This window comes from Balaenoptera ricei, chromosome 15 (assembly GCF_028023285.1).
Source record: "Balaenoptera ricei isolate mBalRic1 chromosome 15, mBalRic1.hap2, whole genome shotgun sequence".
In the NCBI taxonomy this organism is placed as follows: domain Eukaryota; kingdom Metazoa; phylum Chordata; class Mammalia; order Artiodactyla; family Balaenopteridae; genus Balaenoptera; species Balaenoptera ricei.
The window spans coordinates 54,073,738-54,315,150 of NC_082653.1; the positions used below are offsets into that span (position 1 = coordinate 54,073,738).

Sequence of the window (241,413 nt, forward strand, 5' to 3'; positions counted from 1 at the left end):
ATGAAGTTCTGGGACTTCCTGGGCGCAGTGGTTAAGATTCCGTGCTCCCAATGCAGGGGTCCCGGGTTCCTTCCCTGGTCAGGGAACTAGATCCCACATGCATGCCACAACTAAGATTTCCCTGCCGCAACTAAGGAGCCTGCCACAACTAAGACCCGGCACAACCAAATAAATAAATAAATAATAAATATTTTTTTAAAAAAGGAATGAAGTTCTGATATATACTATAGCATGGCTGAACCTTGAAAACACGATGCTAAGTGAAAAAAGCCAGATACAAAAGTCACATGTTGTATGATTCCACTTACATGAAATATCTAATAGGCAAATTCATTGAGACAGAAAGTAGATTAGAGGTTACCAAGGGCTGGGGGGAGGGGAGATGGAGAGTTATTGCTTAATGGGTATGGAGTTTCTGTTTCGGGTGATGGAAACTTTTGGAAATAGTGGTGATGGTTGCACAACACTGTGAATGTAATTAATGCAACTGAATTGTGCACTTTAAAATGGCAAATTTTATATGTTTTTGACCACAATAAAAAAAAAGTTTTTAAAAAATGGTCAGTGAGGGACTTTCCTGGTGGTCCAGTGGCTAAGACTCTGCACTCCCAATGCAGGGGGCCCAGGTTTGATCCCTGGTCAGGGAATTAGATCCCACATGCCACAACTAAGAGCTCCCATGCTGCAACTAAAGATCTCACATGCCACAACTAAAAAGATCCCGTGTGCCACAACTAAGACCCGGTGCAGCCAAATAAATAAATAAATTTTTTTTTTTTTAAGTATAAAAAAAAAATGGTCAGTGGGCTGGATTTGAGCCGTGGGCTGTAGTTTGCCTGACCCCATTGATCCGGGGGTTGCTGCAAGCCCCTTATCTTCTCACTTTGCTCCTTTGCCAGCTTACATTTCACAGCCCACCAATATAATCATGTTGCATGCATGCTCCCTTGTGAGTCTAACCCCCACCTGCCTTGCCCCAGCCCTGCCCCCTGGAGCTGAACAGCGCTAGGAGAAGGAAATCCCACCATCTCACTTTTAAATGCCAGAACAAGATCCTCATTTGTGCAGCGGGCGATCCCTTCATGTTGCCCTGGTCCATCCTCCCTCCCTCCCAAAGGCTCCCATCACCACCTCTGCCTCCCTCCTTGTACCTGAAATCTGCCTCCTAACCTGTGTCTGGATGCGTGTCCGCGCTCTGTCCGTGCACGGAGAAACCTTCCGTGTGAATTCTTCAAAGATGTCTCTCCAGCGGCTGTCCCCCCCCCCCCGCCCCCGCATCCTTACCTCATGCCCTCTACTGGGTCGTTCCCACACCGAGAACAAGCTGTCTTTATTCCCATTTAAAAACAATAACAAAAGGGAATTCCCTGGCGATCCAGTGTTTGAGACGACACGCTTTCACTGACAAGGGCGCAGGTTCGATCCTGGTCTGGGAACTAAGATCCCACAAGCCCCTCGGCACGGCCAAAAAAAAAAAGCACAATCATACATCCCCTTCCCGCTACCACTCTTATGCTGCTCTCCTTGACTGCAAAATTCCCTGTCCCAGAAGTGGGTACCTATGCTCACTCTCCCATCCTGCTCACTTCATCTGGAGCCAGGACTCCATGAAAACTGCTCTCACTGGTGACTCCAAGGAGCTCTGTTTTCTGTCTTCACTGTATCTGATCTTTTTTTTTAGTTCCCCAACCAGGGATTAAACCCGGGCCCCTAGCAGTGGAAGCTCGGAATCCTAACCACTGGACCACCAGGGAGTTTCCTACCTGACCTTCTTGAAGTTCTTTTCTGCTTGGCATCCGAGATATCCCGGGGCCACAGTCCTCAGACCTCTGTCTCTGTCTACACACACTCCCTGCTCTTCGGACAACAGACTTCCAGAAAGGACTTGAGGCCATGCAGTGTGATTCAGAATCTAGGTTCTGCCCGAACCCCAGCTCCAGGTGTTATCAGGGTGACTGCGGGCGAGTTCCTTGACCTGACTCAGCTTCCTGGTCTGTAAAACACAGGCCGTATAGCACCTAGCTTGCAGGCTGTCACGAGAAGTCGCCGACACACCTGGCACGTCGTAGCATTAATAAGTGGTATTTCCTATTATCACTGGTACTGAGTTGCCACGGGCAGCAGTGGCCAGAGGCATCTGAGTGGGCCCAGGGAGAATGAAAGGGTTTGGTGATGTGCAGGGGAGGGACACAGGAGAAGCCAAGCTTTCCCCCTTCCCTGCTCAAACTTGTCACAGTGATGGGACTTCCCTGGTGGCCCAGTGGTTAAGAATCCACCTTCTAATGCAGGCGGCATGGGTTCGATCCCTGGTCGGGGAACTAAGATTGCATATGCTGTGTGGTGCAGCCAAAAAATTTTTTTAAAAAGACAAAAAAACCAAAACCTTGTCACAGTGAAAGGAAGCAGGCGTGTTGTAAGGTTCTTTTCTGTTGAATGTGGGGCTCCCCTCCTTTACAGTAAAGACACTCCCAGATAGGATCCGATGGTGTGAAAATCAGCCTGCAGACAGTCTGCCCTTTAAAAGGGGAGTCTCTGTGAAGACTGTCATCAAATAACTGCCCGTGGATGATCGGTGTTAGAAATGCAGATTATCATGCACTGAGTCGGCAGAGAGCCGGCCCACCCGCAGCAGGACTCTGGGGCTGGAGACCCTGTTCAGACACTGCTTTGGAAAGCGAGTGTGGAGAAGGGGCTGGCTCGGCCTGGGGGAAAGAGCCGGGGACAGCAGTGTGGCCTGGGACACCTGAAAACCCGGCTTTCCTTCCTCTGTGTTGTCAAACCCAAGCCCAATCAGCCTCCCTCCCCAAAATTCCCCATTGCTCCCCTTTCCCCAACCCCACCCCCAAATTCCAGGTGGGAGGAGTGAATGAGAGTCAGCAGTAGGCTTTATTGATGACTGGTCTATCAAAAAAACATGGTCTATCCATCCAATGGAGTATTACTTAGCATAAAAACAGATGAAGTACTAATACATGGCACAACGTGGATGAACCTTGACAACACGATGCTCAGTGAAAGAAGCCAAACACAAAAGGCTACATATTGTATGATTCCGTTTCTATAAAATGTCCAGAATAGGCAAATCCACAGAGGTAGAAAGTAGATTAGTGGTTGCCAAGGAATGAGGGGTAGTCAGGGGGAAACGGGGAGTGGGTACTAGTGGGTATGGGGTTTCTTTTGGGGGGTGATAAAAATGTTCTCAAATTGATTGTGGTGATGGTTACAAAACTGACTGTACAAAAAAACCCACTTAATTTTACACTTTAGATGGGTGAATTATATGGTATGTGAATTATATCTAATAAAGCTGTTATGTTGGGTTTTTTTGTTTTGTTTTTGTTTTTGTTTTTGGCTGCGCTGGGTCTTCATTGCTGCGCGCTGGCTTTCTCTAGTTGCAGCGAGCAGGGGCTACTCTTCGTTGCGGTGCGCGGGCTTCTCATTGTGTTGGCTTTTCTTGTTGCGGAGCACAGGCTCTAGGCTCGCGGGGCTTCAGTAGTTGTGGCTCGTGGGCTCTAGAGCGCAGGCTCAGTAGTTGTGGTGCCTGGGCTTAGTTGCTCCGTGGCATGTGGGATCTTTCCGGACCAGAGCTGGGACCCACACCCCCTGCATTGGCAGGCGGATTCTTAACCACTGCGCCACCAGGGAAGCCCAAATAAAGCTGTTAGGTTAAAAACAGCTTTATTGACCCTAAAGATGTCCAGAAGTCCCGGGAGCCCCAGAAATCAAAGGGATCCCCTACAGCAGAGGGTTCCAGAGCTTCTTTCTTCAGCCAAAGTGGGATCTGGCTGCCCTGATGGTGCGATCAGCACTGTCCTTCTCAGAACACACCTGCCTTCCTCTGAGGCTGGCTGGAGGTTCAGGTGAGAGATGGGAACCCTGAGAATGTGGATTTAAACTGCAGCCAGGAAGACTGTCAGCACAGAGGCCGAGGCAGGTTTCCACTCTACATAGCACCCATAGGGAGGGGGGATGCATTTTTCTCAGTTTTAAACTTTTATCCTACATGTGTGTCAAGAATACTCTTCTTCTCCTTGGACAGATGATGTATTCATTTCCTGCTTCTGTGTAACAAATTTCCATAAATTTATTGGCTTGAAACAGCACAGTTTATCATCGCCAGGTGTGGCATGGCTGGGCTCTCGGCTCAGAGTCCTGCCGGGTGAAATCGAGGTGTCAGCGGGGCTGCAATCTCATCAGGGGCTAGGATGACGTTCCAAAGTCACTGTTTGTTGGCAGGATTCAGTTCCTTGCAGCTGTAGGACTGACGTCCCGTTGTCTTGTGGACTGTCAGCTCCTGGAGACCATCCTCAGGACCTTGTCCCGTGGCCCCACCATCTGAGGAACAGAGAGGGTCCCACAGGTTGATTCCCTCTCTCGCTTTGAATCTCTCTAATTTCCTCTTCCACAAGCAGCTGGAGAAAACTCTGCTTTTAAAGGTCTTGTGTGCTTAGGTCAGGCCCACCTGGATAATCTACCTCAAGGGCAACTGTGCCATATAACATAACCTAATCACGGGAGTGATGCCATAGTCACAGGTTCCACCCACACTCAAGGGGAAGGAGTATACGAGGGCAAAGGTCATTGGGGGTCATTGGAGAATTCTGCTACCACCGAGATGGAACCATGAAGGAGAAGCACAGAAAGTTAAGGAACGTCCCTCAGGATGTACAGAGAATTGGAGATGGAGCCTGAAGAAGAATCTAGGGCCCCAACCCTAATTTGAGGCTTTATCCTCTACACAAATATGCCAGGAGTGGTGGATGGAAGGACCAGATGGCCTTTAGGGCCCCCGTTGACCTCTAAGGCTCCAGCATACTCTGGTGCATATGGGGAACCCCAGCCTGCTTGAGGGGGGGCAGGGTGGTGGGGGGTTGTGGATAGCAGCCATTGGAGCAGGGATGAGGCCCCATGGAAGCAAAAAGCCCCTGCCTGGGAGAGGATCCTGAATGCTCCCAGGAAGGCAGAATGCGGGTCAGACGCTTCTGTTGTGGATTGGAGCAAACCCCAATATCCCCCAATGCCCTGGTCCCCTTTCTTACCCTAGTCACAGGGAGATCTCTGGGCCGACAAGGCTGGGGTCCCCCAACCACTAGGGGGAGCCTGGCACGCATGATGCTTTTTTGCAAGCTGAGCCTGAGCACACTGGTGGAACCCAAGGCAGGTACTGGGGTGGAAGGACTGACCGCCCAACTCCCCACACCCCCGAGGCCCTGCAGATCCTGGGGCACCAGGCTTGTCAAGGTGCCCGAAGGCCCTGACCTCTGGATGCCCGCTTCCTTCTAACAGCCCGATCTGGTTCACTTTGCTCATAAGCGAGCCCTTGGAAAGGGGACTGGAGTCCACCTGTGGCGTGTCCCCCATTCCCCCCTTTAGTCCTGCCCATGTTTCCAGACCTGACACTGCAGCCCATGGCGGGGGAGCTCCTGCCTTCTCCTCTCCTCTTCCTCCACCAGCTTGCCCTGTCTTGGGTCCCCCCAGGGAAATGCCTCTCTGATTTTCAACACATGGACAAGGAGCAACCAGGCCATCTGCTTCGATTGGGTGCATCCCACTGAGTTTTATAAAAACTCAGTGAGGGAATTCCCCAGAAGTCCAGTGGTTAGGACTTGGCACTCCCACTGCCGTGGCCCGTGTTCAATCCCTGGTCGGGGAACTAAGATCCCGCAAGCCACTGGGTGTGGCAAAAAAACTAAAAGCAAAAAAACCAAAAAACAAAAACAAAAACAACAATTCAGCGAATGGCCACCCTGGCTGGACTTTCAGTTTTAGACAGAAATGGCTGTGTGACCACTTCCTCAGTTGATTGTAAGCTGACAAGGCAGTTATAACAATCCCACCAGGCAGCCCAGTAGCCTGGGGCACAGCATAGCAGTAAAGGGGGACCTAATGATGCCCAGCCTGGGCTCTTTAACCAGGGGTGCAGGGGGAAGGGGAGGACAGAGCTTCTGGTCAACATAAAAAGAGAGTAAGTCAGCCAAGGCACCAAGGGGGTGTGGCTGGATAGGACGAAGGGTCAGCAGAGACGCCACGAGAAATCGGGAGGGAGCATTTGGGGTTCAGGAGAAAGGCAGGAAGGAGAGGAATCGGGAAGAGGAAAGCTGGGGAGCTGCCGAGCTCGAGAGGTTGTCCAGTGTGCCTCTGGGCAGCGGGCTCTCCTCCCACTGGAGGAGTGGACAGGGGCGGGGAGACAAGGCGGGACGTCCAGTCCCATTTGAGGATGGAAAAGGGTGGGCTGGGACCAGCCAGGCCAGGGGAGGGACACAGGCCTTCTCTGATGAGAAAGCAGACCTGGGTGGGCTGTGACGGGGGAGGCTGCCAGGAAATGGGAGTAGCTCTCCCTGAGGAGGGGAGCTCAGAACCCTAGCGTGTCAGGAGGCACGTGGGCACGAGAGGTCTGGGCCACTGTGTGCCAGATGCTGCTCTGGCGGCTTTACCTGCATTCCGCATTTTATCCTCACTACAGGCCCCTAAGTCCTGTTATACCCTGGGGACTTGTCAAGGTCACCTGACCAGTCTGTGCCAGCACCTGGCTCCTTCAACAGCCTGTGCTGCTGCCCCTAGAATAGCCTCCAGGCTGAGAGCTCCCCTGGTCCCGGTGGCCTGGCCCTGCCCAGGTATGGCCAGGTGCAAGAGGGGAGCTGAGGGATGTGGAGGGAGAAAACCCTGTCTGCTGAAATGGCAAGGTCAAGTTCACGGTGATATCGAACACATGTTCTGTGGTTGACTGTCAGTGCCCAGACAGCCAAGGGAAGGAGCAACTCCTAGGGGTCAGGGAAGGCTTTGGATTCAAGTTTGGGCAGACAGGGAGGAAGGAGGTGAGAGAAGCTCTCCAGAGGGCAACCTGACTGGTGCAAAGGACAGTTTCAGGACGGCTTTCTCCTCCCTCGACACCTCCGGACCTTGCACCAATTTGCGGCTGTGCTGCTCCCGCCAGCACACTGGGGGTTAATATCTGTCTGGTGTAGTGACCACAGCAGCAGTGGCAGCAGGCTGTGATGCCAGTAACTCAGAAGCTGAAATGTGAGAAGCAGGAGGAGAGGGGCAGGGCTGGGAAAAGCTGAGCCACCGCGGCAGCAGCAAGGAGAGAGGGTTTCCCTGGCAGGATCCTGCAGCTCGGCTCCAGCAGCCAGAGGAGGCCCTCCCATCCTCGGCCCACGTCCCCTCCACATCACTGCCCCTCCTGCCTCAGGCCATGGGCTGTGGCACCCACTCAAGGTGGTCCATGGTCACGGTCATGACCAGCGTCCGAGCCCTTGGGCCATGGAGCAGCAAGTCGGGGCTGCAGATCTGGGGAAGGGACGGAGGGCGTGCCCAGGCGACCAGCAGAGAATGTATGTGTGGGGCCCTGCCCAGCACTGCCGGAAGCACTGGGTGGGGAGACAGGCAGAGGGCAGAGTGGGGAGGAGGATGGGAGGTCCCTCGGGCCCCGACCTCAGAGGTCTGGCCTTGACTTCCCCCTCCTCGGGCAGAACTGAGTCATGGGAGCCTCCCGCTGCTCCAAAGGCAGGGAGACACACAAAGCTCCCGGCCCCCTCCCTGGGCCCGCTGCCAGCCTGCTTCTGCCGTGAGGACCGACCTCAACTTCCCAAGTGTGTGCGAGGTGCTGGGCACCGCGGGAGCCCCTCATCTCCCTGTCCTTAGTCAGTCCCACACTCGCAGTATCAGAGTTTCGGCGGGTGTGTGTGTGTGACCCGCCCCCCCCAATACAGATGAGCAAACAGAAGCTCAGAGAAGTTCAGAAATTTGCCCAAAGCCACACAGCCAGAGTGAACCTGGGCTTGTCTGACAGCAATTACCCACCATGCCATGCTCCCAGGAAGGCAAAAGGAACAAAGTCCACCGGCAGGTGACCCGGGGCTGTGCGCCAAATCCAAGAAGGCAAGAGATGAAAGGCAGCCCAGGAACCTCAGGAAAGAGGCTGCAGATGAACAAAAGGGGCAGTAATGTTTGGGGCTTGGTACCCCGTGAGGTGGTGAGAATGGCATCCAGAGGAAGCAGGGGAAAGGCCTGGTCCTGCCTGGATCTGTGGATGATGATTCTATGGTGGTAGAGACCTCCCGTAATCCCTTAAGATGCATCCCCTGGAGCCACAGGATCACCACTGAGCAGGTGACCACTCACCTTGACAAATCACAGAGCACTTCTGGGGCTTGAGGTTTGCATGGCCCTTGTTTGAAGAGTTAGCAACATTTACTGTGGGAGGGACTTCCCTGGTGGTCCAGTGGCTGGGGGGTCCGCGCTCCGGGTTCGATCCCTGGTCGGGGAACTGGATCCCACATGCCGCAACTAAGAGCCCGCACGCTGCAACTAAGAGCCCTCATGCTGCAACTAAAGTTCCCGCATGCCGCAAGGAAGATTGAAGATCCCGCGTGCCGCAACTAAGAGCGGTGGGCAAGGCTCTGCTAAAAATGTACAGAAGCACCGTAGTAGGCCCCACTGGGGCCTGTTGGCCAGGAGGCAGGAAGGTCCCAGCTCCACAGCTTCCAGCTGTGACCTTGTGTGACCTTGACTCACTTCTCTGAGCCTTGCTTTCCTCACCTGCAGAAGGGGGATCATGCCAGCACCGACACGGAGGGCTGCTGTGAGGATTAAATGGGTCATTTGTCAAAAAGCACTTAGATTGAAAAACTTCACCTTCACAAAAACTTGTACATGCATGTTCATAGCAGCATTATTCACGAAAAGTAGAAACAACCCAAATGTCCTTTGATGGATGGATGGATAAACAAATGCTGATCCATCCATACAGTGGAATATTATTCACCCATAAAAAGGAATGAAACACTGACACAGGCTACAACATGGATGAACCTTGAAAACATGATGCTCAGTGAAAGAAGCCAGACACAAAGGACCACATATTGTGGGACTCTATTTATTGGGGTGGCCAAAAAGTTCGTTTGGTTAATGAATACACTGTTCAATAAAGTTCTTAGTGGAAATGAAAAATGTCTTTTATTTCTACTTAAAACCAAATGAACTTTTTAGCCAACCCAATATATGAAATGCCCGGAACAGTCAAATCTGTAGGGTCAGAAAGCAGACGGGTGATTGCCAGTGGCCGGGGTGGGGAGGGGAGGAATGGGGAGTGATTACTAATGGCTTCAGGGTTCTTTTTTGTTTTGTTTTGTTTCTAAATCAATTTTTTTTTTTTTTTTGGCTGCACCGCATGGCTTTTGGGATCTTAGTTCCCCGACCAGGGATTGAACCCAGGCCCTTGGCAGTGAAAGCGCGGCGTCCCAACCACTGGACCACCAGGGAATTTCCAAAATTGATTTTATTTTTTAAAGCAGTTTTAAGTTCAGTAGTTTTTTTTTTTGTTTTTTGGCCGCACCTTTTAGTTCCTTGACCAGGGATCGATCCCGCGCCACCTGCAGTGGAAGCACGGTGTCTTAACCACTGGACCGCCAGGGAATTGCCTAAGTTCAGTAGTTTTAAGTTTTTAAGCAATACTGAGCAAAGGTTCAGAGATTTTCCATACACTCCCTGCACCCACTATCAAATCCCCCATGTAAATGGTACATTTCTTACAATTGATGAATCTGCTGGGGTTCCTTTTGGGGGATGATGAAAATGTTCTGGAATTAGATGGTGGAGATGGATGCACAACTCTGTGAATATACTAAAACCCACTGAATTGTATTACTTTAAAGGGGTGAATTTTACGGGATGTGAATTCTACCTCAATTTTTAAAAAGCACTCAGTAAGAGCTCAGAATACGTAGCTCTCGTTACTATGTCCTTCAACTTCAGACAGTCTGTCATTTAATGGAAGAGACCAGACGAACACATCAAAAAATGTTTGACACCCAGAAGAGAGCCGGGCAGCCTGGTCCCAGCAGCCTGGGACAACTGTCGTAGAGTCACGATCAGGGCGTGCAGGACATGGACGAGTGACCGATGCAGGAGCCCCCAATCGCCATGCTGGCTATGTGGAGATAAGCTCCGCACAGAGGTACCGACCCCACCACGTCCAGAGGAGAATAACCATGAGTGCGGGAGTCTTGTCAGGAATCTAAGGAGGTGGCATTTGGGCTACGAGTCACAGGACGTGGGTGGTTTGGCAGGGATGAGCAGGCACCCACAGATGTGTGGCATCCCAGAGGGATGCTGGCAGGCAGGGCTGGCAGGAGTGGAGGGCGCTGAGCCCTGGGGAAGGCAGGGGACACTCCTTGGAGCACTCCCTGTGCCCCGAGCAGATTCTGGGAGGGGTTTTACTTCAGTTCACAAATGGTTGCAGAAAGCTTACAGGAGGCTGGCCCTCCACCCTCCCAGAAGCTCTAGGTTTCTGGGAGGTGTCCAGGAGGTTCGGACCACTCTGGGCACTGAGTTTCCTCTTCTGAGCCACCCCCAGGTTCCAGCGTTCCAAGAGAGAGAATATAGGAGATGGGCGAGCCTGGGTCAGGCCCTTCACCACCTAACCACCCCCCCACACACACACCCCCATGTCAAACGACCAGGCTTATGCTGTGGCACGGGAGGGAAAGAGGCAGCCACTCCCAGGAGTAGAGCCTGGGCCCCTCCTCCAGCCCCAGGTGGAGCTGAGGGCACATGGAGGCGACTCCCAGCGGCAGGCCTGAGCCTGCAGGCCCACAGGTGAGGCCCACCCGCTGCTCCCTCCACCCCTTTCCTGTCCCTCCTGCCTCCATCCTCTGTCCCATGTAGTCCCTAACTCTCTCCTGGGAGAAGCTCCTTGGAGGAGAGAAAGGGGCCTGCACACACGCAAGCGTGCACACACGCACACATACACACACACACGCATCATCCTTTCAGCCCACAGGGCAGATCACACAGCACCTAGATACAGGGAAGAGAAAGGGACCTAGGCTAGTTAGCATAGAGCCTTCTCCAGGCCAGGCAGGTGCCAAGGGATTTGGAAACATTGTCTCAGTCAATCCCAAAAAGAATCCTATGAGATTTCATAGATGAAGAAAATGAGCTTCTGAGAGCTTAAGGAATTCAGCCAGTGGGACACCCCAGTAGGTAAGAGCCATAAAGCCAAGCACAGTGCCTGGCACAAGCCCCAGGAGGCAGTTCTGTGGGAGCAGCTCAGCAGAGTGCTGTTTCTGCCCACCCCTGGCACTGGCTCCTTTGGGGGACCCCTCCCACTCCCACTTTCTCCGTGTGGCTCTTGGGGCATCGGCCCTGCACTGCAGCGAGCTCCTGACCCAGGCCTGTCCCATCAGTGTCCGGGATGAGCTGGGCCCCAACTGGGCCAACAAGAGGCAAGCCTAGGGTCTCGCTGGAGCCCCAGGGAGAGGCAAGCTAGGAGTTCGCAGGCCTTGGGGAGCAAAGGTCCCAGAGTAAACCCACACAGAGGACACTGGGCCAGGAGATGCAAGCCAGTGTCCCAGGGCCATTGCTGAGCACAGGACCAGCTAGGCCCTCGGCCTTTGCAGTTATATGAGCTCTCTGAAGGAAGGTCTGACTGCAGAGCTCACGCTGTTTCCCTGCCCCACGCTGTCCCCTTCGGGGCTCTGGTAGCTTAGGAGCTGGGACAAGGCTGGGGATGGGGCCTCACCTCTCTCCCAGAATCCTGGGGTGGGGGGGCCGGGAGTGTGGGACCCTCTCAGCCTCCTCCTCCCTGGCTCATCGCTCAGTTTGACCTTCAAAGTTGACATCTGCTTCCAAGACTCGGTCTCTCCTCCTGGAATTTAGCCTCCAGATGTCAGATCCGAGGCAGCAGCGGTGGCTGCCTGGCTCCCCCCAGAGTGAATCAGCCACATTCCAAAGGTGCAAACACAGACGCCGCGCCCTCGGCAGCCTGGGGCTGCAGACTTCCTCCCCAGGCCCGCCCGGCCCCAGCTCCCGCTCCGCTCCCCTCCCCTCCCCAATCGCCTCTTCCCAGCCAGACCAGGCTTTGGGCTTCCTTTCCAGAGACATTCTGGAAAAAGAATGCCGCTGGGGCCGGGAGACACCCTGATCCGCCCTGCTGGCTCTGTCCCCTGCAGCGAGCACGGACCCCAGCCTGGGCGCCCCCAGCTGTTATCAGTATATGTGGCTCATTCACACAGCAGGAATTTACTGAGCACCTACTATGCGGCAAGCAAGATAGACACAAGTCCCTGACCTCACGGAACTCAGCCCAGCAGGAGAGTCAGACAGAATCAGGTCCACAGACAGAAAATAATTCCAAGTGCGGGCACAGCTCTAAAGGAAAGAAAGAAGGGACTGAGACAGATGACAAGGGACAAAGGGAGGGCTGTGGGGGCCTCTCTCAGGAGTCACAGGGAAGTTGAGCCCTAAAGGATGAACGGAAACCTCATCTACAGGGTCAATTCTCAGCGATCTTGTCAGGAGAACCACAGCAAAGCAACCCCAAAGAATGTCCCCCGATCGCTCAGCAAGTTTTTGAGTCCTTGTGCTCGCGCCTTCTGTCAGCATTAATGCAGGGGTGTCTGGCTAATATTTTTTTTAATAAAAGCTTTATTGAGATATAATTCACATAGCATACAATTTACCATTTTAATGTATACAATTCAATGGTTTTCAGTATTTCAATGTAGTGCAACAATTACCACAATCAATTTTAGAATATTTTTACCACCCTCAAAGAAACCCTGCACTGCTTACCAGTTACATCCACACCCCTCTGCCCCCAGCCCCTAGCAACCACACATCTACTTTCTGTCTATGGATTGGCCTATTCTGAACATTTCCTAGAAATGGAACTATACAATATGTGGCCTTTTGTGTCTGGCTTCTTTTACTGAGCATCACGTTTGCGAAGTTCATCCACATGGTAGCCTGTGTCAGTACTTCATTCCTTTTCATGCCTGAGTAATATTCCATTGTGTGGACAGACCACAGTTTGTTTATCCATTCATCCATTGATGGACCTTTGGGTTGTTTCCACCTTTTGGCTGTTGTGAATAATGCTGCTGTGAACATCCGCGTACGAGTTTTTGCATGGACATATGTTTTCATTTCTCTGGGGTGCACACCTGGGAGTGGAATCACCAGGTCAAATGGTGACTATGCTGAAGAACTGCCAGGCCCTGCACCACCTGACATGCCCACCGGCAGTGGGAGAGGGTTCTAATTCCTCCCTCTCCCCCTCAACACTTGTTATTGCCCCTCCTTTTTTGTCACTGCCATCTGCTGGGTTGAAGTGGTATCTCATGGGGTACCCAACTGCACCCCCATTCCTTTTATGCCTGCACTGCCCCCACCCTCTGGAGATTCCAAGGCTTCCAAGCCCTACAGCAGGTCCTGCTATGATCCACCTCCTCCTTCACAAGGGTCAAACCCAAATCCAGTCCAATGCCTGCAGGCCTTTAGGTACAAGGAGCAGTGGGGAGGCGAGATGCGGGGTGGGGTGTCCTGGTCTGTGACCCCAGGGCACAGTGAGGAAGAGGGGCCTTGGGCAATTTCCTACAGGAGTTCCTATGCATCTCAGCCTATCTGCGCCTTCACAGACAGGGCAGGGCTTCTTCTGTTCCTTCACTGCCCTAGATCGTAGGCACACATTCATTCACTCATTCAGCATAAATAATTGCCAAGGGCTTCCCTGGTGGCACAGTTGTTAAGAATCTGCCTGCCAATGCAAGGGACACGGGTTCGAGCCCTGGTCCAGGAAGATCCCACATGCCGAGGAGGAACTAAGCCCGTGCGCCACAAATACTGAGCCTGTGCTCTAGAGCCCGCGAGCCACAACTACTGAAGCCCACATGCCTACAGTCCGTGCTCCGCAACAAGAGAAGCCACCGCAATGAGAAGCCCGCGCACTGCAACGAAGAGTAGCCCCCGCTCGCCGCAACTAGAGAAAAGCCCACGCACAGCAACGAAGACCCAACGCAGCCAAAAAAAAAAAAAAACTTAAAAAAAAAAATTTGCCGAATGAGTGAATGAATGAACAGAAGATGAAGAAAGAGAACCCAAAGAGGGGATCATCGGTTAGAAGCTCAGGCTCTTGGGTGAACTGGTTTGCACTTGAATCCCACCTCTGCTACTTTGTAGCTGTGTGCCCTTGGGCCAATCACTTGGCTTCTCTGAGCCTCCCCCGCCTCATCTACAAAATGGGCCAGACAGTGACTTCCTACCTGACAGCATGGTTTTGAGGATTAAACGTAGTGATAAAGATCAAGCAGTATTCCATGCCAAGGACTTCTAGAGACGAGGTCATGTAACATCAATCCTCACAAGAACCTTGTGAGATAGGACTATTATTACCAGCTTTGACATTATAGACAGGAAACAGGAACTTTGGGGGCTCAAGGAATCTGTCCAGTTAGAATGCTGGGAATGGCAAAACCAGGATCTGGGGAATCCCCTGGCGGACCAGTGGTTGGGGCTCCACGCTTCAACTGCCGGGGCCTGGGTTCCGTCCCTGGCCGGGGAACTAAGATCCCAAAAGCTGGGCAGCGTGGCCAAAAAACAAAAAAACAGGATCTGAACCAAGACCCCTGACTCCAGGCGAGGACACTGACCCAACGCCACGTGGCCCCTGACACAGATGGAGGGAAGCCGGGCAGCCTCCGAGCAGGTGACCGATGGGCTGGTCTGGAGGCGGACCTGCCTGTTCAACGGATGCCCCTGGGCTCAGAGTCTGGTTCTTAGAAAGTGGGCAGGCCGCTGGGGAGTTCAGAGGCCCCTAACAGCAGGTGGACGGATGGAGGGACGCCAGAGATGCTGCCAAAGCAGAAGTTGACCGTGCCTGGGGGGGCGTGGGAAGAAAAGGTGCAAAGAGACCCCGTGGCTGCAAGCCTGGGGCACTAGGACAGACACCAATGAGGGGAGTCAGGAAGACGAGGCGGTACTAAGAGTTTTATCAGCGAAAGCAGAAAGAAGTCAGAAGTGTCCAGAAGGGAAGCCGGGCTACTGAGAGGGGCACTCTTTCCTCTACCAGCGTGTGTGGCATAGAAGGAGCCTGGCAGAACCCACAGCGGCTGGACCACTCTAGGGTGACAGGTGTGGCCAGACTCCCCTCAAGTCAAAGAGCCTACGTCGAAGAGCTCCAGGGGGCTAGCTGAGGGGAGACATCAAGCTAGCCCCTAAAAATGTAGGCCTGGTGCACCCCGAAGGCTGGGTGTAAGTTTGGGGCACTCTCCTGAATAGAGATGGGGTTCCCCTCACTTTTGCCTCTGCAACTGAGGAAAGGCATCAAGCCGAGAAGGCCCAAGGATGGAACCCCAGGGAATACCTGGGTTTAGGGGGCCACAGGCAGGGGAGGCAGTGCAGACCCCAGAGGGCTTCAGGCGCGCAGGAGCACAGGCTGCTGCGGAGAGGCGGCTGGGAGGAGGTCTCCACAGGAAGTGCTGCCGAGGGCACAGCTCGGGACAGCTCAGCACTGAGCAGGTTATCGGGGTGGCCTGCTCTCTGGGGAAACTTGGCTGGGGAGGGATGGAGGTAGGGCTATTGCTTGAGAGTCCAGCATTTATTTTCAACAGGGGAGAAGCTCAGCTGACAGCACCCCAACGGAGAGTGGAATGCATTTAAATTCAGTCGTGGAAAACATTTACACACACCAGGCTCCGGATTTGCTAGAAGGGGTTTCTCACAGCTGCCTGGCTGGGAAGTCCAGGACAGTGGTTTTCCAGGTTTAGTCAGAGGCCCACATGCACCTGGAGCTTGTTAAAAATGCAGATCCCCGGGCCTCACCCTGGACTTACCGGTTCAGTAAGTCTCTCAGTTTGAGAATCCACTGGGGCTGTAAGGCTCAGAATATCACCAGCTCAGTAGACGACAATGCACGGAGACTCACCTGAGGGGACAAGCCCTCACCTCTTTCCGGCATTCTATCCACATTTATCCACATGAGTCTCAGGACTCACATGTGCCGCCTCAGACCTCTAGACCTCCACCCGGACACTCCCACACTCTTGGCCCACCTGGTCAGTGACCAGAACTCCAGCTGCCCCCTTAGCTAAAGGCCAGGGTGTACGGGAGGTCCTAGGCACCCAGGTAGAGTGAGAGTCATTCACCTGACCCCCAAACTTCATGAGGAGGAAGCCCTCTGCTGGCACCCCCCAAGGTGCCTCTGGCCCCACCTGTACCAGTCCCACTGTGAGAAAGGACTGACCTATTTGACCCAGACACAAAGGCCTAGTGACAAGGTCTGGGGACAGTGTGGCTGAGAAGAAAAGCAGAAAGTGTCTCCATCCCCTTTGGTCATCATCCCCTCTGCCACCCCTACAACCCCACAGAGTATGTGTGTGTGTGTGGGTCTCCAAGCCGAACACGAAATGTATCCCCTCTACAGGGGTGAATCAGCTCCCAGAGGGGCAGGGCTTGGGCTCTGCAGTCAAATGGTTTGCACTAGGATCCCATCTCTGCTCTTTTACAGCTGTGCAAGCTCAGGCAAACCACTTAACCTTTCTGAGCATCTACCAAACAGGCCTGACGGTAAGTCCTGCTGTGGTCCTGTACCACCAGGACCTCTGACTGACTGGTGACCGGAGACTCCAACACAGGGGGCTGGGTCGCACCCATAACCCTCCCAGGGCCACATTTCACACCACAGCCCAAAGGCCAAGGCTGGAGGCTATGCCAGGCTGGAGAAGGGGCAAATTGCAGAAGACTCGCCATCCTTGCCCCATTAGAAACCCGCAGCCCTTCTCGGGATCAGAGGCACAAGCAGATCTTCACAGGAGCACGAAAACATTTCCCCCCTTCCCAAAGCAGAGAACCGGTCAGCATGGCCAGCAGAGCCCAGATCGGTAGCCCTGAGGCTCTTTCCCTCTGGTCTGCACAGCAGGCAGAGAATGTGCTGCAGGTGCAGACATGGGCGGGTTTCGTGTGTTTTGTGTTTGTGTGTGTGCGTGTGAATCTCTCCAGACTCACAGGGATGTATGGGGGATTCTGCTTGTTCTGCACTTGCTGGCCGGCACACAGCCTGCCTGGCTGACTCCACCTTTGTTACTGCACTGGAGCACTCAGCCGCACCGGGCTCCCCCCAGCCACCCCCAGAAGCAACCTCTTCCAGGCTCTGGGCCTTCTGCCCTCTCTCCCCAAAGCCACTTGTACCCGCAAAAGAGCCGAAAGGGGGGCAAGTGCTTCCCAGACAACAAAAGCCTCTCCCAAGAGAACAGACATCCTCGAAGGCTCCTGCTACACCCTTGTTCTGTGCACTGATTTCAGGCTCAGTTTCAGGGCCCCATTTGCTGGGTATGAATTACAGCCAGCTGGCTTTTGGGCAGATGGTCAGCAAAAGGACCCTGCCCATCCATCTTTCACTTCAGGAGGTCAGTCACACCCTCTCCCTCTAGCACTCTGGGAGGAAACTGAGGCGCGGCACAGAGGACCTGATTTGGTCAAGGTCACCCTACCCTGGGTCTCCTGGGTGTTTCAGGCAATGACGCCAGTCTCCTTGGGCTCCAATGCTGTGTGACCTTGGGCAAGTTATTTAGCCTGCCTGAGCCTGATTTCCTCTCACACAATGGTAGCGCCCACGTCTGGGCTGTCCTGAGGCTTAAAGGAAATAATATGCGTAGAGCACCTAACACTTTGCCGGGCACCTGCTCAACACTGAGCCATTACTGTCATGATTCCGTCCTTTCTTTCTGCCCCTCTCTCCACTCCAGCCACACTGGCCTCAATGCCCGGCTGCTCCCAACACCCCCAGGCACCAGTTGTTCCCTCTTTTCCTCCGGGACTTCGCTCAAAAGTCACCTTCTCAAGGACCCTCCTAGCCGCCTGGTGGATGTTCGTCCCCCGCTTTTGTCCTCACCCTGACACTCATCCGACATAGTGGACATTCTACTGATTCACCCGCCGGCCTCTCCTCTCGCCCTGGAGCACAAGCCCTGTGAGGGCAGGGCTTTTGCAGCCCTCTCCACCCCGGGTGCCCGCGCTGCAGTGAACGAAGGGTTCCTACCGCGTCTACCCGGCTGCGGGCGCGCCTGGGAGCCTAGTTCAGGGGCCAGATTTCGCCCTGGGGGCCGCCAGGCCGGGCCGGAGCAAGAGGAGCAGCGCGCGCTGGGGCCGCGGGCTGGGGTGGGTGGCGGCAACCGGGACTCCGGGGGGCGGCGCCGGGGACAAAGGGCGGCCCTACCTGCGAGAGGGGTGCGGGTACCTCCCCCAGGGCGGCTCCGGCGCGTGCCCGCAAGGTCACGTCCGGGGCGCGCCGGCCGGAAGGAGGCCCCTGGCGGGGTGGGGGGGCGGGGCGTCTGCGGCCTGGCCACGCCCCCGGTCGCGGGCCCGAGGCGGGGGCGGAGCCAGCCGGGTCGGGGCCGCCTCGCACTTCCGCTCTCCCCCGCCGGCTTATTCATATTCATGAGGCCGTGAGGGGCGGGGACCGAGTCCCCCACGGCGCCCTGCCCCCCACCCCCCCCAAGCTGCGGATCCCGCCTCGGCTGAGGCTCCGGCCCCAGTGGGGCGCCCCCGGCTTCCGCCTTGGGGAGGGAGTTTCCACTTGGTCACGACTCAAAAATGTGTCGCTCCCGCTCCTCCGCCCCCTCGTCCCTGCCTGGGATGGGGGGGGGGGGTCTCCTCCCTCGGAAGACAGCGGGGCGGGGTCAGGGGAGGGGCGGCTCCTCCTTCCTGGGGCAGGTCCGTAGGGATGGGGCTAACCCTTCCTTCCAAGTTAGCGCCTGTAATAATCTTCATTTTTAAAACATAATAATAGTTCTAATTTATTGAGCGCTTACTCTGTGCCAGGCACTGTGCATGTTATATGAACTACCTATTTTAACCCTCCCAACAGTCCAACTCAGCTAAGTACAGTGTTGTCAGAACCAGAAGGTCAGAAAGTTGAGTGACTTACCCACCACCACACAGCCGGCCTTGGGCTTTTTCCGGAAAGGTAGGTACCAATAGGTTGGAGGGGCAGGTGCTTATCGCCCCCCCCACCACCCCTTGCAGGAAATGGGCTTACTTAAGGCACTCCTGGCTGGCTGGGCGTGGCTGAGGGGTGGGTCTGAACGCCTCATTCAAGGGAAAAGCTACAGACTGGGGGAAACCAAAGCATGAGGGCAGGACAGGCTGCACAATTTGCCGGACCCAGTGCAAAATGAAAATGCACTGGTTCAGTTTTGAACAGTGTGTTAAAAATGATTAAGAATCTCAAGATAGTGACGGCAGGGCTTCCCTGGTGGCGCAGTGGTTGAGAATCTGCCTGCCAATGCAGGGGACACGGGTTCGAGCCCTGGTCTGGGAAGATCCCACATGCCGCGGAGCAACTGGGCCCGTGAGCCACAATTACTGAGCCTGCGCGTCTGGAGCCTGTGCTCCGCAACAAGAGAGGCCGCGATAGCGAGAGGCCCGCGCACCGCGATGAAGAGTGGCCCCCACTTGCCGCAACTAGAGAAAGCCCTTGCACAGAAACGAAAACCCAACACAGCCAAAAATAAAATAAATAAATAAAATTAAAAAAAAAAAAAAAAGATAGTGACGGCAGAACATTCAGCGAAGCATGGGCCCTACTAAATGTCAGGCTCGTGCTACTGCACAGGTGAACGTCCATGAAGCTGGCCCTGATGAAGGAGCCAGGGGCTCTTCTAGGGGCTGAGAAGACAGCATAGACACCCGCACCTCCAATATCTCCCCCTCCCTCACCCCCGCAACCCAGGAGACTCACTCCAGGCTGGCATCCAGAGTTCAGCCTCCAGAACTCAAAAGCTGAGCACTTCAGGCCCTCTAGGGGTCAGGTGAGTCCCCACGGGGAGAGTGTGTCTCAAACCCAAATGACCCTGCTGGCCCCTGGGCATTCTCAGCCAGGGGCCCTGCTGGCAGGTGGGCTGGGTCATACATGCTGGGCCCAGCAGGGCGCTCAGTTCTGACTCAAAGCCCTTCTTTCTCACTGGAGCAGGGAGTGAGGAACAGTCAGGGCTGATTCCCAGAATAAACACTCCACCCATAGTCAGCCCCAGCCCTCAGCCACGGCAAGCCAGCACCAACAGGGAGAGATCTCCCCAGGCTGCCTGCTCAAGGTTAATAAGTCACCCTGATCTCACTCCTGCCATCGCTCCATCCTTGTGCCTGGGCCCCCACTCACAGTGGGTTGCAGGCTTCATTAATAACAATAATAGCTACCATTTGCTGCACTCTTTTTCTCCCCTCCCGGCATTGGTGGGAGCCCTTTGTGTGCCCTCTCAGTAGAGCCTCACATAGCTCCGTAACAGGCATGAGGATCACCATTTCACAGATAGGGAAACTAAGAGAGATGCGATGACTTGGCTAAGGTCAAGGGCTAGAGTTTGGGATTTGCTGCCATTCATCTGTCCCGGTTCCTATCATCTCTCCTACATCTGTAACATAGGTCTTCAGGCTCACTTCTCTGTGTTGTCTTGTATTATTCACTTCCTGCCCCTAGAATAGATTAAACGCTCTGGAAAGACAGGAACCGTACTTATACAGCTGAGTTTCTGCTGGACCTTGCATCGTGTGTTAATTGAAAAGCTACTTACTACGCATCATGTTGTGCAGGAAACGCTCCTTGCAGTGGGCAGGTATGTGTGTGTGAATGAGTAAGCCATGTCTCCTCTGTGTACTGATGTAAGGAGTCCCCACTAGACTGAGAGATCTCCTTGAAGACCTGGCTGGGTTTGCTAGCCCAGCACACAGTAGGCCCTCAATAAATGTTGTTGAATGACCACATGATAACAATTTAATAAGCATCTGTTGAATGAATGGGAACCTAGGAGATGTTCAATAAATGTTTATTGGGAATTCCCTGGCAGTCCAGTGGTTAGGACTCGTCGCTTTCACTGCTGGGGCCCAGGTTCAATCCCTGGTTGGGGAACTAAGATCCCACAAGCTGCACAGAGTGGCCAAAAAAAAAATGTTTATTGGTGAAAGATTAGGGGACCAGATTCAGCCCCCAAATATATTAGCAATTATCTTAGCTCAGGCTGCTATAACAAAATACCACAAACTGGGTAGCTTAAACAACATGTTATTCCTCACAGTTCTAAAGGCTGGAAGTCCAAGATCAAAGTGCTGACAGATTCAGTTCCTGGTGAGGACTCTTCCTTGCTTGCAGACAGCCACCTTCTTGCTGTGTCCTCACATGGGAGGGAGAGGGGGAGGGAGAGAGAGAGAGAAAGAGATCCAATCTTTCTTCCTTTTCTTGTAAGGGCACTGATCCCATCATGGGGACCCCACCCTCATGACCTTATTTAAACCTAATTAACTCCTGAAGGCCCCATGTGCAAATATTATCACACTTGGGGGTGGGGTGGGTGTGTAGAGCTTCAACATATGAATTTGGGGGAGGACACAAACATTCAGTCTATAACAGCAATATTTATGAAGCATTTATGAAGAGGACATCCCTCTTCACCCACCTTTCACTAAGAAGGAGGAAGCCATGCCTGGCCTAACTACTATAGCAGGTGCTGCCTTCCAGAAAAGCATACTGTGAAAAACCCTCTCAGAGACTGGCCCTCTGAAACGTCCCGTACCCCTATCCTGCCACTTATCTGATGCCCCAGGGAGGTAGCGGGTTATAACACAAGCTTTGGAATCAGATTGACTGAGACTGCAATCTGTTCTATGCCTCCTACTAGCTTCTAAGACCTTAGCCAAATTACTTAATCTCTGCCTCAGTTTCTTCCTCTGCAAAATGGGAATAATAATAGGACCCACCATCAGGGTTGTTGTGAATATAATGAAAGTAAAGCATCTCATACAGAGGAAGAACTAGTCTGGCTGAGAATCGGGGGTTTCTGGTTGGGTCAACTCCGCCAAGCTAATATATATAGAGTTCCTCATTCTTGTTGGATTTCCAGGTGCCAAATTTAGGGGTTTATTTGGCACCTAAGGGGACCCCAGCTGGGTCCTGGAATTGAAAAGCGGTGGGTCAGGCTTGAAACCTGGTAGTGACCACTAATGTGTATTGAGAATGTACCTCATTTAATCTTCACATCAACCTCAGAAAGGAGATACTAATATTCACTATCCAAACATTGGAATCCCAAGTCAGAGTTCTCACTGAGAGCAACATGCTTGTCCATGAAAACAAACGGGAGTAGAAAAACAAATAAGAAAGGCCCTCCGGGTTAAGGCTTCTTATGGTCAGGTCCCCTCGTGGGGCAGAGACCTTTGGATTTCACTTGAATCCGTTCCCACTGAACTGTGAGACCCAGGAGGGCAAGGATGGCTGGGGTTGTTCACTCTCTGTCCCTACTGTCGCACAGTGCCTGGCATCCTGTAAGCATTCCATAAGCATTTTTAACAACTATAAAACTAGCCCCTTGTGTACCTCTTTTCCATACACCTGCATTCCCTCGGGGCTGGAGCCCGGCGCCGCCAACGGGGCACGAAGTGAGGCCCCAGGCTTCACGGCCGCGATGCGGGCTAAATCGCTGCGATCCGGGATGCCGGAAGGGGGCGCTCTGTGGCCTTGGGTCTCCGCCCCTCCCCACGCACTGGTAGGTCGGCGGACCCAGAGAGTCGGCCCTTAACAGCCCCTTCCAGAAGGCGCTAGGTCCCGAAGCTGGCCTTCCCCAGGGATCATCTGCCGGCTAATGTTTAACCCGGCCTCATTCCACATTATCCACACGAGGGAAACTGGGGTGGGATGGGGGCAGGGGAGGTCACCCCCAAATTGCCGCCTTCCAGGCCTACTGGCCTTTCATGTATCACCCAACAGTTCATGAGCGCCTACTCTGTCTATTCACGCAACAGTCGTGAGTACCTACTACGTGTCCATTCTTGCAACCTACTATGTATCCATTTGCCCGAAATATAATGAGCATCTACTATGTGTCCGCATAACAGCTCACAGCACCTATTATGTGTCCATTCATGCAAAAGTCATGAGCACTACCATATGTACATTCAGTTAAGATGGAATGAGCACCTACTCTGTGTCCATACGAGCAACATGTCCTGAGCACCTACTATGTTCCAAGCACCGTGCCACACACTGAGGATGCTGCGTGATGAAGACCCACTCGTCCCAGGCTCTGGCGGGGCACCGCAGCATCAACTACACGAATGAAGGCAAAATTACGCCCAGAGTCAGATGCCTCACCTATGGAGGATGGTTTTCCTCTCCTGGACCCCTCAAGGCCAACTGGCAGGGCTGGCCAACAGCAGGAGGGTTGTTTCTGAACCAAGATTTGCCACCAGACAGCAAGAAGATAATTGGGCAGGGGCTCTGGGTTGGCCCAAACAAAACACACTTAAGAATGCGAGTCTGGGGTTAAATCTCAGGAGGTAGAAATCAACTTAGCCGTGTGCGGGTGCGGGGCTTTCTCATTCGCGTGTACCCACTCCTTCCACTTTCTAACCGCTGGCACCGCGCTGGGAGCTGAGGGTCCAGGCGCGATCAAGGACCCCAGCGGCGCTCGGCCTGACAATGCAGGTTGTCCCAACTGCTGGGACCAAGACCGCGGTGGGGCCACCTCCTTATTCCACGGGAAACTGAGGCCGAGGGCAGGGCGAGGACCCGCCCGACGTCCGACGGGAAGGATGGGCTGAGGCCCACCTCGAATCCTGGCTTGCACCGCCCCGAATCCGGAGCCAGGGCCTCTGCCCGCCGGGCGCTGCCCGCGCGTTCCTGGAACTGAGCTGGGCGGAGAAATCAGGGCCTGCGGAGAGGCATTCCTGCCGCCCTCCCCGCCGCCCGGGGCCGCAGGGGGCCAGGCCAAGGTGACCCCGCGAGAGGGAGACGAGGGGCCCCCGCCCCCTCGGCCGCCGCGACCTCCTCCATCTTCCCGGTCTTGGGGCTTTTCCTCTGGGCCCGCACACCCTCTCTCCGGTCCTCCTCCGCGCGCCGCCCCCTCTCCGGGCTTCCCCGAGGGCGGGACGTCCCTCCCCACCCCGCCACCCCCAGGCCACCTCCTGGGCCGTGTCCTAGAGCTGCCCTCGGACCGGGGGCGGGGCCGCGGGGGGGTACCCGAGGATGGGGCCGCGGAGGACGCGCGCGGCTCGGCCGCGGCCCAGCGCCCCCTCCCTCCCGGTGCCCGCTCCCCCGGCCGCGCCGCCCTCCCTTCCTCCCCTCCCCCGGCCCAGCGCCGGCTCCCGGCCGCCCCCTCCCCCTGACGCGCACGCCCCGCCTGGCAGCTGGCGCCCCGGACCTGGGGCCGCGGCGGCGAGAGGGGTTTGCTGGGAGGGCGGGAGTGAGGGAAGCAGCGGGGGAGGGAGGAGGGAGGGAGGCCGCCCCCCGCGCCCCTCCTCCTACCCCTCCTCCGCGGCCCGCCTGTCCCTCCTCCCGCCGCCTCCCTCCTCCCTCCTCCCTCCCTCCTCCCTCCTCCCTCCCTCTCTAAGACATCCCCGCACGGCCCGGCCGCCGCGGCCACCTTCCCTGCCGGAGCTGCAGATGTGGCGGAGCGGCCGGGCGCCGGGCGGCCGTGCCAGGGGAGCCTGCGCCCCGTGAGCCTCGGGCCCTGGCCCCCGCCCGCCCGGCCCCCTCCCCCGCTCGCTCTCCCGCTGCCCCCAGACCGCCGGAGCCCGCAGCCGGGAGCCCGACCGCCCCCGCCGCCGAGGTAGGAAGACCCCAGGCATCGCGCCGTGGGGACGGGAACCGGCGAGGGGGGCTGGCCTGTCGCGCGGGGGCTGCGGGACCCGAGGGTCGCCTCCCCCTCCCTCGTCCGCGCCTCGCCCCGGGCCATTGTGAGCCCTCGCCGGGGCCCCCGCGCTTGCTCCCTCGCTCGCTGGCTCGCGCGCTCCCTCCCTCGCCGGCTTCCCGGCCCCGTCCCTCCGTCTCTCTGTCTTTCTCCTCCCTCCTTACCTCCCTCTGTCCGGAGGCCGGGCCGAGCTGCGGCCGAGCCCCGGGCGGGAGCAAACTTCGGCGGGGAAGTTGGGCGGCCGCGGTGGGGGCGTGCTGCGGGGTGAGAGGGGCCCCCACCCCTACCCCCGAGCCCGGCCATGAACTTGTCTGGGGCAGCTGGGCAGCCGCCCCTTCACACGGCGGGGCTGTTTCTAGGATGGGGGCTGAAAGGTGTCTCCTCCCTGGTCCAGGAAAGTCTCCCCCTGCTGCCCCTGGCTAGCCCCGACCTTCCTCGGGCCAGGGGAGGGAGGCGTCCCGGGGGGTCAGGACTGGGAGCTGGCGTCCTGTCCAACACTTGTTCCTCCCCTGCTGTCTGGGTGCAAGCAGAAGGGTCTGGCAGAGTGGGGAGGGCAGGGGTTTCCAACCCGCCTGAGGGAGGGTCTGGAGGGGGCGGAAGGAGGGGGCAAGGCAGGTGCATCCCGAAGGAGGGAGATGCCTGCGCCCTGCTTCCCCGAAGGCCCCCTGGGATGGGGCTGGAATCCAGGCTGGCACCTGGAGGCCTTGGCACACTGCCCTGCCCAGCCGGGTACTCAGGCCACAGCAGGGCAGCATGCGGCCTGTCCGCCTCTCCAGGAGGGCCCGCCTGGCCGGCCACCCTGGGCAGTGATGGTTGCAGGGAGCTGCCCAGCCCTGCCCTGGGGCCTGGGAAGCGGGAAGGGATCCTGGGAGGAGCCTTGGGCCCCCAGCCATCACAGCCCAGGATCTTGGCTCTGAAGGGAACGCTTGACACTGAGGGGGCAGCCAGGCCAGTTGGGGACCTGGCCAAGGCCTGGGCTCCCATGGTTCTTGGTCTGGGCCAGGGACAGGGCCTGAGCTGTGGTCCTTGGAGGCAGCCATCTGAAGGTCCCACATGCCTTGTCTTGACATCCTGGACGGAAGGTGGGGCTTAACCAGCAGCTACGGAAGACAGGCCCAGGGAAGGGGAAACTGGCCCCTTCAGTGTGCCCACCCGCCCAGCCCTCCCCAATCCCCACACCAGTGCCACGGTGCCACAGCTGTTCCAGCCCAGCTCACACAACCCTCTCCACGACCTCCTCGGCACCTCCCCTCTGCTCCTCCTTCTCCCCTCTGGGCCCAGGCTGGGCCTCCCAGCTGGCCCTGGCTGGCACTGGGGGAGGGGCTGCACCTGGGGGCCCCTCCCAGGACACCCCTTTCTGAGCTCCAGCCCAGCTCATTTCACAGCCCAGCCCAGCTTGGCTTGGCCCTGTCTACAGTCAGCCAAGCAGGAGGCAGTGCCAGGGGCTTGGGCACCATTTATGGGGGTTGAAGACCCCTTGAAAGCGGCCCCGTTTTCCTTAGCCCCTTCCCCTCCCCCTCCTTTCCGGAGCTGCCATTAGCGCTGACCCTCTGACCCCTATGCCTGCCCACCCTTCCCTGTCTGTGACCTTTGACCTTTGATGTTAAATCCCTCCAGCTGGGGCTCTTCGGCCCCTGAGTGACCCTGATGCAGGACCCCTGGGGGGGGCCTCTCCCTGCTCCTGGCTCTCTACACAGGGACACCTGCCAGTCCTTCCCTCACTGATGGGGAGGAGGTGCCCCAGGAAGCCAGACAGTGAGTCACCCCACTTCCAGGCACCACTGCTTTTGGGGTCAGTGGCTTTGGGGGATTCGCTGGAGCTGGGCCACAGCCTGGAGGGTGAGTGGGAAAAGCCCCTGGCCTGGGAGTCTGATGTCCTGGATTTGACATTTGGCGGTGCCACCAACTCCCAAGGGTCCTTGGGCCAGGCTCTTCCCCCTTCTGGGTCTCAGTTTCCTCTTCTGTAAAACCAAGGGGTCAGACAAGGTGAGCTTCCTGACCTGCAGAGTCCATGAGAAGACCTGGGGGTGGGGGGTGCCGAGAGGGGGCTAAGGCCAACAAAAGCCAACTCTCAATTATCCGTGGGTGGAGCCACTATGAATAACTGAATGCCACAGACATCCAGAAACCTCATTTTAAACAATCCTGTGAACTGAGTCCCCCCCCAAAGCTTTTGTTGTTTCTGAAAAGCCCAGCTGCAAATGGGTAGCCACAGCGATGTCTTCTGCCTGGGCTCCCCTCCTTGCTGGGAGTGCCGGGCAAAAGCGCAAACTGGTCTGGGGACAGAGCTCTGCCAGGGCCTCTCCTTGGAGCTTGTCAGAGGGCCTGGATCCCTCTCAGCCCCATCGTGTGGACCCCTCTCCCTTTTCCCCTCCTTTCCTGGCCTTGGCCCAGGCGGTGGGAGTGTCATCTGCCACCTAATCCTCCTGGGGTCTGAGCTGCCTTATAGAAGGAAGAATGTGTTTTCCTGACATTTTCCTATGTGCATTTCCATCTACCCCAACTCGACTTGCCTGGAATCCGAATTTCCCACTTGGGCGAGGGGGCGGGGACGGGCGCCAGGCAGAGTTTGGGGCAATCCCAGGATGAGGGAGGGTGGCGACAGCTGTGGCTGGGGGACCAGATGTGGGGCTGGGGCGTGCAGTTGAGCTCTCTGGGAGGCGTTTGGGGTGGGGCCCCTGGCGCTGAGAGGCACACCAGGGGTTGGGGCGAGGGCTGCTGCTGGCTCGCTGCTGGCTCTCTCCCGCGCAGGAGGCCTCCCCAGGTTCCCGTGTTCCAGGCAGGGCTGAAGAGGCCCCTCACCCAAGTGGGAAATTCGGATTGCAGTGGGGAGGCCCTGAGCCGAGTGGAATGGGGCGGTGGGGGGTGGGTCTGCCTTTTTCGAGGCTTTGAGAAGTCCTCCTCTATTACTATCATTTTATATTTCACACAGATGACTGAGGCCAGAGGGCTGACCCCTGGAAGGTGCTGGGTGGTCCTCCCTTCACCTCGATAAGCACCCTTCTCAGAGGTGGGGGTGTCCCTGGCTGGCGAGGGGGTCTTTGGGGCCAGCCAAAAGATGTGGATCTCCCCCCAGCCCAGATTGCTTCCCCTCCCAGGGCCTGTGAAAGGGTCCTAGAGATGGACCACAGTCCAGACATGAGTCTGGGGGTTCACCTCTCTGAGAATGCCAGGACCAGGCGGGGATGGGATACCCAGCCTTGCCCCAGCCTGCCTCCAGCCCTGGGTGGGAGACACCACAGCTTTTGCAAGGCCCTTGGGACACATCTGCCCTAGTGGTTTCCAGGGTGGCCACTTCCGTCCCACCCTGGGGGCAGGGACTCTGCACTTTCACCCAGGACCTCTAGTGCTTTGCTGATCAGCCAGGGTTGGGGTGACCCTGACACCTGGACAGGAAAGGACTTGCTGAGTGGGTGGGGGGTGTCTTATGCAGGGGCATGGTCTGGAGTAGACCCAGGTTTCTCTCCAGGATCCAACTTAGCCCTATAAACCCCTGCTGTCTCTCCAACTAATAAAAATATCAGCTCAGGTCCCGGGGGCTGGGGGTCGGTTGGGGAGGTGAAGTGGGTCAGGAGATGGAGCAGCAGGGGAGGAACGCCTCTAACAGCTCCCTGAGAAAATCAAAAGGATGCCTTCCAGTGGCCATCACAGGCACTGACATCTGTCACCTGAAATTGCTACCTTAGCCTCGTGAGAGAGACCCATTGATCCCTATTTGACAAATGAGGAAACTGAGGCACAGGATGGAAGAGGGCCGATGGGCATCTGGGCCTGAGTTCCTGGATCTGCTATGGCTCAGGAGGGTGGGGTTGGGGTCTGGGGGCCTGGCACAAGAGAGGAGCCTGCTCTTGCGGGGGCCCGAGCTGGCCCTAGCAGCTGTGCGTACTGGGCCCCGAGCCTCCATCCTCTCCCTGGCACTGATCCTCCTGGCCTCAGCTCCAGACTTCTCCACGGGGGAGACGAGGCCTGGCCCAGGTCTGCAGGGGTCCTTGGTCCTCTTTCCCATTCCAGCTCTGGGGCTGTGGGACCCCTCCCAGGTGCTCCGGGAGCCCCAGAGGTCTGACCTGCCTCCTGCCTGGGACATGTCTCTTCAAGCTCCCTCAGGCTGGGCAGGGTAGAGGCCCTGGCTCTGGGCATCTTGGGGGGCAGGGAGCTCTGGCTCTTCACTCCCCTCCCCCTCTCAGATGGGATGGAGGGTCTGGGTAACTGGAGGGGCCTGGGGGCCACAGAGATGGGGGAGGACTTCCCATCTGCTCCAATTGCCCCTGGTGGGGGATGGGCAGCGGGGGCTGAGAATCCTCCAGAGCCATAACTGGGGGGTCGCTGGAGCCTCCTCAGGTCCTTTGTCTTCACTGCCAGAGAGGCCAGGTAGTACCTCCACAGCGAGGGCCCGACATGAGCATGTGTGACATGCATGTGTACACGTACCCCCATCATGGCAGATGGCTATCTGCAGAAGGACTCAGACCCGGCCCCTGGCCCCCTCCTCCAGTCATGGCCAAGGGAGGATGGGAACCTGCTGAGGCCCCAGGAGACTGCTGAGCTGCCTGAGTCAGCCCCCGGGAGCCTCCAGAAAGACAATCCTGCCTGGCTGACCGAGGGTCTTGTTTGCCTGACACACTCACAGGGTAGCATCCCACTGGGACCCTGGGAGTAAGGAGGCGGGTGTGGAGGAAACTGAGGCTCAGAGACTTGAGGGCTTGGCCCAGGGTCACTTGAGATCAGGGAGGGTCAGGGGGAACCAAAGCCTAGGATTGTGTGGTCCTGGCCCCTGAAATGTCAGTTCAGCCTGGGAATCCCCCCAGCTTCTCTGCTGCCCCCCATCCTCTGCATGGGCATCATGTGGGGACAGCTGTGTCTGGAGGAAGCCTCCCTCCCTCCCCCCATCGTCCGCCTGGGTCTGCCTGGCAAGTCCCAGCCTGCCTGAGCCATTTCTCCCCAGGGCCACTCCTTCCTGAGTCCAGACCCCCGGCAACCCCCATCACCACACTTCCAGGCTGACTGACCCAGAGCTGTGCTGTCCACCTCCCCCCAAGGCCGTGGGGCCCTCCATCGTCCTGCCTGTTGTAAAGTACCCCCCATTCCAGTGCTGCTGGCTATCTGCCTGCCAGCCCCAACCTCCTCCAGGCCAGGCCCCCAACACCCCCTTCAGGATACCTAGTGGACACCCTGAGTGGTCCTGTGGGCCCTGGGCCCCAAGGGCCTGAAACAGGCCAGGCCTGGCAAGGCCCCACCCAGTGGGTGTTTCCTTTGGGTTCATGCCCCTGGCTTCTGGACTTGCTTTGCTGCCCAGAGTGGGAGCAGGGGAGGGGCAGGGGTGGCTGGGAAGAGGGCATGGGGGTGGAGTCCAGAGTTTGTGTTGGAGCTCCTGCTGGGCCTGGTCTAGACCAGCTGTTCTGGGGCGGCTCTGTGTCAGGGCTGGGTGGGAGTGGCAGGAGATGAAGCTGGGGGAACTGCGCCCTTCTGGTCATCCCAACCGATCAGGATGATGCTGACTGCCTTACCCTCACCGCCCAGGTCTGCTCCTGGGACCCTTGCCCCAGACAGGGAGGAGGAGACATCTGTGTCAGGGCCCTGCCTCGTGGGCAAGCCACTTCCCTCTTTGGGCCTTAAGCCCCTCCACACCTCCTCTGCTGGTAGGTACCACCAATGGATTCGTTCTCTCATTCACTCAGCAAACATTCACTGAGTACCAAGTGTTTGAGAAAAGTGAAGGGCTGGGGACTTCCCTGGCACTCCAGTGGTTAAGACTCCGTGCTTCCACTGCAGGGGGCATGGGTTTGATCCCTGGTTGGGGAACTAAGATCCATGCCTTGCAGCATGGGCAAAAAAAAAAAGAGAGAGGGAGAAGGGAAGGGCAGGTGTGATGGTGCCGTTAGGGGTGTGGTTTGGATGTTCAAGCTCTGGTCCTACTCTAGGCCAGCCCCCTCCTTTCACCAATGGGGAAACTGAGGCCCAGAGCCTTGCTCACATCAAATCGGAGCAGGCCTGGTTGTCTGGCTCTGAGTCCCCAGCACTTCCCATTGCTGCTCAGTTCACTGTGGTGGAAGGAGTGGCATTAGTGATGCACTTGTGAGGACTTGGACCCAGGGCGAGTGTGGCAGGCAGCAAGGGGCCACTGCAGGGCTAAGGATGCTGCCCTCAGCGGTGTGGGGACAGAGGCAGGTCCTCTGCTCAGCTTTCAGGCACCTGGAAGAACAGCCATGTATGGCTGCAAGAGGCAAAGAGTGAATCAGGGGAGACTCTCTGGAGGAGGAGATCGGAGGGGAGTGGCAGCTAGAGGAGAATATGGAAGCACAGAAGGTTGTGAGGCAGGAGCTAGCACCCAAGAGCATCAGGTGAGCAGGAGGCAGGGAGTCCTGAGAAAGGAGGTGCTGAAGGGGAGAGCCTGGGAACAGGAGATTGGGCTGAAAAGGAAGATGGCAGTCTTCTGTGTAGAGCAGACCATGGCTCCCCAGTACCCTCCAGGTCCTGGCCCAGCCTCTCTCTTGGGCTTCCTCCTCTGCTGAATGACAGGCGGGTTCATTGTGGGTCAGTTGGGGCCACACTCCCAGGCCTCTGCAGTGTTGGGCGCAGAAAGAATGTGGGCTTTGGAGCCTGGAGGTGAATCCCAGCCGTGCTATTTATAAGCTCTGTGACTTTGGCAGGTAACTGGACCACTCTGAGCTTCAGTTTCCCCATCTGGAAAGTGGGGAGAATAGCACCTAATTCACAGGGTCCTGAGGATGAATGGAGATGGCCCACAGCACTCGTTGTCAGGACCCCAGCGCTTCACTGCATGTCCACGTGGCCAACTTGGATCCAACCCCCCAACACACACACACACACACACACACACACACACACACACACACACACACACACACACGAGCGCCTCACCCCTAACATTGTTCACCTCTGTGAGTCTGGGCGCCCTTCATTCTCATTCATCTGTGGGCCCCCAGGACCGAGCGGAGGGCCTGGTGTTGGAATGCATAACTGAGTGGTTGGTAAATGAGGCGGAGGGAAGGGCCAAAGTCCAGAGCCCGCCTAGCCGCCTCCTGCCACCTCCTGCGGTCTTGAGTTGGTGGGGGCTGTTCGCAGTGGGCCGGGTCCCTGTCCCGGGGTGGTGGGAGGGTTGGGCCGTGAGGAGGGGCACCCAGGACTTGGGTGGCACTCCTGGGCTCTTCCTGCAGCCAAGCTAAGTGTGGGAAGCACAGTGTTTCCTTCTCTGTGGGGACTGGGCCTCATCCCCGCTCCCACCCATAAGCCGAGACTCCTGGGTCCAGGACCCTGACCCTGGTTACCTGCCATGTCCTGTGTGTGGCGTGTGTGTGCACAGGTGTGACACATATGCATGTGCCTATATGTCTGGGGGTGCCATGGGTGCCCATCCATGTCCTGTGGGACACTGGCCAACGCCTCTGCAGGCCCTAGAGAGCACTGGCAGAGCTCCCAGCCCTGCCCGCCCACTCCGAGTGGCAGTGCTGCCTGGCAGGGCCTGGGCTGCTGTGCCTAAGCCTTGCTGGTGTGTGTCCCTGTCTGGCTCCCCTGGTGCTGGCCCCTCCCAGGGATTTGGGCGGCCTGGGGGCCCAGCCCTTCCCTCTCCACCCGCCACCTGGGCGTGGGGGCTGCTTGGCGGGCTTGCCTCTGGCTGAGGCCCAGGTGCAGGCAGTGCTCATAGCCCCACACCACCCCCCCCCACCCCCAAGCTGGGCAGACAGGAAAATACCAGACATAGTTGTGCAAAGGTGGCTGCAGGCAGGCAGGCAGCGGGGGTGGGGGGGGGTGGGGGGGGGTGGGGGTGGGAGGCCGCCTTGATGAGCCTGGAGCCACCAGGCTAGGGGAGGCCTCTGTGCCAGGCTGGCCCTTGCAGCTGGATGGGTGTGTGTGTCTGTGTGAGTGTGCATGTGCAGGCCTGGCCCATGTGTGAGCTGCTCCCCCCCCCCCCCCGCCCCCGAGCTTGAGCCTGGTGTCACCCTGCTGGCATTGGGGAAGGAAATGTAGCTCCTGGGAAGCTGGAGCTGGGGAGGGGCATAGGGGAGCCAGCTGCTTGCCTTCCAGCATCAGTGCTGCTTGAACCATCTGGGTGACCTTGGAGGCTGAGTTACTGTGTGGGGCACCCCCAGCCCAGGGCTGGAAACAAGAATCTTCAAGGCTACCAGTTGCTGGCACCTCCTGTGTGCCAGGTGCCTGGCAAGCTCGCCCTGTGGGGTGCCCCGTGAGCTGGCACCTTATCCATGGGGCCTGTATTCCTGATGAGGAAACCAAGTCTCAGAGGTGTGACAGGGGACTGGGACCTGGTAGCGTGGCTCTGGGTAGCGCTTTCTAAACGTACCCAAGTGGGGGTTCCCGGCATGCACCCCTGCTCAGGAGGTGCCCAGCTGGGAGCTTTCCCGAGGCCCCCATGGCTAAGCAGAGAGCTCAGCCCTGGTTGCGTCACCTGGAGGCCCTTGAGCTCCCACCTGGGCAGGGTCTGCCCTCCAGGGGACCTGGGGAAGCCCCCCACCCTCACTCCCATGCTGGCTGAGTGCCCATCTTGGGGTGGGGGCGGGGTATGCTTGTCAAGCAAGAGGTTCCTGGGGAAGGCGAACCCCACGCTCTTCCAGGAAGTGCTGCCGGTACTGGCCCCTCTCCTGGGACCTGCTTGGGTCGAGGCCTCAGGATAAGCCCCCTGGGTCCTGGGAGGAGGCTTCCTTCTTCCAGGGTTGCTCAGAGCCTCTCCAGGGCCTCCCAGTGCTCTTTCTTTGATGCAATCGGGCTCTGGAAGGTGGCTTGGGTTAGCTGTGGCCACTCCACTGGATAGCAGAGACTGCGGCCCTCCGAGGGGCACAAGCTTGTTTAGTTACACCCTCAACTGAAGTACAGGTACTCCCAGCTAAGGGTGAGACTGTCTGTGATTACAGTGGGAGGGCCGGTCCCCTCTCAGCTGTCCTCACAGCCTCAAACTGGCCAAAGACTGGGGAACTCAGCAGAGCTGGTGACCATTCACAAGTTTGATTAAGCACCTACTATGCGCCCAGCAGTGTTCTAGGTGCTGAACATTACATACTAGCGGGAAACATTGATCATTGGATGTACACCATTTTATTGATTTCTCCCCAAAATCCAATGAGGGGTATGTCTTTAAATTTATTTATTTATTTATTTATTTATGGCTGAGTTGGGTCTTTGTTGCTGGGCGCAGGCTTTCTCTAGTTGCAGCAAGTGGGGGCTACTCTTTGTTGCAGTGCTAGGGCTTCTCATTGCGGTGGCTTCTCTTGTTGCGGAGCACAGGCTCTAGGCATGTGGGCTTCAGTAACTGTGGCTCGCAGGTCCTAGAGCGCAGGCTCAGTAGCTGTGGCGCATGGGTTTAGTTGCTCCGCGGCATGTGGGATCTTCCTGGACCAGGGCTCAAACCCGTGTCCCCTGCATTGGCAGGTGGATTCTTAACCACTGTGCCACCAGGGAAGCCCAAGGGGTATGTCTTATACTATGATTATCGTCCTGTTTTAGACATGACAACAATGAGGCTCAGACTGGGAGGTGACTTGCCCTAAGTCAAATGGGCAGGAAGTGGCAGAGCCAAGTTGGAGACCCAGGTGGTCTGACCCATACTGGAGCCCTGCTCTGTGGCCTGGTCAGGAAGGGGGGCCCTGAGAAGATGAGGCCTGCCCCTGCCTGCCGGCCCCCGCCACTGCGCGGCTGAGGAGGGTGGAGCTCTTGGCCAGAGCAGGGCACCGCAGCAGTTCCCAGGAATGCAGGGCTGTGGGGCCGTTTGCTTTCGTAGCATATCTGCCCTCAGCTCCCCAAGCCTCCCTGTGGGCCCCCCCCAATAGTCAGCCCCTCCAGCCCCCACTCACGGCCTGCTGTCCCTCCTGGGCTCTGCACCTAGCTCCCACAAACCCTTGGGCAGGGAGGGGGTGGGAAGCCAGACCCCCTTTGCCTGCCCCTTCCCACGTCCATGGGCCCAGGAGGGGCTAATGGTGAACACAGCTTCTGGGCTCACATGGGCTTGAAACCCAGCTCTTCCACAGACAAGCTGTGTGACCCTGGACAGATCACTTAATCTCCCTGAGCTTCAGTTTTTGCATCTGTAAATGGGGATGAGACAACACCTGCCTTAAACAGTGGGCATGCCACCCACTCATGCAACCTGGGCCAGAGGTCTCCCCTCCCAGCCCTCAGCTTCCCCCTCTGTAAGACCCACGTGCTGACAATGATGGTCCCTGTACCAGATGCAGGGGCACCCTTCCAGATGCAAGGAAGCCAGGAACTTGCTTCTGCTTTCCATTCCATAGCAAGAAAGTCACGTGGGCTTTTGAGAGGTACCTCCTGGTTCCTGGTCCCCAAGTCCTAGGCTGGACGGGTCATGGCTGCTCAAAGGGCAGTTTCAGGACAACCCCTGGGAATAAGGGGTATGCCTCTCGTTGCCCTGACAACACTGCTACCCTGGCGCTCGCTCACCTGGTCCCACGCTGCTGTGGGGTGGGCAGGGAGGCCCCTCTTACAGGGGCCCTGTCCTCTGTTTCTGCCAAGGAGACCCTGAGCGCTTCTCAGGGGTCGTGCCAAGCCCGCCGCCTGTCCACACAGGCCCCTCTCCCGGCTCAGGCCCAGCCAGCGGCCCTCTCCCAAGCAGGGACGAGGGGCTTTCTCCAGAGCAGATTCCTGCCGGCGGGCTCCCATTAGCCTGGTGACCTTGAGCCTCAGTTTCCCCATCTGTGCCACAGGGAAACCAACGGCGTCACTCACAAGAGCGACTTTAGAGGGTTCAGAGAATTCGTGCACAGACGGCTCCTGGCACATGGTAGGTGCTTAATGGATGCTGACCCCCGCTTTCGGCTGTGCGTTCCACCCCACGCCGCAGGACCCTGGCGGAGGCGGTGACTTGTCCCGGCCTTAGTTTCTCCGAAGGGCCGGCCCCGCCCCCCGCTGGGGTGGGCCGGGCTGCCAGGTAGGGCCGGGAGGGCGCTGCGGGCGCTGCAGCTGGGGGCCGTCTGCGCGCGGCCGGAGGGCGCACAATAGCGGCCATTGTCTGCGCTCGGCCAGCAGGCGGGCGCGGCGGGGCGGGGGCCGGGCCCCCGAGGGCCACCGCGGCCCACCCTCGGGGTGACCCCGCCCCGCCCCCGCCGCCCCGGTGGTCCCCGTGCCACCCCCGCGCGCTCCCACCCGCGCCGCTTCCTCCCGCTCCCTCCGCCCTAATTAGTTCCTTTCGCAGCTGGAGCAGCGGCGCCCGGCTGCGCGGCCACCTCAGCGCCGCCTCCCCGCCCAACCCCCGCGCTGGGGGACCGCATGACCCCGCGCTAGCGGGGCGCTTGTCGCGTCACCTCGCGATCAGCGGGAAACTGAAGCCAGGGTTCCGCAGCCAGGCTCCGCGCTACCTAAGAGACTCGCCTCTACTCTCAGCGAGGTGGGTCACCCTTCGGAGCGTCCCTCTCCTTCTCCGGGAAACAGACACCGAGTGTCCACCTCCCCACCCCCAAATCGATCGGGTGATGGATGGCTGGCTGTCGGCCTCCGGAGGTGATCACAGCGCCAGTCCCGGGGTTCCAGGCCCGGCTGCGTACCCACTCTGGGCCTCTAAGGCCCAGGAGAATGTGACCCTGGCTCTCTGACTGCCCCCATCACCCAGCCCGGGAACAAAGAGCAGAGCCCGAGCCCAGAACTGGCCACTGCTGGCTGGGGGTGGGGGGTGGAAGGGGACACTTTGACGTTGGCCAAGGTCAGAGCAGGAGTGGGGGTCACAGGCATCTCCCCTTGGGTGGGGACAGCCCAGGGTGGGGAGCTGTGGGCTTTTGGGGGCGGCTCCTTCCTCCTTTCCCAGGGGTGGGGAGGCTGGGCCTCCTGGCTGGGCTCTGGCTTTCATCAGAATGAACCCCTGTTCCCAGGGCAGGACCCAGTGGCAGGAAGTGGGGGGGGTCTCTGGGGACTGGGTCTGCTGATTAAGGGGGGTGCTGTAGTCCCAGCCTCACCCTGGTAGACAAGCTCCTTTTGGGGTCCTCCCTAGTTCTGGGCTGAGGCAGTGTCTCCTACAAGTCTTCAAAACAAGGTGACCCACGGCTTCTCCCTGGCTCCCCTCTGGCCTTAGGAGAGGGTATCGGGCAGGTGCCAAAGGATGTTACTTGGGCAGTGTTGCCAATGAGAGTCAGTGTCAGTCTGAATTCCCAGTTCCCAAACTATCCTGCCCTCGTGGTCCCCTTCTCCAGAAGGTCGGGTAGAGGGGTGGGGGACAGAGGCTGTGGGGAGGCCTGTGGCTCTAGGCCAGCTGAAGGACCAGGCCACCAGCCCTTCCTGGCTCCTGAATTCTTAATCAGCATAAATATTTACTTCCTTCCTCCCCTTCCAGGCTCCTAGCACAGAGGAGCTTCAGGGAGGTTGGACTGGGCCTGTGTCTAAAAATAAACAGGTGGAGGGACAGGCAGACACACAGACAGACAGACATAACTGGGGGGGTGGGTCAGGCAGAGGGCAGCTCCCTGCCCAGCCAGAGGAAGAGTGGAGGGGGCCCAGGTCCATCCATCACTGTCACCTGCCCACCTGGGTCTGGAGCTCCTAAGGGGACAGGGTGGCAGTCTGGTCCCAGCCCCCCGGCATCACTGGGAGCCCCTGGCCCATGCATGGCCTGCGGGTTAATCCAAACAGATCTGCCAGCTCCCACCTGATGGAGTTTAACAGGGAAAAGTAAAGTCACAGACCTCGGTCCCACAGCCAAGTGTGGCCACCCATTCTCTGATAATGCTGCCCCCTCCCCAGGCTCAGAGACTCCAATGTTAGCCATGTGCTGGGGTCTTGGGATGCGTCCCCAGAAGCAGAGGGTCCTAAGTGAGGGAGGGGACCACTGTTACCTGTGTGTGCGGAGGGTCTTGGCAGAAGTGGAGCTTGTCGGGGAGACGGATGAGCCTGGGCTTGGAGCTGGAGCAAGCTCCAAGTTGCTGAGGGGCTTGGTCTGGAGAAGATGAGTGAGGACGTGGGGTCCCCGTCCTGCTCCGTGGAGAGAGCTCCAGGCAGCTCTGCAAACACACACACTGGTGAAATATACAAAGTCTTTTACCATGTGGTGGTCTCAGGGATGTTTCCTATTAAATTGTGAAGAGCTAGATTCGGTGAACGACGGAGAGTATCTTGTTTGGCAGATAGATTTTCAGAGTGTGATCATCTCAATTAACAAACACGAGGAAACACCATTTCCCAGCATGTGAAAAGATTGCTGCTGTAAAAAATGATGTTTGAATTTGGAATAAAGAGTTGACCTTGCTCTTGGGTCACTTATATGTGAAAAAAATTACACCATTGAGAAATTCAAAGTGGTGAAAATTCACCACTCAAAATAAAAGAATATCATCACCATTAAAAAAAAATTATGTATGTATGTGTTTTACTAACCACTAGACAGCTGATCACTTCCCCCTACCCTGCCCCTGGCTGGCCTGGCTGGGCCACAGTCCCCAGCTGCCCCCTGGTGGTGGCCCAGAGGCCTTGGGCTCCCCACTCCTGTGGGACCCTCTCCTTGGACTGCCCCTGGGAGGCAAGGGCACCTGTTTGTCTGCCCAACCCTTGGGGCCAGGCCAAGCTTCGCACAGCTTGCCTGGGACAAGCTCTCAGCCTCATTCCCTTGGAGGTGACCACAGCTGCCTAGGTGCTAGCGGTCAGTAACTAGCACCTCTGAGGGCCACCTGGGAGGACACTCATTGCCCTCCTGGCCTGGTTCTGGGTCTTCCAGCTCATACCAGGCATATGTCCCAGGCGTGACTTCCCACTCAGTCAGAAATGACCTTTGGGACTTGCCTGGCCAGGGAGAAGATGTGGCCTTGAATCTGATGGTTCTGCCACTTCCTAGCTCTGCAACCTGAGGCAGTGTCACTAAAACTCCATTCATGGCAGAATGGACCCTGTGAGCTTTGCTTCCCAGAAAAGTCTCGTGGGAAGTGGAGGAATTAGCTGTGGGTTGGTGGTTGGCTCACCATGATACCTGCTGTCCAGAGCCACTCAGAGGGTCTCTCTACCCGGGGAGACAGCCTTCACACTGCCCAACACCCACTGCCTCTCCGCTCCTGTGGGCTTTAATGGGTTCAGCCCGAGGAGGAGTCTGGGGTCACAGTGTCACAACACAGCTCCTGTCCTCTCCCAGGTTCCTGCCTGAATACCAGCTTGGGAGCCCCTCGCTGCCTGCTGCCGCCCCCACCCCCCAGCCCCCATCAACATGCACTCCTTGGACGAGCCGCTCGACCTGAAGCTGAGCATCACGAAGCTCCGGGCGGCGAGAGAGAAGCGGGAGAGGACACTGAGTGCAGTCCGGCACCGAGCTCTGCACAGGGAGCTCGGCCTAGTGGATGACAGCCCCACCCCGGGCTCCCCGGGCTCCCCGCCCTCAGGTACTGTGCCTGGGCAGGGCAGCAGTCTCTGAGCCCTGATGGAGCCCTGGCGATAGGAAAAACGTCCCAGGTGTATCCACCAGGACATAGTCACAGCCCCTCACAGCCTCACTTAGGGCGCCCTCCACACTGTCCATCCATCCTCCCAGCAGTTTATCTTTGGAGGTGACACTATCCCTGGGAGGAGGGAACTGACTTACCCAGCTCCTGAAGCTGACACAGCAGAGCCAGGATTCAGACTGAGGCCTCTGGGAGGGTTTGGAGGAGCTGGTAAGGGGCACGGGGGATTCATGGGTAGTAACAAAAGGCCCCGCGGCCCAGTGTCTGGGCTCTGAGGCAGAGTGGTCGGTCAGCCAGACCAACTGAGACTGGGGACCGAGCCCAGCAAGTGCTTCTCAGGGGGTGCTTGGGGCTCAGGTCTTCTGCTCCGTCTCCGGCGGACCCTGAAAACCAGATCTACCACGTCTGAGCTGGAAGGCTCTGGAAGCAGCCCATCCCAAACCTTTCATGTTACAGAAGGGGGCAGAAAGGGACCGGAGAGAAGTGAGAAAGGTCCCTACCAGACATTGTGATGGGGAACCAGGGGCCCTGGGTTCCAGTCTCTATTCAGTTACTTACTCTGTGTGCCAGTCCATTCCCATCTGTAAAATGGGTACTTCCCGTCTTAACCAGTGGCTGAGCTCTCACCACAGCAGAGGTCACATTTGTCAGCTGTACAGGCTGCTACTCAGATTCCTGGGTCCCAGGATGGTGTGGGGGGGGGGCAGGGCGTGGCTGGTGTCTGCTTCCAGAGTCACAGTGGAGGAGTCGTGGGCAGGAGGGCCTGGCCCGTCAGAACTCCTGGCTCCAGTATCCTTGAATCATGCCTTTCCCCTAGGCTTCCTGCTGAACCCCAAGTTCCCCGAGAAGGTAGAGGGACGCTTTTCAGCAGCCCCCCTGGTGGACCTCAGCTTGTCGCCGCCGTCCGGGCTGGACTCGCCCAATGGCAGCAGCTCGCTGTCCCCTGAGCGCCAGGGCAATGGGGACCTGCCTGCAGTGCCCACCGGCCCGGTAAGGAGGGGATGTGTGTTCTAGAGAAGGTGTATTCCTGGGGCCGCTGTAACAAAGGACCACATACTGGGTAGCTTAAAACAGAAATGTATTATTCTGGAAGCTGAAGTCCAAAATCAAGGTGTTGACAGGGCCATGCTCTCTCCGAAGGCTCTAGGGGGAGTCCTCCCTTGCCTCTCCCAGCTTCTGGTGGCTCCAGGTGCTCCTTGCCTTCTAGCCATGTCACTCCACTCTCTGCCTCTGTCATCACACGGCCTCCCCCCCCTCTGTGTGTCTGTCTCCAAATCTCCCTTTCTCTTATGGAGACACTGGTCACTGGGTTTAGGGCCCCTGTCCAGTTTGACCTCTTAACTTACATCTGCAAAGACCCTATTTCTATACAAGGTCATGCACACAGGTACCAGGGGTTGGGGCTGGGACATGTCCTCGTGTGGGACACAGCTCAACCCCCAGACAGAGGGAGACCGGGGGTGTGGGGGTGGGATTTGGGCCCACTGGCCCGTGGGCAGGTGCTGACCAGCTCTGCCCCCTGCCCTCCCCCAGGACCTCCAGCCGCTGCGCTACCTGGACAGCGTCCCCAGCTCCTTCCAGTTCTTCCTGCCCCTAGGCTCCGGGGGGGCCCTGCACCTGCCTGCTTCCTCCTTCCTCACCCCCCCCAAGGACAAGTGCCTCTCGCCAGAGCTGCCCCTGCCCAAGCAGCTGGTGTGTCGCTGGGCCAAGGTGAGTGGGGGTTGGGAAGAGTGGGGCAGGGTCTGGGGGAGGTGGCGGCCCCACTCGGGCTCAGCACCCTCTTGGCCCTGCAGTGTAACCAGCCCTTCGAGCTCCTACAAGACCTGGTGGACCACGTCAACGACTACCACGTCAAGCCCGAAAAGGATGCAGGCTACTGCTGCCACTGGGAGGGCTGTGCCCGCCATGGGCGCGGCTTCAACGCCAGGTGAGGGAGGGCGAGGTGGGTGGGGAGGGGGGCCTGGGTGTCCAGCGGCTGAGCTGTGCTCCTCCTGTGCCCTCCCTGGAGCAGATACAAGATGCTCATCCACATTCGCACACACACCAACGAGAAGCCGCACCGCTGCCCCACCTGCAGCAAGAGCTTCTCCCGCCTGGAGAACCTGAAGATCCACAACCGGTCACACACAGGTGAGGGTGGGGCTGGAGCGCGGGCGCCGGGCCATCCCCGCAGCCAAGAGACAGGCGCGTACCCCAACTGTTTGGTGGTCCCTTTCTGAGTGCCACTTGCTGGGGAAGCCTCTCCCGTGGGTCAGACCCTCGCCACGCGCTCTCAGGACACAGACTTGTCTTCCTGTGTCACACTCGGCATTGTGTTTGTATGATCGTCGACTCATGCCACCTGTGACTGCAGTGTGTTTGCTCGCTCCTCATGGACCCCAGCACACAATAGGGCCAGCACTGGCCAGCAGAGCCACACACTTAATTTATTTATTTTAAAAATATTTATTTATTTATTTGGCTGCGCCGGGTCTTAGTTGCGGCACGCGAACTCTTAGTTGTAGCATGTGGGATCTCGTTCCCTGACCAGAGATCAAACCCGGGGCCCCTGTATTGGGAGTGTGGAGTCTTAGCCACTGGATCGCCAGGGAAGCCCCTTAATTTTAAATTTCCTAATCGCCCACGTTGAAAAAAGTACAAAGAAATAAACGGTGAGGTGAATTACAATGATACATTTTCTTGAACTCAATATATTCAAAATTAAAAAAAAATTATATTTAATATTAAAACATCAGGGAGGGACTTCCCTGGCGGTCCAGTGGTTAAGACTGTGCTTCCAATGCAGGGGGCGCAGGTTTGATCCCTGGTCAGGGGACTAAGATCCCGAATGCCTGCGCTGCGTGGCCAAAAAACAAACAAACAAAAAAACCCCACACACATCAAGGAGACACTGAAATTCTTCATTTCCTACAAAGTCTGTGGACTCCGGTGTATATTTTACACTCGAGGCACATCTCAAAGGCTCACAGCTTCACGGGGCTCAGGCCAGCCCTGGTCAGCGGGAGCAGCCCTTTAGTAAATCTGGAGGAACTGTGTTGTCAGGGCCAAGGGCATCCACGCAGCGCTCGCTGTGAGCCAGGCCCTAGCAGGGTCTTTAAGCAATTACCTGTGGAACTGGTCGCTGTCATCAAAGTCTGAAGCACAGGCCTGAGACCAAGGGCACACACAGCCAGGCCACAGGCTGGCTTCTCAGCAGCCACGACCTGCCGTCTCCACCGGAGTCAGAGCTCCTGCCGGTGCTGAGCACAGCGCCCCCCAAATCACACAGCCCCTGCTCTCAGGGAGGTCTCGGTCTGGGGTGAGGGGCCTGGGGACTCTCGAGTGGGTGGTGGGGGGTGGGAAACTGGGCTGGGATGGCCTGGGTGGCGGGAGCCCCTCACACCGGCACCGGCGCCGCCCACAGGCGAGAAGCCCTACGTGTGCCCCTACGAGGGCTGCAACAAGCGCTACTCCAACTCCAGTGACCGCTTCAAGCACACGCGTACCCACTACGTGGACAAGCCCTACTACTGCAAGATGCCCGGCTGCCACAAGCGCTACACGGACCCCAGCTCGCTGCGCAAACATATCAAGGCCCACGGCCACTTCGTGTCGCACGAGCAGCAAGAGCTGCTGCAACTTCGCCCGCCCCCCAAACCACCGCTGCCCGCCCCTGACGGCAGCCCCTACGTCAGCGGGGCCCAGATCATCATCCCCAACCCGGCTGCCCTCTTCGGAGGCCCTGGCCTGCCTGGCCTGCCTCTGCCCCTGGCCCCCGGCCCCCTTGACCTCAGCGCCCTGGCCTGTGGCAATGGCGGGAGTGGTGGGGGTGCAGGGGGCATGGGCCCTGGGCTGCCCGGTCCCGTCCTGCCCCTCAATCTGGCCAAGAACCCGCTGCTGCCCTCGCCCTTTGGGGCTGGCGGGCTGGGCCTGCCCGTGGTCTCCCTCCTTGCTGGCTCCGCTGGCGGCAAGGCTGAGGGGGAGAAGGGGCGTGGGGCGGTGCCGGCCAGGGCCCTGTGCACGGAGGGCCGCAAGACCCCCCTGGAGAGGACTGAGAGCGGCCGCTCCCGGCCAAGTCCCGATGGCCTCCCCCTGCTGCCGGGCACCGTGCTGGACCTGTCCACAGGCGTCAACTCGGCGGCCAGCAGCCCAGAGGCGCTCACTCCTGGCTGGGTGGTCATCCCGCCGGGCTCCGTGCTGCTCAAACCGGCCGTGGTGAACTGAACCCACTCCGTGGACGCCGACCACCTGTAGCCCAGCCGGCGGCTCCCAGCCCTGCCCGCCCCCCCCGACGAACGGAAACTCTTCTGCGAAATGGCAATAATGTTCTCCGGCCCCAGGGCCCAGTTGGCTGTGTCCCCTGGGCAGACCCAGCCCCAGATAAGCTGGGCAGCAAGGATGGTGCTAGAAGGGCATTGCTGGCACCCCAGGCTCCCAAGGGAGGAACTGGGTCTGCCAGCTAGGGAGAGCTGTGCTCCTGGGTGCTGAGGCCTGGCTCACCTCTGCCCCACCCCACCCCATCCTCCACCTAGCCCTCAGTCCCCCCATCCCCCAACTCTAGTGCCACCCTCATCCAGTGGCCAACCAGGCAGGTCACCCTCCCTCCCTTGCCCACCTGCCAGCCCTGTCCGAGCAGTGGGGGTGGTGGGGTGGCATCTGCCCTCCTGACTAGCGCCAGGCTCCCTCCCCACCCCCTTTGATGGTGAGCTGTGAGGACCCCCTGGGATCGAGGCCCCACCCCATCCTGCCTAGCCTCACTGGGCCCCTGCTCTGGGGGCTCCTGACGCCTTTCCCTCTGGTCTACCCTCCAGAGGGAGAGCAAGACAGACGCAGGCCCTGGCAAAGCCACAGGAAGAAGCCACCTTACCTTATGACAAGGCGCCTCCCAGCTTGGAGAGGGAGGCCCGCTCTGCCAGCTGCCCCTCACTGCCTGCCATCTGCAGCAGCCAGCACGCTGCCCGAGGGTCGGTCCCTCCTCTGGATTGGCTGACCCTCCAGATTGAGGGGGCTGGCTGACTACTCATCTGCCCCTTCACCACTGGGCCTCCCTCTACTTTCAGGGAGCCCTGAGCGGGGAGAGGTGCCAGGACCTGGGGCCGGCCCAGCTCAGGGAATAGGTGGGGCTGGGCTTGGCCTGGCCTGGGGTGGTGCCACCCTGCACAAGGGGCTGTGGAGGCCTGCAGGGTGTTGTTAGGAGGGGAGGCTGGCTGGGCACAACCCCGGGCTGGGATACGGCTCCTGTCCTGGGAGCACCAAGTCACGGCCAGCACAGGCGAGGGAGGGCTCCAGGCCGGTGCTGGGCACGGGAGCTTCCAGAGGCCATGGACGGAAGGACCTGGCCTTGAGGAGGGTAAGAGGGGCCGCGAAGCAGCCAAGGATGCCCTTGGGAGGGCCCTGCCCCTCTGCCTGGGAAGGGGAAGCCAGACGAAAGAGCCTGGACTTGGCGACCTGGCTGCTTCCTTTGGCTTTTCTGAGCTGAGCTCCTGCCCTAGGTGTCCCTGCTCTGCTCCCCCATGGAGGGGGCCAGAATAAGCTAAGGATGCTGGGGCTCCATGTGCCCCAGAGCCCACACTGCTGCCCAAGCCCAGGGAGCTGGGCTCTCCCACAGGCCCTGGCGGTGCAGCACGTGTCTCATTCCCCGCCCTGAGCCCTCACATTCCCTCCCCGTAGGGGGCCTGGTTCCGTCTGGGAGGTGCTGGCCCAGCAGTCAGGAGCTCTGTCTGGCTCCTAGGCCTGCCCTGCCCTTGGCCACAGTGACCAAGCCCTCCGTGTCGCCGGCTGCAGAACAAGGGAGCTACGGGACTGCGGGGGGTCCTTAGCAGCCCTGCAGTTCCCCTCCTCTGAGCAGCTCTGCTGACCCTGCCCTTTCCTGGACTGCCCTTCTGTCCCAGAGGGGTCACCCTGACCCGGCCCACTGACAGGGCCCGGCAGCACTGGTTTTGCCCCTTGAAGGGGCTGTGAGCAAAGCAGGAGGGAGCTGGTCTCCTTCCCTCGCGCCCCACCCAGGACCCAGGCACCCCCACCCCCACTAAGGGCCCCAGGCCTTAAGTCCCCATTGGGGTGAGGGGTTTGAGACTCAAGCCCTGGGAGCGGAGGAACAGGGCACTGGAAGGTGACATTAGCTCAGCATGTGACTCGGTGATAGACCAGGCCCGAAGGGGCCGGTGTACGTGTTGTTGTTGTCGGTTTGTTGTTGCACATTCCAGGATATCAGTATTCTAACAGGTTCTAAGTGCCTTTCTATCGTAGCTTATGTTTTTCCTCCTCTTGGCTCCATTGCTGTTAGCATAGAGTTTTAAAAAAAGAAAAGAGATAAGCTAATGACTATAACAATATATTCCTCCATGTGAGAGGAAGTTTATAAAGAAACAATAAAAGTGAGTTACAAACACAGTTTGTCTTGGATGTGCCAGGAGCTGGGCCACGCACAGGAGACCACCTCTGACCGCTTGTGCCTGGCTCTGGGGTCCCCCACCTAGACTGCAGTGCCGAGGCCCTGTTCTGGGGTTTTCTCCCAACCCTGTGGGGGCCACAAGCTCTCTATCTGCTGCTGGGAGCCGGAAGGGAAGGGCAGCAGCAGGAGGCGCTGAGATGGAAGGTTCTGGACAACACATCACAGGTTCAGGTCCTCGTCCGCCACTGCCTGCCATGACTTTGTTGAGCGCCTTAGCTCTGGGGAAGCCCGCCTCCCTGGCCTCGGTGCAATGAGAGGCTGGCAAGAGCTCCTCTTTCCCGGCCACACCCTGGAGCTTTCCCCCCAGATTACTGAGGTGTTAGAGCCCAACCCAGGTCAGGGAAAGGCGGCCTGTGACAGAGCCCGGGGGGCCTGAGCTCCATCCACCAGCGGGGTGGGCGGGGCAGACCTGAGGGCGGTGATGCGGAGGGGAGGGCCTGGCACTGGGACCGAGACAGCAGGAGTGCCTGTGTCCGGTACTTGACAGAACGCGACCAACTTCCTTGGACGAGCAGGGCCAGGCTGGCTGGCTTCTCGCCAACCTTGCCCACACTGGCCCCGCTGGGTGTCAAAGGCCCAATTAACGGTCAGGCAGAGGCCACTGCTTCCCCTCCTCTGCACGCACAGCCCCACGGCTGGCGGGAAGAGCAGCCTGCCTTCTGGAATCTGGATGTGCGCACTCAAGAAATGCAGAAAAGACATTTATTACCGAGCTATAAATTAGAGGTGGGCGGGTGGGGTGTGAGGCACTGACTGGTCACGTTTTGGGCGGCTGCTCTCGCTCTCTGTCCTCCTGGGCCTGGATTCTGAGTTCCTCCTCAAGGCGCTCCTTCGCTCGCACCACCTGGGGAGGGAGTCACAAACAGTTAGGCAGGATGGCCCCTTCCCTCCCCGGGTCCAGCTCCAGCTTCCTGGAGAGCAGTGGGCAGGTCAGAGGTAACAGCCTGAGCAGAATATAAACAGAGGGGCCTGGGGACGCACTGACTGAGTCTGGGAGCTGAGAGCTGGTTCCAGCACTCTACCCTTCAAGGCCTCGGCTGCTGGGGGCACCACTGTCCAGGGTGACACAGGGCCCAGGCCAACACAGCCCCACTGGCTGGGCCACATGGAGCTGGCAGCCCTGAGGGACTGGCAGTTCAGGGGGCTCCCTGCGCCCCAGGGACCTTTCTCCTGCCAAGCTCTGAACTGCCTGGAAACGAGGGAGGCCCAGTGAGAAGCAGCCCCGCGGCCTGCCCTCCTCCCAGCACTCACCTTTGACTGCAGGTAGAAGGAGCCACCCACGGATTTATCGTTCACCTTGAATAGGTGTTCGTAGTTCTGCAGAGGAGGGGAGACGGTGAGGGTCCCTGGGTTACAGAGGCGGGGGAAGCTAGGAGATGACAAAAAGGAAAGCGAAAGGGCTCGCCCCCTCCGCCGCGCTACGGCACCCGGAGCCGTTGAGGGGCGGAGAAGCGGACAGGTGCCCACTGAGGGAGGCCCACGCCTCTGCCACCGCTACCTGTGGCCTAAACACTGACAAGGGACAGTGGCTTCTTCGAATCCAAGCTGGCCGTAGCCAGAGCCCCCGCTCCTGCCCGTTTCTGCCGCCCCCATCCCCCCTCCCAACGCTGGTGGCCTGCCGCCCCATCCCCACTTCTGCTCTGCTTGTCTCGGAGCTGGCCTGGTGGCCTCACCTTCTGGATCTCCTCAGGGCTCAGCTTAGAGATGTTGAGAATCTGCTGTGCCTCCTGGAGGCTGAGGCCGGAGAGGTTGGAGGCGGCTGCAGACTGGTGTCCCGCGCGTCCCCGGGCGTCAGCTGCTGCCCGGCTGGCTGTGTGGACACACGGGTGAGCACTCGGCACTCAGCAGCCTGGAGCTCCCCCGGGCCTTCCACGTGGGCAGCTCACCGCTGCCAGGTGGCGTGGGGGAGGAGACAAGCCGGGCCAGAGGGCATCTCTTCTCCAGGAGTGGATTTTTTGGGGGTGGGGGGTAGTAAAGTGAGGGCAGGGGCAGGGGCTGGTCAAACCTGGCATCAGGTCCCCAACCTAGACCGTGAGATGACCCTGTCCCTCTTCTCTCCCCTGGCCTCCACCTCCTGGGTGCATCGCAAGTTGGGGAGTTTAGGTTACTATGGGGAACAGAGTGAAGCTGCGAGCAGGGGGAGGCAGCATGGCTCTGCCCTGCGGTTACCTAGGCCACCAAAGCAGGCTGCCTCGGGTGACCTCTTCCCTTTCAACGCCTCTAGATTCAGGAGCCAGTACACTTTTTCTTAAAGGGTCAGAGAATGAGTATTTTAGGTTCTGCAGGCCAATTAGTCTGTGTTGCAATTACTGGACTCTGCCTTGAAAACAGCCAGAGGTATGGCTGTTCCAAAAAAACTTTATTTACAAAAACAGGCGGCCAGGAGGGCCAGTGTGCCCATTTCTGGCCGGATGCTCACGCCCATCAGGTCTCCCTTTTATGGGATCGTCCCAAGATCTAGTAGCACTGCCCCACAACGGGAAGTGCCCCAGGCTACCTGAGCTGCCAGAACCCCAGCCCACAGAGGGCCCTTGCATTCACAATTGGCCCAGTGTGAGGGAGGAGCCCAGAGCTACTGGGAAAATCTGAGCCAGGCAGGATCTCCCAGCCCAAGGAGACAGAGGCCCAAGCTTACCTGCAAACTCCTGCTGCAGGGCCCGGGCAAAGGCCCTGCCCACCACCTGCACGCCCATCACAATGATCTGGGCCAGGTACTTGGCCTGTGAGCAAAGCAGGCACCTATTAGCAGGCTGCATTCTCAGAGCCCCCAGTGATGGACCCTGGAAGTGGTGGCTGTGCGACAAGACTTCTGGATTGCTGAGGCAAGGAGGCTCATAGCAGCAGCCATAGACCACTTCCTCCAAAGCACCCTGATAAAAAGCTTCTGCTTTGGGTGGCTTTGGGTGCTCGTGGGACAGCAGGCCCGGGGAAGGTGGGGGGGACCCAAGAGAGTCCCCAGAGGCAGACGGGACTCTCCCTCGTCCTTTGGAAGAGGCGGACAGGAGCCAAGGCAAAGTGACCTGGGAACCAGAACTCAGGGCCGGTCCCAGACCCACCATTCACTCTGCCACCACCAGCTGCTTCTTGTACTTGGCTGGTCCAACCTTTACTGGTGGGGAAACGCAGTGCCATTCTAATTCTCCCCGCACTATTCAAGTCAGTTCCAATCAACACAACGAAAGAGCAAAATACCCTCCACTTTCAAGGAGCAAAGCCCACTAGGCGGGCATTTAGACAAACACAGAAGGGACCAAGTGGTGAGGGAGAGCAGGCCAACCCCTGTTCCTCCACCGGCTCACTCCTTCACTCAAACCCTGCCTGAGAGTCAGCACCGCGACCACAAAGATACCCAGGACCCGGCCCTGCGGGAAACCCTCCACTGCAGCGCAGCGCGAGCGTCTTCTACCCCAAGACCGCGTGGGCCAATGCACCACGGAGACAAGTGGGGCATCTCATCAAGCATGACCAGAGGCGTGGAAAGGCACCGGAGGGACACCTCAGGAAGGACAGGGAGACTCTGGGAGGCAACGGCACTTCTCCTGGCAGGTAGAATCTTGATGGGAAAATGGGGGATTTCTAGGCAGGGGGACCAGGGTGAGCCCCACTGGGAGAAAGTGTAGGGGATGTGTGGGAGCAGCCAAGAGCCCAGAGGTCTTGTAAAATAGTAGGAGGTAAGATGAGGCAGGCGGGTGAGATGGGAAACATACAGATCTTACTGTGACCAAGGATGACAAACAGACAGCATGTGTGTGTGAGATGGTACAAACGTGGGTGCGTGGAGGACACCCGGAGAATGCTCGCGGCAGGTCACCACTGCTCACGTGGCACATCCAAGTGGTTTCCAACAAGAATGGACTTAGCCAGGGTGCTGAGCACTGTGACAAACACATTCTATCTATTGTGCCATCGAATCCCAACAACTCAAGACACTGAAACACGGAGGGGTTTAGTGACCAACATGAGGACACACAACTAGGACCTGGGGCAAGATGGGCAGAAAACCCATAGCCAGTGCTATCAGCTATCCCCAGGCTGCCCACCTCACACAGAATCCCAGGGTCTGCAGGGAGGGCGACTGCACAACATGACAAGGATCAGGACCCAACCCAGAGGCCGAAGAGGGGCTTGTTAGATTCCAGTGGAAGCCCGACTCCAGAACTGACCTTGCTGACCTCCCTAACGGGCGGGGTGGGATGCAGTTCTGGGCCATTAGCGGGGATTGATACATGGGAAGTGGGTTTGGATTTCACAAGTGGGTGGAAATTTCATAAGCCCCGTATTTCACACCATGAAGACTCTCCAGTGATCAGAGGGAGGGGTGGGGCTGCAGGTGCTGCACTGGGGTGAATAGACTAACGAGGATCTGCTTCAGATGGGAAAGTCTCACCTGGCTTCTCCCCCAACCCCTGCTTGCCTAAAGCCTCTCCCAAGTTGGGCAGGAGGCTCTGAGATGGACAGCTGGTCCTGTCTGAGGGACAGAGAGGCTGACAGGCCAGCAGGTGATTCCGAGTGTTCCCTTGGCCAGGAATTCCCACCAGGCCTCCGACCACACCCCCTTCTGCTGCCACACCTGACAGCAGCCCCATCACACTGCCTGCCTGCACTGCCTCGTACTCAGGTGTTTACTTCTCTGCCCAGGTGGTGACTGTTGCTAAATAATGAACGTTAAGAGCTGAAGCTCTAACTGAGCAGCTCCCCCACCACCCCCTGCCCGTGGTTCCTGCTGCCAGAGCTCCATAGCTGCAGGGCAGGCTGGGCTTCCTGCAAAGTTTCAGAGGCTACCCCAGCCATCCAAGGGAGCTGCCTGGTCCACCCACCGCAGCTACCAAGGTTCCTGCGGGAGGCATCTCCTGGGGGGAGGCAGTGATGTGGAGGTTACACAGGCAAGCTCTGGGATCACCTGTGTGCAAATGACAGCTGTGTGCCCTGGATAAGTTCCCAGTCTCCCCGAGCCTCAGCTTCCTCTCTTATTGTGGCCAACAATAGGGCTGTCACGGGGATTAAATGAGATAATGCTTATAAAGTGCCTGGCTCAGACCGTGATAATATAGTAGGTGCTCAATAAATGTTGATTTTCATTTATTACTACTCTTTGTTTCCCAAAACCTGACACTGGCCAGGCACTGGAGAGTAACAAAGCTCCGCCCAACACAGCAGCTCATTTGATAGATGGTCTAATTCCTCAGGGGAAAAAGCTGCAAAATGCTGGGTTACATTCCCAGGGAGCTGGAAGCAGCGTGGAAGAGAAGTGAGAAGGCTGCTTCAGTCAGGCTGACATAACCTGGGTCCCCGCTTTGCTTCTTGCCAGCTGTGTGGCCCTGGCAATCACTCAACCTCTCTGAACCTCAGTTTTCTTATCTGCAAAATGGGGAGAATAATACCCCCCTTATAGGAGGGCTAAGGCCCTCAGGAGGCAAGGCATGTAAAAAGTGGACACCTGACAGTGGCAGGTCCAGAGTAGCTCAACAGCTGCCTCTGCTTCCAGACCAGATCCTGCTTGGTGCTGAATGATCTAGAGATCAGAGGTGCAGCCAAGCTTCTCAGCTACCTCCTCAATACCCAGATGCCTACCAAGTGCCAGGTGGGTCAGCTGTGCTCAGAGCTGAGGATTCATGGGGAGCACAGCTGTGCCAGCTGCAGCTACCACAGGGGATGAAGACAGTTACTGGCTGAGGCCTCTCCCAGAAAGCCCTAAAACACCCCATAATCCACTGACTGACGCTCGGGCCTGAAGACCCTGGGCAAGAGCAACTGGCCAACACAGCATCCAACTCAGGCCAAGCTGATGGTCAAGGATTAGAGGTCAGAGCCATGAGACTCCACGCCTGGGACACTGCAGATGTCACATATGCTTTCCTGCCTGGAGAGCAACATGGCACAATGCGGGACCAAAGCCCTGCAGCTGGGGCAGGGCCCCAGGCAGCGTGGGGGGTTGGGAAGCCCTAAGGAATGTGGTTTGTCCTGTGTGAAGTGCATCAAGAAGGCAACCTGGCTTTGGACAGATGGATGTGCAAAGTTCCCTTCAAGGCACAGTTCCTTGGGCTGGTGGGCAGAGACAGCCACTGACTCACCCTCTTCTCAAGGATGCATGGAGATAGAAAGGGGGCTCTCTTCACCCAGGGCCCCTGCAAACAGCTGCTGGCATCACAACTAGGCAGGAGGGAGGTCAGGACCACAACTGTCACATCTGTCATGATATGTCCAGGGCCTGGGCTGTGGCTAGCACAGCAGGTGCCCGATACATATTTGAATGAATGTGACACTTGACAGGGCTTCCAAATGCCTCCCACTCCCTCTGCTGAAGGAGGGCTCTGGCCATCCTCCCAAACCACGCACACAATACCCTACCTCTGCTGCCACTGCCAGCCAATTCAGTCTACCCCCAGCTTGGCATCCCCAGCTCTGGCTACAAATGACTTCTCTAGTTTTTTCTCTCCCCTCATGGCTCTCCACATCACGTACTGCAGCCACACCATCTACTCCAGGATCGGCTCCCCTACTTCTTTACTCTGAATTCATACACCACACAGGTCACTCTTTTCAAGTGCACAATTCAGCACTTTTTAGGATATTCATAGAGCTGTATAACATTTTCATTATCCATCTCCCCAAAACTCCATACCCATTAACCCACTGAACATCCTCTCTCCTACTCCAATACTGTCTAATCCCAACATCCTTCAAGACTTAGCTCATGTCAGGCTTCCCTAGTGGCGCAGTGGTTAAGAATCCACCTGCCAATGCAGGGGACACGGGTTCAAGCCCTGGTCCGGGAAGATCCCACATATCCCACATGCCGTGGAGCAGCTAAGCCTGTGCACCACAACTGCTGAGCCTGCGCTCTAGAGTCTGTGAGCCACAACTACTGGGCCTGTGTGCCACAACTACTGAAGCCCGCGCACCTAGAGCCTGTGCTCTGCAACAAGGGAAGCCAGTGCAATGAGAAGTCTGCGCACCACAGCAAAGAGTAGCCCCTGCTCCCTGCAACTAGAGAAAGCCCCGCGCAGCAACGAAGACCCAACGCAGCCAAAAATAAATAAATAAAATAAACAAATTTATATATATATAAAAAAAAGACTTAGCTCATGTCACCTCCATTCCCCTGGGTGAAACCTTTCCAGGCTCCACCCATTTCTACCCTCCCATATCACTGTCTTTCTTTTCCTATTAATATTGTCCTATTTTACAGACTCGCCTGCTTTCTCCTTTAAGGTACCAACTCCTCCAGAGCCACATGCAGGAATGTGTGTGAAGGACCCAGCTGGGGTGGGGGGCGGGGTCCTCAGAAAATGGCAGTGACTATTACAAGGCAGGAACAATGGGTGCTAAGTGTGTAGTCTGAGGACACAGGAGCTGGGCTCAAAACTGGGATGACCCTGGAAAAGTCAGATGCCCTGAGCTTCAGATTGTTTATCTGTAAAACAGGGACAATGAGAGCACCGACTTCTTTAGAATTAAATGGGAATCTACATAAGCCTCAGCTCAGGGCCTGGCACTTGTAAGCTCTTACCTTATCCTTAACACTATTAGTTAAGAAGTGGCTCCCCAAACCCACTGCCTCAATCCCTCAACAATCCTCTATCCGGGGATAGAGCTCAGGACCCTGCACTTTTAAAGCTCCCCAGGTGACCTGACGCAGCCAGTGTGGCCCAGATCTGTGGGCTGGCCCTGGGTGCCAATGGTACCGCAGAAACGCTCAGTTTTCGGTGTTGCAGGGTCTGGTTCAAGTCCCAGTTCTGCCACTTCCTCGTGAAAGTCCCGGAGCCCGTTTCACCAGCTTTCAAATGGGGACGATAATAGGGCGACACCATCAACTAGCTCGAGGACCGAGCAGGGGCTCGCGGGCCGGACTTACCTCCACCTTGGGCTGCCGGCACGTGGCTGGCGCACACGGCGATCGCATCTGCTCGGTATTTCCCGGCCCGCCAGACCCGCCCTGCCTTCCAGCCAGAAGGCTCTCCCTGGCCCCGAGGTCGCCAGCGCCCGCCTCAATAACCCCCGGCTGCGACACCCCGGTCCCCGCTCCCCGCCAGGAACGCAGGTGGCGCGTGGCGCCCGCAGTCCGGCCGGAGCTCCCAGCCCCGGCCCCGAAACTGCCTCCCTTCCCCTCCCCTCCTCATGCCTCACCATGGCGGCCACTCTGCTTCGGGGGCACGGGCTCCGGCTTGCCGGCCCCTCGGCCCCGGCTCAAGGGCGGCCGGCGGGTCAAAGTTCAAGAGAAGCTGCGAATAGCGCGTGCGCTGGGCATGCGCGTTGCTTCAAACAGAAAGGACGGGGTGTGGGCGGAGACCTATGGCCCGTGGGCGGAGTCGGGGCGGGGCCTGCCTCAGCCTCCCGCGTTCCGGCGACCACCGGAGGCTACTGATGGGCGGTTTCAGGACCCTCTGGCCCTCCTGCTTATCCTGGGGCGCTAAGAGCAACAGAACAACACCGGTCAAATGGGGGGGTTGCTATTTCTTCCCTCCATTTTGCCAAAATATTTGGGACTAAAAGACATGCAATAAACATACAACACCTCACAAACATAATAAGTAAGACGTCAAATTCTCACAAATATTCAAGAAAACAGGAAACTTCAAAGTAGGTTTCATTCCAGGTTCCCTCTGTCTGGAAAGGAGGGCTCGTCTCCCTCCTCCTTCAAGTCTTTGTTCCAATGTCACCTTCTCAATGAGGCCACCCTGATGCCCTACCATCGCCGCAACTTGTCCTCCATTCCTTTGCTTTTCTAATACAGGCTTTATTGAGAGAGAATTCATACACCACACAATTTGCCCTTTTGAAATGCACAATTCAGTGCTTTTTAGTATATTCACAGAATTGTGCAACCATCACCATTAGTTGCAGAACATTTTCAGCCCAGCCTTAGGAACTCCATACCCATGAGCAGTCTCTGTCCATTTCCCCCTCCCCCAGCCCCTCGTGACCACTAATCTGCCTCCTCGTCTATGGATGTCTCATAGAAATGGAATCATACTACATGTGGCCTTCTGTGTCCTTTTTTTTTTTTTTTTTTTTTGGCTGCGTTGGGTCTTCGTTGCTGGGCGTGGGCTTTCTCTAGTTGCGGTGAGCAGGGGCTACTCTTCGTTGCAGTGCACAGGCTTCTCACTGCGGTGGCTTCTCTTGTTGCAGGGCATGGGCTCCAGAGCGCAGGCTCAGTAGTTGTGGCGCATGAGCTTTGTTGCTCCGCACATGTGAGATCTTCTCAGACCAGGGCTCGAATCCATGTCCCCTGCATTGGCAGGCGGATTCTTAACCACTGCGCCACCAGGGAAGCCCCTTGTATTTGGTTTAAACCTCCTTTTTTTTTTTTTTTTTGTCCACGCCATGTGACATGCAGGATCTTATTTTCCCCACCAGGGGTCAAATCAGTGCCCCCTGCAGTGGAAGCCTGGAGTCTTAACCACTGGACCACCAGGGAAGACCCATAAACCTCCATTCTCGATCCCTCCTATTTTTTTCTGAAGCTCTTACCACATTCTATCAAATTATACCATTCATTCATCTTTATGTTTATTATCTGTTCCCTCCCACTAGAATGTGGATTCCTGGAGGGCAGGACTTTGACCTCTTTTCTCCACTCTTGGGCATCAGCACCTGGAAGAGTGGCTGGCACATGGAAGGCACTCAGCAAATGTTTGTTGAGTGAATGAGAGTCGGGCTGCCTCCTACTATGTTCTGGACCACTGCCCTTCTTTCCTTTCCTCCAACTCTCCAAATTCTTTATTCTCTCAGCACCCTGGCTGCCCTTCCTTTTGTCTGAAACGTTCTTCCCAGGGCTCTCTCCATGGCTTTATGGCCTTCAGGTCTTAGCTCTCAGCTTAAATGTCGCTTCTCAGACCCTGACCAGTCTCCCCCTGCATCCCCGTGGCTCCTCCCTTTCACATAGTTTATCTACTTCACAGCCCTCCTTGCACTGTCTATTTGCGAACTTGCACATGGTCTGGCTCACCCCTGCCTACTAACACTATACTAAGTGCCTTGAGAAGCCATGTCTCTCCCGTTCATTACAGGAGCTGCCATCCAGAGCCCTGCCGGATACTAGCGTGTTGGATGAATGAATGAATTCCCAGCAGGAGCAGAGTGAGGCCTGGGACAAGCGGGAGCCCAGGGCCAAACCGACCTCACCCATACTCCTGTCCCTTTCCCCTTCTAGCCAGCCCACAGACCACAGCGGCACGAGAGGTGGCCAGCTTAGAAAAGTTTAATTGCTAAAAACATCCAAGGTACGTGCAGGCTACTCCCTGCGGGGCTCACACCCCCTTCATTGGGCTATCAGCTCTGTGATGCCCATTCCTCCTGGCTACAAGTTTGGGGAGCAGGGCTACTGGTCCCAGGCCCCTGAGGCTGGTGCTGCTCCAAACGGCCTGGTGGGGGGCCAGCCCCCTAGGCCCTTGACCAGAACTGGAGCAGCAGGCAAGATAGGACGGCATGTGATAACTGAAGGTGCTGGGCGAAGCCAGCCCAAGCTGGGACCAGCCCAGGTCAGAGTAGAGGGGACAGGGAGCCCAGCGGCTGCCCAGGGACATGCCACTGAGCCCTCACGCCCACCCCACCCCCACGCCCCTGGCTCCACATGCTAGCAGGCAGCTGAGGAGAAGCAGCTGGTCCCAGAAAACACAGAGATGCGGACAATCCATGGGGGTTGCAGCAGGGCCCAGAGGCTACGGAAATGCCCAAGACCCAAAGGAAGCCAGGCCTTCTGGGCTGAGGTGTGCCCCGGCCAAGAGGTGGTTTCCAGTTTGAGGGTGAGACGTGAGGTGTGCAGGGGCACCAGGTGGTTCAAGGAGGCGGCAGTGGCAGGTGAGGCTAGAGGTGGCTGGTGGGCAGGCTAGTCCTGGGGAGATAAACCAAGAAGTGGGAGGGAGCTGAGAGGGCCTGGGGGAGGGGGGTGGCGCATGCGGCAGGCGTGAGTCGGGGAGAGATGGGACAGGCAGCAGGGCCCACTCGTCCACTCACCCACTCGTCCTCGTCCACACCTTCGAAGGAGTCCTGTGGGAGTGGGTCCACCCGGTTCCCCAGCTTTGCCACCATGGCACTCAGCAGCTGGGAGAGGGGACGGGAGAAGAGGTGGGAAGGGAACAGGACTTCTGACCCCAAGAATGTCAGATCTCAAGGTTGGAACCCCGAGGTTCAAGGTTGTGGGAGAATCATTTTCATTAGAGCCCTGACAAAGTTGATGGTTTTCATTGAAAAAGATGCCTTGACAGAGATGGGGGAACCAGAGACAGACAGACTGTAACACGGAACATCAGAGTCACAGGGCAGCTGTCTCCACATATTGCCTCAGATGCTCAAATATGCACCAGGGTCCCCAGCGCACTTGGGTCTGGTTGGGTTGGGCCAGGCTAGGGTGGGGCCTCTTTCCACCCTTCCCTGGCTTCCTGAGCCCTGTGCCCTGGGGGCGGCAGCGGTCAGCTTCAGGGCTTTGGAAGGTCTTCCCTGTCCAACTGACAAGTGGGTGACACTGGCTCCTTGCCCAATCTGGGTTGGACTAGAGAACTGAAGGGCAGTCACCAGGAGCAGCCAGGACCCTGTGACCCCAGCGGCCAGCCCTCTTCCATGCCTACCTCTTCCTTCTTCTGCTGGTCTGACTTCTCTTCCAGGTAGAGTGCTGAGGATGGGGCCCGCCGGGCAGGGCCTTCACGGGGGGCCTGGCTCACTGGGGTGGGACAGCAACAAGCATCAGGCAGCAGAGAGCCCCTTGGGTGGGGCCTCCTGGCCTAACCGCTTGGTACCAGCCCCTAGGGGATTCCATGGCAGAGAGTCCAGAGGTGGCACTTCGGCTCACAAGGCCTGCCCTCGGCACCAGGCCGTGTGCACGTGCGCATGTGTGTTGGGGGTGGAGGGCTTGTGATGGAAACACAGACCCTGGGCCCTGCCCTCCAGGGGCTCAGAGACCAAGTCCGAAGAGCAACCACCCCATCCCTGGGAGCACTAGAGGTTTCTGATTGCCAGCAGGGATGGAGGTTCGGACTTGGGCCTTCTGCCCCTTTCTCCAACCCCCACCCACTCCCCTGCTTCCTACCTGCCCCCCCAGCCCAGTCCCTCATCCTACCTGGGGTCATGTCAGGGGGCTGCAGGCTAAGAAGCCGGGGCTGCCCGTTAGCGCCTCCCAGCCAGGCCTCAGCGCTGAGCACCGGCTCCCAGCTCACGGCCGTGTCTGGGAACACGTCATCCTGGAAGAATTCTTTCTGCAGGGAGGGAGGAAGGGGCTGCCCTGAGGTACTGACCAGAGGCCTAGGGCACACAGGCATCCATTGGGAAGGGGGCATGGCAAGACCCAGGACCCCAATCTGAGGTTTCTGCAAGTTTCAGAACGTCAGCAGAGTAAGGGGAACAGGTGCCCCAAAGAGCAGTGAGTGGGGCAGTTTGGTGACAAGACCAGTCAGGCCCCAAAGCCTCTGACAGGGGCCAGGCAGGGGGTGCTGGGCGTTGGCATGCTGGGCCCCCAACCTCACCCTGACTCGGGGCAGCCGGAAGGTGACAGGCTCCAGGGAGGTCTGGCGAAGTCGCAGGCATCGGGCAAACTCCACCTCCCGCACGTCACACTCTGTCTTGGGCAGGAGAATGAAGCCCTGGGGCGGCAGGGGAGTCGAGCTGGGGCTGGAGTCCAGAGCTCACACTGAGCACCTGGGCCCCCTCACTTAGGACCATCAGGACCAAGGCCTATCCCTGGAGAGTGGTGTGATATTTAACAACTAGCTCTCTGGAGGGAAAATGCCCTGGTTTGTAGCGTTTGCCTATTTCCATGGTGTGAAAACTCCCACCATGCCAATTTCACACTACTAACATGACCGGGTGAATGCAGATTTGGGAAGAGATGTGCAGTAGCAGCCCATGATACAGTATTTCTGCCAGACGGGGCCCACAGATGTAAATAACCTCAACAGTACAAATAATAGTGAAGTCAAGTAAAATAATTAGGAAGTGATAAATTAAGTATCTATTGCCTTGGTCTTTACTGTAACTTATTTGTGGGTTCATAAAACTTAAACTTACATAGTTTAATTTTTAACAATGGTTGAGTTTAAAAACCAGTTCCGGAGGCTGCTGGGCACACCCCGCCCGGCCCAGTGACTCAAGGGCCCCACAGGCCCCTGCAGTCCTGCACATGGCCACGAGAGGGCGGGTAGCCCATGGTCCCACCTACGGAAGGAGGACCAGGGAGCGTGTGCGAGGGCTCACCTTGTGGGGGTCAGGTGACGTGAAGCTGTTGCACTCCAGGAAGAAGGGGGCCTCGGGGAGCAGCTCATACAGGAACACGCGGGTGTCGCCCTGGGGGGACGGCAACAGTGAGGTAGGCAGCATTAGCTGCCTTTCCCCCCACCTCCTCTCACCTGCCCAAAGCCCCCGCCTGTGCACCCCAGCCCACCTTGCCCGTGAGCAGCACCAGGCGGGTATCTGGGTCATAGCTGGGCAGCAGGGTCGAGGGAGCCACATCCAGCCCCAGCACTGCCAAGGGGCCACTGGCCAGGGCCTCAGCAGAGTACAGGAGTAGCTGGCGCTCACTTCGGCTGCAGGGGGGCAGAAGCAGGTCCTCAGAGCTGGAGGGGCCTGGGGCATGGCAAGGACCCCAGCAAGGCCCCCAATCTTGTGGGGCTGGAGGCCTGAGGGCCTCGGGGTGGGAGGAGAGGCCTCTGCCCATCCTCCTTCCTAACCCAGCCTCAGAACCACTGGCCTGGCCTAATACAATAGCTTTCTAACCTGCCGCCCCGCCTCCTCCCGGACCTCTGCCCCCTCTGCCCCTCCTCAGCACACTCCTGTCCCATGGCCACCATGGCTACTAAGTCTGGACTTTTCTCCCCACATTCTGTTCCAGGCCCTTTGCTCCAGCCAGGCTGGTCACCTTCTGGGCCACTCCACCCAGAGGTGAATGCCCTCTCCTCCGGGTCTGTGTTTACCAGCCCCTTTGTGACCCAGTTCAGATGATATTTCTCTTAGGAGGCCCTCCCTGATCCTTCCTCGAGAGCACCAAATGCCCATCCCTTGGACCTCTTCAGGAGTCTTGGTTCTGTGTTTTGTGTGCTTCGTCTGATCCCCACCAGATATGGGCTCTGCAGCAGGGATGGCTTTCATCCCTCTGGACCCCTAGTTGATTCATTCCTCCCCATCTCCTTCCCTCCCATCAATCCACCCATGCACCCATCCATCTATCCATCCACATATCCATCCATCCATCCATCTGTCCAATAAATGAGAGTTGGGGATAGCTTCTGCATGCCTGACAGGTGTATGTGTATCTGGGGGAGGGGGCACAGATGGCTGCTGAAGTCTGGGGATGGGAATAGTGGTCCCGGAGTTCTCACCTGTCAAAGCCAGACACCAGGAGACAGTGACCATCACACACCCAGACAATGCGGGCTCCACGGGCCCCCTCAGGCCCTGGGCCTTCCTGTTGGAATATAGTACATGAGGCCCAGCTGGGACCCCCGCCAGGTCTGAGGGCCGCCCCCAGCCCCTCCTGCTCACCTGCAGGGGCTCAGGGCTACCCCGGGGCTCGTAGATCCGCAAGTGCCCATCCTTGCAGACAGTGGCCAGCTGCCGCCCATCAGAACTCCAGGCCAGGCCAAAGATCTGGGGGCAGGTGGGGACGTGAGAAGCAGCCTCTTGCCCTGTGGCTGGGCGCCTGCCCCCAAAGCTGTCCTACCTGATCCCGGTGGCCCTGCAGCCTCAGCCGCTCTGCTCCAGCCTTAAGGTCCCAGATCCGAATGGTAAGGTCATAGGAAGAGGAGGCCAGCACGTCAGCTGCCAGCGGGTGGAAGCGCAGAGAATAGATCTTCTCCGTGTGGCCTGGGGGCGAGGCATGGGGTGACACTGAGCCCCTCAGGAGCCACCGCCCACCCCCCGGCCCCCAGCCAGGCCCCCCTGACCTGTGAGCACGGCCTCGGGCATGGTGAGCACCTCCTCAAGGCCCTCTGGGGGCACCCGCCACAGCCGGATCCTGGCATCCTCCCCAGCTGCGGAGAGCACAGGTTCATCACTGCTGACCCAAGGCCCCCCTTCTCTGTTCCCACTGAGGGCCCTGGGACCCTCCCTCAAGCCCAGTGCCCAGCCTCCTTACCCACAGCGAGGTGGTGGGGATCAAAGGGGTCCCAGGCCAGATCGGTCACGGCTGCCCCATTCTGCAGCGTGGGCAGTACTGTGTCGGGCAGACGGCCGGGCTTCCGCAGCTGTGGGAGGTGCCCCCACCCCGAGGCCCATCAGTAACGGGCAGGAGAGTCCGGTCCCCAGGGCTGCAGGGCAAGCAGCATGCCTGGGCCCACACCCTCTGCAGCTGATGATGCACCACCAGGTGGCCCAAGCTCTCTGCCTCAGCCACCTTGCGCTCTGAGCCCCAAGTGCCAACCATGAGGCCCCCGGAAAGTGAGGGAGGCAGCATGGAGTGGTGGAAACAGCTCAGGCTTGGGGATCAGGTGACCTGGGTTCAATTCCCAGCTCCACCACTTACACAGCGTGTGACCCGGCAGGTGACTAAGCCTCTCTGTGCCTCACCGCTTTCATCTGTAAAATGGGGATAAGAGTAGCACCCCTCCACACACACACCACATGGGATGCTGGGCACTTGGTTTGTGCTTAGAGAATGTGAGCTGGTGTGGGCAACTGACGCCCTCAGCGTCCTGCAGGAACATGGGGACAGCGCGGCAGGGTGGGGCCCCTCACCTCAAGCACGGCCACCTGCCCACCACTGCTGAGCAGGGGCATGGCCACACGCTGCCGGTTGGCACAGAAGCCATCGCTCTCGCCAGGTGTGGTGAGGTTGAGCCCCTTGAGGTTGGTGATGTGGCTGTCTCGGTGCAGGACGGTGCCCTGAGCGTGCCGGAACTTGGAACTGGGGCCTGGCGGGCAGCAGGGACACGGAGCCACGTGAGGTGAGGGTGCCCTGCCTGCCTGCCCCACGCTGTCCTGCAGGAGGACCCGGACCAGTCCTGAGTCCGGGCTGCCTGCTCCCCTCAGCAAAGGACCGTGCGGGCTGTGTGCCCAGGTCTCTGCCAGTCCAGCCAACACAACTCGTCCAGAATGAGACTTGAGGGATCTCGGAACGTTTAGGCCACCCTCTTACAGGTGAGACTCTCTTCATCCCGCAAAGAAGTGACTCCTCCAGGAGGGGGGGCGGGACTGTGGGGGGAGGCAGGACTGGGGTGCAGAGGAGGGTGGCTGGGGTGGGGGTGGACAGGGCTCCCGTGGTAGGGGGTTAGCCCCGCGCTGAGGCACTTACCCAGCAGGCTTTGCAGGGACCTCTGGCTGGGGCTGGTGCCGATGCCGCTGGTGCTGGAGAGCGAGGGCCCCAGGCTGGAGGGCGTGGAGGGCGAGGTCAGCAAGCTGGGAGGGGAGGAGAAGCCCTCCTGGGGGAGAAGCTCCGGTCAGCCAGCAGCCCCGTCAGGCGGGTGGTCAGCCAAAGAGAGAGGGGATGCCGGGGTCATCACTTTGGGACACTGGGGTAGGCAGGAAGCCCCACCGTGGGATGTGGGGTGGGGACGCAATCGCTGATGGGCAGGAGGTAACTCGGGGTGAGCTGAGCGTTAGCACGTGGGACAGCAGGTAGCAGCTGCTGCTCCTGGGAAGGTGGGCCCTGAATGGTCAAGATCTTTCAAGAGGGGCTTCCCTGGTGGCGCAGTGGTTAAGAATCCGCCTGCCAATGCAGGGGACACGGGTTCGAGCCCCTGGTCTGGGAAGATCCCACATGCCGCGGAGCAACTAAGCCCGTGCACCACAACTACTGAGCCTGCGCTCTAGAGCCCGTGAGCCACAACTACTGAAACCCGTGTGCCACAACTACTGAAGCCCATGCACCCTAGAGCCCATGCTCCGCAACAAGAGAAGCCACCGCAATGAGAAGCCCTTGTACCACAACGAAGAGTAGCCCCCGCTCGCCGCAGCTAGAGAAAGCCCGCGCACAGCAACGGAAGACTCAACGCAGCCAAAAAAATAAATAAATAAATTACTTTTTAAAAAAAAGACCTTTCAAGAGAAGCTAGAAATCCAGCTTTTATGTGAAAGTCTCACTTTCTAAGCGTTTGCTCAATTTGAGAACACTGAGGTTCTTCACTTGTGCTTCTTGCGTTTCTGAGACCATTGGGCAGGCCACACACTCCTGCCCTGACCCGGGGCCTCTGCTGCAGCATTGCAACGGGGAAGCCAGGTGGGCTATGCTGATACTCACGCTGGGGTCCGCATCACCCACAGGTGTCTCTGCAGGCTGGGCCTCTTCCGGGGTGGGCCCTGCAGGGGGCACCAGACGGGAAGTGAAGCTGGGGTGGGGTCGGCAGGCTGGGTGGAGGCTGACCCTCTGCACCTGTGGGTAGAGGCCGGCAGGTGAGGCAGGAGGGCTTGGTGTGGGGATAGGGGACACCAGGCAGCTGAGTTAGTGCACAGCTGGACCACGTGCCACGGACGCGGCTGCTGCCGGTGGTGCAGGCCAGGAGCAGTCAGCCAGGCCTTGGCCCTACCTGCTGGTTGCTACCAGCCCACCAGGCATGGGGGTCGGAGGCGGGCACACAGCCTGCAGTGTCCGGGAACAGGTCCTCGTGGAACTCCACAGCCTGGTGGCACACAAGCACACAGGCAGTGAGGTCAAGTCCCCCAGGCTCCCCCAGGCCCTCCCAGTCCCTCACGCAGGACCCCCTCACCTTGCGGGGCACGTGGTAGCTGATGGGCACGATGGCTGTGTCGCTCAGCTGCAGGACGCGAAGCACCTCGCAGCCCATGACGGCCAGTGCTCGTCGGGGCACAAGGGCCACCCCCCGCAGCGCGCTCTCCAGCAGGCACTGGGTCACTATCAGGGACACCGTGGAGGACAGTCAGAGTGGGTCGGGGAGGGGAGGGGGGACAGGGCGGGGAGCAGGGCTTACCTGGGCTCAGTGCCGGCTGCTGGGGGGCCACCTCATAGCAGTACAGCTGACTCTCGCCCTGAAACGATCCCCACCCAAGTGCGGCTCGCTGACTGTGCTGGTGGCCTGGGCTGCCCGGCTCTAGCTCCAGCCGCCCCGTCCCTCCCCAAAGACAGAGTCACAGAGCCATGGCCAACGTCTACAGGGCGCTGATGTGCGCTGGGCACTGAGCTGAGCCCTTGGTAGACTCTGCCTCGCCTGTTCATCATCACGGAGCACGGAGTGAGCACCAGGGGTATACGTTCAGTAGGACAAAGTGCCTGCTGTGTGCTGACTCTGCTCTATTCTCGGCCTTGTCTTCACGAAGCTGACGTTCTAGGGAGTGACCCCGACTGCATGGAATGGAGACTTGGAGCCCTGTGTGCCTGGAGCCCCTGGCAGGGGTGGAGTCTGGGCAGCACTGTTCTAGCTCCTCCTTTCCGGGGTGGATAGCATCCTGCACTCCCCACTCTCCCAGTTGGCTGGCCAGGTCAAAGGTCGGGGCCAGGTCTGGCGAACGAGGGCACCAGCCGACATGGGTGGGGGCTTGAGCTTCTCCTCACCTTTCCCGCCAGGACCAGGAGCCTGGAGTCTGGATCCAGCAGGGGCATCAGAGACCTGGGGGAGAGACGGCCTGTCGTAGGGATACAGCCAGTCATTGGGGCCAAGGGGCAGGGGAAGGGCTGAGAGCATCGTGACTCTAGATCGGGGCTCAGGCCAAGCACAACAGTGGCCAGGAGTGATGCAGCCCCTCCAGTTGCATCCAGCCTGGTCCCCAGGGACCCTCCACCTCCTCTCCCTGCGCTCCCGACATGCTGAGCACATCCTCACGTCCCAGCCTTTCTTTCCCAGGTCCTCCGTCTGCCCAGCTGCTTCACCCCAGGACCGTGCTGGGCCTGGGCACAGGGGAGCTGCCCCCTCCTTCTCCACCTCAGCCCTGATCTCTTCCCACGCTCAGCAGCTCCAGGAAGCCCCCCGACATACATCATTCTGTCCCTGGTCTCACCTCCACCAGCCTAAACACCAGGCCCGGGAAGGTAAGAGGGGTGCTGGAACTGGGGACCCCCCTCCATCCCCACCCGGCACAGTCGGCCTGGGCACTCCAGGACCCAGGTTTAGGGGCCCTCTCCTCAGTCACCCCTGCTCCTGGGCCTTGATGCTGTCCTAGAGACTCAGAACTCCCCTAGGCACCATCTCTGAGCCCCAGTGCCCAAGCCTGAGCCAGGGGCCAGGAGCAGGGGCTCCTTCCTGCCATGCTTCCCTGGCCTCCCTGTTCTCTGTCCCCCAGGTGGGGCCCTGGGGGCGGGGGCAGAGGCTGGAAGCCCCCAGAGCCCCTGCTGCTCTGTGTTGCCTGTCTCGGCCAACAACCTGTTGCTCTCCAGAGATTTACCACTCCCCTTCCCTCCCAGGCCCTGCAGGGCCCCTTTGCAGCCCCCAGCCCTGACTGCTGTTTTCCAGGCCCAGAGTCTCCTGGATGTGGGGCACCCAGGAGAACTCAGACTGGTGTCTTCATCTGTTTCTGTTTCCTGCTCCTGGTCTTCTGGTCCTGCTCTCACATCCCTGGGGACCCACGGGCCTAGACCCCCACCTCAACGCTGACACTCATCCTCCAATGGAACCCCGTCCTCCTCACTGTGGTCCCAGCAGTCAGAGGTCGCCCAGCTGTGGCAGCTGCCTCCATGCCTCACCCAGGCAACAAAGGGTCCAGCCCACCCCCTCCCCTACCCGGCCAGCTGCCCACCACCCCTCCCCACCCCGCTGAAAGGGAGTCACAGAGTGGACTGGGAAGCTGGGTGGGTCCCTGGGTGGCTCCACAGCTTCCTGGAGTGCCCTGGGCTGGTCACCTGTGAGTAACACAGCCTCTAATTACCTTGGGCCCAGCAGGGTGAGCTGGGCTCAGAACTGCCCTCTTGACCTGGTCTGACCACTGCCTGCTGTGGGGGAGAGGGGGGCAGGGGGACAACGTGGTCATGTGACCTTGGGTGTCCCCCACACTGACGCTGGAGCCAGTGGGGCCAGACGCAAGTCCCTTCAGCAGTTCTAACAGGACTTTCACTCACCCACTAGTTCATCCACAATCATCCACTCCCTTGGTGAGCTGGTCTGCGCCCTGCCCTCAGCTGGGCCGGCAGGCGTGACCAAAGGTGAGTGCAGCAGACCCCACCTCTGGCCTCAAAAGCGCACGGCCTGGGTGAGAGGCAGACAGAATTCCACAGACAAACACGTGAAGGAAAAGCTCTCTGAGGACACACAGCGGGGAGCAGAAGGGCCTGACTCTGGCTGGTCACAGGGGAGTGAGTATTCTCTTGACCCAAAGGTTAAAGAGAAATCAACCATGTCAAGGGCAGAGAGTTCCAGGCAGAAAGGGCAGCATATGCAAAGGCCCTGTGGCAGGCAAGTGCACAGCCTGTTTGCGGAACAGGGAGTAGAACGACATGGCTGGTGGTCTGGGCAGTAAGGGTGAGGGGCTGAGGCTCAGGATGGGGTGGGTAGAGGTCACACAGAGCAGGGCCTAGTACATCAGGAGGAGGGTTCTGTCTCCCTCCATTGGATGAGCAATAAAGAAGCAAATGACACATCTTAAGTGAAGAGGGACAGGATCAGGTTTGTGCTGAGCAGAGGCCACCGTGTGGAGACAGGCAGGAGGAAGGAAAACAAGAGTCTGAGAGCAAGTAGGCTGGGCGGGGACTCTAGTCACCCTGCTGCTGCCTTGGCAAGAAATGGGAAATTGGCCTGCAGTTTCCACCCTGGCATCAATGGCTCACCTATGCTCTAAACCAACCTCTTTAAGAGGCTTGACCTGGCACCCCTGTGCACCTGCCCCATGAGCCCCAGCCGGCTGGCCCACTGACTCAGGTGCTAGGGCCGCGGAGGCAGGAAGTCAAGGAGGGCAGGGCTGGCTTCTCTGACAGGTCAGGCCAGTCTTCTTCGCCTCAGGCAGAGTTACCTGAGAAGCTCCGTCAGGCGGGAGCATCCTGCCCACCACAGCGCAGGCCAGGAAATGGGGTCACGGCACCCAGCCCCAAGAGTTGGCCAACAGCTGGCACGGGCCTGACCCCAGGCCTTGTAAAGAGAGCCAAGCCAGGTCTGGGTCTGGAAAGCAGAACCAAGCCCCAGCCTGGCATAGGGCCAGAGGGGGTGAAAGCTGGCATGGGTACCTCTCCTGCTGCCATGGCAATGGGGGAGGGCTGGCATCTGGGCCTGCCACTGGGAAAGGCTTTGACCCAGATCTAGGGGTCTCCAGACTCAAAGCCACAGAAGGTCTAGAGCCCAGACCTGACACCTACCCCTGAGCCCAGGTCCCAGAAGATGCAGAACCATGGTGGTATCAAGTGGATCACGTGGGGGAGGGGTTACCCCCTGACACTCCCATCAGCTTTCCCAATATTGCTGCAAACAACATAGGAAGTACCGCAGTGAGCCTGCCAGGAAATGCAGTTTCAAGAGCCCTCCTCTGGTTCTCCCTGCCAGCCCATCTCTCCCACTCAGACCCACCACCTAAACATCCTGGCATTGCCACTGGTCCAAAGCAGAACAGGTCCCCTGTTCTTGTCACCCAGGCTGGGCAGTGGGGACCCCCTTGAACCAAACCCTGCCCCCCACTCCCTTGCTCCCTTAGAACCAGGTTCTAAGGCAGGTGGTGCCTTGAAGCCAAATGAGGACAGGATGGACATACTGGGGAGGAGGGCCTCCTGGAAGCTGTCCTTGAACCTCCGGGTGGACGGGAGCATGGCCTGTGTGAGTCCAGGCTTAGGATTGGGGCGGGGGATGGATCCTTTAGGCAGGTGGGATCTCACTATCAGCAAGAAATGGCCACAGAGGCGAGAAGCTTCAGGACCTGTCAGGAAGTCCTGTTCCTGGAGGAGAGTCAGGCTGGGGTCTCCTGAGGGCCTTAGGGGACACAGGGCCCAAGGGCAGGGGCATAGGGACAGTCTGAGCTGACCGCAAACTCAAATGCTTCAGGAAACTGAAGGAGTGCAGAAGCCTGGTGTGAGACAACTAGGCTTGGTGGGGACTGGGGCCACCTGTGAGTCTGGGCCTTGGTCACAGGGGGCAGCTGCTGCTCAGCCTTGGCCGAGAGATCCCACTCAAGGCAAGCTGGGAAGTCCCATTTTAATGTGAAACCACTGGATTTTTCAATGTTGGCAATGGCTTCAAAGTTTTAAAAAGTCCCACAGGAGCAAAATGAAACACACCTGAGGGCCTGCACTGGCCTAGGAACGGACGTTTAGAGGTGTGCAAGGCACACTCCACATCCACATATAACAACAAAAGCAGGGGGTGCAGACCTCTGCCCATCCTGAAAGGGGGCCGTGTTGGGGAGAGGTCCTGAGGAGGCGAAGAGCTGAGAAGGAAAGTCTGGGAGGTAACCGTTGCAACTCGACCCTGCTTAGCCCTGTTAGAGACTGGACATGGAGGCTATTCTGCCTTCTGGAGGTGATCCAGTCCTTCAAACACCACGCAACCCCTCCACCCCCACAAGTTGGTGTGGCCCAGCCTGCTGGGATAAGCCTTCAGGTCCCCCGAGATTTGAGCTGGCCCAGCCAAGCCCTGACTGCGGGCTGGGCTGGACGGGGTGGCGGGTGTCCTGGAGCCGGCTGAAAGTTAGGAGCTGAGCTGGGTCCCCAAAGGCTCTGAGGCATGACTCTGACCACAAGTGCAGAGGGGGAGGAGGGCAGAGTGTTTTCCTGGAATCCTCCAAGGCAGGGGATTTTTCTGGACTAGCCCAGCCCCTGGCACCCGTCCCTTCTGCCCCATTAAGGGCCACTGTCAGCAGCACCCAGGCCCCACCTACTGACAGTGAGGCCCAACCTCACATTTCAGCCCAGCACCCCCCAGCATATTCTGGCCTTGAAGCTGCTGGTAACTGTGGATAGTCTATCACGTCCCCTTCCTGGGTGTCGCTCCTTTCATCTAAGACATGGGGAAAGTGGTCCAGAGGTGCTCACAGCAAAACGACCCCAGGACTCAGATTTGGCATTAGAGGTTGTACTTATGAGGCTCTCAGAAGGGATCTGTGTGTGTGGCCTACCCAGGAGTTTCTGAAATTGGGATTAGCTACCAACAACAACACGGAGAGATTTCACATAAAAAATCCGTATTTCCAGTTTCTCCTGAAAAACCTGAAGCTCTGGCAGACTGGGACAGGTCATAGCGGCTGAGTCTTACACCAGTCTCCCCTCCCCCGGTCTCCATAGGCTCTGGGGTCCGTCCGTTCCTCGAGTTTTTATCACCTGCCTGGTATGTCACAGGCATCCAGGTTTGGGATGCTTGGTCTCACTCATTATTCACTCGCTTTTTCACAGGGAAAAAGGGATCTGCCAGGGTCATATTACAAACTAGTGGCAGACCAGACTGGACCACGGGACTCCTGACTCCCGACGGAGCCAAGCAAGGTCTCTCTTGCCCTCCTGGTCGGGAGTTGGCGGGTTGAGGACCAGGCTGCTTGGCCGAATGACCCTTTCAGCCGAGAGGGGCGGCGGGCCTCCGTCGGCCCCGCCTCGGCCAATAGGGAACAGCCCCGCCCCCCGCCCATGGCGTCCCCGCCCCCAGACTCTTAAGACAGAACCCGCCTCCCGCGAGCCGACTCCGCAGCCCGAGCCTTGGGGCGGGGAGACGCGGACGCGGCTGCCTCGGCACCTCAAGACCTCAGGACGCAGGACCCCTCCGGCCTCCGGGCCAGGAAGCACTGAGGCCGCGGCCCGTCCCGCCCGGCTCCCGCCGCCGCCGCCGCCGCCGCCCGGTGAGTGTCTACCGGGCTGGGGGGCTGCGGGAGGGAACAGGGGACGGGCTGTGCACACGCGCCGATCACGCGCGCGGACCCCCCCAACCTCCGCCGCGCGCACACGCACTCAGGGCGGGCACGCGGCCCCCAGTCCTGCACGATCACCTGGGCCAACTCGGGGACGCACGGCGGGCGGGCACCGTGCGCCCCCGGCCCGCCCCCTTATCTGGCAGTCCTCAGGCTCCGACAGCTCCACGGCCGGGGTGCGCGCACGCGCGAGTACGCGGCTCACCGGCCCGCGGGGCTGCAAGCAGACAAAATAAACACCCCCTCCCTCCTCCCACGGCTGGGCCCTCCGGCATGACCAGTTTTATGAAACAAACCCCTTTGAGGGGATGGCCAAGCCACAGTCTTGGGTTACTTTTACCTCCTGGAGTGACACTGGTTCTGGGCATGAATACCCCCAACCCCTGTCCCCCTGTGCAGATCGACGGCCTGGGGTCCGTCCTGAGGGCTCCTGTCACTCAGGGCAGAGCAAGGGGCCCACAAGCATGCAGCCCTTGAAATGGGGTACGGACCTTGGCTGACTGGGTTGTACTCCAGGTATCAGGGTGCCCCATCTCTGCCCCTGCCAGGGAAGGGGCTTTGCTCAGGCTGTGAACCCAATGGCCTGGAGCCAGCCTAGTCTTTTGTGTCCCTGGGCTGGCAACACTGCAGCCTGAGGGCTGCTGAGGTCCCCTGTGGTCACTGGCAGGCCAGATGATTGGTGCCAGCCATTCTGCCTCACCCCCATTTGTTAACGATTACCACACCAGGGTAGCTGACTACCTCTCCCGCTGGGGCCAAGGGCTGGAGTGTGAAAGGTGGGAAGGAGGAAGTGGCCCTGAGGGTCCCTCTGCTTGCCTTCTGCACCAAGGGCAGGTGAGGCTCTGGAGCGTGGCACCAGGACCCAGAGCCCCCTCCCCAGACCAAGAGCTTCTAGGGCTGGGGGACTGAACTAAACCTCAAGGTCCCTTCCCACTAGGCTGGACTTTGGGCGTTGGGGGCAAAGAGGGGTGGCTGGGTGGGTGACCTCCAAGGGGGACCAGCAGGCCCAGTGTGCCATGACGTCCAGTATGGGCCCAGCTGTTGGCAAGGTCCAGCAGGGCTAAGGCAGGCAGTGTGGGGGATGGGAGAGTAGTCCTCTGAGTCTGCTGTCTTCTCCCAGGGGAATCAGCCCCTGGAGCTTCTGTAAACAGAGTGTCAGAGGCAGGAAGAGGGCTCTGGTAATGAGCAGCCCAGCTGGATTCCCTCCAGACCATTATCTGGCCTCTCCCGGGCCCAGGGAGGGAGGATGAGCACACACGTGCCAGGCTGGGGGCCCGGGCACTGCCTGTCCCCACCTCCCCTGGCCTCATGTTTCAGTGAAACAACTACCTGGGACCAGTGGGCAGGTGGGGGCTGGTGTCCCAGGTCATTTGCTGGAATGGCACCACTCTCTCCAGACCCTGGACATGGAGGAGGAGGGAGGGGTTCAACATGAGAAGCCCCTCAGACAGTGCCCAGACCAGTGCTCTCCCCAGGCAGTCCCCCTCTGGCAAATGCCCCCAGGGAGATGCCCTGGGCAGGAGATGCGTCCAGCTCCTGGCTCCCATTCCTGACACCTCCACTACAGTCCTGGGTGAGCTAGGACAAGTCCCAGGTGAAGAGAGTTGAGTCCTTGTGGGGGCTTTTAAGTGGGTAGCAGCTCCTGGGATCAGGACAGCAGGGTCTCAGCTGGGCCCTGGAGGCAGCTGCCACCTCAGTAGGCCAGCCAGCCAGTTCCCCTGGTGACCAGAGAGAAGGCTGGGTGAGCCTCTGCCCACAGAAGCATCCCTGACCACTGGCAGGCCCTGAGCTCATGGGAAGGACAGCAATGCCACTTAACAGGGTTAGTGATCCCTCCCGGAGCCCCCCTCAGAGTCCCCTCCCTGGGCCAGGGAGCCCAAGGCTCTGCACTGCCAAGAAAACCAGCTCCCCTCACTGCTGTGGAATTTGAGAGTTCTTGGAGAAGGGGGAGGGCGTGTGTATGCGTGTGTGTCTCAAAGCACAGCCCAGTGGGCGTGTGTCTGGCGTGGGCATGTGTCTGCGCGCGCGTGACCAGAGCAGGGCTGTGTTTGGGGGCGGGCAGGGGTGTGCTGAGGGTGGGCGGGGGCTCAGCCTTCTTCCTTTTATCAGTTTCCACATTCCAGAGTCAGCCGGATTGCTTTTCCTCAGCTGGCTGGGCCGCCTGGCCGGCCAGACCCGCCGGCCTCCCCCGCTTTTCCTCATTCCACCCTCCCTGGGTACGAGGAGGCTGGAGCAGACTCCCTTGGGCCACCTTAGGATTGGGGGGTGGGAACAGGCGAGGGGCCAGTTCTTCTCCAAGGTGGGGAAGGGCCCCCACCCGTCTCCTCCCGGGGAATGCAATAAGGCTCTCACATTCCTCGGAGGCTGCCTGAGAGATTTAATTAAGGAGGAAGGAGAGAGCTAGCCTGCACTGAGAAGAGGCTGAGGCTGGGGTGGCCACTGGGGCCCCCCCTGGCCCTGGGCCTGGGTGGGCAGCAGTGAGAGGTGAGAGGCAGGCTTGTGGCTCCCCTAATCAACCCCACCTGCCCACCGATCAGCTCACAGGCCCCAGGAAGGGCCTCCTTCGCTGCAAGGTAACCGAGAACCCTGGGCGTGATGGAATGAGAAGGGCAAGACCCCTCTGGGGCTACCTCCTTCTCAGACCCTGTCTAGGCCCCAGACAGCCTGTGCCCAGCCGGCTTGGGGCTGGCGGCCTCCCTTGGTGACTAAGGTCTTCCTCTGGCAAATTCAGGGTTAATTGCAGAGTTAGGGCCTTAGTTGATGGGTGCTTGGCCCTGGGTGGGGACAGGGCAGCGAGCAAGCCCCATGTCTGAGCCCAGCCCCAGTGGCATCACACCTGCACGTGCTGACGGTGGCATCTGGACCAGCCCATTTCAAGTTGGGCCGCAGCCACCACATAGCTCCCGGGGCAGCAGGTATCCTCTTCCAGCAGAGTGGCACCTCTGCTGACTGAGAAGGCACGTCCTGCCACCCTGAGGGCTCACTTGAGCCAGGAACTGGCCTTAGTCACTGGCCTCCCTGCCCTGGGCTGACAGGTCTAGCAGCTGCCAAGTCACCCACAGTGCCACAGAAGACACCCACCTGGGGCCAGGCAGCTCCTGCCATGGAGTGGGGAAGGGGGAGGAGGTCCAGCTCCTGCTCTTCTGGTGCTGCCAGCTGGCCATACCTGCTCAGGGATCTAGACTCTTCCCTGGACAGGGAGACAGGCTGACATACAGACTATCCCCCTTTGCAATATTCTGCCCCAGGATCTGAGGCTTAGCTATATGGGAGACCCACCCAAGGAGCTTCTCTAAAACACAACCTTGCCTGGGTCTCACCCCAGAAATTCTTATTTAATTGGCCGGGGGAAGGTGCGGCGTGAGCATTAGGAACTTTCTAAAGCTTCTTGGTGCTTTTGATGTGCAGCTGGGGTTGAGAAGCCCTATAGGTGGGAGACGGAAGGGAAGCCCGGATGAGGTCGTGGTGTGGAGTGTCAAGACTTATCCATAGCGTGAGTAGAACCAGCTGGGGGTGGTGATGGAGTAAGTAAAGCAGAGACGCCAAGACTGGTGGGTACCCCCACCACCAGTCAAAGGGCAGGGCTTAATCAAAGGGCAGGGCTAGGACCACCCCCCAAGAGGGCTATCTCCGAGGACCTGAGGCTCAGCCCCCTCGGCCCCTTCCATGAGGGCCCAGGATAGAGACCCCAACCTGCTGGGCCAAGGGCTGCTTCTCCCCAGGGATGGGGAGACTGGTGGACCCAGCCCGGGCCCGGAGCCTCCTCAGACACGTCAGCGAAACTGGAGCCAACTGTCCTGGCTGCCGGCATGGTCCCGCCTGCCTGGGGGGTTGGCAGACTCCTGGGCTGGGCTGCTGCCAGGCCTGGCCGGCAGTGCTTCACCCTGGCGGGCCGGCACTGGGAGCCAGAGGCCCAGAGCCGTGGGGTCAGATCTGCAGCCCCAGACCCCTGTACCCACTCCGCAGCATTGGGTACGGAAAGGGACGTGTGCCTGCTTCTGTCTGCCCATTCCTGTTCCCCACGGGCCAGGCACAGGAGATGCTCCAGCCTGAGGTCTCATGTGGTCACCCGAAGGCCCGAGTTCCACTCACTCGCCAGTCCCTGCCTGACCCAGGGCCTATGAGTGGGTGCCTCCAAGGTGTCCCACACTTGGGCGTGGGTGGGGACACTCTGGGTCCCCCTGAGAGCTGAAATGATGATGTCCTTACTCACAGAGCCCCTCCTTGTGCTCCCCCTCGTCCCCCGTCACATGCTGAACTGCCGGCCAAAGGACAGCTCACTTCCCCCCACCCCCTTCTAAAACTAAAGGCACCTTCCCCTCCCACCCCCCAGGCTGCTCTCTCTAGCTTCTCCTGTTCTTCCACGCCTGAGGATGGAGGGCAGCCTTTGCGTAGAGGCCTCACCCTGGGCCCAGGGGCCTCCTGTCTGTGCCTAAATCTGCGTGAAGCCCCTCTCACACCATGGCATCCTCACCCCATGCATGTGGAGGGCAAGACTCAGGTGTTATGGGTGACACCCTCAGTAGGTAGTGTTTACTGACCACCTAGAATGTCCTCCAAATACAAACTAACCAAGCCCTGAGACTCAGGCGCTGTACCCAGCCTCCCCCACTTCACAGATGGGAACTGAGGCGAAGGGCTGTGGCCAGGCTGTCGTGCAGCCAGGCTGCGAACGCAGGCAGTCAGACCCCAAAGCCCCATCCCAGCACTGTCCCCTGGAGGGCCCTCGTGGTGGGGCCAGGCCAAGGCGAGTCCAAGTGGAGGGGAGGCCCTGGACACTCTGCCCTCCTGCCTCCACCGCCCCCCCCCACCCTCAAATCCCAGGGCTACCTCCAGAACTCTCCCCACACCCTTTGCAGAGGGAAAGGGCCCACCTCCCTGCCTCGAGTCAGCAGATCAGATATCAAAGCCCAGGCCCCTGGTCCTTCAGGGCTGCTGAAATTGCAAGGGCCAGGGCAGCCATGACCCCAACGAGACACTCCCACCCCCAATGCACACACACACCAGCACGCACCCAGACAGGCGGAATCGCTCCCAGAACTTGTTAAAAGAACTTCCCCATTTTAAAACAAACAGAACAACACAGAACCACAACCCTGGGTGCTCAGAACAACTCCAGAAGGTGAAGCAGGGCTGCTAAGAAAAAAAGCCCACAGGTGATAAGGGATCTGGGAAGCTATTTAGGGGCAGAGCTGGTCTCCTGCTGCCCTGTCACCGGCCCCCTCCAGTCAGTCATTGCCCTCTGGGGTCTCTCTGATCTGTTCTTGGTGGCAGAGCCCCCCGGAGCTGACAGCCCACAGCTTGCCATTTTCCCAAGCCCCAGTGCCAGCTCCTTGCTGGATGGGTGGAATGGGGCTCAGGCAGAGGCACTCATCCCTGCATCCTGTGGACTTCCTGTGGAAGCAGGGTAGCTGCTGCCTACTGGGGTCTCCCCAGCCCAGAATGCCAGCTGCTCTTGTTCTGACCCAGCCCCCACTCTCCATCAGCTTACCCAGATTGCCTCTGCGGCCAGACAGACCCCCGGTGTTCCTGCCTCCCTCCCCCATGATGACTTTACTGATTAAAGGGCCAGCAGACTACAGGTGAAGCTCAGAGCCCATGCTGGTCCCCTCCTCAATGCAGAATGGGAAACACCCCCCAGTATGCATCCCAGGCCCCCAAGGACCACACACCTGGCTCCTCAGAGCTAAGTGCTCCCAATCCTGGGAGGTGTCCATTCTGGAATGCCCAGGTGGACAGATGAGGAAACTGAGAGAAAGCAGCTGTCTGTGGCCTCACAGTTCGGGTGACCCTGGCCCAGGGCTGCCTGACTGGAGTGTGAGCTTTTAACTGTGATCTTTTATAAGGCCCAGGGGAGCTGAAGCTGTAGGGGTGGCCAGGCTGGCCAAGTGTAAGGTCCCCTCCCACCCCAGAGCCTGGCTGCGCCCTTCCTGACCCTGCCCACCACCCCCACCCCCGCCAGGAGGGCTAACTCAGGGGGAGGCAGCTCACCCACCACGTGCATGAGGGGGTGGGGGTCGCTCACAGCGCACATCTGGAGGCCAGGCCATACCCACCGCCTTCTGAGTCAGGGAGGGTGGAGCGGGTCCCCACAGGGAAGGAGGCCAGGTGCGGCACACACAGTCCCCCTGGGAACGGCGCCGGCAGGGCCGGGGGCACACGAGGCCTCCCGGGTTCTGGCTGAGGTTCATCTGAGGCTGAGTGCAAGATGCTCCTCCACCATTCACTCAGCAAAGATGGGCTCTGGGATACAGGGAGCAAAAACAGACAGGGCCTCCCCTCAGGGAGGGTACAGCAGAATCTAAAGAGCAGAGGAGGTGGCACTGGCTGGGGTCAGGGAAGGCCCCCCTAGCTGGCCTCTGACGGGCAGTCATCAGTGTTAACTAGTGAGGGGCAGAGGGGACCCTGCAGGTGGGCAGTGCCTACGCAGGCCCAACCTGGTGATGGGCTTTTACTCAGAGCTGGCCCAACACCATAGTGGCCTCCTGGGGACCACCTGCCCCTCCTCCGCCTCACGTTCCAGGAGCCCACATCCCTGGGGAGGGGCAGCCCGATGGACGGCATTGGGCAGAACATGGGCTGGGTAGGGGGTCACGCTACCTGTGTGGCTGGATGGCTGGCCAGCGTGGGGGAAGGGGAGGCTGAGCCCCAGCACAAAAGGCCCTTGTGTGAGTAGGAGGCACCTGGAGGGGAGGCATGCCGGCCTCTCAGGGACTTTAGGGAACCAGAGTGTGGGGACCGCTGCTGGGGTGGCCCCCGGGCTCCCCGCAGGAGCCTGAGTGAAGGGGGGCCCATGCTGTGGCCACATCCTGTCTCGGGCAGTTCCAGCTACGAGTGGGAGCCTGGAGCGGCTTGGGGAGCCACCCCCACCTGGGCAGGACTGGGCCCCACATCAGGAGGGCAGGCCCAGCCACACCTGGACGTGGTTAAGGACCTGGGCTGTGGCTCAGATTTCCCGGCAGTGCAAAGGCAGCAAGTCACTGCACCTCCAGGAGCCTCTTCTCCTGTCATCCGGGAGTGAGGAGAACAGCTTCCACCTGGAGTGGCTGCTGGGGGAGACCGCAGACATTCGGTGCTGCGGGCACGTGGGAAGGGCTGCTGCTCAGGGCTTGGCCTAGAGTGGATCCCAAGAAATGATAGAGGATCCGATCTGCGGAGCGTTTCCAGGCTTGACACTGCCTCCGGGGCCACCACACAACCAGTGCCCCCCAACCTGAGACCTGGGTCAGCCCAGGGAGGCTGGGGCCCCCTCACCTCTAGTTCTTTCATCGTGGCTCAGAGATGGGGGATCTGAAGACCAAGGTTCCCTGCCTCCCCCCTTCCCACAGGGGGACACCTGCCAAGGGCTCCAGCCCTCCTCTGCCTCCCCAGGGGACTCTCCTGCTGGCCATGTCCTAGGCAGGTCTGACTTCACAAGTGGAAAAACACCGATCCCAGAGTTTCCCCGTGAAGTCTTCCCACTGTAGTCTCTCCTCACTCGGAGGACTCAGAGTGCGGCGGCAGCGGCCGGTGGCCCAGGGCAGGCAGCTTCTCTACTTACATGCTCGGCCGCCTGCCTGCCTGGTCTCTCCCAGATGCTGTGGGAGGGGCTGCCGCTCCAGAACCCACCATTCTCCCTCCTCCCCTGTCCACCTCAGCAGAGATTTTTGGGGTGGTTTAGGGGGAGGGCACAGAGTCTGATGTTTTTTGACCATGTGTTCTCTCTGAGCCATAGAGAAGCCAAAGGGCTGGAGTTAAGGAGAAGGGGGTTATTTGTGGTCACTGAGTGTTTGGGGGCCAGGCCCCCCTCTGTGTGCATCAGCCCACCAAACCCTGGTGTCAGCGCAGGAAGTAGCAACTGATATCATAACAAGGTCATGTGATTGCTCAAAGTCACATAGCGAAGAAGTGACGGGGCAGGGACAGGAACCCGGCCAGGGCACTGGGGACCTGACTCATAACTACTGTATGCTGTTGGGTTTGGGGGCGGGGAGTAAAGGGGGCTGGGAATTCCCTTCCCGGTCCTTCCTGGAGTGGCTGTCCCCTGGGGCCCCTGACTCACGGTCTCCCGCTTTCCTCTCTGCTCCCAGGGACCAGAAGATGCGCTCCAAGACACCCCCGCCCCTGTTGCTGTCACTGCTGCTGCTGCTGCCGGCCCTGGAGCCCAAGGTGCAGGGCTGCCCAACCGGCTGCCAGTGCAACCAGCCACAGACAGTCTTCTGCACCGCCCGCCAGGGGACCACCGTGCCTCTCGACGTGCCGCCCGACACAGTGGGCCTGTACGTCTTTGAGAATGGCATCACCACACTCGACGCGGGCAGCTTTGCCGGCCTGCCGGGCCTGCAGCTCCTCGACCTGTCACAGAACCAGATTGCCAGCCTGCCCGGTGGGGTCTTCCAGCCACTGGTCAACCTCAGCAACCTGGACCTGACTGCCAATAGGCTTCGGGAAATCACCAACGAGACCTTCCGCGGCCTGCGGCACCTGGAGCGCCTCTACCTGGGCAAGAACCGCATCCGCCACATCCAGCCCGGTGCCTTCGACGCGCTCGGCCACCTACTGGAGCTCAAGCTGCAGGACAACGAGCTGCGGGCGCTGCCCCCGCTGCGCCTGCCACGCCTGCTGCTGCTCGACCTCAGCCACAACAGCCTCCCAGCCCTGGAGCCCGGCATCCTGGACACCGCCAACGTGGAGGCGCTGCGGCTGGCCGGCCTGGGGCTGCAGCGGCTGGACGAGGGGCTCTTTGGCCGCCTGCGCAACCTCCACGACCTGGACGTGGCCGACAACCAGCTGGAGCTCGTGCCGCCCGCCATCTGGGGCCTGCGGGGCCTGACGCGCCTGCGGCTGGCGGGCAACACCCGCATCGCCCAGCTGCGGCCCGAGGACCTGGCCGGCCTGGCAGCCCTGCAGGAGCTGGACCTGAGCAACCTGAGCCTGCAGGCCCTGCCGCACGAGCTCTCGGTTCTCTTCCCCCGCCTGCGGCTCCTGGCGGCTGCCCGCAACCCCTTCAACTGCGTGTGCCCCCTGAGCTGGTTCGGCCCCTGGGTGCGGGAGAGCCGCGTGGCACTGGCCAGCCCCGAGGAGACACGCTGCCACTTTCCACCCAAGAACGCCGGCCGGCTGCTCCTGGACCTTGACTACGCCGACTTTGGCTGCCCGGCCACCACCACCACGGCCACGGTGCCCACCATGAGGCCCACGGTGTGGGCGCCCACAGCCCCACCTTCCAGCATGGCTCCCACCTGGCTCAGCCCCACGGAGCCGACCACTGAAGCCCTGAGCCGACCGCCCCCTGCCCCGCCCACCATGGGTCCTGCCCCCCAGCCCCGGGACTGCCCGGCGTCCATCTGCCTCAGTGGGGGCACCTGCCACCTGGGGGCGCGGGGCCACCTGGAGTGCCTGTGTCCTGAGGGCTTCACGGGCCTGTACTGTGAGAGCCGGGTGAGGCCAGGGCCGAGGCCCAGCCCTGCCCCGGCCACCATGCGGCCACCCCAGCCCCTGCCCCTCGGCATTGAGCCCGCCAGCCCCACCTCCCTGCGGGTGGGACTGCAGCGCTACCTGCAGGGCAGCACCGTGCAGCTCAGGAGCCTACGCCTCACCTACCGCAACCTGTCGGGTCCCGACAAACGGCCGGTGACGCTGCGGCTGCCCGCCTCACTCGCAGAGTACACGGTCACCCAGCTGCGGCCCAATGCCACCTACTCCATCTGCGTCCGGCCCCTGGGGGCCGGGAGGGTGCCTGAGAGCGAGGAGGCCTGTGGGGAGGCCCGCACGCCCCCGGCAGTCCGCTCTAACCACGCCCCAGTCACCCAGGCCCGAGAGGGCAACCTGCCACTCCTGATTGCGCCCGCCCTGGCTGCCGTGCTCCTGGCCGTGCTGGCTGCCGTGGGGGCGGCCTTCTGTGTGCGGCGGGGGCGGGCCGCGGCAGCTGTGGCTCAGGGCAAAGGGCAGGTGGGGCCAGGGGCCGGGCCCCTGGAGCTGGAGGGGGTGAAGGCCCCCTTGGAGCCAGGCCCCAAGGCAACTGAGGGTGGTGGGGAGGCCCCGCCTGGTGGGCCTGAGTGTGAGGTGCCGCTCATGGGCTACTCGGGGCCCGGCCCCCAGGGGCCCCTCCCAGCTAAGCCCTACATCTAAGCCTGGGAGTGATGGACGGCCGAGGCCAGGCTCTCGGCCCCACTGGGACTGGCCAGGGCCCTCCTGCTGCCAGATCAAGGAAGTTCTCAGATCCGTACGATGAGGACATGTCAGGACCGGGGCTGTGTGACCACAGCAAGTCCCTGCCCCTCTCTGGACCTTGGTGTCCTCATCCGTAAGAAGCTGGGACCCAGGTGATAACCTCTAAGGTCCCCCCTGCCCGAGTGCCTAGAGGATGGCGTCGGCCCCGTCTTCTGCAACATGCAACCTCTGGGGTGGGGCGGGCCCTGCCGTGTGCTGGTAACACAGGCCCGGGGCTGCCAAGCCCCCCACCCCAAGGAGACTCTGGGGGCCAGTGAAGGAAGCCCCCAGAAAAGAGAGCAGAGGGAGAGTGGGACTGGGGATGGGGTGGGTGACCCTGCCTCAACCCCAGAAAGTGAAGGAACAAAAGAAACTGGAAAGAAAGATGCTTTAGGAACAAGTTTTGCTTTTGTTTTTTAAAATATATTTATAAAAGATCCTTTCCCATTTATTCTGGGAAAATGTTTTTCAAACTCAGAGACAAGGACTTTGGTTTTTGTAAGACAAATGATGATATGAAAGCCTTTTGTAAGAAAAATAAAAGATGAAAAGAAACAAGCATGTTTCTCAGGCATGGCCCCAGGGTACCTGGGCTGGACGGAGGGAGGGTGGGGGCTCGCAGGGTCAGCCTAGAGGGACAGCCCTCTCTGTGGGGAAGCTGGGGGCAGGGACCCCTCTCCCCAGCGGGCACCAGGCCCTAGTCAGCATGCCCTAGGCTGTCCTGCCCTGGGTTGTGTCTGCTCAGTCTGCTCGACTGAGGTGCCCGGACCAGCCTCCCAGTGAGACTGGGAACCAGGAGGGAGCAGGGATAGGAAAGGGGCCACTTCAACCTCCGGGCAGAGGAACGGTTAGAGCAGCCTTACCCTTCCCAGGCCCAGTCTTCTGCCAGCAGGAGCTGCAGGGCTCCTGGGAGAGGCTGGGGAGATGCTCGTGGCAGATGCAAGCCAAGACGACCCCCAAGGGTCCCTCCTCAGAGATGGGTCTGATGAGCAGTTCACCGCCTGCCTTCCTCTGTGGAGGAGGTGCCTTGAGCCATGTCCTGCCAGGCCCTCGTGGATGGTCCTGGACCAGGTGGCACACATGGCCCAGCCCTTCCTGCAGTCCTGTTGCCCCTCTGCATGGGCTCAGGCTGGGAGACCTTGCTCCCAGCCTCCTGCTCTAGCTACAGAGAAGGGGCCTTGGTAGAGGAGCAGCACAGATCCTGAATGGCAGGAACTCTTTGCTGGGTGAGGAGGCAGGGACCGAGCCAGGGCTGTTAGGGGCAGGTGGCCCTGTGATGCCCCTTTACTCTCTGCACTTGAGTAAAGCACCCAGGCTTTCCAGAAACCCCGGAAGAGGGAGTCTTTTCCAGGAAGCCACAGGCCAAGGTGGGGGCAGGGCCCCCAGCGATGCTATGCACAGCCCTGGCCTGGACCAGGTGCTGGGAGCTTAGGAACAGTGACAGACACACGCGCCCAGCACCTTTTCCTATTACCCTCTGGCAGGAAGGGAGGTGACCCTGGGGCCATAGAGAGGCCCTGCAAAGGCTAGAGCGAGCCTCCCTGCGGCCCCATGCCCATCTCCCTGCATGGGTCATGGCCCCTGGTCCCCAGCCTCACCCTGGCGGGAAGGAGGCAGCCCAGCCAGGCCTGGGGAGCAGGCCCTGCGGTTCTGGGCGTTGATGTCAGTGCAGAGTCAGGCCCAGCCACACGAGGCTCTGGATTCAATTATCGGCTGCTGAGGGTTCTGGCATGAGAAGGGAGGAGGTGGGTCGTGATGGGCAGAGAGTGGTGGCAGCGGGCCTGGGTGGGGCCCCTTCTTCCTGAGGCAGCGGAGGCAGCAGCCCAGGTGGATTTCCTGTGGGCCTGGGTCCCATTAGGGGAATGGCTCTGGCGAGGCCTGCCGTCCCCTTCGGCGGCCCCGTCAAAGGGGCCATTGTGGGCCTATGGGCTGCTGCTAAACACAGTGGCTGCTGAATGAATGTTTTCGCTGCAAAGCTAAACCTGGCTAGTGGGGCCGCAGGGGCGGGGTGAGTGGTGGGGCCCACAGAAAGGGGCCTGAGCACTCACGCCAGCCCTCCCAGAAAAGGTCTTCGGGCATCCCATCAGATGAGGGGCCGGGGGACGAAGAGAGGGCCAGGGAATGAGTGGGGGACCGAGCCAAGATACAGCCACTACCCAGGGTGATCCTGCTGTGGGGAAACACCAGCCCCCAACTGCTGGGTCCTCACTGCCACAGGCCCTGTGCCACATGGGCTACACATGCTCCCATTTCACGTCCAGCAATCCCTCTACAGAAGAGAATCACAGGCCGGGAACGGTGAGACAGCAGCTTGCTCACAGCAGGCAGGGACGGATCCCAACACCTGCTCCCTGGCCCAGGAGGTGGGGGTACCAGCCTTGGGGGGAGGGCTTGGCCCTCCAGGAGAGGGGAGGGGCTACTGAGAGCCGCAGAAGGCAGGCAGGGAGGGGGCTCCCAACCTCCAGGGAACTCGCTGGGATGCAGGGCCGGTGCCTCTGGCCAGAGGTGGACACCTCAATGTGAAGAAGCAGAGCAGACTCCCAGCCTGCACCCTGTGAGGCTTGCTGCCAGGGCGACCTCAACAGAAGATCGATTTTTCCGGCTTCAGCTTTTATTCTTTGGTAACATGTGGAGAAAAATCTCCATCTGCCTTCAGCTCAGGGCCGATACTGTTGACCATTCACCCAGCCCAGGAGCAGGGCACCCGAGACAGGTGGTGTTTCTGCGCCTCCCGGACCGGAGAATGAGCTGCTCCATTAGCCCAGGCCCTGCCGGTAACCCCCCACCTCCACCCAGCGCGAGAAGTACGGGGCAGCCATCTGTGGACCTGCCGCCCGAGCCCAGCTTTACAGATAGGACCTGCTGCCCTGCGCTTCCCACGTGGGGAGGTACACTCCACAAACAACACAGATGAGCAGGGGAAGGGCAGGAGGGCCCATCCTCTCCCTACTGGTATGGGATCTCACTCAGCCTTGCCTCCCTCATCTGCAAATTGGGCCTTTCCAGCTCCCCAGCCTTTCTCTGGGTTGTGATGGGAGCAGAGACAGAGGCCCCTGGGAGGGTGGGGCCCTGGGTCCTCCCTGGGAGAGGATGGGGAGGGGCATGTGCCTGACCCCTGGCCCCCTATAGCTCTTATAAGAGCTCATACTGTTCTGCCCAAATGGAGATGGAAAATCTGTAAAATAGAAAAGAAACTGAGCGGGTGCGGTGGAGACCCATGCCGTGCCCGCAGCTGACACCCTGCACCCTTCCTACCTTCAGTCCAGTTCACTCAGCAGCCCCCAACACCCCAGGGGGCTCCTGAGGGGTTCTGGCTTCTGGGGAGCCTGGGGGTAGGGGACCCACCACTTCTCAGGCCAGCCTGGAGGCTGGCACGCATCCCTGGCGTCCACCAGCTTTGTAGAGGGCTGGAGAGTCCCAGCTCCTTTGCCAAGGGCGTGGGCCCAGTGGGGCAGTGGCCAGGACTGGGGGATGAAGGGGGCGGGATACTGGCCTGGCCGCCCATCTGGGAGTGATTTGAGAAATTCCAGGCCTCGCTGGCCCTGCAAGGCTATTCTTAACTGCTATAATTACAGGGTCAGCCTTGGCCAGTGGCACCACGGGGTCTGGGCATCGTTAACTCCCCCAGGGGCCACACTGGGGCTGGGCGGGGGCTGCTCCTCGGGGTGGGGGGGCGGGTGCCGGCACAGACCGGGGCGGAGCCTGGAAGGCAGGAAGTGGTGGGGAGAGGAGCACTTGATGGTAGTGCTGGCTCCCTTTTCCAGGCTGGGCCAGTTCCCTCCCTCTGCTGGGGGGCCCCATAAGGAAGGGGCTGTCTGGCCTGGGTAGGCGTGGAGGACAAGATATCAGTGCAGCATGAGGGCTGGGGGAGGGGTTGCTGGACATGAAGCCAGAAGGCCTGGGGGCCCTGATTCCTCCAGCGCAGGGGTGCTCTGGTAACATCCCGCTGCATTCCCAGGGCCAAGAGCAGGCAGAGACCTCACACCTACTGGTATGGGATCTCACTCAGCCTTGCCTCCCTCATCTGCAAATTGGGCCTTTCCAGCTCCCCAGCCTTTCCCTGGGTTGTGAGACAGGATGGGAGTGCCATCCTGACGGTTTCCCCTTCTCTGGGGGCTCTCAGCAGGGTCGCCCTGGCAGGAGCTCTTACGGCACTCAGCCCTGCATGCCCCAGACACGGCCCTCACTGCTCCCAGAGCCTGGACAGGTCACCACGCCCTCTATGACTCAGTTTCCCTAGTTGTAAAACGGAAGAAGAAGGGGCTGAATGGATATCCAAGGACCAAGGCCCCATCCTGGCTCTGACCTCCTAGGTCCCTGCCTGGGTGGGGGGTTCAGCAAGCCGCCCCGAGAGTCACAGCTGAACAGGGACCAGGTCCCACCGCCTCCTGCACCAGCCGGGCTGGTCCTCCAGCCTCCTGTACCTCATCTCCTCAGCGGGCCTCCTGGTGCGTGGGTTGTCCCTGCACAGAGCTGGCTGGGCCAGGACCCCATGGGGCACCACCATAAACCCTCTTGCACACGCTTCCAGGAGGGTGGAAGGACGAGGTGCACTTGCACCTCCAGGCTGCCTGCACCCCCCAACCCGCCCAGGACCACCAGTGACAAGCATGCGGCCAGGGCTGAGGTCTCACAGAAACTGCGGGTCCGAGGCCTGCCTCCGTCCTGCACTGGAGCCTCCAGACCTGCCAGCCCACCTGACCCCACGTCACCCCGCGGCCACCTCATGATCGGAGCCTCAGTTTCTTCAGTCTTCGGCTCCACCAGAACACTCACAGCAAAATCAGGCGCATCCCCAGACCCCCTGTCCCCGCACCGCTGAGTCACAATCCCCTCCCCAAATGCCAAAACACACCAGCACGAGCCCCCGGGCAGAAGCCTGCCCCACAACCAGCAGCGTGCACTTACAGACATCACTGGGTCCTCAACGCCCCCAGCCATCCCAGCACACCAGCCACTCCTACCTGGGAGAGGTGTCCAGGGTGAGGGAGGTGCAGGCGCTGGAAAAGAGCCGGGTGTCCCAGAGCTTCACTTCACGCTCACGCATCTGCAGGGAGGGGGCACAGAGGGACTCAGAGGGGCCCAGCCCGGAACCCAGGGACTAAGGACACAGCCTGGCACAGGAGCACTTGCCCCAGAGCAGAGCATTCGGGGGGTGGGGGGTGGGGCGGTGAGTCATGCCAGGGAGGGAGAGTTTGGGTTTTCGTGTCCTGCCCCTTTAAGAACCCTTAGGTGACAAGGGACAAGGGGCGGTTCCCTCTGTGGACTCTGGTCCCTGGGGGGGCCCACCGCAGTTCCCAGGGTCAGGCTTAGCTATTGCAGATGGAATCTGCCAGTTTTCAGCAGCCGTTGGTCCCCTGGGGCTCTGAGACCCGGCTGCACACAGGGCCGTATATGGATGGGTCTGGAGCTGGCCGCAGCCCCCGCCTCCCAGTGGGCCTCGTCCCCGCCCTCTTGGTGTGGATGCCCTACTCCTCCGGGAGGAGCCCTACCTTGTTGAAGCCAGTGGACACAAGGTGCTCCTGGGTGCCTGTCCACACCAGCCGGCCATCCCTGTTGTTCTCATGGGCCCACGTGCTCTGGAGGAGGAAAAAGATGGCACTGAGTTGAGCCTTGGGGGCCTCCTCAGGGGGGCCACCCACCTGAGAGCCCTCCAGAGGGCAGGAGGGGCCAGCTGGGGCCAGCTCTGCACCCAGAGGGCCTAGTTGGCCACCGAGCTTGGGCTCAGTCTCCCTCCTTGTAAGGGGCCTGTCAGGCTGCTCTGCTCATGGCCAGGCCCCTCTTGCCGCGGTGATGGGGCTCAGGACGGCGGCACATCCTTGCCTCTGCAGGTGTCCGGGGGGAGGCACTTGGCTGCTGGTCACCATCCTCGGGCTCTGAGGACCCCAGCGCCCTCTCGGAACTTCACTGTCCTTGCTCGTGGCCTGGGCTGCCTACTTCCCAGGACTGTCGCGAGGATCAACTGAGACCACATGTGATAGGAACAGGCCGGCCACAAAGCGCCGTGCAAATCGAGGGATTATGAGTATTACTGCTGCCTCTTGACGCTGCCAGGGGGCCGGGGAGAGGGCCTGGTGCCAAGCACGGGGAACAGTCCCTGGAGAGGGCAGAAGAGTGCCCCTCTTGGCCCTCCCGTGGTGCTGGAGCTGCCAGAAGGAAGGTTTCCTGGGCCCCAGGGAGGAGAGACGAGTTCAAACCGCAGGCGGCCCTGTCCCCCGGGCCCAAGCAGGGGGGAGCTGAGGGGGCCAGAGGAAATGCAAACAGCTCCCTCCCAGTCACCCTGGCCCCTGGAGCCTGAGACCAAAGACCCTGTTACCAAAATTAGCTCACCCCAAACTGTGGCCAGCTTCCTCCCAGCTTCCCACGATCTCCTTGGGAATGAATGAGGGAGGCAGGCGGCTGTGAGGAGCTGGCCCTGCGCCCCCTCCCCAGCCCGCGGAAGCCGACCCCAGCGTGGGAGACCATCGGAAACGGCTCCGTGTCGTTCAAGGGGCTTTTCTCACTGCTTCCTTCCCACCCGGCTGTAGTCGGCACAGGAAGTCAGGGCTGGAGCCTGAGAACTTGGGCCCAACATCCCTCTCTTTACGCAAGAGGGGCTGTGGGGTCAGGGCAAGGGTCAGCTCCGCCACCAACACCCCAGGGTCAATCAGAAGTGTCACATGGGCTCTCGCCCTCTCATCGGTGTGCAAACATCCCACGTAAGGAGCACCAGACGGCTCGCACCACATTAGCACACCATTCATTCATTCAATAGTCGTGCACGCCTCCTCCTGGCCAGGTACTGTGCTGGGAGCTGGCGGTGGGGCCAGACACATCTCAGATGGACGGTCACGTCCTGGGTGAAGCAGGGCTGCTCACTCACTTGTTCTTTCATAATATGAATATGCGAGCTGCACATGACACTAGGCACTGGGGACATGGTCAACAAAACAGAAAGGGTATGCAAACTCATAGAACGTGCAGGTTGAAAGGCAGATGTGAACCAAACAGAAATAACTATGTCAGCGAGTTGCTGTAAGTGGGGGGTTAGGGGCGCAAGCTTTGGAGTCAGACTGGCTGGGTGAAAGCCAAGCCGCCAACAGCCTCGTCCCAGGATGTGCCTCAGTGTCCTGACCCACACAAAGAGCACCATGACGGACCCACTGTGGAGGGTGATGCGCTCAGGCTTGTGTCCGGCACACATCAATGTGCATTTTTTAGAAGCATGGTAACAGGGTACAATAGAGTATAATTGAGGGCAGTGGATTTAAGGTAACACTTAAGATGTGAAGGATTGGCAGGTGTGAGCCAGCGGTGGGGACCAGCATCTGTGAAGAGTCAGGGTCTCAGAGAGCGAAGAGGCCGGCACAGCTGGCAGCAGGGTCGGGGGAGAGGAGGAGGCGGTGCAGGGTCTACGGGGCCTGTGGACAGCGAGGGAGCGTTTTTCATCCAGAGGCACAGGTTTGGATGGAACATTCCTTGGCCCGCGTCTCCACCTTCCTATTTCACACACAGAGAAACCAGAGGCCCAGAGAGAGGAAGCCATCTGCCCCAAGTCACCCAGCAGGACAGCCACCTGCACCAACCGTTACTGTTCTCTGTCTGCACAAGAGGAGCAGATGGAGGACAGGCGAGGAGACAGGCACAGCCAGAAGGCAGCAGAGCCCAGACCATGAGGAGCCCAAGATGCTAGCTGCCCCCAGGCACCTTGGGTCTCCAGCAATCCTCCCTGGATGAGCTCACACTGGGGGAACCAGGCAGCGCTGGTCAGGGCATTGTGGGCTGGCGAGTCCTGCTCGCCCCACAGCTCTCCACTCTCGCCTCGGGTCTCAGAGGACACGGCACCCAGGAAGTGGAGACGAGGTCAGAGCTTAGGCTGAGCCCAGTGCACCCACCATGGGCACACCCAGCTCAGTCTGTCCCGGGGCCAGAGGAAGCCCCAGCAACTTGGAGGGAAGGCCAAGGACCCCCTCCCCAATCCTCTATCCCCAGATCACTGGAGTGACTTTCAGTTTCAAAAATGGCAAGTTCTTTGCTGACCTCAGTGGGACTCGGGGAAGAGGAGCCCTCCCGCCAAATCCCCGGATTCTCATTCTCCTGGGGTAGAGGGGAGGCTGCATTTGGGACCTAGGCACCCTGCCACCCAAACCTGAGCCCTGTCGTAGGAAGCCGCTGATGGTGATCCCGAGCCTGCAGGCCAGGCCTTGGGGTTTCCCTCTTACAGGCAGCTAGGTGTCCTGCTCGTGGAGAAGCCCCTCGGTACCCCCATGTCTCCCCCACACCTGGCCCCAAGGAGAGAACAGGAGGGGCTGAGGCCAGGCCGCGCCTGCCCAGTACAGGGGTGCCAGGAGCAGGCGCATACCCAGCATTCCAGCTGCAGTAAAGCCAAATCCCCCTCTCTGTCGCCACAGCAACGCTTCCTGTGTGGGGCAGGGCGACTGGAAGAGCGGCCCTGGGCTCCTTCCTAGGGTGAGGGGACCTTCTCCGGTGGTAAGACCCCCATCACTCACCCACACCCCTCCTCAGCCAGGCTCAGTCCTGGGCTGCAGATGCTGGCCCCCCAGGCCTGCCTGACACAGGGGGTGGTCGGAAGGAGCAGTTCCGCCTGTCCACGCCAGAGGTTCTCTGGCCCCCTCCTGCCCTGGACCAGCCTGTCGAAGCTCACCAGCCCTGGGTACCCCCTCAGCTGTGGCTTCTACTTCCCTGGCACGGCCATGGCTTCAGGGCCTCGGCCACCCCCACTGGGGCTCTGGCACAGTGAAGGGGCAGGAGAGGGCTGGGGCTCCGGAGTCAGATGGACCGAACCTGGCTCTGCCACTCAGCTGTGTAACCCTGGGGAAAAAATGACCAAAGGACTGACTTTACAGGACGGTCAGGAGAGTGGAAGGAGGTTATGCGTGCCAAGAGCCTGGGACATAATAACCCATCATAAATGCAACCTAAAAACAAAGCAGAGGGTGTGAACAGGAGGGAGCCGCCCAAGCATCCCCTGCTCCAAGCTCCAGTCTCCAGAGGCAGGGCCCAAAAAAGACAGTGGAGGGAGAACTCCCCAGGCCTCCCTGCCCATCCTCCAGGCCATGGAGACAGCCAGTGGGGCAGGGAGGGCAGAAGCTGGAGGGAGGGCAGTGCCTTCTTCCCCAACCCCCACCAGTACCCCCTCCACTGGGGAAGGAGGATCTCAGGAGAAGGCACTCCCAGAAGGCCTCTCCCCTGAGCTGGCCCCTCAGCTCACACCGACCCTGGCTGCCAGCAGCAGTTTTCTTAATAGAAGCCAGGTGTGGGCCAGATGCCCTGGCGGAAGTGGGGGGCAGGGCCAGGCAGAGGGCAGCATTCCAGGTCCTGCTGCCCCCGCACAAGCGGCCAAGCACAGGCATGGTCCCAGGAGCTAGGAGCGGGTGGGAGCCACCCACGCTCTTCCCGGGTCTCCTCGGCCCAGAAACCCCCTTCAGAGGGGCTCCCTCCCTCTTCTCTGAACTTGGAGCCCTTGGACGGCAGCCACTGCATCTCTACCTCAGCACCATGACTGCCCCCCGTTGCTGGAGGAGGAGGAGAGAAAGGAGGAAAGGGTTCAGCTGGATGAGCTGGCCAGAGGCACTGCCCAGCTGGGGCAGGAATGGAGGTGCCGGGCGCTGTGGCCTGGACCCTGGGGAGGAGAGGGTGACCTGAGAAAGCTGCGGGGAGAGGGCCTCAGTCTCCCTCCTCGAGCTGAGCCTGGGGCCCCTTTCCAGGCAAAGACTAAAGGTTATTTAGCACAGAAAGCTACAGTGAGGCCCACTGCTCACGCTGCCCTGAGGCTCACACAGCTCCACCACAGCCAAGGGGCGACGAGACCAAGGAACCAAGACCCAGCCTCGAGGAAGCAGGGCCAGGGTGGAGCTAAAGCCACTTCTGCTGGGCTTGGTTCACCTGCCAGGATGGGGCCTCCTCTTGGTCTTCGGCCAGTCAGAGGTGGAGCTGACTGCACTGCCCTGGGAAAGAGCTGCAGTTGGCTGTATGAAGGGGAGTGTGTGTGTGTGTGTGTGTGTGTGTGTGTGTGTGTGTGTGTGTGTGTGTGTGTGTGTGTGTGTGTGTGTGTGTGTGTGTGTGTCTGTGTGCGTTACTGCTGCTTGGGTTTAGACTGGTGGATTACCCTTGACCCCGGGTGGGGAACAAGTCCTAGAAATGGAGATGAGGCATCTCTGCTGGCCTGGGGCCTCGCTGGGGAGCTCTGCGCACGAGCTAGCAGCAGAACCCTGAACTGCACCTTCCTCAGGAAAGAAGGCTCCTCAGCTTCTAGAATAATTTTTAAAAATGTAAATCCGCTCATTTCATTGTTGGCTTATAACCCTAATGGCTCCCAAAGCACAGGTGACAAGCCCCTGACTCAGGCTCCTAGGACAAGCTCAGCCCGCCCCAGGCCGTCCACGGCAGCACTCAGGCCTCAGCCCCAAACCAGCTCCTCAGGGAAGCACTAAATCATTCCAGCAAGCGGAGCCCCCCAGCAATTGTCCGTGTCTGTCTCGTTCACCACAGAACATTCTGTGCCTGGCACCAAGTTGTTCTCAAATGAATGAACGAGTCCCCAGTGGCTCAATGCCTGCAGCATGAACCCATCGCCTGGCCTCCTCGTTTGGAACTCGAAGGGCCACATGCACCCATGCACAGCCAGACACAAACCGAACCCGCTCAGCGCCCAGGGCCCACAGATCAGGCAGGTCCCCCAGCACCAGGGCCTGGAGGGGTGCAGAGGGTGGGGGCTGGGTCTTCTTGGCTCCTCTGTGGCTGGCCTCCGCTGACCGTACCAGGAAAGGTGGGTAGGGATGAGGGTTTCAAAGGAGAGGAAGTTGGAATCTCAAATTAGCTTCTTGAAGCCACAGGATGCTTCCGCCGAAGGCCTGTGGGCGGCCTGGCTGCCCCCACCCTGTGATCAAAGCTGGATCCTCCCAAGACCCAGAACACGCTTCCCAGAAAGAGCCTCGAGCCACCTCCCAGGTGACCCCCGCGTACCCGCCAAGCCTCGGCCAGGGGCACGGGGCGTGGCAGAATCTGTGTGCCAGAGGCTGAGCTGCCCTTGCCCGCGTCTGCTGGAGCCGCTGGGGCCTTAATCCAGCTCCGCTGCCCACACAACTCACCTGGGAGGCCTCGGGCTTGGCTCTGGGGTCGAAGATGCGCAACTGCTTGTCCTGGAAAAGCAGAGAGGAGAAAACAGCACAATTAGGCCGGGGAGGTCCTCTGGGAGGGGGGCCTATCTCCCCCATCCCTAGGCTCTGATGGTCCCACACCCAGTACACAGGTTGAGCATCAGGCACCAGGCAACCCCTCCCCAGCCCAGTTCCTCCTTCTCACAGCAGGGGGCAGGCCCCCTTTCCAGCCCCAGTCACCCACAACAAAGACTGTGACAAGAGTTCACATTTCCTGAGCACCTACTATGTGACACGCATGATCTCACCCTATCTTTCCAACCACGTTATGAAGCCACGCTATCACCATGACCCCTTCACAGATGGAGAAACTGAGGACCAGAACCAAACTCTAGGTTACCAGCTGCTATACGTGTGCTCAGCCCAGCCTAGAGGGGCTCACAGGACAACATCATTTCTACACTTAACTTGGCGTCTAACCAGGACGGCAAGCTTGCACATCCATCCATCACTCAGCACGCAGTTACTGGTTCAGAATACCTGACTGAGGGTGGGGATGGGAACAGACGAAAAAAGAAAAAAAAAAAAAACCAAAACAAAATACCCATATCTTATATAAACAGCTTTCTTTCTGTGGAATAATCTCTCTGCATGTGTGAGTGTGAAAGTGTACACAAATGTACATACATAAAGAACTGGGGGAGAGGAGGCAGAATCTGTATCCGTTGACTATTTACAGGCTTGGCCATGATAAATTCTTAACTGCAAAAAGGAGGATGCAGAGTTACGCAGTGTGGTGTGATTCTACTGTGGTAAAAGTAAAAAACTCCATTTGTCTGACCACATTCCTGTATGTTTTGCAAGTCTGCTGAGTAAGGAGAAAGGTCTTGACAGGCACGGGCCGTGTTTTAATGCTGGCACCAGGGGTGAGGCAGGTGAGGGGTGATCAGCTTTTCCTTTTTATATCTTAGCACGGCTCCACTTTTTTCCGATCAGCACAGATTCATATTTTCTTATTTCAAAAAACAATCAACCAGCAATGAACAATTGGAATTTGAAATTAAAAACACAATACCATTTACATCAGCACCCCCCAAAACTGAAATACTTAGCTAGAAATGTAACAAAATGGGACTTCCCTGGTGGTCCAGTGGTTAAGACTCCATGCTTCCACTGCAGGGGGCGCAGGTTCAATCCCTGGTCAGGGAACTTAAGACCCCGCATGCCACACGGCACAGCCAAAAAAAAAAAAAAAAAAAAAAAACTAACAAAATACGTATAAGATCTACATGAGGAATACTACAAAACCGCTCAAAGAAATCACAGAACCAAACAAATGGAGAGATATTCCATGTTCACAGTTAGGAATACTCAATATTGTCAAGATATCAGTTCTTCCCAACTTGACTTATAGATTCAATACAATCCCAATGAACATCCCAACAAGTTTTGTGAGTATCGACAAACTGATTATGAAACTTATGTGGAGAGGCAAAAGACTCAGAATGGTCAACACAAAGTAAAGGAGAAGAACAAAGGTGGAGGACTGCTGCTTCCCGGCTATATTCTAAAGCTACTGTAATCAGGACGGTGTGGATCTGCACAAGGATAAACAAATAGATCAATGGAACAGAACAGAGAGCCCAGAGAGAGACCCCCTTAACTACAGCCAGCTGATCTTCGACAAGGGAGCAAAGGCAATACAATGGAGCAAAGACAGTCTTTTCAACAAATGGTGCTGGAACAACTGGGCATCCACATGCAAAGAAATGAATCTAGACATAGACTTTACATCTTTCACAAAAATCAACTAAAAATGGATCATAGTCTTAAACATAAAAACACAAACCTTTATTATAAAACCTCTAGAAGATAGCATATGAGAAAACCTAGGTGACCTTGGGTTTGGCAATGACCTATTAGATACAATACCAAAAGTGTGACCTATGAAAGAAAAAACTGATAAATTGGACTTCATTAAAATTATAAACTACTGGTCTGCAAAAGACACTGTTAAGAAAATAAAAAGACATGCCACAGACTGGGAGAAAACATTTGCAAAGCACATATCTGAGAAAGAACTTATATCCAAAAAACACAAAGAACACTTAAAACTAAAAAAAAAAAAATTAAAAAATAGGCAAGAGACCAGAATGGACACTTCACCAAAAAAGATACACAGATGAAAAATGAAAACATGAAAAGATGCTTAACACTGTATCTCATTAAGGAACTGTAAATTAAAACAACAATAAGCTACCACTACAAACCTACTAGAATGGCTAAATTTCAAAAAACTGACAACACCAAATGCTGGTGAGGATGTGGAGCAACAGGAACTCTCATTCACACTTCTGGTGGGAATGCAAAATGATTAAGGCCACTTTTAGAATACAGTTTGGCAGTTTCTTACAAAGCTTTAAAAAAAAAAAAAAAAAAAACTCTTACTACATGATCCAGCAACTGTATTTACCTAATATCCTAAGTATTTACCCAAATAAGTTAAAAACTTATAGCCACATAAATGTTTATAGCAGTTTTATCATAGTTGCAAAAAACTGGAAGCAGCCAAGAAGTTCCTCAATAAGTGAATGAATAAATAAACTGTGGTACATTCATACAATGGAATATTGTTCAGCGATAAAAAAATAAATAGCTCAGACCCCAAACCATAAAACTCCAAGAAGAAAACATAGGGGAAAAACTTCATGACTTTGAATTTGGTAATGATTTCTTTCTTTTTTTTTTTTAAATTTATTTATTTTATTTATTTATTTTTGGCTGCGTTGGGTCTTTGTTGCTGTGCACAGGCATTCTCTAGTTAGTTGTGGTGCGTGGGTTTCTCATTGTGGTGGCTTCTCTTGTTGCAGAGCATGGGCTCTAGGCGCCCAGGCTTCAGGAGTTGTGGCTCGCAGGCTCTGGAGCACAGGCTCAGTAGTTGTGGCACACGGGCTTAGCTGCTCTGTGGCATGTGGGATCTTCCCAGACCAGTGCTCAAACCCGTGTCCCCTGCATTGGCAGGAGGATTCTTAACCACTGTGCCACCAGGGAAGCCCGGTAATGATTTCTTAAATACGATAGCAAAGCACAGAGAAAAGCAAAAATAGACAAATGAGACTACGTAAAACTTAACTTTTGTTTATCCAAGGACACAACAGAGTAAAAAGACAACCTATAGAATGGGAGAATATATTTTCACATCATCTATCTTATAAGGAATAAATATCCAGAGCATATAAAGAACTCATATTACTCAAAAACGAAAAATCAAATAAACCAACTAAAAATGAGCAAAGAACTTGAATAGACATTTTCCCATAGATACACAAATGGCCAACAAGCATGTGAAAAGATGTTTAACATCACTAATCCTCAGAAAAATGCAAATGAAAATTATAGTAAGATATCACCTCACACCCGACAGAATGGCTACTATTAAAAAATCTAGAATATAACAAGTGTTGGTGAGGATGTGGAAAGTTGGAATCCTTGTGCATGTTGGTGGGAACATAAAATGGTACAGATGCTATGGAAAACAGTCTAGCAGTTCCTCAAAAAATTAAAAATAGAATTATCATATGATCCAGCAATTCTGGGTATAAACCCAAAAGAACTGAAAACAGGGTCACAAAGAAATATTTGCACACCCATGTTCGCAGCAGCATTATTCACGACAGCCAAGACACAGAGGCAACCCAAGTGTCCACTGACAGATGAATGGATAAACAAAACATGGGACTTCCCTGGTGGTACAGTGGTTAAGAATCCGCCTGCCATTGCAGGGGACACGGGTTCGATCCCTGGTCCAGGAAGATCCCACATGCCGCGGAGCAACTAAGCCCGTGCGCCACAACTACTGAGCCTGCACTCTAGAGCCCAAGAGCCACAACTAGTGAAGCCCACACGCTCTAGGGCCCGTGTGCTACAACTACTGAGCCTGCGTGCTGCAACTACTGAAGCCTGTGCTCCGCAACAAGAAAAGCCACCACAATGAGAAGCCCATACACCGCAACAAAGAGTAGCCCCTGCTCGCTGCAACTAGAGAAAGCCAGCGCACAGCAACAAAGACCCAACACAGCCAAAAAACAAAACAAAACATGGTATACACATTCAATGAAATATTTTTCAGTCTGAAAAAGGAAACCCTGTCACATGCTACAGTATGAATGAACCTTAAGGACATTATGCTAAATGAAATAAACCATTTACAGAAGGACAAATAATGTATGATTCCATTTATATGAGGTATTTAAAGTAGTCAAATTCATAGATATGGAAAGTAAAATGATTACAAGAGGCTGGGGTAGGGGCCAAAGAGAAGTTGTTCAGTGGGTGTAGAGTTTCAGTTCTGGAGATCTGTTTCACAACAATGTAAATAAACTTAATATTAGAACTGTATATTTAAAATGGTTAAGGTGGCAAATTTTATGTGTTTTTTATACCAAAATTAAAAAAAATAGTTATCAGTCCACAAAAAGATATGGAAGACCTATAAATGCATATTACTAAGTAAAAGAAGCCAATCTGGAAAGGCTACATATTCTGTGATTCCAACTGTATGACACTCGACATCCAGGAGAAGGCAAATCTTACAGAGACAACAAAAAGATCAGTGGTTGCCAGGGGTTTGGGAAGAGGAAGGCAGGGATGAACGGGTGAAGCACAGGGCACTTTTTTAGGGCAGTGAAACTGTCTTGTGTGATGCTGTAATGATGGATACATGACGTCATGCATTTGTGGGAACCCATAGAAAGCACATCAAGAGTGAACCCTGGGGACTTCCCTGGTGGTCCAGTGGCTAAGACTCCACGCTCCCAATGCAGGGGGCCCAGGTTCGATCCCTCGTTGGGGAACTAGATCCCACATGCCGCAACTAAGAGTTCGCATGCCGCAACTAAAGATCCTGCATGCCGCAACGAAGATCCTGCAAGCGGCAGCGAAGATCCCACGTGCCGCAACCAAGACCCAGGACAGCCAAATAAATAAATAAATTTTTTCTTTTAAAAAAAGAAAGACCAAGTTTGTTTAAAAAAAAAAAAAATGGAAGAGCGAACCCTAATGTAGATTGTGGGCTTTAGTTACTGTAGCAACATTGGTTTAACTATAACAAACGCAACTCACCAATGCAAGATGGAGTGGGGAGGGGAATATGGGGACTCCTGGCCCTGTCTGCCTGGCCCTGCCTAGGTGCTTGGGATTCAGACAGAGCAGACAGTCCCTGTCGAGTGCTGGTGCCTGCAACCCAGAGGTGGTCACAGGTAACTCTGGGGAGGAACCTGGACCTGACTTGAGCCCAGAGGACAAGTGGAGCTTGTACTGGGAAGGGAAAGGCATTCAAGGGAGGAGGAAGAGTACGAGCAAAGATGTGGAGACAGGAGCTCGCTGGCACGAGACGTGGAGGGAAGACGAGGTCATAAAGGGAGAGTGAATGGCAGGAGTGGGGGGCAGCAGGCAAGCACACAGCTGGACAAGGGAGGGGTCAGCCTGCAGAGGCCTCGAAAGCCAGGCCTCCCTTCACGGGCCTTCACGGGCAGGGTCCCAGGGTTCTCCTTCCAGCTGCAGTTTACTGAGCACTTGCTACGTGCCAGGTGGGCACCAGGCACAATCCAGCGGTCAGTTCTGAGGCACCGTCCACTCCACAGCCTCGGTCGGGAGGAGGCTGCTTAGAGACAGACAGCGATCAGACAGACAAGGCCAGTAAGGGACACAGGATGAAGACAGGCAGAAAGAACAGTGAGAGGCAGAGAGAGGATGGGGAAAGATGGAGGGTCAGAGAAGAACAGAGACACAGAAAGACAGAGAACAGAGACAACTATAGACACAGAAAAGACAGCAAGGGACAGTGAAAGAACCAGAGACTGAGAACAGAGACAGGGCAGCACAAGACAGACAGAAGATGGGTCAAGCAGTGAGCAACATTGGATCTCGACAGATGACAGGCAAGAGAGAAGGCCTCCTGGCAGCAAGGGCCACTCCCACCCCTGTGGAGACCAGACAGGCAGGGTTAGGACACCAAATCCACCACTGATGTGCTCTGTGACCTGGGCAAACCCCCGAGCCCAGGGTGGGGTGAGGGTGATGGCAACACTTCTCACAGGTCGGAGGCACGGTCTTGGGACCTGGGCACCTCCCTAAAGGCAGCTGGGCCATCGAGTGCAGAATTCCAACAGGAGGTCCAGACCAGGCTTCAGACTGGGCACTGGGGGCTGCATTGGCGCTGGTGGGGCCTGCAGGGCCGGGCAGCAGGGGTGGCACTGGGCTGCTGAGGCTCTGGGCTCACAGGCACACTCCCAGTGGAGTGGGAGCCCAGCTGGCCAAGCCCAGCCATCTGTGGGGCCAGCGCGCCCCCTAGCGGCCACCTGCTCCTCCCCTCGGCCGCAGGAGCTGGGAGGGGAGCCGGAAGGGGCTTCACTGGGCTGGGCCAGCCCCTCACCCTGCAGGGGCACCAGGAGGCCTGCAGGTAGAACTGCTCCAAGGCAGGACGGGAGTCATAACCAGGTGGCCAGAGAGGTTTTCCCCGTGGGGTTGGGGGGGAGCCCAGTGTGGAGACCAGGGAGGCTCTGATGAGAAGAATGTTGCCGCCCACTGGTCAAGAGGGGCTTGGGCTCTCTCCTGCTGAGGGTGGGCCCCTCACGGGCTCCCCCCACACTCTCAGAACAAACCCACGGGCACCTCCACCTGGACTGCAGTCACAGGGGCAGCCCCCCTCCTTCACCACTCCCCAAGGGCTTGCAGCTTTTGACGAACCCGTTCAGGATCCTGAGGCTCCCTTTACAGCAAAGGAAGGGGCAGTGGACACAGGACTGCGGTGATGCCCGGCACTCGCTGACATGTGACACCCTTCAAGGACAGCGTCCTCCCCCAGGATGCCGCACCCACATCAACAGTATCGTGAGGCCCTGAGTCCCCACAGGTAACCAGGTCTAGGAACTGGGATGGGAGCTGGGGGGCCTCCCCTGGGCACCACTCCAGCCAACCCACTTGGGAAATCTACGCTTCTCGTCCCTGCGCCTTTGGGCTCTGGGTGGAGAAGGCACAGAGGTCCACCAGACTCAGACATGGCCTGCTCCACTAATCCCTCCCCCCAAGACACCAGCAGGCGAGGAGTTGAGTTGCTGTCCCAGGACACAATGGGGACAGGGTGCTCTGTGACTGGGTGGCTCTTCCTTCTCCACCCGCCCCACCTTCGGGCCCAATTTTGATGGTAAATGGGGCTCAGACCCCTGGGGACGTGGGGCTGGACCCCAACAGCAGAGAAGCCCCCTGTAACCAGCAGGGGGGCAGTCCAGAGTTCAGGAGCCCAGCTGGGTGGTGGGGAGGGAGAGGATGAGACCAGCGGCCCAGGGTTCTTCTCGGAAGGTTGCAGCCAGATCCTGGGAAAGCTGTCCCCAGGGATGGCACCCTGGGGACTGCCGTGGCTGCAGGGTTTGTGGTGAGGCCCTCCGTCCCTGGGTGCTGAGGGCTCGCAGCTGTCACCCCTCCTGGCACTGCTGCCCACAGCCATGCGCACGTCCAGTGACTGGTCAGCATGCGGACAGGGCCCAGCCCCCTTGCCTCAACAGGGACACCTCCCGCGTAGCTCCACAAGGCGTCTGCAAGCAGTCCCTGGACCCAACACCCTCGTCCCCCTCCTAGGTACCCCCAGCCCCATGCTCCGCCAGGCCGTCCCCTGGGAGTCACTTCTCCCTGCGCTGGCCCCCCTCCTGGAGGCTGACATGCTCCTTGCCATCACCCCACCCCCACACCGTGTCCTCCACCACGGTGACCGCTGCCCGCTGCCCTCAGAACAAAGCCCTCGCGTGGCCTCAGGCTCGGCCTCAGCTGGCCCCACCCTGCCCCCGGCCATACCCCTCACCTGGCTGCCTCTGAACACAGCAGGACCCCCGGGAGACAGGACCCCCGGGAGAGTGCCTGCCTCCTAATCGATCCCCCCGCAGCCTTGTCAAAGCCAGACTCAACCACACTGGGGGTTCCAACCACTCTGGGGGGTCTGGTTCATATCAGGCCCAGCTGAGCCGGCACCTCTGGCTGCTCCACAGGAAACGACCCAAATCCAGCCCCCAGACACCTGCTCCCCAGACACCCTGCCTGGGGCTGGGCTGGGGGCCTGGAGCCGAGTGGATGCAGGGCGGAGGCCACAGGCTAGACTGGCCTCGTGGGTTGCAGCTCTCGAGTGAAGGGCCGTCTAGGCCACAGTACCTGCGGGCAGTGTGGGGTGCTGGCGGGCAGCCTGGGCGAGCTCTACAGAAGTTGCCTTCCTCCCCGTCCAGGGCCATGGCCCAGGCAGGCTGATGTGTGGGCCCTCGCTGAGGCCAGTCCCTGCTCAGAACATTCATGGGGTGTGGAGACGGCACCTGTCTGCCCAGGGCTGCTCCATCACCATGGAAACCAAGGCCCCTTCCTGCTGCCCTCCTGTCAAGCTGCCCGCGGCCACCACGCGCTGCAGCTCTGACCCCCTCAGGCAGCCACTGGAGCTGTGAGACAGAGGAAGAGCGGGGTCCTCCCTCAGGGGCTGGAGCTTTCCGCACACTTCCTCGCGGACTCACATGTGGGACGGGCAGCACTGCTCTGTTCAACCTCCAGGCTCAGAGGGCTGACTGCGTACCCACGGACACATGTCTCCCCCCAAAGCCCAAGCTGGAGCCCAAGGCGTTCACAGAACAGCCCCAGGGCCGCCTCCTCTGGAAAGCCGCTGGCTAAAATGTATCAACCACCTTAAGAATCTTCACAGCCTGCAGCCAGCAACACTCCTCATAGGAATCTAGGTGGGGGTGGGCAAGCTCTAAGGCCCACGGGCCACATCCAGCCTGAGACCTGGTTCTACCAATGCAGTTTTACTGGGACACAGCTACGTCCCTCATTTATGTACTGCCCATGGCTGCTGCTCTGCTACAAGGTGCACTGACAGAGACAGCCTGGCCTGCAAAACCCAAAGCATCTACTATCTGGACCTTCACAGAAAAAGTCTGCCCCTGCTCTAGGCTAAGAAACTCACAGAGAAGGCAGAGAAAAACCCTATATACAAATACATTCAAACGTTACAGCTTATAACACAGTGACATAAACTGGAAGTAATCCACGCTTCTGAGAGTAGGAGCTCCACTGAGAAAACTGTGAATCTATATGATTAAATATTTCCCATGACATTTATTAAATTTTTGATGAATTAGAGAAAATGTTTATTATGTGGAACAAAAAAAGTGCAGGATAGGACTTCCCTGGTGGCGCAGTGGTTGGGAATCCGCCTGCCTATGCAGGGGACATGGGTTAGAGCCCTGGTCCGGGAAGATCCCACATGCCGCGGAGCAACTAGGCTCGTGTGCCACGGCTGCTGAGCCTACGCTCTGGAGCCCGCGAGCCACAACTACTGAGCCCAAGTGCCACAACTACTGAAGCTCGCATGCCTAGAGCCCGTGCCCCACAACGGGAGAGGCCACCGCAATGAGAAGCCCGCGCACTGCAACGAAGAGTAGCCCCCGCTCGCCGCAACTAGAGAAAGCCCACGTGCAGCAACGAAGACCCAACGCAGCCATAAATAAATAAATAAATTTATTAAAAAAAAAAAGTGCAGGATAAACTAACATGGAGAGTATGATTCCTACACGTACAGAAAAAGCATAGAGAGAAAGACGTCAAAATGGTGACAGGCCCTGTCCCTGGGTGGAAGGGTTACAGGTGACTTTTTTTTTTTTTTTTCTTCACTTTTTCACTGCTCTCCAAAATTTGTAAAACAAGCATTAACTACTATGCTTGGGTGATCAAAAGAAAACACCTCCCGTGACAATTCCCTTCCAGCTTCCTCCTCGCTCCCATCCTGTCTCATTCTGTCTCTCTCTCTCACTCACTCACACACACACACACATACACACACACACGCTGTGGAGACAGCACAGAGGGGGTTTCTCAGTGGAGGAGGAGGTCACAGCCCAAACACAGGACTCTGTCCAGGCTGGTCCCTCTGCCTGGGACACCTGTCCCCTCCTCAGTAAGGGTAGCCCCGACCTCACTGTCTCTGGGAAGCTGTGTCACCATCGTATGCCCGAGCAAGGGAACCATGTGACTGCCTTGCCCTCGAGCACGGCTCCTTAGGGACCTAAGGGGACAGTAGTCCCGTCTGATTTACCTCTGGACCCCCAGAGCTCAGGCCAATGTCTGGAGCCTACTGTTTAATAAACCAAACAGGGGGAAAAAGTGGATGAAGACCAGGAAATGGGGCTTCCAAGAAGGCAGAGAGAACAGAAAGTGGGAAACAGGATCCTCCCGTGTATGCAGGCCCCACGTTTGCTCTTCAGAGGTGTCAACCCCACCCCAGCCAGCTCTGGTCCCCACCCCTCCGCGGCCACGCTTCCTGGAAGAGCCCTTGCAGGCTCCTTCCTCGCCTCCCACCTTCCTTCACATGTGGCTTCAGGCAGCAGACACCCTGCAAGCTCCTGAAGGTCTCACGACCCAAATCCACAGGTATGTGTCGGCCGCGTCTTCTCAGACCCCTCCCCGTGTTCCCTGGACACCCTCTAGCCTGGGTCTCAGGGCTTCCTTCCTCCCACCAGGCGCTCCCCCGTCTCCTCGCAGGTTCTGGTCCTTCCTCAGGCTCCCTCTGCCTCTGCTCTCAACCATTCTCTCCCACTCAGGGCACTCTCGTCCCTCTGCAGGTGCCACATAAACACAGACGCCACCCAGGCCTCCACCTTCCACTCAGACCACTGCCCACAGCCAAGAGCACGGACTCAACTGACACCTCCGCCCAGACCTCCCCGGCACCTCCAACCTGGGGAGTGCCCAGTCTCGGTGGCAGGCCTCCTCCAGCCTGTAACCCAGGAGCCGGCCTCGGGACCCCCCACCCCTCACACACAGCCCACCACCAACCCCGCAGCTCTCTCTTCCCCCGCTCCCTCGTCCCCTCTGCAATTCTCTGTCCACACTGCAGCAGGGGAGCCTCAAAATGCAGATCTGCTCGCCTCACACCTCAGCCACCCACCTCTGGCTTTAAAAACACTCCAGTGCTTTCCCGTTGCTTCTGTAGTAACAAGCGCGACCCTGTGTACGCAGCTCTGCTCTCTGCCCCCAGCACGCTCCCCCTGCCCCGCACCATGAACCCTTCCCTTACAGCCCTTGCCGGAGGCCAAGCCTCCCCTGGCCTCTCCAACCACTCAAAGCACCTCATGTCCCTCTTTCACAGCCTGGGTCACAATTATCCTTTTATCTGTACAATCCCTGGACCCACATCGGCCACCCCCACTAGCACAGGACTCAGTGGGCACAGGAACTGGCATCACCGAGGACCCTGAGACCTTCTGACTGGCCGGAGGGCCAGCACAGTGCCCAGCTTGTGGACGCTGCCTAACACGACCCTCACGGAGAGGCAGGCAGTTTGGACAAAGCAGCCAGGCAGCCAGGTGAGGCTGGCTGAGGGTGGTGTTGGGAGCCCCAGAGGTCCAGTGTGGGGCTTTCTTTAGTGGGGTGGGGGCTTCAAGAGACAGGTATGAGCCAGAGGCATGAGGACGAGGAAGGTGAACACCTATCCTGGCCTCGGTTTGCTGCTGCCCCACAAGTACTGCCGAGTCTGACAGGTACAGCCCAGGACACGGGCTCTGCAACACGACGGCCCTGGCAGAGCTGGGCATGCTTCAGGCCCCCCACAGGCACTTACTCGAGTCTCACCGCCCACCCTTACCTTACATGTCGTGCCCACCAGGGCTCCGTCCCGGCTCCAGGTGGCACCCTGCACCAGGTCCCCGTGGGCCGCCAGCTCTGCAGAGAAGCAGCCAAGGTCAGGAGGGGTCCAGGGTCCCCCCAACCCTGTCCCACGCAATGAGGGCATCAGGGAAGCGGGTGCAGGCAGGCCTGGCTTGGGGGTAATTCAGGGAAAGGGGCAGCAGCAGTGAGGGTGCTTCAGGCAGAGGAGCAAGGGCAGCAGCTCCTCCCAGATTGGGGGGGGTGCTTTTGAGGGGGGGTGCTTCCTTCAGCCCTGCCCTCCTCAGGCCACACTCCCACTCCCTTCCCAGGCTCCCTGCTCCTGGGCCACCCCGCTCTGCTCAGTCACCAACATCCCCCCAATCCCCGCAGACCACGGACGTGTCAAACACACACCCGCCCTGGGCCTCTACTCGGGCCATCCCCATTCCCTCCCCACACAGCGTGACAGTTTTAAAATGTGTCCACAAATTCTTTGACACTCCTCGTATTATAGACCGAATTGTGTCCCCCACAAAAAGATGCTGAAGTCCTAACCCTCAGCACCTGTGAAGGTGACTTTATTTGGAAATAGGGTCTTTGCAGATGATCCACCGGGGAGAACTGAGATGATGATCAATTTAAGCTGATATTGCTAGAATGGACCCTAATCCAGTATGAACGGTGTCCTTGTGAAAAGGGAAATCAGAGAGAAGATGCAAGCACAGAGAGAAGATGATGTGAACAGAGGGAAGATGGCCATCGACATGCCCCAAGAAACACCTGAAGCCACAGAAGCTGAGAAGGGGACCTGGAACAGATTCTCCCTTGCAGCTCAAAAGGAACCAACCCTGCCAACACTTTAATTTTGGACTTCTGGTCCCCAGAATTGTGAGACAATAAATTTGCTTGTGGTACTCCGTTACGACAGCCCTAGAAAACACGTCCTTTCAAAATGTAGGGCCCGATTCCCTTCTTCTTGAGTGTGAGCAGGACTCAGAAACTTGCTTCTAACGGAGAGCCTGTGCCTTCCAAAGCTGGGGCGTAAATGGCACCGTGGCCTCCTCCTTGCTGCCTCTCTTGGACTGTCCACCAGGGGAAGCAGCTGCCATGCAGTGAGGGTGCTCAAGCAGCCCACAGAGAGACCCATGGGGGAGAACCAAGGCCTCCTTCCCACAGCCGGCACTGTGTGAGTGAACCACTTAGGAAGCGGATCCCTCCACCCCAGTCCAGCCTTCAGGTGACGGCAGCCCCAGCTGACAGCTCAACCCCAACCTCATGAGGAGCCCTGAGTCAGAACCACCCAGCTTAGCTGCTCCCAAATCCCTGACATTCAGAAACTGTGAGATGATAAATGTTACCAGCTGTTATAAGCCTCCAGGTTTCGGGGTAATTCTTTCTGCAGCAATAAGAAACTACTATGACAAGGTCTACTCCCCCGAGGTTAATCCCGGCCCTGTCACCTGCTTGCACTGTGACCTTGGTTAAGTTATTTAACCTCACCTGTAGCACGGGAACGGCAACACCCCCCAACGTGAAGCCCTCAGCACAGCGCTGGGCACACGAGAAGGGCTTGAGAGATGCTAGTTACAGCTGGGGTGACTCTCTGATGACACACTGCCGGGTGGCCTGCACCAGGTTAGGGTGGTCTCCTCCACTGCACCAGCAGCACTTTGGGGGCAAGGCCTGCACCTTGAATTTCATGTCCCCTGTGGCACAAGACAGCTCCATGATGGGCGCTGGCTGACTCCTCAGTAACAGATGCTGTCAGGAGGGAGTCCCTCAGACACCCCGTTACACTGTCGGCCCTTGGTCCCAGCCCCAGAAGTGGGGGTATCACCATGGTGAGCCTCACCCACCCTGGATACTCTGCACAGCACTGTGGGGCAAGTCCATCCTTCAATTCTCTGAGCCTCATGTCTTTCTTTACCTTGAACCTGTCAAGGAGGACTCTGCAGAAAGGATTTGGTGATGCTGCCACAGAAAACACCTGGGTTCTGCTGTGGGTCACACTGCAGGGTCATAACCATTCAAATACTGAGGAATCTGACCCAAAGTTGTCACCATCTACAAGTGGTCTGAGTGTGTGCTCCCCAAATTCACATGTTGAAACCTAACTCCCACTGGGATGGAATCCAGAGGCAGGGCCTCTGGGAGGTGATAAGGTCATGAGGGTGGAGTCCCATGAAGGGTATTAGGTCTCTTATAAAAGAGGCCCCAGAGAGCTCCCTCACCCCTGCTGCCACGTGAGGACACAGCCAGAGGATGGCCATCTGTGAACCAGGAAGCAGGTCCTCACCAGACACTGAATCTGCTGGTGCCTTGATCTTAGACTTCCAGCCTCCAGAACTGTGAGAAATAAATGCCTGTTGTTTATAACCCACCCAGTCTGTGGGATTTTGTTATAGCAGCCCAAATGGACCAGGACAATATATACTGAGAAAATAAGAGAAGCAGCACCGGGCGGGAGGGGATGTAGAAACAGCAAAATTCTCATCCCCTAGAAGAGAAATCAGTAGTTTGTTTTCAAAACTGAAATGTCACACAATTCAAGAAATAACAGTATAAGGAAGTTACTTAGACATATGGAGGAAAAAGCAGGAAAAACAGCCAAGTGAGATGAAAACATATGCCTATGGGATTTAGGGAGGGATGGGGTGTTTGTAACAAGCCTTGTAAAATTATAAGTAATATATACACACACGTATACAAACATACACATACACACACCCATATATATACATAAATACATATATACGTATATATACCACGTACATGTGAAACTTTGATACGTGTCTTAAAAGTCATGTTACCAAAATCATAAACAAAGAAACAAAGTGCTGCCAGACGGGGCTGCCCAGGGAGGGACAGTGAGTGTGGCCCATACCTGTGAGGGGCTGCTGCTTGGCGGCATCCCAGACCTTCACGGTCCTGCCCGCCGCGCTCACCAGGATGCCATCTGCGGTGGGGTGGAACTGCAGCACCTCCACCTGGACGTCCTCGGGGCCCAGCACCAGCCCAGGCCCTGAGGGCAGCACCCCGCCGGGGGCAGGCAGTCGCCAGAGTTTCACCTGCAGGAAAGAGCGAGTCCGTGAGCTCAGGACTGGGTGGGGCCTCGCTGCCTCCAGCCAGCCTTGCCCCAGCTGCCCCCTACCCCAGGAGAAGGGAGGGGACAGGCTCGGGTTAACAAGGTGTGGTTAGGGGCCGAGGGGAAGATGTGGGAGTGGGGAGAGCCAAGCGCACTGCTCCCCCAGCACCACAGGCCTGCTGTCCTCAGGCAGCCGAGCAGCAGAATGCAGGTCATGTCCACAGCTCAGGGTAAGCGCACGGGAGCACACGGGAGCTGGCGTGGGTTGAAGAACTTAGCAGGAGGGGCTGGACTGCAAACCAGCAGGGCCCTGGTGGCTCATAAGGCCTGGAATAGCTCTTCCAGCCGCTCCACTCACCGTTTTGTCGGCTGAGGCCGTGGCCAGGAGGAAGTCATCAAAGGGAGAGAAGTCCAAGTCCGTGACCAGGTCTGAGGGAGAGAAACAGCTGACACGGGCCAGACATGGGCCAGATGTGGGCCCGCCGGAATGTCCTGTTCCAGCCCACCATGCCCTCTCCCAAGGCCGGAACCACGGCCCAGGGCCTCTGAGCTGACCCCTCTGCCTACACGGCAGCAGGCTGAAAGTCCTCGAGGGGAGGGCACCTCTGGAGACCGCAGGCCAATGCCACAGGCCCCTGCCTGCAACACACATCCCCAAGAGCCCTGCATCCCAGGGTGGTCAAGGGCCCATCACTGGGAGGTTGGCAGGATGAGGGGCAAGAAGCTCCTTGGATCACCAGGTACCTGCATTCGCCCAAAATCCAGAACCCAGCTCTGGTGAATGGATACAAGCGCCGGCCCCGACGGGATTCACATATAGGGCAGACTAGAGGCCACCCAGCCCTAACAGACCCTCATCACATCCACAGGGAGACACACACTTCTCTGCAAATGCAGCAAGAGGCGGGCCGTGAACTCAGGGGGGACCCCAAGGTCAGGGGTCAGGGGAGGCTTCCTGCAGGGGGCACAGTGGGCCCTGGAGAATATGGAGGGTGGCACAGGTTAGGACATCGGGTAGGCAGGGGGCTGGAGTGACATGCCTGACCTAGGAGTTCTCTGCCCCTTGACAAGCCAGGGCTGGCCCACCTACAGGAGTGCACCTGACCCAAGCCCAGGCAGCCAGCTTCTCTCCGAAGGGAGTTAAACCAGGAATGGGAGGCCTAGAGACAGGGTGCCTTAGGGACTGGCCTGGGTGGAGAGCAGCCAGCTGGGAGGGAGCTGTCAGCTCTCAAGCCAGGACCCTCTTAAGGCCTGTGTGTCCAGCTGCTCCTTCAGTTCTGGAAGCTCCCCAAGAGTCTCCCAAATCCCTTTTTGGCTTAAGCAAGCTGGAGTTAGTCTCAGTTCTTTGCAACCAAAGAACCTGAACTGCTCAGCTCCGGGGGGCCGGGAGGGGAGGTGGGGCACACGGAGTGAGCCAGAGCCCAGAGGGGAAGTGAGACTGGGGCTTTCGGGGGACAGAGACAAGGCCAGGGCTCAGGTGTGGGGGCAGTGGAGATGTGAGCAGGACGGCCAGGCCCAAGTCACCAGAGCAAGGAGCACAGTGACCATCCCTACTGCCAGCCTCCCCAGGGGGGCCGAGCAGGTACTTTCCTCCCAGGCCAGAGCCTGACCCTGGGCATCCTGCCAGAGGAGACAAGGAAGAGAAGGGGCGGGGACTTCCCTGGTGGCGCAGTGGTTAAGAATCCACCTGCCAATGCAGGGAACACAGGTTCGATCCCTGGTCTGGGAAGATCCCACGTGCCGCAGAGCAACTAAGCCTGTGCGGCACAACTACTGAAGCCCGCGTGCCTAGAGCCCGTGCTCTGCAACAAGAGAAGTCCCCACTCATCACAACTAGAGAAAAGCCCACATGCAGCAATGAAGACCCCACACAGCCAAAAATAATAAACAAAATTTTTAAAATTAAAAAAAAAAACAAAAAAGGAAGAGAAGGGGCGGACGAGAAGAGGCACACCTTGGGACAGCCCTAACCTGGACTCCTGGCCACGGAAGCCCTGCCACCCCACCCTGCAGGCTCCTCACGGGACAGGGCAGGGCCCAGGCTGGGTGCAGATGCTGGCACCCCCAAGGGAATGAGCAGTGGTGATGTGGCTGATCTGAGTGCTCAGTTGTGCCGGCAGGCTTGTGGCCTTCACGTGTGTTTATCTCACCAAATCCTCACAACGACCCATCAGGATGGCACTGTGGTGTCATCCCCAACTGGAGGAAGAGGACACGAGGACAGAGAGGTTAACTAACCTGCCCATAGCTGCACAGCTAAGAAGGGGCAAGGCTGAGGGTCAGGCAGGCAGTCCAGCTTCAGAACCTACATCTTCAGCGCAACACATGGTGTTTCCCAACTCAGAGCAGGCCCCCAGCCACCACCCCCCAGCCCAGTCATTCAGCAACGCTCTCTAGATGCTTCCCAGCCTTCTGCTCCCCTGGACCAAAGGGCCGCTTGGCCCTGAGCCAAGAGGCAGAAGGTGCCCCTGAAGGCAGGGTGCCCCGAAGTCAGGGCAGCAGCGAGAACCCAGGCCACCACAGTTCCGCCCCCGGACCAGCACCTAAGAGGGCAGACCGGTGCCTGGTGCCCAGACAGCAGGTTCTGAGGAGCTGGAGCTCAGCTACCCCCAGAGCAGCTTTCTGGCAAGGCTGCTTCTGCAGGGAAAGGCTCTGGATAGCTGGAGCCACAGTGAGGCTACGATCTGCCAACACAAGCCTGGTTCCCCAGTAACAGGGGGCCCACCACCTTGCAGACAACACCAACTTTTGGCCACTTCCCCATGAGAAAAAAGCATCAAGAAGCAAACAGCATGGTGCCTAAAAACACCTGGGTTCCGATTCTGGCTTACCAGCAGCAATGTCAACACTGCTAAATTCTTTATCTCTTTGAGCCTCAGTTTTCTTAGCTGAAAAACTGGTTATTTAAAAACCTACTTCGGGGCTTCCCTGGTGGCGCAGTGGTTAAGAATCCGCCTGCCAATGCAGGGGACACGGGTTCGAGCCCTGGTCCGGGAAGATCCCACATGCCGCGGAGCAACTAAGCCCCTGCACCACAACTACTGAGCCTGAGCTCTAGAGCCTGTGAGCCACAACCACTGAGCCCGCGTGCCACAACTCCTGACGCCCACACGCCTAGAGCCTGTGCTCTGCAACAAGAGAAGCCACCACAATGAGAAGTCCTCACACCACAACGAAGAGTAGCTCCCGCTCACCACAACTAGAGAAAGCCCGTGCACAGCAACGAAGACCCAATGCAGCCAAAAAAAAAAAAAAAAAAAGAGGTATGAGAATGGATGAGAAAGCAGACTTCGTCTACGCGCTACAACATTAGATGGATCGCAAAAACATCATTCCAAAAGTAACAGACCAGATTCGAAAGACTATGTATAGTATGAATCCATTTATGTGACACGTCCAGAAAAGGCCAGTCTGTAGAGCAGAAACCAGCAAACGTTTTCTGTGAAGGTTGGGATAGGAAACGTTTTAGGCTTCGAGGGACATACAGTCTCTGTCTCCTTAACTCTGCAGTTGTTGGAAAAAGCAGCCACAGACGGTAAGTCAATGAAGAGGCGTGGCTGTGTTCCAATAAAACTATTTACAAAGACAGGCAGCAGGCCAGATCTGGCCACACAGTAGCTTGCAGCCCCTGCAGCAGAGGCAGAAAGATCAACGGATGCCTGAGGCTGCAGCGCCCAAGGTAGAAACGCATTAACTGCCAAGGGGCACAAGGGGTCTTTCTGGAATAATGGAAATGTTCTAAAACTGGATGGTGGGATATGCAACCCTGAAACTTTAATAAAAGTCATCGAATCCTTCACTTAAAACAAGTAATGTTTATAGTATGTAAATGATACCTCGATAAAGTTGTTTCAAATTTTAAAAAAGGATTAGGTGAGAAAACGCAGATACACGCTTAGCACCCGGGGAGCTCTCCATCAGTCTTCACTACTGTCATTTTATTAACCACCACCATCTTCATCAGGACCGCTACACTGAGCTGCACACCCAGACCAGGGACGAAGGATCAGCCCCCTTCCCTCACCCAAGGCTGCCCAACAGGCAGCCAGGAGCGCAGTCCAGAGGGTCTGGGCCCATGGCCACTGCAGCTGGACAGGGAAAGGGGAGGCAGCTGGGCCAGTGCTGCTGTAGCCCAAGGAGAGCAAACTGTTCCCTCAAAGCAGGCAGGCTGCCAGACGGACTGCTGGGTGCCCCCAGAAGCAGCTGTAGTGGTGGACAAAAGCTCCCTTTGTGAGGGCCCATCTCCAGCCCTGCAGCCCAACCAGCCCCCTCCTTGGACTGCCCTGAGCAGCCTGGCTGGAGAGGATGGCTGGTGGTGAGAGGTGATCTGCTGGGCTCCAGGTGAGCACACAGGGCTAAGAACCACATAGGGTTGAGTCTTCTGCAGTGATGGGGAGCCAGCATCAGCCTGGAGCCTGGCACTGGCCGGTGCATATCCCCCTCCTTCCAGTCTGACCACCTGGAGCACCCAGCTTCCCTCCTCTCTGCCCAGGCCAGAATTCTCAACCAGGAACCAGCCTTCCAATCCGGACCCCATCTGTCAGAAGGCACAGTGAGGAGAACAGGAAGGACCCAGCCAGCCACAGGGCTGTGGGACCAGGTGAGTATGAATCCTTGGCCCCAGGGAGGGAGGGGCAAGTTCCAGGCTTCCTGGGTCCAGTCCCCACTCACCTGAATGGCAGCCCAGGTGGGTCACATGTCTCTTGTCCTCTCCCTGGCCTTCCAGAGGCACGATGCCCAGCACGCCTGTCAAACAAACACGGGGACTCTGACTTCAGGCCTACTAGGGATCTGTTACCCAGGACTCCCAGAGCACACAAGACCCAAAAGCTCAGCCTTGGACCTTCCCAGAGCCTCCACCAACTATAAGGCCACACCCTTTGGGACAGAGTGATTGGCAGAGGTTTCGGTTCCTGCCCCACACAAGAGCCTTCCGTGACATCGACTGAGCAAAGACACTAGGGTAAAAGGTTGTCTCTTTAAGGCACTGTGGGTCATAAGCAGTCAGCTTGGGGCTACCAGCTGCCACCTTCCCAGCTTTACCTGAGAAAGAAGCCCTCACCCAAGGGCAGCAGAGCTGAGGAACAGGTAGAGAGGTCAGGATACAGTGAGATACAGCTCTGGCCTGAAGCCTCTGGAATTCTTAGTTCTATAAACCAAAAGGTATCCATTTCTTGCTTAAGTCAATTCGAGGTCTGAGTTATCACTGACAACCAAAAGACTCTCAACCAACACAGGGAGCTTTTGCGTTCGTATTGACCCCAGCTGCTCCCAGACGAGGAGTGGATTGCATATGAGGATAGCTGGAAACAAAGGCGACAGCCCCCTCCCCACCCTCCAGGCCAAGCTCTTGAAGATCAAGCCAACATGTTTATACAAAGTGTGCTGGCAATGCCTGAAGCAAAGTCAATCTGCCTACTGCACATTGACCAGTTTGCAGGGGTCTAAGGCCTTCATGGTGCTGACCTCTGAGCCCTGAGAGGCCCCTCCAAGCCTCTGGCCCCACCCTACCTAGGATGACAATGTCTGAATCCCCACAACCATGTTCACCTCTCTACCTGGACGGTCAGAGTTGAATGCAATTAAGCTGCAGCTGGCTTTGATATGGTTCCCACATGAGGGGACAGTTCCTGCTCGAATGTCACTGATCCAGGTCTGAAAATAAAGAACAAAAAACGTGTTGGCCAGGGCTCTGCCTAAAGCAAGGGATAGGGCATACGGCATAATCCAGGGAAATCTACCTTAAAGCTGCACCATTAGAGATGCATTCCTTAGGATCAAACCGTGTCCCCACTCACACAGTCCCTTAGAAAATGTAAAATGTCCTTGAAATGATAACCTGTCATTAAGGGGTTGATTTTGCTTATTAAATAAGTTCTCTAATAAGGGGGAGGAAGCTGTCAGAAGGAAGCTCAGGCTGAACAAAGTCAAGAGGCTAACTGGGCAGTGTGTGTGTTGGCAGGGGGTGGAAGGGTTTGATTCTGTTGAAAGGGAGAGAAGCAGAGAAAGGAGAAGTAAGCACCTAAGGTAGAAGACAGACTTGACTTCCTCAGCTGCATTGCTGAAGGCCTCCACCAAGTACGGGGTCTCTTCCAAGCCCCAGGAGAAAACACTCAAGCTCAGAGAAGGGAAAATAAAGGCCTTTCCACGAAGTCCCATAGTCAGGTGAACGATGCACCCCCATAAAAAGGCAATAAGGTTACCACCCCCACACGTGGAGGTGCAGAGGAACACTTTTTCTAAAACGGAGGTCGGCGAGGTCCCAATGTTTCCTGTTGGTTTCAGCACCTCGCAGCATCCCTGCCGCCTGACGATCGAGCACCCACATTTCCCAGCCCACCCACTCACAGTGTCCTGGAAACCACCCCCACCATCCAAGTTTCTAGTTCAATGTTCACCTGCCACGGGTAGAACATTATCATATTGCATTATTCTCCCCTCCTGATTCATGTTTACTGTACAAATATAGTGACAGGAAATATCTTTGAAAAGAACCCGTCATCTGTTCTCCCATCTCCCTAATATATAAACTGTTTTAAGCTCTCCCTGTAATCCCTAATTCCATGCCTGTCTGTTTACCTTGTTGGACTGAGGCCCACCCAGAAACAAGCCCCAGAGCTCCTCAAGTACACTCCAGACCCCTCCAAGCATTATTGCACTCAAGAGCAATGGTCTTAAAGAAAATGTGAGAACCTCTCCACCACCAGCCCCCCACACCCGCTTCAACCTTTCGATTGCTCCCCACTGCACTCAGAGTAAAACCGAACTTCTTCCTGTGGCCCTCGGGCTCTGCAGGCCCACTCTGGACTCATCTGACACCATGCTTCCCTATCACTGCCCTCCATCCACCCTGGCCCACTTTCCTTCTTCCACCAGGCTCTTTCTCACCCCATTCTTCCTATGGCTGGCTGTTCTCACCCTTCCTGCCTTAGCTTAAATGTCACCTCCTCCCAGCAGCCTTCCCAGACTACCCTACTGAGGTTAACCCCACCTCTAGATCCATCTGCATCTTCATCTTCATCCCGGCCCCTCATGTGTGTTCTTCAGTGCACTTATTAAAACCTGCATTGCCCTTGCATGACTGTCTGCTTTCTGGCTGTCTCCCTCAAGAGACTAAGCACCAGAGAGGAAGGAAAACGCTGTCATGTTCACCGCTGTGGTTCCAGCAGCTGGACACAGCACATGGGACATGCCCAGGAAATATGGTCCAGAGGATAAAAACCGGGTTTTTGCTCCAGGCTGCCCTCATGTGAGACGGTCCCTGATGGGGTCACCAGAGGTCAGTTCCTAGGCTTCATTATTGGAAGACACTCACAAGCCTTCCAAATAATGTTTCGCTGCAGACCAAGGATGGCATCATCTCTGAAGCACACCCCTCATCAGGCCTGCTGCCCTTCCAGGGGACCGAGGTGCCCCCCCCACCACCTGGTTCAGCTCTTCCTCTGGGCTCCACCTGCTTGGGCTTCCCAGGCCCCACCCAGCCTTTGGCAGCATCACCCCGAATAGGGGAAGAGCTCACGCCAGCCGCGAGAGGAAGCGCCGGCGGAAACCCGAGGGAGGGGCGCGCTTCTGGCCGAGGCGCTCCCCCTCTCCAGCTGACACACCCGGACTCGCCAAGACCAGGGCAGAGAGGGGCATGTCTCTCACACCCCAGCCCCGGGCAGGGACGATCGGGGAGGCAGGGAGGAGGAGCCGCCCGGCTCGGAGCGAGGCCGACCGGAAGCCGGGAAGGCAGGCAGCCTCGCAGGCTTCAGGCCTTGGCCCCACTGGGCTGGCTGCGCCGCCTCGGTGGTCCCGGTGCGAGGCGGCCGGGCCAGCGGACCGCAGGGCTCATCGAGAAGCCAGAGAGTGTCCAGGGAGCGCCAGGCTCTGACCGCCGCGCGGCGACGGACGGCCCGGACGACGGGCCCGGGCCTGAAGGGGGCGCGCCTGGGCAGGCGGGCTCGGGTGGCGGGGGGTCCCCGCGCTGGGCCAGAGAAGGGGGAGGGGTGGCCGCTGGGCAAGGGGCGACGGCAGCCGGGCTCACCTCGCGGCGGGGCGGCCGAGCTTCCGTATGCCGGAACTTGGACACCTTGAAGCGGTTCATGGCGGCGGGGACCGCGGCGGGCGCAGCTTCGAGGACCCGGGCGTCGGCTCTCAGGTGCACCGCGAGCAGCCGCGACTCCCGCCTCCTCCCGCCCCACCCACGGACCGCCGCGCGCGGCCACGCCCCTACTCGCCTCAGGCCAATCGCAGCCCGCTCCGGTCCACCGAGCCACTCCCCCAGCCCCTCTCCCTCCGCGCGCACGCCGCGGGCCCGCCCCCCGGCGGCCAATCGCTGCTCGGCATCCCCTGGAGGCCCCGCCCCGATGCCGGAGGCCTGGCCGCGCGGGTCCGGAGGTCACGTGCGGCGCGCTGTCCGCCCCCGGTCCCGCCGAGCGTGCGGGACTAGGGGCAACAGCTGTGATTTTGTGGCTAGGGATTTGCCTCGGGAGACTTTCCGGTGTGCGGGGCACGCCCTTCCCCGGGAGGAGGGAAACCAGAAGTGAACTAGCTCCACTTAGGAGACTGGGAACGCTCTCAGGGAGAGACGGGCCGCTGGCACGGGTCACACAGATAGTGGCAGCGGAGGGGAGCCCAGGTCTGATGCAAATCCCTGTTCGTGGGACCTACTCTATAGGCTCCGCATCCCACCCACCCTGCTTAGGTCATGTGGGCTCGGTAGGAGGGGGGATGGAGACTTCAGCGTCCCCTTATAAGGACGAGTCAGGCCTTGGGCGCGGTAGGGCAAAACTCCTCGAAGGAAATCAATCAATTACAGATAAGCTGAAAGGGCAGTAGATAAGGGCCATGGAGAATCTCTTAAACAGCAAATTTGCCCAACCGGCGCTGCTTGGTTAGTCCCCGGACAAACCTGGGGCGATGCATTCCACAAGCCTTTCTCTTCGCTTTGAAAATTGACTCCGTGATTCCAGAATATGCTTTCTGCTTGAGAACAGACATAACACCTGCTCAGGCGTGTCTGGAAAGGGGACTTTGATCTGAGGAATGCGAATGATTGGTCGCAACGTCCCGCTGCTGTGAAAATTCGCCTTCCGCAGCCTGCTGCAGACAACAGCCTCAACTTAAGCAGGCTGCCCAGAGGGTAACTCTGAAAGCTTAGTCTGACGATGGGCACGAATGGACTCCAAAATGCAAGTTATTTATTTCAGTTCTCACAGGTAAAATGTGACCACTCAGGGGCCCTGACTGAGTTAAGCGCGCCTTTGATCTCCATAAACTAAAGATAGACTGTCAGTAGGGTTGACTGAGGCCTGGGATTTGGAATTCCAAGCAGTCTGGCAGCCACTGGAGTTCAGCTTTCCCATGGCACATACTCTTCAGACTCTGGAATTCCAGCAGCTTTGGAAAAGGCACCATCAGTACAGTCTTGAGTTCGTGTGGTGTTCAGTTACTGCAGGTGTCGCTTATGCTTTTTTTTTTTAAATTGTGGCAAAAAACATATAAAATCTAACATTTTTACCTGTACAGTTCAGGAGTGTTAAAGACATTCACAGTGTTGTGCAACAGATATCCAGAACTTTTTCAAGCAAAGCTGGAACTATAGCCATTAAACAACAGCTCCCCATTTCCCCTTCTCCCCAACCCATAGTAATCATCATTCTGCTTCCTGTTTCTATGAATTTGACTACTTTAGATACCAAATACAAGTGAAATCATGCACCATTTGTCCTTTTGTGACTGGCTTATTTCATTGTAATGTCCTCAAGGCTCATCCCTGCCGTAGCATGTGACAGAATTTCCACCCTTCTTAAGACTGTATAATATTCTGTTGCATGTATTTACCACATTTTGTTTATTCATTTGTCCATCAATGGTTACTTGGGTTCACCCACCTCTTGGCTATTATGAGTAATGCTTCTAAGAACATGGCTGTGCAAATATCTCTTCAGGACTCTGCTTTCAATACTTTTGGATATATACCCAGAAGTGGGATTGTTGGAGCATATGATAGTTCTATTTTAAATTTTCTGAGGGATCTGCATACCAGATATTGTTTTTAGAATTACAGTTACTAAAAGTTAGGGTTTTAAAAAAATATTTATTTATTTATTTGGGTTGCAGTGGGTCTTAGTTGCGGCATGAGGGATTTTTAGTTGCGGTGTGTGGACTTCTTAGTTGCAGCATTTGTGCAGGATCTAGTTCCCTGACCAAGGATCGAACCCAGGCCCCCTCCATTGGGAGCACAGAGTCTTACCCACTGGACCACCAGGGAAGTCCTACTAAAAGTTTATTACCATCCTTTAGTTACTGTTGGTTGCTTGGTTAATTCTACAGTATGCAGTAACCCCTATTTGCATCAACTGTATTTGACTTATAACTTCCAGTACGGGGACATTCAGATGTTATGTATTGTGGTTCAAATATAAGTCAACTGTAGACCTAAAACTGTAAAATTCTTAGAAGAAAACATGGGGCAAAAGCTTCACAACAACCTTTCCCCTGGCTGGCAGCTTGGAGGCTGCATGATGCCTGGAGTTACTGTAAAAGATGTGAACCAGCAGGAGTTCGTCAGAGCTCTGGCAGCCTTCCTCAAAAAGTCCGGGAAACTGAAAGTCCCTGAATGGGTGGACACTGTCAAGCTGGCCAAGCATAGAGAGCTCGCTCCCTACAATGAGAACTGTTTCTACACACAAGCTGCTTCCACAACACGGCACCTGTACCTCCAGGGCGGCGCTGGGGTTGGTTCCATGACCAAGATCTATGAGGGGTGTCAGAGACATGGTGTTATGCCCAGCCACTTCAGCAGAGGCTCCAAGAGCATGGCCCATCGGGTCCTCCAAGCCCTGGAGGGGCTGAAAATGGTGGAAAAGGACCAAGATGGGGGCTGCAAACTAACACCTCACGGACAGAGAGATCTGGACGGAATTGCTGGACAGGTGGCAGCTGCCAACAAGAAGCATTAGAACAAATGATGCTGGGTTAATAAATTGCCTCATTTGTAAAAAAAAAAAAAAAAAGAAAGAAAAAGCTTCACAACATTGGATTTGGCAATGAATTTTTGGATATGACACCAAAGGTACAGGCAAAAAAAGAAAAAATAGACAAATTGGACTTCATAAGAATTTTTTAAATTTGTGCATCGAAAGACACTGTCGGGGGCTTCCCTGGTGGTGCAGTGGTTAAGAATCCGCCTGCCAATGCAAGGGACACGGGTTTGAGCCCTGGTCCGGGAAGATCCCACATGCCGCGGAGCAACTAAGCCCGTGCTCCACAACTACTGAGCCTGCGCTCTAGAGCCCATGAGCCACCAACTACTGAAGCCCGCACGCCTAGAGCCTGTGCTCTACAACAAGAGAAGCCACCGCAATGAGAAGCCTGCGCACCGCAATGAAGAGTATCTTCCGCTCACCGCAACTAGAGAAAGCCCGCGCGCAGCAATGAAGACCCAACGCAGCCAAAAATAAATAAGATAAAAAAAAAAGAAATAAAGACAATCGGGAATTCTGTGGCAGTCCAGTGGCTGGGACTCTTCACTTTCCCTGCTGAGAGCCAGGGTTCGATCCCTGGTCGGGGAACTAAGATCCCACAAGCCTCATGGCGCAGCCAAAAAAAAAAAAAGGAAAGAAAATCAGCAAGATGCAGATTTCATCAGGCATAGATGAAACTTGAGAACAAAAAGATAAATACTGTACGATTCCATTTATGAGGTACTTAGAGTACTCAAAATCATAGAGATGGAAAGTAGAATGGTGGTTGCCAGGGGCTGGGGGAGGAGGAAGTAGGGAGTTTAATGGGTATAGAGTTTCAGTTTTACAGGATGAAAAGAGTTTGGAGATGGATGGTGGTGATGGTTGCACAAAATTATACATATATTTAAAACCACTGAACTGTGCCCTTAAAATAGTTAAGATGTTAAAGTTTATTATGTGCATTTTCCCACAATAAAAAAAATATATAAATCAACTATACACCTACTGCAAAAGTTCATTGTAAACCTCCCAGATTTGCTTGATGTCACTTCACTGTTATCCCTGAATTACTTGTGTTTTTTTTAATGTACCATTATGTCAGATGGGCCTAAATGGGCACAGTCAGAAAGCGAGAAAGCCTTTAACCCCCAGAGGTAACAAATGGATATGCCATGGGCTAAATCTGGTCTACAAATATGTTTTAGTGGTTCACATGGTGTTTTAAAAATTGGGAAGCTTCAAAAAAGTTTGGATTTCAGATCTCTTGAAAAACTGAAAGATCTGGCAACACTAGGTCCACATCCCTACGTGGCTAAAATGCACTGGAGCTCACAGCAACTGCCACTTTTAAAACATGTTTTCCTCACCACAGTCCCACCAGCCCCTGTGGTCTTTTGTTTGTTTGTTTTTTAAATACTACTGTTGGTTTTTAAAATTATTTATTTATTTATTTGGCTGCATAGGGTCTTAGTTGAGGCACATGGGATCTTCACTGCAGCATGCAAGATCTCCATTCTGGCATATGGGATCTTTAGTTGATTACTTTTGGCTGCGCTGGATCTTCATTGCTGCCCGCGGGTTTTCTCTAGTTGCAGCAAGCTGAGGCTACTCTCGATTGGGGTGCACGGGCTTCTCACTGTCGTGGCTTCTCTAGTTGCAGAGCACAGGCTCTAGGCGCCCGGGCTTCAGTAGTTGTGGCTCGCGGGCCCTAGAGCACAGGCTCAGTAGCTGTGGCACACGGGCTTAGTTGCTCCGCGGCATGTGGGATCTTCCTGAACCAGGGCTCAAACCTGCGTCCCCAGCATTGGCAGGTGGATTCTTAACCACTATGCCACCAGGGAAGTCCCAGCCCCTGTGGTCTTATGCACAGCCACTCCACTCTTGTGCTTTACCTGTTTGGTCCTGGCACCTGGGTTTGTGATCCCCTGACCTTCTCTCCCAGGAGAGAAAGAGGCCATGCCCCTGGCTGTGCTGGGTCATGTGACTGTTGCCACAAACTGGGGGCTGGTGGAAGCAGAGTAGAAGAATATCAACTTTTCCATTGCCATAGTGATGAACCTGAGCGCCACAGCAGGGGAGACGGAAGGGCCAGAGGGACATCATCAAGGCCCAGAGAATGACCATCTCAAGTGTTCCCAGGTCCATTCTGGCTGAGTGATCACTGGAGAATAATTTTAGTAGAGTTCAGAGCTCTAAGGCTGCTGCAGACATGAGCAGAATAAGTTACTTCATGGATTGCAAAGTTGAACTGACAGCCTCCAAGATTCCTTCCAGCCCCTCAAGCCTATGAATTGACAGCTTTGTCTCTTTGCACTCCTAGAAACCCCATTTCACTGTCTGTTTATAAGGACACAGGAAGACACCTCTCTACCTTAAAAGGCAGCCTATCAAAACGTGGATCAAATTTCAATAGGGCGGATGTCTGGTTAGCTTGGTGCCTGGCAGGATAATTTCAATTTCACAGGTCCTATTTCCAAGAGTAATTAATAATGAACAAGAATTTGGGAGTCCATTGTAGTGAGGTCCTCATTCTAGAAAACTCAAAACACTTCGTGTAACCAAAGGAAGAGACATCAGCAGAAAGAAAAGGGATGAGCAAGAAGAAAGCCAAAAAAAAACCACACAAAAGCATTAAAGAGCCTTAGGATGCATCTTTATTTTCAGCTGTGATGCCAAAGAGAGGAAGTTTCTGACATGGTGTTCCCTTAATCTTCTGTAAAGTCAGTTGTTTCCATAAATTAGCATTTTTGCAAGAGAGGGAGGCATGAGGCCAGCTTCAGTGCCAATAACAAATTATTTAGATCTAGTTTTCTGCCCCTGAAATGGTTGTCTATTAAAATACACAAAGGCACATGTAGTTATTTCAGCACAGGAAGCGAACAATTAAGCAACAAAGTACATTTCAAAAATGGAGAAAAACATGACAGTGCACCTTGTATTATTATTTCGTTGTTTATGGAGGTGTAACCATGTAGTCTTGGGGCTCTGAAGTTTTACTACATCTAGTGATTTGTTCTGATTTTTTTTTACAATAACTTGCAAACTATTTATATATATATCTTTGGCCATGCTGCGCGGCATGTAGGATCTTAGTTCCCCCAACCAGGGATCTAACCCGTGCTCCCTGCAATGGAAGCACGGGGTCTTAACCACTGGACTGCCAGGGAAGTCCCCAAAATATTTTAACAGAAACACAAAATTTAACTTTTGTGGTGATAATTCACAACTAAAGGACATTTCCATAGAAAAGACTGTCATTTACTAAGGTGATGTTTTTCACTTTGGAGTCTACTGATCACCAGGAGATCCACAGCTTTATTCTCAGCATCTGTGGTTCTTTTTTTCCTTTAGGAGTTCCTTTCATTTCTCAGGTTTGTGAAACATTGCTTAAGGTTAAGCCTAGTTTGGGCAGAAGAGTATTTAGCTGGGAGCTGAAACCACTTGTGGTTTTTTTAAAGGGCCTTTTAGGAAATCATTAGCATGAAAGTCCTGTTGGGAATACCCAGGTGAGCCAGGCAAGGATATAGTTCATCTTCTACTGCAGGGAACTGCACCCACTGCAGAGGTCACGCCTGGGAACATCTGGGTCCCACATTCCACACTCCCTCGGAATTGTCCCATACTCTCTTGGGGAGGAAAGGAAATGCTACAACTAGAGAAATTGTGACCTTGCTTGTATTGCCTCTGAAGGCTTAGGCCCTTCTGCCCTCCTGGGAAGGGCTCCTCACTCATATGGAGACGGAGCAGCGGTCCCATCATGTAGCCATGGACTTGGGCAGTCCCATAGTACCTCAGAAGCCCAATGTCCACTGGAAATCACAGGGTAGACCCTCTAGTCTCCCTTTGCCTTCAGCCCGGCACGCTGGAGGACCACACTTAAATTCCCTGCTAGTGCTCCCAGATCTCCCCACCTCAGGAGAGCCAGAAAGGGCGCAGTAGAATAGTAAAGTGAGAAGTGCAGACAGGAAGATGCTTGCGAAACTTGTCTGCCTTTTCCTAAACATTTGTTTCTCCTTAAAGCTGAAGTTTTTGGCTTTAGACCAGAGAAGGGGGCAGGGGTGGGGGAGGAAGCAGGGAAGGAGACCCAGGACATATTTTGCCTGAAAGTGTGGGTAGGTGTCGCCTGTGTGCTCATCCCAGTTTTTAGCCACAGCCTGGGATGGATCCATTTGTGTTCCGTCACAGCTGAAGTCCTTGGATGGCGGTGAAATCATCTGTAGGTGAGGGTGGTAATAAATACTTGCCGTGCCTCCCTCCTTTTGTTGTAAAAAGCAAATGAAATTCTGCATGAGGAAGTGCTTTGTAAACTATCCAGGGTTATATGACTGGGATCTACTGATCACAATTTACCAAGGCACACGGTTTAAAGAGAAGAGCTCTAGTTTTGCTGTTAAAAGATCTTAGTTCACCCACTCACCAGCTGTGTGAACTTGGACAAGTCTTTTCACTTTTCAGAGCTTATTTTGCTGTTATTTTGTGGTGAGGGTGAGGGGTCCATTTGTAAAAATATCCTCTGCCTTACTAACCCACAGGGTTGTGATTGTATCAAGATAGAAAACATGAGAAAGTTCTTTGTGAGCTGGAAAGAGACTGTTCTTAGCACAGCCAAAGTTTTCCGATCCCTCCATAGCCACCAATTGCCTGAAATCGGTCCCATCGATATCTCAGGGGTGTTCAGTCCAAATAATAATAACTCATTATCTTTTTCCCCAAAAACTGCTTCTTTCCTGGGATTTTTAGCTTGGCATGACTACCGTTTGGAGAACATAAAAAAAGCATATTCGTTGTATCCAAACAACCATCGACTCAAGATGATTCAGGAAGCACAGACCAAGGACCACTGCTGTGGAGATTTCCCAAGCTTTGTAATCTACTCATGTTTAGTAATTGTATCATCTCTTGTTTTTCTATGGTGACTAGCAGTGAGAGAAAGCAGGCACAGCCCTAGGCTGCTCTCACCAGGGAGTCTTGCCAGAGGCTTCCGTGTTCTCTCCAGGGCCTTTTTCCTCTCCTTTAGTAGTCACCCTCACCCACTCCATTCCCTTGGGGCTCTCTGCTTCATAAGAGAAAATATGGCCTCCCCAACAATCAGCCTTCCTGCTATCCCCTAAAACAAGAACACACACCCACTTTCGGTGTGAAGGATCTTCACTGTTAATCACTGTGGGGAAGTAGATGGGGGGAGGGGCTGGTACTAAAATACAAAACAGTGAGGAAGTTACAAAGCTGACAAAGTTTTCATATTAGTGAGCCCTCCTCTAGTTCCTAACTCGCTCTGAGGTGGTAAATGAAAATCCCTTTGGCTCTTGTTCTCAGCTTTTATTCCTGAAAGCTGTACTTCTCATCCAGCACCCTCCCTCCTCCCCTTAGGTTTTGGGATCCCTGCGGGCAAGTAACTGTCTGCGTTCTCCTTGGTGTTCCAGTGCTTAGCATAGAGCCTGGCACATAGGACTGACATATATTGAGCACTTACTATGTGCCAAGTACAGTATGAAGGCTTTACATGGGTTATCTCACTCTCTCCTCAGATGATCCTTTGAGGTAGTTACTATTATGCCCCCATTTTAGAGAAAGGGAACTGAGGGACTTCCCTGGCGGTCTGGTCCAATGGTTAAGACTCCACATTTCCACTGCAGCGGGCACAGGTTCGATACCTGGTCAGGGAACTAAGATTCTGTGTGCTGCGTGGCGCAGCCAAAAAAAAAAAGAGAAAGGAAACTGAGGCACAGAGAGGTAAAGTAAGTTGTCCAAGGACACACAGCTGGTAAATGGCAGAGCTGGGATTCAGTCCCAGGCAGTCTGACTCCACAGCCCATAAGCTTAAGCACTATGCTGGAGACATTTAAATATTAAACAAACTCTTTTCCCCACTTCCCATCCCATGGACAGCCTTTTCCTTGTTTCTCTAGAATGTCCCTTGCTCACCTCAGTCCTCTACATTTCCTAGTGCAAACTCTCAACTATTTCTTGCAGTTTACAACAGCCTCATAACTCTTTTTCACTGGACCAGTGGTTTATAACCTTCTTTCAATTTCAGAGCCTGTGGAGAATTTGATTGATGAAAGCTATGGATATTTCCCCAGATTTACATCCACATACACAAAAATTTCATGTATAATGGGGGAAGGCGCAAGGAGCACAGACCATCTTAAATTCATCCATGAGCCCTCAGGTTACCTTTCTATTGTTAGGGGTGGTGGTGGTGGGAGTGTGAAAGCAGAAACCCCTCTATAGGACTTACCAGGCCAGGTTTATCTTTCCAGCCTCATCTCCAGTCACACACCCCAAGTTTAGAGCGTACAAGGCAAGCACTTTCACATCTGCTTTTGAAGTTCTTGCTGCTTAGAATGCTCTTCCCCTCCACCGCTGCCTGACACACTTTTCTCCAAAGTCCAACTCGAATGTTACCTCTCAGATGCCTTCCCTGACACCCCAATGCCCCTGACCTATTTGAGAAACTCCTTCACCTGTGTGCCTGTACACTGTTTATACCTACGATAGCACTGATCACATTATCTTAGTTACCAAGGAGCCTGTCTCTCTCGACTCATCGTGAGCTCCTCCAAAGTAGGGATGGTATGTCATTCATCATTGCATCCTCAACATTCTAGAACGCGCGGGACACCTAACAGGTGCCCAAAACGTTTATTAAATTCGTTTTCGGGTAGCTCGGCTCTCATTCAGCGATCGGCAAGTTCACTACAGGTTTGGAGAAGACAAATAGGCTTAGGAGAGAGCTGAGTGATCAAAGTTCTTTTAGTGGGGAATCAGCCAGAGGGAGAGTGAGCTTGAGGCCTGAATCTGGGAGTAGGGCAGAGACCGCAGCCGCTTGCGCCTACGCCGGGTGAGTAAGCCTCAAGCAAGGAGACCTAAGACTCAGGGTCAGGAAGAAGGAAGCCGTGCGCTGCATGCTGAGATCTGCGCTACTGACGGCCGCATTGCATGCCGGGGTTTGTAGTCCCGCCCCTTGCAGGGCCCCTCAGACCAGTTACATTCGGCTGCACTCAACCACGTCCTTATACAGATACAGTATTGATCGTCCAGCACAGAATGACTAGGCTCTTCAAGACAAATTACCTATTAGCACTTTTTAGAGCAAACATTATTTCGGCGTCGGCCACGAAGAAAGCGCATTGGGTGCGGATGCGCATGCGCAACGCGCGCATGCGCCCCGGTGTGTGCGTGTCTCCCTCACTCCCCCCGCGAGTGAACGCAGCGGGCCCCGCCCCCAGAAGTGCCGGCTCGGCGCGCGTGCATCGTCCGCGTGAGGCCGCCTTGAGCCGGGTGGCGCAGGCGCAGTGTCCCCGGGCCAAGATGGCGGCGTGGTGCTCCACACGCTGGTTGCTGGTGGCCGTGGGGGCTCCGCGGCTGCCGGCTGCAGCGGGGAGAGGGGCCCGGCCGCCCATGGGGGGCGTGGTGGGGGCGTCGCTGGGCCGCAGTCTGAGCGTCACCGCCTTTGCGCCTTCACTGGGAGCTCGCGGTCCCGGGGCGCTGCTGACATTGAGACCTGGTGTCAGCCTCACAGGTGAGTGCAGTCTCCAGCGCCCGAGTGAGGGGCTCCAAGGCCTGGAAAGGAGTGACTCGCTTCGCTCCGACTACGGCGGTAGCGGGGTGGAGCGTGTCTTCTGATTTACGTGCGGAATCGCTTGGGGGAGATGGGCCAGCAGGAGGCAGAGATACCCAAATGGCTACTTAGAGGTGGTAAATGAGGGAGAGCTGCGTGGAGCCTCCGGCGGCGGGGATGAAACGCCCCGCAGCCGTGAACCTTCACCTCTCTGTAAACATTTCTGGAGGCTTTTTTCCGGCCTGCCGCTGCTCCCCTGCCCAATTCCTTTCCCTTCCCTCTACCTCCTAGCCTGTAACGGAAGGGAAGAGGTAACTGCCATTCGGTGAGTACCTGCTCATGGGCTAGCTGGGCACTTTGTGCCTCTTCTCCCTTGATGGTAACAACAATCCTGCAAGGTGGGGCTCATCATCCCCATTTTAAAGAGTGGGGAACTGAGGTTCTAGCAGAGGAGTTGACCCGCCCAAGGTCCTAAAGTTAGATAAGGAGAGTTGTCCCAAACCCAGAGCTGTTCTTCCATAGCTTATGCTCTCCACCACATGGTGTAAATCGAAGGACATACTTACTGTTTTTTAGAAGTCCCTTTTGATTGACATATATACACTAGTATGTATAAAGTAGATAATAAGAGCCTGCTGTATAAAAAATAAAATTCAAAAAAATAATTAAAGAAGTTCTTATGTTGGTCATTGATGCAAACTGATATATATTGAGCACTTACTATGCACCAGGCATGGATCATTTCCATGTGATAAACACTGCTCTTAATTCTATTTTATAGATTAAAAAATTGAGGCTTAGATGTTAACTTGTAGAATGTCACAAAGCTAGAAAGTAGTTGAGCCTTGATTCAAAACCTGCTGCTTTCTTAATTGCTGGAGGTGATGTTGAATTAGTATATGTTAAGCCTTTTAAGTGTTTAGCTATGATGGTTTCTTATGCTGTGTGTTGGGTGACTTCCCTTATAGTGAGATAAGGAAGGAAGGAGGAAACAGTGAACAACCAACGATGTGCCTGGATTGTGCTAGATGTTTGTGTTCTCTAGAATTTGTGCAAATGATATTTAAACTATAAACTTACAAAGATGATTAATTAGAGGGTCCTGACAAGGTAATTTACACAAGATAATTTCCTATTGAGATCCAATTTTTATTGCTTACATAAAAGCCAGTAATTAAAGTATCAGTAATTGTTATTACCTTGTACAGTGAACACTGCTCCAGTAATGTATGTGCGACCTGGGTGGATTATTTAATCCTTTTGTGCCTCTCATTCCTTAAGTGAAAATTTTTTTATTTACAGGTATTTATTGAGGACTTGTCATATGCTAGGTACTGTTCTAGGTACTGGGGATACAACAGAGAACAAAGAGATTGGATGTGGTTTTGGTCAGAATGGTCCCATTTTTAAGTTCTGTTCCTGCCACCTGTATTTCCTCATGGATGGACGGAGCAGTAGTCTGCCCAGGTTTCCTCAGGATTATTTGGATCGATGTCATGCTGTATTTCTCAGTATGAGCAAAAGTGATTATTTTTAGGTTTTGCCAACGTCTTCTAATGTCAAGGTTGTTGTGAATAGAATTTGACTACATCTTTATGCTCAATTATTAATTCTTTAGATACCTATTAAGCTAAATTAGTTCATATCACATTTGTACAGGTTTGGGAACATTTTTTGATAATTGTGTATGTGTATGTGTGAGAGACAGACAAGCACTAAGTACTGAGCCTGGCATGGGGTGATTACTAAGGAACTGCAGTCAGCTGTCCTTTTCCCCAAGTGAGCCCAGTGCCCACAATGGGCATGTTTTGTAACAGGTGTTGAACACCTGTGAGAGGTGGCATCCTTCAAGGTGCACTGTTACCACATCTAAGGTCATCATCTCAGCTCCCAAACGTTGGTGTGTGATCTCATCTCAAATCCAGCAGTACAGTTAGATGATGTAAAAACTTTATTTATTTATTTATTTTTGGCTGCATTGGGTCTTCATTGCTGTGCGCAGGCTTTCTCTAGTTGCAGAGAGCGGGGGTTACTCTTCGTTATGGTGCACAGGCTTCTCATTGCAGTGGCTTCTCTTGTTGTGGAGCACGGGCTCTAGGTGCGCGGGCTTCAGTAGTTGTGGCTCGTGGGCTCTAGAGCGCAGGCTCAGTAGTTGTGGTGCACGGGCTTAGTTGCTCTGCGGCATGTGGGATCTTTCTGGACCAGGGATTGAACCCGTGTCCCCTGCATTGGCAGGCGGATTCTTAACCACTGCGCCACCAGGGAGGTCCCTAAAAACAACACTTTAAATCTGACTTTTTCTCCCGGAATGGAAGGTAGTTATTTCACACCTTCTCCCAGAGTGGAAGGTTGGCCATTCTTGGAATGACTTGGAGGCTAATCCTGTTCTGGGTTGTTCTAAAATGGGCAAGACATTTATTGGTCATATCTCGGGGGAAAATGTGTCTATTAAATGAACTCTTTCTAATCATTGCTAATCATTGATGCCTTTGGGATAATGTCAAGTCATCAAACTTGTGCTAGTTAAATGTACTACTTGTCTTTATATGCAGTTGTGCACATTACTGTCTTCCGTTCTAACCCAAGCCTGAGTTCTCTTCTCATGATGTAGAAGCTGCAGCTTCCAGAACCTTTGCCACTACCAGCCTCTGCCTTCTGGATTGGAAGGGGTGGGGGAAAGAGGCAGGATAAGTCAAGGTAACCCCTCAGTCCTGGAGTGAAGCGGGGGTTGAGTATGGGAGCATTGAGAAACTAGTTCTGCTCTTTTTCTCAAATCTGACCAGAGAAATACGATAGTGGTCTCTGCCTCTCCCACACTGTCTGCTTTTCATATTCCAGGAAATCTAGGGTGCAGCAGCCGAAAACAAGTATGGGGGATACTGAAAATACGGATTTACTGTTTCTGATTTTATCGTTCTGACCATTCCTACTTATTCTCCTGGTTATCCTTTTTCTTGCCCCCTACCTGGATATGCTCCACACCCTGGGTTGTCTTTTGTGCATACATAAATTTTAAGTAGCCTCCCAATCCTTGTTGTTGTTGTTGTTGTTGCTGTTGTTTGAGAGCTCTTTCTCATGCAAATCTGATCAGTTCTCTGTTTAATGCTTGCAGTGGCTCCCTATTGCCCTCAGGATAAAATCCAGACTCTTCAGCATACTCAAAGGCCCTTCTGTTTATTCCTAGGCCCTATTAATTATCATCCTCATCAACATCTGTAACCACCCCTCTACCACCACCACCACCACCACCACCACCACCACACACACACACACACACGCACGCGCACGCACACGCGTGCGCACTCGAGTCTCTGGTTATATCATAGTACCTGCAGTTACACAAGGACTTTCTCTCTCCAAACCAAAGGTGATCATATGATGTAGTTGCTGAATGGAGCACTTTTGAAAGCAAAAGAGGATGCTATTGCAAACAGTGCCGGGACTACAAGCATAAATCTGGATGGATTCCAGCCCTCCTTAGCTGAGCTAATTTCTGCAGCTTAACAGCAGGTGCCTTAGAAGACCTCTGAATTTCTGAGATTGGGTTTACTGGTTCTCAACTGGGGATGATTTTACCCTCCAGGAGACATCTGGCAACATCTGGAGTTTTAGTTACCAGTTTGGGGTTGGGGGGTGCTACTGGTAACTAGTTGGCCAGGGATGCTGCTAACACATCCTACAATAAATACATAGGCATGTTAGGCTATAAATAGATAACATAGGGCTGCCATAACTAAGTACCACAGACTAAGTGGCTTAAAAAAATAGAAAGTTTCTTTTTCACAGTTCAGGAGGCCATAAAATTCCAAGATCAGTGTTTTGGTAGGGTTGTCTTTAAAGACCCCCATCTCCAAATACAGTCATGTTCTGCAGTGCTGGGGGTTAGGACTTCAACATGTGAATTCGGGAGGAAGGACCCAATTCAGCCCATAACAGCTCCCCCCCTCCCCCTCCCGCGAGGAACCTGATCCCGTTGTGAACATTGTGGAGGCTGAGAGACTCTGGCTAGGTGACCCTTTTGTGTATTCTCACTCTGTGTTCCTGTGTGCTAATATCACTTCACACACTGCCTCCCACACTCCCCTGCTGGGCGGTAAGCTCCTTGAGGGCACTGGCTTAGACTCTTTTATTCAACTTGTATCCTCAGTGCCTAGTACAGTATTAAGATCCTGAATGAATGCAAGCTCCCAGAGGGCAGTACCTTTGCATGGTTTGCTGCTGTGTCCCCTGCGAGGAGCCCAGTGCCTGGCAGGCGTGTTTGCTGAATGAATGAGTGGTGAATCTAGAAGCTTCTCCTTGGCAGGGGAACCTTTGACTTAAAAACCTGGAGCTGCCTCATGATCCTCATTCTCTTTTGTGGCCCTGCCCTCTCTTTTGCCTTAACTTGGCCCCTTCTGCTCCCAGCCCTGCCCTCCCCATCTTCAGTTGTCACAGGATGGGTTGGGGGTTAGGAGGCAGGTTATAGAGCAGCTCTCCCCCCTTCACTTGGTGACAGTCCAGTTGGCTCTCTGCTCCATACAGAGGGCAGTTGAGTAGATGTGTCTGTCAGCCTTTCCTCCCAGGTGCTGATGCAGGAGGCCTGAAAGGAGGGCAGGGCATGGAGGCGGGGCTACCATGTGCTTTGATCCCTTTTGGGTTGTCTGCTCTGGGGTAAACAGAGGTTCTGGCACAGGGCCGTTTAACCTTGTGTGTCTATATATATGTATTGTTTTTAGGGGAGGGGTCAGTGCTTTTATTGGATGCTCTCAAAGAGATCTGAGACTCTAAAGACCAAGAACCATTTATTTAGCACAGTGGTTCTCAAATTGAGTGTGCCACAGAATCATCACCTGGAGGGCTTGTTAGACACAGCTTGCTGGACCCCACCTCCGGAGTTCTGGATTCAGATTTGGGAGGGGCCTGAGAATTTACATTTCCAGCAAGCTGATGATGCTGCTGGTCTGGGGACCACACTCTGAAAACCACCCCATAAGCAGATATCCAAGGTTGCATGGTGGAGGGAAAGAACCTGGGGAGTTGTTAAGCTTTAAGTGAGACAAGGCCTATGTGAACACCTGGCATATGGTGGGTGCTCGGCCAGCCGTGTAACAGGAGAGCTAAGTTCCTTTTCAGTCATCCCCAGGTGCAACCCCCATCTGGGGGTGGTTCCTTTAGAGGTATAATGAGGCTACAGCCCTAGTGTAATCCAGCAGAATCAGCCCCACCCAGCACTCTGTTTTTTGTAGACTCCGTTTACAGTGGCTTTAGCTGTATTTTTTTTTTAAACATGTTTTATTTTGTTTGCTTCTTTGACCATGAAGCTTTAATTTTATTTATTTATTTATTTATTTATTTATTTTTGGCTGTGTTGGGTCTTCGTTTCTGTGCGAGGGCTTTCTCCAATTGGCGGCGACCGGGGGCCACTCTTCATCGCGGTGCGCAGACCTCTCACTGTCGCGGCCTCTCTTGTTGCGGAGCACAGGCTCCAGACGCGCAGGCTCGGTAGTTGTGGCTCACGGGCCCAGCCGCTCCGCGGCATGTGGGATCCTCCCAGACCAGGACTGGAACCCATATCCCCTGCATTGGCAGGCAGATTCTCAACCACTGCACCACCAGGGAAGCCCGCTTTAGCTGTTTTTGAAGTGCAGTGAGTTTGGTCCCCAATGGGCTTGTAGGAGAAGAGGCCCTAAAGGTGTGACCTCTCTGTTCCTTCACAGGTATAGCCTGGCTGGTTGTTTGCTCACTATTTCCTTTTGTTGAGTACATTCCCAGAGTGATTTTCTTTCCTTTTTTCTTTTTTAGGAGTAAAAAGTTACCCTTTTCTTTGTACTGCCTCCTTCCACACGAGTGCCCCTTTGGCCAAAGAGGATTATTACCAGATATTAGGAGTGCCCCGAAGTGCCAGCCAGAAGGAGATCAAGAAAGCTTATTACCAGGTCTGTATGGAAGATTTTACAGACAAGACTGCAGAAGGGACGCTGTGGATGTAGTGTGACCCTGACGGGTGCAGTGTGTGTGCCCGTACGTGTCGGTTGTGTGCAGCCGAGAGTGTGGAATGAGAAGGTAAAGATGGGCTTTGCTGGACCATGTTCCTCAAGTGCGTGAGGCCATGCTGGTTAATGCTGCAGAAAAAAGGAGAGTCAGAACCAGAGATTTAAAAAAAAAAATCTTTTTCCAGAGATGTTTTTGTATTTAAATCTCTTCTGTATCTTCTGAATCAGTAGGTGTGCTGCTCTAAGTTTTAGGTACTCATTCTTTGCATTTAGATAAAAGTTTATGGGTTTAGAATTATTTCATTTTTTTAACCCATCGTCCATATCCCGGAATGTATTGGGCTGATTGGTAAAATGGCATGTGAGTTATCTAGACCTGTGGTTTCCAGGCTTTTGCTCTGATGAACACAATCAAAATAAAAAAAAAAATTAAAGATGAAGGGCGCCGATGTAGGAATGCTAGCTTTTGTATTTTGCCTAATATAGGTGTTAAAAATAATCAAGTACAATCTATTAATGTCATTTGATGAAAAAAAGAGCACTTTAACACCATAAACATAGGAAAGCCATATCAGAATAAAGAAGATTGAAATTTAACAAAATTAATAAATTAAATACAATTTAAATTTTAAAAATTACCGGGAGTTCCCTGGTGGTCTGGTGGTTAGGATTCGGCACTTTCACTGCCGTGGCCGGGGTTCAGTCCCTGGTTGGGGAACTGAGATCCCGCAAGCTGAGCGGCGTGGCCAAAAAGAAAAAAAACCTTTTTTTTAAAGCCAAATACTGATCAAGACCAGACCTAATATCTTATAGCTTGGATAGCTACTCTCTTCTCTTACTCTTTTTTTTTTTTTTTTAAGGGTACAGTTCACTGGTTTTTAGTATATTCACAGAGTTGTATAACCATCACTACAATGAATTTTAAAACATTTTCATACCTCAAAAAGAAACCCCACACCATAAGCCCTTATTCCCCATTCTCCTCTGCCCTTGAAATTGCTAACCTACTTTCTGTCTCTGTAGATTTACCTATTCTGGACACTTCATAGAGATGAAATCATGTGATATGTGGACTTTTGTGACTGGTTTGTTTTACTTTATTTTTTATTTTTCTGGCCACGCCATGTGGCATGTGGGATCTTAGTTCCCTGATCAGGGATCTTACCTGCGCCCCCTGCGGTGGAAGCACAGAGCCTTAACCACTGGACTGCATGGAAGTCCCACGGTTTCTTTTACTTTAGAATAATGTTTTCCAGGTTCATCCGTGTTGTAACATGCAGCAGTACTTCATTCCTTTTAGTGGTCAAATAATATTCCATTGCATGGATATACTATGGTTTATTTATCTATTCATCAGTTGATGGATATTTGGATTGTTTCCACCTTTTGTTATTATGAGTAGTGCTGCTATGAACATTCCTCTGTAAGTTTTGTATAGACTTATACTTTCATTTCTCCGGGGTATATACATATACCTAGGAGCAGACTTGCTGGGTCAATTCATAGCAATTCTGATTGCCATGTTTAACATTTTGAGGAATGGCCAGGCTATTTCTTTTTTTTCTTTTACTGAAATATAGTTGATTTCCACTGTTGTTAGTTTCAGGTGTACAGCAAAGTGATTCAGTTATACATAAATATATATATCTATTCTTTTTCAGATTCTTTTCCCTTACAGGTTATTACAAAATATTAAGTATAGTTCCCTGTGCTATACAGTAGGTCCTTATTAGTTATCTATTTTATATATAGTAGTGTGTATATGTTAATCCCAAACTCCTAATTTATCCCTCCCTCTCCCCTTTCCCCTTTGGTAACCATAAGTTTGTTTTCTATGTCTGTGAATCTATTTCTGTTTTGTAAATAAGTTCATTTGTATCTTTTTTTTTAGATTCCACATATAGGTGATATGTAATATTTGTCTTTCTCTGTCTGACTTGCTTCACCTAGTATGATAATCTTTAAGTCTATCCATGTTGCTGCAAATGGCATTATTTCATTCTCTTTTTATGACTAATATTCCATTGTATATATATGCCATATCTTCTTTATCCATTCATCTGTCAGTGGACATTTAGGTTGCTTCCATGTCCTGGCTATTGTAAATAGTGCTGCAGTAGATGTTGGGGTTTATGTATCTTTTCGAATTATAGTTTTCTCTGGACATATGCCCAGGAGTGGGATCCCTGGATCATACGGTAACTCTGTTTTTAGTTTTTTTTTTTTTTTTAATTTTATTTATTTATTTATTTATTTATGGCTGTGTTGGGTCCTCGTTTCTGTGCGAGGGCTTTCTCCAGTTGCGGCGAGCGGGGGCCCCTCCTCATCGTGGTGCACGGGCCTCTCACTGTCGCGGCCTCTCCCGTTGCGGAGCACAGGCTCCAGACGCGCAGGCTAGGCAGTTGTGGCTCACGGGCCCAGTCGCTCCGTGGCATGCGGGATCCTCCCAGACCAGGGCTCGAACCCGTGTCCCCTGCATCGGCAGGCAGACTCCCAACCACTGCGCCACCACGGAAGCCCTGTTTTTAGTTTTTTAAGAAACCTCCATACTGTTCTCCATAGCGGTTGTACCAATTTACATTCCCACCAGCTGTGTAGGAGGGTTCCTTTTTCTCCACACCTTCTCTAGCATTTATTTTTTGTAGACTTTTTGATGATGGCTATTGTGACCAGTGTGAGGTGATACCTTATTGTAGTTTTGATTTTCATATCTCTAATAATTAGCAACGTTGAGCATTTTTTCATGTGCCTGTTGGCCATCTGTATGACTTCTTTGGAGAATTGTTTATTTGGATCTTCTGCCCATTTTTTGATTGGGTTGTTTGTTTTTTTGATATTGAGCTGTATGAGCTGTTTGTATGTTTTGGAAATTAATCCCTTGTTGGTTGCATCGTTTGCAAATATTTTCTCCCATTCTGTAGGTTGTCTTTTCATTTTGTTTAGTTTCCTTTGCTGTGCAAAAGCTTTTAAGTTTAATTAGTTCCCATTTGTAGATTTTTGTTTTTATTTCCATTACTCTAGGAGACGGTTCCAAAATGATATTGCTGCGATTTATGTCAAAGAATGTTCTGCCTATGTTTTCCTCTAGGAGTTTTACAGTGTCCGGTCTTACATTTAGGACTTTAATCCATTTTGAGTTTATTTTTGTGTATGGTGTTAAAGAATGTTCTAATTTCATTCTTTTACACGTAGCTGTCCAGTTTTCCCAGCACCACTTATTGAAGAGTCTGTCTTTTCTCCATTGTATATTCTTGCCTCCTTTGTCATAGATTAATTGACCATAGGTGTGTGGGTTTATTTCTGGTGCCAGACTATTTCAAACAGGCTGCACTGTTTTAGATTTTCACCAGTAGTGTGTGAGGGTTCAAATTTCTCCACATCCTCGCAAACACTTGTTATCTGTCTTTTTGATTCAAGCCACCCTAGTGGGTGTGAAGTGGTATCTCACTGTGGTTTTGATTTGCTTTTCCGTGGTGGCTAATGATGTTAAGCACCTTTTCATGTCATTTTTGGCCATTTGCTGTATGTGTATTAGATCCTTTGCCCATTTTTAAATTGAGATATCTTTTTATTACTGGGTTGTTAGGGAATGAGGAAAGACTTGGGGATAGGAAGCAGAGATCCTGGCTTGGGATAGTGAGTAGTGTGTCTCTTGAGCTGGAAGGTAAGGTACCTGATACAAGGGTGGGAGAAGACTGGAGAGATGGAGCCTGGGGCCAACTTAAGGGGGCATGTGAGGCCCTTAGCAAGTACTAGAGATTTAATTTAAGAGAGAGTAGGGAACCATCCAAGTTTTTAGGTGTGGAAGTAAATAGATCAGGTAAAGCTGTGTAATTTAAAACTGGAAATTTAGAAAGTAGGCTTTATGGAGCAATAACTGGGGTCAAACCTTGATAAAAGCTTTTCATGTGTTACATCATTTAATCCTCGTGGCAAAAGACTTGGCAAGGTTATGACATGCAGCTGAGGCCACACAGTCAATAAGTGGCATACATGAGACTAAAGCACAGGTCTTTCTGACTGCAAAAGGCCTCTGTTTTCCTTGTGCTGATCTCATGAGCATATCAGCGTATCTTGCCCTGGCCTGGAACTAGACTTGTGGCCCACCATGATCTACTGCCGTGCCTTGAGAGCCCCCTTCTGGCTGAGCACTCAGCCTCTGACGTCCTTACACATGCTGGTGTGAGGACCAGCATGTCCAGCAGCAGAGTGAGCAGCCAGTTGCCAGCAGTGGTGGAGCCAGACGTCTCCTGAGTCACTTTCAGCTTTAGGATTCTGTGCCCTCCTCACCCTCTATCAGGGTGACCCAGACTTGGAAGGCATCGGTAGCTGCAGCAAACATAGTGAACACCTACAAAGGTGTCGCACAGCACTGCTCAGCATGGCCAGGAAGAAACCTTCATTTTAGAGCTGCTCAGCTCGCCTGTGTGCTCTGGACAGCCAAGGGAGATCTTGTTTTGTTTTTTAATATTTAAATCTGTGTTTTTAGTGGGTAATATATTCCCCTTGTTCAGAAATCAAAAAGTACAAAGGAGTGTACAGTGAGAAGTCTTCCTCCTTCCCGTTCATCCACATCCCTCCTGGAGCAGTCAGTGTTTTCAGCTTAGTGTATGTTCTAACTAATTTATACTACAGATACAGCTACTTATCTATCCAGTTATTTATCTCTCTTTTTATATAGATGGTAGTCTACCAGATACACTCTTTTGCATCTTTCACAAAGGTGCTCAAGTTCTAAAGAATTAGTTTTTATTTTTGTTAGAGATTTGTTGTGGTTGAAAAATGTGTACACACCTCAGATTTGAAGAGATGGTTTTATTTATTTATTTATTTATTTATTTATTTATTTATTTATTTATTTCTCTTTCCCAAAACTCAGTTTGTCATTTTGTAATAAACTTTTGATCGAATTTGAAAGCTGAACACAATGTGTATGTTCTTAATTCTGGCTGTGTGTGCTTTGCTTTTAGTTTGTTTTTATTGAGGTATAATTGACATGTTAGTTTCAGGTGGACAACATAGTGACTCAACATTTGCATACACTGAAATGATCATCACAATAAGTCTAGTTAGAGATGGTTTATTTTAAAGTCTTAAACCTTGTTTTAAAAATTGCTATTGGTTGTAAAGTCTCAGACAACTGCTACAAAGGAGGTGAGGTGTAACTGGTATCTGGGGTTCAGTTTTAGTAATCATCTTGTGTCCATAGTAATTTACCATTTCCTCCCTTAGCTCGCCAAGAAATATCACCCAGACACAAATAAAGATGATCCCAAAGCCAAGGAGAAGTTCTCCCAGCTGGCAGAAGCCTATGAGGTAATGCAGCCCACCGGTGTGTGCAGTCACTGTCATTCCACTGTGTGTGTGCATCAGAGCTCGCTGCCCAGGGCAACCGCTGTGTCAGAAGGTCCAGTGGGAAGGCTGTGTTCCCCACCAGATCACCTCGTTGAAGGAAAAAAAAAATTCCCAGATCCAAAATTTTCACATTAGATCTAACTTTGAATCTCAACAAAGAACAGGATCCAATAATCTGTGTTAACAGAGCTCCCTCCACTCGGACTTGTAGCTGGGTCTGGGAACTCCTTGTCAGAGTAAAAAGTTTTGTGCCTGTTTGATGACCCCTCCCACCCCCAACTTAGGGCATCACTGTCTGGTGGGGATGGTGGGTGTTGTAAAAGTAGACCACCACTGCCCTAGAGGAGTGTAGAATGTAATCAGGGGGACGAAGCGGACGTGAAACAGCCACTGAGCATTGCAGAGTTAAGTGAAAGTGGACCTCCTTCCTGGACTTTGGCCGTGCTGAAGGGGTTCAGGATATGTAGGGTATCATACGTCTGCTCTGTGTGTGTGTGTGTGTGTGTGTGCGCGTGTGCGCACGCGCGCGCGCAAGTGTGCATTCCCCCGACCATTTGAGAATAAGTCGCAGACGTGGTGTCTCTCTATCCCTAAGTACTTCTGTGTGTATTCGCTAAGAACAAGAACATTCTTTTCCATAACTTCAGTACAGCTGTCAAGATTAGGAAATTTTATGTTGATACGATACCACTGTCTGTGTTTGGTGTCCATGTCCCTGGACCTTGGGAGACTCGGGAGCACCTGACTGCTGTGCCTTTCACGGTAGGTCCTGAGTGATGAAGTGAAGAGGAAGCAGTATGACACCTATGGCTCTACTGGCTTCGATACTGGGGCCGGCAGCTCTGGGCAGAGCTACTGGAAAGGAGGCCCCACTGTTGACCCTGAGGAGCTCTTCAGGAAGATCTTTGGGGAGTTCTCATCCTCCTCTTTTGGAGACTTCCAGAGTGTGTTCCATCAGCCCCAGGAGGTAAGCATCTCATTTTGAAGAATCATTCAAATTTTAGCTGCCAAGTGTGATGCAAACGGATTTTACCAATTGTTTTTCTCAAAGAAAAAGCTAAAGCAGCTTAAATGGGATGATTTGGAGGCAGCCGTCTTGGTAGGAAATGGTTCCAGTATTTGAAAAATCATATAATAATGTGTACATACAGTTTTACTATATTCTTACATTTGCTTAATCAGGCAGCACCTAAGGCTCTCAGAGTCCATAGTTAGAGTGTGACTATTTTATCTGGAGCCTGCCTCGTTATTCTAGGAGAGCTCAATCCATAGGGAGGTACTGCCAGTCCTGCCTCTTCCATATTTATGTCTTGTTTCAGACATTATTAGAATTGAAGAGAGAGGGGAGATGTTTTATGATGTGAGTTATGATTGTGGATCGTTTGAGTTGTTAGTAAGGACCCTGTACAAATATTTTCTGTGAGCATTTTCAGTTTGTTGAAAAGCACATTTTCACTTAAATATTATCTCTTAAAAATTCTGAGGAGTAGGGCAGAATCAGTTGAGTCCCATCTATTCTTGCTTGACAAAGTACAAGTAAGTTAAAAAGTAAAGTAACTAGGGGATCAGATGAATTGGTGGAGCATAGGATTTTTAAGGCAGTGAAACTACTTTACATGATACTATGATGAGGATACATGTTATTATACATTTGTTCAGACCCATAGAATATCCAAAACCAAGAGTGAACCCTAATGTAAACTGTGTGCTTTGGATGATTATGTTGTGTGAATGTAGGTTTATCCTTGATAAAAAAAAGTACCATTCTGGTGAGTGATGTTGATAACAGGGGATGCTGTGCATGTGTGGGGGCAAAGGGTATGTGGGAAATCTCTGTACCTCCCTCTCAATTTTGTAAACCTAAAACTGCTTTAAAAAATAAAGTCTTTAAAAGAAAAAGTAACTGTAAACTGCTGGCCAGTGCTCTCCCTTACTTTAAGAGAGATAACAGGCGGTCCCTTGATTTCTTTAGTACATCATGGAGTTGACATTCAATCAAGCTGCCAAGGGTGTCAACAAGGAGTTCACCGTGAACGTCACTGATACCTGTGAGCGGTGTGATGGCAAAGGGAACGAGCCCGGCACCAAGGTGCAGCACTGCCACTACTGCGGCGGCTCCGGCATGGTGAGCGTGAGGCCGAGCCCTTGGCCTCCCACCTCTTGCCCCCTTCCTGCTCCCCTCCACCACTCCTCTTTTCTGTGCTCCAGTGGACCTAGGGCTTTGAGAGCTCATAACTAGGTGGGACTGTTTTACCTAGAATCTTCTGCATTTTCCCAGGAGTGCTCTGTCCTAGTCAACAATACGGAAGAAGCAATGAAACTCTGCTGTCTTCTCTGAAAATACATTGTGGGGTATTTTGGTAATTTGAACCTGGGGTAGGGGAGGGGGACTTAAATTTTGCTTGAAGTGTGATCATTTTTTTCTTTTTCTTTTTGGTAAGTTTTAGGTATAACTCAAACTTATAGAATAGTATGAAGAACACTCCCTTACTCCTTCTACCCAGCTTCACCAGTTGTTAACATTTTGTCCCATTTGCTTTGTCATTTGTGGTGTGTACATATGTGTGTGTGTGTGTGTGTATATATATATATTTTTTTTTTTGGCTGCGCGGGCTCTTTGTTGTGGCACGTGGGCTTCTTTAGTTGCGGCGTTTGGGCTCTAGAGTGCGCAGGCTCAGTAGTTGCAGCGCACGAACTTAGTTGTGGTTTGTGGGATCTTAGTTCCCCAACGAGGGTTCGAACCTGGGCCCCCTGCATTGGGAGTGTGGAGTCTTAACCAGTGGACCACCAGGGAAGTCCCTATGGTATATATTTTCTAAGAGCAAGAATATTCTTTTACGTAACCACTAAGTTGTCAAAATCAGGAAGTTTAATGTTGATACGATACCGCTATCTGTACTATTCAGATTTTTTCAGTTGTCCTTATAATGTTCTTTTTTTCCCACAAGCCGAGTATCCAGTCTGTGATCTTGCATAGTATCTGGTTGTCATATCTTTTGTCTCCTTTAATCAGGACCAACTTCTCAGTCTTTCTTTTATGACAACTGACATTTTTTAGGATTACAGACCTGCTTTGTAGGATGTCCCTCATTTGGGTCATCTGATGTTTTCTCTTGATAAAATTCAGATTATGCATTTTTTGCAGAAACACCAGACATGTAGTGCCCTTTTCATGGATCATGTCAGGAGTCATGACGTGTCAGTTTGTCTCATTAGTGGTGATGTTACATTTGTTCACAATCAGTTAAGGTGTAGTGTCCACCAGGTTTCTTCATTGTAAAGTTATTATTTTTCCCATTGAAATTAACGAGGAAGTTGTGAGGTACCTTGACACTATATAAATATCCTGTTCCTCATCAAACTTATACCCAGTAGTTACAGCATCCATGGATCGGTCTTGCGTAAATCAGGGATTACTATGACTGTTGCTAAATGGTGATTTTCTTTTTTGTTTTTTAAGTTTTTTTTTTTAATTTTTGAATTTTATTTATTTTTTTATACAGCACATTCTTATTAGTTATCTTTTTTATACATATTAGTGTATATATGTCAATCCCAATCTCCCTAAATGGTGATTTTCTGAGTGCAACATCCCTTCTTTGTTTATTAGTTGTCATTCTACTGAAAGGAAGAGCTTTCTCTTCTCCATTTATTTATTCATTCTTTCATTCATATCAGTATGAACTCATGGATTCTTATTTTATTCACTGAGCTGTCATTAGTATTACTACTTTGACACTCAAACTGTCCCTGACTTGGCCTGTGGAAGTCTCTTCTGGCTGGCTCCTGTATTCTTTTGATGTGTCCCCATCATTCTTTCAGCGCTTCCTTACTTTCTATTACAACAGGATATTCTAGACAACTTGTACTTTCCTTGCCACACCCTGGAAAACCAGTCATTTCTCCAAGGAGTCCTGGTTCCTTTTACTGTCTAGTGGGATTTAGAAACCAAGATCTGTGCTCTAGGTGTGATCATTGTGCCTGGAGTGTCACTGCTTCCAAGACTTTTGAGCAGACCGAGCCAGGAAAAAAGCATGTGTTTGTGTGTATGAGCACATGTGCATGTGCACATATAGATACATATTTCATACCTATGTTTCCATATTTTTCATATTATAGATGTATATACACACCTATGTTCACACTGATCCATCCACCCATCATCCACCTGATAGTTCCACTTCCAGCCCAACACCACAAGGTTTATCTAGTCTTCTGCCTATCCATATTTGAAACTAAATAATAAAGATAAATTATTAATTTCTAATAAAGAGAAATCTGGCTCTCATTATCCTCTATATTTACTCATTTGCTCAATCCTGTAAGACACAAAAAGTAGTTTCAGAATTGTTACTCATACCACTGCAAAAAGAAGTCCTACTTAACTGGCATTTAGTATTTAGAGTTGTTTTTACCTTTGGATTAAGGGTATATAGTTAAAATACTGTGCTCAACTTACTTAGATCACTTCTTTTTCTCCCCCTTCACCATGATTATTTGTTTGAAATGCAGTTAGGTTTCCATTGAGCATGTTTGTATTCCATTTAGATGGTTTTTTTAAGAGAGTTGGGAAGTTCTCCATCACCCACCTTTAAAATCAAATCATTGTTCATGATATGTGTGTGTATGGGGGGATAGAAGTTGTCTTTGAGTACAGAAAAGCATGAAAAAGGAGACAAAAGTCACTGATAATCCCACCACTGTTAGTATTTTGGTGTGTTTCCTGCCAGTTGTTTTTTGTATGTTTGTTTGTTTGTTTTTTGGGGGTATAATTGTTTTACAATATTGTATTAGTTTCTACTGTACAGTGAAGTGGAGTTCCCTGTGCTATACCGCAGGTTCTTATTAGTTATCTATTTTATACATATTAGTGTATATATGTCAATCCCAATCTCCCAATGCATCCACCGCCTCCCCCCATTGGTGTCCATACATTTGTTTTCTACGTCTGCGTCTTTAGTTCTGCCTGCCAGTTGTTGATTAGGAATGTCATTTCTGTTTTATATTAGCTAGTTTTTGAATAGGTTGTATATGCAAATCATTGGAAATTCAGTGGGTACAAATTGAAAACTGTGTAAGATAAGTCTCCCTCTCAGTCTTGACTTTTAGCCATTGAGTTCCACACTCCAGAAACATCCTTTTGTCTTTCTGTATGCAAGCCTCTATGTGTGTGTGTGTGTGTGTGTGTGTGCATTTTTTCATACCAGAGATAGAATACAATTGTTAGCACTGTTTGTACCGTGGTGTTTTGTTTTGTTTCTAGTTCTCAATATGTTTGGGAAATACTCTGCATTTATAGCTGCCTCAGTCTTTTTTTTTTTTTTTTTTTAATGTTTGCTTATTTGGTTGCACCGGGTCTTAGTTGTGGCAGGCAGACTCCTTAGTTGTGGCATGCGAACTCTTAGCTGCGGCTCGCTGGCTCCTTAATTGTGGCATGCAAACTCTTAGTTGCGGCATGCATGTGGGATCTAGTTCCCTGATCAGGGATCGAACCCGGGCCCCCTGCACTGGGAGCATGGAGTCTTATCCACTGCGCCACCAGGGAAGTCCCTGCCTCAGTCTTTTTATGGCCATGGTATTCCTTTATATGGACACATCACCGTTTGTTTAGCCAGGCCCCTGTTGCTGGATGCCTAGGTGGTTCTTATTTTTTTCATGTTATAGACAACGGATACCTTTGAATAGTGTCATACCTCATATTCATTTTCTGAATATACAGGTATCTATTATGTGTGAAGTAGAATATCTTTTCTAAGATTTGAGAGCCATTGTTTTTTTGCATGTATTCCATCTTTTGTCCTTCTTTGTATTGAGTAATTGGTCTTTTTCTTATTCATTTGTAGAAGCCCTTTATAAATTAATTGAATTAGTCCTTTGCCAACGATTTTAGTTGTATTTGTCTTTTGACTTTGAATATATTTTTGCCTATTTGTATGTAATTTTCAACGGTTGAGAATCATACATGCAATTTTTCCCTTTTTTCATTTATTATAATGAAAGCATTTTTCCATATCTTTAAATATTTTTAAACATTCTTTTTGATGGCTAAATAATAGTCCACTGATGGGTGTGCCCAGAGTTACCTGTAAATACTCCTACAGCTTAGTCTGAGAAAGTGAAGTTGTGCTTACATTCCTCTAGAGGGCGCTCTTGGAGAGGATGAGGATTCCTGTGGTTACAGTTTTGTGAGTTGAGTTGCTGCCACTTGTTACAGATACTTTTTATTTTATTTTTTATTTTATTTTATTTATTTTTGGCTGCGCCAGGCGGCTTATGGGATCTTAATTCCCCAACCAGGGATTGAACCCGGGCCCTCGGCAGTGAAAGCTCCGTGTCCTAACCACTGGACCGCCAGGGAATTCCCTACAGATACTTTTTATTGATCCTAATTCCCTCTCACTTCTAAGGTCCTTTCTCCAAGGCCCTGAATTGCTATGACTTTCTTTTTTCACACTTCTTTGGTGAACATTGAGATAGGACAAGCTGAAGTGTATTTCTCTCAAAATGTAATGTTTGAGATTGGGAAAAAAAATTTGCAAGGCATACGCTAAAGGATTAGTATTCCTAATATGTAAAGGGCTCTTTCAGAATAATGAGAAAAAGACTAACAGCTCATTAGAAAAACAGGTCAAGGTGAGAAGAGGAAATGCAAGTGACCAGCAAATGTTTCTTGCTGGCGATCAGGGAAGTGCAGGTGGAGCCAAGGAGATGCCTGAAGTTCGCCACACATTTCAGACACGGGTTCAGGCCCTGCTGACAGGCCTGTGGGACGTGGCACTCGTGTGCACTGATGGTGGATGTGGAAACCACCCTGGCCTTTGGGAGTGGCAGCTGCAGTGGCTGTTCACCTGCACATATGCCTCTCTCTGTGGGGATGTAGCCTATAGATCACACCTGGAAAATAGCACATGTACAGGGTGTCCCTTGGAGCCTGTGTGTAATAGGAAAGGACTGGACAGCCTCAGTGACCACCAGGAGCGAGTTGTCTGAAAAATACACTGATGAGGAATGCTCTCTGAGATTATTAAATTGTTAAAAACAAAATAGCAAAAGCCACAGAACTGTGTGCACGGTATGCTACCTGGGCTTATTGAAAACTTGTAATGCACAGATGGATGGCTTGAAATGTGTATCTGTAAAAGTAGGATACGCAAGAATATCACTACAGCTGTGCATCTATGGAAGGTACCTGGAATGGTTAGGGGCCAGGGGTGAGGGGGACATTTAACTTTTCACCGTACCTTCATTTTTTACTTTAGAATTTTTTTTTTTAAAATAAATTTATTTATTTATTTATTTTTGGCTGTGTTGGGTCTTCGTTGCTGCACATGGGCTTTCTCTAGTTGCGGCGAGCGGGGGCTACTTTTGGTTGTGGTGCGTGGGCTTCTCATAGCAGTGGCTTCTCTTGTTGCAGAGCACGGGCTCTAGGCGCATGGGCTTCAGTAGTTGTGGCGCACGGGCTTAGTTGTTCTGCGGCATGTGGGATCTTCCCGGACCAGGGCTTGAACCTGTGTCCCCTGCATTGGCAGGGGGATTCTTAACCCCTGCACCACCAGGGAAGTCCCTACTTTAGAATTTTGTACCATACGCACATAGGACCTTTTCAAATAAATGTAGCACATAAAATTGTATTTTAAAAAAAATATTTTTATTTATTTATTTATTTGGCTGCGTCGGGTCTTAGTTGTGGCATGCGGGATTTTTAGTTGCGGTATGCAAACTCTTAGTTGCGGTGTGCGGGATCTAGTTCCCTGACCAAGGATCGAACCTGGATCCCCTGCATTGGGAGTCTTAGCTACTGGACCACCAGGGAAGTACCTAGCACATAAAATTTTAAATTTAATAAATATTTGTCCTAGCAAGTCCACCTTTGGGAATCTGTCTTAGAAAAAAAAATTAAGACATCAGAACGGAAGTATCTATGTGAAGAGATTTTTTTCTTCAGCACCGAAACAAAAATTAAATATTAAAATGGAAATTGAAATCTGTATATATTGGTCTGGAGGAATGTTCATGATGTGTCATGAAGATGAAAGGGAAAGCAAGTTTCAGAGCGATAGTATAATATATTGTCATTATAAAATTTTTACTTAAAAAGTTTTTTATGGAGAGAAAGAGAGAGTGAGTGAGCGAGTTGTGGGAAAGAACACCTCAAACTGAGCTACCAAGAGCTGGTCACCTTGGGAGTCAAGATGAGGGGGGAGATTAGTAATTTTTTTTATATATGTCTGTATTCTTTGATTTGCTATAACAACAGGTATTTGATAATTTACCCAAAAAAACCCCACAAAAACCCCAAGGATGTGAGGTTAAATAAAAAGGTAACCGATTTCCAGTGCCCAGTGAGGAGCTGATGGGAGTGGCCACAAATTGTAAGGCCCCACCAGCTGTGCGAGGGGCTGGGAGCCGGGGAGGCTCCTGGAGGACTGGGGTGGGGAAGAAGAGACCCCTGGGGGGGAGCATGAGCAGCACCAGTGCCTGCGAGAGGAGCTGTTTGCCTCCTTGCTCCCAGGGTGCCTGTGATGGGGGCTGGGGACAGTGGGGGGCCCTGGGAGGCAGAGAGGCCAGTGCTGCTCCTCCCTTGGAGTGGGCAGTGGCAGCTCTGGGCGGGGGTTGCATCCAGTCGTCACTTTCCTCTTTCTTTCCCTGCTTTCCCAGCTGTCCCTTTTGTAATGGGGGGGGTACTCTTTTTAAAGCATATTTGTTCAGCTCCCAGGAGTTTCGGGAACTTCTGTAGAGAGGCAGCGTCTCATTTTTCAGCCTCATATAGTCAGGTTTGTGGTTTGGGATTCAGAAGTCGGTGCGCTCTAGGTCAGATTAACAGTTTGAGCTCCTGCACCTGTGTCTTTAGGCGGTATGTTTTAGTGCATGTGCACGCAACACGTGAATCTTTGGTGAAATGTTTCTTGTGCACATTGTGGTCCCAGGACCTCGCTGTCAGGGTTTACCGGTGTCTAAGGGTCCCGTTTTTCTTCTCCTTTTTATCAGGAAACCATAAATACAGGCCCTTTTGTGATGCGCTCCACGTGTCGGAGGTGTGGTGGCCGGGGCTCCATCGTCACGTCTCCCTGTGTGGTGTGCAGAGGAGCAGGAGAAGCCAAGCAGAAGAAGAAGGTGGTGATCCCTGTGCCTGCCGGTGGGTCTGGGGCTCCTCCACGCGCAGGGGCTGGGAGCCGGGGCCATCGTGTCCTTGTTTCTAGAGCCCAAACTTGAGGAGGAACCAGGGTCTCCTTGCGTTTTCCTCTGCACCAGTTATCCTTAAAATCTGCACACATGTCACATGGGGAGATGGAACCCGATGTGACCGCTCTGCTTCTGCGTGAAGGACTCCCCCATCTCCTCCATCTTTTGTCCCAAGGCCAATGTTGTCCCCACTGCCAGCCCAGTGGGCAACACCACCCCCTCCTCCTGCCCCCAGGGCCAGCTTGTGGCTGCTCTCCCTAACTGGCTCCTGTTCCTAGGGTAGTGTTTCCACTGTGCGGTCTGATCATGTCTCTCACCCTGTTGAAGACACCGCAGTGACTCTCAGGGGCTGAGAAATGGCCTCCCCTTCCAGCCCCTGCTGGTCTCAGCCTCCCCTCTTTTTAGTCTCCCCCTCATTACCTGCCCTGCAGCTTCCTGACTCTGACGTAGCCCCTGCCTCCCAGAACAGAGCCTTTGCGTACGCCATTCCCGGTGACTGAAGCTCGCTGTCCAGCTTCTTTTCAGTAGGGTAACTCTGTTCTCCCGGAGCTCCCAGCTCAAGGGTCACTTCCCCAGGGGAGCCTTCTGGAACCCTCCCTGTTCCTTAGATGTTCCTTTGTCTGGAGTTGTGATCTTTTCTTTCTAAGAACACGTCTCTGTTTGTAGTGACACATTTGTTAGTGTTGTTATTTGGCTAATAGCTGTCTCCCCGGTTAGACTCTAAACTCACTGAGATATTAGGTGGACCTGGCAGTAAACCAAAGAAATGAATAGAAGGGGCTTTTGTTCAGTTATCAATTATTGTATGTTGCACCTTTGGAAAGTTATTCTTGTTTTAAGTTATACTTGTTGCTATCTTTGGTAGTTGTGTTATTCCTTGTTAACAAGAAACAGGAATGAGTAAGTTGGTGGGTTGTAAATGGATCTAGCATAGAAAATGCCTTGGGAGGTCCCAAAATAATCGTTCTCTTTTAAACTTTTGTTTTTACTTACAGGAGTTGAGGATGGCCAGACTGTGAGGATGCCTGTAGGAAAAAGAGAAATTTTCATCACATTCAGGGTAGGTTCTCTGCACAGCTTCTGTCAGGCCCTTGCTCTCCTGGAGAGGGTACGGCCCAGGCTTCTCATAGGAGAGGTAGGAGCTTCACAGAGTGTCTGGCCATCTGAGTTTCCAAGGTGAGCAGTGGCCACTTTGGCAGGGTGATTAAACGTGTGTTACATCAAGCTTTTGTGCTAAATGTGGAGAGAACAAAGTTTCCTCGAGGTGTTTACAAGTTGGACTCATAAAAATACAGAAAACATCTCCTTGTATTTTTTATTTATGTATCGAATTGTTCATAGGGACAATAAGTGCCAAAGCTACAGTTTTACGTGCAATGTGCAGGGCAAACCCACTTTTCTGAGGTGAGGGAAACATGAGAGGAGGTGGCGCCTTCTGCCAGCGATTCCACCAGACATGTACCCGAGGAGGTGCAGTTCGCAGAGGCAGGGTGTGTGACAGCCTCATTAACAACAGCGAGACAGTGACAACAGCCTGCTGTCCTTGGAGAGGAGAATGGTGAGTGGTCTGCGCTGTGGGCCCAGGGCATCTCAGAGCAAGAGGCTCGCGCTACACCTGTCAGCATGAGACGTCCTGGGACTTCTCAGTTACAAACAGGGAGAGAGCAGGTTGCAGGACGAGGGAAGGACGTCATCTGTGTAAAATTTTAAACCATGTGAGGTGGTGTTATGTATTCTTTAGGGACATGTAAACATGTAGGAAAAGTAAACAGATGCTTGTAGGAATGATACCTACTAAATTGGCCTGGTTACTCTGGAGGGGTGAGCTGGAGGTGGGGAGAAGTCACCTGTGTCCTAATGTTCTGTTACCTAAGCTGGGTTGTGGAAACACTGTGTGTTATTTACTTTGCTGGTTTACGTATATGTGAAATATTTCGTAATTTAAAACAAAGAAAAAAATAATGTAAAGGGTGAGTCTTCTAGACTGAGAAATCGAAGACAAAGGCAGCGGGCTGGAAGCCAATCTATAAGGAAGGCTTGGTAGAGAATTCAGATTGTTCCCAGCTGATAATAGAGAAGAAAAAAAGAAAGAAGAAATCAGTGGAAGGCAAAGAATGTGTTTGACACACAAAAAATAGTGCTTATAAAACCAGAATAATTCCAGTGTTGGCAGTGTGACTTGAAGGTAGTTTGTACCAAATGGCTCTTTGGAAAGTAAACTGTTTTCGCCTTTGTAGATTGTATTAGTCTGTGTTTCTTTATACTTTCCAATAAAGAAAGATTTTTATTTTTTTAATGTTCAGAAGCTGATTTTACTTTTTAACTTCCCTCAACAATTGAACAGCTTGATCTGAGATGACACTCTTGCGTTGCAGTGGAGTAAGAACCTGCCCTGTAACTCCCAGAGCCTGGGGGCGTGGTCGCTTTGGTGAAAGTACATTCTCTCCCTGACGCTGTGCTCTGAGCTGCTGAGATGCGTCTGTTGCCCGCTCTCCAGAACGACTTCTCTGAGCGTAACCCCCTCTCGTGCTTGGCTGTAGGTGCAGAAAAGCCCCGTGTTCCAGAGGGACGGCGCAGACATCCACTCCAACCTCTTCATTTCCATAGCTCAGGCCATTCTGGGAGGCACCGCCAGAGCTCAGGGCCTGTACGAGACCATCAACGTGGTGGTAAGAGGACAAGCGTGGCGTCGCCACCCTTGTACTTCCTTGTTCTTTTTTTCTGAAACGGGAAATGGCTGAGAAGTGGCTGGAACCTGGGAACAGCCAGCCTGTCGGGGATTCGAGGAGACAAGCTGGGTGTGGGGGTGGGGGAGGAGTGTTGGCCGTGCCTTGGGTGTGACTTGGCAGGGAAGGCAGCTCCCGGGCCATGTCCACTGCTGCCGGGCCGGGGAGCGGCCTCAGTAGCGCCCCAGTTGGCTCTGCCTCCTCCCAGGTCTCGCTCCCCGTGCTCCCTCACTCCTGCTCTGGGCTCGCCGCCCCAGACTCCCTGCCCTCAAGGCCGTCACAGGCTCTGCTCGGGATGGACCCGGCTTAGCCAGTTTCCGTGTGGTGTCTGGTGGGTTTGGTTTAGAAACCTGAATGGAGTTCTTTTCGGGAATAAGATTGTCTTCACATAGTGAAATGTTTTCATTTGGGCAACTGGAAACCAAGGAAAACCAGAGATTCCTTTCTTTATAGATTCCCCCTGGGACTCAGTCAGACCAGAAGATTCGCATGAGCGGGAAAGGCATCCCCCGGATTAACAGCTACGGCTATGGAGATCACTACATTCACATCAAGATCAGAGTTCCAAAGTAAGTGCCGCTCAGCTGTGGCGAGGCCCGCCCGATCTCTGCAGCTTTCAGCACTGGGCAGGAGCCGCTTGAGGGCTTCTTACCTGCTGAGTTGGTGCTGAGCGGCCTGTGTGGCTCTGCTGCCATAAGCGCTGCGGCTTAGGCGGGTTACTTCTCCCTCTAAGTCACGTGTGTCCTGCCCGGGCGCTCCTTCTGAAAGTGGACGTAATACAAAAGCTCGACCTCGTTGAGTTGCTGGAAGATTAAAGAAATAACCCATAGGGAATGCTTAGCTATTGCTGCTGCTGTTGATTTTGTTATTATTGTTCTCAGGTTGCCTGCCATCTGGCGGGAGAGACCTGTAACCAGATAGTGGTGGGTGATGTCTGTGGTGTCTGGGAGAAAAGTCCAAGCAGGGAGCTGTGGGCATCCGGAGCAGGGCATGCCAGACTCTGCTTGGGAGGACTGGGTTTCCAGCCCTCTCTTTAATTAGATCATTTCCATTTTGTTCCCCCCTGTAAACTATTTAGCATAGCCACAGTGGCAGTTGTTTAGAACAAGTTAGGGTAGTTCAGGAGGTTTATTTTACAGAAGCTTTGAGGGCGTGGGCTGTTGGGTTCAGGGTGTGTCCTGTGCCTGGGTTGAGGGTCTTGCATTTCCCACACGCTGCGTGGGGACTGGCCGCGTCCACGTCCTTTAAAGAGCTGCCCAGAGGAAGCGCTCTGACACTGACTGTGCTCGGTCCACAGGAGACTGACAAGCCGGCAGCAGAGCCTGATTCTGAGCTACGCTGAGGATGAGACTGACGTGGAGGGGACAGTGAACGGCGTCACCAACACAAGCACTGGTAAGGTGGCCCAGCGACCTGTGGGAGCCCCCAGCCCCTCGGAGGGTGGACGGTTCAGAAGCGTGTTGGGGTTTCCACTTGGGCAGAGCAGAGTAGAAAGAGGGGAGCTGAGGGCTAGGAACAGCGGGGGCAGCCGCGCTCCAGAGTAAAGCTGCTCCCCCTTCCTCTGCGCCTGTGCTGCTTGCCAAGGTTAGCAAGTTCCACGATGCTTCCTGCCAGGTAGCAGCTGTGTGTCTCAGAGGGCTGCTCTCCTGAGTTCTATCCTTGGTTCTGCCACTTGCCATGTGACCTTGGGCACATCCCTACCTGAGATCACCTTGTAACCATTAAAGGAGAAGATGGGTTGGGAGGCTTAATGCATTCCTCTCCCAGAAAGCTTCTCCAGGATATCAGAGTGTCCTGTAAACAACAGCTACTATAGCAATGAAGGACCGTGGTCACATTACCCCAAATCTGCCTGTTCATAGCAGGCCTAAATTCTGAATTCCTAGGGCAATGAAAAACAAAACACCTTATTTACCCTGAGCTTAAACATCATAGGCCCTCTGTAGAGTGGAGTTAAATATTGGTGATTTGATACCAAAATGCCCACAGGCAGAAGCTTTGGCCATGGGAACCTCGGCCACAGCCCTCCTCCCATGGGATGGGGGTGCTCTGCTGAGAAAACGCTGTTCTTTGTTGGTTGGGCCTCTGTTGGGGCCGGGACAGGCTGTGCCAAGGGTGAATTGGCCTCAGCTGCCCAACATGTTGCCTCCTCGTTGCATCATTTTATTTTTGTCTGGGTCCTGGATCTGCCTCTCACCTTCTCAGAGCTTGAATGGCATTAGATCAGTGTATGGTCATTCAGAGCAGGTATCGGAGCAGGGGGTGGGGGCTTGGTCTTGCAGCCCTGGGGTAGGGGTGGGGGTCCCAGCAGCAGTAGCCTTTGCGTGGACTTGGCTGAGCTCCTGTTTTTTGTTTTTTGTGTTTTTTTTTTGCTGTGCCACGTGGCATGTGGGTTCTGAGTTCCCAGACCAGGGATCGAACCTGCACCCCCTGCATTGGAAGCGTGGAGTCTCAACCCCTGGACTGCCAGGGAGGTCCCCTGAGTTCCTTTTAAGTCCAGGGGACCAAGTCCTCCGTGAAAAAGCAGCTGCCACAAATCCTGTCTGTGGCCAACTAGGCACCAAGTGGGCACTTATTTTAGTGGTTTGGTTCATAGACTTTTTTCATATTTTCTGTTAATATCCCTTGAACTAAAAGGAAGTGGGAATGGTTGTTCCATGTAACTCTACTTATGCACCTCTAGCTTCTTCCTGAGTCCCAAATATTTCCGCAGTCATGGAGCATGTGAGATTTGTTCTGCAGCCAGCTCTCAGCTGTGCCCCCTCCCACATTGGGTACTCGAGGTCCACCTGGGCCTTGTTCACTCTATTTGAATGTCAGGTATTAGTCGTCACCAGATGTTGTCTTCAGTCCCTTTCTGAGAGCTTAAATTGGGAGTTGATCATACAGTCAGCTTATGAGTGTTCTTAGAACCGTCATTACTTTCATGGTTCTTTGTCCTGTTAGCTCATTCCCTGTCCCCTTGTTCAGCCAGGATTTATTGGGACGCTCCTGTGTGCCAGACACTTTGCCAGTTCTTCCTTTAAATGTTTATTGACATAATTTTGCTGAGTATAGTGTAACTTTAACATAGGCATTGGATGCATTTGTGAAAAGTGTTTATAAAGTAAAATGCCGAATTATTATTTTTTCCACTTCTGTTGTCATTTCAGAATTGTATTCCAGTGGGAAATTTGGCTGCCAGACATAATTCTTTAAAAGGCATTTAAGAATCTTAGTAATGGCTTCAAAGAATGCATTGTCAGTCAGTCTGCTACCTGGGTGTGGTTAAGCCTCTTGTTACACTGTGAAGAAAGTTAACCTTTGCAGTCCACGCGTGAAAACACACCAGTGTACAAAATTCCCCTCCTGTCAGCTTCCCTAAGGTGACTCCTATTTATTTAAGTAGAGCCTGAATCTCTTTTATTAAAGTTTTACTAGAAGCAGTTGCTTGCAGTCATCAGTGGTTCTTGGGCTAAAGTGTCACTTCTTAATAGCCTCTAGACGTGAGATAGTCATCGGAGACTGTCACTGCAGATACAAACGGATTCCTGGGTGTCTGCTTTCATTACGGGAAGGCATTTGGAATAGTTACAATTATGTAGGAAACTGACCTAAAGTTTTTGGTGGGTTTAGTATCCCTTGTTTACTTTTGTTCCCTAAAGCCCCTGCTGAAAACCTTAATGTCTGACCCTGGCTTCATTCCCAGTCTGTGAAGCAGAAGACCGTAGTGAACTTGGGACCCTTAGTGCTCTCGGGGGCCTGGGGTGCTCTGAGCTTACCACGTGGCCTTTTGGGTTTAGAGTCAGTGTGGCTCATTGTTTGTGTTTCTGGATCATCATTAATTCCTGTGACAACCCACGTACGTACACTTAGCTGTCGTGTAGGAGCCTGTTCCATAGCTCGTTATTTGGGGATCCCACTGCGTTCTGTTCTCTGACAAGCTGACAGTTGACTGTAGAGCCCCTTTATCTAGGCAGGGTGGAGGCAAGAGGAAGATGAGGGAAAAGACATTTTAGTGGAACGAGGGGTGCTCCACTGGCTCAGTCTGTGCGTGTAGACGGCTCAGGGAGTCAGGCTGTGAGTGTAGGCCCGCATCTCTACCTGTAGGGTGGGTCCAGTCCTCAGAAGTCATCCTGGAGTCCTGTTGCCTTCTGTTTCTTCACACAGATGGTCATTGAGCATTTGCCATGTGATAAGAAGCAATGCACAGAGAGACAGGGTCCCTGCCCCATCCAGCTTACAGTGTGAGCGGGGAGGACAGGGCAAGCACTGAACCCCCAAATAAGTGTTAGACCTTGCTTATAACACTAGGGGTTTGTGACTGTGGAGAAAAGTGGTACACATTCCCAGAATGAATGTTACCTGGTTATTCTTCACTTTGTAAAGAGCCATCAAACACTTTTGACTGGGAATCGCTGCCTGTAGGCCGGGAGCGTGTCCTCTTTGAATCCCCTGCACGTGCACAGCGCCTGTTAGCTGAGTTTATTTGAATTCATTTTCCTTCTGAGGGATGGAAACGTAATCCCTGCTCGGGCAAGCTGCGTGTGGTCGGATAGAGGAGTCCTGTGCCTCGGGTCCGACCTCTGCCTGAGGTTGGCTGAGCAGCCCCTCCGCTCTGGTCACCTCCTGAAGGCGCGGACTGGAAACGCTCATGCAGTGCCTGTGCAGCTGGAGGGATCGTGGGCATTTCCTGTTTATCCTAAGCGCAGGAATCATGTGCCAGCTTGTATCCTGTAATGAGACCAGAAGGCACCTGAGTGCTCAGGACATCCTGTAAGGACACGTCCCTCCTCCCCTAGGCCAGAAAAGCGATGTAGGTATAGACTGCGTCATCCGTGTGCAGAGGCCCACAGTTTATCCCTGACTTTCGGTTCAGAATTTTAAATTCAGTGTTTAAATCCTTTGATGTCCCTGTCAGTAAGCCTTATTCCTGAAGGAGCCCACATTTAAAATAGAGATAAGAATGTGTTCTGGTGGCAGGGGATGAGAATTTCCAGATGTGTCTGTGTTCTGTTGTTTTATTTTTCGGTTTTGAATCATTAACCCGCTAACTAGGTACTTATTCTGGCTCTCCCAGACTTTGGCCAAACGCTGTGGCCCCGGGGCATGACTGCAGGGACAGCAGAGTGGGGGTGGGGGTGATGGTGGTCACTGAGTGTTTCTGTGCCCCATTGTGACTAATAGTTAAGAGCTTGGGTTCTGCTATCAGATGATTCAAGTCCCAGCTCTGCCATTTTTAGCTATAAAGCCTTAGGCAAATTTCTTCGCTTCTGAGCCTCAGTTGCCTCATCTATAAATTGGGGGTAATAGTAGCATCTACTTCATAGGGTTCTTCTGTGATTAAATGAGATCATGTGGATAAAGCATTTGGCATGATACCTGGCACATGTTAAAAGCTCCATCAGCAGCAGTAACTCATAGTGTGAGACACACACACACGTACACACACACACAGACTTGCCGTCCCCTCACCAAGGACATAACAAAATTCAGTACTTTTGCCTTGCCTTGCCTTGTCCAAGGAGGCCCAGGAAATTTCTGGTTTGTGGATTCCTTTGTGTTAGGAGAGTCCTTTTTTGTTACTTAAGTCTTTATGTAAGAAAAGGGGACGTGAAGGACTGAAGGAGGGCACACCTGGCCTTGTAACCTGTGGCCATGGATGCCTCTCGCAGGGGCCTGCCGCCGTGATTGTGCAGTGCCCGGGTCCTCACCTGGGGAGCCCTGGGCATCGGGCTTTTGTGGTTGCTCAGACCTCTGTCAGCACATTCTTGTTTGGGGCCACCGCTGTCTCTCTGAGGACATTCCTGACTTAGGAGAGCACGTCAGGTCCAGAGGATGGCCTGGGGGGCTGTACCCAGGACAACCTGCCCCACCCCTGCTGGGGGCCTGTTGCCCAGAGCTTTGGGCCTCTCACCAACAAAGGCGTCTTAGACTGAGATCTTGGGGACGTGACCATTTTGTACCCTCTATGCGCTGTACTTGATGTACATCTTCTAGCATGTTGAGATGTGCTAATTCTCCTAGCACAATGAAGAATATTGACTACAGTCCAGCTCATAACAAGTTGGCCCTCTGCCTCGTGGTTGGCAGGTCTTTAAAACGATGTGTTTGTGCAGCAGAATTGCTCTCAGTGGGCCCTCAAGAAACAGCAGATCAGCTTCCCTTTATCTGGAGCATTTGGAGCCAGATGCTTGCCCAGTGACACACAGGGTCCTCGGCTGCCGTTGTCATAGATGAGAAGTGCGCATGTCCTGGGATCCCCAGGTGTCCCGGAGACGGTTTGTGTGCACCGACGGGCTGTGGAAACTGGTCAGTTGGTCTTGGTGCATGTTCTTCACTTCTCAGAGCCAGTGAATGAGAGCCTGGACTTTGGCGTCTGACTGCTTGGGTCTCATCTCAGGCCTCCTGCCTGCTTACTGGCTCTGTGACCTTGGGCATGCCACCTAACCCCTTTGTGCCTCTGGTTTTTGGTTTTTTCATCTGTGGCATTTACTTGTAAGGTTAGCCTGAGGATTGAATGAGCTAATGTGGATGCTGTGTGGCCTGGCCCAGAAGACATCTGGCACTTGGCTCTATTTCTATTATGGTTGTTAAGGTAGAGACAGCTCCTTTTTGTCCCTTTCTATTTCTTATCTTCCTCTCGAGGGCCAGTGACTCGAGCAGTTGATATGCTCTGAAGTGTTGAGTCATCTGACAGGCGGGGCAGCCCCGGCCAACCGGGGTGCAGCCCCCTCTCCTCTCCGGGTGGCGCTTGGTGGCTCCTTGAGTGGCGAGCCCTGGGTGGCCAGGCGGGGCCTGGGATGGGACACATGGAGGTGTGCGCCCTTGACCCCAGTTCTCTCTGCTGTTTGTGCCCAGGTGGCAGCACCATGGATAGCTCCGCAGGAGGCAAGGCTAGGCCTGAGGCTGGGGAGGACAAGGAGGGATTCCTTTCCAAACTTAAGAAAATGTTTACCTCCTGATATCCTAGCCGAGGTAGGAAAACCCCTGAGGTTCCTCCCCTTTTCGTTCCCCTCTGTGAACTAATCCCTGTTTTCTGTCACTTTAACCAGTATCGTCCCCCCACACCCAGAGTTGAAGAGGTTCCAGTCTCAGGCGTGGTGTGTCTGGCTCCCCTCAGAGCCAGGCCTCAGCCCGTGGGGAGTCAGCCGGTAGTGCAGGGCCGAACCACAGATAGTAGCCGCTTCTGCGGCTCCACTTCTGGAGAGGTTGCTGCCTCCCAGCCCTCCTTCCACCAGCTCCTGGGGGCTCTGCGTCCTGCCGTGGTGAGGACCAGGTTGCCCACGGTCACAGAGGGCAAGTCATAGCAGAGCCAGGCCTAGAACTCAGATCTCCCCAATCCCCGCCCTGTCCTGCCTGGGAGGCGCGGGGAGGTGTCAACCTTGGTTAGGGCTGGGGTGGGGGGCGCTGCCCGGAGTCCTGCTTGCTCACTGTGGTGTCTCGGGACTCACTTCTTACTTGTGCTGGTCCCTGGTGGCTGGGGCTCCTGGTGCAGCTCCTTGCCAGGGATGACAGAAGCTCACCAACAGGGCGTGTTCTTCCTGCGATGCCAGTGAAACGTAACTGTTTGTGTCTTGGCTCAGGAAAACGGTCCACTGGAAACTAGGCCGGGAGCAGCAGCCCCTCCTTGTGGCCAGGGCATCTCAGATGCAGGAGGATTCCACACAGCAGCACCGAGCCCCTGCCTGCAGAGGCCCTCTGGACCACCTTGGAAACAGCAAAATCATGTGACAGTGCACCTCTCCATGAAAGGGTCATGGTGGACAGCCCCTGGGCAGTGAGGCATGGCAGGTCTAAGGGCTGGTAGTTTCCTATCCATGAGTAGGTAACTTGGCCTCTTCTGGCTCCGGCAGAGTCAGACAGCTGGACATTTCTTGCAGAGCTAAAACTCTGATTTGGAATCAAATGTGGTTAAAGAATTAAAGGCCATGCTTACAGCTTAAAAATGAAGCCTTAAGCTGCACCGAGTTGTGAAGTGATTAATTTCCCTCTCAGCAAACCTCTGGAGGTTCCAGAATGAGTCTTTCCTGACAGGGTTGTCTTTTCCAGGAACCTGGGGCATGCACGCCCCACTGGTGTCATCCACCCCTCAGCAGGGGCATCCCCTGCTAGAGTTTGTTTTAATTCCAAAAGGTACCAAGCAGCTGGAACATGGGGGCCTTGGGGTCCCAGGGTGACACATATGAAGACAGTCCCTGGAGATGCTACTCTTGATCACATGGGCCATGATCTCTGTCAGGATGGATAGTCCTTCCTCCCACCCCACTTGGGGTGGCCCCTTGTCCCCTGACGGTTGAGTTCTGTTGTTCTAAGCCGGGTGTGAGTGGAGCTCCTGCCCTTCTGCTGGACCACAGCCAGCCGTGGCCTGGGGCCGACTAACGGCCTCTTAACCCGGAGCCCTGCCCTGCTGCCTGCCAGGGCCTTGGTTCTCACCACTCACAGTTGACCTCTGTTTTCAGAAGTGTGTTTAAATTATTCAGTGCTAAGAATCATCGTCTTTTCCTGATAAATGTTTGTTCAGAAAAGGAGAGCACAGTCTCAGCAGTTGAAGGCTCTCCACCATCCAGCCAAAGCAAAACACTGTTTCCCCAGCCTTGGCTCGTAGGATGTGTGGGTTCCATTGTGTTTCCAGATCCCCCAGCTGTGGTAAGACAGGTTAATGGAGAACACTTCTGATTAGTTCCCTTTTTGCTTTCCTTCATAATTTACTAAAATAAAGCATCTACTAGTGTTTGCTCTAGGAATGTAAAATGATTCTGTATCAATGTAAATAAGATTATCTACCGCAAAGAGATATTTAAAACCTAAATTGTCGTCATTTCTTCTTTGAAAGAGTTCAGACAGCTTTCAGCAGGTGGCCCAGCAGGGGGTTACTGGTGGTCACCTGCCAGTCAGGCCACCCCACGTCTCTGCTGGCCTTCCTGGGGCGGCTAGAGGTGGCTATCCTAGTCCTTGGAGTCACGTGCGCCAAGGGACGGGTGGCGCTCTGACAGGCGCTCACCCTCTCCAGCCCAGATCCCAGAGTGGGGAGGGTGCTGATCTGACGAATGTTCTAGGGTTCGGCATGTAGCTTTTTCTTTGGGAGCCTGCGATTTGAGAGACGTGCAGTGTGGCCTACTTAGGTCCCTACACGTCACCACCTCCCTCACTAGATTTTTTTTTCCTCCATTATTTTCAGAGGAATATTAAGGTATTTTTTTGTGTTGCAGTGTTAGTCTGGGCTGTCTCACAAAAGCCCAAGTGCTGTCGTGGCTGGAGTGGGCCCCGAGCACATAGCTCTGCCCCACTCTGGGTTCTGGGCTGAGCAGGTTGAGGTGTGAGGGCACTTGCTGGGTTGGGTGAAGAGGCTGGGAATACCTGTTGGGTGAGAAAGGGGCTCAGTGACTTCCTACCAATTTCCAAACTTGTCCTTCATTGAACAGAAGTTTGTCAAGCGCCTGCTGTGGACTCAGTATGGGCCTGGAAGGATCCTAGACCCCGGGGTGTGGCGGTGGGGAGCTAGATGGTTTCTCTCGTGATAGCTTAGGTTTTCTTCCTGGAGAAGCCAACCGAAGTCCCACTCCTGGCCTGTCTTCTGAAAGCAGAAGCCTAGACTTTGAAAGGGAAAAGTGGATTTTCTTTCTAGAGAGACATCTTCATTGCTGTACTGAGGCATCCTTCCCTCAGATGGTCAGAAGGTGGCGGGGCAACATCTGTAGAATCAAGCCCCACTCTAGGCCTGGACTGGATTTGGTTTATTCCCACAGCTGGATCCTGAGACGTGTCTCCAGACAACTTTGCAGCCAGAGGTGGGGCTGGAGCATGAGGTGAGGTATTTAAAAATACAAAAGAGTATCTCCAGGTCCCTGAGCCTCTGGGGATCAAGAGGCGAGGTAGATGGTGTGAGCATTTGCTGAAATGTTTGGAGCATGGACAAGGGAAGGCACTGGAGGCTCGCCAGGCCTGACCATGTGGGCCCAGGGGAGTCAGACACTGCTTCGCACAAATGCACTCACGTTGCCTTCACAACAGCCTGGCCAGGGGGCACCGGGTGAGCAAACAGACCCGAGAGGCTCGGCGACGTGTCCGTGGCCTGCTGCTTGTGGATAAGAAGCGGCTGGAGCCTGGCATCAGCTCCCTGCAGTTCGCCCTGGACCTGGACCTGGACCTGGACCTGGACCTGGACCTGGCACAGCAGGCTCTCCCCTGGCTTGGTACTGACCAAGGGCTGCTCCAGTATCTCGGCACGGTGAGTCGCAGCCCCAGCAGGTGAGTTTCCCACGCAGGGGCCTGGGGGACTTGGGCATCACAGGGCTGGACACAGATGACCTCTCATGTTCTCTTGCTGATACGGGTGGGCTTGGAAGCCCCTGTCATCACGTCCTTTTCCTCCTACCCTGCCTGGGAGGCTGCTCCCCTCAGACGGCAAGCTGTCCCTGTCCCACTAAAGTGGGCCCCTCCTCCAGTGTTCCTCGTTCCTCCTGCTCTCTGCAGCCCTATGTCAGTCTGCAGTCATTCTGCAGATTTGTATCTGGCTCTCCTGCTAAACCAGGCTCAAGGCAGGGCGCATACTTTTCTGGTGAACATTGTATTTAGGGCCCAGCTTACACTGGTAGGTTGTCAAAGAAGTGCTTTTTCAATGACTCAGTTAATGAATGGATCGAATGAGTTTGGCTGACCTGCTCCCCTTTCAATGCCTCTGCGGGTCCTGAGGCTGAGGCGGGGTAGTACAGACGCTGGTGGAGGTTTCACAAGTCCATGGAGACACTGGTCAGCCCGCCGGATGTGTCCTCTGGGCCTTCATTTCTCTTCTCTAAAGCGAGCGGGAGACGGAAACCGTCCAAATGCCTGGGGAGCTCAACCCGCCAAGCAGGGCTGGGTGGTTATTTCCCTGGTTTCCCTTCCCAGCCTTTGCTGTGGGTGGCGTCACCTTTTCTCAGCAGTGTCCAAGTCTTATATGACCTGGGGTCCACAGAACTGCCACGTTCCTTCAAGGGTTTCTTTCCAGCCTGTTTTGCGATCACCCACATCTTGAGGCCTCTGCACCCGGGGGCCCAGGAGGCAGGAAAAGAGAGAGGGAGAAGGGGCCGGTCTTCCTGCCCTAAAACTCAAAGAAGGAACACGTGGGTGGCTGCACTCACGTTCTGGAGAGGAACGGCGTGTGTGCAGGGGTGTCAAACACTGCTCCTGGCTGGCGGGGGTGGGGGGGTGGGGTCCTCTCAGCCCCCCCAACTTGACTGGGCCCCCCACCACTTTATGCTCCCTGTTGGAACTTTCATGTCCTCAGGCAGCTGCCACCCCAACCCCAGTCCCTGAAACAAAGCACTTTTCTTTTGGAAGCCATCTGTGAGAACAATGGCCTTTATTTAAAAAATAAACTTTCTTGTAACACGAGAAAGGATCACTGTGACTGCACCTCCTGTCCCCCCAGATGGGGCTGAGAGGTGGGCAGGGTCACAGTCCTGCGAAGTCCCCTTTGTGCTGCTCCAGCCACTGGTCCAGCGTCCTGGCCTTGGGGTTGAGCCTCAGGCTCAGTTCGATGTTGCGGTTGGGTTTCAGGGCATAGAAACGGAACATGTTGGCCAGGTCCTGGGCGCCGGGGAAGCCAAGCTTCTCGTAGTCCTCGGGGCTTATCTGGAAGCAGAGGGGAGTCTCTTAGGGTCGATCGGCATCTGCAGCACCCTGACCACGCTGTTGACACCTCAGTTCCTACCCTGGTCCCCACTAAGTTCACCTGAAAACCAGTCTATTATAAAGATGAAACGTCAAAAACCACTGTTCTAGGGCAATTTAAATCCTGTTCTTCCAAGATCACGAGATGAAAACTCAGTCCTTTCCAAATCAGAACTATGCTTATGTCACTTCTTGCTCAAAAAACCAAAGTTGTTCCCCTTTCCTGACCAAACTGAATCTTAACTCCTCAGCTTCCAAATCCTCCATGACTGCCTCAGGCTTTCTTTGTTTAGAGAGTAATACGCAACCATTTAGTGCATGCTTTCTAGTGCATTCATTGTGCCAAGGGAGGGTTTACAGCAATTGTCCCATTCAATCCTCACAGCAGCCCGAGGAGGGGGATACTCTCCATACACCCACTTTACAGATGAGGAAACTGAGGCAGAGAGGGGTCAGGGGCTGGGCCTCCAGTCACACAGGGGTGGGTGTTAAGGGCTGGGAGCAAGATCTGAGTCCAAGGTCTGACTGGCCCAAAATGCGTCCTGCCGTGGCCTCTCCCCCATCATTGCTCTGCTTGGGTCTGGGGGGGGGCTCTACAGGTGGTTTTTGTCATTTAATGACTTGGAGTAGCCCAGATTTTCATAATGAGAAACAAGAAACAAGGCACCTGGGGGTCTGGACAGGAAGACAGAGTAGGCATGGGGAGGAGGGGACTGTGCCAGGCCAAGAAGGGGGGACCAGGATGGGGGCCTACTCCGGCCTCCTTCCCCTCCCCGAGAGGAGCCCAAGACACCCTGCGTTTTCCCTCCTTGCTTTGGCCCCTACTGTCCCCTCTTCCTGGAACCCTTCCTTGCCACTTGATCAACTGACAAAACCAGAAGTTTCACTCAGCGGCCACACCTGGCTCCTAAGAACAGCACGACATAAACGTTCACAGTGAGAATGAATTTGGCTTTACGTTGCTCAGAGCGCTGGGGCAGCTCTAGATGCCCCTTCCCTTCTACCCGCAAAGCCCCTCTGACCACGGCTGCCAAGTCCCAGCCTGGGCCCTCCACCTTGGCATCTCGCACGGTCTTCCTGGTGTGCCTGGAGAGCAAGGTGGCGTACTCCTCCACCGTGTGCCTGCAGGTGCTGAGCCCGATGTTCCGGCCGATGTAGTCTTCGGGCATCTTCAGCAGGCTGAGCACCACGGGGCCCAGGTCGGACACAGACATGCCGTCCATGGGCACGTCACCCATGGGCAAGCCTGGGAGGGAGAGAGGGACATGCTGGCATGCATCTCTGAGGGGTCGGTCCCCACCGGCCAGTCGACTGGACGTGTGCACAGGCCAGCACCTGGCACGAGGCAGACACCCATGGTGCCAGCAGGAGAAATGAGTCAGGAAATGGGACACGATCGAGCTCTGCCACCCGGCAGGCCATTCAAACCCTGGGAGCCCGGCTGTGCCCTTCCCAAGGCGGGGAGAACCCTGGGCCTGCCGCCCCTCTCAGGCCTGAGACGGGAACAAGGGGAAGGAGAGGAAGGGGCTTTGATAGGCACCTCTGAGAACGGGAGCTCCCAGCGTTCAGGCCCCTGTACACTTCGTCAAACCTGAATCTCTGATAGGGATGCCTGTGGTGGGGGGTGCTCCAAACACCAGCTGCACCGGCAGGAATGCTCGGTCAGCTGAGGCCAGGGCTGACCCCAGAGCAGCATGACGGGTGCTGATAAGCATGTTAAATTAATGAGTGACGCCACCTGCCGAGGTATGGTCTTGGGGATGGAGAGGCAGAGCTGTGTCCTGATGAGGCACCTGGAGCGCTCGGGCCCTGCCCTATAAAATTTCCGTGGCTGCCCATTCAGACGGCCCGGGGAGCCTGCGGGGGTGGAGCCTGTTCCAACTTACAGATGGAACACAGGTGAATCTCTAATTACAGCTTTTGCAAACTGTAAAGGGAGATGCCGGTGCGCCAACACAAGGACGAGACTGCTCACCAGCAGGCAGGACCCAAGCGAGGGTGAGCGGCGTTCACGCAGAGGTGAGGGGCTGGGAGGGCTCAGACCCCTCCTGCTCCGCCTGCTGAGCCACCTGCATTAACCCACTGCCCCGCCAGCAGGACACAGGTCGTATGTGGTTCCCTCCAGGCTGTTTACAGATTTGCAAACAGATGTTGAGAAGAAAGTGCTTTCCTACTTCAGGAAATCCACAATTGGACCTCGCCTTCCAAATCCTCTCCTTATTTGTGAAGCAGTAACGATAAGCACACTCTCTCCGTAAAGCTCTCCGACAGACAAAGCACTGCATCCCCAGACTCGGCAGATTTTCCCATGGCCCCGGGGAAGTCCGAGTCATGCCCATCTCACGGGACAGGACGCAGAGGCCCAGCATGGTCACACGCGTTGCTCGCAGTCACAGCCTAACGTGAGCGAGCCAGAGCTTGGACCCAGAGCCCTCTGAGGACAAGCCCAGTGGGCCACCATGGCTCCACACGGTGAGAGGAGACGCCCGAGGAAGCAGGGAGGGCACTCACTCAGCAAGTAGCTCTTTCCATCTGGGGCTTTCTGGGGCAGGAAGAAGGAGAGGAGGTTCTCGAAATAGCAGGGCAGCCGCACGCTGGTCATGGGGACACCAATGTCCCGGAAATATTCCTCTACCTCCCCTTTGCCGTCAAAGTGTCCCGCTGCCAGTCTCCCTGCTGTCAGCTTCTTGATGTTCTCCAGGCCACTGTAGACCACGTAGTGCAGTCCCAGGCGCTTGGCCAGATCGGCCAGCAGCTTTCCCTGGTGGGCAGGGAAGGAGAAACCACAAAGCTCAGAGGGAGGATGTGTGTCCCCATCACGGCACTGGCTCTCCCACCCCAGAGGCCACTGTGCCCGGTGCCAAGAGCCCTCTGATGAGGCTCCCTCTTCCGTGTGCGGCTCACATGGTGCCACACGCTCTGCCACGGGATTATAAGCTTCCCACCACCCGCATAGCCTTAGCGCCCCTTCTCTAGATCATCTGGGTCGTTCCACCTTCCAGTGTGCTGGACTGCGGCCCACCATGTGCCACCTGGGAGGGTGCGCACAGAGGCTTCCCGCCTCTGCCTGCTCTCAGAGAGCATCTTGTCCCCATGCTGGGCCGTCTTCCTGGGAGAGCCCCAACCATCCCCTAGGGAAGTGCTACGGCTCAGCAGTTAAGCACACAACACACACCACCTGGGTTCTGGACCAGCTCTGCAGCACACTGGCTGTGCCATCCAGGACAAGGGGTCTGTTTTGGCCTTGTCGGTTAAATGGGGACAGAAACACGACCTGCTGCACAAGGCTGTGTAGGGCGCTGGATGGTGGCCTCCCAAAATATATGTCCATGTCCCAAACCCCAGAACCTGTGAATGTCACATCATTTGGAAAAAGATCTCTGCAGATATTTTTGTTAAAAGGAACTTGAGACGAGATCATCCTGGATTACCCTCATGGGCCCTCAACCCAATGACGAGTGTCCTTATGAGAGATGGAAGAGGAGACACAGAGAAGAGGAGAGGCCTTGTGTAAACAGAAGCAAAGCCCGGAGTGATGTGGCCTCACGGAGAGCTGGTACCACTGGGCGCCAGAAGAGGCAAGAATTGGAACCTCCCTTGGAGCCTCCAGACAGGGCAGGGCCAACACCTTGCTGTTGGACTCCTGGCCTCCAGAATGGGGAGAGAATAAATTCCTGTTGTTTTAAGCCACCTGGCTTGGGGTCATTTGTTATGGCTCAGGAGGTCAGGTTGACGAGATCTGCATGAACCAGAAAAGCTGTCTCTGTCCACTCTCTGAGATGGGCTTCCATGTAAGACTGCAACTGAAGAAAGGCTCAGGGCTAAAAACAAGTTTGGAGACCAGTGGTCCGGTCCAGTCTCCCTTTATTGTACACGGGAGGAAAGACAGACCAGTGCAGGGAAGTCACGTCCACAGCCGCAACGGTGGGGAGCTGTGGACGAGGCAAGACTGAAAGCCGACAGGCACGGGTCTCAGCCCAGTGCCTTTGCTGTGGCACCAGTCATACCTTCCACAAATACCTGAGTGCCTGCTACGTGACAGGCCCACCGCAAGTGTCCCCACCTTCCAAGAGACTTTAAAAAGATGCATGTTTGTCTCACATCCCTCCCCCCACCACCTGGGCTCAATAACCACCCAACCAGAGAGAAGCTGGGTGGAAAACAGAATAAAGAGAAACAGAAAACATCTGAAAGGGGACATCGAGGACTTTTTGGAATGATGAAGATGTATTATATTTTGATTAGAATGGTAGTTACATGGGTATATTTCTTTTCAAATTTCATTAAATTGTACAATTAAAAAGTTTACTTTTTATTTATTTATTTATTTATTTTTGGCTGCACTGGGTCTTCGCTGCTGTGTGTGGGCTTTCTCTAGTTGCGGAGAGCGGGGGCTACTCTTTGTTGCGGTGCACAGGCTTCTCATTGCGGTGGCTCCTCTTGTTGTGGAGCACGGGCTCTAGGTGCACGGGCTTCAGTAGTTGTGGCATGCGGGCTCAGCAGTTGTGCTTGCGGGCTCTAGAGCGCAGGCTCAGTCGTTGTGGTGCATGGGCTTAGCTGCTCTGTGGCATGTGGGATCTTCCTGGCCCAGGGATCAAACCCACGTTCCCTGCATTGGCAGGCAGATTCTTAACGACTGCACCACCAGGGAAGTCCCTACATTTGATTTTAAGAAAATTATGGGTCAATAGAGTTTTTTAGAAAGTGTAAAGAGTCACTGGATGACACAAAGCAGATTGTGGTTGCCTGGGGCTGAGGAAGGGAGGAATGGGGAGTGACCACTACCAGGTATGGTGTTTCTTTTGGGGTGGTGAAATGTTCTGGAATTAGGTAGTGATAATGGCTGCACAACTTTGTGAATGTTAAAAACCACTGAATTGTACACTTTAAAAGGGGGAACAGGGACTTCCTTGGTGGTCCAGTGGTTAAGAATGAGCCTTCCAATGCAGGGGACGCGGGTTCGATGCCTGGTTGGGGAACTAAGATCCCACATGTCGCGGGGCAACTAAGCCCGTGCCTCAACTACTGAGCTGGTGAACCAGAATTAGAGAGAAGCCCACGTGCTGCAACAAAAGATGCCGTGTGCCGCAACTAAGACCTGACACAGCCAAAAATAAATAAATATTTTAAAAATAGTAATAAAAGTTTAAAAACAAAAGGGTGAACAGTACGGTACATGAATGATGTCTAAAAAACGTCATCGGATGAGGAAGCGGCCACCTTTTGCCCTCATCAAAGTCTAGGAGGGCTGCATAGAAGAGGAGGGGAAAGGCCTGCAGTGTCAGTGGTCAGGCAGGGGTCAGCCCCTCTCTGGCAAGTCGGAGCTGCCCCGCAAGGGCAAGCAGAGACCTGGGAGCGCCTTTGAAGATGGCCTGCTCCTGCCCTGGCTTCCCCACACCCTCCCGCCTGCCCTTACCTGCTTGACCTCCTGCTCCTGGCTGCAGTTCTCCCAGTAGTTGGTCACGATGAAGGTGGCGTGAGCCCCGATCAGGGCCAGCTCCATGCTGGCCTCATCATCCTGGTCTCCCTGCACTACTTCTGCACCTTGCAGCCTCAGCTCCTTCGCTGCCCTCTGCCCAGGGTCCCGGGTCACCACTCGGACCCTGAATGTCCCATCTTCCAGGAGTGTCCGGGCCACTGAGCCCCCCTGGGCACCTGCAGAGAGTCAGAAAGACCCGCAGGGTGGGACCAGCCTGGGAGCCTGCCAAGGGTGAGGCCCTGCAGGGAATCCTCCACCACAGCAACACACCTGGCACTTTTCACCTGTGATTCCCACTGTTTTGCCTCACAGTCTTTTAACTAATAGCTTCATTGAGATAGAATTCACTTACCGTAACATTCATCCTTTTTTTTTATTTTTTTAAATACAATTTTAAAACAAATTATTTATTTATTTTTGGCTGTGTTGGGTCTTCGTTGCTACACGCAGGCTTTCTCTAGTTGCGGCGAGTGGGGGCTACTCTTTGTTGCAGTGCACGGGCTTCTCATTGCGGTGGCTTCTCTTGTTGCAGAGCACGGGCTCTAGGCGCGTGGGTTTCAGTAGTTGTGGCACACGGGCTCAGTAGTTGTGGCTCACAGGCTCTAGGGTGCAGGCTCAGTAGTTGTGGCACACCGACTTAGTTGCTCCGCAGCATGTGGGATTTTCCTGGACCAGGGCTCGAACCCGTGTCCCCTGCATTGGCAGATTCTTAACCACTGTGCCACCAGGGAAGCCCACATTCACCCTTTTAAAGTGTACAGTGCAGCAGCTTTTAGTACATTCAGAGTGTGCAACCATCATTGCAGTCAATTTTAGAACATTTTCATCACCTCAAAAAAGAAAGTCCGTACCCATCAGCAGTCACTCCCCATTTTCCCCTCCCCTTCAGCCCCTGGCAACCACTAATCTACTCTCTGTCTCTACGGATTTCCCTATTTTGGACACTTCACATAAATGGAGTCACACAATATGTGGTGTTTTGTGTCTGGCTTCTCTCACTTATGTTTTCAAGGTTCATCCATGTTTTAGCAGTCATCACATTTACACCTTTTACAAAAATTTTAAAATGTATTATGAAATATTTTTTTAATATTTATTTATTTATTTTGGCTGTGCCAGGTCTTAGTTGCGGCATGCGGGTTCTTTAGTTGCGGCATGCATGTGGAATCTAGTTCCCTGACCAGGGATCGAACCCAGGCCCTCTGCATTGGGAGCGTGGAGTCTTAGCCACTGGACCACCAGGGAAGTCCCTATTATGAAATATTTACCACATACAAAAAAGGGATACTAACACCCATGAGCCTACCACTTAGCTTAAGAAATAAAGTATCATCTATACCTTAAAAAGAAGACTGAGGGGAATTCCCTGGTGGTCCAGTGGCTAGGGCTCTGCACCCTCACTGTTGAGGGCCTGGGTTCGATCCCTGGTCGGGGAACTAAGATCCCACAAGCTCCGCGGCACAGCCAAAAAAGAAAAAAAAAAAAAGAGAGAAAATTATTAAAATCATCAAAAGGAAGAAAATAAAAATCATCCATAAATATATGTATAAGAACACTGGCTGCAAATAAATAAATAAATCCACTTCTTACCAAAAAAAAAAAAAAAAAGAACATTGGCTGCAGTATTATTATCCATAGTGGAAGTTTATAGACAACCTAGACGTCCTTTGGTAAGAACTTGGCTAAATAAGTGATAACTCCATACAAAGGTGATTAAAAAGAATGTGGCAGGGCTTCCCTGGTGGCGCAGTGGCTAAGAATCTGCCTGCCAGTGCAGGGGACACGGGTTCGAGCCCTAGTCCGGGAAGATCCCACATGCCGCGGAGCAACTAAGCCCGTGCGCCACAACTACTGAGCCTGTGCTCTAGAGCCCGCGATCCACAACTACTGAAGCCCGCGTGCCTAGAGCCCATGCTCCGCAACAAGAGAAGCCACCGCAATGAGAAGCCTGCGCACTGCAACGAAGAGTAGCCCCCTCTCGCTGCAACTAGAGAAGGCCCACAGTCAGCAACAAAGACCCAACGCAGCCAAAAATAAATAAAAATAAAAATAAATTTACAAAAGAAGAAAAAAGAATGTAGCAGATCTGTATGCATGACTTATGTGACCACAACGTGTCCTGGAGTGGAAAAGGCAACCTGAAGAACTACAACTACCCTCATACAGTACTGGTGGGAATGTAAAGTGGTACAGTCACTTTGAAAAAGTCTGGCAGTTCCTCAAAATGCTAAACACGGTCACCATATGATCCAGCAATTCCATTCCTAGGTATAGTCCCAAGAAAATTAAAAACATATGTCCACACAACAACTTGTATGTGAAGGTTCACAGCAGCATTATTCACAATAACCAAAAGGTGGAAACAAATCAAATGTCCATAATGGATGACGGATAAACACAAATGTGGTATAGCCATATAATGGAATATTATTCAGCCATAAAAAGGAATGAAGTACAGATTCATGCTACAATGTGGATGAACCTGGAAAACGATGCTCAGTGAAAGAAGCCAGACACAAAAGGCCATGTACTGTATGATTTCATTTATATGAAATGTCCAGAATGGGCAAATCTTTAGACAATAGACTGCCAGTTTCCAGGGGCTGGGGAAACGGGGAGTGACTGCTAGTGGGTATGGGTTTTTTGGGGGGGTGATGAAATGTTCTAAAACTGATTGTGGTGAGGTCACAGAGCTCTGTGAATATACTAGAAACCAGTGAATTAAACACTTTAAACACGTGAAGTGTATGGTATGTGATTTATACCTCAATAAAGCTGTTATATATTTTTAAAGTACATACAGGAAAGAAAAAAACAGGTGGGGTAAAAATAAAACACTCCCATTTAAAAAACAGTATCTTTATATACCTAATTTGTCCGGAAGGATACTCAAGAAACTTGACAACAGTGATGGATGGGGTTTCGGGGACAGAGGTGGGAGGGAGACTTAATTTTGATATTATGTGCAATCACCTGTTATTCAAAGCTAAGTAATTTTTTTTTTTATAAATCTGTTGGTTTGTTTTTTTTTTTTAAGTTATACAATTTTTATTTATTTATTTATTTATTTATGGCTGTGCTGGGTCTTCGTTTCTGTGCGAGGGCTTTCTCTAGTTGCCGCAAGTGGGGGCCACTCTTCATCGCGGTGCGCGGACCTCTCATTATCGCGGCCTCTCTTTGTGCGGAGCACAGGCTCCAGACGCGCAGGCTCAGTAACTGTGGCTCACGGGCCTAGTTGCTCCGCGGCATGTGGGATCTTCCCAGACAAGGGCTTGAACCCGTGTCCCCTGCATTGGCAGGCAGATTCTCAACCACTGCGCCACCAGGGAAGCCCCCTAAGTAATTTTTTAAAAAAATTTAAAAGGGAATCAGCGCTCAGGTCCTGCCCCACGGCCCCACCCTGAGTCAGCGGTCCCAGCCATCTATCTCATCGCTCCCTCCAGGACCCCGGGGACGTCTTCTGGAGCTGAGGGGCGGGAGCCCAGGCTCTGCGGGGTCGGACCGGCATGACCCCTGCCCTGGACTGGCCTTGGTGAGAGGTCCTGCGCCTCGGGGCCTCCGTTTGGGGTTTCGCTTACCTGTGGCTCCAAACACGACCACCAGTTTCTTGTCTGCCATGAGGCCGGGCGCCGGAAATGCAGTCCGGAGAGGTCTGAGGGCCGTGAGAGGCGCAGAGTCGGTGAAGGGGCCGGAGGTGCCTGCCCGGAACGACCCCGCGCGCGCCGGGTAGGACCAAGGGGGCGGTCCGGCCGAGAGAGGTCGGGACCCCGCGACCCCCGCCCCCTCGGGCCCGACCCCCCGGGTCCTACCCGCACCCGCCGCCCGGGTCCCCCCAGGTCGGCTATACCTTCTAGCCGCTGCCTACGTGGGAAACGGTCCGGGAAATAGGGACCCCCGGTTTTGCAGCCGAGTCCACCGCCGAGGGGAGGGATGGAAGCCTGCGAACGGCGCCGCCCCCCGCCCCCAGCTCCAGCTGCAACCTGGCAAAGTCACCCCTTCCCGGCCACCCTGCGTGAAGGGATCCCAGGCTGGGCTGCTTCCGAATCCCAGCCGTCTGGGCCCTGACTCTGCGCGGAGCTGACCCGCCACCCCCCTCCGCGGACACAGATGGTTCGTCCCGCCTCCGCCTAGACTCAGCGGCTGGTGAGGACCAGCCAGCCCCAGGCCTGCGTAAACCGAATTTGTGTAAATCGGATCTGACCGAAATGTACACGCCGAGGGCTGCTTAGCGGGATGCTGGGGGTGATGACTGTGCGAAGCAAAAATAAATACATAAACACATAATAAATAAATAAAATTTTATCTTGCATGAGCATCTGAACTTCGATATACGGGTGTCATCCAAAGACAAATAAATCTATATCTGTGAGTCTTAACACCCAAGGCTCTGTTTGAGTTCTTGTATGCCTGACTCACGTTTGAGGTTGCTACTACTTGCCCGTTTTGAATTCTATTTAAGAGGAAAGAGATCTCTCTCTCTCTCTTTTTTTTTTTTTTTTTTTTTCTTTTTTGGCCGCAGGCAGCGTCATGTGGGATCCTAGTTCCCCGACCAGGCATTGAACCGTGCCTCTGCAATGGAAGCGGGGACCGCCAGGGAAGTCCCCAGAAAAGAGATTTCTTTGTGTTCAACTAAAACTCAAAAATGGCCCTCTCACTCCTCTTCGGAAATTTATTGCTGACTGGATAAAAGCATTCAATTTTTTCCTTTCATTCATTCCAAAATGTGTACTGACTCCTCAGAGAATGTCAGCTTCCTGACAGTAGACACTCGTCTGTGTTCACTGCTGAGTTCCCAGCACCTAAAATAGTACCTGGCACAAAGTAGTCGCTCAATAAATATTTGCTGACTGACTGGTTGTCTAAACATCTACTAGGAACTGGAGTCACAGGGAAATCAAAGTAAAACTGGTGCTGTTTTCCCGAATCTAATAGTGGAGATAACCCACCAGGTAATGTGTATTTTATGTATGTAAAATATTGGTCTTTATGTGTTGTAAGATACGTGTATTTATTTTAATAAATACTCATTTATGTTTGTGTTTACAAGTGAAGGTGGTGTCTAAATAGAGTGTTTAAATCTTGCATTGTCTCCACACCCTGTTTATGTATGTCTCTGAGCTCAGACTGCAAAGTTTGCCAGGAATACCTTCCTCCCACCACCTTAGATAGGGCTGACTCCTACTCATTCCTTAATGCGCCACATAACCACCACTTCCTCCAAGAAGCCATCCCTGACCCCTAGGCTAGGGTAACTACTATTTCACTCCCATCTCTATTCCACTGGCAACATTGTCTCTACCATATTAGACCCAGGGCTTCTTAAGAGCTGGCCCCATGTCTTTTTTGTCTCTATCTCTCTCCCTCCTGGCACAATGTCCTGTACTTAGTAGGAACTCAATAAATACTCACTAAATGGAACCCAAGTGCATATTATTCTGATAAAAGATGAGGTTTTTCTTTAACTGCATGGGTTAAACCACAAAACTCGATGTTCTGAGGTTTCCACTTTAAGGAAATAAGTCCAAACAAGAAGATCCCTAGTGGGACCAGCGGCATAATTTGCAAGGCCCAGTGCAAAAAGAAAATGTGGGGCTCCATGTTTTACAATTACCAAGAACAGTGATAGCAGAGCATTTAAACCAAACCCAAGGTCCTTCTGAGCCTGGGACCCAGTGTGACTGCTCCAGTCATAAGTCCATGAAGTTGATCGGCCCTGGTCCCTAGGTTTGAGAGTAGCAGCCCAGGGCCACGCTGGGGCCTGAGCAACTCCAGTGCCCTTTGGCCTTGCTGAACCTGAAGCTTGGAAATCAGTGCAGGCAATGAGTGGCAGGGAACAGCATCTCTGCCCCGGGCTTCTGGTCAGTGGTGCTGGTGCCAGGGAGCTGTCCCGAAGTTGGTGGGCAGACAGGCAGCCTGGGCAAAGGTCTTGTTTCTTGAAGCCCCAGCTACCCACCTCAGGCAGTTCCCTGAGGCCTGAGGGAAGAGATTTGGCTATTGACTGGCATATGATCAGCCATGACTCAGCACCTCCTGTGGGACTTTATATTTGACAAAGGACTTCCTGCAAAGCACTTGCCAGCAGCTCACTCAGCCAAGCGACATGTACTAATGATGATAACAGTGGAACCCTTCTCTGGGCTTCTCCTACATGTCAGGCACAGACTTAGCCCCACATTATCTCATTTTAACTCTTGAGCAACCCCTCCTTCAATCAGTGCCACTCGGTTTAATTCAATTTTATGTGTGCGTGTTTGGGGCAGGGGGTAGTTTTAAGATTCATTCATTTTTTTTTTTTTTTTTTTTTTTAATTTTTATTTATTTATTTATTTATTTATGGCTGTGTTGGGTCTTCGTTTCTGTGCGAGGGCTTTCTCCAGTTGTTGCAAGCGGGGGCCACTCTTCATCGCGGTGCACGGGCCTCTCACTATCGTGGCCTCTCTTGTTGCGGAGCACAGGCTCCAGACGCGCAGGCTCAGTAATTGTGGCTCACGGGCCTAGTTGCTCCGCGGCATGTGGGATCTTCCCAGACCAGGTCTCGAACCCGTGTCCCCTGCATTGGCAGGCAGATTCTCAACCACTGCGCCACCAGGGAAGCCCTCATTCATTTTTTTTTTCTTTTTTTTTTGGCCATGCAGCATGGGCATGCAGGATCTTAGTTCCCTGACCAGAGATGGAACACATGCCCCCTGCAGTGGAAGCACGGAGTCTTAACCACTGGACTGCCAGGGAAGTCCCAAGATTCATTCTTTTATTTTTTTTTTAAGTTAATCCTGTTTTTTTTTTTTTTTTTTAATATTTATTTATTTATTTGGCTGCACCAGGTCTTAGCTGTGGCATGTGGGATCTTCGTTGCAGCATGTGGGATCTAGTTCCCTGCCCAGGTATCAAACCTGGGCCCCCTGCATTGGGAGTGAGGAGTCTTAACCACTGGACCACCAGGGATGTCCCAAGATTCATTCTTTTAAATTTGATTTTGATAGCATAATGCATTTATTCATTCTCATAAAAAGTTTAAATGGTACAGATATATAGCACAAGTGAGCCTTGACATCCCTCTGTCATTCTAGTGTGTAAACCTTCCCTCTTTTGGATGCATTTACATGCCTAAACATGAACATGTAGAAAGATAACATTTTGTAGTTAAAAAAATAAAACAGAAAACAATTTTTTTTTAAAAGATTGAGAGTTTTTTAAAAAATTAATTAATTTATTTATTTTTGGCTGTGTTGGGTCTTTATTTCTGTGCGAGGGCTTTCTCCAGTTGCGGCAAGCGGGGGGCCACTCTTCATCGCGGTGTGCGGGCCTCTCACTGTCGCGGCCTCTCTTGTTGCGGAGCACAAGCTCCAGACGCGCAGGCTCAGCAGCTGTGGCTCACAGGCCTAGCTGCTCCGCGGCATGTGGGATCTTCCCAGACCAGGGCTTGAACCCGTGTCCCCTGCATTAGCAGGCAGATTCTCAAACACTGCGCCACCAGGGAAGCCCCAGAAAACAATTTTTAATATAAAAAATAAAAGGGATTGTGGACTAAAAAAATTAAATAGCCAATCTAAGAAAGAAATGGAAAATTTTATTCGCATCAACCTGAGCTCTGAGAACTGTTCCAAAGAGGTAAGGGAGGAGGCCGGAATATATGTGATTTTGATGAAGGGTTACATTGCAGTCAAGCACACATCCTGGGAGAAGGCTACTGCTATTCATGAGGAACAGATATCTTAGTTAATGGTTTTAGTGCTTTTCTAAGTATGGGAAGATACAGGAAACTGGGTTCATAAAAATTTCTCCTGAAAATATCTGAGGGCCATTTCTGTCAGTTTTCCTAGAGCACAAAGTGCCTCATCCTGATCTTTGCCCTTTCAGGGTGGGTTGTAGGTCAGTGACTGTAGTGGCTAATGACTCAATTCTTGTAGAACTGGATGGTGGGCAACATTCTTTATTTTACAATCTCCTCCCTTTCGGTCTTAATTTCAACCAAGTTTTGGGAGGCATTTTGTGACCAGTTTGTCCCATGGGACTAGGAATGCTCATTCTCAGGTCAGGATTTCATTGATAGGCCACTTAATATACTATTACTGGACTTGGCCCTGTTTAGAGTAGTCAAAAGCCTCTGGACCACCTGTCTTACAGTCTGTCATGGTCAAGGAAATGGTTCCCTCTTGTTGCTTCTTCCCATATGTAGAGTTACACTATTACAATCATTGATCTTACAGAACTATATATAAGGTCAATTGTTTCAAGTTGGTTAATCGTCATTAATTTGATCTGAGGCTCAGTCACACATTTGGTAACGCAAGAAACATTAATCTTGTAAACGTAGAATACAAGTAACCCAGTATCTCCCCAAGATATCTGCATCCTGACCCCTTACAGGATTGAGAAAGGAATGTTATTGTCTCAGGAGTTTCATGACTGGCTTCAGAAGGAGAAAAATTGATATTTATGGTTGAGCAAGTATTTCTGCCGCTAGGGAGGGCTGGTTAATGCATAAAGCAGATACACAATGCACACTAGAGGGGAGGGAGGAGGCCCAAACAGAATTTTTTTTTTTTTGGCCAAGTTGTGAAGCTTGTGGGATCTTAGTTCCCTGACCAGGGATTGAACCCGGGCCCTTGGCAGTGAAAGCGCAGAGTCTAACCACTGGACGGCCAAGGAATTCCCAGAATTTTTCTTGTCTTGTCTTAAAATGTGAATTTTTACTTCATCAGGATCATATTGAATATATTTTTCCCCCGAATTTTATTATGAAAATTTGTGAACATAAAAAAAACTTGGAAGAACTGTATAGTAAGCAGCTATATATTAATACCACTTTCATTCTTTTTTTTTTTTTTGGCCATGCCACGTGGCATGTGGGATCTTAATTCCCGAACCTGGGATGGAAATCGCACCCCCTGCAGTGGAAGCGTGGAGTCTTTTAAAATTTTTTAAATTATTGTTTTAAATAACAACAATTTATTTATTTATTTTTGGCTGTGCTGGGTCTTCGTAGCTGCGCGAGGGCTTTCTCTAGTTGCGGTGATCGGGGGCTACTCTTCCTTGCAGTGTGAGAGCTTCTCATTGCGGTGGCTTCTCTTGTTGTGGAGCATGGGCTCTAGGCCTGAGGGCTTCAGTAGTTGTGGCTCTTGGGCTTAGCTGCTCCATGGCATGTGGGATCTTCCTGGACCAGGAATCAAACCTGTGTCCTCTGCATTGGCAGGCGGATTCTTAACCATTGGACCACCAGGGAAGTCCGAAGGGCAGAGTCTTAACCACCGGACCTTCAGGGAAATCTCACCACTTTCATTCTTAACATTTTGCTATATTTGCTTTATCAGATATCTACCTAGCCATCAACTAATCTTATTTTTTTATGTTTTTCTAGTGAGTTGCAGACATCAGTACTCTTTACCCTTTAACACTTCAGCACACACATTGTTTAGAGTTCAATATTTGTTTTTAAGATTAAATTTACATACTATCAAATGTATTTAAAAAAATTTTTACTGGAGTATAGTTGATTTACAATGTTGTCTTAGTTTCAAGTGTACTGTAAAGTGAATCAGTTATACATATACATATAACCACTCCTTTTTTAGATTCTTTTCCCATATAGGTCATTACAGAGTATTGAGTAGAGTTCCCTGTGCTACACAGTAGGTCCTTATTAGTTACCTATTTTATATATAATAGTGTGTATACGTCCATCTCAATCTCCCAATTTACCCCCCCCCTTTCCCTCCTGGTAACGGTAAGTTTGTTTTCTACATCTGTGACTCTGTTTTGTAAATCAGTTCATTTGTACCATTTTTAAAAAAAAAATTCCACATGTAAGAGATATCATATATTTGTCTTTCTCTGTCTGACTTACTTCACTCAGTATGACAATCTCTAGGTTCGAATGTATTTTTGTATTTTCCTACAACTTGCTTTTCCCCCTTCTACTTGATGTCTTCCCTTAAGGCGGCGTCTGCCCTTCCTTTTTTTTTTTTTTTTTTTTGCGGGATCCTAGTTCTCCGACCAGGGATGAAAGCGGGGAGTCCTAACTACTGGACCGCCAGGGAATTCCCTGCCCTTCCTTTTTATTCGGCACAACTCTGTTGAATAGATGTGCCCCTGTCAACCCCAACCCCATCGTCTTTTGATAGACGTTTAGGTTGTTTCAAGGTTTTCACCGAAATGCTGTTGCAATGACCTCCCTTGTTTGTGTCTCTTTGGGTTCTTGTTTTTCTCTAGAACAGCTACCCAGAAGTGGAAGTACTGGATCAAAGAGAATGCCTATCCTGAATTTTAACAGACCTTTTGCCAAACTGTCCCCCCTTTCCCAATAACTCCCGCAAATACCGCTCATTCCCCACACCTTTGCCAGTACCGGACAATACCAGTCTTAATCTGCAGCCAGTCGCGTGGTTAAGGAAATGACGGGAAATCAGTGTGGCTGAAACAGAAGGGACAGGTGGAGCCCAGTACCAGATGAGCCTGAAGCGGTGGTGACAAAGGACAAGAAAAGCGCGCAGCCCCGAGGCGTCCTCATAAACACCCCCTCTAATGAATGGGAACATTCAGTCGCAAGCACTTTCGACTTCCGCAGCCGACCAGCGCGCTGGGATTGCAGCCACATGCCCGCCGCAGGGGCGTGTCCTCCGCAGGCCCCGCCCCCTCTGCGTGCGCACGTCGGGCTGCCTGCTTGGCTGCGGCGGCCGCGGCGCTGAGCGACGCGCGGACTCGGCGCTGACGGGCGGCGGACCTGACCTGCGGCCGGTGAGTGTCCACGGCCAGTGAGTGTCCGCGGCCGGTGAGTGTCCATGCGCTGCCGCACCTCCCTCGGGGCTCCTCCGCGGGCCTGGCCCGCCCGGGCCCTCGGGAGCTGGGCTCGGTCGGCCACGGCCCGCTGCGCCCCAGCGCCCGCTTGAGGGAGCCCTGGCGGGCCCTGGGCGTGGGGCGGCCCGGAGGGGACGAGCGGGGGGACCCCGCTTCCTAGACGGCGTTTCACAGGCCCGGGGAGGCCTAAGCCGCGGGTTCGAGTAGTTGTGCCCCGGGGGAGGTGACTCCCTGGTCGCCGCGGGCGGACTTGGCGTTCCCGCGGGGCCTGCAGCCTCTGGCCGACCAGCCTGCACATCTGTCCACCTTGGGCCGGCGAGGACCCAGACCTGGCCTGGCGGCGGAGAGCCGTGCCCAGGCTGTTGGCGTGGGCCGGGGCTCTGCCCTTCCTGCTCTTGACTCACCTTGGTCCGTAGGGTCCTTTGAGTCACTGTCTTGATTTCCGGAGTGACCCGCGGCCGCCAGATTGCGAGGGACCAACGTCAGGGGCAACCGGTTAGTCTGGCAGGGAGTCTACCTGTCACCTCATAAGCGCAGTGCCCTAGGTGTATTAATTGTCCCGTAAAAGCTGCCAGGACCGCCTTGCACAGTCTTTGCACAAGGCCTGTGTCATGTCATTTAAGTGACTTCTGATGAACCGGTTGCTGTGGCCTGTGGCTGTTCATCCTTATTGTCTTGTATTCATGGCTCTGTGAACCACACAAGGCGGAGCATGACTGAAAAAATATAAACATCCTATGGTGCTCTACAGTTCAGGAAGCCCTCTCACTCTCAGCCCCTAACAAAACCCTGTGAGTTGATAGTTCTCCCACAGGTGAAATGGGTTTAATGATGAATCTCAAGTTAAGAGATTTAACCTGCATCCCACAATCAAGAAGATGGCACAGGTGGTCTTGTTCCTGGTGGTCTGCTCCCAGATCCCATGCTCTTTCCTAAAGAGAGCCATGGAGATTGGAAATGGATTATGTTATTTAAACTAGACATTTTTCCCTCTCCCCCTAAACTGCCCTCCCAAGTAGAAGGAAACAGGGAGCTTACTGGTTTTATGTATTTGAATTTCTGTTAGGCATTAACCAGGTGTTTTGATTAAAATTTTAACTGCCATATTAAAATTTTTAGGTTTTCTTTTGTGAGGAGGAGGATAAGGAATATAAATGAGTAAATCTGTGCTTTTTAAAAAATTATTATTATTTTATATTTATTTATTTATTGGCTGCTTTGGGTCTTCGTTGCTGTGCGCAGGCTTTCTCTAGTTGCGGCGAGCAGGGGCTACTCTTCGTTGTGGTGCGTGGGCTTCTCATTGCGGTGGCTTCTCTTGTTGCGGAGCACGGGCTTTAGGTGTGCGGGCTTCAGTAGTTCTGGAACACGGGTTATAGAGCGCAGGCTCAGTAGTTGTGGCGCACGGGCTTAGTTGCTCCACGGCATGTGGGATCTTCCTGGACCACGGCTCAAACCCGGGTCCCCTGCATTGGCAGGCGGATTCTTAACCACTGCACCACCAGGGAAGTCCCTAAATCTGTGCTTTATTCATTATGTTTTTTTCAAGAAACATCACAAGACAAGACATCACAAGCTTACCAAGAGCTCACAGTTCAGTTGGGCATTTCCAGTTTACTTGGTGAAATTGGGAAAAGTTTTCAAATACAGTACCTACGCCAAAATACTGGTCGGGGTATGGGAATTCGAGGGAGCTTGGAAACACACTTACTGAGTGACCTCGTCGGACTGGGGATGTGAAGAGGAAAAATCTGTGATTCCCGCATTGTCTGACTTGATTTCCTTTTTTCCTTTGCCTGGGCCAATGAGATGATATGCTGTGAGTCACCAGAGTCAGGAGTATGAGCTACTCCAGAAATGACAATGCCAAGGAGAAGGTGAATTACAGAAAGTAAAGTATTCATTGCCTTTGGCTTACCGTTCCTTGAGTCTGTTGAAAAGCAAAATAGCTGGGGCCTTTGGGCTACCTTGGTTTTTTGGTTTCTTTTTAAAAGCTGACTCTCTTCATAGGATAGTTGGGCTCTGTATCAGGTTTGCACCAAAAACTGAAATATCACTCCTCTAGGAGGAAGATATTTTTGAAAATTGGAATTGTATATTTCAGTGTAAAATTCGGAATTTAGTTTGTAACTCCTTGGAGAGAAAGATGAAAAATTTGAACAATACATTACCTCCTTGTATATTATTGGCCATAGTTAACTAAAAAGTTATAAATAGACATTTAATGCAGTCTCTTTTTCTGATACTAGTTAATGGGAGAATTAAGAGATCTGGGTCACATCTCCTTTTGTGTTGAACACAGTGAAGGTTATTTGCTTTTTAACTTTATTATATTTGTTAGGTTTGTTTGTGTAAAAGTATAGGATGAAAGCTCTGCCTTTTATTGTAATCTGAATAGTCTTTCAGGGTATTTTTGCCCTGCTGAGAAGCAGTGCCATTACTGATTAATTCTTGCCAGCAATGAGAGAGAGTGGGGGGGGGCATATCTTTAATTGGAACAGTTAATATAACTGCTTATGCTGAGGTCTTCCTGTTTTTTATATGGGAGTTATTTCACTCTGGTGACCGCTCGGGTGCTCTGTGATAGTTCACTCCAAGGTTTACTTTTCCCTCTTGACTTCATTTATTTACCATAAGATGTCTCCCATTATATTACACATTGTAAAGCCAGCTAATGAAGGCAGCTGGCTTTAAATTCTTTTCAACTTTCTAATAAATCTGACACACAGTACTGAAATACAGCAGCCCATAACTGATGGTCTGTTCTAGCAATGTTACATATGTTTACAGGATATGCAGTTACATTTATTCATAAATCCTTTCTGTGTGACCAGTGTCTTTCCATTAAGAATAACAATGGTTTTGGAGTTCACTATAGATAATTTAGAGGTGCATAGCTATTATAAAGGGAATATATTTACAATCAGCCCATCAGAGGACTGCATCTAAATTGCGATCATGGCTGACTGCAGTGGAGCCAGGAACTCTTTCTGGGTGGTCATATCAACCACATCTGTAGTCAGACTTTACAAGGTAATACTCTAAACCTTAACTAGGCATTTCAAAACAGCTGTTAAATTCATGAGGCTCTTCTCAGTGAGCAGGTTTTAATGTTGCTTTGATGTAATTTTAAAAGGCTTTTAGCAAATGTGCCTTTCCCTATGTGATATATTTCTTTTAATCAAATATTTTAATAGTAATCCAAGGGTGTTTAGTCTGCTTTTGGAGTAGGAATTGCATCAGATTGCGTGTCTTCTTGCTGTTCAGTGATGTGATGTTGAGGAGGGTTCTTTTTTCAAATGTATGCTTAAGTATCTCTCTCTCTGAAAGTCTACATATACACTAACTTTTCGTTTGCACTTCAAAATGATTGGATTGTTAAGTACAAAATTGAGCTGATTAATCAATTTATAACCATTATTTTCACTCACAAACAACTATTCAACACTAGACAATGTTGTTTTACATGTGCGTATGTGTATCCAAATACATACATATTAATTTATATTAGAAAGAGTGAAAAATAAACAGTTTGTTTCTCCCCAAAAAGGAAGCTGTGGTATATTTTTGATCATGAGAAAAACATTTAAACCCCTTGAGCTGCAGTTTCTGTGTCTGAAAAATGAGGTTAATACTTGATGAACCTTCAAGTCTTGAGTGCCTTGAATGCTGCTTTTCAATCTAAGACAGGGGTTTCCAAACTTTTCTATTTCACTAAGTTTGGGGTTGGGCCTGGGAACATGTGTTTTTAAAGTTTCCCATGTGATTCTTGTCTGGGGCCTCCTTGTCTAAAGCCCAGGCTGGATGGAAGAGGGAGTAGATTGGTAGGAAGGCAGAGAAGTAAGCGACAGCATACATGAGGAAGGAGACAGCAGAGAGGACAGAAAGGGCGGATTGCTGCACACAGTGACTGCGGTCAGCTTTTCTGCCAGAGGCCCAGCAAGTGGATATTCTTTTCTCTCTACTTAGGGGAAAAATTAATTTTTGTCACACGAATAGATTTGTTTCCTTCCCAGGAATATCGTAAGCCTAATTATTGTCATAGTTCTCAGTAACTTTAAAAGGGCTTTGGGGAAGAATGGCATAAAGAGGCAGGTGTCTAGCACCCCGCCAGCCTGACTTTTTCTCAATACTCACAGCTTCTTGCCTTTCTCCCAGTGAGCGCTCTCAGTCTTGGAAGCCTCAAGTTTCACTGTCTTGTATTATATTCAATCCCGCAGTTACCTCAGGGCTGTGGGAAGGAGCTAGCATGATTAAAACAATTTGCCATCATGCTTTTAGCTAATCTAGTTGGCTGACCTGCCTCCTCAGTCACTGGGGTGATCGTATTTATTATGCCAAACAGTGGGACCCATAGTCTGAGCATACAGGTATACTGAAGGAGTTGGTGAGACAGGATATTTGAGTCAGAACTGTCCTGGAAAATCTGGAACATAAGGCTCCATCTTTAGCACTGTTGTCTGTACTGCACAGTTAGCATTTATAATATAATACACCTGTTATGTTATTTATTTTTTCTAGTTCTCTCTCTCTCTTTCTCAGTTGAAAGCTGCTTGAGGTCCCGAACATCTTAGGCCTCTTTGTAGTCGTAGAGCCCATGAGCATTATAAATGTTTGTTGATGATAAGATGGCATGTCACATGCCTTCCTTAGTACTGGATCTGCTGTTCTCTCTGGCAAGACCACTAGGAGCTGCTGCAGAGGAGCTGTTGTCACCTGGAACTATTTCCAGGGCAATTTGGAGGAGGGCAGGCAGATGAAGGGGAAGAATCAGTGAGCAAAACTGAGTGTGGGTTGGGAGGGGGGGCTAGGTAGTAGTGTTTGAAGGCAGATGAGAAAAGCAGACGTAATGAAGTGGCATTAAACCTTTACTCCCTTGATTTTCTACAGGAAGGCAAGGGGAGAGTCATGCCTTCTCTTTGCTTAGTAGTAACAGGTATCCCACTAATTAGAAAATAACTTTTAAAACACTCTATTCTGGGGCTTCCTTGGCAGTCCAGTGGTTAAGATTTCGCCTTCCAATGCAGGGGTTGTGGGTTCGATCCCTGGTTGGGGAGCTAAGATTCCACATGCCTCGGGGCCAAAAACCCAAAATATTCAAAAACAAAAACAAATAAACAGAAACACTATTCCTCTGCCACACTTGGGTTTTTGTCAGCCTCAGCAAAATTTCTAAGTGTCTGGGCTCAGTGTCATGTTTGTCTTGTTTTGTAACACTTTTTGTGTTTGCAGAAAGTCTTACTGGCGGACCCAGAAGGAACAAAGTGGGGTGACTGGCTGCTCTAGGTTACGCTTTCTTCCCTTTGCATGTGGCTTTTCCGGGACTTATGCCCAGATTTTCAAGTCAACACATTCAAGTGCAAATGCCTACAGGTAGAAGGACAAAGAAGCTATCTATCTGCCCATTTGGCACACGTCTTGCCTCTATGGTGTGCAGACTATTGGCACTGAGGGGATGTACAAAAACAACAGCAAACCCAGCAGTCCTTGTTCACAGGGGGTTGGCAGTCACTTTGAGGAGGCGCAAAACAGTAAATTCACTTTGTACGGTTTGATTGTTGTTTTGACACTCAGTATTCTGCGAGGTCAAGAAAGTGAAGAGCTGAGAAGTGGAAAGGATGATAATTTGAATGAAACCCTCTGGGTTAGGTAAAAGACAGAGTAGGAAGAGAAAAGAAGGAAGGAGGGGAAACCCCTCTTCAATGAATAAGCATTAAGGGGTTTTACTGAAAACATATTACCCACAAAAGGAATGTCTCTCATAAAGTAACTCGTCTAGAATAGGGATTCTTAAGCTGAATTCTCGGTCCACAGGTGAACTTCAGGGGCCTGTGGTTGCTCTGGAATAGCATAGACAACATTTTTTAAATATGTAATTGTTCTGGAGAGAGAGTTTGAAGTCTTCATCTGATTTTCAAAGGGATTTGCAACTTCAAAAGGCTAATGATTGTTATATTCTGACGAATACCCTTGCTACCCATCTTCAGAAGTGCACGTCTGTGAATTTGTATCTTCAGATGAGGAGGTATTTCCGTGGAAGATTAGAGACAGAAACCGTAGGATTCCTTTGTAAACAAGCAGCCTTCTACCAAACATCAAGTGTCATGGGACATACTTGAGTGTTCATGCAAAGGACAGCATGTTCCCACGTACACAGTGGTCTAATCTGGTTCCCAGGAGTGGGGCAGCTAAAGTGCCCTTACCTGACTGGTGTGGGTAAGGCTCCAGGTCTGCCCTCAGGGACCTTATAGTCGAGTGCAGCCGATTAGAATGTGTACCTGTCTGTGATACAGAGGTAGAGCCAAGTAGGAGTGTTGGGGAGGGGGTGAGTTGGCACAGAAATCACATGCTTTTTGGAAGGTCAGGACGTTTTTCAGAAACTACTAGACTGTTGGAAACAAGGTATGAAAGAGTGGAGGGAGCCCCGGGCCGGTCTGTGAACAGTGGCTAATTCAAGACCAGCTTCCCTCTGCTGCTTTGGACATGCAGACCTAAAAGACTGTCCTAGAGCTGCCGTCACTTAGCACACACGGCGGGAAATGGAAACCGTCTGTTTCAGAGTGAGTGCCCTAGCTGCCCCAGACCACAGCCAGCAAAGCATGCTGAGCTCAGGGCTCCTGAGGGCGGAGGAGGAGCTGAGCTCCCGCCCCCCACCTGCCCTGACTGCTTTAACTGTGGATGCTCCACTGTACTTGCTCCATGTGTTGGCCTTCTGTGTAGGGTTTGGTTTGGGAAAAGGGGTGAGCATACCTCTTAAAGCCCTGGAGCACATGATTCTCTGCCTTTCTTGACATTTGCCCTCGCCATCATGTCTACCTTTTTTCCCCCTAGTTATTCATTCGTTATTGCCTAATCAGGTCCTTAGTCAGCAGTAGATGTTCTGGGCTATTTGAGTTTCCTCTCGATAATGATTAGTGGTGACAGTGATGTTTGATCAGTTCTAGAGACCTCTTGGGAATTACAGGCACCCATTTCATGTATCTTTAATTTATGTATTTTGTGCAGGCTGCCTCATGGAACAGGAAGTTATTTGTTTTACAGTGGCAAAATGCTGTTTGTTTTTTAATTTTCTTTTTGGTAAATTGCGGTCACTGTAGCATTTTGCTTTTCCCCCTTGCAATAATAACCTAATGCCTTGGTGTATTTCCTCCAAAATGTGCTTAAAGACAGGATAAGGGCATGTTAAAAGAAGGTTGACCCCTTCCCTAGACTAACGAACATGAAGAGAATGCTGCTGTGAAATCCCTTCTCTAAAGCCAACTGGGGGAATAAAGGGTTTTCACAGAGGTGGACAGCAGGAAGGGTTGGTGGTTTGTGCATGCATGGGGTGGAGGAGTGCTGGTAAGCGTTTGTTACCTGGACTGTTAAAATTTTGCCTATCCATTTATTTATTTATTTTGGCCGCACTGCGCAGCATGTGGGATCTTAGTTTCCTGACCAGGGATCAAACCCGCACCCCCTGCAGTGGAAGTGCAGAGTCTTAACCACTGGACCACCAGGGAAGTCCCGCCTATCCACTTCTTTAAAAAAAAAAAGGTAAGGCAGTATTCTGCTCTTAATCAGGCTTTCAAAGTCCTTAAAATCTAAAAGGTGTGTGGTCAATAGCTGTATCTGTAGAATGTCAGGAAGCCAGTTTAAAACCAATGCAGTGCAACATTTCTCTTTCAGTGAGCTATTTGAGCACAGAGCATCATGTGCTTGGTCCCCTACAAGGCCCGTGTCACCCCCCACCCTCCATCAGTAGACATTTCTGCAGTAAAAATGCTGTTCAAAGATGCTTACTCACTAGCTAGCCATTTTTCTTATTTCTGGGATTCACTTTTAAATGTTCTCTTTGTCATCTGCTCTTTGAGAATACCTTGATTTTGAGAAAACCTTACATTCTGGAAATTGTCTATTCACTCAGCAAACCCTGATTAGGTAGGTACCCTGTGTTGGGCAGTAGGAGACAAAGATAAATGAGCCATAATCTGGAAAAAAGACGTGTACAAATAAATACTGTAACAGAATACAAGTGCTGTAATAGATCATGAAAGGCTTACTTAGGTAGCTCTTAATGTAACAGCATGCCTCCAAGATCATCCAGCTCATTGTTATCTAGACCTTATTTTTAGAAGCAGTACAACTCCATTTTCAGAGGAATAGGGGAGCTGCTCTGTCTGAAATGGGTGGGGGAAGCCCACAGTCTTTCCTGCTCTGCCTCCTGTTAAATACCATCTTCCCTGCAGCTCACTGAGAAGTGCCTCTTATTTTATAAATGAGGATGTTGGAGTTCCAGGGCAGTTGTGTAATACAGCTAGCTAGCGCAGACCTGGTAGTAGAGCTTAGTTCTCATCCTTAGCCTACTTGTCAGTCAGACACCAGACTGATAAATAATAATTAGATTTTCTCCCAGTTTTATGTTCTATTCCTCCAAGAAGTCAGTGAGCACATTTCTATCAGGGCTTCACCTCTGCCTGGCTTTGTTACTGAGCCTGCTTTAAAGGTTTTGCCTCCTAGCGATCTAAATACAAATCAGTCCTATTCCCAGGAAGGTACTGTGACCCTTTTCATTGTCATCTGTGGGCAGTGCCAAGTTGCCCCACCTACAACCTCTTCTGTTTTCTGGTGGAAATTCAGTTTTCCCAGAAATCTCTGTAAAGGATATTTCATGAAGGTGTGATGGATGGTGTGAGGCTTAGCGTGAAAACAAAGCTCTTCTTGTCTCTGTAAACTGATGAAGGGATGAGAGGTTCGAGCAGGGTTTTCAGCCTTGGTGCTGTTGACGCTTTGGGCTGGATAATTATTGTTGTTATTGGTGTGTGTGTGTGTACGCACATTTGTGCTTTCTGTGGGATGTTGAGCAGCATCAGACCCACCTCAGACCCACTGGATGCCGGTAGCACAGCCCATCCTCCAGTTGTGACAACCAAACATGTCTCCAGGCATGGCCAAATGTCCCTTGAGGGATAAAACGGCCCGCATCTGAGAACCGCTGGGTTAGGGATTGATTGGCAAGAGACCTAAATGGAAATCAGAATATTCAAGTACATTTTTCATTTACCTAAACTTTTATTTACAGTGATGAGCTGCTCTAAAGAAACAAAACAGTAACATGTCCCGTCCCCGAGCCTGACCCTCTGTGGCATGGAGGGGCTTCACGTAACTCATGTTCAGAGCCTCCTTAAAAGAACTGAACTCTGGTGATTATCTTCCTTTAGGTCCTTTGCAAAATTTATTTTGCTAGAAATTCCAAGGTTTTTCTGTTCCTTTCTTGGTATCTAGTGTTATCAGAATGAAAACAGAGGTTCTTTACAGTGAGCATTCAGCTCAGTCTGTGACCCCAGTATAGATTTGATGCTACCTGTAGGGCCTTTCATAGAGACAGGGGTTTTTCCATTTCTTAACTAAAAGTATACAGGAACATTTGTTAACTTTAAGTGACACTTTATTTAGTTTATTAATCAACATCATACTATATGGCAGTTTTATAAGTAAATTATCTCATTTAATTTTTATACCTACGTTGCAGAGTTGTTATTACTATCCTTACAGATGAAGAAACTGAGACTCAGAGAGATAGCTGGTCCAGGGCCACCCAGCAGGTGTGCAGCAGAACCAGGGTTTTCTCTCTGTCCTGCCTGACTAGAGCCTGTGCCTTGACCACAGCCCTATGCTGCCTCTCAGCCTGTGTGTGGCAGTGGATTCTCTCTTGGCTGGGCTTAGTTCAGGTCAGGTTTGTTGGGCGCCTACCATAGGCCGGCTCTAGAGATCATCATGCAATTCAGTCATTGCCTCAACTCCTTTGGTGTCCTGTCAGCACATTAGCATTGTGCTGTGCAGATAGGACTTCTGTGCGTATGGCTGCTGTTAGACTTGTTGAGCCCATCTTCTAGAAACTTTGAGATGGAGGGATTTGGCCTGCATGTCATAGGATGTATACCGAAATACAAATACTTATATTTGTATCTAAGTTAATAGTCACGTTTATACATATGCTGAGTTACTGCCAGTGACTACTGCATGGGGAGGCTGTGTCCTGGGCACTTTGTCCTGGTGAGGAAACTAATGCACATGGCTGTGGAAATTTCACGGACAGACCAGGTAGAGTAATGTGTGATGATCTGTTATCTCTTACCTTGGATCCAAGAAGGCTTCAAGGAAGAGCTAGAGTATCTAGAAAAAGAGTTTGAGGGCATTTTGCTAAGTAATCACTGTGCCACCTTGATTTTTCTGCCTTTCAAGTATGATTTTGAGGGGTGTTGCAAGTAAATTGTTACTAACAGTGAAATTTGTGAATATTTTGTTGTTCAAAATATAAGTTTTATTGAGTTAAAGATTATCCTTATAAGTCAGCTCTCCTTCTGGATGCTTTTTAGAGTGGAAGAGAGGGCTGCTGTTACAACTAACTGCTGATAACTTCACATCACCTACAGTATATTTTTTCTACCCTCTAGTTCCTGGCTACTCCTAGGGGACATTTTCATCCATGTACAAATAGGCCAGATATACTGAGGGAGGAAAACAGTTGCGCACCCCCATTCCTAGGAGCTGTTGCCTCATTTCTTAGTACAGGGAACCAGAGAGTCGAGTGGCAGCAGGCTGCCTGCTCTGTGCTCCTGACCGCTCCTCCAGTGGAGGCAGGGCCTGCTGGGAACGCTGGGAAAGCCGAGCCTCTTACTCTAAGCAAGTCCAGTAGCTATTGCTGCTGGTCCCCTGCCACCATAGACGCAAGCCTGTGAGGACAGCGCCAGCCTCTTGGAGTTGCCAGTTCTTGTTCAGGGCTTGTTTCCTTGCCACCACTTCACCCACCCCTTCCCCTGCTGCCAGAATCTAGGCAGTCGTGAAAAAGCCTGAGAATGATACCTAACTCTGTAGGCCTGTGGAAATATGTTAAGATCCCAAACAGGTCCACAGTGAGACAGAGGAGCCACCTCATTAGATTGACCAATGCCTTGGCCTGTGGAGTTGCTAATCTTATAAGAAGTTTATGTTGATGTCCTTCCTATCCATCACACTACTGTTTCAAAGGCAGATGTATTTTCAGTAGACAGAAAGATAGGACTGAATAGGTCTTAGACACTTAACACAGGGAGGACACGCTTTCAGATTCTTAAAACCAGGTCTTCTATTTCTCTGTAGTTACTATGGTAATAGGTACTATAGAAATGTGCAGACTCTACTGTGACTTCCTCTTGGTGTTGGGATGCCCCAGGGCCTCTGGCTTCATCGTCCACCAAGACCTGGCAGATCTGGCTGCTTCCTTCCAGGCACTGAGTGGTGGCGGGGGTGGGGGGATGGAGTGGGCGCCATCCTCCCCCTTGGGACCAACCATCTCCAGCCTTGGCCTGCCGTGTTACTCAACAAAAGCAGGGCTCGCCAGGGGACAGCCTTCTCGGGTTGCCCTGTATTCTGAGTGAGCCAAGATGAGAGTTGTGGGGATGGGCAGCAGCAGCTTCTGAATCTTCAAATGGGAGCCTGAGCATTTACTTCTCAGAAATCATAGGACTGAGCTCACTTTTCATACTAAAAAAACAAATGGCACTCAGTGGTTTAGCAAACCCCTCCACTGTGAGCGTAAATGCAGTGTAATATAACCTCAGTTTCCATGTTGCTAGTAGTCTGTCGTGACAGCCTACTAATTTCACGTTCATGTACCACTGAGGGTTAGCTGGGGACACAGGAGGAATCACCTTGCATTCAGAAGGACTCAGGTTTGGTCCCAGCTCCACTGTTTACTCTGAGTGACCTTGACCATATTACTTAATTCTCTTGATCTTAGTTCCTTCATAGTCATGGGATTCTGCTCGAAAGTGACTTAGTCTGGTGTGTCCACATCTGTTAGACTTTAGTCTGGTGCTCTTCCTCTGCACCACCCTCTCTTGGGTGAACTTGAGGGCCTTTGGTCCCTGCAAGGATGCTGCTTAGGTTCTGTCGATCCTGTTTGTACAGAGGAAATTACCTGGGAGCCCATAGCACTTCTAGGTTTTCCAAAATGGAAATTCAGCAGAAGCATCCTAATCATCCACTCTCTCCCTCAATTCCCAAATGCTATTTGTAGTCATCATTTATGAGAGAAGCTGAAGTCACAGGTGACAGTTGTTACACCTGAGTGAAAGGAAATGTGGCTGACCACTTAACCCACAGAACACGTGCTTTCAAGATTGTTCCAAAGTTGGAATGATTTTTGCTTGATGGGGATGACCCACCAGCATTTACTCTGTTACAACCAGCCCTGTAGATGTCTGGTGCCTAGGCTTTGTTCTTATAAAATCCCAGCCTAACCATTTTAGAAGTCAGTCAGTACTTCAGCCCCCACCCCTCCAGGTCCTTCTCATGGGACTGAAGAGTCTTGTCTTCTCAGCCCTGAGACCCAGTGGCACTCAGGGAACAGGGCAGGTGTTGTATTTATTTCATTTGTAGTAGGAAGTGGCATCTTTGGTGCCAGCAGCAGTAGATTTCTGGCCTCTTCTCTGCTCTTTTCAGTGTTTCAGGTTTCGTCCCAGTGTCTGCTTTTGAATTCTTGCTCAGCTGTATTAGAATGTGCTAGAGATGAGCCCACCCCTCCACAGTGAAAAAAGCCTGCCAGAGAAGTCTTGGACTTCCTGAATCACGCCAGTTTTTGAGGTTACTAAGAGGCTAGTGCCCTTAGTTGCTTTCTGGTTGCTTGTTGCCCAAATGTGCAGGTGTGTGTTGAGTAAATCTGACGCAAGAGCTTTGTGTCCCTGGACTCCCCACTTTTCCAGGATTCTTTGTCTGAACTTGCTCTTTGTCAAGAGGTTAATAGTCATCCATTCAATGAACTGTGGGATTGAATTCACCCAGTGATCAAAATGAAGTGGGTGAAGCTTGTGTGTAAGACTTCCTGAGGTGTGGCTGCACCAGAGTTCAGAGACCTCAGGTCATTTATTCTACAAACTCAGAAGGTATTGATCTAGATGATGTGGTTTCCTCAGGGTTTTGAGAGGCCCCTCTTATCACTGCTTTGTAGGGTTAGAGCCGAGTCAACCCTGTGCACCGCTCCCAACCTCCAGCTTAGCTAGCATCGAGCAGCATCTGCAGTGTGGATTTTCTAGCTTCAGTGGTCACAGGTCTCACCTCAGAAAGAGCAGGAATTCCCATTTCCTGACACTGTCAGAGGATGAGGGTGGAGTCAGAAGTCCTCAGGTGTGACCTGCCCAGAATTACCCATGGATTCACCAAATTTCACCTTCTTCCTCAGTGTTTCAGAATCACCCAGCTGCCCATTTTCGCCAACAACTTTCTCAAGAGATCATCAGCATTTGAGCAGCGTTGAGTTTCATGAAGCACTTGTGCACACATTAGCTCATTTAGTCCTCACAGCACACTCGAGAATGTGGAGCAGAGAGAGTTTTGTTACCCAGTTTTATGGATGATGAAACTCAGCCTTCAGAAGGTTATGACTTACCTATAGCCATGGAGCTACTAAGCATTGGAACTCCAACCCAGATCTTTCTAACTCTAAAGACCATACCCTTTGTGCAGGGCCCAGCTACCTTTCCATTCCCGAAGGTGAGCTGGATCTAGAGCAATAATCAACAGTTAGTGGGAGCCCAAAAGTGGCCCCTGTAAACTGACAGGTCCACTGAGCTCCCCCCTCCCCTGCATCATTCCAGCCCTCCCTGAGGTCTGGGAGCAGCGCAGGGACTGTCAAGGCTATTTGCTACAGAAAACAGGTTGCACCTCCTCTTCACATCCATATGCCAGCTGGGGTGCAAAACTGGCCCTTGGTGCAGGGTTTACGCTTATAGATACTGGATTTTAAACAGTGCTAAGGAGAGCAAGTTTATTTCCACGTTGCATCCGGGAACAGGGCTTCTTCCCCCTGTTGAGAATTTCCTGGTGTCCTAGCATCTGAAAAAAGCTCACCAGGAGTGTCTCCTAGGGTAGACCAGCTAGTAAACAGTTCTGAGTTCATTCTCAATTCCTTTTGTAACATTAACATTTGTTATAAAGTGGTTTCATAGTCATTATCCTATTTGATCCTAGTAATAGTCTTTTATTGAATGCTGGGCAGATATTCATTGCATTTTACAGGTGAAAAATGGAGAAAGCCAGAGAGATTTGGAGGCTCTGAAGAGATGGCACCTTCCTGCCCCCTGGCTTCCTCCCTCCTGCTCCCTCTTCCTCCACAGTAGCCCTAGCATTGTTTGTTCCCCAGATCATATATAGGGTTAGAAGTAGGATGTTAGAATTTACTCTTTTTGTGTAGACAGATATTCAGAAAAGAACTTGCATGATGGGTAAACAACCCATTTCTTTCTTTCTTTTTTTTTTTTTTAACATCTTTATTGGAAAAAATATGGAATGCTTCACAAATTTGCGTGTCATCCTTGCGCAGGGGCCATGCTAATCTTTTCTGTATCGTTCCAATTTTAGTGTATGTGCTGCCGAAGCAAGCACAACAACCCATTTCTTTATATCTGCCGAGGCTTGCCTGATAGGAGTGTGTGGCACCATTAAGAATTGACTTGGCCTGATTATGGGATTGTTCAACAGAAACAGGTATTCTCAAAGGTGAAAAGGGGATGTAGAGAAGGAACAAATCCTATAGTCCAGGAAAGGGGGTGTCTTGGACTCTTGTATTCTGTGTTTATCATCTGAAAACATTTGTGGTGCACATATTGTACATGGTTTCTGTGAGAGGTGATGCATCGTTTTTAACTATGACCCTCCTGAATGTCACAATATGTGGGTGGGGTGAGATCATAGACAAAGATGTATACAGTTGAAAGGTATTAGTTCAGCCAGAAGAGTGGAAAACACACAAACACATCTCCATGGGCTCTGGGAAGAAAGCTGTACCAATGACCAGAGGCACCTTGAGACAGAAGAAACCAGAGGCCTCATTACCAGCAGTACTGGCTAAGAAAAGGAGTCAGAGCTTGCTGAGGCGCCTGCCCTCACAGGCTGGCGGGTGAGGAGCAGCCTTGCTGGGCAAGGGGAGAGAGGACGCGGGACTGGGCCTGTGTGGTGCTGTCAGAGGGGCCAGGGAGTCAGTGTCCACCTCTGATGTGGGGAGAGCAGCCCGGGGCGGGGACTACGGGGGAGACCCTGGGCTGCTGCAGCCCTGGGAGAGGACTCTGGGGGAGCAGCAGAAAAAGCACAACACTGGCCCCTAAACGAAGGTGACAACCCAGCTGGGCCCTGTGAGGTGAGAATGGCCTTGGCCAGCTCAGAGGCATGGGAATTATAAACAAGTCATTAGTTAGAAAAAAACCAGACCACCAGAAAGAGGGGTGGAGGTGGGGAGAAGGAGGGAAGGAGGGAGGGAAGGAGTCAGATTTGAAGGAAAATAAAACTAGATTTCATACCATTTAATTCAGAGGCGTAGTACCCAACTAAATTTTTTATTATTTTACTTGGTGTTTTAGAATTTAATCCATATTTTATTGTCACCCCTCACCCGCCCCCTTCATTTAGCTCGTTTTGTCAGTAGGCATTTCATTCATGCATTGGCAACAATTACAGCTCAGGATGGAGACTCCTCAGGGTGCTGTGCTGTACATGATTTGGAACATGGTATTGGACTCTGAGAAATTCAGAGTATGAGGGAGTCTTGATCTGTCTTGTAGGATGCTTCTAGCTTAATGGGGTGGGAAACAGGCTGATGGCACTTGTGGAAGCTGAAGAATAATCACCTCTTATAAATGTGACGCCACTTCTAGACCGGACTGAACTCTGAGCCGCCAGCAGCCTTCTAGGAGGCAGGCAGGGACTTCTGGTGCCCAGTAGGAAGCCATTCGGTAGGGAGGGAGCAGCCGCTCACCTTCCCTCTGGCTGCTTCCTCCTCTGTGTATGTGGGAAAACAACACTAGCTCATGTTGTGGGCATCCCATGAGTTGCGGTAGCTGATAGCTGGTCACTGTCAATTCCAGTCAGGCAGGAGGACTGTTCTAATTTCAGGGAGCTGGTCGCCTGCCTTTCCTCCCCCTTCCCCCCTCCTTCCTCTCTAGTTCTGGCCAGGCTCAGCAACCTGCCCCCTTCCCTCAGTTGTGGTTTTCCTGGGCAAAGAAAAAGAATGGGAATGAAAAAAAGAATTGTTACGGATGAAGTCTCCACTATGTCTTTTGGGATCACCAGGTGGGGAAGGAGTGGTGATTATGTTTCCATCTGGCAGCCGTGTCCCAGGCTGACTGACCTGAGATTTGCTGACGTGAGTCTCTGTGGAGGAGGATTTAACGTCTTTGAACATGACTGTTCTTTCAGAAGCCCTAGAGTCTTGAGCCTGTCATTTACCAGGGCAGAGGCTTTGAAATGAGTGTTGTGGATCTGCTGGGCTAGGTCCACAGGAGGGAACATTGGTGATCGGGACGTTGTTGCCACTTCTCTCAGATCAGGTGTGGGAGTGAAAACCAGTAGTGATCAGGTGAACAGCTAGGAGTACAGGAAGTATGGAGTTGTGGAAGTAGATTTTATAAAGAGAGTCACAGTTTTCTGGAAGTAGAAGAGAGAGAGAGGGCAAATCGACCTTTCTAGAATTAGTAAGAGCAAAGTAAAGGGCCCAGGGGACTTCCTGGTGACCACTTGGTACGGTACAGGGTCTTAGCTGGTTTCCTTGGTCCAATTGCTCTCTCTGTCCCTCCCTTCTCCCATGCCTTTCCCTCCCCCCTTTCAAGAGAATTGAGCCACTTTATATGAAAGAAGGAGCCAGTTAGCTAAAAAGTCCAACAAGTAACAAGTATTCATAGTTTTCCAAATTCCCTTTCTGTCACCATCAGTATACTTAGTTGTAGATAGTTGTAGTCAGTGTTTGGGGGCCTTTTTTTAACAAAGAAGTTTATGTAGACTTCTTTATGCAGGGGTAGAACCCAGTCAACTTGTTGCTGTGGTGCCAGGATTCCATTGTTTACTGTTGTTTGAGTAGCCCTGCCCTGTATTGTTAGGCTGTGTGACTTTTTTCAAACGTCATAGTATGGCTACTTATCATTTTGGTACAGATTACTATTAATACTTCTTGAAGTGTATTTCCCACAGTGGAATATTTTGGGATCTTTCTGTTTTCATTTTTGTTGGGGGGTTGGGGCAGCTTCATGTTGATAACAAGAGGTTGAAGTCTAGAAAGGTTCCACATTTATGATTTGGCCTCTGATTTTCTAGGGATTACAGTGGTTCCTACAAAGAAAAAAGGATTTGAGTGTAGAAGTCAGCCTGACCAAGTTTGGCCACGTAGCTTTTCAGAGAATGAAGTGATTTCTGTTTCTGACGTGCAAGGTGGCTCCTGAATGCTGCACCCCAGGCCACTCCCTTGAGGAACCGTGGCCAGGCCTCAAGAATGGACACAGCTCTCTTCCTGGCACCGAGCCTGTGTGGGTTGAATGTACTAACTGAGCCTTCCTGAGAGTGTTCTCCTTCCCTGCCAGATGGAGTTTTTAGCCTGCGTAAGGACTCAGTATTCTTGCCGCTGGGATGGAATAAGCTGGTATCTGTCCTTCTTTCAAAGCAAAATCCTTAAACCGTGTTTTGAGTTTAGAACCTGTTGAAGTAGTGGACCGCAGAGTGTGCTTTGCTGGCCACAGATGCCTACTGTTGGCGGCACTCATTACACCCACCTTCTTTCTTTTGGATTTGTTGTTCAACAAGTGTTTATGGAGAGCCTGTTATTTTTGGGGCCCTGTAGCTACAGCAGTGAAGCAGACAGCTGTGGCCCTGCCCCTGGGGGCAGAGTCGGGCCTCCTGAGAGCTGGGAGGAGGGAATTAGGGGCTGTTGGGCAGGACCAGGTTGAAGAGGGTGGGCGGAGGGTGTGCCTGAGGGGGGACTGGAACAAATAAAGTGCTGCTGAGAAAAAAAATGCCACGACAGGCACTGGAGGAAAGCTGGCTTTCCCTTCCTCTGTGTTTTTAAGAGAAGCAGAAGCCTTGTTGCTCAAGTGACTACACCTCCCAGAATGTGCAGTTATCATCAAGTAAAACAGTTAATGGTCAGATTTAATCACTCATATAGTCACTGCTGTGCAGCATGATGATCAGGTGGAGGAATTTACCTAAGTTACTGCAGTTGGTAACCTAGGCAACCAAATGGCATTTGTTCTTGTCTTTGCCTGATTTTAGTTTTTTCCTGTAAGCAGCATGGGGGCTGCAGTCTTCAGGTGCCTGGGGCGTGTCCTCAGTGTGGCCGTGCACCTGCCTAGAGCCTCTGGGGCCTTTTACTGCAGCCTCTCTCCTCTGGGAAGCCTAGAACTCTCATCTCAGCACCCTCTCCTCTCTGCAGTCTGAGTGCCGAGCAGCTGGGGACAAATTGTGGCTCTCAGGGTCCCTAAGGGAGTGGAGCTCAGATGTTCTTTCTTAAAAGTCTGGGGAATTCCCGGGCGGTCCAGTGGTTAGGGCTCCACACTTTCACTGCTGAGGGCCTGGGTTCCATCCTGGTTGGAGAACTAAGATCCCATAAGATCCCACAAGCCGCGTGGTGTGGCCAAAAAAGAAGTCTGTAAAGTTGGGTCAGTATGAACAAGCTGGGGGAAGCTATGTGGGGCTTATTCCACAGTTGGCAGAGTCTACCTTGACCCCTCAAAGAGGACACATAGCTGGGCAGCCTTTCACCATCTCTGTGGACTGTCCAGTTTCTAGCTTTGTTCATATTGTTGCTTGATCTAGAGGCACTTCCTCTCCCCCACCCCAGATCCCATCTGTTGTTGATGGTCTGCACCATACCGTCACCAGCACTTTGATAGAGGACAGTGTATCTAATTTGGAGTCAAAAGAAGGTCCCATTTTCTATATTTTGCTATTTCTTTTCTCTCTTCAGCTTTATTGAGTTACAATTGACAAACAAAATTGTAATTGTTTAAAGTGTGCAACATGATGATTTGGTAGATGCATACATTGTGAAAGGATCCCCACAATTAAGTTAACACATCCATCACCTCACATATTTACCTTTTTTTAAAAAATAAATTTATTTATTTTATTTATTTATTTTTGGCTGTGTTAGGTGTTCGTTGCTGCGCGCAGGCTTTCTCTAGTTGCGGTGAGAGGGGGCTACTCTTCGTTGTGGTGTGCGGGCTTCTCATTGTGGTGGCTTCTCTTGTTGCAGAGCACGGGCTCTCGGCGCACGGGCTTCAGTAGTTGTGGCATGCGGGCTCAGTAGTTGTGGCTCGCGGGCTGTAGAGTGCAGGCTCAGTAGTTGTGGCGCACGGGCTTAGTTGCTCCGCGGCATGTGGGATCTTCCCGGACCAGGGCTCGAACCGGTGTCCCCTGCATTGGCAGGCGGATTCTTAACCACTGCACCACCAGGGAAGCCCCTGCCTTTTTTTTAAGTGAGAACACTGAAGATCTATTCTCTTAGCAAATTTCAGTTACACAGTGCACTATTATCAGCTATAGTCACCATGCTATTCATTAGCTTCTCAGACCTTATTCATATTATAACTGAAAATTTGTACCCTTTTACCAGCCATTACCCATTGCCCCCACTCCCAGGCAACCCCCATTCCACTGTGTTCTATGAACTGAACCTTTTTTTTTTTTTAAAGATTGTACATAGAAATGGTACCATGCTTTGTCTGGCTTATTTAACTTTCTGCTATTTTCTAAGTGTTCTTGGGCAAGTACAAACCATTATATCTGATATTTACTGAGTGCTTACCAAGTGGCAGGCACTGTGCTTCCATGTTCTCACTTAATCCTTCCTATCATTAATCCCATTGTATAAATACTAAATCTAAAGGTGAGACAAGGTTCAGAAAGATCCTGCTGAGCAAAACCATGCCTTATAATATCCCCAAAGATAACAAAGAAGATGTTATCTAGAGAAAACTAAGGATATTTAGCAAAATACTAACAGTGGTTGTATCTGTGGGGTGAGATAGAGGTTGTTTTTTACTCTTTATACCTTTCAAGGACCTTTATGCCTTCTTTATACCTTTCAAAGACCATTTCTTATACTTCTTTGTTCTCCTTGAACAAAGAAGTACCTATTTCTGGATAGAGCTCAGTAATGCTCAGTAAGTAGATGCTGCTTGAGGTAGAAAGTTAAGGTCTCTTCTTTTCTTGGCTTGATTTGGCCTGAGTTGGTAGCCCTGGTCTTGCGTTACCTTGTTAGTTGTTGGTGCAGCTGTGCTGCTGTTCATCTGGAAAGTTCCCAGATGGGCTCCCACCCCTTTGCACTGCCAGGGTGGAGGGTGAGCTTGTTGTGTTCTGGGGCCGTATCTCCCTGGCTGACGAAGGCTCAGCTGTGGCAGCAAGCAGCAGGCACCGATTGGCTAATTTGTTATTTCCTTCAGCTGGGCAGAGTCTGGAGTGGGCTGGGGACAGTTTGCTTGCGTGGTGACTCAGTGTAGCTGATGCAGGTTGTCAGGGGCCTTTCAAGCAGCTCTGCTTTAAAGCAGAGCTGCTCTGAATGGCCTGGCTCGACGTTCCACTTTGTGTGCTTCTCTGCTTCTCTCTGCACAGGGCCACCTGCCTCTAATAGGTAGGCTGGGCTGGCTCAGATGAGCTTGCTGCCGCACTGAGAGCTGCTGCATTGCTCTTTTTTTTAAAATGATGTTTTCTTTGTTATTTTATGTTTTGGATAACTTTTAAGTTTGCTATAATTTCAGAAATACAGAAAAGTTGTAAGAATAGTACATAGAACTCTTGTGTATGTTTTATCCAGATTTACCATCAGCATTTTGCCTCATGTGCTTTACTTGTGTGTCCTCCCCCCTCCATGTACGTGCCTGTACACACACACACGCGCATGCACGCATGCTCTTTTTCTCTGTCTCTGAACCATTTGACAATAAGTTGCAGGTGGTATGCCCTGTTACTTGTGAATACCTCAGTATGTGTTTCCTAAAACAAGGACATTCTCTTAACTAACCACAGTGCAATTAAAAAAAACAGCAAGTTCAGCATCAATATAATGCTATCACCACTGTCCGTATTTTGTCCATATGCAGATATAGTCCCAGTAACGGCAAAGCTTTATTTTTAACGAAAACATTCCTGAGGCACGTGGGTGACTCCTTGCTTATGTTGCTCAGGGAAGAGCAAAACCAGCAGGTGTTTGGGGGACGTGACTGTCGTGGGCGCCGCATCACCTGCTCCTCATGTCTCTGCAGGACCAGAGTAGTGAGAGCAGGAAGAACCACACTTGGCAACGATGTCAGCGGAACTGGAGACCTCAGAGGGGGTGGATGAGCCAGAGAAAAAGAGCTCTGGGGCCCCGGAAAAAGAAAACCACACCAGGTGAGCGATGGGGGCTGGCCATGTTGAGTCAGGTGGGCCCAGGGCCTGCCATGCCCAGCACACCTGGCTTCAGGTGCTGGAGGCACCAGGTGTGGTCAGGGTCATGCTGCTGTGGTCCCCGGACACCAGGCTGGCACTGCAGAGACAGCATATGGCACCCTGGGCTGCTCAGCGCTCTGCCCGCTCCTTCTCACCGTCATCTCCATCATACGAGGAGGCAGGACGGGCACTGCTAGGAATGCTGAATAGTGGAACTTGATGGTGTTCCTGGTCCTTTTTTCTTCTTAAAATTCTAAGCGTTTTGTCATCTGGGGTGAGAAAGGGTAATCAGAGGCAAAGCTGGCACCTTTTCCAGTGTCTCCCACCCCCTCGAATGTGGGAGCAACTCTAACTTCAGGGCTTTCCTTTCTGGGGAGGACCAGTTCATCACTCAAAGCCTCTAGTTACCTGGGCCTGTTCTTCATTGTTCTTAGCCTCTCCTTGTAGCCCTGTCATTGGCAAAGTTTTTTTTTTTTTTTCTGAATATTTATTTATCAAAGTATGGTTGATGTATAATATTATATAAGTTACAGGTGTACAGTATAGTGATTCACAATTTTTAAAGGTTATACTCCATTTATAGTTATTACAAAATATTGGCTGTATTTCCTGAGTTGTACAATACATCCTTGTAGCTTATTTTATACATAGTAGTTTATACCTCTTAGTCCCGTACCCTTATATTGCCCTCCCCCTTTCCATCTCCCCGCTGGTAACCACTAGCTTGTTCTCTATATCTGTGAGTCTTCTTTTTTGTTATATTCACTAATTGTATTTTTTAGATTCCACATGTAAGTGGAATTTAGTATTTGTCTTTCTCTGATTTCACTTAGCATAATGCCCTCCAAGTCCATCCATGTTGCTACAAAAGGCGTTATTTCATTATTTTTTGTGGCTAAGTAATATTCCATTCCATATATGTGTATGTGTGTGTGTGTGTATATATCTATCTATCTATCTATGTATATATCTCACGTTCTTTTTTTTTTAATTGGAGTATAGTTGCTTTACAACGTTGTGTTAGTTTCTGCTGTACAGCAAAGTGAATCAGTTATACATATACATATATCCACTCATTTTTAGATTTCCTTCCCATTTAGGTCACCACAGAGCAGTGAGTAGAGTTCCAGCAAAGTTCTTTTTTTATATCTTGAAATAATTGCTAATAATAAATATTGTCAGCACATGAGTGATATGAGCCAGTCTCCTAAAGAAGCCAACAGAGGCTGGGCTTCAAGAGGTCAAGTTTTTCTCGCTCTAGTAGATGATTGTGTGGACGCACGTGAGCCCCCACCCAGCGTGTTCTCCACCTTGTCTGGTACTGGCTACTGGCATCTGTCAGCACCACTCCATATCCTGCATAATTTTGTTAAGCAGCACAAACCTAGGTCCTGGCTCTAACCTCCCCGGCCTTGATTTCATTTGCATCCTCCTACTCCTGGACCCAGCCACATGTAATCCTGAAGACACTGTGGGTCCAAGGTGGGAGGAAAGCAGCAGGGCCACCCCAGGAGATGCACGGTCAGTCCTTCTCAGTGGTGTGGATTCCGGGAGAGACATTCCCAAAGGTTGTCTGTTCCCTGAAGCCAGCACACGCTGTGGTAGGATTAGAGGTGTGTGTTTGTTCGGGCACTAGGGGGCCACAGAAGCAAAGCATCATTCATTTGGGTGGTTCAGAGAGACACAGACACTGTGGAGGAGTAGGTCACAGTCATCCAGAGCGTCTCCCAAGTCCTTGGAGCAGACTCACGTCTGCCTGCCCTGTGCTTCTTGGTAAGAGGCTGGAATCAAGTTTCTGAGCAGCCTCTGCCTCTAGCTCAGCAAGTGGTCAGCCTAGAGCTGGGAAGCGCTAATTCACACACGCATGCTCTCTCCATAGGATGGTGGACCTCTCCGAGCTCCTGAAGGAAGGGACCAAGGAAGCACATGACCGGGCAGAAAACACCCAGTTTGTCAAGGACTTCTTGAAAGGCAACATCAGGAAGGAGCTGTTTAAGGTTTGTGCCCTAGGTCATGGACTGGGTCGGGCTGGGGGCCTTAGTCCCATGAGGAAGCCCCCCTGGAGCCTTTCTCCATACTCCCATGCTTTCTCAGCGTCAGGCTGTGGTTTCATGTCTTAAGTGGAATAACATAGTGATGTAAAGGAAGTGATCCATGTTCCAAAGAATTCACCGTGTCATTCCTTTAAGAAACAAAAGCTTCCTGCGCATGTGAAATAATTCACTGTATAAAAGTAGGCCTTTGGGGAATGGAGGTGGGTGCTACCCGAGCCTTTGTCTACAGCTGCTCAGAAGTGTGGGCAGTGGGCTCGGGAGTTGCCGGCCAAGGTCCCCCTTTCCCATGGTCTCCCCATCGCCCTCGGCAGCTGGCCACCACTGCACTGTACTTCACATACTCGGCACTTGAGGAGGAGATGGACCGGAACAAGGACCACCCAGCCTTTGCCCCCTTGTACTTCCCCACGGAGCTGCACCGGAAGGCGGCGCTGATCAAGGACATGGAGTATTTCTATGGTGAGGACTGGGAGGAGCAGGCGCAGTGCTCCGAGGCCACCCGGAAGTACGTGGAGCGGATCCACTACGTGGGGCAGGATGAACCAGAGCTGCTGGTGGCCCACGCCTACACCCGCTACATGGGGGACCTCTCAGGGGGCCAGGTGCTGAAGAAGGTGGCCCAGCGGGCCCTGAAACTCCCCAGCACAGGGGAAGGGACCCAGTTCTACCTGTTTGAGAATGTGGACAATGCACAGCAGTTCAAGCAGTTCTACCGGGCCAGGATGAACGCCCTGGACCTGAACCTGAAGACCAAAGAGAAGATCGTGGAGGAGGCCAACAAGGCCTTCGAGTACAACATGCAGGTACTGCCAGGGGTCAGGCGGGAAGGGGCCTCTGACCGCGGGGGGCCGCCCTGGGTCTGCCTGAATGGACATCAGTGCACTAGGACAGAGGAGCTGCCCAAATGGGCATCAGTGCGCTAGGACAGAGGAGCTACAGCCTGCCCAAGAGAAAGTCAAGGGACCAAACAGGCCAGAGAGCACGAACCCAGTCATGGCTCTGCCTTGTTTGATAGCCTGTGTGTTGTGTTTTGGGAAGGCGAGGCCCCAGCACATTGAGGGGTTGGGAAGGAGAGAGCCATCTCCCTCCCTCTCACCCCAGGATCCTGGTCTTAAGGAATGGGTTTCCCCTTTTTAGCAAGGATTGCTATGAAAAGTCCTACTTGATAAGTTCAGGGAGAGAATCAAGGAGAGTGAGAATGACTCAGTTTACAAGTAGCTGTTAGATGGGCCCAAGTCTGGGGAGGCTGATTCTGTGTCCAGAGCCCAGGCCCAGCCCTCAGCACCAGGAAAGTTGCCACGGGAGGTGGTGAAGCGCCAGCCTGACCACAGGCCTGGCAGCCCTCTATTCTGATCTCAGCAGGCCTCTGAGGGCCACTCAGGCTAGGTCAGCCCTGTCAGGGCCTCATTCTCCCATGTTCCTCTTTTTCTGTTGTTTCTTGCTAAAAATACCCAGCAGCTGGAAATAGGGAAGTACCAGTGCTCACACAGTGTCTTGGGGCAGCGCTTTTGCTTTCTCCTCCTATCTGTTCCCTGGTAGTTTCAGTTGTGGGCTGTCAGTCTGGGCAGCACAGGTGCGGCCACACCTCCCAGAGCTCGGTGGCGGGGCACGGACTGGGGCTGCTGCTCTGCACTCCTGAGCAAGCCTCGCCTGCTCCAGCTCCCTCTGTGTCCGGGGGAGAGAGATTTTTCTTTGAAAACAGAGGATACGCAGTCCAGTGATGGCCGTCGATCCTCTGCACCTGCAGATATTCAGTGAACTGGACCAGGCTGGCTCCTTGCTGGCCAAAGAGACCTTGGAGGACGGGCTCCCTGTGCACGATGGGAAAGGAGATGTGCGGAAATGCCCCTACTACGCTGCTAAACAAGACAAAGGTAGGTCTCGTGTGTCCTGAGCTCCCCCCAGGGTGGTTGTGTCCGTGTCCCCCGCTGATGCCATGTCCCTTGTTGGTGCTGCCATGCAGGTGCCCTGGAGGGCAGCAGCTGCCCCTTCCGAACAGTCCTGGCTGTACTGAGCAAGCCCAGCCTCCAGTTCATTCTGGCCGCCAGCGTGGCCCTGGCTGCCGGCCTCTTGGCCTGGTACTACATGTGAAGGACCCACCACCCACGCTGGCACCCTCCTCCTGACCACTGGCCCGCCCTCACCTCCACCCACGACCAAACTACCACCTCAGGTGACTTTTTTTTAATGCTGGGCTTGAGAAAACAAGCAACCAGTAAAAGCCAGATGCTAAAGCCTTTGCCTGTCAGCATCCCACCTGCGGGCCAAATGCTGACCTGGGTGCAGGCCCACCCTCCCTGCAGCCCCCAGGCCATGGCAGCAGGAGCAGCCAGCGCAGCTCAGCGGGCCAGCCTGGGCCTCTGGAACCAGCTCTGCTGCCGGGGCACCCACACCTCTGACCCCAAGGCTCTTTCCCTCTGCTCTTTCTCGTCGTGTCGGCATTTAGGTGGGTATCTTTCCCCTGCTGGGAGTGGGGTAGCTAGCAAGTTCAGGCTCCCATAGCCCTGGGGTCTGGGGGGCTCCCTAGATGTGGCTGCTCTTCTGCAGGACCTCTCCTGGGGGCGGGGGCCAGGAAGAGGACAGAAGCCAGGCTCGCACCCTGCCTCAGAGGCCCTGGGAGCTCCGTCCTGGGTAGCCAGTCCTCATGCCTCTCAAGCAGAAACCTGAGTGGGGTCTGTTTGCCCGTGGCCTGTCTCCTCTGACCTGTGGAAATGCTACTGCACTCAATAAAATGGACTCTGACAGCTGCCTCCCTCCTTCCTGGTGTGATGTCATCCTTCTCGATGGCCCCTGGCAGCCCCTCACGTGCTCCCAGTACTGCTGGTCACGTTCCAGCAGCGCACCTCTCCAGGGCAGAGTCACTGTGACCATCTCACAAAGACCCTTAAAGTCCATGTGGTCCCGTGGTTTTCTAATTCTCAGAGTGCTTTGGAGTTTTCCTACTTTTTGAATTTTTTTTTTAATAACTAAGATAAGAGCATATAATTATATAATAATTCATTGTCTAACATAGAAATGAAGTATTTATTTTAATAGGAATTTATTACCGGTTTTATATATTGAGGATCTGTGAAAGTTTTACTCAGAAAAGGGTTCAATGGTGGGGACACTTTTTTCAATAACTGACCGAGCCCACTTGCCTTCACAAGTCAGATGAGGGGCAGAGGCAGAGCCGGCCAGAACCTGCGGGCCCAGCTGCCTGCCCACCCCCAGTAGCCTCAACCCCAGTGCCTCTGTCTTGCTTAAGGGAGCGAGGGTACCTCCCTGCAGGGTGGGATGACCCTGAGCTCTAGCTGGGGGTCTCCAGCTTGCAGACCCCGTGGGTGGATGCGTGGTGTGGAGGCGGGTTACATGTTATCAGTAAGGCGGCCTGACAGAGCCATGAAGCCAACTTCCTGGCGCAGTCACAGCTGGAATCCTAGGGCTCGTCCACACTGGGCTCTGGCGGGTTTAATTAGGGACTGAGATAGCAGTGTCGTCCCTGGATAGTCGGTTTGGCATAAGCACCGACACCCTGAGGACTCAACCCCCCACCCTCTTTCCCTCACAAAAGGAAGCCAGGCAAGAGAGCAGAGGCCTCGGGCAGGGGAGTGAAAGGGCCAATTTAATGAGAAACTATAAACTGAGACCAGCCACGATTCACAGTGACAGGAGGCCATGCAGTGGCAGTGCGAGACCAGGAGAGGGGCGGCAGCAGGATACAGCGGTCCACGTGAGCAAGTTCACAGACAAACCATTCAGGAAATAGACAGTGTGGGCTCAGGCCCAGGGCAGGGCTGGTGTCCACCAGGGCACTTCTGCCACTTGCGGCTGCTCCTTTCTCGTCCCCAGCCTGTCCCCCGTCCAGTGCCACAGCTGCTCCTGCTGCAGTGCCCGCTGTTGGAGCGAGCACAGTGACAGGTGACAGCAAGCCAGCCAGGGCAAAGGGTGCAGCGCTTACTGGGAAGAGGATCCGTGGAGAGTGCACTGCAGATCTGAGTATGCCTGCAAGGAGGCCCCTCCTCTCTGTCACCTCTAGTCCCAGCTGGGACACACCCCACAGAGGTTGTGCCCACATGCAGCAAGGACATGGTATAGACAGATGGGCTAGGCTCCTGGGCATTCCTTCTGGCCCTAGCAAAGACCGGGGTTCACAGAGGTGTGGCTGGAAAGGGAGCTGGGCAGGGGCCAGAGGAGAGTCCCTTCTTGGCAAGCTAGGGCCCAATCTCTTACCCCATGGCCTGCAGGTGTGCCAACATCCACATTACCCCAGGTGGCTTCTGGGCACTGTTAAGAGTTCCTGAGTTCTGAGGGCCAGAGTCATTCCTTCTGACCATCATACCTGCCTCTAGCACTCCAGAAACAAACTCAGGCCTGCCTGGGTCCATCCCCCACTCTCAGCCCAGCAGATCAGAAATGACTGTGGCTACAGGCTAGGCCCCACTGCAGGCCCCAGGTCTGGGGAACCAGCCACTGCTCTGGCTGCTTTTGGTCCCAGGAAGACCCAGGACCGAACCTGTACCTGGTTCAGAAATGGAGGAAGAGACCCCAGCAGGGAGACCATGTGAGATCATTCCCTGCTTATCTTTCTGATCACAAACACCAAGCAAACCAGCAGCACACAAGCTCAGTGCCATCCCCCTGCCACTTGCTGACCCTTGGCCTAAAATCCAACAATTTTTGCCAAAAGAGTCAGATGCTCAGGGAAGGGCAAGGCGAAGAGGACAAGACTTCCAGGGGACGGACTGGTGGAACGGCTTCCACCCCCAAGTGGGAGCGGGGAAGCGAGCCACTGAGCGCGGGGAGCAAAGCACAGGGGGCCAGACTGACAGTGGGGAGTCCAGTCCCAGCTCCGTTAGCAGAGGCGCTTGTACGTGTAGATGTAGGCTTTGCAGCTGGGGCACGTGTGCGTCACATCCTTGAAGTCATTGATGAGGCAGGGGATCAAGCAGCAGCCCAGGTCACACCTGAATCGGAGATGGGGAGAGACAGGGAGGCCTGAAGAAAAGGCGCCGAGGGCCGGGGGCTACTCCAGCGTGGTGGTGGGTGGGCTCAGCCTCCCCACCCAGCAAGCGCCATACCACCTACCCCATGAAGCAGCAGAAGAAGCCCAGCACGAAGTTCATCAGGCCAATCTCGTAGGAGATCTTGGTGGTGATGGCCTGCTGGCAGTGGGGACACACCGTCTGCACGGGTGCACCCTCAAAGATCTCTCCCTGCAGCACTGTCACTGTGGTGGCAGCCCCTGAAGGGACCAGGACCGTGGCCGTATGGCCCCCAGGGCCAGGGTAAGGCCCTGGCGGGTAGGGCCCTGGTGGGTAGTAGCCCATGGGTGGATGGGGGCCTGGAGGAGGGTAGAAACCTGGAATGACACGGAAGATGGAGCAAAGACAGATCACTGCCTTGCCACCTGCCCCATGTGAGAGGTGAGCACAAAGCCCTGAGGCCCCCAGCACCCAAGGACATAGGGTGAAGCCTTGGGGACCAAGCCCTGGGCCAAAGTAACCATCCACATTCTCCCAGCCTTTCCTGGTCCCTGTCCCATGGGGACCAAGACAGAGCAGCTACTTGGCCCAGCCAGATAGGGCAGAGAGCTGGGAACAAGGTCTAACCTCTCCTCTCCTCGGTCTTATTAGCTTGATGCGTTGAGCTCCCTTGCCTCTGACACACAGGGGACTGAACTGTGCTCAAGGACCTTGACCACAGGAGGGAAAGCCTTGTCTCTCACCAGCCTCTCCTCCCCACCAGCATCAGGTATTGCACTGTGGTGCCAGGGGCCAGCCCACCTGACCAGGGCCCTTCTCCAGCCTGTGTAGTCTCTCTCAAGAGCTGCTGGGTAAGCAGGATCCCAGGCCTCCACCATGGACTCAGGTTCCTGGCAGCACCTCCAGGAACCAGCCCTCCCCTGGCAGGGCCCGGGACACCTCTGGCTCACAGAACCTGTACCGTGTTCTAGGGCACCTTCCCATGTCCACGGTCCAGACTCACTGTCAGCCCCCCGCCCTTATATTAAACACCCACACAGACTACCTGCCCGCAGCAAAGGCTGGCTGGCAACCCAGGTGACATGCTGGGTGCTGGGCTAAGCGGATTCCTTTCCAGCTTACCTGGAGGCATGTAGGTGCTGTCTGCATTCACATGTGAGGGGATGAAGCCAGGCTGGGGCATTGGGTGACCCGGCGGCTCATAGGGTGGGGGACCAATGTCTGCAGGGGGCAGTGACATGCCCGGTGGGGGCTGCATCACAGCTGGGGAGGTGCGGCCTGGACAGAGAGAGACACAGAGAGGCGGGGAGAGGAAGCTCAGAGGGCTCCAGCCATCGGCAGAGGGCTGCTCCAGGCACCAGCTCCTGGCAGCTGGAAAGGGCAGGGGACAGCAATCAAGCACTGAACCCTACCTGGGGTGGGCGGAGCTCCACTTTTCTCCTCCAGAAGGGGGGCTGTGGGGCCCCCAGGGTAAGGAGGGGGTGGCTCATTCGACATCTTTGCTGCTTCTCCTGGACCCTGGAGGACAAACCAAGATGCAAAGTATGCTCCCAGCCCGCACCCCCCACCCCCCACCGCCAGTCAGGCACTGGTCTGTGATGAGGGGCTGCAGCACAAGGTGTGTGGTCATCCTCAGAGCCACCCCTGCTGAGCCCAAGCACACAGGGCCTCCTGTGGCTCCTCCTGCAGGTGTCCCCTGCCCTCGGGGCTCAGGTCACCTTTCACTCCCCTCCCCATAAATCTCCACGCTTGTGATGGGCTGGGACCAATTCCTTTGAGAGAGCAGACTGGGCTCCCTGTAGGCCCTGGAGATGCCCCACCATTGCTGAGGTAACCCAGCCCAGAGCCACCATCCTCCAACCCCCAGAAACTACCAGCTTCAGGGGTCACCCACACTTCCTTTGTGAAAGCCAGAGGGTGGGGTGGCCCTGGGAAGGGGACAGAACCCAGCAGCTCGGGAACCTAATCTAGGGCTTCTCACAGGGCAGTCTGGTCACTGGTCCTCTACTCCCCTCCAACGTAGGGAGAACCAGGCTGGACTCCACGCCAGGGCACTGTGGCCTGCTTGTGGGAGGGGGTCTGGGAGAGTTTTTACCTCCAATCCCAGGTACTCAGAGGAGACAGGCAGGTGAGGCTCCTTCTACTGCCGGCCTGGGCGGACACACAGGGTTCTGGGGAGCTGTTTCAGGGGGAGAACAGGTAGCGCCCTCAGCAGCGGGGCAGGGCTGCTCTGGGCACCTGGCCCCACGCAGCCACACTCCCTCGGTACTGTATGTCTGGTGTCTCCCCCGCTGCCCAGCTCAGCGCCATCCTGTGTCCCTACCCACTCCTCAGCCCCCCCTTCCCTTCCCCACAGCTGCTGTCTCCCCAGGGCCACGGCCAGTCCTCTGTGCACTCCCCACCAGGCCCAGAGCAGCCCCCCCACGTCCACATGCCCTGTGGGAAGGAGTCAGAACCAAGGGCTTCTCCCCACGGCAGCAGCGCTGTTTTGGTCGGGGAGTGGATGGGGCGAGAAGGAAGGAGGTAGCGTTGGTCATTTCCTTCACAAGGTCCGCTGAGCACCTGCTGCCGGGTACTGGGGGAGAAGCGGGGGGAAGCAGGCCATCTTCCCGCCCCTGGGTCTGCATTCTGTGTCCTTTAGTAAGACACTTCCTTCACTCTATTCAGCAGCATAAAAGGCTAAAAATTAGTAGCATTTTAAAGTGAGACTCATTTTTTTAAACTGATATAATATGAACTAGAAAAAAAAGCTAAACAGTATAAAAAATATATACAGTGAAAGCAAGTCTCCTAGTGTAGCTCCCTCCTAGAGCCCAACAGTGTTAAGTTCAGAACGATGTGGGGATGGAGGGCCCCAAACAATCCTGCCAGGGGAGAGGGAGCCTGGAGTCAGTAAGTTTAAATATTAAATTTAAATCAGTGGCAGGGCCAGAGGAACTGAGTCCAAGCAACAAAAGTGAAAAAAGATACAATCGATTTCATCATAATTTAAAACTTGTGCTTCTAAGGATACCATCAAGAAAGTGGGAAGACAACCCACACAGTGGAGTAAAATTTTTACAAATCATGTATCTTATCAGGGACCTGTACAATTTAGAATATATAAAGAACTCTTCTAATTCATTAACAAAAAAGATAACCCAATTTTTTTAAATGGGCAAAAGGATCTGAACATACATTTCTCCAAAGATAAACAAATGCCCAATAAGCACATGAAAAGAACCTGAACATTGTTAGCCAAAAGGAAAATGCAAATCAAAACTACAAGGTACCATTTCCTACCCACTAGGATGGCTAAAATGAAAAGGACAATAATAACAAGTATCGTGTAGAGAAACTGGAACCCCCCACACTGCTGGTGTAGCCGCTCTGGGAAACAGTCTGGCAGTTCTTCAAAAGGTTAAAATAGAGTTACCACATGACCCAGCAATTCTGCTCCTAGGTATATACCCAAAAGAATTGAAAACTCATGTCCGTACAAAAACTTGTACAAGAATGTTCATAGCAGAATTATTCATAATAGCTAAAAAGTGTAAACAACTCAAGTGTCCATCAACTGATAAATGGATAAACAAACTGGAGATATATATATATTTCCATACAGTGGAATATTATTCAGCCATGAAAAGGGATGAAGTACTGACACAGCTACAACCTGGATGACCCTTGAAAACATTATGCTCAGTGAAAGAAGCCAGACACAAAGGACCACATATTATATGATTCCATATATGAAATGTCTGGAACAGGTAAATCCATAGGGGCAGAAAGCAGATTCGTGGTTTCCAGGGGTTTGGGGGGCTGGCCATAGAACGGCAATTACGGAGTTCCTTTAGGGATGACGAAAATGTTGTAAAACTGACTAATGATGGTTGCACAATTCTGTGAATATACTAAAAACCACTGAATTGCACACAATTACTTAAAATATTTTAATTTTTTGGCCATGCCCTGCGGCATGCGGAATCTTAGCTCCCTGACCAGGGATTGAACCTGTGCCCCCTGCATTGGAAGCACGGAGTCTTAACCACTGGACCGCCAGGGAGGTCCCTGAATTGCACACTTTAAATGGGGAAATCGTATGGTATGTGGATAATTGTATATCAATAAAACCTATTAAACTGAAAGAAAACAAAATTGCCCAACCTTATCACCCTAATGCAGCCAGTCTCTGCATGTCCCTGCCAGTCTGCATGTATAGGCACCTATATTTTTATATAGTTGCCGTTGTGAAAAAGTTTTAAATCCTTTTAACATTGTGTCACATATATTTCCTCCATCTTGCAAGACTCCATGACCATAGATTTTAATATTTCCAAAAATGGGCCCATCACTGTTTACATGACCAATCCCTATTAAAGCATTTAGAATGCTCCTTATTTCATAAAAAACTGGAACACCTTTGGCTAATGCTCTTTCCCTTTCTTGGATTATTTCCTTGGGCTAAACCTGTCAGAAGTGAGATTATTAGGTCAAAGGGTATGGACATTTTATGCCTTCTGTGAAGGATGATGCTGATTTACAGTGCAAACTCTGAATACTACTGTTATGATTTGTAATGTTAAGATGACACTTGGTTATGTTTACTTCTTTGATCACTAAGAGTGAGGACAGCTTCCCAAGTGCTTATCAATTATATGCCAGCTCTTGTGAGTTGCTGCTTATAATTATCCTTTGAAGACATGGGGGCCAAGGAAAGACAGGACCTGTCTGAGGTCCCATGGCTTATTAGAGGCTGAGCCAAGCCTAAGACCCTGGCGTGACTCTTCCACCCCCACCTGCAGGTGACTCCTCATAGCACAGGGTCAAGAACAGTAAACAGCAGAGCCTCTAGAGGACGTCACAGAAGGTCCCTTTCCAGGGGCACTGGATGTGCATGCTGGGCCTGAGGACCCTTGCTCAGGCCACTGCCAGCGGCCACAGCCACCCCGATGGGAGAAAAAGGCAGCTTTCCTTAAGGAGCTTGACTCGAGTCTGCAGAAAACTCTAATATGCTGAGTCTGTTAGAACCCAGGCTGGCACCTGCTGCACACTGCCATGCTCCGCCCATCAGGGATGCCTCCGGGGGTGGCTCACCAGGAAACTGGCGGGTCCTGGGTCGCTGAGCAGGCCGGGAAGAGCTGCACTGTGCTTGGCAAGGTGCTTGAGCACCTTTGGGTTTAAGAGGGAGGAACTAGCCCCTCCATGTCTGGGGAGCAGGCACACACATACACTTCTGAGGACGTAGGTGTGGCCTGCCTTGTCACCAAACTCTCTGGATCTAATTCCGTCATCTCCTAGAGTGCAAGAATTCACTCTGGAATCCCACCATCATAATGATGGCATAAGCCCTGCACACAGGGCAGAGGCCTCCCCTGGTGTCCAGCAGAACCTAGAGCAGGCACTGCTGCAGGACACTCATTCCACTCCAGGCCCTGACTGCACCATGGCCCAGCTGCTCCTGTCTCCTCCCCTCCCCTCCACACCCACACCCACACCCACACTGCAGCTGCCTTCCTGAACTGTGGCAGAGACTGGGGGGCAGGGCCCTCCAATACGAAAGAGAGGTTTCTGAAAAATGGCTCACGAAGATTTCAGGAATTCAAACCCCAGTTCCCCTAGTGCCTCCCAATATAAAATCAAATGTGTGTGTTCCCACAAAACTGCATTGTCTCTAAGGTGTAATCAAAAACCTCAAGAATGCAATAATATTAAAAAAAAAAAAAAAGGCACATGTCCAAAAGCAAAACAGTTTTCCAATAAAAACGCACACTGGGGCTTCCCTGGTGGCACAGTGGTTGAGAATCTGCCTGCCAATGTAGGGGGCATGGGTTCGAGCCCTGGTCTGGGAGGATCCCACATGCCGCGGAGCGACTAGGCCCGTGAGCCACAATTACTGAGCCTGCACGTCTGGAGCCTGTGCTCTGCAACAAGAGAGGCCGTGATAGTGAGAGGCCCGCGCACCGCGATGAAGAGTGGCCCCTGCTTGCTGCAACTAGAGAAAGCCCTCGCACAGAAACGAAGACCCAACACAGCCATAAATAAATAAATAAAATTTAAATTAATTAATTAATTAATTAAAAAAAAAAAAACAATGCACACTGCTCAAGTTAAGCTACAAGTGCAAGCGTAGAATCTGAGATCACAGCCCAGGCAACTTCACTGTTGGGCAGGTGCTGGAGCGTCTGTTAAAAGAGGCTCAGGAAGGGCCACAAGTTCCCAACAGAGGAGAGGGAGGCCCATGGTCCTGGGAGCTCAATGAAGCCAACTTGCAGCCCCTGAAACCCGAGACAGGCCTCTCAGCCTTCTGTTTAGATATTGTAGCTACAGACTGTGAAGAAACAGAGTTGTCTGAGAGCCATCATGAGTCTATCATAAACCAAACAGGAGCTCCCGGGGGGCCCAGAGGATGTTACACAGCACACCCCTTTATGCCCTCTGGACTTGGTGGATGCAGAGGTATTACCCAGTCATAGTACTGATAAAACACAAATTCTCTGAGAAGAGAGCTAGCGATCCAGCTGACCGCTCAGCAGCTGGCCAGCCAAGGTGCTGACCCCAGCAGCACGTGGGTGTAAGGTGCAGAGCAGGGCGCCCAGGACCTGGGAGCTGACTCTACTCTGCCACAGGCTTCATGGATTTCCTCTTTAAGGAGCCTTAAATTCCTGCTTACCTGATTTCAGGCAGTTTTGGGGATGCTGGGGAATTTCCACTTCACCCTGGATGAAAGCGAAGTGCCGCTGCCCCAGCCCTGACGGCTCCTACTTCAGAAGCCACTGGCCTTGGGAGACAGAGCACTTTCGAAAAGCTGAAGTCTGGGCTGGAACTAAGCAGGAGCTGGAAATGTGTGCAGGGCAGAGGCTGGATTCCTGGGGCACCTGTCACGGGGCCCCGAAGATGAAACTGACAAAGGAGATCAGTGTCCCCTCCACTGCATTTTCAGGTTGAGGCCTAGCCTGAAAGGAATGTCCTGACTGTGGCCAGGGCGGGGAGGCAGCGTGGGGCGCGTGGCTGGCAAGCTGAGAGGCGCTGTTAGCCCACAGCTTCCTCAGGAGCCGAGGACAGACCAAGGGACAAGGGGGTGTCCAGAAGCTCTGGGACCATCATCCCCTACATGGGAGAGAGGAGAGGGAGGGCCTGCACCCTGTTCCACCAGGGGATGGAATGGGGCCACTTAAAAGCTGCATCTGGCCTCTGCCCCCACAACCAGCACAGCCTAGCACCTCACCCCCGGTGCTCTTATGTAGGAGGGAATTATTCCGGTCACCCTAAAGTGAGATGAAGCCTGTCTCCACGTCTGTCTGTCTGTCTTTGGACCCACTCCCTGCTGCAATCTCATCTCACCTTCCCCAGAGCAGCAGGCACTGGGGCCTCTGGGGTAGGACACAGGGCCGGGCACTTTCTGCAAAACCAGGTCTCCCCATGTTCCCGAGTGGAGTTAAAAGCACAAGACCTCCCGGCCCTGGGAAACGGCTCTGGCGTTCTGCTCTGCTCCCAGCTACTCACTGTGCCCTGTGGAGAGCGCTGCTGTTGACCCAGGGCCAGAGCCCGGCCAACTGGCAGCAGCCTGAGGTGGCCCAGGTGGCTCCCCGTGGGAGCTGGGAGGGCCTGGGACCGGGCCAGCAGGATACACCCCTCACTGGCTCAGCCGCTGCTGCAAACTCCATTCTGTAGTCTAAGCTGTCCTGCACACCACCATGGGGGTGCCAACCCTGCCCCCGGTCCCCCCACCCCAGACAGTCTCTGCTGAGGAAACACACCCACACTGCCTTCTGGAGGAGGACTGGGAGGGCAGGGAGGGCAGTTTGGAGCTGAGACACATCTGTACATGAGTGCAGGTTCCTGGAGGACTGAGGACAGATGTGGGGGATGAGACAGAGATGAAAGGAGAGGACGCACCCAGAAGGAGGACTTTCTGACATCAGTTTTCCCCCAGGGTCTGCTAGAGCAGCGGTTCTCAAACTTTTTGGTCTCAGAACCCCTTTACACTCAATTATTGAGGACTCCAAAAAGATTGTTTTTGTGAGTTATATCTATCAATACTTACCTTACTAGAAATAAAAAATAAGGAATTGTTAGAAGTATTTATTCATTAAAAAGATTAACTCATTACATGTTAACATAAATAAAATTTTTAAATAACTACTTTCCAAAACAAATTTAATAAGAAGATGGACATTGTTTTACATTTTTGCAAACCCTTTAAAAGTCTGGCTTATCGTTAAAAAGTCTACAAATAACAAATGCTGGAGAGGGTGTGGAGAAAAGGGAGCCCTCCTACATTGCTGGTGGGAATGTAAATTGGTGCAGCCACTATGAAGAAGAATACGGAGGTTCCTCAAAAAACAAAAAATAGAGCTGCCATATGATCCAGCAATCCCATTCCTGGGTATATATCTGGACAAAACTATAATTCAAAACAATACATGCACACCTATGTTCATAGCACTATTCACAACAGCCAAGACAAGGAAACAACCTAAACGTCCATCAACAGATGAATGGATAAAGAAGATGTGGTACATATACACAATGGAATATTACTCAGCCATAAAAAAGAATGAGGGACTTCCCTGGTGGCACAGTGGTTAAGAACCCGCCTGCCAATGCAGGGGACACGGGTTTGAGCCCTGGTCCAGGAAGATCCCACATGCCACGGAGCAACTAAGCCCTTGTGCCACAACTACTGAGCCTGTGCTCTAGAGCCTGCAAGCCACAACTACTGAGCCCACGTGCCACACTACTGAAGCCTGCACACCTAGAGCCTGTGCTCCGCAAGAAGAGAAGCCACCACGATGAGAAGCCTGTGCACCGCAATGAAGAGTAGCCCCCACTCGCCACAACTAGAGATAAAGCCCGTGCACAGCAACGAAGCCCCAATGCAGCCAAAAATAAATAAATTAATTTTAAAAAAAGAAGAATGAAATAATGCCATTTGCAGCAACGTGGAGGGACCTAGAGATTATCATACTAAGTCAAATAGAAAGACAAACACTATATGATATCAATTATATGTGGAACCTAAAATATGACACAAATGAACTTACCTATGAAACAGACTCATAGACATGAGAACACTTGTGGTTGCCAAGAGGGGTGGGGGTGGGGGAGGGAAGGACTGGGAGTTTGGGATTAGCAGATGCAAACTATCATATAAAGGGTGGATCAACAACAAGGTCCTGCTGTATAGCACGGGAAACTGTATTCAATATCCTGTCATAAACCATAATAGAAAAGAATATGAAAAAGAATGAATATATATGTATAGCAGAAATTAACACAACATTGTAAATCAACTATACTTCAATAAAATAAAAAAGTCGGGCTTAAGAGAAGGCAGCTGGGTGCTCATATCTGCTTCTCCATCCAATCTGTTGTGATGTTTTGGTTGAAGTATGAGAAAATCCAGCCTCCCACAGTAAGTAGCTGGAAAAGGGAGAGGTATCTGAATAGTCTTCTCAGGTAATTGTGGATATTCTTCAACACTACACCCAAACCTGACAGGTGGCAGTAGCTTCTTAAAGGTTAGTTGCAATATGGAATCTGAATCTTTAACAACAAATTTTTCCTATTACATTGAAAATCATCGGGCCACCTTGTATTTGGAATGGATCTTTTACACATGCCCCGTTTTATAACAGCATGCATGGGTCATTTGGAAAATAATGGTCCATGATTATGAGCCCTGATGATGTAGATCTAGCAATGTTAACACATCTTATTATGAGATATGCCTCCCTCAAAAAAATCACATTGTTAGTATCACCACCAATCCCATCAGAAAAGACTTTAACTACTGGGAAGCTGTCAAGCTCACTGTGGCAGATACAAGTTTTCCAAAATTCTGACATTTTCACTTGAAAGCTCAAATTTTATCATTGGAAACAGTAACAAATTTATCATTGGCAACTTATACAAAAACAAAAGGTCAGTTGTTTCCCTTGAATTAGCAGGCTCACTTTGTTCATTTTCAAGAAAATGTCTGCTAAATCCCCAAGTCTGAATAACCATAGTCTGTGTGTCAGTTGTTTTAAATAAATATGGAGCTCCATGAAAACGCTAGTTCAGCTCACAGCTCAAACAGCTGCACACATGCTTCCCCTTGAGGTCTCCAGCATGCTTCATGTGCGTCCTTTCATTAAAACATTAAAAAAATGTGTACTCAAGGGTCCAGATAATAAACTCAATAATTTTTACTGCTTTTTCTTAAATGAAACTGGCGTGAACACAACCACAACAATGACTAGCACAGCTGGGTGTCACGCCTTGAGCAGAGCTAAGTCCCGCTACTCTTGCACCGCCAATGCTAATGCCAACACAACGAAAAAGGCAATATAACCAATAACGTCTTGGTGTCCTTATAAACAGAGTTCTGACCTTCCGCCCCAGAAGGTCTCAGGAAGCCTCCAGGAGACTGCACGTCACCTCTCGAGAGCTGCCGGGCTAGAAGAACCCCCAAGCCGGTAAGAGGGTACCTGCAGGCAGAGCAGGGTCAGGGCCAGAGGGACCGAGAGTCCCAGGACTGAGAGTGGACTGTGCCGGTGAGTCTCCGAGCTGGCTGTTTGTCACACCGAGGCCCCACCCCAGGGACATGCTTGCTGCAACGTGCAAGGCTTTAAGGAGGCATCAGACTAGTTCAGACTCAGCTCCACCACTTTCCAGCTGTGTGACCTCACTGAGCCTCAGTTTCTTGGTTTGTAAATGGGGATAATCATGCCTACCTCTCAGGGCTGGAGCAAGTTTTATAATAAACAGCGTAAGCAAAACACCCAGAGCAGTAGCTTGAGGCCGAGCACACAAGAACACTGAATAAATGGCACCTGCTATTGTGGTCAATTATTGTGAACAACTTCCAACGGGAAGGAAAACAGAACAGGCACTGATGCCTCTGCTATGGCAGCTTCTGCTCCCATAGGAGCGGGGATCCTGGTGTGCATTCCCCCCCAGGATCCCGGGGTACTCGTAATCAAGCCCAGCCTGAGCGGCTCAGCCCGGAAGAGGTCACTGTGGCACGGCCAAGTGGCGGCCAACTGCTTTGTGAGCCCCTAAGACGACTTCTGGAAAGGAAGAGATACTAGCAATCATTCCAAAGGGCCATCGCTCCTTCCAGGCAACTGCCCTGGAGCTCCATGGGCTACAATGCCCCGGGAAGGGCACTCTGCCCAGACACTGGCATCCACCTGAGACCCTAGTGGCAGCAGCTGCAGGGCCGAGTTTCCCAGAGCTGGGCTGGCCTGCCCACTGCCTCCCGCCAGAGGAACTCACCCCCCACCCTCCGGCAGCCACGGCACCAGGATGCCAGCTGGCCTCAGAGGGGCTCCTCTGTCCCCAGGAGGCAGGTTCCAGGCGTCCGGCCAGAGGGGCTTTGGGCTTTGCCAGGGAAACTGAAAGGCAGCTTTTTGTCTTGCCCACAGCCTCACATCTGCTGAACCAAGGAGGCGCCCACTGCTCCGCGAAGGGTGGAGGCCCGGGGTGAAAGCCAAGTGCCCTGGGGGGGTCCCCTGGGCCCACCCAGAGGATGGGGGACGGGGAGCACACTCAGCCCCTGCTGAGCAAGGGGGCCTGGCCCACATCGTCCACAGCCCGCCTGCCCACTGTAGAGGCTGCGTGGACCATGAAGGACCAGGCAGTGTGAGGTGTCCCTGTGGCTGGGGGCTTATTCACCAGGGATGGCCGCTGACTCCCTGGGCGACGCCATGTACCGTCCTGTTCTCCCAAGTTCCCAGGGGTGGGCTTAAGGACAGTCTGTTTGGTGGCCACTTAACAGAGGCCCTTGGAGGGGGACGGCACTTCCTCTGGGAATAGCCAACGGTCTGTTGGTGCTGATCATTGTGTAGCACCTACTCTGCGCTGGGCACAGGCTGGGAAGTGTCAGGGAGTGAGTGGCTCGGTCCCTGCCTTCCAGAAGCTCACAACTGAGTGGGGGAGACAGGAGTCAAATACACACCAGAAACACCAAACCTAAGTACACAGTGAAACCAGTGGTGTACAAGAAAGTACACTGTGAAAGTACAGAAAGATCAGACCCTTTCCGGGGGTCAGGGAGCAACTCTCCAAGTAAGCCGGGGGGAGGAGGTGGGGTCAATGAGACTAGCAGGCAAAGGAGAGGACGGGACAGGGGCAGGACAGTGAGTCACAAGGCCTCAGGAAGGAGGCTGCGCCCGGCGTGGGTGGCCAGACAGCAGCCTGGAGCCATCGAGCCTCAGGACTGTTTCAGAGGTACGAGGCGCAGGGGCTGCCCTGCAGACCACAGACCTCTGTGGGGACAGAGGACCTGGGCCAGTAGGCAGGATAAGGACCTCAGGCCACGCAGCCCACAGCAGCACCCCAGCCCTTCTCCTCTGAGCAGCCACCCCCCACCGCATGCACCACCCCCTCAACTCAGCCTTCAGGAACAAAGACACTGACTTCCTTTCTAGACCAGCAGTAAAATCTGAAGAGCGCCACCGATGGATTGTATGACCCTATATAATCTCTCCACGCCTCAGTTTCCCCACCTGGACCAGAGAACTCCATTTTTATTCAGGGCAGCAGTATCTTTGCTAAGATGGTCTCAGCCCTTCTTACAGTCATGTGACCATGTGGCTAAGTTCTGGCCAATGAGTCACAGTAGAGTGACATATGTTCTTGTTGGAAGGTGCTAAAAGGGAGCCACCTCGGCCGGGAGATGGAGCCCATGTCCTCAGGCCCTCCTCCTGCCTGCTGCCAGGAAGATGGATGTGACAGCCCTAGCAGCCATGCTTGACCACGAGGTGACCTTGGGAATGGAAGCCGTGCTAATAAGGACAACTGAAGGTACCCAGGCCCTGGATGACCATGGAGATACCATTCCAGCACTGAATGGACCACGTCTCTCACCTATCTTGTAGTGAGAAACAAACTAACTTGTTTTAGCTGGGTTACTGTGAGTTTCCTAGTAAATGCAGCCAGACCTCAATATCAAAGAGAAACAGAGAAGCTAGTTTTCCAGTAATTCTCAAATCCAAGGTAGCCAGAATCTACTTGTAATTGGTAAATTTCCAGTTAGTTATTAACAAGGAAGGAAAACAAGTACCATTAAAAATAAATAGTGCTCCTTGGGCCTGAAGGTATGTGAACAAGTGGTCCATCATTGAAAAGCTCCCATTAGGACTTCCCGATGCCTTGGCTTCCTCTAGCTCACACTGCCTTGCCGAGCAGGCCCCTAGGCTGCCAAGTTCAGCCCTGGCGGGACTGGAAATCCTGAACTCAGCCCCTTTTCCATTGTCCTTAAAGATGCAGGCAGGACAAGAGAGACAATCCCTCCCTCAGATAGCATCACTGGTGGCTGCATACCATTTATTTTTACGCTTGAACCTGGGTGTATCTGATGCCTTGGGAATTCTAAACACCTCAAAACAAGCTAAAGACATGGAAAGGACCAGAAAGTAGATTTGGTTCTCCCATCTGTCTGCTCTCCTCCCACCCAGCCCTATACTCTTCTCCCTGATGAGTATCATGGCTCAACGGAGCTGATACATCAGCCTAAGCCAATGGCCCCAAATACCACAGCCTATGCCCTTCCCCGGGGAGGCTTGAGCCCTGATGTCACAGGCCAAGCAGGAAGGGCAGACTCCTTGCCTGCTGGTACCCAGGCACTAGGTCCCACCCATCTGGCCACCTAATGTTCCAGAGTCTCAGTTTTCTCATCTGTGAAATGGCAGCAGCCGTCCTTGACCCACCGAGTTGTGATGAGGCATAAATGAGGTCATGGATGAAGAGTACGCAGCTCAGAGCCTGTCACATAGTGTTCAATAAACACAAATCATGGCTTGCATAAATACAAATAGTTGTATTTATGGAGACGCAAGCAGAGTGTGGGAAAAGGAAGTATACAATAAAACAGAAAAGAGAATACATTGGTTGCTCTTAATCAGAAGCAAAATCAAAAGGCAGATAGGACTCAAAGAATGGTTCTAAGCTAGAAAGTAGTAAGACTTCTAGGAACTGTGATGATGACAATCATAAATGCACAATTTACATCACGCTGAATTCTGGTCAGAGCCATGGCAAACCACTCTGACTCCCCGTGACAGAGGCAAGGGCACCTGGGCCACAGCAAAGTGGGTTCATGCAACTTTTCTGGAGGACAATCTCACTCCTGTACATTCTTTTTAACACATTAATTCCATTTTGAGGCATTTGTCCTAGAAATAAACGAACACATGAGCAAAGGTTCACATGTAAAAATGTTTCTATATATCAACGTCTTGATGTTCAACCAAAGGGACTAGTTACCCATCTGGTTAACCTATACGATGTAACTATATTCACTCCCTCAAAATGATGTGGATCTACCTTTATTGACATAGAAAGATGGACTTGATAGAGCACCACATAGCATGTACAGTGCGATCCCTTCTCAGAGAGACGTGTGTATTTACATGTAGATTACACACCAAATGTTAAGGGTGGTTTTTTTCTGGACAGTGAGATTTTGGATGATTTGTTTGCACACACACACACACCCCACACACACACACATACAGAAACTTTTTATTTCTGTGTAGTTTCTAGTTTTTATAGGGTGGGCAGCTCCTTTGGTTGGTTCCTTCCTCAAAATGCTCACTGTAAGTGTGCTATATTTATGTGTATTCCTCCTCAGTCCAGAAAAGGTGTCTCTGACCATAATCTAGTTCTGTCTGTAGGGAAAGAAATGCTCCAAGGAGCAAACCCAAGGACTGGGCTGTTCCCCTCTCATGAGTTGGAGTGGTCTTTGCTTCCGTTTTGTAGGAATTTGGTAACACAGGTCAGTTCTCTATACCAAGTCACTTCCCAGTGCTCCAGTAAAATTGAGGGTCTAGACCTGTGAAGCTGGGACATAAAGGCCATCCAAGGTAGTTCTAGCCTCAGAGACCCTGCCTGGAGAGCCAGCAGGAAGTCACCGGCAGAGGAGGCAGGTGAGAAAATCCCAATAAACACATGACAGAACTGAGACTGACAGCATCACACGGCTTGACTGAGGTCACTAGCTGGAGCTGGCGCTGGGAGCACAGGTCTCCTCCTGCCCTCTGAGCCGCCTCCCAAGCAGGACCAAGCTCAGGAGCTTGGATTCCGCATGTTCTACTGTTGACACAGAAGAAGGAAGTACAGACAGGAGGGGGATGAGGAGCAAAGGGCAGAAAACAGATGCAGCTGCAACCACGAGTGGATAAACAAGTCATCTGCACCTGCTGGACAGGCAGGGTTTGGTAACCAGAAGGCTGACTAATTTTAGAAATGCAATGAATCTAAAGAACCATCGCTTAGGCAATCAAAGTGGAACCCTGAAAAGAAAAAGTCCTTAACTCTGCCTTTGTTGAGCTGACACAAAATGGAAGGCAGCTATGCTCACCACTACACCACCTACACGAGCTGACACAAATGGACAGTCTTTGGATTGACTCTACTTTAACTGGTTATCTGAGATCAAGATACACCATCCTGATCCAGGAAAAAGCTCTAGGGCCTTAAGTGCAGCCAAGCCACATGGCCACTACAAGGTCCCCATCCAGCTGTAAGAGTCTTATTTTGGACACAAAGGCCTACTGGCCTTGCTGGCCCAGGAGAGGAACTCAGCCTGCAGCTGGGCCTTGCCCGAGTCCCCCCATTCCGTTGGGGGTGGGGGAACCTCTGTGCTCCCAAGAGAACGGCTTTGCCTTTCTGCCCTCGTGAGCTCTGAGTCCCGGAGGTACTGCTCATTTTCCGTGAGCACAAGGAGGGAGCGCCTCTGCATCATTTAAGTCCCTCCTGTTGCAGGCAGTCTCTCAATTCTTCTACACTAATCACTGCTGGGTGAAGAACAGCAGCTGCAGCCAGTCCAGCGTGACACGCTTCTAGAGGTCACCTGGATGGAATCAGTGAAAAGAAAGAAGCCCAAAGCCAGCAGACACCTAGCAGACTAGTAATTATTCCTGGGGTAGGACCTCACAGTTGCAATGGTTAGATGTGCCGTAATGTGTCGTAAACACCCTGTGAAAGGGCACACGGTAAGAAGCTGCATACAGAACTGACGAAAAAACTCAAGAACACACAACAGTACAGGGATACTCTCCAGCGGAAACGCCCCTACGTGTAGCAGGGCGCTCACACGACTGGCACTGACAATCCAGAGGGGCTAGCGTCCAGGACAAGGACACGATGTCCACAAAGGTGAAGGGGAAGAGCCGGAAAAGTGCCCTGGGAAACCTGAGTGGGGAACAAATCTAATCAGCATGTGAAATTACACTCCATGAAACAGTATATGGAAATTGAACTAAATTCATACCACTCTAAATGGACATCTGACCCAAAGAGCTGGCTTGTGCCTTTTGGGACAGAATTATTTTGGATCTTCTCTTTGAGGAAATGAGAGCTCACGCTGTATCTGGGGTTGCCTTATTTTCGGCCATGTGCGTATTTCTCTCTGTTACATACATCTAGAGGCCACCTTTCAGGCCACAAGTGTCTCTAGGGATCACCAAGTCCAAGGTCTCAGCTGACATACGTTTAGTCTTCAGACATTACTAAGCACCCATGAAGGCAGGCCTGGGCGCGGTGCTGCAGATAACAGCGGGCAAGACAGCGGCGCCTGCCCTCCGGCTGCTCCCTGATGGGGAGCCTGGCCCAGCTGCTCAGACAAGAGTCGAGTCTCAAACCAGCGCTCCTTCCCACTGCAGCTGGCTCAGCCCCATCTCTTATCTCACACATTTTCCAAAATGTTGCTCCAAATTTTGCTTAAGCAGAATCTTGAACACCCAACAAAGTGCTACGCATGGTGGAATTCCACTGTGTGAGTGTACATGGATTTCACTGCACCCAGGACAAAAAGAGAAACAAGTGAAGTGAGCTGACCAGTCCCTCCCTTTCTCCTGGAACAGAACGAGGGCTCCTGCGTGCCTCCCCTGGTGCCACCCAAGGCCTCCACAGGGCACCAGGACCGGAGGCCTCTGCCCTGCCGGCTGACTGCAGCCCTGACCCCTGCACGTTCACTAGGGAATTCAACTCTACGCAGATCTGTGTTCCCCGCTCCAGGGAGGATGGAGCACACACAGACCACGGGCCCTACACCTCAAGGCCTTACCAGCCAGTAGAGAGATGGGACAGCTGAAGGGCAGACACATACATGATTTTATTCAACACACAAACAGCCAGCACGCATCTAGGCCCTGAAGATGGGGGAAAAAGCAGTTTTCATGTCAAAATCCAGTGGGGGAGGGGCTGTAAAACACAGAAACTGGTAAAATACATTGTATGTCAGCCAGTGAGGCGCACCACAGAGGACAGAGGAGCAGGGAAGCGAGGGCTTCTCTGAGCGGGGAACCTTCAGGCAAAGACAGGATGGAGGTGAGGCGAGAGCCACGAGCCATGTACACGGCCGGGGAAAGGTCCTGGGGAAGTAGTTCCGCGCAGAGGCCTGGAGCATGTCCACACGCCCGTGGCTGGGCAGGCGGCTGGGCAGAGTCGGGGCAGGAGTGAGATGGAGGGCTTCCCGTGCTGTGCCTGGGCACTAACGTGGGTCCCCGAGAGTCTTGAACCCTACAGCGCTTGGCCCCCACCTCCGGCAGGCACAGGTTCTTTTTGGCCAGTGTGACTGGGACCACAGAGAAATGGGCCCCGGTGTGGCCCCCATACTCCCCAGGCAAAGCAGGTAGACAGGTGACCCAAGCTCGCCTGAGCTTGCCTCCATGGGGACAGAAACCGAGGCCTGCTCCGAGTGCCAGAGCTGAGAAGTGGTCACGTAAGCAACACAAAATTCCTCTAGCTCTGGGATTAGCCAATTTTATTCAGCAGAGCCATCACTACCCAAGTTTGTTTGCTTATTCTTTCTTTCAAGTGACTACCTGTTTGAAAAGACTTAAGATTCCTGACTCTTTAATTCAGCCAACATTTCATAGGCCCTCTATAGAGGCCACTCACCTCCCTGGTCCCTGCCCTCAGGGAGCTGCAGATCCAGCTGGAAAGCCAGCTCACACTTGAAAAAATTTTGCAAAAGATACTCAGCAAAACCCAAATGAGAATACGTGACAGTAGGTGCTCCAGGTGAGAGAGGGGGCGGTCTGTGGGTGGGGGCCCTGGGGAGGCTTCAGGGACCAGGTGGGCCCTAGGTAGGCCCGCAAGGAGGTGGGCAGGGGTTCCAGGACTGGAGCAAGAGTCACTAGGAGCAAGGGGGAAAGAACTGTGATCAAAGGCGCAGCCTCCCCAGGCAGACCGGCAGCTCCCAGAGGGCAGGGGTGGTGTTTGGGGCCAGTCTCTCCACAGCCCCAGGCAGCACATCAAATATCAGCTGACCAGTTGGATGATAACACAGCCTGGCTGATACTCCCAGGCAGGAGCTCTGTCCCCCAGCCCGCAGGCCCTGCTTCAGTTAGCAGTACCCCTGTCCCCAAGATGGACGTCTGAGAGATGTTCCAGAATTGTCTCTGCCCCTTAAACCCTGACCTGTCAGCAAGCCTTGCGAATGCCATGGTTCACAAAGCTCTCAGAGCTCATCTACTGGTCAAGGTTTAAGGTCAAGGTTTACTGGTCAAGGTTTAAGGGGAAAAGTCTGGACTTGGCCGTGTGTTCCAGATCTCTCTACCACACTACACTCCAGCCACCCAAGACTGTAACTCGCCCTTTCCCAAACAAACCAAACCCCGCCCCCACCAAACAACCTTTCCACCGACCCTTCTTTCAGCCTCCAAACCCTCTTTCCAGAAGATGGAGCCTCTCCTGTAATTTCCTGCGGTGGGGATCCTCTGTCCCTCACTCTTGTCACCCCACTGGAGAACACTGGGACTCTCCCCCTCATTTTCCTGGGACCCAGCTCAGTCCCTGGCACAGGTGTGTTTAATAAGCAGGTCGGTGAGGGAAGGCTTCCCATGCTGTCCCTAACCCACAGCCACTGGGCCAGAGCACAGCCTCAGCCGAGAAGCAGTGTGCTGGCTTCCCGATGAGAGTGCCAAAAATCCAGACAAGAAAAGAAACCCTTTCTTGAGTCACAGTCGAGTCCAGGGAGCAGTTTTCACAAGGGGGCCGGGGAGCCCCCATCTCCCTTCAGACCCTGCTGTCTCAGGAGAGCTGGGTTTGGGGCTCTGCTCTGCCATTATTTGGCAACCCTGAACAAGTCATTTGGTATTCTGGCTGCTTCCTCAGCCGTGAGACTCAGAGGTGCCTGAGCTACATCTGCAGAGCTGACACTGCATGCAATGACAAAACACAGGTGAGAGTTCTGTCCGGTGGGAACAAAGCACATACAAAAGGCACACACTGCAGACAAAACTTCATTCCCTGCTGTTTCCCCAACTTGTAAGACTATTGCTCTTAATGTTAATTAGGACTGTGGCAACCGTTTCGCGTCTTCCTGAAGTAACAACAGGTTAGAATTCTCCTCAAACCCCACCCAGGGAGACCCTTCCGCCATTCCCTACCTACTTCCACCTTCCCTGGCCTCTGTTTCTCCTTGAAGGAAAAACACAGACACTGAAACAGATCTGAGTTTAGACAGAATCAACACTTACTGAACACATTATGTATCCAGCACCTTCACAATTTTTACTGGACACCTCCTTGTGGTAAGAATTGATGGCCTGGATCACCCAGTGGACAGACCACGCAGGAGCTCACAGCACCCACAGATCAGGAGTACCAAAAAGGTGATGAGAAATGTTTTCTGGAAAAATGATCCAACATTACCAAAAACACATCACAACCGCTTTCATGGAAAGAATCAGAACGCCACTGGCCTTCCTCACCCTGCACTGCACGGTTTCGTGCTGTCTTCAGTCTCATATTAGGGGACCCTAATCTTCTCAGCGCTTACAGCAGAGACAGGCCTTCATCTGGGTTTGCTCCTCACCTACCACAGACGCAGCAATTGAGGCTCTGGAAGGGCGAATGACTTGTCACACAGCTTGGAAGCGACAAAAAGGCCTCTAGCGTGGTCTGCGTGGCCCTCTCAGGGCGAGAGGCTCTGCCTGCCACAGGTCCCAGGCCAGGTGCCCCCTGTTCCCTGCAGCACTAAGTTGCACTGCAGCCTCTACCACCTCCAAGGGAGATGTGTCTGGGAGAGTCCTGACTATGCAGAGAAGAGAGAACGAAGACCTTTGTGGGATCCTAGAAACCGGCACATTTCCATTCCATGCACTCCACTTCCAAGTCCCTTTGTGGGGCACAATAAGCCTCATGCCACCACTGCCAGCCTGGCTCTCCTCCTCTCTCCTCCCCACTAAGGGCCGAGCTCCCACTGCATGCTGCCTTCTCACTGGCACAACTGCCTTCCTCTGCCTAAGGGCAGAGACATCAATATAAGATGCCATGACTTGAACTGCCACACTTCCCTGTGTCCTACATGAGTACAAATACGTCCGTGCCCTTTGAATAGTGTTTCTGAAAGTGGAGACGAATTTTCACAGGACCTGTCTCTTCTCTCCCCTTCAGACCACTGAAGAGGGTTAGGGTTGGTGTCTGTGGCTATGGAATAAAGTACCTGGGCCCAAGGGACTCAGAGCTTGTTCACTGGGCTACGGAGCCCTGTGCCCCTAGGGCTTTAGAAAACACACCAAACCAGCAGATTCAAACTGGGAAAGCTTATAGTGTAGAGAGCAGGAATGGCTTGCAAGCTGACGACTTAACGTCAGTTCCTGCCGACGCAATACACGGGGCGACCCGGCCATCGGGACACATCCCATCAGTTCCCCCTCACAACAATTTTGTTCCCTCAAGTATCATTCTATGTCACACAGTCCATGTTTTTGCTCTTAGGGTGATTCTAGAACCATGGCCTGCTGTTTTCAAATCTTTGCAAGAGCACATGTAAAGCTCTTTCTTGGTTCCAGAGGCCCATCCTATAGAAAAACCTCCAGAGTCCTCAGCTCCTCAGGGGCGGGAGGCAGAGAGAATGACTCTCAAATATGCCATTAGTTAAAAAACAAGAAGAATTCTAAGACTACTTAATTATATGCATGTTTAACTATTTAGGGGGGGACAGACCGATATCTGCAACTTACTTTGACACACATAAAAACAAAAAAATCAGATGGACTGCTGGATGGTTAGATTTGTGATAAAGTACAATAAAGTGTTGGACATTCTAGGTGGCATTCACTGTAGAATTTCTTCAACTTTCCTGTACGTTTGAAACTTTTCATAATTAAACGTTTGGCAGAGGGCAAGGCAGAGCTGGTGTGCCTCTCCCCACCAGACTCTTAGATCAGCCCTGAGGGAAGAAACAAAGCACGGAGGAGCAAGGTCACACTTGCTAGGCACTGCCCTGCCCAGCAGCCCACAGGACACACATGAAACTGGTATAAACCCTATGCTCAAGGTCTTCCATCCTCCTCACGCTAAGACCAAGGTTCTCAACCCCAAATGAGCCCGAGAATTATCTGCGGAACTTATTAAGTAAAGTCCTGGGGCACATCTCATAACTGCTACATCTGAACCTCTGGGGGTGGGTCCCCGGAATCCGCCCTTTTAACGAGGGCCCCGATGACTCTGATGCAGAGGATCTTAGGCCCATACTGGAGAAACTTATAGCCTTTTGCTCCTTACCTGACACCTGTTGAGAGGCCTCCTGGGAACATTTAGAGGAAAGCAGAAACACGCATACCCTTAAATAAGTCAAGTGCCCAAACCCGGGCTCGCATGACGCCGTGAGTTCAACTACACCAAAGTCCCCGATGGCATGAGGTTGGGCCCAAAGATAGGCCAGGTCACTGTCTCCACCCTCGGCACCGGCGTGTGCGGTCGAGAGCGGGCGCAGAGATTTACAGATGTAGGCAAACCAGGGCGGGCGGGGGAGGGAGAGCCGCGCGGGGCCCGCCTGGCCTGCCAAGGTCACCACGGAGCTCAGCAGAGGCTTCTTTGTCGCCGGGACCCTCCTCCCGACCCCCCCTCCTTGAGGAAACAGCCCCTGCGGAAAACCGGGGATGGTACTTCCCCAACCTTCCCCGCAGAGGATGTGGGAGGCGTGATAGCGGGATCCAAGGAGCGGGCCGGCAGCCCTCGGGGCACCAAGCCCACCGCCAGCCGAAGCCTAGCTAAGCTGTCACCGCAGCCCCGCGGGTGCCCGGCCAACCCAGCGACGGTACGACGTCAAAACCCCAAGGCCGCTCTGGATCGCATCAGCATCCTGGGAGGAGGCGACCGGCCCGCTGCGCCGCCCCCGGGGTCCCTTTACCTCGAGAGGCCGGAAGCCCAAGACCGAGAGAACGCCGAGACACCCCGGGTCCAAGCGCTCGGAGGACAAGACCCTCAGCCCCGCGGGGCTTTGCGCGCACACACCCCCCCCCGGCCAGCCCAAAGGCCTCTGGGAGATGTAGTCCGTCCGGGTGTCCAAAACGCGCTCCGCGGGCCAGCGGGACCACAGTGCCCGGCGTGCACCGCGCGGGGGCCGCGGGCGGGGGCGGGGAGGGGGCTGCGCGGTACGAGGTCGTACCCCTCCCCGCGCTGGCCGCGAGTGCCCAGCCCTGCTCCCAGGGGTCTCCGCGGGAAGCCGTCTAGAATGGTCGAGGCGACTCACCGTCGCCGCGGCAGCCGCGGCGGCCGCAGCAGCAAGAACAGCCACCTCCGCAGCTCGCAGTCGCGCGTCTGTCAGAAGGAGGCGGGTAGACTTTGGAGCGGGGCCGAGGCCCGTGGCGTCACAGCGAGGGGTGGAACCATGCGGTCAGAGGAGGGGCCATGAGGTCAGTGCAGGGGCGGGGCCTCGGGGCGGCACGTGACTAGCCCTGGTGACTTCACAAGAGCGGGAGCCCTTCGGCCCACGCGAGGCACGTGGCAGGGCGTGGGGTCTTTGTCAGGTGAGGGAGCAATCAAGGGAGGCCCTGTTAGGTTTCCCTCCCGGCCCGCCAGACCCCGGGTATCCACCAGAGCTAGGCGCACCTTTCTTCCTTTCAGGCGTATTTGTTCGTTTATTCCACAAATACCTATTGGGTTTAGGCGTTGGGCATTATGTGGACATGACCAGGTGGAAAGATTTTAGTTGCCTGATGTGGCGGTTCCACGCAGAGCTTAAATGAGACAACACTCTGCCTTTTCCTTTCAGCTCTCATTCTGTTAACAAGTGTTAGTGGGTATTTTTAGTGTCATGTTTTTCGCAGTTTTGTTCCTTTGGTTGGTTTTGCTGTTTAAAATGGCCCCCAAGCATGGTGTTGAAGCGCTGTCCAGTGTTCAGTGAGCATGAGAAAGCTGTGATGTGCCTTACACAGAAAGTACCTGTATTAGATCAGCTGTGCCTGTGTGAGTTATAGTGCCCTTGGCCTTGAGTTCAATGTTACTGAACCAATAATATATATTAAATAAGGTGTTTTAAACAAACACTCAAATATGGCTATGTATTAATTAGTTGATACAAATGTTGTGCCAGTGGCTGGCAGGAACCTTACCCTGCATTTCCCCGGGAGCAGTGAGTGGTTCACTGTTCACTATTTCAGTGTTTGCAGTGACTTTTTTTTTTTTAATAATTTTTATTTTATTTTTTCTTAATCAACCTAGTAAGGGATTTTGTTATAGTTTATTGTTAACATTTAAGCCTTTGGTCATTTTTTAATTTATCCAAATGATATTCCTCCTTTCCTTTTTTTTTTTTTTTTTTTTTAGGCCACAACACGTGGCTTGCAGGATCTTAGTTCCCTGACCAAGGATTGAACCCAGGCCACCACAGTGAAAGCGCTGAATCCTAACCCCTGGACCACCAGGGAATTCCCACAACTTTTTTTTTTTTTAATTGAAGTGTACTTGATTTATAATCTTGTGTTTGTTTCTGGTGTACGACAAAGTGATTTAGTTATACGTATATATATTTTCTTTTTCATATTCTTTCCCATTATGGTTTATTACAAGATATTGAATATAGTTCCCTGTGCTATAGAACCTTGTTGTTTATCTGTTTTATTCAATATATATAGTAGTTTTTATATGCTAATCCCAAGCTCCTAATTTATCCTCCCCACTCCTTTACCCTTTAGTAACCATGAGTCTGTGAGTTATCTATGTCTGTGAGTCTATTTCTGTTTTATAAGTTCATTTGTGTCATATTTTATTTTATTTTTTAACTTTTATTTATTTATTTATTTTTGGCCGTGCCATGCGGCTTGCAGGATCTTAGTTCCCTGGCCAGTGATTGAAACCACGCCCTTGGCAGTGAAAGCACGGAGTCCTAACCCCTGGACCGCCAGGGAGTTCCCGATTTATGTCATAATTTAGATTCCACATATAAATGATATCATCTATTTGTTTTTCTCCTTCTGACTTACTTCACTTAATATGACAATCTCTAGGTCCATCCATGTTGCTGCAAATGGCAATACTTCATTCTTTTTTATGGCTGAGAAGTTGCAGCGACTTTATAGAACATAAATACCACTAATAATGAGACTCAACTGCGTATGATTCGATTGACATTTAATTTATTTTTTATGCGGTGCTGGGGCTTCTCACTGCGATGGCTTCTCTTGTTGCGGAGCACAGGCCCCAGGTGCGCAGGCTTCAGCAGTTGTGGCTCGCGGCCTCTAGAGCGCAGGCAAAGTAGTTGTGGCACACGGGCTTAGTCGCTCTGCGGCATGTGGGGTCTTCCCGGACCAGGGCTCAAACCTGTGTCCCCTGTATTAGCAGGCGGACTCCCAACCACTGCACCAGCAGGGCAGTCTCTCAATTGACATTTTAAAGAATCATTCTGATTACTGTGTGGAGCGTGGTTTAGACCAAGAGAAGCAATTAGGAAGCTGGGAAACCAGCACACATGTACTTTTTAAAGTTTCTACTAATCATGTTAAAAAAGTAAAAAGAAACAGGTGAGATTAATTTGTACTATTAACCCAATATATGCAAAATATTATTGTTTCAATATTTAATCAGCATAAAAAATTATCAATGAGATATTTTACATTCTTATTTTTCCCACACCAAGTCTTTGAAATCCAGTGTGTATTTTATACTTAGAGCACATCTCGGTTTGGTTCAGCTACATCTCATGGACTCAAGAGCCACATGTGTCTTGTAGCTAGCTTATATGAGACAGTGCAGATATTGAACATTTATCCATTTACTCATTCAACCAAGCAAGATCTTGTTGTAGGCCTGGAAATATACAGAATGTAATAAAGCCCAATCTCTGTTCTTGAAGTGCACACTCCAGCTAGGGAGACTAATGTAATAGCTTGTGTTGAAGACCGCAAGACAAAGTGCTTTGAGAGGTCAGGGAGGGAGCACCCAGATAGGGAAAGCTTCAGAGAGGAGATAGACATTGAAGTTGGGACTTGAAGGATGTGTAGGAGGTCCCCAGGTGGAAGAAGTAAGGAAGGGCACTCCTAGCAGTGAGAACTGCTTATGCGAAGTCCCAGAGAAATGATGCCGAGCATCTCTGGGGAAATGCAAGCAGTTCTTTATGGCTGGAGTGTAGGGTATGAAATGTGAGGGTGGTGGGTAAGGAAACAAGAGGGTCTTATAGACCAATCTATGGAATGTAAAACTTACCCTCTTCAGTAGTAATGGGGAATGGTGAGAATTTTAAGCTAAGTGATGTGACCAGATCTGTGCTTTAGATCATTCTGGCAAAGGGGAAGTGGTGGAAACCGGAGACAGGAGGACCCATTAGGAAGGGAAAGGACCCTAGGATGGATGGAGAGGAAACTGGAGACTGAGAAGGGTCAGAGAGGAGGGAGGGCAAAGGGTGGTCCAGAGTGTCCTGTGCAGTAGAAAAGAACACGCAAACCTTACTATGCCAGAGGCTGGTGGGGATTTGCTGACCCTCCAGAGTCCACGAAATGGCAGAGGGATTGAGCACCAGTGAGAACCTAAAGTTTAGTAAGATGGAACTGGGTTCAAGTCTTGGACTATACCACTGTGTGGCCTTGTTCAAAGTACTAAGTTTTTCTTTCTTTCTTTCTTTCTTTTTGGCTGTGTTGGGTCTTCATTGCTGCGCGCGGGCTTTCTCTCGTTGCGGCAAGCGGGGGCTACTCTTCGTTGGGTTGCACGGGCTTCTTATTGCGATGGCTTCTCTTGTTGTGGAGCATGGACTCTAGGGTGCGCGGGCTTCAGTAGTTGTGGCACACAGGCTCAGTAGTTGTGGCTCACAGGCTCTGGAGCGCAGGCTCAGTAGTTGTGGTGCACGGGCTTAGTTGCTCCGCAGCATGTGGGATCTTCCCGGACCAGGGCTTGAACCCGTGTCCCCTGCATTAGCAGGGGGATTCTTAACCACTGTGCCACCAGGGAAGTCCTCAAAGTACTAAGTTTTTCTAACCACAAAATGAAATTAAATATAAAACCAACTTCGGGAATTCCCTGGCAGTCCAGTGGTTAGGACTTGGCGCTTTCACTGCTGTAGCCCAGGTTCAATCCCTTGTCAGGGAACTAAGATGCTGCAAGCCGTGTGGCATGGCCAAAAAAAAAAAGACCAGCTTCAGGGGGCTGTTGTGAGGATGGACTGGCTTACTGTAGTTAGGTCACTTTGCACGGATCTTGGCACTTACTGACACTCGATACAAATAGTAGCTGTTATTATTTGCTATCCTTTCAGTGCCCTGGGCCTCAGTTCCTTCACTTAACAAAAATGGAATTGCCATCTCCCACTTGCTGTTAAAGGAATCAAGGAATAAATGAGATGATTGAATTGTATTTGCTCTTAAAACTAAGGGTAGGACTTCCCTGGTAGTCCAGTGGTTAAGAATCCGCCTTCCAATGCAGGGGACACGGGTTCGATCCCTGGTCGGGGAACTAAGATCCCACACGCTGCGGGACAACTAAACCTGTGTGCCACAACTACTGAGCCCGTGTGCCACAACTAGAGAGCCCCCATGCCACAACTAGAGAGAAGCCCTCGTGCTGCAACGAAAAGATCTCGCATGCCACAACTAAGACCCGATGCAGCCAACATAAATAAATACTTTTAAAAATAAATAAAAATAAAGGCAAATGTTCATTAAAAGATGAAACATGGGGTCACTAGCAATTCTACTCCTAAGAGTACACCCAAGAGAAATGAAAACATATGTCCATGCAGAAACCCATACACTAATGTCCATAGCATTTGTTCATATTCATAGCATGAATGTTCACATTCACTATAGCCAAGAGAGTGGAAACAACCCATCAGCTAATAAGTAGATCAACAGAATGTGTTCTGTTCATACAATGCATTATTATTCGGCCATAAAAAGGACTGAAATTCTGATGCAGGCTACAACATGGATGAACCTTGAAAACATCATGCCAGTTGAAAGAAGTCAATCACACAGGACCCAATATATGCAAAATATTATTGCATAATATCACGTATTGTATGATTCCGTTGATGTGAAATGTTCAGAATAGGCAGATCTGTAGAGACGGAAAGATTAGCGATTGCCTAGGGCTGGGAGAGTTCAGGGGAAGTGGAGGTGACTGCTAATGGGTCCAGGTTTTATCTTGGGGGGTGATAAGAATGTTCTAAAATTGTTTGTCATGATGGTTGCACAACTCTGTGAGTGTACCGAAAGCCATTGAATTGTACACTTAAATGGGTGAACATGAATTATATCTTAAATTTTATTCATTTATTTATTTATGGCTGTGTTGGGTCTTTGTTTCTGTGCGAGGGCTTTCTCTAGTTGCGGCAAGCGGGGGCCACTCTTCATTGCGGTGCGCGGGCCTCTCACTATCGCGGCCTCTCTTGTTGCAGAGCATAGGCTCCAGACGCACAGGCTCCAGATGCACAGGCTCAGCAATTGTGGCTCACGGGCCTAGTCGCTCCGCGGCATGTGGGATCTTCCCAGACCAGGGCTCGAACCCGTGTCCCCTGCATTGGCAGGCAGACTCTCAACCACTGCGCCACCAGGGAAGCCCCATGAATTATATCTTAAAGCAATTACCAGAGAGAGAGAGAGAGAGAGAAAGACACTACCCAAAGCAACTCAGAAGAATTCAGACACATAATGAAACAACAAAATAAAGGCAAGCCCCCACCCCCTCTGTGCAGAGAGAGAGATGTTATCCATGTTATTTGCTGTAGAATCCACAGGGGCATATGTGAGACCAGGAGCCCATGACCAGCCGTCCCAGGAGGTGGCAGGAGTCATTGGCCATCCTTCAGGATAACTGCTTGTCTCACCTTTTCCTGGGGAGCATTCACTTTCTGCAGACACCTCCGTCCTCACGAACACACACCCGCGGCTCCTTCCGTGTCACCTGCCTTCTCCCCTGCCCACCGACCTGTACTACAAAGCCAGCCGCCCTTTATTTTCAGTGCAGATTTGACCCTAACTGGGGCAGCTGGAGCACCTCAGGCCCAGCACACCTTTGGTGACGGGTGCCTTTGGGCCCCTGCCACTAGATCATCCTCCTGCCGCTGGATGAACACATGTTGGCCTTCAATGGGGCTGGCCCACTGGATTCCCAACAACTTTCATCCAACCGTTTGCCTCCCAGGTTGTGCAGAAAATGGCCCAGAGTGGGGAAAGTCAGAATTCCTCCATCCTCTCTAAACCAGTGCCATCTGCTGGCAAAACGATGGCGCACATGTGGAGGTGGCCTCCCTGCTGGCCTTTCCTTTCTGACTTGGAGCCTGTGTTACAGAACACGGGGGCCGGGGTAATACTCAGCCTTCTTTGTTTAGTTCTGTCAGGCCAGAGCTAAAATTGGGCCTGATTCTTACATTGATACCCAAAGGAAGAGTGCATGTCTTAAGTGTTGAGCTTGATGCATTTTCACGAACCTCACTCGTTAATGTACCAGGTCAAGACACAGAGTGAGACCGCCTCTCCCCAGCAACCTCCTCTGTGCCCCCTTCCACTCACTGTCCCCCACGAGGAAGCCACTAGCCCAACTTCTACGACTAGATTCATTTTGCCTGTTTTTGTATCTTCTATTACAAGCTGGAGCCAGTTGGAGCCAGTTGGAGCATAGCGTGTACAGCTCTGTAATGCAACACTCCAGGTAACTAAAGGGTTCTGCCCGTTGGAGCAGAGCCTGAGCCCCTCTGGGTGCCGCTCTCCTCCCACAGTCCTCTGTGTCCTCCTTAACCCCCCTCCACCCACCAGGCTGATGCGTTACTGGCTTGAAAGCCTCAAACACAACCTTGTGATCATTTTGGGAGATGCAGCTAACGTCACTGAGCGCTTGCTTTGTGCCAGGTGCCATGCTAAGCTCTTTACACGCACCCCTCTCTCCATTCCCACAAGGAGCCTGTGTGCATTTACCTAAAGCTGAGCAGAGAGGTAGTGTGCTAGGAGTTGCAGAGCCAGCGGCCTGCAGACCCAGCTCCTGTGACCCTGGACTGATTCCTCACCACCCACACTGCTCTCCAGAGGCGGCGCTAGCCAGCACGAACGAGGTGAGAGAGGAAGCTGTCAGACTCAGGCCCTCACGTTGCACAGGACAGGAGGGGAGCCTGCCACCCCTGCGGAATCCACATGATTGGGTGATTGATTTGTTTGAATTGTTGCAGATTCTCAGACCTTTGACACAGAAAAGAGCAGCTACAGCATGATGCATTTTCACAAACCGAACACTCTGTTGTACCCACCTCCCAGCAACCTGCCTCACGCTCCCTTCCAAGCATGAGGTCACCCCGGGGTCACCATGCTCCTGACGTCTAGCAACAAAGATTAGTTTTCTCCCTTTTTGTAATTTTTACAGAAGTGGAATCATATAGTATGAGTTCTTTTGTATATGACTTCTTTGGCTCAATCTTACACCTACGAAAGTCATCCAGGGACTTCCCTGGCTGTCCAGTGGTTAAGACTCTGCGCTCCCAATGCAGGGGGCATGGGTTCGATCCCTGGTCAGGGAACTAAGATCCCACATGGCGTGTGGCACAGCCTAAAAACTAAAAAAAAAATTTTTAATTTTAAAAAAGAAAATAATCCACATTGTTGTACATAGTTGTCAGTGTTCATTCTCATTGTCATGTGATAGTCCATTTTGTGAACAGACCACAGTTTGTCTGTTTTGCTGTTCATGGGCATCTGGGTAATTCCCAGGTAGGAATTTTTGGCTATTCTGATATTGCTGTCACAGACTTTCTGGTGCATGGCATGAGTATATTTCTGTCAGGTGCCCTCCAAGGGGTGGAGTGGCTGGGTCACAGGGTGCTCCTATGTTCAGCTTTGTAGACCCTGCCACAAAGTTTCCCAATGTGCTTCTGCCAACTCACACTCCACCAAAGCATATGAGAGTTCTGTAGTCACATCCTTGCCAACACTTGGTATTGCCAGACTTTCAAATCTAAATGCTGAATGATTCTAAACGGAAACATGAACGATTTCAATGTTAACATTTCTCTATCATTAATATGGCCCATTTTGTGTCATTTCTATCATTAATATGGCCCATGAGAGTTAACAGCTCCTTTGCACCTGTCATCCAATTTAGCAAACATTTACTGAGTCCTTCCTGTGTGCTGGGCTGTGTGTTCTGGGGACAGAGACACAGAGAAGGAGGAGAAAGGTCTCTGTCAAAGGAACCCCAGGAACTCCCTCTCTTCAGGTCTCAGCTCAGATGTCACCTCTGCAAACAGGCCTCCCTGAGCACCTACCCCCGTTATCTCATTGCCTGCTTCACTTTCTTCGTAGCACATACATCATCTGTTACCTTATTTATCTGCTTACTTATTGCTGTCTTCATGAGGGCAGGAATCTTGTCTTTTTGGTGTTCTCCAGCCCTGGGAATAGTTTCTGGCACATAGCTGACTTTCAGTAAATATTATTTACTGAAAGAAATGATTGAACGAATGATTGAATAAGTGATTGGCAGGATGAGAGCTGAGATCTTAGATTCAAGTCCTGGCCCTGCCACTTATTAGCTATGTGTGACCTTCAGTAAATTAAGTTTTCTGATCCTCTTTTCCTCATCTATAAAACAGAAGTGCTTTGAACTGGCAGAAGAAAGAACTAGTGAGCTTGAAGCTAGATTGATAGAGATTTGTAGCTATACAATCTGAAAAATAGAAAATAAAATGAAAATTGAACAGAGCCTCAGAGAAATGTGCACCAACATACATGTAATGGAAGTATCAGAAGGAGAGGAGAGAGAGAAAGGAACAGGAAAGATAGTCAAAGAAATAATGCCTGAAAACTTCACAAATATACTTTAAAAAAAAAAAAACATTAGAGACTTGCCTGGTGGCGCAGTGGTTAAGAATCCACCTGCCAGTGCAGGGGATACAGGTTTGAGCCCTGGTCCGGGAAGATCCCACATGCTGCGGAGCAACTAAGCCTGTGTGCCACAACTCCTGAGCACGCGTGCTACAACTACTGAAGTCCACGCACCTAGAGCCCGTGCTCCACAACAAAAGGAGCCACCGCAATGAGAAGCCTGCACACCGCAACGAAGAGTAGCCCCCGCTTGCTGCAACTAGGGAAAGCCCATGCACAGCAACAAAGACCCAATGCAGCCAGAAGTAAAATAATAAATTTTAAAAAAAAGAAAGAAAAAAGAGGGAGAAGGTATCCAGCCATGCACCCTGTAGACCACGTCAAGTGCTTTGGTCTTCGTCCTAGGCACGGGACTGCAGGGCTGGCCATGGACAAGGAGGGAAGTAGATGGAATTCAGAGATATTTAGGAAGAAAAGTCAGTAGGGACTGATGAAGGCTGTGATGTGGATGATTGCTGGGAGTAAGGCATCTAGAAGATCCCTGGGCATCTTCCACGAGTCCCTGGAAACCTGTGGTCTGAGGTCTTTTTAAGGGAGCTGGACAGTGCCTTGTCCGGGTCCCAGTAAAAATGTAGACTTATATTTTATCCCTCCCCCTGGAGATATGTGGGCTCTGCAGCTCCTACTCCCACCTGGACACACTCTGCTGAGTGGTGGGCATCAGGGGACCTAGCAAGTGCAGGCTCTAATTGGCTGTAGCCTCCCCGGAACACCCAGCTGCCCCTTACCACTTGTAAGGGTTTCCTTTGCATTTTCCTTTCGTTTAGCCGGCCTTACAAATGAGCATTTCGGACCGGTTGGAGGTTCTTGGGTGCAAGCAACAGAAACTGACTCGTGTTACCTGAGCAGAAAAAGACTTGATTGGAAGGTCACAGTAGCTCACAGAATTATGTTCCTGGCTGGGGAACCCAGCTTGGATGGGAACTAGGAAGCTGGGCCTGGCCAAGATGCCACCCCAGACAGCCTGGCAGGGAAGCTTAGTGCGCCATTACCCAGTGACCCAGCCACTGGACCTACAGCTGCACTGCTCTCGTCCTGAAAACTCTCTTCCCTTTCCATCTGCCCTTCATCCTAGTGAGATAAGAATGGGATGAGAAAGCTGAGGCTCAGGGAGGTAAGTAGCCTGCCTAAGATCAGGTATCTTGCCCAACATGGTAAGAAGGGGCTGAGTCACTGCAGTTCCACAGACCATCCCAGACTAATGCTTACCCCACAGCCCCACAGCTTCCTGTGGGTTAGTCCAGAGCTGATTTGCATTGAAACAGGTTTTTTAAAATATCGGTCTCAAAATTCAGAACCAGGGACAGCAGTTGCCTTGTTGAATTTTCACATCTAACTACAAATGAGTCCTTGGTGGGTAGGGTGGGATCTTCAGCTTCTTCTTGTTCTTTTTTTTTTTTTTGGCCATACCGCGCGACTTGCGGGATCTTCTCAGTTCTCCATCCAGGAATTGAACCCCGGCCACGGCAGTGACAGCCCAAATCCTAACCACTAGCCCACCAAGGAACTCCCAGACCTTCAGCTTCTGAGGAGTGGACAGGTCGCCTGCACCTGCTGTGAGATCCCTCACCTCTACCCCCACCCTGAATAAGCAGAAAGTCCAGATACTGGGCAGCCAGAAAGTGCAGACATTCACCACAAGCTCTAATCCTCCACCAGCAGGCCGAGCCTTCCACCTCTCTGTTCTTCCCAGAGCAAGAGAGGAGAGGTTGCCTGGTTATCATTCTTAGCTACTTATCCAGAGAGAAAAATGGTTTGTCTGGGTGGAGCGGAAGAATGGCACTTTACAGAACTGATTTAATCGTTGACCTCAATTTATTTGGGAGGAAAAAAAATGCTACTGCTTGTTTCCAATCATGTTACTTGGCTTCTGGCGCCGACCAGCCATTCAAAGAAGTTCCCAGTGACAAGTTTGTCCTGAAATAGTCTGAATTAGGGTTCTGCCATCAGAACTGAATGGTGCTAGCTCACAGCTGCTCTCTGCCGACCTAAGGGCAGGGTGCCTCCCCAGGAACAGCAGACCCTCCAGGAAGCTGGGAAAACCCTGTGAGGTGGCCTCTTCCATACAAGCAGCCAGCTCTTTGGGTCTTTCATTTTTTTTTTTTTTTTTTTAAGAAGGTGTTTTTTGTTTTTTTTTTAAATTTATTTTATTTTATTTTTTTTAATTTTATTTTATTTTTGGCTGTGTTGGGTCTTCATTGCTGCGCGCGGGCTTTCTCTAGTTGCGGTGAGCGGGGGCTACTCTTTGTTGCGGTGTGCAGGCTTCTCATTGCGGTGGCTTCTCTTATTGTGGAGCACGGGCTCTAGGGTGCGCGGGCTTCAGTAGTTGTGGCATGTGGGCTCAGTAGTTGTGGCTCGCGGGCTCTAGAGCGCAGGCTCAGTAGTTGTGGTGCACGGGCTTAGTTGCTCCGCGGCATGTGGGATCTTCCTGGACCAGGGCTCGAACCCGTGTCCCCTGCGTTGGCAGGCGGATTCGTAACCACTGTGCCACCAGGGAAGGCCGGGTCTTTCATTTTTATAACACACATTTTATTTTAAGACCTAAAATGACATAATTCTTTTTCATATTCTTTTGCATTATGGATAATCAGGATATTGAATATAGTTCCCTGTGCTATATATCCTATATATAATAGTTTGCATCTGCTAATCCCAAACTCCCAGTCCTTCCCTCCCCCACCCCCCCTTGGCAACCACAAGTCTGTTTTCTGTATCTGTGAGTCTGTTTCTGTTTCATAGATAAGTTAATTTGTGTCATATTTTACATTCCACATATAAGTGATATCATATAGTATTTGTCTTTCTCTTTCCGACTTACTTCACTTAGTATGATAGTCTCTAGGTCCATCCACGTTGATGCAAATGGCATTATTTCATTCTTTTTTATGGCTGAGTAGTATTCCGTTGTATATATAGACTACATCTTCTTTATCCATTCCTCTGTTGATGGACATGTAGGTTGTTTCCATGTCTTGACTATTGTAAGTAGTGCTGCTATGAACACAGGGGTGCATGTATCTTTTCGAATTAAAGTTTTGTCTGGATGTATGCCCAGGAGTGGGATAGCTGGATCATATGGCAACTCTATTTTTAGTTTTTTGAGGAACCTCCATGCTGGTTTCCATAGTGGCTACACCAATGTACATTCCCACCAGCAGTGCAGGAGAGTTCTCTTTTCTCCACACCCTCTCCAGCATTTATTATTTGTAGACTTTTTGGTGATGGCCATTCTGACTGGTGTGAGGTCGTACCTCATTGTAGTTTTGATTTGCATTTCTCTAATAATTAGCAGTGTTGAGCATCTTTTCACGTGCCTATTGGCCGTCTGTGTGTCTTCTTTGGAGAAATGTCTGTTTAGGTCTTCTGCCCATTTTTCGATTGGGTTGTTTGTTTTCATGTTCTTGAGTTGTATGAACTGTTTGTGTATTTTGTATAAGCCCTTGTTGGTTGCATCATTTGCAAATATTTTCTCCCAGTCCATAGGTTGTCTTTTTGTTTTGTTTATGGTTTCCTTTGCTGTGCAAAAGCTTGTAAGTTTGATTAGGTTCCATTTGTTTATTTTTCTTTTTATTTCTATTGCCTTGGGAGACTGACCTAAGAAAACATTGCTACGATTTATGTCAGAGAATGTTTTGCCTACGTTCTCTTCTAGGAGTTTTACGGTGAACGACACAATTTTTAAAGTTTATGGATCCTTTCAAGTCTAAAACATTGACTTTTTTTGCATTTTCGTCATCAGTGTTTCGATTTAGCAGCATCAAATCACCTGTAACATACACAGCTTTCCCAGGTCTTGCCATTCTGCAATGTGAAATGAGCAAATGCATGTGTGTACAAGATGCAGGCTGGTGGGACCAGGACCAGGTTCGCTGGTACAGTGCTTGGGGAGACCACTGGGTGTGAATCCCAGGGGCTATCTTTGGAGTATATTTTGGAGGCTGGCTACTCCAAAAAACCTACTAATGCCCATCCCCCACTCGCATTTTTCCCTCTTTTATTTTATTTTTATAAATTTATTTATTTATTTGTTTGTTTGTTTATGGTTGCATTGGGTCTTTGTTGTTGGGTCTTCATTGCTGCAAGCAGGCTTTCTCTAGTTGCGGTGAGCGGGGGCTACTCTTCGTTGTGGTGCATGGTCTTCTCATTGTGGTGGCTTCTCTTGTTGCAGAGCTTGGGCTCTAGGTGTGCGGGCTTCAGTAGTTGTGGCGCATGAGCTCTAGAGCACAGGCTCAGTAGTTGTGGCGCACAGGCTTAGTTGCTCCACGGCATGTGGGATCTTCCCGGACCGGGGCTCGAACCCGTGTCCCCTGCGTTTGCAGGCAGATTCTCAACCATTGCGCCACCAGGGAAGTCCCGTTTTTTTATTAAATTAAAAAAAAAATTTTTTTTTTGGCTGTGCTGTGCAGCTTGTGGGATCTTAGTTCTCCAACCAGGGAATAAACCTGGGCCATTAGCAGTGAAAGTGCCAAGTCCTAACCACTGGACCACCAGGGAATTCCCTGCCCTGTTTTATTATGTTCATAACTCTTTTCACTACCTGAAGTTATTTCTTTGTTGTAAAATAAGTGTCCGGGGCTTCCCTGGTGGCGCAGTGGTTAAGAATCCGCCTGCCTATGAAGGGGACATGGGTTCAAGCCCTGGTCCAGGAAGATCCCACATGCCACAGAGCAACTAAGCCCGTGCGCCACAACTACTGAGCCTGCGCTCTAGAGCCCATGAGCCACAACTACTGGAGCCTGTGCTCTGCAACAAGAGAAGCCACAGCAATGAGAAGCCCACGCACTGCAACAAAGAGTAGCCCCAGCTCGCTGCAACTAGAGAAAGCCCACGCACAGCAAGGAAGACCCAACGCAGCCAAAAATAAACTTATTTAAATAAATAAATAAATAATAAAAAGTAAAATAAAGTAAGTGTCCGTCTCCCCCACTAACCTGTACGCTCTGTGAGATCAGAGACCTCCTCAGGCCTCACTGAGGTCTCCTCCACAGTAGGTGCTCAATAAATATTGGTTGAAGGAGAGAATGAAGAATCAGTGCCAGGTCCAGTGCCGGGTTCTGGGAAGTATATCAGCATCTCTGTGGTGAGCTTGCAGCCCTAATCTTGAAGGCCTGAGACCAGATTGGGCTCTGTGAGGTGAGTTTCTTTGAGATGGCAGGAGCTGCCAGGACCGACCGTGATGTTTCCCTAAATGCTGGTGTCCTAGCCTCAGAGTAAGCGGGGGCCTAGTAACACTCCACTGCCCACCAGGACTCCTACAGTGGAGACTTCCCCAGACACAGGAACGGTTTCATATGCCAGGCATCCCCCCAAAAATGACAAAGAGCCACTTTGTCATTACACCAGCTTACCCAGCCTGGCCCCCAGTGACTGAGAATTGCTTCAGATTCTGTCTCTCACATTTCTTTGTAAGGCCTGTGGGGCATGTGGTCTGGCCCCATGCTCTCCCCTCCACCCTTGCTGCTACACTAAGCAGCCTGTTTTCCTCACCCCCACTTACCTTCCCTCACCCACATGGGCAGGTCTTGCTTCTGGTTCCATAATAATACAGCGCCACAGTCCCTAGTCTGCCGGTCGAAAGTCCAAAAAGCTCTAACCACTGAAGGTTTTCTCTAAGGTCTTGTCCTTCCAGCCGAGACCACCAGGAACCCAGCTGTAGTTGAGCAAAGTTGGCCTCATGGACTTGTTGCCATAAGGGAGAACACACAGCGTGCCTGTTCTGATCACCTCCCACTCACCGCTTGGTGGGAAGGGACCCCACCCTCAATAGTACCACACCTGGCACTGGACAGGTGAGATCCACACATATACTCACAGCTGGGGGAAGAGGACACCAAGGGCCACCTGGTGGAAGCCTCTAGAATCAGGACAGAAGACAGAGTTTTTGGAGTTAGGAAGCAGAGGGAACCCAGCAAGGGCTGTGGGTGCAGTCTTTGTAGTAATGGGTGGGGGTCTCCCCTGGTTCCCACAGGAGGATATGATGGGCTTGCTTGAATAATTTCACAGGCTGGCAGGGAACTGAAGCCCCTCAGGATGAGGATGGGGTGGAGTGTGGCTGGTCTGGCTGGTGGGGGAACTAGTAGGGTGGGGGGCCTTTCCTTCTAGGTGGGGGGGCATCTCTGACAAGAGCAGGGGAAACCGAGGGGGCCTGTGAGACCCAAAGATGTCAAGGCAGCACTTGAAATTTTAGTCTATGGGGAGTTCCCTGGTGGTCTAGTGGTTAGGATTCGGCGCTTTCACTGCCATGGCCTGGGTTTAGTCCCTGGTCGGGGAACTAGATCCCGTAAGCCACACGGTGCGCCGAAAGAAAAAGAAAAAGGAAATTTTAGTCTAACAACACAGTGGGGATCCCAGGGACATCTGACAAGAGGGTTAAGGTAGAAGGACTTGTTCTGGGATTTGGCCCTTGTCAGGCGATGGGGGGAGTGTTCTGGGTTGGTGCTGTCAGCAAGCAGGGGTAGTTCTATGGTACTTTAACCAGTCTGATCTCGAAGGCTGGAGGAACGAAGCAAAGCTAACGGTCTAGCTGGTCGAGAAGCAGCAGTCACTCGGCTCAGCCAGGACAGGGGCCACATGGTCATATTTGTAGTTTGGACGACGTTCTGTTCTTGTCTGAGTTCAGACATGACTGTTACTGGCCTTGTTTGGTCTTGAGCCCATCACAGGCAGAGCGGCCCTGTTGGTTGGGGCTTCTGGGAAGTTACCTTCACTGGAGTGGACCAAGGCCCCCCCAGCTGGGCCAGTTTCCCGTCCACGCTGCCTGTCTCCTCTCCCGTGCCCCTTCTAGCCGAGGGCAGATGAGGTCAGCCCTCAGGCCGCTCATCTCGATACCCAGAACTCCGCCCTTGCCAAAGCATGTGGGTCAGGAGGTTTTTAGCTGGACTGTGTGTGGTTAGACCTCCCACTTTGGTGCATGTGAGCTGTCTAGCCCTCTCATGGGGCAGTCGCTGCACTTAAGGCTCTGGACGGCAGACATCAGCCACCACAACACAGGCAGATGTCAGAAACAAAACTGGCTGTTGGTTGTGGTACCAGATCCTGAAGACAGAGACCTCGATTGCCAAACCCAGGCCCTGAAAACCACCCCAGAGTCGGGCTCATCTTTCCCTAGAGACCCCATTGACTTTTTTTTGGAGGCCAGTCATGAGCTGTGTACTTGACCCGTGGTATTTATGTGGTATTTACACCGATGCTGCAAGAAGTGTCTGTTCCAATACGAATTCCCGTTGGTTAGACAAGGAGAAATTCAGGGCTTCGGGATCCGCTAGCGAATTTACATTCGCCCGGTTCGTTGGGCTTCCATTATGGGAAGCTGGGGTTTCCTGACTCTGAGAACTCTGTCTTCTGTCCTGATTCTGGAGGCTTCCGAGGAGTGAGCTGCCTCTCCATCACGCCCCCTGCATGCTTCTTGGAAGGGGTCATCGGTCTTACAAAACTGAAGGGCTTGAATTAAAAGGCGGCCCATTGGT

General features: G+C 52.9%; 9 protein-coding genes, 1 long non-coding RNA gene and 1 other non-coding gene across 21 annotated transcripts; 5 read left to right on the forward strand and 6 right to left on the reverse strand.

Moving 5' to 3' along the window:
• Nucleotides 1–2,867: 2,867 nt before the first annotated feature.
• Nucleotides 2,868–18,078, reverse strand: LOC132348921 (uncharacterized). 2 transcript variants are annotated; one of them, XR_009497585.1, is made up of 2 exons: nucleotides 17,993–18,078; nucleotides 2,868–4,335 (listed from the first exon to the last, which is right to left on the reverse strand). It is a non-coding gene; the product is annotated as an uncharacterized LOC132348921 (long non-coding RNA). The 2 variants fall into 2 exon arrangements; XR_009497584.1 differs by lacking the exon at nucleotides 17,993–18,078 and adding an exon at nucleotides 17,816–17,982.
• A 5,951-nt stretch (nucleotides 18,079–24,029) lies between these two features.
• Nucleotides 24,030–45,214, forward strand: GLIS2 (GLIS family zinc finger 2). Of its 3 annotated transcripts, XM_059897292.1 has the most exons (9): nucleotides 24,030–24,371; nucleotides 35,141–35,217; nucleotides 35,629–35,820; nucleotides 38,539–38,782; nucleotides 39,660–39,832; nucleotides 40,376–40,552; nucleotides 40,636–40,769; nucleotides 40,854–40,972; nucleotides 42,246–45,214. In XM_059897292.1, the coding sequence occupies exons 4-9, from the start codon at nucleotides 38,611–38,613 to the stop codon at nucleotides 43,043–43,045; spliced, it is 1,575 nt and encodes a 524-aa protein (XP_059753275.1). In that variant the 5' UTR covers nucleotides 24,030–24,371; nucleotides 35,141–35,217; nucleotides 35,629–35,820; nucleotides 38,539–38,610; the 3' UTR covers nucleotides 43,046–45,214. The 3 variants fall into 3 exon arrangements, with proteins under 3 accessions (XP_059753275.1, XP_059753276.1, XP_059753277.1); XM_059897293.1 differs by lacking the exons at nucleotides 35,141–35,217; nucleotides 35,629–35,820; XM_059897294.1 differs by lacking the exons at nucleotides 24,030–24,371; nucleotides 35,629–35,820 and having other exon boundaries at nucleotides 32,235–35,217.
• Nucleotides 45,215–45,963: 749 nt separating this feature from the next.
• Nucleotides 45,964–53,511, reverse strand: PAM16 (presequence translocase associated motor 16). The gene is made up of 5 exons (XM_059897295.1): nucleotides 53,403–53,511; nucleotides 47,911–47,995; nucleotides 46,949–47,085; nucleotides 46,527–46,592; nucleotides 45,964–46,119 (listed from the first exon to the last, which is right to left on the reverse strand). The coding sequence occupies exons 1-5, from the start codon at nucleotides 53,403–53,405 to the stop codon at nucleotides 46,033–46,035; spliced, it is 378 nt and encodes a 125-aa protein (XP_059753278.1). The 5' UTR covers nucleotides 53,406–53,511; the 3' UTR covers nucleotides 45,964–46,032.
• Nucleotides 53,512–53,942: 431 nt separating this feature from the next.
• CORO7 (coronin 7) lies at nucleotides 53,943–113,201 on the reverse strand. 3 transcript variants are annotated; one of them, XM_059897289.1, is made up of 28 exons: nucleotides 113,029–113,201; nucleotides 110,561–110,657; nucleotides 109,674–109,748; nucleotides 105,361–105,431; nucleotides 104,802–104,985; nucleotides 101,916–101,992; nucleotides 90,236–90,286; nucleotides 84,638–84,724; nucleotides 84,110–84,192; nucleotides 63,706–63,760; nucleotides 63,125–63,182; nucleotides 62,903–63,048; nucleotides 62,723–62,815; nucleotides 62,437–62,568; nucleotides 61,492–61,618; nucleotides 60,936–61,111; nucleotides 60,337–60,445; nucleotides 60,146–60,232; nucleotides 59,923–60,065; nucleotides 59,745–59,849; nucleotides 59,582–59,667; nucleotides 58,648–58,789; nucleotides 58,461–58,550; nucleotides 57,734–57,850; nucleotides 57,331–57,466; nucleotides 56,843–56,934; nucleotides 56,232–56,318; nucleotides 53,943–54,504 (listed from the first exon to the last, which is right to left on the reverse strand). In XM_059897289.1, exons 1-28 carry the CDS (start codon nucleotides 113,086–113,088, stop codon nucleotides 54,478–54,480), a joined length of 2,793 nt encoding a protein of 930 aa, XP_059753272.1. In that variant the 5' UTR covers nucleotides 113,089–113,201; the 3' UTR covers nucleotides 53,943–54,477. The 3 variants fall into 3 exon arrangements, with proteins under 3 accessions (XP_059753272.1, XP_059753271.1, XP_059753273.1); XM_059897288.1 differs by lacking the exon at nucleotides 53,943–54,504 and adding an exon at nucleotides 54,513–56,109 and having other exon boundaries at nucleotides 56,252–56,318; XM_059897290.1 differs by lacking the exon at nucleotides 53,943–54,504 and adding an exon at nucleotides 56,020–56,109.
• Nucleotides 68,742–79,703, forward strand: VASN (vasorin). Its single transcript, XM_059897291.1, has 2 exons — nucleotides 68,742–68,885; nucleotides 77,024–79,703. The coding sequence occupies exon 2, from the start codon at nucleotides 77,034–77,036 to the stop codon at nucleotides 79,062–79,064; it is 2,031 nt and encodes a 676-aa protein (XP_059753274.1). The 5' UTR covers nucleotides 68,742–68,885; nucleotides 77,024–77,033; the 3' UTR covers nucleotides 79,065–79,703.
• A 2,282-nt stretch (nucleotides 113,202–115,483) lies between the features above and the next one.
• On the forward strand, nucleotides 115,484–115,996 carry LOC132349338 (small ribosomal subunit protein eS19-like). Its single transcript, XM_059897693.1, has one exon. The coding sequence runs from the start codon at nucleotides 115,508–115,510 to the stop codon at nucleotides 115,946–115,948; it is 441 nt and encodes a 146-aa protein (XP_059753676.1). The 5' UTR covers nucleotides 115,484–115,507; the 3' UTR covers nucleotides 115,949–115,996.
• A 7,269-nt stretch (nucleotides 115,997–123,265) lies between these two features.
• On the forward strand, nucleotides 123,266–155,545 carry DNAJA3 (DnaJ heat shock protein family (Hsp40) member A3). Of its 3 annotated transcripts, XM_059897051.1 has the most exons (12): nucleotides 123,266–123,479; nucleotides 129,300–129,433; nucleotides 134,723–134,806; nucleotides 135,612–135,812; nucleotides 136,818–136,970; nucleotides 143,834–143,981; nucleotides 145,024–145,088; nucleotides 146,569–146,697; nucleotides 147,208–147,323; nucleotides 148,052–148,149; nucleotides 153,595–153,711; nucleotides 154,320–155,545. In XM_059897051.1, the coding sequence occupies exons 1-11, from the start codon at nucleotides 123,269–123,271 to the stop codon at nucleotides 153,696–153,698; spliced, it is 1,443 nt and encodes a 480-aa protein (XP_059753034.1). In that variant the 5' UTR covers nucleotides 123,266–123,268; the 3' UTR covers nucleotides 153,699–153,711; nucleotides 154,320–155,545. The 3 variants fall into 3 exon arrangements, with proteins under 3 accessions (XP_059753034.1, XP_059753036.1, XP_059753035.1); XM_059897053.1 differs by lacking the exon at nucleotides 153,595–153,711; XM_059897052.1 differs by lacking the exons at nucleotides 153,595–153,711; nucleotides 154,320–155,545 and adding an exon at nucleotides 149,907–150,179.
• Nucleotides 155,546–158,060: 2,515 nt separating this feature from the next.
• NMRAL1 (NmrA like redox sensor 1) lies at nucleotides 158,061–167,901 on the reverse strand. 2 transcript variants are annotated; one of them, XM_059896826.1, is made up of 6 exons: nucleotides 167,715–167,901; nucleotides 167,446–167,519; nucleotides 163,805–164,043; nucleotides 160,900–161,149; nucleotides 159,444–159,634; nucleotides 158,061–158,349 (listed from the first exon to the last, which is right to left on the reverse strand). In XM_059896826.1, exons 2-6 carry the CDS (start codon nucleotides 167,483–167,485, stop codon nucleotides 158,170–158,172), a joined length of 900 nt encoding a protein of 299 aa, XP_059752809.1. In that variant the 5' UTR covers nucleotides 167,486–167,519; nucleotides 167,715–167,901; the 3' UTR covers nucleotides 158,061–158,169. The 2 variants fall into 2 exon arrangements, with proteins under 2 accessions (XP_059752809.1, XP_059752808.1); XM_059896825.1 differs by lacking the exon at nucleotides 167,715–167,901 and having other exon boundaries at nucleotides 167,446–167,585.
• Nucleotides 167,902–174,512: 6,611 nt separating this feature from the next.
• Nucleotides 174,513–200,677, forward strand: HMOX2 (heme oxygenase 2). Of its 3 annotated transcripts, XM_059898128.1 has the most exons (7): nucleotides 174,518–174,635; nucleotides 182,073–182,194; nucleotides 195,700–195,826; nucleotides 197,745–197,862; nucleotides 198,231–198,722; nucleotides 199,667–199,793; nucleotides 199,883–200,677. In XM_059898128.1, the coding sequence occupies exons 3-7, from the start codon at nucleotides 195,741–195,743 to the stop codon at nucleotides 200,008–200,010; spliced, it is 951 nt and encodes a 316-aa protein (XP_059754111.1). In that variant the 5' UTR covers nucleotides 174,518–174,635; nucleotides 182,073–182,194; nucleotides 195,700–195,740; the 3' UTR covers nucleotides 200,011–200,677. The 3 variants fall into 3 exon arrangements, with proteins under 3 accessions (XP_059754110.1, XP_059754111.1, XP_059754109.1); XM_059898127.1 differs by lacking the exon at nucleotides 182,073–182,194 and having other exon boundaries at nucleotides 174,513–174,601; XM_059898126.1 differs by lacking the exon at nucleotides 182,073–182,194.
• On the reverse strand, nucleotides 188,955–189,061 carry LOC132350073 (U6 spliceosomal RNA). Its single transcript, XR_009497827.1, has one exon. It is a non-coding gene; the product is annotated as a U6 spliceosomal RNA (small nuclear RNA).
• Nucleotides 200,678–202,640: 1,963 nt separating the features above from the next.
• Nucleotides 202,641–225,108, reverse strand: CDIP1 (cell death inducing p53 target 1). The gene is made up of 6 exons (XM_059898129.1): nucleotides 225,001–225,108; nucleotides 204,979–205,062; nucleotides 204,296–204,401; nucleotides 204,006–204,161; nucleotides 202,987–203,260; nucleotides 202,641–202,865 (listed from the first exon to the last, which is right to left on the reverse strand). The coding sequence occupies exons 3-6, from the start codon at nucleotides 204,378–204,380 to the stop codon at nucleotides 202,754–202,756; spliced, it is 627 nt and encodes a 208-aa protein (XP_059754112.1). The 5' UTR covers nucleotides 204,381–204,401; nucleotides 204,979–205,062; nucleotides 225,001–225,108; the 3' UTR covers nucleotides 202,641–202,753.
• Nucleotides 225,109–241,413: the final 16,305 nt, after the last annotated feature.

What these genes read in the sequence shown, in the direction of transcription:
- NMRAL1 (XM_059896826.1), bottom strand. Translation starts at nt 167,485, where the DNA reads ATGGCAGACAAGAAACTGGTGGTCGTGTTTGGAGCCACAG. An exon ending in TGGAAAGAGCTACTTGCTGA is followed by an intron (nt 159,635 to 160,899) that starts GTGAGTGCCCTC and finishes TCTCCCTCCCAG; the next exon opens with GCTTGCCCATGGGTGACGTG. An exon ending in AGACCGTGCGAGATGCCAAG is followed by an intron (nt 158,350 to 159,443) that starts GTGGAGGGCCCA and finishes CTCTGCTTCCAG; the next exon opens with ATAAGCCCCGAGGACTACGA.
- GLIS2 (XM_059897292.1), top strand. Translation starts at nt 38,611, where the DNA reads ATGCACTCCTTGGACGAGCCGCTCGACCTGAAGCTGAGCATCACGAAG. An exon ending in CTGCAGTGCCCACCGGCCCG is followed by an intron (nt 39,833 to 40,375) that starts GTAAGGAGGGGA and finishes GCCCTCCCCCAG; the next exon opens with GACCTCCAGCCGCTGCGCTA. An exon ending in TGGTGTGTCGCTGGGCCAAG is followed by an intron (nt 40,553 to 40,635) that starts GTGAGTGGGGGT and finishes TTGGCCCTGCAG; the next exon opens with TGTAACCAGCCCTTCGAGCT.
- LOC132349338 (XM_059897693.1), top strand. Translation starts at nt 115,508, where the DNA reads ATGATGCCTGGAGTTACTGTAAAAGATGTGAACCAGCAGGAGTTCGTC.
- PAM16 (XM_059897295.1), bottom strand. An exon ending in CCTGCAGCAGGAGTTTGCAG is followed by an intron (nt 47,086 to 47,910) that starts GTAAGCTTGGGC and finishes GTGTCCACACAG; the next exon opens with CCAGCCGGGCAGCAGCTGAC. An exon ending in CCTTCTACCTGCAGTCAAAG is followed by an intron (nt 46,120 to 46,526) that starts GTGAGTGCTGGG and finishes CTCCCTCCCCAG; the next exon opens with GTGGTGCGAGCGAAGGAGCG.
- HMOX2 (XM_059898127.1), top strand. Translation starts at nt 195,741, where the DNA reads ATGTCAGCGGAACTGGAGACCTCAGAGGGGGTGGATGAGCCAGAGAAA. An exon ending in TCAGGAAGGAGCTGTTTAAG is followed by an intron (nt 197,863 to 198,230) that starts GTTTGTGCCCTA and finishes CGCCCTCGGCAG; the next exon opens with CTGGCCACCACTGCACTGTA. An exon ending in CGCTGCTAAACAAGACAAAG is followed by an intron (nt 199,794 to 199,882) that starts GTAGGTCTCGTG and finishes GCTGCCATGCAG; the next exon opens with GTGCCCTGGAGGGCAGCAGC.
- CDIP1 (XM_059898129.1), bottom strand. Translation starts at nt 204,380, where the DNA reads ATGTCGAATGAGCCACCCCCTCCTTACCCTGGGGGCCCCACAGCCCCC. An exon ending in TGGAGCTCCGCCCACCCCAG is followed by an intron (nt 204,162 to 204,295) that starts GTAGGGTTCAGT and finishes CTCTCTGTCCAG; the next exon opens with GCCGCACCTCCCCAGCTGTG. An exon ending in CAGCACCTACATGCCTCCAG is followed by an intron (nt 203,261 to 204,005) that starts GTAAGCTGGAAA and finishes GTGTCATTCCAG; the next exon opens with GTTTCTACCCTCCTCCAGGC.
- CORO7 (XM_059897288.1), bottom strand. Translation starts at nt 113,088, where the DNA reads ATGAACCGCTTCAAGGTGTCCAAGTTCCGGCATACGGAAGCTCGGCCG. An exon ending in CGGCCTCAGCCGACAAAACG is followed by an intron (nt 104,986 to 105,360) that starts GTGAGTGGAGCG and finishes TCTTTCCTGCAG; the next exon opens with GTGAAACTCTGGCGACTGCC. An exon ending in CGTCACCTGACCCCCACAAG is followed by an intron (nt 57,851 to 58,460) that starts GTGAGCCCTCGC and finishes CTGCCGCCCCAG; the next exon opens with GGCTTCATTCTCCTGCCCAA.
- VASN (XM_059897291.1), top strand. Translation starts at nt 77,034, where the DNA reads ATGCGCTCCAAGACACCCCCGCCCCTGTTGCTGTCACTGCTGCTGCTG.
- DNAJA3 (XM_059897051.1), top strand. Translation starts at nt 123,269, where the DNA reads ATGGCGGCGTGGTGCTCCACACGCTGGTTGCTGGTGGCCGTGGGGGCT. An exon ending in TGTTCCATCAGCCCCAGGAG is followed by an intron (nt 135,813 to 136,817) that starts GTAAGCATCTCA and finishes TGATTTCTTTAG; the next exon opens with TACATCATGGAGTTGACATT. An exon ending in AAATTTTCATCACATTCAGG is followed by an intron (nt 145,089 to 146,568) that starts GTAGGTTCTCTG and finishes GCTTGGCTGTAG; the next exon opens with GTGCAGAAAAGCCCCGTGTT.